The sequence below is a fragment of the Pogona vitticeps genome, chromosome 2 (assembly GCF_051106095.1).
Source record: "Pogona vitticeps strain Pit_001003342236 chromosome 2, PviZW2.1, whole genome shotgun sequence".
NCBI classification, from domain to species: domain Eukaryota; kingdom Metazoa; phylum Chordata; class Lepidosauria; order Squamata; family Agamidae; genus Pogona; species Pogona vitticeps.
Window position 1 is genome coordinate 45,011,745 of NC_135784.1, and position 288,358 is coordinate 45,300,102.

At 41.2% G+C, this 288,358-nt stretch overlaps 3 protein-coding genes and 3 long non-coding RNA genes across 12 annotated transcripts in view; 4 read left to right on the plus strand and 2 right to left on the minus strand.

The window, feature by feature from the left end:
• Positions 1-319: 319 nt before the first annotated feature.
• Positions 320-178,897, plus strand: MITF (melanocyte inducing transcription factor). Of its 7 annotated transcripts, none has more exons than XM_020791050.3 (11): positions 320-637; positions 55,018-55,062; positions 99,132-99,378; positions 154,149-154,376; positions 159,877-159,963; positions 162,109-162,204; positions 166,219-166,336; positions 169,854-169,910; positions 171,559-171,634; positions 173,057-173,231; positions 174,609-178,897. In XM_020791050.3, exons 1-11 carry the CDS (start codon positions 534-536, stop codon positions 175,011-175,013), a joined length of 1,638 nt encoding a protein of 545 aa, XP_020646709.2. In that variant the 5' UTR covers positions 320-533; the 3' UTR covers positions 175,014-178,897. The 7 variants fall into 7 exon arrangements, with proteins under 7 accessions (XP_020646709.2, XP_020646708.2, XP_020646711.2 ...); XM_020791049.3 differs by having other exon boundaries at positions 323-637; positions 169,836-169,910; XM_020791053.3 differs by having other exon boundaries at positions 329-637; positions 173,084-173,231.
• Positions 90,456-95,411, minus strand: LOC144586625 (uncharacterized). The gene is made up of 2 exons (XR_013541547.1): positions 95,275-95,411; positions 90,456-90,670 (listed from the first exon to the last, which is right to left on the minus strand). It is a non-coding gene; the product is annotated as an uncharacterized LOC144586625 (long non-coding RNA).
• A 7,563-nt stretch (positions 178,898-186,460) lies between the features above and the next one.
• LOC110077699 (2-epi-5-epi-valiolone synthase) lies at positions 186,461-202,714 on the minus strand. Its single transcript, XM_072989418.2, has 5 exons — positions 202,447-202,714; positions 192,777-193,410; positions 192,339-192,572; positions 190,285-190,537; positions 186,461-187,063 (listed from the first exon to the last, which is right to left on the minus strand). The coding sequence occupies exons 1-5, from the start codon at positions 202,647-202,649 to the stop codon at positions 186,939-186,941; spliced, it is 1,449 nt and encodes a 482-aa protein (XP_072845519.2). The 5' UTR covers positions 202,650-202,714; the 3' UTR covers positions 186,461-186,938.
• A 2,580-nt stretch (positions 202,715-205,294) lies between these two features.
• LOC144586626 (uncharacterized) lies at positions 205,295-215,843 on the plus strand. Its single transcript, XR_013541548.1, has 3 exons — positions 205,295-205,591; positions 211,061-211,217; positions 215,757-215,843. It is a non-coding gene; the product is annotated as an uncharacterized LOC144586626 (long non-coding RNA).
• Positions 215,844-224,533: 8,690 nt separating this feature from the next.
• Positions 224,534-282,107, plus strand: LOC110077700 (D-threitol dehydrogenase). The gene is made up of 8 exons (XM_078385114.1): positions 224,534-225,124; positions 241,482-241,718; positions 242,967-243,044; positions 246,164-246,377; positions 252,283-252,491; positions 253,467-253,539; positions 265,124-265,241; positions 272,801-282,107. Exons 1-8 carry the CDS (start codon positions 224,852-224,854, stop codon positions 272,994-272,996), a joined length of 1,398 nt encoding a protein of 465 aa, XP_078241240.1. The 5' UTR covers positions 224,534-224,851; the 3' UTR covers positions 272,997-282,107.
• A 3,248-nt stretch (positions 282,108-285,355) lies between these two features.
• The window catches only part of LOC144586627 (uncharacterized), a 27,164-nt gene continuing 24,161 nt past the window's right edge, over positions 285,356-288,358 (plus strand). The window contains exon 1 of the long non-coding RNA XR_013541549.1: positions 285,356-285,439. This is a non-coding gene — a long non-coding RNA (uncharacterized LOC144586627). The remainder of the gene's footprint in view (positions 285,440-288,358) is intronic.

Sequence of the window (288,358 nt, forward strand, 5' to 3'; positions counted from 1 at the left end):
AGTGCGGAGGGCATAATAAAGGCGGCAGAACCCCTAAGCATGAACAAAGTGCAATCAAGGCTTTCCCGTTTGAGAAGCCAAGCACCGCTCTACAGCCAGGACTGCGGGCCGAGCCGCCGATATACCCTTGGCAAGCCGCTCGTGCTGACATTGACAGGACGCACGCTGGTGCCTCTCTTTACCCCGCCCTCACTCTGACGTCAACGTCACGGGGCTTTGTGGGAGCTGTAGTGAGCCAGCCGGGCGGACGCCCCAGGCCGATGCCCCTGACGAACTACAAGTCCCAGGGAGGACCGCGAGGAAGGTGTGTGCGGAGGGGGGCGGGGGCCGGGGGAGCTGACAGCGGGCAAAGCGTCGCGCAGCAAAGCGCCGCGAGCAAGTCAAGCGCAGGCTTGGGCTGGAGTCCTACGAGAGCCCCCGGCGCAGGGCGGGCACCGGCGGGCAGGCAGGCTGCGCTTCGTCGGGGCGAGGAGGGCGACGTGGCTTTCCCCTTCTCCCTCCCAGTGGCGGCGGGAGCCGGAGAGAAGGGGACCATGCAGGCGGAATCGGGGATCGTGCCGGACTTCGAGGTGGGCGAGGAGTTCCACGAGGAGCCCAAGACCTACTATGAGCTGAAAAGTCAGCCCCTGAAACACAGGTGAGAGGGGAGGGGGTCGTGATTGTGGTGGTGATGATCGGCCCGTGAGACGCGCTCCTCTCTGCCTCGCCTTCCTCTACTTGGTCCCTAGCTACTCTCTCTCGCGCCACTTACCTGCCTGCAGAGTTTTGTCTCTTTCCCCCTTCTGCTCTTTCGCCCCCCCTCGCGCCCCACTCTCTCTGCCTCCCCCCCCTTTGCCTCCTGTAGCAGCCCTGAAGTGGCCCCCGTTAATGGAGAACACAACCACGCCCCCCACACACACACCTTTCCCCGGCCCCTGCGAATGGGCTTAGGCAGATCTCCGTCCCCCCCCCCCCGAAACGATGGAAAGGGGTTTTTTGGGTTTTTGTTTTTGCCTTGCTAAGGAAAGCCCCCCCGTCGTCGTCGTCTTTTCCGGGCAGCCTGAAGTTCAGCCCTCTTACCCCGACCCCGCCGTGCCCTTCTTCGCTCTCCCTCCTGCCCGCCTGGCCCGGCAACTTTCCTCCCCTTTCCCGCTGCCTTTTTCTTTCCCCTTTTGCCTGCCTGCCTTTTGCCCCATTTTCCTGCCAGCTTCTTGCCCTCCTCCCTCCGGGACGATCCTCCTCTTGTCCTGCTTCCCCCTCCTTTGGCTTCTCTCCCCCCCCCTTCTAATAGGTCCTCTCCCCTCCACCCTTCTTGGTCGGCGCCTGACCCCCCCCCAAAAAAAAAAACCCCCTACTTCTTGCCCTCCAGGGTACCCACGGATGTGCCTGTCCGGCTCCTGGAAGGCATAAGAGACTCCTGGCTTTCTCGACACACCGCGACAACAACTCAGTCCACACATACACACACCCTCGTGTCTCATTAGGAAGAAAGGACGGCCTCTGCCCCTCTGCCCCACATGGGCTACTGGGGGCAGTTTGCCGCCAGTAGCCCATGTGGGCAAACTACCCTCCCCCACCCCTCCTTAGACTCCTTTGGCCCCGGGCACGTCAGGGCTCGCCTGTACCTTTTAAATTGCCGTCTGTGCTTTCGTTTGGCGGGGAGGCGGGGTGGGGTAAAGAGGAGAGCTTGGGAAGGTGTGTAAGGGACGTGTCTGGGTTGGCACGGGCAGGCGGCGTGCGAGAAAGCCGAGGAGGCGTCGCCCAGCTGCCGGGAGCCTGGCGTGTGGCAAATACCCCCCCCCCCCGGGGTGTCGTCGTCGTCGTCGTTGCCCTGAACGGGGAGCCTGGTTTTCCCACCCGCGGGGGCTCCTCCTTCGCAATGTGGCGAACCCACCCCCCCCCGAGTCCCCTTCACGTGGGCAGCTGAGTGGGAGCGAGCAGACACGTGTCCCCGGAGGAAAAAAGCCAGCCACGCTTTGCCTGCTGTTTACTTTCGTGCTCCTAAATCCGGCTGCAATTAATGGTGATGACGACGAGGAGGAAGATGATGAAGAAGAAAAGTTTTTTTTTTTTTAAAAAAAAACTCATTGAAAGGAAACATCTCTCTCTCTCTCTCTCTCTCTCTCTCTCTCTCTCTCTCTCTCTCTCTCTCTCTCTCTGTCTCTTTTACAGAAGCTATAAAGGCAGCCATTTAGCCAGAGGTTCCTGTCATAATAGCAGTTTTGTTTAGTGTGTGTTACTGTTTAGGCGAGCGGGGAGGGACCAAGTCCTGTGGCTGGTATTATGTAAAGGGTATTGTTGGACATTCTCACCAGAGGCATTATCTGGCCTTGACTAGGAGTTACAGACTGCCATGAATAGTTAAATGTGTATTAAGCAAAGTAGAGAGAAGGGGAAAAAACGAGAGAACAAATTCATCTTTTCATTTGGTGAAAATGTGCTGGCCTGGCTGATTCCTGCTGATCCTTTTTTTCAGAAACATAAGGATGTTTGATAATACTGAATTCTTAGCTCTCTCTCCAGGATGCAAGAATAATAATATCTAAAAGCATCATGGTTTTTATTTTTAAAAAATGAGGGAATTGGGAAAATTAGGTTCTGAAATGTTTTGGATGGGGCCGTCTTGCATTGCATTACAGTGGACATAAAACTAAATAGTCCTCTTTATGCACACTCCCAGTGTATATTACACAGATTATTTATGTTTCTGTGTTTGCATGGAGGAGAAACGGTGTGCAGCCCTTCTGTTGTAGATAATTTTAACTCTCCAGTAAGGAAAACACTCTTATAATCGTTTCTGGTAGGAATGAAAAGATACTTCTTTTATTGCACGGTTGGTCATTCTGTCTTTTTTTTTTCTTTTCCAAAATGTGGAACCTATGTTCTTGATAAGTGTAAACTGTCATACTGGTGGGCCATGGGCCCTTGCTTTGGAGGTGGGTAGCTCATTTCACTATGTGAGAATACAAGCTGCTCTTGGTTACAGTTAAGATGTTTTCAGTTGTAAATAGGATGGCCCTAGTGGTGGGAGTGATGAGTGTCCTGTCAGGAGGAAGGGATAAGATATAGAATTGTGCATAACTGTGTTCCTTGTGTTGCCTAGCATCCAGAGTGGTTGTAGGTTTATAAGCCAACTATTATAAGCATGCCATCCTTCTTGGTTTCACTTTTGTACTGGTAAGGCACCCCTTATTTTACCAGAATCCTGTGGAATTAGTACACCCCACATGCTGAGGCCACACATTCACTTGTGCACCCAGTTATGTATATGTCTTGGAACGTCACAGCATGCCAGAATACTGCAAAAACTGCTTGCACAGTTTCCTTTTTGAATGTCTTACAGTATTTTGCAATAGGATTCTGGTCAGTGTGAGAATTGAGGGTCGCTTCATTGGGTTTTCTTGTAGATGCCAGTTGGCTTTGATGATTTGTTTATGTGCATTGGCCTGTTCGACACTGCATAAAGAATTTCAGTTTTTTTTAAATATTTTACCTCTGGGTGTTGGTGATTTCTCATAATTACTGCAAGTACCAATGTAGTGGATTAGAGGGTTACATTGGAACCAGAGATGAGGAAAGATACTTTTGGAGAAGATATTTCAAATCCCAGAATACCCTAGATGTGAAAGTCACTGGATGGCCTTGTACTAATTGCTGTTTCTGAGCTCAAGGTACCTCATTGCACTATAGACTGCCTGGAGGAAAAGTGGAATGTACATTTAACAAATTAAAGGCACATACCTGGCTTGTAGACCTTTGCTTTTTCCTGCTGCATCCATTAGGTCTACCTGGTTTGAGGGTGACTGATTTAGACAAGTCTCCTGCGCCAAAACCTAGGGCTGTGGGTCTTGAGGAGCCAGGATTGAAACTGGTAGCTGCTTTATGGCCCCAAGGTCACCTTATATTAGTTTGAGGAGGGAGGTAACCAAGCTACTGCATTTAATTTTCCTATAGTGCAAACCTGCGTACCAGGGTTTTGTTAATCAGTATAGTTCTAAACCCTTCATTTTGTCTCTTGCCTCTTCTTTCACTGCATGTGGCCTTTTCTTAACATACATCTGGGCTGCATGCAGTTCAGGGATTTGAAAAAGAAAGTGTTCCTTTCTGGCGCGTCCTATTGCAGTCTAATATTAAACTGAATGAGATCACTATTTATTTTTCTGGCACTGACTATTTCGAATGGGCACCACAAGAAGCGATGAGGGCAGAATTTTGCTTCAATCTGCTTCCATAAGGAATTGCAGCCAGAAGGAGGGAATTTGAGTTCAATAATGGAAAGCAAGGCCAGATGGCATTCTAGTATTCTCTCCCACCCTCACCCTACCCTTCTACTGAAATAGTAAACAAATTCTATTAAACGGTTGGTCTAACAAATTGGTACCATTTGAACTGTTTGAGGTATGTTGGTTGCCTGCTTGGTGGTCTCTCTCTGTTCCTTTTTCATGTCTCTATTATGGGAAGGTCCTTTGCCACAGAAGAGGAGCACACACATGGGTTACAAGCCATAATTGGGATATATAATCTCCAGTCTTTATATTCTCTGCAGCCAAAGATGGAGAAGCGCTATACAGTCAGCAAAAACAAGACCTGGAGCTGATTGTGGCTCTGATCATCAGCTTCTCATAGCAAAATTCAAGCTTAAACTGAAGAGAGTAGGAAAAACCACTGGGCTACTCAGGTATAATCTAAATCAAATCCCTCATGAATACACAGTGGAAGTGAAGAACAGATTTAAGGAACTCGATTTGGTGGACAGAGTGCCTGAAGAACTTTGGATAGAGGCTCGTAACATTGTACAGGAGGCAGCAACAAAAACCATCCCAAAGAAAAGGAAATGCAAGAAAGCAAAGTGGCTGTCCAAGGAAGCCTTAGAAATAGCAGAGAGGAGAAGGGAAACAAAATGCAGGGGAGATAGGGAAAGTTACAGAAAATTGAATGCAGACTTCCAAAGAATAGCAAGGAGAGACAAGAGAGCCTTCTTAAATGAACAATGCAAAGAAATAGAGGAAAATAACAGAAAAGGAAAAACCAGAGATCTGTTCAGGAAAATTGGAGATATCAGAGGAACCTTTGGTGCAAGGATGGACATGATAAAGGACAAAAATGGAAGGGACCTCACAGAAGCAGAAGACATCAAGAAGAGGTGGCAAGAATACACAGGAATTATATCAGAAAGATTTGGATATCCCGGACAACCCAGGCAATGTAGTTGCTGACCTAGAGCCAGACATCCTGGAGAGTGAAGTCAAGTGGGCCTTAGAAAGCCTGGCTAACAACAAGGCCAGTGGAGGTGATGGCATTCCAGCTGAACTATTTAAAATCTTAAAAGATGATGCTGTTAAGGTGCTACATTCAATATGCCAGCAAGTTTGGAAAACTCAGCAGTGGCCAGAGGACTGGAAAAGATCAGTCTACATCCCAATCCCAAAGAAGGGAAGTGCCAAAGAATGCTCCAACTACCGGACAATTGCGCTCATTTCACACGCTAGCAAGGTTATGCTCAAAATCCTACAAGGTAGGCTTCAGCAATATGTGGACCGAGAACTCCCAGATGTACAAGCAGGATTCCGAAGGGGCAGAGGAACTCGAGACCAAATTGCTAACATGCGCTGGATTATGGAGAAAGCCAGAGAGTTCCAGAAAAATATCTACTTCTGCTTCATTGACTATGCAAAAGCCTTTGACTGTGTGGACCACAGCAAACTATGGCAAGTCCTTAAAGAAATGGGCGTGCCTGACCACCTTATCCAACTCCTGAGAAACCTATATGTGGGACAGGAAGCAACAGTTAGAACTGGATATGGAACAACTGAGTGGTTCAAAATTGGGAAAGGAGTACGACAAGGCTGCATATTGTCTCCCTGCTTATTTAACTTATATGCAGAGTACATCATGCGGAAGGCTGGACTGGAGGAATAACAAGCTGGAATTAAGATTGCCGGAAGAAATATCAACAACCTCCGATATGCAGATGATACCACTCTGATGGCAGAAAGTGAGGAGGAACTAAAGAACCTTGTAATGAGGGTGAAAGAGGAGAGTGCAAAAAACGGTCTTAAACTCAACATCAAAAAAACTAAGATCATGGCCACTGGTCCCATCTCATCCTGGCAAATAGAAGGGGAAGATATGGAGGCAGTGACAGATTTTACCTTCTTGGGCTCCATAATCACTGCAAACGGAGACAGCAGCCACGAAATTAAAAGACGCCTGCTTCTTGGGAGGAAAGCAATGACAAACCTTGACAGCATCTTAAAAAGCAGAGATATCACCTTGCCAACAAAAGTCTGAATAGTCAAAGCTATGGTTTTTCCTGTAGTGATGTATGGAAGTGAGAACTGGACCATAAAGAAAGCAGACCGCCGAAGAATTGATGCCTTTGAATTGTGGTGCTGGAGGAGACTCTTGAGAGTCCCCTGGAGTGCAAGGAGAACAAACCTATCAATTCTAAAGGAAATCAACCCTGAGTGCTCACTGGAAGGACAGATCCTGAAGCTGAGGCTCCAATACTTTGGCCATCTCATGAGAAGAGAAGACTCCCTGGAAAAGACCCTGATGTTGGGAAAGTGTGAAGGCAAGAGGAGAAGGGGACGACAGAGGATGAGATGGTTGGACAGTGTCACCGAAGCAACCAACATGAATCTGACACAACTCCAGGAGGCAGTGGAAGATAGGAGGGCCTGGCGTGCTCTGGTCCATGGGGTCACGAAGAGTCGGACACGACTAAACGACTAAACAAAACGAACGAATCTCCAGTCTTAAAATGAAGGTACCTCCAAATGCCAGATGCAGGGGAGGGGTATCAAGAGACAGGTATCTAGTTGTCTCATGTGCTCCCAGAGGCATCTGGTGGGGCCACTGTGAGATACATGAAGTTGTATTAGATGGGCCCTTGGCCTGATCCAGCAGGGCTGCTCTTATGTTATGTAAAACTCTTCACCATATGCCCTTGCCAATGTCTCAACCTGTGTGTCCTTAGTGTATGTTGTAGCTGGATGCAAGACTTCCTTGCTGCTGTTACACATATCAAGGTTCTAAATCGAGGAGCTTTAATTTTTTTTATGTGCTGCGTTTATATTTCTTCGAGTGAGCTGAAGGTGGTGTGCATGACTCTTCTCCGCTTTAACTCACAAGAACCCGGTGAGAAAGGTTTGGGCAACGAGTGTGTGACTGGCTCAAGGTCACCCAGGGAGCTTCATGGCTGGGTGGGAATTTGAGCTCACCTGTCCTGCATCCTAATCCACTGCCACTCTTACCACTACAACCCCCCCCCCACATACACACTGGCTTTGGATGCCGTATCAGCCTGAGGAACCATTTATGTAATGTCTAGTGTAAGGTGTTTTCCCCTGACCTGACATCTTCCAAGTTTGTTGGGCTATAGCCTCAGCATAGCAGGGCTGGGAATGATGGGACTTCTATTCCAACCTGTCTGGAACATGCCAAGTTAGGGAAGCTGGTAGTGCATACGTAACATTTTAATTGGGCTGTGTCTTTGAATCATTGTAGTCTGCCTTATTATGAGTCACATCATTGTTGTGTTTAACACAGTATTATCTCTGCTGGCTGGTACCCGTTATCTAGGAAGCCAAAGAGGAGACTTCCTTAGTTCTGCCTAGCGATATGAAGAGTGGAACCTGCTGTCTTCTGAATGCAAACTGTGTGCTCCACTAAAGAGCTACAACACTTTATTATGTTGAGCATCATCTTTCTTCTAATTTGACCAGAACTAGGAGAAATGTGCCACTGTTATCTGTAAGAATGCATTTATTTTATGTTTTAGGAAAAATGGTGTGAAGGAAAGGGTCACAGCAAAATCTCTATGTTCTTTTGTAGCATATTCATCTTGGCAAACATGCTACTTGCAGTTGATTGATAAATTAAAAGCTGCAGACAGACCTGTCAGATCATGCTGTGCTGTTTTCCCCCATGGTTTCCTGTTGCATTATATTAGTTTCAGTACTTTTGTATATTAACAGGGACGGGGTGGTGCTGTGGGTTAAACCGCAGAAGCCTCTATGCTGCAAGGTCAGAAGACCAGCAGTCGTAAGATCGAATCCACGCAACAGAGTGAGCTCTCGTCGCTTGTCCCAGCTCCTGCCAGCCTAGCAGTTTGAAAGCATGTAAAATGCAAGTAGATAAATAGGTACCACCTTGGTGGGAAGGTAACGGTGTTCCATGTGGAGTCGTGCTGGCCACGTGACCATGGAAACTGTCTTCGCACAAACACTGGCTCTATGGCTTGGAAATGGGGATGAGCACTGCCACTTAGAGTCGAATAAGACTGGACTAAATGTCAAGGGGAACCTTTACCTTACTTTTGTATATCGCCATGTGTCAGGTTTTTGACCCTTCAGGGCCAGGACAGTTACTAGTGCTACTTGCTGTAAAATTCAGTCTTTAAGGATTATGAAAATTCCAAATAGAAACGTGAAGAGGGTGCTAGTCATTATCAGCCTTTTTTTGGTCATGGCTATAAACATGATCAAAATTAAAAATATAGGCCAAATCAGGATTGTATAAATTGCATAATAGTGCTGTATAGGGTGGTGTGTGAAGAATTCTTTCTAGTCTGTACCTCCCTTCCAATGTACCAGGGCCCCCCAGGGGCCATATGATTAACATTGAGAATGGCTGTTAAATGTTATGATTTTATTGGTGGGACGGATGATACTTTCTAAGGGAGCAATATTCAAATTGAATTCCACTTTGCAGCCTGGGTTAAGAGTGGATGATAAGGTGGGCACTGAGAAAATCTGGGATTGACTGAGGAGCATTGCAGCATCTGCAGTAGACTAAATCTTGGGTGCATTCGAACTCTTGAAAATGCTGGGTTATTTTGACAAGAATGCAGGCTTATAAGTTTGAACACATACATACACACCCATCCATCCTACTGTAATAGAATCCAAAAGCTGAAGATATTCCCTCAAGCTACTAACAGATATATAATTTTGGCTCTAGTCTGCATAAGTTAAGAGGATCAGAAATAAAGTGTTAAAAAGTTACAGAATATTATCATTATCATCACCATATCTTTGGATCTGTTTTGTCAGTAGTTTTTCCAACAGATTTGAAAGCAAGCCATATTATTGTGGTGCCTTCTGTGTATCTTACTCCTTTTGAAGTAGTGCTATTTCTGGGAATGCGTTTTCAATTAAAAATGAAGTGCTTGGATTTCATACAGCTCAAACCCAGATGCCGAGGGCAAATACCCAGCATCCACAAGTTTGCTGTGGAGTGCTGTATACACTCTATACTTAATATGACAATTGTTACTTAGGTTTATTACATGTGCGAACAGTTGTTCCATCTTTTACTTTGATTTTCCTGCACCAGGACAAACTTTTACCGCCCCATATTTTGTTGTAGAGTCCATTTAGAATGGACTCCAAAATGTCTTATGCTCCCTGCAGTATGCAGCGTTACAGAGATCCCTTGTTCCATACACGTTTTTTTCCCCTATCAATGAAAAATCGGTAGGGGAAAATTATGCCAATATATCTATTAATTTTTGCTTTTGAGATACTTTTTTGTCCCAGACAGGACAATGTATCCTGTGCCTTCTTTCTTCCCCCACCCTCTGAGAACTATGATTCAGCGAAATAAGAAAAAATGGTTTGTTTGTCAGTAGTTTGGCCCTATTTAGGGGAAAGCACAATTTTTGCTATTATGGAACGCCTCAGTTTATTATGGTCAGGATACACCTCACACGAGAAGCAGTGTGCATATCATTTTATCTTACTATTATTCCTTCTTGTATTTTCTAGCTCTGGGTGAAGCACATTCACAGAAACGTTGCTTTGGACATGGGGCATCTTTATACCCTGCAATACACTAGGACTCTCACTGTGAGCACAAAATACTCCACAATTCACACATTGTAAGATTTATTTTATCCCATTGCATGATGGTTAAACAAAATAACCAGCCAGCTTCCAACAATATAGAGCATTGTCTTTGTTTGTGTCTGAAGCACCACAGTACAGTTAATAAATATATCAGATAATTTTTGCCTAATAATGGGCAACATCAAGATCCTCCACAGTAGGTATGTATTGAGGGACACAGAAAGTATGGACAGAGGTGTCGAGTTGCCTGTATTTTTCTGTGCTCACCAAGAGCTGTGTTAGTGCAAAAAATCCATTTTCTTCACTTTAGTTCTGTCACTCTGTAGCCGATTAAGTGACTTGTAACCAACCAAATTCTCTGTGTCACTGGGGCCAGGCTTTCCTGAGTTTCCATCCATTTTGAGAGGTATGAGCCTGCTTGGGCATTATAAAAATCAGGGGAGGCCTTTCCCTCAGTGCACTTGGTGGGGACATGGGAGAGGGCCTTCTGTGTCGCTGCTCCCAGATGCTGGAATTCTCTCTCACGGGAAGCCCGGTTGACCCTGTTACATACAGCACTGATGTTACCTGTCTGTCATGGGTTTGGAGGGAAAGTTCCATCCTATGGGGAGTGGAAGGCGGGACATCAGGAGGAGGGGCTGTACTGTATATATATGTGGAGCGTGTGTGGAGACGCTGGGATGTGACGAAGCAGCAGCTGGGAAGAAGAAGCTGGTGTGGGAGTCTGTGTGTCAGACAGGGTACTACTGTGTGTCAGTACCAACCTGATAGGTTCAGGTGTCTGTATGGTTAGCCAGAACTGATAGGTTCAGGGTCTGTGCTTCAAGTTAAGGGTTCTGTGTGAACCAAACTGTATGCATGTATGAATGAGACTAAGCCACGTTACTATATCTTATTCACCTGATCATTTTATTTTCCCTGTGTGTTGTTTTAAATAAACCTTATTCTTTTATTTGTTAAAAATCCATCCCTGGTCTGTGTGACTTCTTACAGGGAATGGTTGGTGGCAGCTTAGTTAACGTGTGGCAGGTCCCAGTAGGTCTGGGTTTGTCACATTGATTGGTGTCCAGCGTGTGGGATATGACTGGTCCAGTTGTCCAGTGGTCCAGCAAAGCCTTGGCAAGTGTGCCCAGAGCAAGGGGGGTCTAGTCAGGGACAATCTGAGAGCACGTAGGTAATCTTCTAGGTGTACCTCACGGGGGGGTGCACTAGTAGAAGAACGTGTAACCTCAGATTGGGGACTAGATTAGGGAGCTCTGAGGCAGCCTGTTTTGGCGGGAAAAAAGCTGAGGCAAAACTGTGAAATAGCAGTGAGCTAGCCTGCCTGCTGAGAGGCCCAGCAGAGGGGGGTAGACTCTAGCTCGCAACTGTTGCAAATTGGTGCTGAAGGACAGCAGCAATCTATAGGGAAAGCTGGTTCTGAGGCAAAAGAAAAAAAAAAGTGGTCGTTTTATTTTGAGGCTTGACTTTTTAAAGCAGCCTGTTCTAGGGGGGGGATTATGCCCTTGACTCGAAGCCAAATGGCAGAAATGGGTGAAGTGAAAGACCCCCAGGTTGACCAAGGTTCTGAGGATGAATTTGGCTCAGTGCAAGGTGACAGCACGGGAGAACAAAACCCAGAGCTCAGAAAAATACTCCTAGCCCAACAGCATGAACTGAGGGTGAGGGAAATGGAGGAAAGGTTAGAGAGAGAAAAAATGGAGGAAAGGGAAAGAGAGAAACAAAGGCAATTTGAGTTAGAGAGAGAGAGAATGGAAAGGGAAGAAAGATTGGAGAGAGAGAGAATGGCGTTTGAATTAAGAAAACTGGAACTGATGAACCAGAACAATAATAACAATAGGGATTCTGAGGGAGGCCAACTGTCTAAAGCTGACCTGAAGAAATTCCCTGTGTACCACAAGGGAGATTGTCCTGAGGTGTTCTTTTCCCTAGTGGAAAGAGCGTTTGTGGACTTCTCAGTGAGGGAAACTGAGAAGATGACCATCATGCGATCTTTAATCAGTGGTAGCCTGGCTGAGGTTTATTCAGAGATGCCACAGGAACTGATGAGGGATTTTGCAGAGTTTAAAAAACTGGTGTTTGCCAGACATGGGATAAATGCGGAACAGCTGAGGCAAAGATTCAGGTCCCTCACAAAGAAACCAGAGCAGACTTTTACCCAAGTGGGGGCCCAATTGGTGAGGCTGCTAGAGAAATGGCTATCTCAGGAGGGGACAGAGACCTTTCAGCAGCTCAAAGACTTGATAGCGCTGGAACAGTTCTATTCAGTCCTGCATGGGGAACTGAAATTCCAGGTGAGGGAAAGGAAACCAAAATCTGTGGCCGAAGCAGCCGAGATCGCAGATTTTATTTCCCAAATAAGAAAGCCCTTGGGTGAGGGGAAATCTGTAGGTAAACCCAAAGAAACCTACAGCAAGTACTCTCAGGGACCAGGGAAAAGCCAGCAAGGGGGAGGGGCCCATGGTGAAGGGAAGCCCTCAGACATGAAACCAAGACCTCAGATTTTGGAGGGAAAACCAAAACAGGATGAGAAAGACTCAAAATATAGCAGAAAATGTTACTTCTGTCAGGGAAAGGGCCATCTAATCTCAGAGTGTGAGAAATTAAAGCAGCTAAAAGGAATTGTGGCTCAGGATTCGAGTGGAACCAAGCCAAAAGCTGTGTTCTGTGTCCAGAAAGAGCAAGGCTCATTGTCACTGAGGGAGCCTGTTGCCATGGCTACTCAATCTGGAACAGCTACCTCTGCTGATCAGGCTGAGGAAAATGGTCCTCTTGTAGAGGTCAGGCGCTGCCTGCTGGTGAGAACAGATTCTCAGTTGTTTGAGACAGCAGGGGTGGACGTAGGAATACTTGACCGTCAGTATCGGGGGCTGCGGGACACTTGTTCTCAGGTGACCCTGTGCCATCCAGATATTATTCCTAGGGAATATGTGATCCCAAATGAGAGCATGAAGGTGGCAGGGATTGAGGGGCAGGTAATCTCACTGCCAGTCGCGGAGGTACCTGTCAACTTTCAAGGCTGGAGGGGAGTTTGGCGGCTAGCAATTTCATCGACTCTGCCAGCAGCCGTGCTCGTGGGAAATGACCTGGCTGAACATGTGAAACGGGTGCTAGTGATTACACGCTCACAAGCCACCACGGGGACAGTTCAGGGGGGTAATGATGAGCCAGAGACGGAAGCAGGGGGGAGTTCAGAAGCTGTGGTGGAAACCTTAGCCACAGACAGCAGATTTGGACAAGAGCAAAAGGCAGACGCCACTCTCCAAAAGTGTTTTGAACAGGTGACTGACGCCCAGCTAACACCTGAAACCCCAGTGAGATTTCTAGAGAAAAAGGGGATTTTGTATAGAGAGACCCTGAGGAATATCTCAAAAGGGGGAGATGGAATCAGAAGTCAGCTGGTGGTACCTGAAAAGTATCGCCCCATGATCTTACAAAGGGGGCACTCTGACATGTTTGCTGCACACTTAGGGGTGAACAAAACACAGCAGAGAATCACACAGAATTTCTACTGGCCTGACATAGGGAAGCAGATCAGGGAGTTCTGTAAACAATGTGATGTGTGTCAAAGGCAGGGGAATAACCGTGACAGGACCAAAGCAAAGTTGTGCCCTTTGCCTGTGATTGACACTCCGTTCAAATGCATAGGGGTGGATATTGTGGGACCTTTGCCCAAGGCCACAAAGAGGGGGAACAGGTTCATTCTCACCATTGTGGACCATGCCACAAGGTACCCTGAAGCCATACCCTTGACTAACATTGAAACTAACACAGTGGCAGATGCCTTGGTGGGGTATATGTCCAGGATGGGATTTGCCTCAGAAATAATCACAGATTTGGGCGCATCGGTCACATCGAAGCTCATGAAACGGTTATGGCAAATCTGTGGAATTAAGCACAAGGAAACCACTGCCTATCACCCTGAAAGTAATGGGTTAACTGAGAAGTTCAATGGGACTCTAATGTGCATGATTAGGGCTTACTTGGCAGAGAATCCAAACAATTGGGACCAGAAGCTGCAATCCCTTTTGTTTGCTTATCGATCAGTGCCACAAGCCAGTACCGGGTTCAGTCCGTTTGAACTTTTATTTGGGAGAAGGGTGAAAGGGCCCCTTGATCTGATCAAACAAAATTGGGAGCAGATCACCCAGGATGACCCACAAGACGTTGTGACATATATAGGCACTTTAAGGAATGACCTAAAGAGAAACCTAGAGCTAGCAGCAGAGACCCTGCAAGCTCAAAAGGTCAGAAAGAAAGCTTGGGATGACCAGGAAGGCAGGGAGAGGCACTTTGACCCAGGGGAGGAAGTGCTTTGGCCTAGGCCCTGCAGAGAAAACAAACTGCAGCTGGGTAGCCCAGAAATAAAATACTTGGGTCACATAGTAGGGGGAGGAGTGATAAAACCCCTAGAGGCTAAGATAGAAGCAGTTCGTGATTGGCCTAGACCCAACACCAAGAAAAAAGTCAAATCATTTCTTGGGTTGGTGGGCTACTACAGAAAGTTCATCCCGAGGTTTAGTGAGATTGCGGCTCCGCTGACCGATCTGACGAGGAAGAAGGCTGATGACCGCATCCCGTGGACCAGCGACTGTGAGGCGGCGTTCCAGAGGTTGAAGGAGGCGCTCGTCCAGTATCCAGTGCTGCGTGCTCCTGACTTCGACCGGGAGTTCATCATCTACACCGAGGCGTCTAACAGCGGGGTAGGAGCAGTTCTTTGCCAGGAGGATGAGAATGGTGACCAGCATCCAGTGTCCTACCTGAGTAGGAAACTTCAAAAAGGTGAGAGACATTTGGCAACCGTGGAGAAGGAGTGTTTGGCCATAGTCTACGCGATCCAGAAGGCCAAGCCTTACATCTGGGGAAGACATTTTGTTCTGTGCACTGACCATTCACCACTGCAATGGTTAAAGACAATGAAAACCCACAATAGCAAACTTATGAGGTGGGCTTTAAACCTACAGGACTATGACTTTGAAGTGAAGGTGGTCAGAGGGTCAGTGAACTGTGTTGCTGACGCCTTGTCAAGAAGACCTGAAGAATGAAGACGGCGAAAGAAACATGGACTATGTATATATATTGATGACAAAAAGTTAAATGTACCTGTTTTTTGAACTTGGTTTGTATGAATAAAGGTAAAATGATGTAATGTATATGGTAAATGTTTAAATGCCTAATTGATATGGTTAACTTAGAATGTAAGTGTAAGTAAGTATGATATTGTATGTATAACTGTTGTTGTGTGTTTTATCCAGGTTGTTTTTTTGGGAAAAAGCACCTTAGCTTTCCCCCTACAAAACAACTTATAAAGAGGGGAGGTGTTACATACAGCACTGATGTTACCTGTCTGTCATGGGTTTGGAGGGAAAGTTCCATCCTATGGGGAGTGGAAGGCGGGACATCAGGAGGAGGGGCTGTACTGTATATATATGTGGAGCGTGTGTGGAGACGCTGGGATGTGACGAAGCAACAGCTGGGAAGAAGAAGCTGGTGTGGGAGTCTGTGTGTCAGACAGGGTACTACTGTGTGTCAGTACCAACCTGATAGGTTCAGGTGTCTGTATGGTTAGCCAGAACTGATAGGTTCAGGGTCTGTGCTTCAAGTTAAGGGTTCTGTGTGAACCAAACTGTATGCATGTATGAATGAGACTAAGCCACGTTACTATATCTTATTCACCTGATCATTTTATTTTCCCTGTGTGTTGTTTTAAATAAACCTTATTCTTTTATTTGTTAAAAATCCATCCCTGGTCTGTGTGACTTCTTACAGGGAATGGTTGGTGGCAGCTTAGTTAACGTGTGGCAGGTCCCAGTAGGTCTGGGTTTGTCACAGACCCTATCTTCGCTGTCCTTCCACAACCAGGCAAAGACCTTTCTCTTCAGACAGGTTTTTCCTTAATGACTGACTGGCAGTCTGAAAGGGGCTTTTCAAATCGGATTGTTCCATGCAGTTACTATTAAATGTGTTTGAAGTATTGATTTTAGGTAAGGTAAAAGTTCCCTTTGACAATTTTTGTCCAGTCATGTTCGACTCTAGGGGGCGGTGCTCATCCCCGTTTCCAAGCCATAGAGCCAGTGTTTTGTCCGAAGACAATCTTCCGTGGTCACATGGCCAGTGCGACTTAGACACGGAACGCTGTTACCTTCCCACCGAGGTGGTCCCTATTTATCTACTTGCATTTGCATGCTTTCGAACCACTAGGTTGGCAGGAGCTGGGACAAGCAACGGGCACTCACTCTGTCGCGTGGATTTGATCTTACGACCGCTTGGTCTTTTGACCCTGCAGCACAGGCTTCTGTGGTTTAGCCACAGCGCCACCACGTCCCTTATTGATTTTAATTACCATTTAAAATATGATACTTGTTTAATTCTCTTTCAATATTTGTATAGTTAATGTTTTTAGCTTTTAAATATTTTTAATTATGCAGGCCTCCGTGTCCTTTTAAGAAGAAAGGTAGGATAAAAATATTTTAAATAAATACATTAGAAATAAATATAGTTCTTTCTTTCTACCTTCTTTGTTGTTCTTTAGCATTCACAGACATTCTTGGGGGTGGGGAGAACTTCCTTGATTTTAATCTGGGAGGAGTGAAAAGAGATCTGAAGAATATTTGTGCATTTGAAGTACTGTAGATGCTTTCAGTCTATATCATTGTCAGAACACTTGATTAGTACAGATCTTTTTACACATTTTTTTCTCAGTGTTCAAAGCAGTTTCACTAAATATATACATGAATAAATAATAATGTATTTTCCTCCATATTATCAAATCCAGCCATCTCATGTTGTAGAAATGAAACCACAACACTGTACTGGGAGGAGCACAAAGAAATACTTCCCTTATAGAAGTTGGGAGTTTCATCAAGAAGTGACCTCAAAAACTACAGAAAGTACAACTGCAATGTAGTAAACATTAAGGAGGGGGAAAGTGTGTGGAAGTAAGACCAAGCCCTCTTTCTCTCCATACTGGTTTCCGCAAATGGATTTGTATCTTTGGTTGCCAATCTAAAACAGCTGTCAATAGATGCTGATTTGCTTTCTGAAATCAAAAAAGCAGTGATTTTGCAACATGTTATATTGTCTGAACTTTTTTAGGCTTGACACTTTGGTCAGTTTCCATGTATCAACAATACTGAGAAATAAGGATGAGGATGATGATCTTTAATCATCATGTAATGATATAAAAGAACTCTTACTATAAGTATGTTGTGTGATACTTTAAGGAAGAAGAAGAAGATACCCAGTGTGGGGTAGTGGGTAGGGCTATGGGCCAAAACTGGGTTCGATTCCTTACTTGGTGATGAAAGCTTTTGGGGGTAGGGTTGGAACTAGGAAGACTGTGCTTAAATCTCTCACTTCCCTTGAAAGTCTCATTATGGTTGATGGTTGCTTAAAGTTGATCCAGTTTTAGGATGTACCCAACTTTGTTACATTGTGTTCAGACTACAGCTGTGCACTTCCTGTTTGTATCCAGAGGTACAAAGACGAAGCGTGGCAACACAGCTGCCACTGTGGTTCAGTCCCCCCACAACCAGAGTTACCACACATCCAGTGGTGGTGACATCAGGCCAATTGTGGACATAGTCCCACCCGTGCTTCCCAGCCTCTCCCTGCAGCTGACCATTCCAGCATTGGGGGGGGGGAGGAGATGAGTCTCCCCACTCAACTGCTAAGCAATTGGCTGCGAGGACAGGCGGGGAAGTGCTGACAAGACTATGTGACAATCTTCCATTGCCAGTGATGACATTCCCCTCATGCAGACAGGGCTGCACAGTAGGATTTTAGCCGTGCTGTGGAGAAAATGAAGAAGAGGAACATTTTTTATCCTGCTCTCATAATAACTAGAACATAAAGTCATCCACTGAAGCTGGGTGGACAGAGAACTGGAACAGGCAAATGGAAGTATTATTTCATGCAGTACATAGTATGCTGTGGAATTCACTACATATTTACTAATTTGGCTGGCTTTAAAAGGGGATCAGACAGTTTTGTGGAGGATAAGGTAATCAATAGCTAAAATCGTATTGCTTAGTGTGGTAAGTTGCAATAGAGTAGGCCCACTGAGTGGATATTTAGTGAGTCACCTCCATAAATTCCATTGATTCAAATAAGTCTACTCTAGTTGCTACTCACTGTGTTAAAGTACGTTGCAAGTAGAATAAGCCCATTTGAATCAATGGCACTTATGGACTCGTCACATTGCCAGTGCCTCAATGAGCATACTTTCATGTGACTTACTAAGCTAAGCAACAAGATTTCAGCCGAATGCTACAAATCGGAGTTGCTATATATTGGCTGAAACCCTTTTGCACAACTTCGCTGGGTGTAAATGATTATGATGTCATCACCCAGGTATGTTAATTTTCGTTTTAGTTTAGTTTAAAATTCCTTCATTCAGATTCCAAGACTCCCTAAGGATCCCTTTTGCCCTGGGAAGCTTCAGGACTTGGGGAGGGGGCATTAATATCGGAAAATCACTGCTGGATCTTCATTGGCCTAAACCTTAATCGAGACACCATCATGCATATGCTATCAGGTCCATTCTGACTTGTAGTGGCCTTTTTAGGGTTTTCTAGGTATAGAGGTGGTGTCGTATTCCTTTCTTCTGGGGCGCTGTGGAACTGCAGCTTGCTCAAGGCTTCAACGCTTGACTCTTCTCCACAAGGCAGTTCCAGGGTGCTGTGTGACCTGGATTAATTACCAGCCCATTTATCAACAGAGACAACTCCTGAAATAGTTTTTTTTCAGCAGAAACTGATGCAAAACCTAACCAGACTATTCTAAATTGTTTCACCATGTTCGTGATTAAGTGCAGTTGGGTGGGATTAGATTTGTCATGTAGGTGAATATTCTCAACAGTGTCTTTACTTTTGCTCAAATGAAGAATTTCCTCTTTTCAGTTTGCTGTGATTTTCTCTCTTTATGTTCTGTCTACTGTTTATATCTGTTCCAGTTGTGCAAGAAGTGGAAAATATTCTTTCTTTAGAACAGGTCACATGTGATTCTATTGAGGAACAGAGCTTCAGTGTAATGACATGTGTCTTCACAGAGGCACAGAAGCAAACTTTCAGTTTAGAAACTCCTTTGTTCAAGGAGCCACACTTAACTTTGGGCATAGCAAAAGAGCTCAGCAGGATGGATCTTGCATTCTGCTTGAACAAAGAACATTCCCTGAGCCAAGTGACACCAGCTGGTTGCAACCTAGTATTGTCTGAATGTAGTAAATGAGTGGGTAGCTTCTTCTCTGCATAAAACAGTATTTCTCTCCCCAACAGTAATACAGCTATGTCAAAACCAAATGCTCTTGACAAATGCCGAAACGTTTCAAAGAATTTTGAAGAATTCGAAAGCTCCTTTTAAATGAGATTTTCATGGAGCAATAAAGGTCTTACTCAACAATCTTTTCTAAATTGCTCATTGAGCAATGTAGTAATGAAGGACAGAAGACTTAATTTCTTTCTAAGTACAGATCTTGCCATTTTCCTTTCCATCCATAGAGGAGGAGATGTGAATTTCTTTGAGTTTCCTGCCTTCAGTGTCAATATACAGACATAAATACTGTGTTTCCCTGAAAATAAGAAAGGGTCTTATATTAATTTTTGCTTCAAAAATGCATTAGGGCTTATTTTCAGGGGATGTTTTATTTTTTTTTTCATGTACAACAATCTACATTTATTCAAATATAGTCATGTCATCTTCTGGTTGCTGCACAATGGTGGAGGGTGGGCTTTCACGTAACTAGGGCTTATTTTTGGGGTAGGGCCTATATTTCAAGCATCCTGAAAAATCATACTAGGGCTTATTTTCAGGGAAACAGGATAGTCCACTCATGTAGTTCTGTAGCGGCATCTACATCAATTCTCAACATGCTTAATGGTACAGATTCCCACAGAGCTAAGAGTTTACAGAATTATAGGTTTCCAAGAAGATATTACTGGAGATGTCTGTCATTTTTGTAATACTTGATTATAGAACCTGTTCTCTCTACATCAGTATGTGCCCTTCTGCTCTTCAAATGGAAAGGCTTTGTGTCCTTTCAATATGATGGTCCAATACTGTGTAATGTAGTAGTTAGAATATTGAATATTGAATGGAGACCTGTCTGTTATGAGAATAAAGTGAAAAGAAGAAGAGCTTATGGAAGAAAACATGGGATATAATTTTTTTTTAATAAACGATAATAAATAAAGAATAGTGCTAATTTGTGTGTGTGTGTGTGTGTGTGTGTGTGTGTGTGTGTGTGTGTGTGTGTGTGTGTGTGTTTGAGGGGGTAAATAAGGTATTTTCCTGCCAAATGGAGTTTCAACTCTTGCTGTAGAGCTTTGACAACATTTAAACATCAAGCATACTTTCAGAAATTAAGTAAAGACATGGTGGCATCTTGAAATATTATATCCTGAGGAAGAAGTATGTTCATTATATTCTGGAAGAATATCTGTCAAAGACAGAAAGATGGTAGCCTGCTACTTGATTCTGCATATACACCACTGTCACCCAGACTCATAAAATCAGTGAACAATGCCATGTGGGTCTATTGTACATGGGCATGGAGACTGCTCAATGTGACATGCAATTTACATGAAGAGCCTCATCATACAGAAGTGAATTGTAGTACGTGTGTCTCTTGCCAAGTGGTTTATGGTGGGGTCATGCAGATTGCCTCTTCTAAGTAATGAGGCATTTCAGCATACTGAGAAACAGCTGTACAGTACCTTATTTTGTTTGTATTAGACTGGTGATTCTTCAAAGTACAAAATTGTGTGAAAGGACAGCTGTGTTATATAATAAAATGAATTTTTGCCCAAATAAGTAGGGTACTGCGCCTCCAACACTTTGCAGCCCATATGCAGAATTATTCAGGGTATCAGGATAGTTGTACTTTCTTTGGAGTATCTGTGAAGTAGGAGGAAAGAAAAAAAAAGTGAAAAATATTGGTTCATATGCCAGCTGTTGTTGGGCGTATGCTTAGCCAAGAACTGCTGTCAGGCGTGAGTGACATCTTGGCAGTCCGTTCCTTCGTCATAGAGTGCATTTGGTTAAATAGGTCTCAGCTTACAAAAGTGTGTGCCATATAAAACATTTTAGTCTCTAACGGCCACAAAACTCTTTTTTTGTTTTCTGCAACAGACTGACACAATTAAACCTGTTTTTTTTTTTTAAAAAAAAATCTTGATTCTCTATAAATAAACAAAATGTCCAGGGTTTATTTTACTGTATTATGCACCCAGTGCCAAAAGAACAATATTACCACCTTTTCTAATGACTTTATCTTATCATAAAGTCCGTGGGATTTTACTGTAGCAGTGATTGGATTATTTTAAGCACCATAAAAAACACTTTATTTCTTGGTATCTCAAATAGTATCTGTGTCTTTGTCTTTGAAGGGGGGATGTATGTCCTGTCCACTTTGTTTAGCCTGCTGCCCTGCCTTGAAATTTTAGTGACCCTAAGGCTGGGGGAGGCATTCTTTATCTTGCGTTAGTTGATTTCATTCTGAATATTAATTGCCGCTTATTTAAATCTTTAGCTGTAAATAGGAATTTGCTGCGATGTTCCCATCTAATCTGTTTTAAAAAGACAACTAATAAGGTCAAACTGAAGCATATTATTTTAAAAAATGAGCTGTTAATGGCCATTGATAAAGGAAAGTAGCTAAAATAGCTATAGAGCAAAACACACCCCATAAAACAAAAGAAAACAAAACTATTGTACTTAAATAATTTAAGCACACCAATGGTAACAAAGACGACAAAGTGTTTAGGAAGAAAGGTATCTTAAACCAGTCATTATTGAGTCTAGCGTTTTTGGTACATTATTTATTTACATTATTTATTTATAGTATTTATTTACAGTATTTATTTACAGTATGTATGTATGTATGTATGTATGTATGTATGTATGTATGTATGTATGTATGTATGTATGTATTTATTTATTTATTTATTTATTTATTTATTTATTTATTTATTTATACATACGCCACATTTCTCCCTACAAGGGACCCAAAGCGACTCACAACATTAAAATTCACACAATTTAAAAACACAAGAAGTTAAATATTAAAAGATAAATTACCCAATATCTGATTTAAAATACAATTAAAAGATGAAAACATGAAAACATAAAAAAGATTAAAATTTCTGCTGAAATGGGGTTCAGGAACTCAGTTGTAATTGTTAAAAGCCAGCCCGAAGAGGTGGGTCTTTAGCTTTTTTCGAAAGGATAACAGGGAAGGGGCCATCCTGGTCTTCACGAGGGGGAGCGTTCCATAGCCTGGGAGCTGCCATAGAGAAGGCCTTGTCCCGTGTCCCCATCAGCTGTGCTTTTGCTGGCAATGGGACCATGAGGGGGCCTCCTCTGCTGATCTTAATTGCTGAGAAGGCATATATAGGAAGATATGGCCCTTCAGGTAGCCTAGACCCAAGCTGCATAGGGTAATGACCAGCACTTTGAATTGGACTTGGAAACGGACTGGTAGCCCATGCAGTTCTTGTAACAGGTGCGTTATATGCTCCCTGTAGCTGGCTCCAGTCAGTAGTCTGGTTACAGAGTTTTGTGTCAGTTGAAGTTTCTGAACCATCTGAAAAGGCAGCCCCACACAGAGCATGTTACGGTAATCTAAACGGGATGTAACTAAGGCATGTGTCACTGTAGCTAGATCAGACATCTCAAGGAACATCTCATTTAGAAGGGATCATTGATCCTGGCTTCTGATCTTCCTTCTCCACACAAATAGCAATGAGTGCAAAGGGGGGAGGTTCTTACTTGTGTGTAGGCTTCGTGTGTTCTGAAGGTTGTTCTTCCTAATGTTTCGCCAGTCTCTGTGGCCGGCATCTTCAGAGGACAGCATTGACAGAATGCATACCTGACATGTGAACGGGATGGTGAAATAATAGGAACAATAGTATAGAAGTTACTAATAGATTCGTTTATGTTACTGAACGCCTCAGGAGCTCAATCACCAGCCACCATTTCATGTTTAATTATCCCTCATCAGCCTAATAACTTTAAATAGCTCAGTTATTGCTTCATAAGAAGCCTGTCAGTTCCCATCAAGAGTAACATCTTCTGTCTAGTATCCTGTTTGCGCTTGTGGTCTCTGAAAATTCCATGTTACGCCATCGGTTTTCCTTTCCTCATCTAGCTTGTCGTTTACAAATTGTCTGTTGGCTTTTTAAAAAAAAAATTCTCGCTTCCCAGAGCTCTGCTCCTGATTTGTGGCTGCCACGTGCTCATTACCACTTCCGGAATGACTCATCAGAAATGTTTGTTGTGGTGATTTCTTCATTTCACGTTATTCCAATCGGAATTGCCTGGAGCGATCATACTTTCTTTAAGTATATGCCTGTGTTGCTGCATATTTGTAATTTTGTCCCCATAGTATATCTAAACATGGAGTAAAGATCAAGCATTAAATTCTGTTCTGTGTTACCTTTATAACCTTTTGGGTTTTATTTGTAATGTCTTTTATATTGACATTCTTACTTCATTTTTTTTTTTTAGTGAACCTCTTAGGATTTTTTTTAAAAAAAGTATTTTGTAGTACTGTACTGCATATAATTATGATGGAAAGCAATCCTCTGTGTAGGGTATGGGGAGGAAGGGATATAGCAGTAGCTAAAGATAGTGTGTAAACAGAATTCACCATGTTCAGCATGTCACAATTGTTCCGGTGTTTATATTATTAACCATTACTGAAACCAGCAAAGCATTGTACAGATCTGTTAGCATAATTACAGACTATCCTCAGAAACATTCAGGAAGCTTAATGAACCTGACTCAAGAAAATCCTGATTCATCATAATAGGTCCCAAGCAATTTCTGTCATCATTCAGGATAGAACAGCTGTAAACTTGGCTTCTTGAGGCAGTTAACGCTGGGTTTATGGCTGTACAGTAGGATCCCTGTATCTGTAGAATACAGTATGTGTCTCTGATTTAATTTATCCGTGGTTTACTGCAGTCCTATATACAAGGGGACAAACCATGTGGCTTTGGTTCTTCCTTTTTGTATGTTATATATAGGGTTTGCCGTTCTCCACGGTTTGAGGCATTTGTGGTACATTGTGGAATGGCTGCCCCACAGATATGGAGTCCCACTGTATTAAATAATCACAAACGCTAGAAAAAGGGTGTTCAGACATTAAGTACCATTTCTTTCACCCCCATTTTTTATTTTTAAGAAAACACAAAACAAAAACATACAGACTTAAAAAAAATCTAATGACACAAAACAATGCAAACATTATACAAATCATGCTCTCCCCACACTGGGACCAATTGGAGATAAAACTAATTTTCCCTCCTTTGACGGAGCCCCATTTCCCTTCCAAAATTGCATTGACTCTTGTGAAGATGCATATCCCTTCCCCTTTATTAATTCAAAATCAATAAATTCTCCCCAAATGTCTATAAAAAGTATTCTTGCTTTTCAACCCCTTCTTTACTTTAATATTATACATTAAATTACCGTTAGTAGCTATATCCAAAACCTCTTTATAAAACTTATTTAATTGAAAATCCTGCTTTGTTTTCCAGTTCCATTACTACCATTACTCTTGCTGCTGTCAGTAAATTGGAAATTAATTCTTTAGATTTCCAAATTACATTACTTCTGATCAAATATTGACAAAAGTGCTATTTTAGGACATATGTCTAAATTTAACTTAGTTATTTCATTTAGTTTCTTGAAAATCATTTGCCATAATGTCAATATATTCTCATATCCCCACCACATATGAAAATAAGTGCCTGTTGATCCTCTCCAACACAACTTAAATTAGGGTCTATTTGATTTAATTTCACTAGAATTAAATAATATCTCCAAACTAATTTACAAAATTCTCCTTTATCTTTATAGACATATGTTTCAGTATTGTTATATTCCATATATATTTTCCAAACCCTGATACTTAATTTTTCACCCAAGTCATTTTCCTGTAACATTTTAAGCGAATCCTATTGATGTTCTGCTTCCAGTAACATTGTATAAAATTTACTTATTATTCCTGTCATTATCTTATTTTCAGCTGTGTTTTCTTTTTGTAATAACATTTCTTCAAATTTAATGAGTTCTTTACATCTACAACCGTATTTCTTTTCACCCAATCTTTCATCCACTGTTCAAACTGGAGAAGATTAAACCAAGTTTTGTTCTCCATTCCTAATACTTCCTTCATTTGCTTTTTATTCTTCACTTTTTCTAACCAAACTTTCATCTTATTAACTTCTTTCTTTCCTGATAGATTTTTTAAAAAGAAGTGTGGGGATGTGGTAGGTCTTGTTTAGGGCAGCTTTACATTTTGTGTAGAGTTCTTAGATTGTGAAGCTGCCCAAAAGCCTTGTTGGGCTTCACACTAAAATGATTTAGAATTGTGAGAACAAGCCTTGAGCTCAGAACTCCATCAACTACTGATGTAGTTGCACAAAGGAACATAGAAGCTTTTGCTTCTGTTTTGGTCAGCTGCCGCATGTTAATCATCACAGTGTTTTCTTGAAATGAACCTGCTTTAAGTAATAATTTATGGAGAAGTATTTGTTCTAGTGCAGCGTAGGAAGATTCATCTCCATTTTGGCTTTGGATGTTGTGCAGGTAATACCTCCACGCACCCTAACCTGTATAGGTACAGATTTCTTCTCATAACTGTAAGCCGTCGGGTTTGCATTATATTTGAATGCTGCCATTTGGGATAACAACAGAACGGATGCATGTCACCAATGTGGCATCACTGTTTTTAGCATCTCCAACACTGCATAGATTATCCTTTGGAAATGTGATGAATGCTAAACTGTGACCACCGCTTGCTCATACTTCCGCAGCTTACAAAGCGAAGATGGCTGTTATGGCTTTTTTTTTTTTTTTTAAAAGTCCAGCAAGCTTACATCTGTGGGACAAATATATTAAACTTCTCTTCTTATATGTAAATAAGCTGAAATACAGAATTTGTTAGTGTTCTGTCCTTTTACGAACACAAGCCATTGAAGAAATGGAAGAAATGTAACTCCCAACCAAAGGTACTGATCTAAGCAGCCATAACAAGGTAAAACCATGCCTTCTTTTCTTTGCAGCCTCCTCTTGGGAAGCTCTCGAAGCTTTCTGTTGGTAACCATTTAGAAATATACCTGTCTGTCAATGTAACCAGCCTTCGTCAGTTTCAGTTCTTTAGTTCATTCCATCTATTTTTTTGCCAGTGTCCTGCATTTTGCCAAAAATGCACAAAAATTGCATTTCTTGTTATAAGTGACATATTCATTTTATATTTATTATTTATTAAATTTACTTCCAGCCCTGCCAAAAAAAAAAAAAGGTATTTGTGGAGGCGTCAAAGAAAATGCTATCCGGCTGTTATTTTGGACTAGATGTTTTACATTCAGCACATGTTTGTGAGTTGAAACAAAACTTCAAAGTCAGTGTCCCGCACCTGTATGTGTTTATCCCTGGTTTGCACATTTATAATGCAATTTTTGAGCTGCATTGTGTATTGCAAAATTTGGGAATGTGTCGAATGCAAAGTGCACCTGGATCCCAATCTACATTTTCATTCAGGAACTGTAAATTTAATTGATTAACTAAACAAACGTATCCCCGTCCTTACTGTTATTTCTAGGTATTTCACACTGGAGTCTATGCAGGAACATTCGGGACAGAGCTTTCTGCCTGCAATTATTGTGTCCAAGAGAACCTGGCGTTCCAGATCTAAAATCTGAGGACCAGCTGGTTTTTCTTTCATTTTGGTTTTGGCAAAAATGATCTTTCTTCAGGGCTGAGCATGGAATTCATAGTTGTAGCTTCTTATCAGTAAATATGGGGATGGCTTGTGTAATAAAGGAGGAAAAAGACATGCAGCCTGGAGAGGATGGGGAAACCTAGGGGTTCCTCGTCCCTCCCCTAGTGCCTTAAAGTCTGTCCACTTTTTCTGGAGGATTTAATCAATTTGTCTTAAGTCTCCACAGGTGCAATATCCTCATATCACCAGTGCAATAGGAAACTGGAAATACTTCCTTATATGAATCGGTGGAATTCTGCAGTTGCCTCTCTCTCTCTTCACTAAATCAGGAGTTGCATTTCTCTGCAGAAATTAATATTTCTAATGTACCCCCTCTCACATTGTATCAGTGACAGGGCTGTACCTTTGGGTGCTTTGCTCTCCTTGGGAGATGAATATTTGTATTAATTTCTACATTAATCTAATAATTGACAGAGGATAGCCTAGCCCTCTCTACAGATGAATAGATAGTATATTGCCAGTAATGGGTAATGGGCTTATATTTTGCTATTATGGACTTCTTAAACAGGTGTATTTGCATAATTTATTATGCAGCACTAGCTTAAATGTGCATTGTAATTTCCCCAGCCTTGTGAACTCTCCTCTGCATCTTTACCCTTAGACATGTAAAATGTTCATGCAGACTAAATTAAGTATCAAATTATTAAAGGAATAGTTTCCAACTTAGGTCCCCTGATGTTCTTGGACTACAACTCCCAAAAATCCTTGCCAGCACAGTGGTAGACGCTTCTAGGGGTTTTAGTTCAAGAACATCTGGGGACTTAAGGTTGGGAACCACTGTATTAAAGCATGAATGAAGTAGATTTCAGTTTGGCGCACATGTAGGTATGAGAGAATACCTGACTTTAGATGAGATAGGGCAGTGCTTCCTAGCTGTGCACCCCCAGGTTTTAGACTTCAGCTCCCAGGAACTGCAGCCAGCATTGCGAATGGTCAAGAATTCTGGGAGTTGTAGTTCAACATCACCTGGATACTAGTGGTTGAAAACTGCTGATCTGCAAGACTATTTAAAATGTTCTTTACTGGAAGCACATTGCTGATTGCAGTGCTTTTGTCTAAATCAACATTTAACACTTTTTGGGTGGTCTACATTTCACCCCATCAGATCTTGATTTTTTTATTTATTTAGAATTTCAGGCATATATGCCATGGGGCTGTAAACTGTAAGGTCAGTGAGAAACTAAATGCAGGAACTACTGACACTGACAGGATCAACATAGCCCAAGCACAGTCACATAACCCTTGCTGCTGCTGACACAAAGCATTCTAGCATCAGTTAAGCAAATCAACACATGCTGCATGATAAGAACCCAAGATCAGTTGGTGTCAAATTTCATCCATATATGAAGAATGTGGTTCCAACCAGCGTATGTGCAGTACAAAATGCAAGAGATGAAAAAAAATTATGTTAGCCGGTGTTGTTGGTGACAGTGTGGAAAGTAAAATGGAACAGTTGACTCCTGCAGAGCCCCAAACTCTGGTCAGGCCAGGGGAGCCATTTCTGCCTGCCACTACCGAGCTTTGAGACTGCACTACTGTTCTTTATAGCCCGTTTCCCAGTGTTTCCAAGATAAAGAAACATGGGAACCTTTCTTCTAGAATACGGGGATGCTTTCCCTGGCACGTCTTGCAAAACTGTTGATGATGTGATAAGGCAGTGTGAGATATCAGAAGTGTCCAGCACATTCTTAAGAACTGCATTCATTCTTCTGGAGTTTTTTGTTTCTTTGATTTTTGGCCTTCTTCTTAATTTCCCTGCCACCAAAGACTCTCACTCTGCTGAAAATTTTTGTTGCCGTTGCTAATGTCTCTTATGCTCTTTATGAAAGCTGTCAAAATCCCAATTCTGAGAATTTCCTCTGACCTCTCTGTCTGTAGGTTTTTGAGTGTCATGTTCTACCTTAATGCATCTTTGTCTAGGGGTCAAACCCCTTTGGCAGGGGTCTCAAACTCAATTTATCTGGTGGCCACTGGAGACAGAGTCAGGGTGAGGCTGGGCCGCATCAGATTTTCCACCAGAAAAGCTTTGTTTAAAAAATTTGTGTCTTCTCAAATCTCTCTGTTTTTTAACACAAAATAAGATGAAAATAAATAAATAAATAAATAAATAAGAAAATAAAACAATCAGTAAATAAATAATAAAACAACCAGTTATTATTATTATTATTATTATTATTATTATTATTATTATTATTATTATTATTATTATTATTATTATTATTATTATTATTATTATTATTATTATTATTATTATTATTATTATTATTATTATTATTATTATATTCTCAAGCAAGCGACTGTATGTGGTTTCTTCAGTATTCTATATCTGATGTATTCAGATTCAAATGTCTGCATTAACAGTTCTTTAACCTTTAATCTTCTAAACATGAAGTGTCCTGAACATGAATGGAACATTGAAGAACATGAACTGAACATGCCTTCTCTTGCCTACTCTTTGCTGCTAGAAATCTGGCAGCGCTTCCTCTTGCATAGCCGAGCCACATTTGGCTTGAGGGAGGAAGCAGTTGAGACCCTCAGTATGGCTTGAAGATGATCATCAGTAAGTCTGGACCTGTACTTGGACTTATTGAAGTTCAAGGTGGGGAAGAGCTTTTTGCACAAGTATGTGCTCCCAAAAAGGCACATGGTCCGCTTGAACATTCAGGAAAGCTCAGGGAAGCTGGGGGTCAATTCTCTCAAAAATTGCCCAAGCTTGTCTGCTTTTCCACCCACCTCCCTGAACTTCGCTTTGAGTTCAGAGTTGCACTGCAGGTCAGTGAGCTCCATTTGAAGGGGCATCTTGCACATCAAAGGAGAAGGGGTCCGAAAAAATTTGAAATGTGGCTCTGTGCGTCCAAAAGGGGGCCCCTCTCCCTGCCTGGCAGTCTTCTCCCTCAGGGGTTTGGCGCTACTGGGGCTTCTGCTTTTAGGTCTCTCTCTCCCCCCCCCCGCTCTTCGCGGGTCACCTGGCAAGGCTGCTGCTGCTGTCACCTTGTCCTCTCTGCGTATCTCCTTTCCCCTTCTTGGCGCTCCTCCATTGCATGCATCCCTTCTGCAAGGCTGGCCCCATCAGCAGAGTAATCTCTCCCCCCCCACCCAAGGGCTAATGGGGCTTCCTGGGGCTTCTTGATTCACACTCTGGCAAGATGCCATGGTCTTGCCCATGTGGCTCAGGGAGACGGGGGGGAGGGGAGCATGAGAGAGAAGGCTGTTTTCTCTGCAGCAGCCCCTCCCGTGGCACGTCTGGGCAGGGAGCAGAGGAGCGCCAGGCGGGGGGAAGGAGAAGCACAGAGGGGATGAGGCGACAGCAGCAGCAGCCTCACCAGGTGACCCGCGAAGAGCAGGGAGGGAGAGAGACCTAAAAGCAGAAGCCCCGGTGGCGCCAAACCCCTGAGGGAGAAGACTTTCGGGCAGGGAGGGGGCTCCCCTTCTGGATGCATGGGCGCTTCGGGGGGCATGTGGGACCCAGCCCCTACGAGGTGGGAAGGAAGCCCCACACTTGCCAAGTAGGTGCCGCTGCCGCTGCTCCTGCTTCTTAAACTTTCATATTAAGGTGTGCCCCACAAACTATCATCCTGCGGGCCGCAATTGGCCCCCGGGCCACATGTTTGAGACCCCTGGTCTAAGGGAAATATACAGGTATCTGCACATTATGCTCAAAAACTACTGTTTCCTCTCTTATCCTCCAAAAATCCGAGTGACCTTGTTCCCTTTGTGTCAGCCTGAATGCATGGAGGGGGTGACAATCTAAAGAAGAGATCTGCTATCTTTTGGGTCCTTCCAGGTTCCGGTTCCAGTTGCCATCTTCCTTGTATTCAGGCTGACAAAACTCCAGACACGGGAGACAGGGCTGGGGACTTTTCGCTGTTCTCTGAGAATATTTCTTCCTGAATAAGGCAGGGGAATGTCCCCCAAGGTTTGGGCACACCATGAGAAGGCAGGATTCTCTGGAAAAGACATTTCTTCATAGGGTCACCATAAGTCAGGAGCTATTCCAGAGTGATTCCAGATATTTCAGAATAGTTCCTGTTGTTTAACAGTCAGAACCTCACACAAGTCTGCTGTACTCAGTATAAATGGCAAATGCCCTTACAAAGTACAGTACTGTAGTGGACAAGTTTTGCTTGTAATTACAAATGCAGCAGCGAGGCTGCTGATGAGGGTCTTGGTACCCTGCCTATTTTACATTAGTGCTTTTCTGTAACAGCAATACCTGTTGCATTTCTGGGCCCAGTTCAAGGTGCTGGTTCTTACTTCAAAAGCTGTGAATGGTTTGTCAAATGGATTTGTGGAGGATCACCTCTGGCAGGAAGCTACGAGCATGCCAAGATCATCGAAAGAGGTGTTGAGAGAGCTCATTCTATCTGGAGAAAGCTGGAATGGCTGATGGGGCCTCTTAGGGCACTCGGGTTGGGAAGTTCAGTTCTTTTCCTCCCTGAAGTGCCTTCAAGTTGAAGGCAAAGACTATTTCATTTCTGTGTTTGTGTGACACCATGGCTTAGGCAAATGGCTGCATGTCATCTCTCCTTGCGTGTAGTGGTCCTTGAGAACTTTCAGAAGGCGAATCTCTTGTTCTTTGAATCTCTTGTCCTGTTCCAAATGTGATTTAAAGAGCCATAAGAAAAGGAGAGCAGAAACTGTCACTTTTCATCAACTTACACATTGTGAGATATATTATGTTTCTTAATTTGCACAACTGTTTCTCAATTTGTATCTGTCTGGTGTATATGCACTTCTTGTGCCAATCTATTGCCAAAAATCTATTGCTGCTATAACACAAGTGGCATAACTTTTGGCATGTTGCTCCCACGTTACAAATTCAACATAGTCTTCGTTGGTTCTGTGCTGAATTGTGACTTAGTATGCAACAGATAATGTCTGCACTGACTTCATAGCTTGCAGCAGTTCGCTGCTATGAATTATGTCATTTGCATTGTTCTGGCAAAAAGGTTTTGCCCAACGCCTTCTCTTTGTCCTTCTTTCCTGTTGGTATAGAAGTGGCTACTATAATTTGAGGTTTAAGTTTCCTGAGGTTTCTGGTTTTGCTGGCATGTTCCACTGCTGTTAGAAGTTTGCTTTTGTTCTGTTGTGGTTATTGTATGCAGCTCTGGGGAGCTTGCCATGGAAGAGGCAGAATATGCATAATATCAGTCTTGTTGATGGTGAGGCTTGCTCTTTTATTTGCCATCAACTGGGAGGAGAAAATCACTTAATATCTCATTTGTGAACCCAATGGTAGAAATAAGGAAGCAAACGAAACAGACTTCACTTATGGATAGCTGGAAAGCCAAAGTTGCAAATGTAGTTGAAGCTGCGCTTTCAGGTTGATGAGAGGGCAAGGAAGAGACTTGGCCACAGAGGCATAATGTTATATTTGTATAAGCTGAATTTGCAAGAAGAGTCTTTATGGCTTGCTAATTTCAAAATTGGCATTCGAGAAGATATGGAGAAAACGCAGTAGCTGTCTTTGTGTCTCCCCCCCCCCCTTCAGATATTGCAAAGGGAGATTATTTGAAACACTACTTGTTTTGGTGGGCATACTAATCTTAGTGAGCAAACCTGAGCAGGGCCCTCATTTGTTCCCAGATATCTACATAGTGGATGCTGGTACCTCTGACAGATCATTGTAGGAAGGCATTGAAAGAATAAAGGTCAGCTCCCATTACTTTAATTTCACTTAAGGCCTGCTGTGAAATTTAAGAAGCCACTTCCCATTATTTCCCTCTTCTGAACGAACATCTAATGCATGCACAGTGATATATTTCTGGGTTAGTTCTCCTTGAAGTGCAGCACCATTTAGAGGGGAGCTCACAACTGATACAGTGGCTCATTTCATATCTCACAGTAAGCCAGGCGCTTGCAACCACCCTGTTTTCCTGTGGAGGAGCAACATGCCTCTTACATGCTGCCCAGTAATCCTCTACTTGCCCAGGAACCAGTTAAAGCCACAGAACTTCGTCAGGGTTTTGCTTATTGTATCATGTGTGCCTGGCAGGGAGCCAGCCCTCTGGCTTGTTTTCTACCAGATAAGTTAAGAGACTTAATCCTAGAGCAAACCTTGGAATATTTCTCTGGCTTGTTGGTGGAGAGAAGCATGAAGATCTCTTAAAGAGGGAGCTGACAGTTTTCCACCAATGGATATTCTGTGTAGAGCGCTGTTAGTTAGATGAATGCTTCATTTATTTAAGTTGAAAGGTTAGTCCTAACTAGAATAGATAAATTGAATGAATGAGATGTACGTGTTATTTAATAAGTCCCGGTCACTCAATGGGTTTGCTCCAGCTGAGAGTAACAGCTGGACTTTACCTATTCCCATGAAGGTTTCTGGCCTTTCTGATATTGTAGATGACTCTGAAGAGACTGAGAAATTCAGAACAAAGATGAAGGGTTTAATCTTCCATGCATGGTAATAATTACATATGCAGTAATTACGTATGCAGTATGATTGCTCTGCACATACTGCTCCAGTTAACATCTCACTGTACACCAACTACAATATCAGACTCTACTGCTCTGCTTTTTTTATGAATGAAAACCCAAAGGGAATCATGTTGCCTTCAAGGACTGCCTTATATATTCTTTCTGCGTATCTTCTTAGTGGTGGTGCCCAGTTACAAACGGAAATGAGAAGAGGAAATCTTAACAAAAACGATTAGGTGTCTGAGTTGGCATCCCAGGATTTCTTCTGACTGTGTCTTGTATCAGCAAATGTTAGATTTGAATCCTTGCTGCATAATGTCAGTCCACATTACAAGTTCTTTCATCTCTAAATCAACTCTTGTGTAAGCGGGATCACTTTAACGTACTGGTTCTTAACCTTGGGTTACTCAGGAGTTTTGGACTGCAACTCCCAGAAGCCTTCACCACCAGCTGTCCTGACTGGGGTTTCTGGGAGTTGCAGTTCAAAAGCATCAGAGTAACAAAGGTTAAGAACCACTGCTTTAACGGGACAAATTATGATTGCTTAGAGGCCTCTAATGGCTATCTTGCTGCACCTAATGAAACCAAATCTGCTGTGGCATCACAGACTGTGCTGCCCGTGTCATGAGCCGCACACGACGTGAGGCATGTGAAAGAGCCTGGGATAATTAGTTACAGGTGCGACTAGAATGGTGACAAAAGATTTGTCCATAGGCAAAGAAAAATGTAAATGGCCTGATGGTGGGTGTGGTTAAGACAACCATCCATAATAAAAGGGTCTTCCTAGCAGGCTGATTCACATGTATCTGGGGAGCCAGCAAGAAGGCATACGCTGACAATGATCTGCCATTTGTGAGTAATTAATTAGATGAGGCATGAGATGATGACCTTGGGAGATGGTGAGCATTCCCATACGGGAGGCATTCAAGACACAGTTAGACAGCCATCTGTCAGGTATGCTTTGATTTTGGATTCCTGCCCTGAGCAGGGGGTTGGACTTGATGGCCTTATAGGCCCCTCCCAACTCTGTTATTCTATGGTTCTAAGACTTTGTTATTTCCTAGAATAGTAAGGATATATTTGAGATATTTATACAGGTAGATACTGATTTTTTTCCCTGTTGGGCTTCCAAAATTAAATTCCAGAAGTGATGGGGAGTAGATGTGCATAGGTGTGAGGGTGCAGTGGGACCCAGGTAGTTTTGGAGGCCAAAAATAGCTGTGTAATTAATGTGGGAATCATCATCAGGAGCATGTGTTTTTGTAGAGTGTGAGTCATCTTGAAGGATTACATTGAAACTCAGTAATGACTTCCCTTTTTGCTTCCTCACGGCTGTGGAAGCTATGACCACTGCCGAATTGTCAACTGTAATCTGTTACTCAGGGCTTCACCTGTTGTTGTAATGATGGAATAAAAGTACCTTGAAATCTGGTTTTGTAGCTAGGTGAACCTGAATGAATTTCTGGAGCAAGAGTTGTTGCAAACAGATACTAATGTTAGAAAAGCTGCATTGCTCTTGCTTCTCAGACATTTTCAAAGGAAAGATGTGAATTCCTGTCCAGAGCTTTCTATTTGTTTGCTTTTCCTTTCCAGTGACTGAATTTAAGTGCTCAGAATAAATGTGGAGGTGTATGTGAAAGATTGATTGACTGATTTAAGGGTTCTTCATGACCTGCAATTAATTCAGTACTAAAATTGTGCTGGGTCCATATGTCTTTCTTCGAAAGGTGCACCTTCTTGTCAACTTCATAAGATGAAAAACAAATTTGTGTCATTGGGGAAGGGGTGTAGTTTTCACATGCATATGTTTTTTATCATTATGGCAATCCTGTGGGAGGGGAGACTGAGGAATAATGACTAGCCAAAGTGAAGAACGACATGAAGCAGTATGGATCTGAATTGGGTGTTTGTAGTCATGGTTAGATACACTGCAAAGGGTTGGCAATGCTGGCAGGCTTAGAGGACCCATCTGCCTTCCAGGGTCTGCCGGGGGCCACCGAGGTCATTAAAATGGTACAAAGGTGTGTATGTATGCATGTCTGTATGATGAAAGGTCCAATTCTCACTTGAACAACTGGTAATATGGGTGCAAACGCATGCAGCGGGGACTCTGAAAGCTATTTGAAAAGCAAGGTATTGCTCCCAGAACACTCCAGGCATAGCAGTTCATCTTTTTCCCAGAGAAAGAGATGGTCTAGGAGACTTGGGGGCTGTAAAAATATCTGGGGAGGGGCTGTATACGGCCACTGGGGCCCCATATTGCTCATCTCTGCTGTTCCACCTCATGTGCAGCTATGAAAGGCACAGCATGTCTGTATGTTGGAGAAGTGGTGATGATCTGGAGGTTAGAGGAGTCATTCCTTTCGCCAAGATATTTGGATTTCAACTCCCAGGAGCCTCCACCAGCATGGCCAGCAGCCAGGGATTTTGAGCTGCGTATTGGTAGATGTTGGCCAGACTCGCTCCACACATTTTGCGTCCTTGAATAAGAGCACTATATACAAAGTATATCCCTGACTTTTCTTTTTAACTCTTTTCTATTTTATTTATTATAACTGCTATTGAATGATTATGTACATTTTGTGTTTTATTATTTTTATCTTGTATCGGAAGCCGCCTAGAGTGGGCCAGTGGTCCAGATAGGCGGGATATCAATCAATCAATCAATCAATCAATCAATCAATCAATCAAACAAACAAACAAACAAACAAACAAACAAACAAACAAACAAACAAACAAACAAACAAATAAATAAAATAAAGGCTAGATGGACTAGTGTGTGTGCATTTTACATCAATGGGTTTGCACCACTGGTGACAGGGCAGCATCCTGTATTAATGGTAGCAGGCCAGCTCAGGGTGTGTGATGTTTTGTCACTACTTTGTGTCCCTTGACATCTGCTGCCTTACTGTGACTCATGGTAGAGCTGGCACTGATGGTGGGTTTTTGATGTGGACCTCTTGAAGCTAGGCCCTTATCTTGAATCTGTCAGTCAATTTTCTCTATACTGCAAGCAATCCCAGTACTCTCTATCCGTAAATCAGGAAGTGTAGGGCAGCTCTGAAAATAAGGATCTATTTTTTGCATAGTAGGATATGAAGGGGGGAATTCCTCCTCAGGGGAAACCACAGATGGTATCCCCTGTGTTGTGCATCATGTTGAAAAAAGGCTCAGATGTATGATTTATGTACACTATGTCTCCACCATCCAGTTCCCTCCACTGAATCACTGATAGCAGTAGACTTTTCCTTTTTGTTTCATGAGTGACCATTTAGTTTCAGCCTTTTCCGACTTCTCAGGACCTTCTGCGTTGAGCCTCGTAATAAGGGAGGAAGGACTCCCCTTGGATGCCGTGAGGACAGCATATACAGCAGAGTCTGGCTCTTCCCCACCCCACTTGGGGGCATCCATCCAGTCTTGTACCTTGCTGTCTTCCTCCTGCTCCCAGGTCTTCCTCTGCCTTCTTTATATTCTCCAGCTGGCGTGAGAGTCCCTTGATGGGCTTTTTCCTGCCTTTCTCTTTTCCCTGTCTGTTTGGATCTCTCCGGTTCCCAATGGAGAATTCACTTCTGAGTAATGCCCAGGAGAAAGCAACTGCTCCACACCTGCCAGTGGGCATAGGCAGAAGCCTGTGGAGGGCCAGTGGGACCTTGACTCTTTGTGAGTGCCCAACTCACCTGCTACAATGGGCTTCTGATGTCAGGTAGGAGTCTTGGCTTTCCTGAAGGATGTGAGATCTACTGCTGAGCTCGATAGACGACGGAGCAGCATGCAGGCAGCTGTAGAACTAGAGTATCTAATGATCTAAGAAAGGACTTGGGACAGTTGCAGCTTTCACAGACACCTTTTGTTTCTTTGTGCTTTGAACTGATGTTTCGGTATCCGGTGTTACAACCTCAAGGCAATTTGTCTACTGGCAAGATTGCCACGATTGCTTTGCTCTTTCTGTGAGAACAAAAATATAGTGGATTCAGCACTTGTAATTTGATTTTGCATTTTGAGGAAATTCCATACCTCGCAAAATGCTGACTTGACGTTTTCTGTGAAATATGAAGAATCATTTGGACATTTAGTTGCAATTTCCCCCCTTTTTTTAAGCTAGTAGGCCATTGCTCGCTCTACTGCCACCCATTGAGTGGGTTGCAAATGTCATGTTTGATTTTGAAGCCTATGGAAAGATAGCTTCATGACCTGAAGTGATAGAAGCAACGTGGTTTTTCTTTGGAAACAACGGCATATCCTTTTGCTATGAACAATTGAAAGACAGAAATATATCTGATTTGTGAGCAGGGAGCAGACTTGTAACAAATGTTGAGGAAAGGAGAAGTATAGAATACTGGTGACAAATTTTGGTAGATCAGAGCTGTCTCGTTTTCCTGTCTGAACACAAGATCAGCTGATAGTGAAGAAACCAGAAGCCAGGAAGCTTCGAATAGACCCCTTTATGGCGCATAGAACTGCATTATGAGCAGAATCCACTCCATTCCTAACTCTCTTTAGACTTGTTGTGTTTCCCAGAGCTTGGGGGTTATTCACTAAAACATGTTTTGTCCCTTCAGTGCGTTTAAAGTATTCAGTATCAAAATTTGAAACTTGTAATTTTTATCTGTAAATGTCAACACTGTTGATTTTACAGATGTAGTTTGCTTGTGGACTGAGGGAGGGGGCACCTGTGTGCCTTATTTTAGGACGTGACATATTTCCCAACCCAGCTTTATTCGGGATACATAACTGTTAAAAGAAAACAGTAAGATGTGTGCAGATTTGTGTTATCCAGCTACAGTTCCCAGAATCACGTGGGGAGCTATAGTCCAAAAACAAGCACCTCTTGTAACGGACATTGTTACTTTAATTTGTTGTTAATTATCTAATGATGATTAACTTTAATTTTTTTCCAATTAATTAATTTAATTTTTTAACACTTTAACATTAATGAATACTTTCCCTCTGTTTTAATTTTAGTATATTAGGGCTAGCTCTGGTTTTTGGCTCACCTAGAAAGGGCTTATTTTTATAATTGTAAAAGCTAAGTAGCTTTTGCTTCATAGTCCAGTGCTTCTTGCTTCAGAGTGAAGTGCTTGTCGTATTCAGAGTGAGAAGTAATTTAACCCTAGGCCAAGTTTGTTGTAAGCCTAGTGGTTTGTATTCCGATTTCACTGTGAACAGCTGGGCTAATGGAAGACTTCCTTGCTCCCTTTCCCAGTGACAGCCCTTGAATAGCTGTTAGCATGTTGTGCTTTATAGGCTATGGAGGAACCCAGAGAATTGGGTGCCTTTGCTTGATTCTCATGGATGCCCTACCACCACCACCACCACCACCTTTCGCACAGAGCATGCTGTTGGTTTCCCCCAGTCTGCCATTTCAAGAGCATGCAAAAGAATAGATTCATGATCTTGCTCTCCATCCAAAGAGGCCCAGCTCACTGCAAGACAGTCCCTATACAACATTCAGAGTATGCTCCAAAGAACACAGATGTAGTTCTACCATCTCTGCTCCAGGCCTTTAAAAATAATTTCGCCTAATGTTAATTTATTGGCTTAAGTGTAAAGAACAAGGCAAGGGTGTTAATGAAAGTACCTGAGCTCTTTGATGTGCAAGCACTAACTTGCCTCTGTGCGAACACATTTTTCTGTGGTACGAAATTTATTTGTTTGCCTGTAAGCCATAACATCATTCTTGATGATACACCTGAACCTAACTTACTCAATGACAGTGGAAGCATAGCCCTTTGGCCACTTGCTGTTTGTGTATTACATATCTAGTCCCTTATAAAAGGTAAACTGAATGTTTCTTTATAAATGGGGAACAGTGTTCATATTCAGGAAAATTTACTTGGCCTCGCATGTTAAGGTTTCTTCTTATTCTAAAATTTTCCAATCTCTACTGTTTTAATCTTTCACATGTTAGTTGCTTTAATTATTGTTTTATTTCTTTGCTGCCTTTCCAACTGTATTCTACTGAATTTTTGTTGTATTTTATTTGCTTCATGTTGGCTTCTGCATTTTTATTATATTGGTTTTATTGTTGTGCTGACTTGGACTAAACCCAATATTCGTTGGATCTAGTCTAGACCCCTTGAAATTGATGAGACTTGTAAAACTTCAAGGAGTGGGGAATTATTATTTAAAATAGAGGTGGGCAAGGCCCATTGATTGCATGCAACTCTCCCCAAGACCATTTTATGGCTCTTATGGTATCCTAGCCACCCGTACCTCCCACGTTTCTTTATAAAGTTTTAAAAAAGTCTTTAAGAAGCAATGATGCTGTGATTTGAAGGGCCTTCAGCACCCTTATAGTCTGCTATAGCCTTGACAAATTTTAACTAATGCAAAGCTAGATGGAGCACTAAAAATTGGTTCACTAAAAATTAAAACAAATAGCAAGCTTTCATGGATAAAATCCAGTTCCTCAGGCTCTAATCACACTCTCTTCATAGATGGTGCATAAAAATTGTCTGGAAACTGATGTTACCTATCTGGGAGACATGATCAGTTCTTCTCGTGAGGCTGGTCCTCACTTGTCTCTATAGCAAGGTTTTAAGTTTTTTGAGAGGAGAAATGCCTTATCTTACATAAGATGGAAGATGAAGTGGTAAAAGATTGTATGACCAAATGGGCTCAAAATATAGGGCATAATATTGATATTGATGACTGGGAAAAATATGGAAAATTAATATAAAGATTACAAAATCAGTAAACTTTAAAGAAAACATATTCAAAATGTTCTAGAGATGGTACATGACACCAGATAAGTTGTCAAAAATGTATGAAGATACATCAAACATATGTTGTAAATTTAAATTACAAGAGGGAACCTTGTATCATATGTGGTGGACATGTAGAGAAGCAAAAATTATTGGATACTAATATATGAATGTTTGCAGAAAATTCTGCTATGTAATACACCATTTAAACTAGAATTATTCATATTAAATATGTTGCCAGAGAGTTTGGATAGGAGAGAGAGCCATTTGGTGGTACATATAATAACTGCAGCCAGAATACTATATGCATGGATATGGAAGAAAACTGAAATACCAAATCATGAAAAATTTGTGGAAAAGATTTTGGGAGTGGCGGAGATGGACATATTAACAGAAGCTTTGAAAGACAATTCAATCCAAGAAGCAACTAAAAAATCGGACCCTATATATAACTGAATCTATAATATAACCTGAAAGCCAAAATGTGATAATTTTAATGAAAAATAGTCAAATAACTCTAATTGGAATTATATAGACAAATAACAGACATAATGTAATGTGCATCATTAATGTAATGATATGTTTAAGTGCATATAATATGTGATAATGTATGGCATGATATATCCCCTGTTATCCCGATTTATTTCCCCTTGAAGTAAATTTTTTAAAAAAAGTAAAAAGGGGAAATGTTGCTAAAGGTCAGAAGGTGGCTTTTCAGTTAAAATCTCTTTATTTAAACCTCTTTTTTCAGACAACAAAAATCTGTTGTGACAACCTTACTGTACATAGCCACTGAATTAAAATGGCCATAAGCCTTTTGTTTACCTCATGTTGGAGTATGGGAAACGGTGTCACTACTTTTGACAGATTGTTGCTAATTAAAAAGTCCCCCCCTTCACTTCCAGATATTGCAGTGAGATGAAGCTGAAGCAAGGAGTGATGAAAATGGGGACTCTTTAATTGGCGGCAGTCTGCCACTGGTGGTGGCATCATTTCTCCTATACCAGCAGAAGTTAAACAAGAGGATTTTGCTGATAGTTTTAAAAAATTTTAAATACGTAAGCAAACTTTCCCGCTTTTTCATTTTTGGTTTTTATTTTATGAACCACTATAGCTATTTGCAGTACTAACAATAGTACTGCTAGATAGCCCAGTGGTTAAGGTATCTGGCTGGGCGTTCAGTTCCCCACTGCGCCTCCTTGACAGGAGCTGGATTCCATACGGTCTCTTCCAGTTCTACAATTCTATGATTAAAGCACAATTGACTTAAAACAATATAGAAAAGAGCAAGTCATGAGCTTGAGGATTTTTAAAAAACATTTGATTCATTGTGTCAATTTTCCATAAATAGATTAGCCTGTCATGGCCAGTTTTCAGATTTACCCTCAGCCGAAGAACTTTAAGCTGCCGACAAATCTTAAAACAGGCCCCAGCCCCAGTGAAATCACCCACTGTTGCTTTAAAACAAGGTGCAGCCTGCCAAAAAGCTCCCAGAAGGATTTGTTTGTTTTTGTTTTGTTTTGTTATGAAACCAGCCGTGGTCTTCTGGCTACTTCCAGTTTTATTCCTGGACAACAGTTTAGCCTGTGGCAAGGTGTGTGTGTGTGTGTGTGTGTGTGTGTGTGTGTGTGTGTGTGTGTGTGTGTGTGTGTGTGCATAAAACTAGATGCCCTGTGCCCTTTAAAGCTGTCCACCTCTGTTTCAAAGTAAAATTTGTAAGAAAAGAAACAAAAAGAAAAGAAAAGAAAAAAAGACTGGAAGTTTTGTGGAAATGGCATTCTAAGCAATATGAAATGAATAATAAAAACCTGTGTGGATTAGCCTTGATCACCTCTTTAATAAGCCCACTGTAGTAATTATTCTGCTTTTTAAATACTAGCGTTCATGAAGGGCTAGATTGTAGTATCTAATGTAATACCATGAGAAGTAAAAACATGAAAGTTGCTGGTAGTGAGATGGAGCATATGCAAAACAACAAATGTGTGGTTTCTTCTTAAATTCAGTTTTCCTTGGTCAGCACTGAATGATTAAAAAAAAAAAAACAGAAGCAGGATTCAAGTGGCCACTAATTTTATTTATTTGCTTATTTACAAAAGGTATTCATGAATTGCCTTCATGTTTCATGGCTTCCAGTATGATGATTAATAGCAGTTAGATTAGGCTTGCATCTCCATTTGGTACTGTTTGATGGAATGGGGGTCATGTTAAAGAAATGAGAAGGTACAGATCAATCTATGTCTTGGGGAAAAACATGTGGTCTGCATATTAAAAAGCCTGGAGATAATTTTAGATGCTGGACAGGATTTTCAAAAAACAAAACAAAACAGTAGTAGACAAATTGGACAGTAATGTTCCTGATGCAGGTAGCATAAAATCCTCTTCTTTTGGTTTTGAGCCTGTGACTGAACAGGTAAATTTGCATCCCCTAATTCACAAAAACGTGGAGGTAGCCATACTGGCCATAAGAATATGCCACAATCAGTCTAAGCCTTTTATCAGTACTGAATACATTGGCCCTAACAGTAGAATCCTATCCATGTTTCCTTAGATGTCCCATTGAATTCATTCGGTATTATTATTGAGTTAGGGATTAGAGATTGGCACAAACTGGTAGTTTGTGATTCATGCCAGTTTGTCCTTCAGATGAACAGGTGTTCAGCGCTTCCCAGCCCTGCCTCTTGTGGTGGACACCCACTCAGAGGTAGCTCCTGGTGGAGGCAGATGGGAGAAGTCGGAGTGTTGCGTCTGAGTGGGCACCAACTGGAGGAGGTGGGGTGGTGAATCTTTGAACACCTGTTTGAAGAATGAATTGGCATGAACCAGTTTTTTTTTTTTTTTGGCCATTTCTATTAGGGATATAAATTCAGATCAGTTTCAAGTGAGAAATATTGTGAATGAGAAAGCTGTAATCCCCCCGCCCCCGGTTAGGGTGAAAGAATGAATATGTTAAAAAACTGGTTGCTGTGAGAATTTGTGCATTTGGAAATCTTGTTATTTTTCTGTAGTTGTGTAAAATACTAAACTAGGATAACAGCTGCCTTGTCATATTACATGTTTAAAGAATTAAAAGCATAACATCGGTTGTTTACATCTTGATGAGCAATCAGGCTGTCCTTTTGTGCTTGCTGTATACAGTATATCACAGAGTACACCCCCTCACATTTCATAAATATTTTAGTATATCTTTTCATGTGACAACATGTGACAACGGCCCAAGTAGCCATTTTCCCTCCCTGGTGTCATGAAACCCGTTAGTGGCACAAGTCTCAGGTGTGAATGGGGAGCAGGTGTTATCGCTCTCTCTCTCTCAGAGTGGTCACTGGAAGTTCCACATGGCACCTCATGATAATGAACTATCTGAAGATCTGAAAAAACGAATTGTTGCTCTACATAAAGATGGATGGCCTAGGCTATAAGAAGATTGCCAAAACCCTGAAACTGAGCTGCAGCATGGTGGCCAAGACCATACAGTGGTTTAACAGGACAGGTTCCATTCAGAACAGGCCTCACCATGGTCTACCAAAGAAGTTGAGTGCCTCAGCATCATATCCAGAGGTTGGCTTTGGGAAATAGACGTATGCATGCTGCCAGTATTGTTGCAGAAGTTGAAGGAGTGGGGGTCAGCCTGTCAGTGCTCAGACCACATGCCGCACACTGCATCAAATTGGTCTCCAGGGCTGTCGTCCCAGAAGGAAGCCTCTTCTAAAGAAGATGCACAAGAAAGTCCACATACAGTTTGCTGCAGACAAGCAGACTAAGGATATCCTGGATTTCTGGACCCATGTCCTGTGGTCCAATTAGACCAAGATAAACTTATTTGGTTCAGGTAGTGTCAAGCGTGTATGGCGGCAAACAGGTGAGGAGTACAAAGACAAGTGTGGGATTGTCATGGTCTGGGGCTGCATGAGTGCTGCTGGCACTGGGGAGCTACAGTTCATTGTGGGAACCATGAATGCCAACATGTACTGTGACGTACTGAAGCAGAGCACGATCTCTTCCCTTCGGAGACTGGGCCGCAGGGCAGTATTCCAGCATGATAACACACTTCCAAACACGCGTTCAAAACAACCACTGCCTTGCTAAAGAAGCTGAGGGTAAAGGTGATGGACTGGCCAAGCATGTCTCCAGACCTAAACCCTATTGAGCATCTGTGGGGCATCCCAAAATGGAAAGTGGAGGTGCGCAAGGTCTCTAACATCCACCAGCTCTGTGATGTCATCACGGAGGAGTGGAAGAGGACTCCAGCGGCAACCTGTGAAGCTTTGGGGAACTCTATGCTCAAGAGGGTTAAGGCAGTGCTGGAAAATAATGGTGGCCACACCAAATATTGACACTTTGTGCCCAATTGGGACATTGTCACATAGGGGTGTACTCACTTTTGTTGCCAGCGATTTAGACATTAATGGCTGTGTGTTGCGTTATTTGGAGGGGACAGCACATTTACACTGTTATACAAGCTGTATACTCACTGCTTTACATTGTAGCCAAGTGTCATTTCTTCAGTGTTGTCACATGAAAAGATATAGTAAGATATTTATGAAATGTGAGGGGGTGATATATATATACTTCTGTGATATACTGTATGAGTTCAGAAAGGGAAAACATGGTAGAAACATTTTGTGCAAAGTGCACAAACTTTATGACGAGAACCCTTTTGGTGTGTTGCCCATACTGAAGGAGAAAACTCAGTGATTAGAGAATCACCGACAGGACGGCTAGCCATGGTGAGACACCCAGCCTTGAACCGTAATTAAGAATCTCTCAATTTTTGTTTATTTATTTGACTTGTGTGCTGCCCACACTACCCAAAGGTCTCTGTGCGGCTTAGAATTTTTCAGTCTTGGAAGTTGAATGCTCCCTCTCCCCCACTTCCAACCAGGCTGTTGTAATTGTTCAAATCTGTCTCTTTAGGGCTTTTTGAATTGAATGTAGTTTTCTCTACATTTCTCAAAGTACAGCAAAACCCTTCATAGCAAAGTTTCCTAGAGGTGGAATCTTCTGAGGCCGTAATGATGGCCATATTATGTCTGCCTACTCTAGGGACTGATTAGTCTAGCCTGCTTATTCATTTTTCCTCAAAGGTGGTGCCGGAATGCCCAATGCGTTATGTCACTGTCTGCGACTTCCCCCAGGACAATTCATCTGGATCTAGAAACTATTATGATGCAGTGGGACAGGGGTCATGATGTTGTACCCTTTGGAGCTGTCAGTATTCAAAGAGAAATAAGTGCCTACCTTGTCTTTTGCATGTGATGAGTACCACCTTTCATTGGCTTAAACTCCTGTGGTCAGTGTCTCATATGCATTATTAAAAGGTTTTGGGGTTTTGTGTATGTGTAGCATCTTAATTTCTAAATGGATATTTACCACTTAAAAGAACTTATATTTATATGTAGAGATTTCTTGCATGCCCTGTATTTCTGGATTTAAAAACATGGAAAGGGATGCTGGTTCTGGGGACTGTCATGACAAGCAGCTGTACTTCCAACTTTTTTTTTACCACATTACTACTTGCCCCCATGTGTGGTGGGGTTAATATCCCTAGAAACACAGCATTCTGTGCAGACACTACTGGTTTCCTAGGCTGAGCCACTGGATTTGGTGGAAGGGAGAGGTGGCACAATTGGTAAGCTAGGCATCCGATACACAAGTTTACAACTTAAATGCAATTAGGAAACCCAAATACATTTGCTAGTACATAATATAATGTATAGAGTTGGGTACTTTATATTATGTACCCAACTCCGGGAGGCAGTGGAAGATAGGAGGGCCTGGCGTGCTCTGGTCCATGGGCTCACGAAGAGTCGGACACGACTAAACGAGTAGACAACAGCAATATAATGTGCTGCACAAATGTTCGATGTTTGGGTTTTCTGTTATTCTTCTTCAGTTGGCTCCGAAGCAGTCTATTATTTAGCCCTTTAATGGGGAATGCCTCAAAGCTGATTTGCTAATGAGTCATAGGAAATAACTTCAGTCTGTTGGTAGACCCTTGTCAACCTGTTTCACATGCTGTTCTCCTGCCATAAATGAAAGAAATGATCAAAATGGCACTAGCACAAGTCGTTCCAAGGCTTTGAAAATTGATATGCAAACCTTCCCACAATCCAGTCTCAGTAACTTGATCTGCTGGGAGGTCCCTTGATAGCTGCTCAGAACTGTAGTTATCTGGAGGTGCTGGAAATCTGAGAGCCTTCTGCCAGCTCTGGGGCTTCCGTTGTGTGCAGACAGAAACCTGTTTGGAGGCAAAGATGGCCACTTTGTCTCTCTAGGAATGGCGTTTGTTGTTCAATTCACAGCTTTCATGACTATTTGCTTGGTCTGACGTATGTCTCAGTGACTTTTGCCAGCACAGCCACTTAACAAGGGGTTTTATATTCAGGATGGTAATTCTTGTTATCTGTCAGTGTCTTAAATTGCTGGTATCTTTAGCTGTTGCCCATGAAATCTTGTGTTTTCTCTGCCCAGGAAGAACTGCCATTGAAGAGAAAGACGCTTAGGGACATAGCTTAAAAGATAGTTCCATTAGGAACCTACATTGGCATCCCATTCTACGCGGCAACACCTGCTTCACCTCTGCTTTTTTGCACTTTTCAGTACTTTCATCCTAGCCTTTTAAAATGATACCTTCCCAGCTTGGGTCAAAAGCAAGGAACAGACCAGGATCAAAGAAAGGGCCAAAGCCAGTGTACAAAAAGAGAAAGTGAAATACAAAAAGACACGATAATGTCAGCTTTACAGTTTTCCCTGGAGTAATACTAATTACTCCACACTTATTAATCCAGCAGCATTGGCCAGAATCCTGTTAGTGTTTCTGTAAGATGCGCATATCTTACTGCGGGTATTTGGTGAGATGGAGGGAGATTTCTTGGTTGAGTGCCTCATCACATGTCTGATTATACAACTGCCTTGTCTGCCAGCCCTTCATTAGTAAACTGCAATTAAGCATGGCTAATTACACAAACCTTATACTATCCCGAGGGAAGCCCATAACACACCGACAAGAGTAGGGCCTTCTTCATGGTGGCATTCACTTTATGGAAGCAGCCCCCAGTGGAGCTATGCCTGACCCTCCTCCCTGTTAACATCCAGAAGGCAACTTAAAATGCTGCTTTTCAGGGACGCCTTCTATGCTTACCCCATTTGATTTTTATTCTGATTGTACACCTGTCATCCAGCTGTTTTGTGAGAATTGCATAGGTGCCATCTGCTTTATTTGTACTTCACTGGCATATGTTTTTATTGTCATAAACCACCCAGAACACTGCTTTGCACTAAGTAAGTTAAGGAAGCGAGCGAGCGAGCAAGCAAGCAAGCAAGCAAGCAAGCAGGCAGGCAGGCAGGCAGGCAGGCAGGCAGGCAGGCAAGCAGGCAGGCAGGCAGGCAGGCAGGCAGGCAGGCAAACAAACAAACAAACAAACAAACAAATAAAGCAGGCAAGCAAGGAAGCAAGTCAGTCTTTGAGTCCTGAAGCTTCTGTAAAATGAGAATAAGGGTATCAAGTTCTTTTTTAGAATGATCATGCAAGAAAGTTGTCATGGTTTCTTTAATCTTTTTACAAAATCCAAAACAAAGCCACCTCTTACAACAGGATAGCCCTCCTTTTTCTCCCCCAATGCTCTGTCTTTGTGCAGTTTGATGTTCTGCTTTTGAACTGTTTTTCCATAGGGTAGGAGCATCTGTCTGTTCTGTCTGGCCTAGCAGTGTACTAGCAATAGTATCCCATGATGATGGTGCTATTTTCAAAGGAAATTCATGATTCTGTTCTGTCACCACAAGTTTCTTCCACTTTAAATAATCTTGTACTAGGAGCTATATCAGTTTTGGCAAGGAAAATGTCTGTATGCGGAAGTTGTGTGCTCTAGAGTTAGGGCCCCTTTATACAACTTTATGAGGTCATTAAACTTCCCCCATGAAGTTTATAACTGAGTGGGGATTTGAACTCAGCTCCCAGGCTCACACCTGGGTCTCTTATCTTCTCCACAAGACTAGTAACATGCTGGAAACAGCTGCTAAACAAAATTGTTACAGAAATTTGATGAGGGGTGAACCTTGTGCCATCTTTCATCACAGCCCCATTCCTTTCTGCTTCATTCATGGTCCTGCTGGAAATGCCAAGCATGGTATTTAGTGACATACCTTCACAGGTTGTGGAGGTCACTGGAGGGGACCTTAGGTCATTGAGCTGTTTGTGTCCACTTGCTCTGCTGTTCTATTTCCTACCTTGTTATGCTTTTACCAGGATCAAACCAGCTACCTTGGGGAGAAGCCCATAACTAGAGCTTGTATGTGTGTTGTTTTTTTAAAAAGCAAAACAACAACCTAGTTTTTGCCTTCTAAGAATATGAAATATGAGGTTAAATCTAGCCCGCAGAGAGCTGGGCCCTTGTCATGCTATACTGCAGCGAAGACCTTTTTATAGCTGCATGTTTGAGCCATCTGGGATCCACTTACCAAAGTATTCCTTTCCTCTTCATCCTTTGGATGTAGTGCTTGGTGTTTTCTCATGTTTTCCTCTTGTAGTTTGTTGCGTGGTGTCCTAAGATGCAGCCTTCTTCTTGATGGATGTGTACTGAAAAACCCTTCCAAAAGTCTGTTCCAGGCCACCTCATTCTAACAGGCAGAATAACCTTTTAGTTAAGACTTTAAAAATTAGATCCGTGAGTACTCCTCACAGAAAAAAGGAAAGGAAAAAAAGAGGAGAAAGAAAGAAAAGCCAGAGGAAATGAAACTTTACACGTGGATGAGTGTTTGGTAATTTTAATGCATCAGCTTCTGTGATTCAGGATAGTCAGATAATTCAAACAGTACTAAGAGTTTAAAAAAGTAATGTTGTCAGAGTTATAGGGACTGGGAGGAATAACCATGTCATGCAGGAGAAATAGGTAACTGGACAGTGCCTTCTAACCTTCTCCAGTCTTGCTTGGTCCTACCCATTCTGGTAACTGCTAGTCACTGCCCAAATGTACCGGGGTATATTAGAAACTACAAAGGCAAATAAATGGTTGTGCAATGGTCCTGATTTAGATCTCACACTTGTCCAGTGCCAATTCTGGTTATTTGTGTAGACACATTAAAATCCAATGAGAGTTGGAATTAAATGTGTGGGTTGAAGATGAACTCTGTTTTGGAGGCACTGGGGTACCATTGTCATGTATGCATGGTACGTTTGCATAAGTTTATTTACGCTTAGATCATTCTGTACTTTAATACAAATGAGCGTTTTTTGCCTTTCAGAATGAATGGGTTGTGAAGATGGTTGTATGAAGGAGGGCGTTTTTGCCTTATAGAACGGAGTTCTTTTTACAGAAGTGGCCCCCATTTGAGTTGCCTTGAGCCACCGTAATTAATCAGGTCCTGCAGTAACATCTGGAATTTGGGTGTTGGGATAAATGGAGGAAGGCAAAGCTCTACGAAAAGTCCGATGGAGTCTCTCTAAAATAGGCAACGGAAATCACATTAGCCCTCGAATAAGACGCTAGTAACCTTTTCCATGGTTCTGCTTCTGATGGGCTGCCTATTACCTCATGGTTGCTCTGCTGCCTTCATTTTTATGTGGGCAGTGTCAGAAATGGGAAAAATAATGCTGCAGTCCAAGTCCCACTCTAAATTTAGACATGTTCAAGTGGTAGAAGGGAAAATATCTCATCTACGAGTTCATTTTGAAATCAAGGGAAATGTATCTGAGGTTGCCAGATTTCATAGTCATCTCGTAGGCTTGTGAAACAACTGTTGTGCCAAACATTTCATCCTAGGCATGTAACAAAGCTTGTTGACATGTGCATAGGTTATTGGAGGGTATTTCTGACTGTTGCCATGATGACTGGTGAAGCAGGGAACAAAAATACTGTCTATTTCTGTATATCAAGGACCATTTTTTATGCTCATATCATTTTGGCAGAACACTAGAAGGACTGCAAGTAGGTGCTGTGCTTAAAACCTTTGCCACAACGTAAGTCTCACAATGTCAAAAATTGGGATGGTATAAATCACTTCAATTGCAAGTTATGTGAACCAATAGGTCCCTGGCATTTTTTGTTGTTGGAGGAGGAAGAGCTACCTGTCTGTGTTTCATGCATATAGCCACAGATGCTTACAACTTGCAAGATATTACTTCTGCTTGAAAGATACTGAAACAAACTGAAGGGCAGTGTAGAAAAGGTGACTTAAGATATGATCATCAAGAAGTCAAGCAGGGCACAGAGTCGAAACAAGGCTGTTCTAATTCCCCATGCCCTTCTTCTGTTCATTATGGTTTGAACCTAAGAATGCTTGTACTGGATTTGAGATAAAATATTTATATAAGAATAATTATTTATCCATTCTCTTCTTTCTATGTTTTCGAATGTATCTTACAGATTTTTTTCTGCCTATCTAGTAAAGTGTCTCCTGAAACATTGGATCAAACCAGACACACTTAGTCTGATATTTCATTTCACAGTGATAAACCAGTGGCCTCTGGGGAGCTCACAAGCAGATCTTGAGTGTAATAGCACAGTCTTTGTATCCTATCTATTCTAATCCTATGAACTCTGAGTGGCAGCAATAGCTCTCCAGGGAAATGATTCTTTCCTAGCCTTCCCTGGGATTCCCAGCTGGTGTCCCATCCAAGTGCTCACCATGCCTGATCCTCCTTAGCTTCCAAAATCAGACAAGATGGGATCTGTTTGAGGTTGGTGGTGGTATTATGTCTATGTGCATGTGGAACATTTGCATTGTGGAAACATCCTTTTCTGTTTCTAGGTGTCATTTTACACCCAACTTGATGGAGCTGTACTAAATAAATCTGTGATGAGGGTAACATTGCTGACAACTTATGATAGTTTAGCACTTTTAGAAATGGTTGATTTGTTCTTTTTCTGCTTTGCCATTCTCTCTCTCTCTCTCGTTCTTTCTTTCTTTCTTTCTTTCTTTCTTTCTTTCTTTCTTTCTTTCTTTCTTTCTTTCTTTCTTTCTTTCTTTTTTATTTTCATCTTCACTCTTTTTTCAGAATCGAAGGGTTTAAGCAGGACAGTTTTTAGAATAGGCCTTTGCACTATTTGATAACAATCAATTGTCAACTAAAGACAGAGGTCCTCCTGGCTGATTCTGGAGATCTGATGCTCTCGTTTCAGGATCAGTGTTCCATACATTTTTTCTGGGGAGAGGTGGGGAAAAAAAGAAAGAAAGTGAATTGGAAAAGAAGGGCACACTCAACATTACTATCTAAGGCTCCTAGTAATGTTCTCAGTGCAAACCCAGCAAGCCCTCAATGCTGTGTATGAGATTTTTCAGCCTACAGTTTGCTCCATCCCTACCCAGCATGGCCCACTGTCAGGTGCCATGGGAACTGTAGGCTATAACAGTGGTTCTCAACCATGTTGTTTGTCTGTTTTGTGACATCAGTCACTCCTCCAAAGAACTGTGCACTCCCATGATAGGAGGAGAAGTATATTTGTGTGATTTCAGTCACTGTGTAATATTTATGTTTATACCATGTAGAGTAAGTTTGTAGGCAGTGGAAAGGAAAGCTTATGAGAAACGTTGAATGTCTGAAGCTACTAGTAGCATGCCAAAGTATGACAAACAGGTAATCTATGGCTGTTCAGAGGGTTGGTAGAGTGGGTAGGCTGTAGCACGTCATACTTGCAGGAGAACATGAAAATCAAGGGGCAGTGAATTGTTTAAGTCATTGTTTTGAAAATCCTCTGCCCCACCTTAATAGCTTCTGTATCCCACCAGTGGTATGCACAGCCGTGGTGAAAAACCACTGGGATGGAACTTTGGAGGTCAAAATAATCTGCTACCTTTCCTCAATGGAAATGATGAGCTATTGATAATGATATTCCTTGGGGAAGATGGCTCTGGGTAGATTGTCTTATACGTGATTCTATGAGACCATGCTACGGTTGTGTGCAGTGATAATCAGATCAGTTTTTTCTGGGTTTAGCTTGAACCGGAAGATCGAAGAGCAGCATGCCCTACTTCTTTGGCAAGCAAGCCAAGCTCTTGGTCCTTTCTTGAGCCGAATTTTAATTTTCATGCAAAACTATGTGCGATTTGAGGGACAAATTTACACCAAACACCCAGGACTGAACACTAATAGCATCTTAGACTGAACTACAGTCAGACAATGTAAAATCCCCCAAGGAGTGATTGGGAACACTTTAGTCAACAAACTGTACCTTCCCTGGGCAAGCTCACAATGCACAGATTCCTAAGCAGCGGTGGGATGATCACTCCAATGTTGGGGGTGCTATGAATCCATTTCATGTTTTTGTTCTCACTTTACAAGAGCTATCCAAGATTCTGAACCCTGTCCCCAGAACAGGTACACAACTTTGGATACCATCTGTAAAGTATAAACTGAAACCTAGTATGTATTCACAGCAACCCCAGAATTGGAGTCACTAGCTGCCACTGATCTAAGCTTGTGGAGTAAGGTAATGTTTCTGTTGCTGACTTTGTCTGATAAAGAAGCTGGATATGTTTTCCAAACTGGCTGAGCTAAAACTGCCTTCATAAACATTATAGTCATTTTCTAGCCAAGGTGGGTCATAGTCCAGCCTTCCAGATGTTTTTGGAGTCTTAACGCCCAACATTCCTTATAATTGACAGTGCTGGTTAAGGCTTAAGGGAATTGTGGCCCAACAACATCTGGAGGGCCTCACTTTGCCCTCTCCATCTTCCTAGACTGTTCTCCCAGCTTTCCCAATTACCACCTGTAATTGGTAGTAATCTGTCCCCAGCTCTGTTATATAAACAACATCAGTATGGAGTGTTTTGCACATTTCCATTTTAGATTATGGCCTCTTTATTTGTTGAGAAGAAGGAGAATTAAAATGAATGTAAGTCATTTCATTTGGTGTTTTGTGGAAAGAAAGACCCTCTTCTCACTGGTGAAGTTGTGTTTAGCTTGCCCTGCAGGTGTATGCTGTTGATTCTTTAATACATTCAGAAGTGAAGAAAGTCATGTTTTTTTGCTCTGAATTTTTTGTATTACCTATTTTTCACTTTTCCATTTGGGTTCTCACTGTTGTAGATTTTATCATGGTTAAGTGAGTACAGGATGCCCATGTAGAGCTGCAGTGACTTGTTGTATCTGACTTGTGGTCACCCGATGAACCAGTGGCTTCCAACATGTCCTGTCCTCAACAGCTCTGCTCAGCTCTTGTAAACTCAAGACTCTGGCTTCATTTAGAGAATCAATCCATCTCATATTTGGTCTTCCTCTTTTCCTTCTGCCTTCAACCTTTTCCAGCATTATTCTCTTTTCTGGAGAATCCTGCCTTCTCTTGATGTGCCCAAACTAGGACAACCCTAGTTTTAGCACTTTTGCCTCCAGACGGAGTTCAGGCTTGATTTGATCTAGGACTACAGTGGTGCCTCGACTTACGAAAGTAATCCGTATTGGAACTGTGGCTGTAACTCGAAAATTTTGTTAGTCCAAGCACCATTTCCCATAGGAATGCATTGAAAACCGATTAATCCATTCCGGCCAAAGAAAAACATCACCATAAACAAACAAACAAACAAACAAACAAACAAACAAACAAATAAATACTAAAACACTGCAAGCCCTTGGAGCTGCAAAAAGAAAAATTCCAAAAATTTGCTACGGAGGCTTCTCGGGCTTCCAAAGCACTGGCATTCCGCATGGCGGTCGGGGTGGTGTTGGAAGCCAGGGAGGCTGAGCCTCCCTTTTCCTAACTATTGGGGCGAAGAAGCAGCCTCTTTGCCACCCACGGTTTTCTGCGTTTTCCCTCTGCCTTTTTCTGTTCGTACCTGGAAGCTCCGGCTGCACTTCGAAGCAAAATTTTGCAGCCGGAGCTTTTTGCAACTTGAAATTTTTGGAAGTAGGGAAGTTTGTAAGTTGAGTCCCCACTATACTTGTTCATCTTTCTGGAAGTCCAAGGTATCCACAAAGCTCTCTAGCCACCTTGGGTCCTTTTAAGGAGAAAGGAAGGATAAAAATCAATCAATCAGTCAATCAGTCAGTCAGTCAATCAATTGGATATTTTTTTCCTGTCAGCTTATATGTATAGGCATATGCATATGCGTATGTATATGTGTGTCACACACTTTCACGCATGCACACAGAGAGAAGGGGGGTTAGTTTTTACATTTCTACCTCTTGCACCCAGCCAGGATTTTCAATAGTCGTTATACCGTTCATAATTTTGATCTTCTCTGTCATTTAACTTCATTTTTTTATTGTGTTGAATTGAATGGTACTATGGGCAAGAGAAGTGAAATTATTTCAGCATGCATGTTGCCTTTAAAACATCCCTCCATAATGTTTCAGAATGTTCCTTTAAAATGAACTTGCAGCATTTGATCTCCTTTCCTATTAAACAGCTCCACATACTGGCAAGATAAGGAACAACAACCTGCTCTTTCCACTACATTCGTTCTGACTCCTTACACAGTGGCTTGCTTCGTTTCTGGTCATGAGCTCCTTCAGCAATAAGGAATTCGGCTGAATAGAAAGCATAAGTTGCAGGATCCTTTTCGATGGAGAAACATGTTAAATTCCTAAGTGGACAAGCACAAGTGTACATCTTCTTGATGGTCCCATTAATCAGAACAAATTCTCTTTATATGTGGAATCAAATTAAGCTTTACATATGGATTTTAAATGTTGATGCCTCTTGAACCAAGTAAATTGGAGCTCCTTTTTAAGGAATTATAGGATGAATGCTGAGCTTAAGATTGTTTGCTTCCCTGTGCGATGTGCCAGTTTTCTTCTATAACTGGCATGCTGAAGTTTCTTCTAGCCTAGTTTGAATGCACAAGATCTTGTAACCTGTCCATGTGGAACTTTTCTAGTGGAGGACCTTACTTCTTTGCCTGATTTATATGGACTTAAAAGTAACTCTGTTCAAACGGTTAGGTCTTTCATTCAATATATCTGATGCGTGTTTAATTCTTTTCTTATTGGGGGAGAGTTCGTGAGATATTTCTGAAAAGGTACCTTTTGTGACAGCCGTTTTAAGGAGGAAGTTTTGTAGGGCTGGTGTTTTAAAATGTTGAGTAAATTGTGGTGTTTTTCCTTTTTAATGTTGTTTTTGGCTGACTTTTATTTGAGCAATGTCTTTGTTCCAAATGGATTCAGTGGCCTTTTCAGAACCTGTGGGCTTCTTGTCTACTATCAGTCACCAGTAGTATTAGACATGTTTTCAGAATCCCATTTACAGCCATAAGAAACCCTATAATATTAGTTATGGGGACCTAACAGCTTTCCTCTCTTTGTCTCTTCTGTCTTTCATGTCTGCTTGGGTACCTCTTGGACAAACAGTCCTGTACATTTATGGCACAGCTGGAATTGTAGCAGGCTATTTCCGTGAGTAGGTTTGTGTGTATGTCTGACTGTGGTTTATTAAATCAGATTGTTTTGTTTAGCCTTTTTATCTGCTTGCTGTAAATCCTTAATGCAGAGGCATTAACAGAGACATGCTATAGTTCTTCTAGCCTACATCTTCATGGTATGAGAGACTGGTAGAGTTTGATAGTGAGGTCTCTCTTCTTGGCACCGGGAGGCAGGATCATTTTCAGAGAAGACAGCCTGCAAGGAGCCCCTGTCTTGTGTTTGACCAAGCACCTTCCTCTTACTTTGAAAAGAGTCATGCTTCCATTCCAGGCTATCTTTAGCTTGGTTTCTGTGTCCTTTGGGACTGCTGTGTGCCTTTTTTCATAGCTCCAGATGCTGCCACCCTATTGCTGCAGTTTCCCAATGCTGCCTGACGTTACCTTTAACCCCCCCCCCAAAAAAAAACCCCTCTTCTGGTGCTGCCTCACTAATGTTAGGTAAGAGTCTTGCAGTGGTAATTGGAATAACACCACGAAATGCAAACCTTAGTCAAACTTTACAGGCACTCCATGAAGTCAGAACTCTTTTTGGCTTAACACTTTTAAAAATAATTATTTTAAAAATAATTCCTGCTTGTTTCTGTCACATCTGGAGTCTATGGAAGATTCTGTTCCCAGGCAGCCTGGCCAGCCTCACAGGGTTGTTGTGAGGCCAAAGTGGGCTGGGAGAAAGCCATGCACACTGCTTTAGCTCATTAGAGGAAAGAGAAGGTGCAGTAAATTAAGTTTGTCTCATTTAACATACATTTCTTCACAACAGAACAATATTCTTCAAAAATTAGAAGTGCTGCTGCAGGGATTATGGAGGATGCAGTTCAAACCGGGAACTCTTCTAAATTGCTAAGAGGGTGTTTTAAAAATGTGGGGCCACCACCAAAGAGGTCATATATGTTGCTGATCTTAATGTTCAAACAGGTTCGTAAAGGTGTAAGCAGTGAAATGTTTGCCAAGCTTTAGAGACTTTTAAAGATCTGCTCCCATTTCGTTTTAAAAAAGACATTTTGGTGGTTCAGGATGCAAGCCGGGAATACAAACACATGGAACTGTTAGCTCACTTATTTTTCATCTTCAGCAAATTTCCTAGCCTTTGTCTTTCCTTTATTTTGTGGCTCCCAAATATCTCTAGCAGGAGAGTCCTTCTAAGATGTTTTCTCTCTCTTTGGTCCTGCTCCAGCTCATCACCAGAGGGAGTGCTCTAGCTGCTTCTACTGATCCTGTGGGCCCTTTTTGTTATCTATCTGTCTTAACTTCATTTTTCCCCAAGACATTTGACATTTTTATTCACTGGAAAGTTGTGCCTGCAAACTTTGCGTTGTATTCTATCCCTTGTGAGCAGCGCCTTGCTCGTGGAAGAGAGCTTCTTTCCTCATTCTCCTGTTTCCTTCTGTGTCTGCCGTGACCTGTCAGAAGCTACTCTGGAGGGTCGAGGGATCTCCAGGCATGACATGAAATGTGGCATGGTGGCCTACACTTGCACTGGGTGGAGGATATCCTCCCATGTGCTGTTAGTGGAGACATCTTCAATTTGTGTAAGGACACTGTTGGACCCACACCAAAGTATATTTTCTTAGTCACAGCCGGTGACTCATTAAAAGCACAGTGCAGCAAGAGTCTCAGAATGGAGCATGAAATAAGAATGTGTATAAAAGAAATCAGAGACATTGTATTTCTCAGAGAAAGGAGTTCTGGAATTAGGGACTAGTATCAAAACGACCCTGCTCACTAGCCTAATTCGTCTACAATGCGCAGAGCATCGAAGCAATTACTTACCAGTAATATATTTACAACATAACCAGTTACTTTTGGGCAACAAGTGATGAAATGAGTAACTACAAAGTTACACTAATGTAACAAGTAGTGACATAGTTAGATTTTGGTACGCAATGTTATGTTTTCTAGTTACTTTTAAACAGCATTTTAAACACATTTTGTGAAGCATTTTGTCAGGAAATTTGAGATTTATGTCATCTTTATCAGTCGTAAATGGCAAGAGAAGTATTATTTCATCTTTTGTACGATTGTAAATATTTTCTGATAATGTAAATGTCAATGACAGGAAATCAGAGAGTTTTCCCTTGTTTTTTATACCCTGCTGCTAGTGGCACTAAGGCAAGACATCAGTAGCATGTAACACAGTGGATTACTTACACAATCAATCAAGGCAACAGTACAGTGATCCGGCTACAGAGAAGTAATGGAACTAGCACAGCGAGTTATTTTTAAAAGTAATACTCCATGCTCTGACTATGCCACCTTTACATAATTTTAGAGATGTGGAAGATGCCACAGCTTTTAGGTGGCAAGTACACTTTTTAAAAAGAAGCCCAATAGTAAATTTTTCCACCTTGAATTATGGCTAACATTTCTTGGGTTTTATATGTAATTTTATAGTAGCCTATGGTAGGTAGGGAGAAGCTATTCAACTCTTTCCCCTGTTGTCATTTATTTCAAGCCAAGGATGGTTTTTCTCCATTTAGCATGTATATGTTAGGGTTCTTTTTGGCCGGGTTTCTCCATCTTGCGCTATAAGGCCATTGACTCCAATATTGCTCAATGCAGGAATACAAATGAAAGGATATCTGCCAGGTGGTTGTCTTAAGTTTCTCTTTAATGCCTCCAGTGTTGGTGCACTCACCACCTTTCGAGGTAATTGGTTCCACTGTTGTACTGCTCTAACAGTTAAGAAGTTTTTCCTGATGATCATCCAAAATCTGGCTTCCTGTAAATTGAGCCCATTGTTGCATGTCTTGCACTCTGAGATGACTGATAACAGATCCTGCCCCTCTTTTGTATGATATCTTCTAGCCTCTTTATATAGAGTACCGTATGCTCCATCTTGTCCTTTGCCTTGGGTAGTAACATGTTTAAAATCCCAGATTGGTTCTGAATTTGGTGGGTGTTACTGTCTCGCTGTAATCCACTTGCTTAGCATAGTAGGTCACACTAGAGAAGACTAATTGAATCAGTGAGGGTTTGGCCAACTCTGATTATGACTTATTGTGCTGAAATAAGTTCCATTGAATCAGTGGGGCGTTGACTTGCCAGTTAATGGGAATGTATTGTTTCCTGAAAAGTTTCATCAGGAATCAATATAGTAAAAAAAAAGTTTGCAGAATGTAGGGCTTGGGCAGGGGAAAATCTTTGTACAGATGGTAACTCATGGAAAATATACTTTAAAAATGATTACTCCAAGCATTTGCCAGCTTGCATGGATAGTGGCCATGTTGGTTTAGCGCATTAAAAACATGGCTAAATTGAGACTTTTGTACTTTGAACTGCATCCTGCGAAGACAAGACTGTAGAAAAGACAATAATGTTAGGAAAAGGTGAGTGCAACAGGAATAGAAGAAACATGAGATGAATTGACTCAATAAAGGAACTTTAGCCTTTGGTTTGTAATATTTGAGCAGGGCTGTTAATGATATGACCTTTTGGCAATTGTTCATTCATAGAACTATTTTCAGAAGTAACTTGATGGCATATAAAAATCTCAGATAAAAAACTAACTTCTCAAGCTCTTGTTTGTGCCTCTTTTTCCTGTATGAAAAATTGAGACACGCTCTACTTCATAATATTGCTTTTTGGATGAATGAGGTCAGTAATGAACTAAGTGATTGATCACATCAAAGATGACAGTAACGTCTCTTTGTATGTTTCCAATGTTGCTCTTATCTGTGTATGAAATAAGTATTTCATGAGAGTGTTGCTTAACAAAGATTTGAAGGACTGTACTTGGAATAACTCTGATGTGGAAATTATACACTGTGTGAGATGACTTTGCAAGGACGTGCTGTACTACCCACAATTTTATGCTTTACATGTCAAAATGCTGTGTCACAAATGTGCAATTTGCTTCGCTTGCTTTCATTCAATAACTACACTATTAAAGAATCACTAGGAGAAACTATGGAAACTTCTTTCTTTAAAGACAGTGGATTATTTTGTTTCCCAAAGGAGCAGAGGCCTTTTCAGATTGGGAAGTCCCCTTGTTAGAAACTCTGTATCATCATGGGTGTTGAATCAATTAGATTCAGTTTGTATCCGGACTGCAGAGACAAATATAACTTGCATTCTAATTAAGGAGAAGTGTTTCGGTCTCCCAGACAGGTCTTTGAAACAAACCCAGTAATGGAAATCCTGTCTAATGAAGCCCACAATGTATGGAAGATTTGCATCAAGGATTGGCTTTTTTGACTAATAGAGTTGGATAATATAGATGTGTGGCTTCAGATCATGAAAAATTATGAGATTTTCACCAAGACAGCTTTTGCTTCACCAGTTCCTCTACTGTATGTATCCAGTGGTACTAAAAGAGCCATAAGTTTGAAACTAGGTAAATAGAACACTCAGCTGTGTCAAAGTAAATTGTATGCAATGAAGCTGATTTCCAGAAGACCGGCCGTGAGATCTCTGATCAAATAATGTTTTGAATTCATAAATTTCTGAGATGTATTTTTCCAGTGTTAGTGGGCAAATTGAAGGATTTGGGTGTTTAATCAAAACCAAGTAGATAAAAGACCAAAAGTGTGTCAAAACAGAGTGAGTTGAAGGGCAAAACGGTAAGTACGTATATCACTAGAGCTGAAATCATGTTCCCCCTGCCGCCCCTCCAGAAATGTGATTTTCTTTGCAAGTCTGAAAAATCAGACTTGCAAACAAAAGCTATGTTTAGCTCCGGAAGATCAGTTGCAAAACAAAGCAAAGCAGTTGGCAAACCATGTGCATTCAGAAAATCTCCTGCTGTGAGAGTCACACACTTTCAGTGATTAGGAAATACCCTGCCCTAATGGTGGGTTATAATTCAGTAGTATGTAATTCAGCTTCAGAATAATGCTGGGAGGTGTTCTGTGAGAGTGTTTCAGGCAAGCTGGCTTACAGTGTAATCCTATCTATGCCTAGCAGAGTTTAATGGGATCTTCTCCCAGTGAAATGTATGTAGGATTGCAGCATTAAGACAGCGTTACAGCTTAAGAACCCTAATGGGATCTGTGTGAATGAAACATGCAAAAGGATCTAGGACCTATTCTGTCATCAAGGTGGGAGAGACGTCAGCTTGAGCATAGGAATCAATAGCAGTATCAGATCTCTAGCAATTAGTTTGTAGCTCCTTCTGCCCCTTAATTTAACACAGAGTAGACAAACTGGATATCAGGGATATGTGTGTGTGTGTGTGTGTGTGTGTGTGTGTGTGTGTGTGTGTGTGTGTGTGTGAGAGAGAGAGAGAGAGAGAGAGAGAGAGAGAGAGAGAGAGAGAGAGAGAGAGAGAGGTGAAGCTGGTGTTATTCATATATTCTCACTTATTAATATTTTAAATTGTTTTTAACTGCTCTTCATTGAAAGGATTCCGGGGTAGTGTACAAAAGTGGGAATAAAATGATTCAAATAAATGGGGAAGTTTGAGCAGAGCGGCAGAGTTGATGTCACCATCCCTGACTAAACAACATGTCTTGGTACTCCTCCCCTCTATGCCACTGGTAAAACTTCAGTATTCAGAGCTGTCTGTGAATACAGGAGGCAGAAGCAGAAACTGAAAAAGTTACTTTGTTGCACTGCATTTCCAAGTATCTCCTAATGACCACACTGCCGGAGGAAGCTGGCTAGGAGATGGACAATCAAGACTGCTTTTGCAGGGAGATCTAGTGCAAAAAGTAACTTTTCCGAGTTCAAGAAGGATGTGACAGGGAAGCTCTATTGCATGAGCAGAACTCCTGTCAAACTCCCATTGATTAAGTTGTGAGAGTGTTTGCAAAAGAAATCCATCAACGGTCCTTAGGAGAGAAAACCCTTGGGTACAGTGGGGTCTTGACTTGAGAACTTAATCCGTATTGGAAGGCGGTTCTCAAGTCAAAAAGTCTGTAGGTCAAGTCTCCATTGACCTACAGTGCATTGAAAAGCGATTAATCCCGTAACAGGCCGTTTTTGTTCCATTTTGGTTTTTTCTGGTCTGTAAGTCAATTCTCAGTCTGCAAGTCAAACCTAAATTTTGCGGCCAGAGAAGTCTGTAACTCAAAAAGTCTGTAAGTCAAGCCGTCTGTAAGTCAAGGGTCCACTGTATATAGAATCTAATCAATAAGAATGCAATAGGGAACACAAAATTTACAACACCCCTGAATATCAAAGCCCTCTTAGCTATTAATTTTTTTTTAATTTTTAGCTTTCTATCCCACCCTTTTAGACTTTCTATCTGGTTTTGCCATTCTGACGTCTTTGATAACAAGTGCATCAGTATCGGTTTTATGCGCTGCTCAGCATGAATGTGACTCTTTCTTTTCTTGTAACTCGGTTCTTTTTTTCTCCTCAAAAGGGCGAGACTAATTTTGGAGGACCGTTTCCTAAAGCATTTGCTAGGCTTGTTTCCATAATGTTTTGAAATGTCACTCAGAATTTTATTATTTACACTTCAAAATACTATAGTGCCTCTTATAATAGTCCCTGTGCATGGCAAAGCCATGAACCAAACAAGCAGAGACTTGTGGGCTGTTATGAATTACAGTTGTATGCTCGATTTTTCATGGATTTCTTTTGAAATGGTAGCATTTTCTGAAGTGATCTCAGCCTTTTAGAAATGTATTACCTGCCCCCCCAAAGTGGCTTACATTGGCTGAGCCCCTTTCATGCTGTAACCACACAGAAGTTTGTCCTGGATTGATGGGACCTTCTCTTACATTTGAATTGCTGCTGTGATTCACAAAGAAATGTCTAATTGCCCCAAGGAGGTGTGTTTCAAGTGTCCACACAATTCACAGCTCCTCTTTTCCCTCCGCTCTACTCTGTCATTGCCACCACCCTGTTACCCACCTCTTTTGCTGACGCTCAAAAATCCTTTTTTTCATGTTTAGCAAGTGAAAAAATGTTTTAAAAATACAATGTACAGTTTGTGATGCAGTTGTCATGCAAGCAGAAGGCAGGGAAAGGAGTAGAGTTGACTCCCATACCATGACACACACTATGCATTATCATAGGCACACCCAACAACTACCCTATAGGTCAGTGACGGCCTGAGTGTCCAAACTGGGGGAAAAAAACCAACCATTGGGTGGCAGACAGCGGCGGAACCAGAAGTAGTGGCGGAAGGGTGAATCCTGGGCATGGAGGTGCCTCAAGACCCCACTTTGGATCTGCTGCCAGTACCAGCTGCTCCGGATCCTGGCCCACCACCTGTTGAAGTGCCAGTACTGTGGCTGCAGCCTCCTTCTCAGGTTTGGCTGTGGGGGTGGGGGTGGGGGATAGCGATCCAGTGACTTATGGCTCATGTGCCCACTGTGGCACACGTGCCGTAGGTTTGCCATCGCTGCTGTAGGTGGTCATGCAAACTAAACTTCAGACAAAGTAATGTGAATGAAAAGTCTACCAGAAAACCATCTCCTTCCAGCTGAACAAAATATACTGCATATTCATGTCAAAAGATTGGACCTTCTCCCCAATAATTCCAAAGAGTAGTCAATGGAGTAGATCTCTAAAGGAACAGTGAGAAATGTGGCACAGGACAGCAGGACAAACTGCTATCTAGTCACTCCCTCAGATGCTCTTTTATTCTAGGTATCTTTCCCACACTGTAGGCACTTGAATTGGGAAATACAGTGGACCCTTGACTTACAGACGGCTTGACTTACAGACTTTTTGAGTTACAGACTTCTCTGGCCGCAAAATTTAGGTTTGACTTGCAGACTGAGATTTGACTTACAGACCAGAAAAAAACCAAAATGGAACAAAAACGGCCTGTTACGGGATTAATCGGTTTTCAGTGCACTGTAGCTCAATGGAGACTTGACTTACAGACTTTTTGACTTGAGAACCGCTTTCCAATACGGATTAAGTTCTCAAGTTAAGACCCCACTGTATGGGTAACACTCTCTAAGACTGGCTTTAAAAATCAGCTTTGGGGTTTGGTAAAAGGCCAACCGTAAGCGAACTTTTAAAATCCAGTTCTGATCCTGTTGTGAAAGTAATATCTGAAGAACAATTTCTAAGAGAAGTGGGAAACAGTACTTCAGAAGATGACTGAAGTGGTTTGTAGTATATGTATTGTGAAGGGCTACATCTGTTCTGAAGAGACCATAAATGACATCTCAGTGCCAGCCATCCTCCTGTAGAAGGCTTGGAAACAGCTGTCAACTCAGAGAACCTTTATTGTGATCTATTGATACATCAGCTCCACCATCAGTTTGAGTCACAGTGAATAGGGAAATTAGCTTGTGTCTAGTGAATCACTTAAAGGGAGAGAGAGGCGAGGTTACTTTCACCGTACCATGTACCCCAGGCTATCCAACCATCTCTCAGGGTTTATAGACTCTCAGCTTCCCCTCTCAAATATCTTTAGGTGGTTGGCACAGTCACTTAAAGCAGTGGTCCCCAACCTTGGGCCTCCAGATGTTCTTGGACTTCAACTCCCAGAAATCCTGGCCAGCAGAGGTGGTGGTGAAGGCTTCTGGGAGCTGTAGTCCAAGAACATCTGGAGACCCAAGGTTGGGGATCACTGACTTAAAGTATCTCTCATGACACTGGTGGAGCATTTGGGTTGGGGGTCAGCTCAGTCACCCTAGCTAGGTCCTTTCTCCCCTTCTTTCAGGCATGATCGTTGTATCTTCTTTTTCGTGAGAAACCTCCTTGGCAGGATATTCTCTGCCTTACTCTCTTTCATTCCCTTTATAGTCCATCCAATCTCCTGGTCTAAGGGAAGAGGCTATGCTGGGGTAATATACTGGAGAAGGGATCCATCCCATGTCTTCGGTGTATCTTTGGCAGGGACCATGGAAGGCCAATGGGACATGGAGGCAGACCCTTCCTGTGGGCCCAAGCTCAACTGTTCACACATATGTAGTGAAATTAAAACATACTGTAGGTTACTACATTTCTTCCATAGGTGTTCCTACTAAATAGTGACAAACATCTGCTTGTTATAGCGTATGTCTTTCCTCACTTTGATATCTTGTATTTAGCATGCTTTGTTTTGTGTGGGGTAAAATGTTAAATATGTGCTTAATTTGGATGTATTGTAGCTGAGGCATGTATGTCTGAGAAAATGCTGTTAGGGGTTATATCACAGAGGCAAATACTCATTTCTAGTTTGACCCTTGAAGTTGGGATTATTCAGTTTTCAGCAGCTCTGTGTATGTATAGCAGCAGCTGATGGTCTTGAGTGACACTACCAGATAGACAGCCATTCTGCAGTGTTGATCTTGCTGTGGGTTGCACAATCATATTACTTGAGACCAGGTCACCATGAAGACGAAATGCTTCTATTTATTTATTTATTTATTTATTTGTTTTATTTATTCGATTTTTACCCCGCCCCTCTAGACAACGTCTACTCGACTTTGATTTTCAGACAAGAGGTTTTTAATTGATCCTTATTAATTTATCAGGCAACCAGTAGATCCACTGGAATGTCAACATCTCCAGTTTTCAGTTATGAACTTCAAATTGCCATCCAGTCATACCTGAATCTGATCCAGCCTTGCCCTCAAATGACCTGCCAGCCTGTCCTTTCTAGTCTTCAACTCAAATGTAATTCAATGCACATGTTAAAGAAGGCAGTGATGAGTGAAGGTCTGGCCTTTGTTCTTATGCAAAGAACAAACTAAATGACAAAGAATATGTGATGATAGCTGGAGCAGCTGTCGTGTAAGGTAAAGTTAGAGTAAATAGAATGTGTTGCTATGTCAGAATCAGAAACTGGAGGACAAGATATTGAAACACAGAGGTGAAGATAGGGAGGCAACCCATGTGTGCTAGCGATACTTTTGCAGCCGCCCAGCTCTCTTCTTGTGGCACATTCGTGTGAGGTGGAGGGACTGAAAATGTCGCTTATTTGGACTACATTTTGGGGAATACAGTAGCTGCCATAACCACTGGTCAGCTGTGCAAAGATGTATGCACGACTTGGTTGGACAGATCTGTTCTATGGCAGACAGCTAGATGTGATGATGAATTGGGGATTCATAATTTCCTTACAATTTTATATTTTGTGATAATATTACAAACACCACATCCATGTACAGCTATTGCTAGCCACTTCCTCCTGGGTGTCTTTGAAATATTGCTTCAAGAGTGCTGTGAACTTCCCAAAATGTGGCGGCTGCTATGAAGTTACAGTTGTTAACACGTTGGCCCAAGAGAAGAACCAGGGAACAGAAGGTGGAGCTGCACATATTTTCACAAACCATCCCACCTCCAGTCGCTTGCTGTAACTGTATAGGGTCCAAGTGCAGTTTAGAATCTCGCATGATCAGATCAAGAAGGCGATGCTGATAAGGAAGCAACTTACAGATCATCTAAAATGATATGATGATGATGGACCAGGGGCGCTTGCGAAAGGGAATGTACATGAGCATGGCTCTGAAAGAAACTAAATGACCCAGGCTGCCACAGAAAAAACATCAAGGCAATGAGTGGGCACTATCCAGTTTGAAACGGAGACACTACCAGGGATTCAAGCAACCCATATGAGGATTCCAAATAGTATTTGCTTCATTTCTACCAGGGAATACATGGGAAAGACTATTAACTAGTGCCTCAGACCATGTGCCAGATCTTGGAAAAGTTACATTTTTGGGACTACAGCTACCCAAATCCTCATGTCCACCGATATTACACCTTGTTGATTCTAGGAGGTTTTGGTTCAAAAATGCATTTTGTGGGCTTAGCACCTGTGAATGCCTTGGTCTCACCCTGGGAACTTTCCCTTTGCAAGGTACTGTTCTGGGCTCTTGGAGAAGAAAATAGGTTCTTTCAGGTGCCTTTATGGGTGTTTTGTGTCCATTGTACATTTGTTTACTCGAGGTTCTTTCCTATTGCTTGGCTTCCTAATAGGAGGTTTTGTGTCATCAGGATTTCAGGGGATCTACTTACTGTCCATGTTGACCATTACGATTTCTGTTTTTCAGTGAAGATCTTCTCCTTCTCTGTCTTGTTTTCAGGTCAGCAGTGCCAAAAGGCTAGACAGCTTGACAACTCAAGGATGTAAATTCCATGCAAAGTGAATGTTAGTCTAATTTCTACTGGTGAAAACTATTCATTTTACTTAAGTCTTCTGCAATTTGCCAGGCTTATTCCAGCTCTGCACTGTATTATTTATTTATTTATTTATTTATTTATTGGTAGCCAATTTTTTAATTAAAAGGTCTTGCTGGTGTGAATGTCACTGGGCCTGTGGTCATTATGTTTGAGTCATGTTGCGATGGGGAAGTGGGGTATTTCCTCCCCTTTTGTAAAAGACAGAGATATGTACGCTAATTCATTGTGAAAGAGATATTGAAATTGGCTGTGCACCTTCTGCCCAGCTTCCCTTGACTCTGTTCAGAGCTGATTCATCGTGCTTTGCTGCCTGTGATGAAGGACACGTTTGTGCCTCTCCCCTTCTCAAATTCCATGTACAGAAGCTCGTCAGACTGGCATTTGAGTTGATTGCCCTGCCTTGCATTGTGGGAGAGGGATCTAAGTACTGTAACTGTAAACCCCAGGGTACCACCACTGGCTGAAGCAGCCTGTTTCTTTTGCTTTTAGGGATTTCCACCAGCTTGTTCTAGTCCTCCTCTGTAGATTAACCAAGAACAAGTGTTGCTCACCTTCCAAAGTCTCTTTGAACTTCATGACCTGGGTTTCCTGTATATTACACACTCCTCTTTCACTTTTTATAATGGCTGCTTTTTCTTTCTCACAAATGGGGCTTTCCTCGTTACCCAATCACTACAGATCTGTGTTATCACTGTCTTAGTGATGATAGACACCCATTCTCGAGCACAGTTCAGCCATCTAAATCTTCAGATGTTGTTGGTTTCAGATTCCCATCAACCCTGTTACAATGACCAGTGATGAAGAAAGTGCTTTCTTGTAATTTTTAAAATCATGTTGTGCTCTTGTTTTTGTTTTGTTTTTCAGGCTAAAAGTCTGACCCTTCCTGCTTGACGTTTCATGGTTGTTGCATACACTTTAAATGAGTTAAATGTGGAAAATGTAGGAACATGTTGGTCTTCCAACATTCTGAGAGAGGATCTTAAACCAGTTTAGACCATGTAACTCATTTGAAACAAATGCACTATGCATTTGTTGAAAAGTTGTGTTCCGGAAGGGTTATTGCAGTTAAAGATTGGGCTTTGCCATATTTTAAGAGCAGAAGGAACTCAACTGTGCCCTGCTTCTGACAGTATAAAGGAAGTTTAGCTACATTAGATGCTAAAGAGATTCTGCTTGGTTTGTGTTATGAAACTTGCAGGACTAATAGGTGTTGGCTAGGCTTGGAGCAAGGGCTGCTCCTACCATTAGGCAGAATGAGGCAGCTGCCTCAGATCTGGGGTGTCATGCGAAGGCAGCAAATTGTATTTTTAGTGTACGTTTACTATCACGGAGACCAGAGAAAGGGGTTTGTGGTATTTTCTTGGAAATTTGGACTTTCTTGTGAAATTGGAGTTGCTGACAATTATGCACCACACCTGTTTGATAGAATTGGTAGTTCATCAATGTCTGGAGAGCCACTTTCCTAAAGTATGGTGGAGGTGATTTGAAGATACACACCTCATGCTCTGACAGTTAATGGTTATTTTTCAATTTAAAAAGGGTTTGTATCATTGAAAGTTCTGTTATGTTTTGAAGACAAGGTGATGATTAATTCAGACAACTATGAGTTGTTTTTCTAAATTAAAACATCAGTATTCAGATTTAACTACAATTTTGGCACTTCGAAAGAAATACTTTGATTTTGTGTCACCGTTTGGGCACTCGGGCTCAAAAAGGTTAGTCATCACTGGTATAGAGCTTCTCCATCTTTGGCTGCAGAGAATATAATCAATCTGATTTCGATATTGCCCATCTGGTGATGTCCATGTGTAGAGTCGCCTCTTGTGTTGTTTGAAAAGAGTGTTTGTGATGACCAGCTTGTTCTCTTGACAAAACTCTATTAGCCTTTGCCCTGCTTCATTTTGAACTTCAAGGCCAAACTTTCCTGTTGTTCCTTTGATCTTGACTCCCTACTTTAGCATTCTAGTCCCCTAGAATGAGAAGAACATCTTTCTTTGGTGTCAGTTCTAGAAGGTGTTGCAAGTCTTCACAGAATTGGTCAAGTTCAGCCTCTTCAGCATTGGTGGTTGGTGCATAAACTTGGATTACTGTGATGTTGAAAGGTCTGCCTTGGATTTGTATTGAAATTATTCTATCATTTTAGAGATTGTATCCCAGTATAGCTTTTCCCACTTTTTTGTTGTCTATGAGGGCTATTCCATTTCTTCTATGGGATTCTTGCCCACAATAGTAGATACGATAATCGTCTGAATTGAATTTGCCCATTCCCGTCCATTTTAGTTCACTGACGCCCACGATGTCAATGTTTATTCTTGCCATCTCCTCTTTGACCATATCCAGCTTTCCAAGGTTCATAGATCTTACATTCCAGGTTCCTATGCGATATTCTTCTTTGCAGCATCAGACTTTCCTTTCACTTGGAGGCTCGTCTGCAGCTGAGCATCCTTTCAGCTTTGGCCCAACCACTTCATTAGCTCTGGAGCTACTTGTGTTTCTCCTCCGCTCTTCCTCAGTAGCATGTTGGACGCCTTCTGACCTGAGGGGCTCATCTTCTAGCATCATATCTTTTAGGCTTTTGTTTCTGTTCATTGAGTTTTCTTGGCAAGACACTGGAGTGGCTTGCCACTGCCTGCTCCAGGTGGATCGCGTTTAGTCAGAACTCTCCACTACGACCTGTCCGTCTTGGGTGTCCCTGCACGGCATAGCCCATAGCTTCCCTGAGTTACTCAAGCCCCTTCGCCACAACAAGGCAGCAATCCATGAAGGGCCGTGTGTGGCAAATACATGCTGTTAAAAATGTATGCATGTACATTTTTCATCATGAGAGCTGTTTCTGTTTTTCTCATTTTTCCACATATTGTACTCTTTTACACATTCTTTAGCTGGGTGGTGGCTTCTCTGACTATCATCGGTGGTTGGTTTGTTATCATACTCTGAACAGCTAAGCTCTCTAAATTCAAACTTTAAATAAATTTAGGACAAGGAATCACTCAATACAGCACTTCTTTCCCAATAGGAGTTGGTGCATTTAGACAAGCCTTGAATCTGGGCTAAATGCAAGCAATGAGAGAATATTATTATTATTTGTAGATGAAAAATATCTGTAGAGGGGTACAGTATACAGTGGTGGTGGGAATATGGTAAAAACTTACTTCTCCCTTGCCAGCAAGACCCCAGCAGCATTTAGGAAAGATCCTACATCTTTCCTCAGAGGCTCTCTTATTGTTACTGAAGTGTTTTGTCCTTTTGCATAGGATTGCTCATTGAAATGGTAAAGCTCCCCATCCCCAGAGGATCTTGAATGCTCCAAGCACTATGTGGCAGTATATAAATAAAAAATTATAAATAAATAACTATAGTTTTGTGAATGGAATTAAGGATCTTTAGCACACTTCTTTGCCTCTTCAGGCAATTATGATTCAGAAGGATTTCCAAAGGTATGCCCTACTTCTCAGTGTTCAGAACCAAATGCTAAAGTATAGATTTGATGCTACCTCTACAATACTGTAGCTTAAACCAGTGGTGGTGTCCTTTCTTTTCCCCGATCTGTGCTTTCTTGTAATTTTTAAAATCATGTTGTGCTCTTGTTTTTTGTTTTGTTTTTCAGGCTAAAAGTCTGACCCGTCTTGCTTGACGTTTCATGGTTGCTGCATGCCCTTTAAATGAGTTAAATGTGGAAAATGTAGGAACATGTTGGTCTTCCAACATTCTGAGAGAGGATCTTAAACCAGTTTAGACCATGTAACCCATTTGAAACAAATGCACTATGCATTTGTTGAAAAGTTGTGTTCCGGAAGGGTTATTGCAATTAAAGATTGGGCTTTGCCATATTTTAAGAGCAGAAGGAACTCAACTGTGCCCTGCTTCTGGCAGTATAAAGGAAGTTTAGCTACATTAGATGCTAAAGAGATTCTGCTTGGTTTGTGTTATGAAACTTGCAGGACTAATAGGTGTTGGCTAGGCTTGGAGCAAGGGCTGCTCCTACCATTAGGCAGAATGAGGCAGCTGCCTCAGATCTGGGGTGTCATGCGAAGGCAGCAAATTGTATTTTTAGTGTACGTTTACTATCACGGAGACCAGAGAAAGGGGTTTGTGGTATTTTCTTGGAAATTTGGACTTTCTTGTGAAATTGGAGTTGCTGACAATTATGCACCACACCTGTTTGTCTCAGTTCTGCTCCTCCTCCTGTGGCTAAACTAGCTAGAAATGAATGGGGTGGGTGTGGGTGGGAACGTTTCCAGTTGCTTCTGAATCTGACCCTGTTTTTGCCTGGGAAATCACAAACAGGAGGAAATCAAATTCAGGCTTTAGAGTCAAATTCCAGATTTATCAAACAAAGGGACAAGTCAGAAACTATTTCTTGTACACTATCAGTGAGCAGATTCCACTAAGCTTTAGTCAGTGGTTGTAGGAACTTCCTCCTCCCTTTCTTCTCTGGCACTAAATTCAGAGAACAGTACCTTATTACGGCACACCCCCATTCCGGAGTTTTAGGGAGCATGATGACAGCTATTAAAGAGAACCAAAGTAGAACACCACCCATCACTTATTCTTGCCAAAAAAGAGCTTCCATATCCAAATCTTTGTTTTCCGACCACTTCAGATGCCTTCTTCACCATGACAAAAATCCAGAGACTCAAATATTCATCCTATTTGGATCTCCAATCCTCCACAGGTCTCACAGGGTGAACTTTGGACAGCCTTCCTCTCCAAAACTATCATAATTCACATTTTTTAAAGTAAAAAAAAAGGGGTGGGTTAAATCAATAATCTCACTGGACCATTGGGGGGCAGGGCACTGAAACAAGAAGCTGAGTGGGATGAAGTGGTCTTAGATGAGAAACCCAAGGGATGTTTTAGCCACACAAAATTGCCCTCTCATTTTAAGTAGTGTGAGGCTTCCTCAGCTTTCGTTGGATATAGCCTTAGTAACTGAAGAAGATAGGTATTTTTTTAATGTTATATCAGTGCTGGCTGGATATCTCAATGAGTTAGGTGCCTAGGTGCAGTGCCAGAGGTTGGGAATTCAATTCCTCACCGGGCCTCCCTGTGTAGTCTTGGGCAAGCTGCAGAGTCCCAGAATGCCCCCCGAACGGTAAACCCCTTCTGAATATTCTCTGCCTGAAAAACCTTGAAAAGGGTTGCCATACATCAGAGTCGACTTGATGACACACAATTATCATTAGTATTTAAAGAATGTTGAAGGGTCACTCGAGTGTAGTGATCCTCTTGAAAGCCACTTGGGAGTAGATAGACTGTGGAGCACAATCACTTTGTTTCATGGAGACATTCACTTTCTAGTCTAAAGAACACTTTCATTTCGAGCAGTTCCTGGTATTTTTGGCATTATACCTCCTTTCTAATTTTTGAGAAACACTCCTACCTTTCCTTGGTCCTCATCAGCCTCCTTTTAATAAAGGTGTTAGTAAAATACAAAAAACAAACTCTGAACATACAACATTAGTGCATTTTGTTCTAAATTTAAAATAAGCACAGACAATTTTTGTTCTAAATTTAAAATAAGCACAGACAATTTTGCTTGCTAGTTCACCTTAAAAACAGCACAAACAAACAAAAAAATTCAAATGGGAACCATCTCGTGTCCCCCCTTTCCCCATTTCAGCATTTCTTCATGCTTCTCTGGGGTCTGCCCTCCCATGTGGAAACCAGTGCTTTGGTTGTATAAAGTTCTGAGTTATAGACCTTAGAATGTATTTAATGCAGCAAACCAGAGTTACAGGTTTGCAATGTAGCTGTATGGCTTTCACTGTGTTACTAGTGCTCCTAGCCATGAGAGGCAATAGGTGCAGGATGGAGGTACAGTGACACCTAGGGAAGTATTGATGTTACAGGCTGGTAAGCCATGTTGTTCGACTGCGAATGGTTGTAACAGAATAATCAGAGTGCATTCACTGGAAGGTCTGTTAACAGTGGATGAATCACACTCTGCTTTTGTGTAAGAGAGCTTTGGTCATGATTTTTCAGTGTCTTTCATGCACTTTGTTGTACCCACAATGCCATAATGATTTGAAAGCTGTTCTAGAATAATGTTCACCCCACTTGTTCCTATAAGGAATCCCTTTTATTTATATCACATTCATCATCTTCGTTTAGGTTGTGATCAAAAGCAGGAGTAGTTGAGATTAAAATATCCACACAGGCTTTAAAAATGTACTTCTGACAAATCCAGATAGTGGTGATTGTTTTGGTTTTGCTTTGTTTTGGTTGTTTTCAATGCACAAGGATTTAATTAGTGGGTTTTGAGTAGGAGTTGGGATATGGGGGCAGAGGATATCCCAAAATGCTCTTTTGACTGCATATGAACACCTAAGTGGTAGCTCTAGTAGCTGCAACTCACGCTGCTTCTATTTCCACTATTTCTTCCTTAAGGAAGATTTTTATTGTATTTTAAATATTGTAAGACGCCCAGAGACCTTTAGGTAGTGTGGGCTGCATATAAATAAAATAAAATAAAATAAAATAAAATAAAATAAAATAGAATAAATAAATAAATAAATAAATAAATAAATAAATAAATAAATAAATAAAGGCGTATTTACTTGGGCTTGCTTTTTAAATGTAAAATAAGTGTGTTGGTGGGTGGGTGGGTGGGTGATCTTGAACCTGTATTTAAAAGTAAAAAAACACCAAACACCAGTATGATTTTTGTGCATTCAAGAAAAACATCCTTAATTTGAAAATACATATATCTGTGCAAAAGTTAGACTCTCTTTTGACCAGGAGAGTTGACTGACTAGGTCTTTGCAGATATTCTTAGTTTACATTTTTAAAATACAAATGTGAGGGTGGGAGGCTAATAGAAAGATTAGGACAATTGCCAGTGCTGAGTTTCAGGCGTTCTTTCTTTCTTTCTTTCTTTGGTCAAGCGACATGCATTACTCATCTATTCTCATTGTTGCAGAAGTTCTCTAATATAGTAGCAGAGGTTAAGAGGTGGATAGCAGGAGTAAGAGCAGACAGTTTCTGGAAACTAGTGCTTACTAAGACCCTTCAGTGCATTGCTGGAATCAGGCCATCCTATATTCAGGACAATAGGGCCAGAGTGAATACTTACTTGCTGGATTCAGATCTAAAGAATGGCTTCTCAGGGTAAGGCAATTGGTTATACAGTATATTATATATAATTTTTCAGTGTTGTCTTCCTTGGCATCTCTGCCTGCTGTCTTTTGTTGAGTCCTTTTTCTCAGCTGTGGACCCGGAGAAATGTTGTATTAATTTATGACACTTTGTAATGGTCACCTGAGTTCCCAATTTAGATGGTAAAATTAATGAATGATATTTTTTTGCAGGTTTACGTCTAGGTTTTGCTTACCATCTTCTAGGAAATCCAGCTGAACTGCAAGCAGCTGTATTTTTATTTGTATGTCTCCAAGACTTGTTTTTAGGATTCCTAGTGAGCTGTAGTGGGTAGAGTGACAAAATAGGACTCTGGAGAACAGGATTTGAATTGGCCATGGAAACTCGCTAGGGGAGTTTCTGTTCCTGTTAGGCTTGCTAAAAGTCAGTTCCAGCTTGACGGCACAGAACGCACGCACACAAACACACACAAGACTTGTTTGTAGGTGCCTAGGTTCCCAGGCATTGTTTTAATGGTGCTCTGATGGATTTCTGTGATCCCAACATGTGTACAACTAAGAGATCAAATCAAAGCTTCTAGTTAGTTCCCCCTAAGAATCCAGTGTTCTCTTATTACTGAATACCTTTGTCTTAGTTTTCTTAGGGTTTTTCATGAGATTTTGGTTTTATTGCACATCTCACTACCATGACAAGTGTATTTTTGTTGTTGTGGGGAGCTCAGTAGCACCTCATAGGAGTTACACAGTTGAAGACACTGCAAAACGCAAGATTTGTGGTACAAAGCCCAATAAAACTTTGGCAGAGGTTTTGAGTTAAAAGGACACTGTAGGATGGGGGCGGCGGCAGCAGAGGTTAAATATCATATAAGTGATGTGTCTAAATGTGATCTTATCCAAAAGACCTAGAAGTGATTCTATCATGAGAACATTTCCTGACAGATCCTCAGGATTGCATTTGAAATACTTTCTGGCTGTTACCAACAAACTAACCACAGGAGTAATGGCCTATTTCTTCTTCCCTGTTCAACGAGTACATAAGATGATTCTGTCTCTTGAACTGTAATGTTTGTTTTAAATTGGATTTGTTTGGTGTTGTTGTTTTTTTTTTTTGCAGATATTATCTGTTTCAGCTGATGTACTTGTTTTATTGTGTCCTTGACTGCACAGTAAAAGATGGCTTGACATGCTAGTTGCATTGTTGAGGAGGTGCCAGAAAACCTGAAACAGCAGCACATCATATTAAAATAGGACAAAACATATGGCATATATTTTGAGGAGATAACAACAGTAAGACCCATGTATCCACAGAGATCATTCCATGATCTCTCCTGCATTCCTGAAACTGCAGATAGTAGCAAATCCTATACACAACATATGAGGTGAGACAGAGATCATGAGACTTGTTGTATGTCATATATAGGGCTATGATAAACCACGGATAACTGAAACTGCTGATAACAGTCTCATAGATATGGGGGGGGGGGTTTCCTACTGTACCAGATTGAGGTTTTTATAATTAGCACAATTCTCTGTGTTAAACTGGATGTGTACCTGTATTTAAATTTCCACTGAGCTAAAAATTTACTGTATTGGGAAACCTCTTTGCCTGACTCTCATTCAGTGTATTGTTGCAGTAATGGTATAATGGAATTATATCCACCATTGTATTTCATTGTATTTCACAACAAATCTGCATTTTATACTCTATAGTCGTGCAAGTCTCAAGTAAAAAAATGTAGGGCAGAAAAACAGTTATCCTGTCAAGGCAACTTTATTTGGATATATGCTTATGATCAGTTTTTTAGAAACACGTGGTTGGACACAAAAGTATACAGTTGGGGGAAGTCTGTGCAGTTATAAAACAGCAGTTAGATGTGCAGCTGCTTGAATGTAGAAAAAATGATACACGTGTTTCTGCATTGGATATAGAGCACTGGAATGGAAATTTATATTAGTAAGAGCCAGCATAAAACTCTTGGAAAGCTTTAGTATTATCAGAAATTATTGATTATGGTATTTATATCCCACTCTGTGTCACAAGATCTCAGGGTGGGGTACAATGAAGAAGCAATTTAAAGTTTTAAAGCTGGTTTTAATGCCTACAAAACAACTTAAGCAATTTAAAACTTTTTAGGGCTGCATATTGAGGACTCCACAAACTAGATTCCTAAACTCTTAAGACAGAAGAACCATCTTAAAACTTGGTGCCAAATAAACCCAGTGCCGATGCTAGTCAGGCCTCCAAGAGGAGGATGTTGGAAAACTGAGGTGCCACAGAAGAGAAGGCCCTCTTCGCGACCTCCACATAATGTGTTGGTCCTGCTTGTGGGAGGTGGTGGAAGGCCTAGAATATAACCAGATGCATAAGAATAGACAAATAACTCTCTTGCTGAGCAATTGCAGATTGAACAACAAACATAGTAGATAAGAAACAGCAATCTGTGCAGGAATTGTAATAATTCAGGGGGAAAAAACCTGCATGTGAATTGTAATAATTCTGTGGATGAACTATAACAATTGGACTATTTTGACAGGAATTGTAATAAATCTCTGCCGAGTGTGGTCTCTTCTGGAAAAATTGACCTTGAGACTTCTGACATAATTCCCACAAGATTTTCTTTGAGATTTATTGAAAAGGATGGTCTTGTTGAGATAAATTTTGCAGTAAGGATAAAAGAGAAATTCCCACTCCCCAAATTTCTCAGTGAGAGCAATAGGGTGTGAGGCTTACATCCCTATTGTAGATGTATGAAAAGCAGGCAAAACTATTTGGGCTCCACTCTAGGGAATGGAAGTGGTAGAATTTTAGGTGCCTAGTTGCAAGTATGTCATGAGTTGCCAGTCCTGCTTTACAATAGTAGAGATCGGAAATGTTAGGCTTTCCACTAATGGAAAGTACCCAGCTTGCTGGTGGGGGAGTCAAAGTGGTCCTTGTTTAATTACACTGTCAACCTCCCGGAGAGTGCTCTAAACACTATGGGGCAGTAAAAGGTAAAGGTAAAGGTTCCCCTTGACAATTTTTGTCCAGTCGTGTTCGACTCTAGGGGGTGGTGCTCATCCCCATTTCCAAGCCATAGAGCCAGCGTTTGTCCGACGATAATCTTCCGTGGTCACATGGCCAGTGCGACTTAGACACAGAATACTGTTACCTTCCCACCAAGGTGGTCCCTATTTATCTACTTGCATTTGCATGCTCTCGAACCGCTAGGTTGGCGGGAGCTGGGACAAGCAACGGGAGCTCACTCCGTCGTGTGGATTCGATCTTACGACTGCTTAGTCTTCTGACCCTGCAGCACAGACTTCTGCGGTTTAGCTCGCAGCGCCACCACATCCCTTATGGGGCAGTATATATGTCAAAAGAACAGCAGCAACAACAATATTTACAACCAGGCGAGAATAGTGTATAATTTCATTACATCTCCCTCTCCACACAATTAGGAAATCTGAAGAGTTCGGAATGTTCAGTACCTCAATGAAGACTCCAATCAGAACATCAGTTTGATCCTGACGTGCTCAGGTGGCTGGCTCAAAGTTGACTCAATATTCCATCCTGCCAAGGTTGTTAAATTGAGTACCCAGCTTGAGGGAGAGGGCAAATGTGTAGCCTGCATTATTACATTGCACACCACCCAGAGAGCTTTAAGCATAATGAGGTGGTATAAAAGCAACACACTCTCCCCCACTTCCTGTTACCAAACACTTTTTCTTCAAAAGAGAGAAAAAAGGAAGCAGTTAAACTTGATGAGTTCAATGTCCATTTCACCTCTGTCTCCTTCCAAAAATAAAAATGAGCAATACTTGCCCAATTTCAGAATGCCCCCATATCCATCATGACTACATGTTGAAATCCATCAAAACAACAACCAAATCAGTGCTAGTAAAAAGACTGCATCCTTAATGCCAGAGATTGCATATACTGTAGTTAGATATCATCATGGTTGTGTTCAGTGGGCTATTTCCTCAGAGGAATCTTCGGGAAGGCAGAGGGACACATTTATAGGACACCATATGGCTTTTCAAGAGAGCGGGGCAGGGAATCCCAATTCTGAACCTTCCTGAGAGTCTGCTCTCACACTGCTTCAGGTGGATGTTTGCTGTCCACATTGACTAAAAATACAGTATGTGCTGTTCTGTCTGCCTCTGTAATGCAGATTTAACAATAGAAGTTTATATAATCAGGTTCACCTAAGCCTTCACCAATCCTTGGTCGCCTTCCTGTTTTTGTTTGTCAGTGCATTCTTTTATTATTTTAATTTTTATGTTTTGCTTAATTATGTAAACCACCCTGAGTGATGTTTCACTAAGATGGGTGCTCTACAAGCTCAAATGAATAAATTGTTGTTGTGGGTTTTTCGGGTTCTTTGGCTGTGTTCTGAAGGTTGTTCTTCCTGACGTTTCGCCAGTCAGGAAGAACAATCTTTAGAACACGGCCAAAGAACCCAAAAAACCCACAACAACCATCAGATCCTGGCCATGAAAGCCTTCGAGAATACAAATAAAGAAAGAAAAATTTCCCAGTTACGGAAAAACAGTAGTCTGGACACACAGACAAGCTCCAAATTCGCCAGATAACTTTGTGATCCCTTTATAAAATTTCATGAACAGTTGTTTAAAATTTCATGGGCAGTTGCGCAATAATAGCCGTGTCTGGAAAACAGCACTCATGATTCTTCCCTTAGGTACCCTTTCTATTTTCTCTCCCCGTCATGCCCTATCTTAGGTGGTCTACAATTGCTAATATCTAATGTGCGTCCTTCCAGCTAATAAAAAGCAGTTATCTGAAAATTTTGCTTACAAAAGCCAGTGTTTCAGCCACTGGACAGCCATGTGCACACTACAAATTCCTGTTTTATTTATTGATTCTCTGTTTGCAGAAGATATCATTGTAAGGTTCCCACACAAATTGCCAGCATGGCATTACTAAAAGAGACGCTTTCAAAAAACCGACAGTGTAATTTATTATTTAGTAGCTGAAGGGTTATCTGTCTTGCAGTATAGGTGAAGCTTCATAGATATGTAAGGTAATGATAAGGAACCTTTCAGGTTTTCTGAGGTGAAAAGTAAAACATGTAAGAATAAAAGAAGCAGCCATGCTAGTCTGTTGTACAACAATTAGCGAAGGTGTCTTTTTAGTGATTAAGAGGTTTTATGTGGGGTAATTTTGTGCACTCTAGCTCACAGCATCAGAGGAACTGGGCTTCAGTTTAGAGCTCATGTCAGAGACAACTTGTTCATATTTAGGGTATTAAAAGACTCTTTGGATCAGTCTGTAGATTACAGATAGCATGTCATTAGAAGTTGGAATCATAGTGTTCTAGAGATGTGATTCTGGAATATATTTGTGTCTGAACCATCATATCAAATCCATGTTACTTCCCAGTGACCAATGTGAACATCTCCTTCTGTGACGATTAAATATCTTCCCAAAATCTACTTGAGGAATTCCTAAACAGAATGCTAATTCACAGCCATATGATGTGATAAGATGTGATAAGTTCACATCATAAGATCGCCCAGAGTAGACTTTGGTCTAGCTGTGTGGGTATAAATTTAATAAATAAACAAATAAAATAATAAATAAATAATGACATGCTAATCCCCCTGGCTAAATATTGTGTGTGCGCAATTTCATTTTCTTGCTTTTTTGGGTGGTTCTAAGTTAACTTATAAATACTGTAGTGCAGGATCTCCGTGCAGAAGAGTCTGGCAACAGTGTTATTGATATGACAGAATGACTATCTCTGTTGTACTGTATCAGGATAATATTTGCCGCTTCTGGTGTTGCTGGTGAGGGAATATGCAATATTCAGTGGTTTCACTCTATGAAGAAACACTGTGGTAGCATTCAGTTATTGAGCTAACATATAGCACAGAAATAAAGAACACTGGACTACCACATCTTTGTGGCCTACATCTTCCAGAAGTCCTGCTCAATATGACCAGTGGCGAGGAACTGTGAGAGCTGTAGTCTAAAAATCTGAAGAGATAATGGTAGTTACGGTATAGGGAGATGTACCTTCACCTTGTTTTAGTGCCTGCTACATGTTCAAGAGATGGAAAAGTGTCAAATGAGTTCTTAGACATGGTTCTTAAACATTCCTCACAACTCCCCACACATTCTTTACGTCAGCATTTGTGGCTTGTATAATAACAGTCACATTTTTTTTATTTGCCTTAAAGAGATTCTTCCAAATGTCAGCTAAACAAATGCTGGATATTCATGATTGTCAGATAAAACCTATGATCATACCCCCTCCCCTGATGACTGAGTTTTTTTAGGCCAATGAAATAATTGATAGCTTATATTGATAGTACACACTGCCTTTATTTGGTAGATTCTTATCTTTCACAGTCTCTTTCTAGCATATAGGCTGGAATCCAGTGGTTAGTTGCAACTGGAATAGGCTCATTAAATCAAACCCCCGCTTATTCAATAGGCCTTCTCCATCTGCAACTTCCTACTAGATTTCAGCCAATGATGTACCTTCCTAACACCCTTTGTCCTGCGTAGCAGAGGCGTTGCTCCTTTTCACATGTCTGTTAAGGTCTCTGTGGTATGTGGTACTGCTGTAATACGATTGCTTCATTAAGAGCCTGTGATTCCTGTTTTCATAAGAAATTTCCTAGTTCCTTTATCTCATTACAGTATATGCCTTGACTTTAATTTCCATTCAGACTGCTGTGGAACTTACTCATCAAATTCACACATCAAGCCATTGCTTTGCATAGCCTGATATTATTGACTGTGATTGTCTACACCCTTCTGAAGTCTCAAGGAGATAATTTTCTGAGGTGTTCTGCGTAGCATGTTTTCAGAGAAGTGACTGTTTTTCAAATCTTCTGAGTCTCCTATTATGTAACTTTCCCAGGATAGTCTATTTTGGTCAGGAGGGATAAACAATCTAGTACTGACGCATGCAAAGATAATTTTAAACGTTACTGTCAACCCATAACTCCTTAAATTTTACCATGGCCAGTGCCACCTTCTCTCCTACTTCAGAATGTCCCTCAATACCCTTGGGAATTACTATCCCTCATGCAGATGACAAGGAAAATTTATTTCATATTTTCAAAAGACCAATGATACAATTATTAAACTTTAGCCCAAGAATGTGATTCTCAAGATATTGATGGACTTCTCTTCTTACCAGTTCTCACTGTGGAGCGGGGGCTGATGAGGATTGGAGTCAAGCATCATCTGGATGGCCACATGGCCCCATTCCTGGCTTAATCCATCACTTTCACATTTAATTTAATCTTGGATCCAGGATTCTTCTGAATCTTGCTCTTGGTTACTGATTATCTGAATCCATTTATTCTTGTTTATGCTTCTTTACTGATCATCCTGTCTCCAAACTTTTATATTTTTGTAATGATTTACAGAATGGCAGTATGGATGTACTACTACATATTACCCCCATAGCCTCCTGTTCTTGTGGTCTTTTCCATTCCTTACTGTTATGCCTCAGTACTCCAGCAAATAAAAGATCAGTACAGATAGTGCAGTGTTACTACAATGACTGGCAGAGAGGAGTAGCTAGGAAAAAGAATGGAGATTCCCACTGTCTCAGGAAAGGGCAACAGGCACGGCTTAAATAAAGTACAGTGGACCCTCTACTTAAGGAATTAATCCGTATTGGAACGGTGGCTGCAAGTCGAAAAGTCTGTAGGTTGAATCTCCATTGACCTACAATGCATTGAAAACCTATTAATCCCATAACCAGCGGTTTTTATTCTATTTTTGTTCCATTTTGGGTTTTTTCTGGTCTGTAGGTTGATTCTCTGGCTGCAAGTCGAATCTAAATTTTGCAGCCAGAGAAGTCTGTAACTCGAAAAGTCTGTAAGTCGAGCCGTCTGTAAGTCGAGGGTCGACTGTAATGAGTAAAAGCAATCAAAGCAGAGTGTCTAGCATATACTATCAAATTTAGAAATAGAAATAGAAAGCAGTAACTATGCATTTTGCAACTGCAATAGCATCTAGTCATTCCATATGATTGAGTTTCAGTTAATACCTGCCTAAACATGATGCTCTAAAGATTAACCCTCTATGCACTGTGCTGAGAAGACATGGTCTAGAGGGGTGGGGTATAAATAAATAAATAAATAAATAAATAAATAAATAAATAAATAAATAAATAAATAAATAAATAAATAAATAAAATCTGTTTAGGCCCTTAAGAGATGCACTGGATCTTGCCAATTTCTGCTGTCTCCCTTCGTTGTTCCTTTTTTTCTACAGTAGCCAAATTGTGTAATAGAAGGTGTGATCAGATGCATAATAAAGAGTGTGATCAGATGGGGTGTTGTTTTGCAGTTTTGCCTGGATTGGGGACAGGCTAGTTTGCTCCTTTTCCTGGTGACCACATGATATACAGGCAGTCAGGAAACAGCCCGTCCCTTATCCTTGCCTACCTGTACCTTTTTGGGGTCCTGTAAGGGACTACTGTTTTGTTGTTATTTGTTTGTTTGTTTGTTTTGGGGGAGAGTGTGTGTGGGTATGATTGCTGTGTTTGATTCTCTTCTGGTATATATGATCACTGGGATAGAACCCAACTGGATCGCTTACCTACTTCATGCTACAGGACCAAACCACTTTCCAGTAAATTAAAAGCGTCCTCCTGTTTTCCCGGTGGAGGGGGAAACAGAAGAGGATACAAAGAAAAAAAAAAAGCATTGAATCAGTTACTTGGCAAGCCAATTCAACACTATGCTACTTGGGAAAAATTAAAAGTTGAAAGATTCCTCCTGATATCCCATGGCTTGGGAGACAGGAGAGGACAAGGAGGGGGAGATTTTCTTTTGTTCCTTTTTTTCTTTTTTTCTTTCCCGTTAAAAGGAAGAATGGAATAAATGTTACTTGAGGTGTTGTGTGGTTTTCTGCCTGGAAAACCACCCAATACTTGCATGTGGATGAAAGGATCACATTAAATAGCATATTGCACCTTTGGCATGGAAACTCTGCACCTTATCAGGAATTTCCATGTGAAGACCAGTAGTATGTGTTTCCAATACGAAGAGTCGGCTGGGCCTTTTGTACTAAGGTAATGGCATTTTCATTTTAGAATGTACGTTGTCCATCCATTTGCCCAGATAGTTTTCCAACATTTACAACAATGTAGGATCAAAACCTTCCTTGTCTCCTTGCTCTTAGCTAATAAAATACCTGCTTCCTGCTGCAGCCAATGTGAGCAGCACATCAATTGAAACAGCCATATCTGAATGTCTGTTCTTTCTCCCTCTACACCACAAGTGGGGCTGGATGAGGTCATAAAGGGATTCAAAATCAAATCTGTTTTAATTTCTCTCTCTCTCTCTCTCTCTCTCTCTCTCTCTCTCTCTCTCTCTCTGCCCTCTATCCCTTTCTCCCCTGCCTTTGCAAACACCTTGTCTAATGAAAGGATCTAGTTATCATGAAAGCAGCTGCCTCTTTGTGTTCTGCATCATAAACTGAATGCATCTTCATTCCCCCACCCCCTTTGGTTGTTTAAAGATCTTTCTGCTCATTAAAAATAATTCAGTAGTTCACTTTCTCAAATCATAACTACTTGGAATGGATAAAGGACCTACTAGCAGAATACAGAGATGCTTCCACTTCTACGAAAGGTCAGGTGCACAAATTAAAGTTGCCCTCATAGGGATTTACGTAGTATCCTGTTTCCCTGAAAATAAGACCTAACCTGAAAATAAGCCCTAGTATGATTTTTCAGGATGCTCGTAATATAAGCCTTCTCCCCAAAATAAGCCCCAGTTAAGTGAAACCCTGCCCTCCACCATTGTGCAGCGTTGTGCAGCAACCAGAAGAAGCTCTAATGTGCTTTTTGGAGCAAAAATTAATATAAGACCCTGTCTTATTTCAGGGAAACATGGTAACTAACACAAATTCACCATGCCTTTGGCAACGCTACAGGAGCAATCTTTATATAAGGAGAAACAATTTCTCCAGTGTTTTAGCTACAAAAGAGCTTTTCATCATTGCCATATGTGAATTGCTCCAAGTAGGCCTCTCTTACTAAAAACAATTAGAGGAATCAAACAATCTATGTGGATTGTTCACACTTTGATCCATTGGCAAGATGGGTGAATAAAATAAGAGTAGTTGAAATCCGTTATTTTCTCTTTCAAGTCCTTTTCAGAAAACAGATGACAAATTAATATTGATTAAAAAAACTGGGGTGAAGTCACTTTGGTTTGGCAGTGTACTAAACCACATTCCTGCAGGGTCACGCTCCCATCCGGGAGCGCATTTACTGAATGACTGTTGGTTCTGCAGTCATGGGAGCAAACCAGAAGTGCTAGAAGGCTGGTGTTTGGGGGCATGGTTGGGCTTACTTGGATGCTGCTTTGAAAATGCAGATTGTGCAGATAGAATGGTGTCTTAGACTTTGTAGACTTCGTAAGGTTCTTGGTCTATCTAACACAGGATGCGTCCTCTCTTTAATGAGTTGCTCTAAAGACATGGCCACAGTCTTTCTGCCTGCCCCAACCAGAGTAGGCTTACTGAATGAAGGGCATTTTTAAAAAATCACTTGTCCCATTAATTCAGTGAATCTACTCTATTGGCACTAACAGATTTACCCTACTGAAGCCTCCTTCTTATTGCTCATTAACAATTAAGAACACTTGAACAATATAATGAGATGACGTGTTGGTGAGTTGATCACACTTTTCTCTGCTAAGGACAGGATATTCCATTTCTATTGACATTATACGGTCTGTTTTCTGTCCTCATAAAGTCAACATGTTCCGCTCTAACAATGCTTCTGAATGGATCCAAGCAAGTCTGATTTAGATCTGGACCACAGATACTTAAGATAAAGGGATGTGAATTTGTGCCAGTGTTTTTGAGCATGAGCAACAGCTTAACTGCATTTCCCACATCTGGTTATGGGCTTGTACCTTGTGCTGACTTTTCTGGATCTTCCTCTCCATGTCTGTCTCCCTGTTCTCCCTGCTGTTAATTTTATTGATGGAGAAAACATTAGAGTACCACAATACCTGCCTGCTTTAATTAGGAACAAAGTATGACGGCAAGTGGTTAATCAACATTTAAACCAGGGGTCTCAAACATGCGGCCTGGGGGCCATTTGTGGCCCGCCGGATGATAGTTTGTGGCCCCTGCCTTGCCTGCCCCCCTGAAGCATCCACGCGCCTTCTGCTGTCAAGAGTTAAAAAAAAGCCTCGCCTCACTCGCTGGCTCTCCCCCAAGACAGTGTCTCTTGCACCCTCCATCTGGAACTGCAGCCTGCCAGCTGGCAGACAGATGGGCGGGCTGGCAGGCTGCAGTTCCGGATGGAGGATGCAAGAGGTGCTATCTTGGGGGAGAGCTGGTGAGCGAGGTGCGCTGCCAGCCCTTTTCCCAGAGTGCCCCAGCTGCCAATTCTGTGAGGGTTTTAAAAATTTTTATGTTGTGCCCTCTCCCCCCCCCCCCAGCTAGGTGGTCACCGGCGCTCCCTCCCTTCTCTGCTTCTTCATCCTGCTGCTGCTGGTGGTAGTGAAGAAGGAGCCGGAAGGGGTCATGGCTGGTGCCCCTCTTCCTCCTCCTCCTCCTCCTCCTCCTCGTAGCCCTAGTCGGGCTAAGGAAACTACTGGGCGGCTTCCTCGGGCTCTTGCTCCGCTTGGCAGTAAATCTCATGGGGCCCAGTCTCACCCAGACTCTGCCTCCAGCGGCCCCCAGGTAAAGTGAGTTTGAGACCCCTGATTTAAACCTTCCTTAGTTCCATGGTCCTGAAAAGATGTTACAAATGTTACTGTTTTGGCTTCTGGAATTTGTGCTCATAACTCATTTTCCTGAGTTGTGGAAAAAGTGCCACTGTGATTATGTCCAGATTATTCCTGCCTTCCATCGTATGAAAATTTAATTGTTTTCTTCCAAGTACTATGTAATTGATTTTTGTGAAAAGTGTGTGTGTGTGTGTGTGTGTGTGTGTGTGTGTGTGTGTGTGTGTGTGTGTGTGTGGTGTGTGTGTGTTTGCAAATGTCCCTTTTTGTCAACATTTGCTTGTAACCTTAAAAAAGCTCAATTCTTCAAGTATTTGAAGAAAAATGTAGAGGGTTATATTAGGATGCAATACACAAATAATTGTAGAATATGAGCCTGACTCACACCAGCATGGCTTGTACAGTGGGGTCTCTACTTAAGAACGTCCCTACTTAAGAACAATTCCACTTAAGAACAGCTCCATTTGCTAAATTTTGCTTCTACTTGAGAACAAAAATCCAGATAAGAACAGGAAAAAAAAAACTTTCCTGCTCTATTTTTAACCTTAGGTCATCTTAGGTTAAAAAAAAGTTCTCCCCCTAGTGGTAGAGTACGTATTAACCAGCTTTGCATTAGTTCCTATGGGAACTAATGCTTCAATGTACGAACGCACCTCTACATAAAAAAAACAGCCAGAACGGATTAATTGGTTTTCAGTCCATTGCTTCAAAATTAGCTTTGTCAGAAGTGCTTTTAACACTGTTCCCTGACCTAAGGGAAAAAAAGAAAAAATCCCCCTCTAGTGGTAGAAGGCGGAATAGCAGCTTCCCATTAGTTTCTATGGACGGAAAAGAGCAGATACGGATTAAATGGTTTTCAATGCATTCCTATGGGAAATGCAGATTCTACATAAGAACTTTTCCACTTGAGAACCACCTTCCAATACAGATTTAGTTCTTAAGTAGAGATCCCACTGTAAATGACTGGCTATGAAGGAAGGAACATTATTTTGGTATATGTCATTTCATTTTGTATTCTTATATACAATTAAGTTGCTTCGAGATTATGGTGATCCTATGTGTTAAGGACCTCCAAAGAGTCCTTTCATTAAGGTCTCGGAGACGGAAAGCTGTGAGTTCCTTTATCAAGTCAGTCCATCTCATGTTGAGTCCTTTCCTCATGCCTTCAACCTTTCCTAGCAATTCTTTTTTTTTTTAAATCTTTGAAGTGGTTTCATTTTTGTTTCAATTCAGCAGTTGTTTTGACATAATATGTTTAACTGGATTTTTAAATGTATTTCATACTTGTGCTGTCCACTTCTATGAAAATGTGAAAAAATGACTAACAATGACAGAGATTTCTATTTTTATTTTTAAAGTCTTATCCCAAAGCTATGATCCAGGATATCCGTGGGGAGAACGACTGCGTTTTAGGTGGTATCTCAAGCTGGGGGAAGGGGAAGGAATAGGCCGTCCTGGCTTGCCTCAACAGCGCATGTGCTGTTCTCTCTTTTTAACCACCCACCCACCCACGCACATGTACACAGCAAAAGGAACATTTTTGACACTCTTGTTTTGGAAGTCTTGTTGCTACAGACTTGGGACTGATGGCACAGATTAGTGTTCTGGCATCGTAAGACCTTTTACTGGGGCCTTTTAGTGCCTCTTTCCTTTCTGTCAGGATGGGCTAAGCTGTGCCCCCAGTGCTAGCTGGCATGTAAGCTGACCTGTTGCCCCGCATGGGCAAAGAGAACAGAAAGAACTGCTTGTGTGATAGCACATCAGATAATTCCTTTCACCAGCTTTGAAATGGTACAGCTACTCGTACAACTGGAAGATGTGCCTGTATGCTTCTACTTTTTGATCCAGGCAGTGATTTTGAAAGGAAACTAATAAGCTCCTGGTAAGAACTGAAGCATCTGAAGAACAGCCTGAAAATCCATCTGAGGTAGTTCGGTCTCCCTTCATAAGACTTTTTGCCCAGTAAGTGTAAACGAGGAAGCTACACAGCTGTCACTCTATGGGTCTACTTGGTTCATCTCACTTTAATAACTTCTGAAGGACAGACTTTTAAACCTGCAATGTACTATCATGTGTGGTTTAAATAAGGACTTGTCTTAGAACAGAAGGCATTCTATTGCATTCCTTTTTCACTAAACTAAATCTCTTTTGCCTTGGTGAATATAATCTAAGGGTCGGACATTTTTTTCAGCTTCTCATTCCCTTTTTAAAGGGAAAAACCCATCTTACTGCAGCACTGGAAGGTACAGCATGAGGCAGGTGAAATTCCTCTTCCACCATTTAATTAGGCCACGTTTTATAGCTATTAAAATAACTAAGAAGTTTTATACATCACAAATGGACTGATGTTATCTTTTAAGTTACAATTGCAGCAGAACTTAGTTAATAAGTTATTGGGAAAATGTTACTTTGTTACTGGAAAATAATTAATGAAAAAGCAGTTTGTTTCTAAGCTCAGAATTTCTAAGCCCTGTCAGTGGTTCTAAGAATGCTAAAAAGTAATTCATGTGTAATAGATCACTGGTTCTTAACCTTGGGTTACTCAGGAGTTTTGGACTGCATCTCCCAGAAGCCTTCACCACCAGCTGTCCTGACTGGGGTTTCTGGGAGTTGCAGTTCAAAAGCATCCGAGTAACAAAGATTAAGAACCACTGTAATAGATCAATTTATTGTTGGGAGAACTCCTGTGAAATGTAGTGAAGTCCACAAAATTATAATCAAAGTATGCCTAATATTAAGCTGACCCATATTGTAATGTTGGATTAACATAAATTCAACTGAGGTCTTAAATTGCTAGTCATAGTAATTAAAAGAACAAAACCTTAGTGTCTTGTCACTAAAAGGAAACAGTGTCAGCTATCTGTCTGATCATATGTATAAACCAAGAAACACGTGAATGCAGCAAATTAAACATTTACATTTGATATTAACATGTATTAATGTCTCCTGTATCCATTTTGGTAGCATATATGAAGAAAATGAACCTTAAGAAGGCAGTAAGGCCTACACATGAGTACTAAACACCTGTTATATCAGTGGTATGATAAGAATATTTGACTTGGGTGTTTCCGCCCCCCACTCCACCTTCATCTTTGCTTTCAAAAATAATGCTTCTCACCCGGCTTCATGCTCTAAATATTATGTACTCAGCCCACACTAATGGAAGCCAAGCTTGTATTCTTGGCTTCTCAACCAAAATGCTTTCTCATCTCTGCAGTCCCACCTTCCCCTTTCCCCCTTCCCCCTCCAGTCCCGCTCCAGGGATAAAATAAAGTAATTTCTTTCCGTCTCATGCTCATGTGGGTGCTGGGTTCAGCAGTTCTGCTAATGGAGGAGGACTAGGGCATTAGTTGAGCAGTGAACTCCCTTTAGATTGAAGTGGCCAGGATCTCGATTGAGAGCCACCCCTAGTGACACATCCATTGCCAGGACTTGACGCTGAACCTTCTCCAAGAGTTTTGCAAAGCAGCTTAAACAGGAAGGATGAGGGGGAGAAAGATGGAAACTCTGACAATGCCAAAATGTATGCCTTGCTCACTTGAAAGCCACTGTCTCTAAGTGATGCTTCATTTGAAGGGTACAAAGGAAAAAAAAGATCCCCACTTTTAAAATGGAATGATTAAAACTGTGTTTTTGAAAGAGTAATTACGTAGATGCTGCTGCTTTCACTGCTTGCTATCTGAAAGGTACAGCAGCTGTGTCTGACCATGTAAGAGAAGATGTGGAAACCAGATAAATGGCATATCTGCTTAGTGGTTTTCTTGTTACAATGACAACAGTGTTTGGATGAGACAAAATAATGAATGTCAGTTTCAACACATGCATTTTCGAATGACAAACATTCTTCTGTTTGTGTGTGTGTGTGTGTGTGTGTGTGTGTGTGTGTGATTTTCATTTGTGTCTGAATGAAGATACACTTGTGGTTGAGGGGAAATGCTGAATAATATAAACTTAAATTTCAGATAATGTCAGTGGCTTTTTAATCTTTGTTTTACTTCTGCAATCAGCAGTGCCTCATAGCAGTTAATTTATCGGCTGTTAGAAATCTAACAGGAAAAGCAGTGGCATATTGCATGGTGAAATTTGGAGAAGAGGAACGCTAAACCCTTAGACCATGGTCCAAAGGGCTAATGTGAGCTCTGCATCTGATGTTGCTCCTGGGTCAATGTAGGGTGGGGAAAGGAGCTTTATAGCAGTGCTTCTTAACCTTTGTTACTCAGATGCTTTTGAACTGCAACTCCCAGAAACCCCAGTCAGTACAGCTGGTGGTGAAGGCTTCTGGGAGTTGGAGTCCAAAACTCCTGAGTAACCCAAGGTTAAGAACCAGTGCTTTATAGTACTGTCTTCTAGGGTGTAAAGGGAATACAGTGGGGTCTTGACTTGAGAACTTAATCCGTATTGGAAGGCGGTTCTCAAGTCAAAAAGTTCTCAGGTCAAATCTGCATTTCCCATAGGAATGCATTGAAAACCATTTGATCCGTATCTGCTCTTTTCCGTCCATAGAAACTAATGGGAAGCTGCTATTCCGCCTTCGACCACTAGAGGGGGATATTTTGTTTCTTTTTTTCTTAGGTCAAGAAAGGTTCAGGGAAGGCAGGGAAAATACAGTCCAGGCAGTACAGTACCAGGCAGTCCGAAGACTGTCTCCCAATCCACTCTCTAAACGCTGGGAGGAGTGAGGAAGCAGAGAGGAACCCTTTTCACTGGCCAACAGTTAACTGAAAGTTCAAATTTTGCACTTTTCCTGCCTCCCACGTGTTTTTTTTTAGTTCTTAACTCAAATCTAAGTACTTAAGTCAAGTCAATATTTTCCTATGAGAGCGGTTCTTAAGTCAAAATGTTCTTAACTCGAGCCGTTCTTAAGTCAAGACCCCACTGTAAAGTGTGTGTGTGTGTGTGTGTGTGTGTGTGTGAGTGAGTGAGTGAGTGAGTGAGAGAGAGAGAGAGAGAAAGAGTGAGTGAGTGAGTGAAAGAGAGAGAGAGAGAGAGGGAGGGAGGGAGAGAGTAGTTGAGAATGGAGCTTATGACCTAGGCATTTGGCAACTGATGACTGGAAAAGTAAACCCCTGCTCCACCTCCTAGAACTGGCCTCACTATTCTTTGAGAATATTTTTTTCAAGGCTTGCCTGTTGCATCTGCCCTTCAGTGCTTGGTGGAAGATTTCCAACCAGTCCCAAGACCTCTGTGCGCCTCTGCAAGTGAATGTAGCATTCAAGCAGATCAACAACCAGCATTTTATTGATTTGAAACTCACGGAGGGAGAGAGAGAGAGAGAGAGAGTTTCAAATTAGCTGAAAACATTAGGAAGAATGTCCTGATGGTAAAAACTATGTAACAGTGGAACAGATAGGAGATGATGGATTCTATCTCATTATTTTGTAATTGTTTCGGTAACTTGGGTTAGGGTGTGCGATACAGAAGGTAAAAGGGTTGGGGTTATGGGGGAGGAGAGACAAAAATATACTAACATCCATTCTACTCATATTGCAATATCAAGATTCACACTCCGCTTTTCTACTATTTTCTGCCTTCCAGATTTTATTTCACACTTAGATCTATGTTATTCGAGCACTATCTGGTGACCCTAACCATTTGTGGAATAAGTCCCAATTTCAGTTGCCTTTTCTAAAGGACAGTCCTTCATCACTTCTAATAGAATGTCCATTTCTGGTGTTTCCTTTATCTTCTCCGTATGATCTTCTTGTTTCGGTACCAGCTGACTTTTCCAATTTTTGGCATAGAGAATTCTGGCTGCGGAGACAATATATATATAACTAAACACCTCTTTGCTTTATCTATATTATCTGGTGTCATACCCAATACAAACAGTTCTGGGGTTAATGGCACCTTACAAAGCAATATTTGTTGTAACACAGTCACTCCTATCCAATATTGTTTCGCTAGTCTACAAGTCCACCACATATGATAATAGCTTCCCACGTGTGCTTCACATTTCCAACAGACATTCGATACATCTGTATATATCTTTGACAGTTTTTTCTGGAGTCATATGCTACCTATAAAACATCTTATATATATTCTCTGTTAAAATTAACCGATTTTGTAAGCTTTATATTATTTTGCCATATTTGCAACCATTGATCAATATCAATATTATGCTCTATATTTTGTGCCCACTTAATCATACATTCTTTAAGCATCTCATCTTGTATTTTAATTTCTAACAAATAATTATACATTTTCTTAATTATTCTATCTTTTGACCCTAGTAAAAATGTATCAAATGTCATTTGTTCTAAATAGAAACCCTCTATTTTGTCTTTGCTATATCTAGATTCTAGCTGTACATTGGTAATTGTAATCCTTGTATTTAATAAGGCCAAGAATATACAGTTAATACAGTATATACATTAAAATTGCAGAATGCAGGGGCCCGACTTCGTAGTGGGGTGAGGAAAATCAACATATCACTTCCACTCTGGCCACCTTACATTGGCTGCCCGTTCAGTTCTGCATTGATTTCAAAGTTCTAATGCTTACATATAAAGCCCTAAACGGTTTAGGTCCTCAATATCTGACGGAACGCCACATCCCACCTAAATCTACTCGTATCACTCAATCTAGCCAGGAGGCGAGGTTGAGGAGCCCAACGCCAAGGAAACGCGGAAGGAAAAAATAAGAAACCGGGCCTTCTCAGCAGTGGCTCCTCGCCTTTGGAATAACCTCCCTTCGGAGATCCATATGGCCCCTTTCTGGGCAATTGAAAACCTGGCTGTTTAGGCAAGCCTTCCCTCCAGCCACTACTTGATTTACTTTGTTCTTCCATCTTGAGTTCTATCTATTGATGTGCTACCTTGTTCTTATATTTCAAATTGTTTATATGTTGTTAGCCACCCAGAGTCCTCTTCATGGATTGCTGCCTTGTCGTGGCAAAGGGGCTTGAGTAACTCAGTGAAGCTATGGGCTATGCCATGCAGGGACACCCAAGATGGACAGGTCATAGTGGAGAGTTCCGACTAAACACAATCCACCTGGAGCAGGCAGTGGAAAGCCAGTCCAGTTTGCCAAGAAAACCCCATGACCAGAAACAAAAGGCTAAAAGATATGACACTGGAAGATGGGACCCTCAGGTCAGAAGGCATCCAACATTCTACTGAGGAAGAGCGGAGGACAAGTACAGGTAGCTCCAGAGCTAATGAAGTGGTTGGTCCAAAGCCGAAAGGACGTTCAGCTGTGGATGTGCCTGGAAGTGAAAGGAAAGTCCGATGCTGCAAAGAAAAATACTGCATAGGAACCTGGAATGTAAGATCTATGAACCTTGGTAAGCTGGATGTGGTCAAATAGGAGATGGCAAGAATAAACATTGACATCCTGAGCCGCAGTAAACTAAAATGGACGGAAATGGGCAAATTCAATTCAGATGATTATCATATCTACTATTGTGGGCAAGAAGCCCGTAGAAGGAATGGTGTAGCCCTCCTAGTAAACGAACGAGTGGGAAAAGCTGTAATGGGATATAATCTGAAAAATGATAGAATGATTTCAATACGAATTCAAAGCAGACCTTTCAACATTACAATAATCCAAGTTTATGCACCAACCACCTGTGCTGAGGAGACTGAAATTGCCCAATTCTATGAAGACTTACAACAACTTCTAAAACTGACACCAATGAAAGATGTTCATCTCATTCTAGGGGATTGGAATGCTAAAGTAGGGAATCAAGAGATAAAAGGAACGACAGGAAAGTTTGGCCTTGGAGTTTAGAACGAAGCAGGGAAAAGGCTAATAGAGTTTTGTCAAGAGAATAAGCTGGTCAACACAAACACTCTTTTCCAACAATACAAGAGGTGACTCTACGCATGGACATCATCAGATGGGCAATTAATCAGATTGATTATATTCTCCGCAGCCAAAGATGGAGGAGCTCTATACAGTCAGCAAAAACAAGACCTGGAGCTGATAGTGGCTCTGCTCATCAGCTTCTCATAGCAAAATTCAAGCTTAAACTGAAGAGAGTAGGAAAAACCACTGGGCTAGTCAGGTATAATCTAAACCAAATCCCTTATGAATACACAGTGGAAGTGAAGAACAGATTTAAGGAACTAGATTTGGTGGAAAGAGTGCCTGAAGAACTTTGGATAGAGGCTTGTAAAATTGTCCAGGAGGCAGCAACATAAACCATCCCAAAGAAAAGGCAATGCAAGAAAGAAAGTGGCTGTACAACGAGGCCTTACAAATAGCAGAGAAGTGAAGGGAAACAAAATGCAAGGGAGATAAGGAAAGTTACAGAAAATTGAATGCAGACTTCCAAAGAATAGCAAGGAGAGACAATCTTAAATGTACAATGCAAAGAAATAGAGTAAAACAATAGAAAAGGAAAAAAACAGAGATCTGTTCAGGAAAACTGGAGATATTAAAGGAACTTTTTGTGCAAAGATGAACATGATAAAGGACAAAAATGGTAGGGACCTCAGAGAAGCAGAAGACATCAAGAAGAGGTGGCAAGAATATACAGAGGAACTATACCAGAAAGATTTGTTTATCCCGGACAACCCCGATAGTGTGGTTGCTAACCTAGAGCCAGACATCCTGGAGAGTAAAGTCAAGTGAGCCTTAGAAAGCTTGTCTAACAACAAGGCCAGTGGAGGTGATGACATTCCAGTGGAACTATTTAAAATTTTAAAACATGACTCTGTTAAAGTGCTACATTCAATATGCCATCAAGTGTGGAAAACTCAACAGTGGCCAGAGGACTGGAAAAGATCAGTCTACATCCCAATCCCAAAGAAGGGCAGTGCCAAAGAATGCTCCAACTACCGTACAATTCTACTCATTTCACTCACTAGGAAGGTTATTCTCAAAATCTACAAGGTAGGCTTCAGCAGTATGTGGCCTGAGAACTCCCAGAAGTACAAGCTGGATTTCGAAGGGCCAGAGGAACTAGTGGCCAAATTGCTAATATGCGCTGGATTATGGAGAAAGCCAGAGAGTTCCAGAAAAACATCTCCTTCTGCTTCATTGATATGCAAAAGCCTTTGACTGTGTGGACCACAGCAAACTATGGCAAATCCTTAAAGAAATGGGAGTGCCTGATTACCTTATCTTCCTCCAGAGAAACCTATATGTGGGACAGGAAGCAACAGTTAGAACTGGATATGGAAACACCGATTGGTTCAAAACTGGGAAAGGAGTATTACAAGGCTGTATATTGTCCCCCTGTTTATTTAACTTATATGTAGAATACATCATGCAAAAGGCATGAATCCAAAGCTGGAATTAAGATTGCCACAAGAAATATCAACAACCTCCAATATGCAGATGATACCACTCTGATGACAGAAAGTGAGGAGGAATGAAAGAACCTCTTAATGACAGTGAAAGAGGAGAGTGCAAAAAACAGTCTGAAGCTCAACATAAAAAAACCCCCAAAAACTAAGATCATGGCCACTGGTCCCATCACCTCCTGGGAAATAGAAGGGGAAGATATGGAGGCAGTGACAGATTTCACTTTCTTGGGCTCCATGATCACTGCAGATGGTGACAGCAACCACAAAATTAAAAGATGCCTCCTTCTTGGGAGGAAAGCAATGACAAACCTCAATAGCATCTTAAAAAGCAGAGACATCACCTTGCTAACAAAAGTCCGAATAGTCAAAGCTATGGTTTTACCTGTAGTGATGTACGGAAGTGAGAGCTGGACCATAAAGAAAGCTGACTGCTGAAGAATTGATGCTTTTTGAATTGTGGTGTTGGAGGAAGCTCTTGAGAGTCCCCTGGACTGTAAGGAGAACAAACCTGTCCATTCTAAAGGAAATCAAGCCTGAGTGCTCACTTAAAGGTCAGATCCTGAAGCTGTGACTCAAATATTTTGGCCATCTCATGAGAAGAGAAGACTCCCTGGAAAAGACACTGATGTTGGGAAACTGTGAAGGCAAGAGGAGAAGGAGATGACAGAGGATGAGGTGGTTGGACAGTGTCTGCGAAGCAGCCAACATGAATTTAACCCAACTCCGGGAGGCAGTGGAAGACGGGAGGGCCTGGTGTGCTCTGGTCCATGAGGTCACGAAGAGTCGGACATGACTAAACGACTGAACAACAACAACAACAACAACAAGCCGCCCAGAGTAGTCAGTTCACTAAATGGGCGGAGTATAAATTAAATAAATAAATAAATAAATAAATAAATAAATAAATAAATAATAAAATAAATAAAGCAGTTTTGAAGTAGCCCTGTTAGTCTGTGCAAGCATATCAGGCAAAACACCTACTTACTCTTACACAGACAGAGTACAAGAGACAGAAACCTTATTCCATCTTAAACAGTAAGTGCTCTATTTATAGATCAACTCCACTTCCTCAGACCACTATTTGATACTTCATAGACTGCTTACCTTTAGAAGCTTTCCCTTTCAGCTGAAGGCACCCTTAAAGAGCTTTTTCCAGTTTCTTCTCTAGTTTCCATTTGTGATACAACACAGGAGAGCCATCAGTTACACCCCCCACCCCAATTTCAGGACTGCTAATCTTGATCTTCCCATATGACATTTTCTTGTATGGGTCTCTGCTGATGCTCATTTATTCATTAGTTCAAACTCTAAATGGTTCTTGTTTAGCCACAAATCAGCTGTTACTTTTTTCTTCCTTGTTTGCACTAGTTTTGGGAACTCAGGCAGTAGCCCAAAGGTTAGCTTTAAATTTGCTTTATATTGCAGAAAAGGAGGGCTGCATTTGATTCAACTCCTGGAAGGCTCAAGGACAAATTGCTGGCAGACTTTAAACTTCCTTGTTGTGTCACTCTATTAAAGTGGAGGCTAAAACATCACAAGGCAATGCACACTAAGGACGTGGAACGACGGAAGAATTGTACCAATGTTTGATAGTTGTTTTTTAATTATTATTTAGTGTCTTAAGGGTGAATATTTTGTCTGAGCTGTTGATGCTAGTGTATGGTTTCATTGTGGAGCTACTTATGCAACATCTTGTATGCCAGATATAAGTAGACATAAATACTTATGATTCTTCAAAAAGTTGACACTCTCCCATTTTAAATAAATCCATTTCTTCAGGCGTGGGATGTTTGTGTTGGTACCTTAGTTTCTAGAGGTGCTGATGAAAAGCAGGCAAAAATATTTGGGCTCCATTATAGGGAATGGAAGTGGTAAAATTTTAGGTGCCTAGTTGCAAGTACAGTGGTGCCTCGACTTACGAACTTAATGGGTTCCGGAACTCCAGTCATAACTCGAAATGGTCGTAAGTCGAAGCAATATTTCCCATAAGAATGCATTGAAATGCAATTAATCTGTTCTGGCTGAAGGAAAAAAAATCACCAAAAAAACACACAAAAAACCCCATACCATTGCAAGACCCATCGGTAACGTGATTAATCCATTCCGGCTGGGGGACGGAAAGAAAAGCAAACAAACCATGCAAGACCCTCCAGAAATGCAAAAAAAGCAAGGCAAAAAGCAAACAAACCATGCAAGACACTTGCAAGATGCTCACCTATCTGTTCTCCCCCCCCCCCTCCATCTCTACTGGAATATTTTGGATTGGATTTTGGATGAGAAATCTCTAGACCTTTTAAGTAGCAACTGTTGAAATATTTCTTCTATCAGTGCATTTGCTGTACAAAACTATTGTATTTAATTATGGTTACATAATTAAATGTTTATGTAATTCTACACAATATTTAAAGTTTTGCAAACTGTTTCGAGAAATCCTTGTTCTACCTGTCTCCTTCTGATATATGTATACACACATACAAATGAAGGATAAGCAGTTGTTTGAAGGATTTTCTGTGCTGCTGAACTTGATCGATAAGAAGTCCAGTAGTGGCAAACAGCTAGATATTGCTGCTAGTTCCCTTCCCTTAAGGATTTCTATAAAGCCAAAGTGCTCATTTCTCTTTCTCTTGTCCTGCCTCTCCCACTTGCCAGGCGCAAGATTTATATAACACATGTTGTTCGTCGGGTGGAAATCAAGAGCCGCTCTACTAAGATACACACTTTCTCAAAAAGCAAGGTAACTTGAGAGATGCCTTGTGGGATGTGAGAAGTCTTCACTCTTAAATGAAAATAGTTTTTTTTTCCTTCATGACTATCCCAGTCACTGACTTATCTTGGGCAGCTAATTAGTGCGATTATTCCACAGCTGTGTTAGTTTCGCCACAAAGGTTTTTCTCTTATTTTATCAAAAGGATCAGTCTCCCTGGGAATGTTTCAACTTGACAGGGCTGAAATAGTAAGATGGTCATCATTCTCTCCACCTTCCCCCCATCCTTTTGGAAATAAAAAAAAATGTAGGGGAAAAATAGCTTGCGGTCTGAAAAATCTCAGTGTGATCCTGCTTTGAGCGTGTCTTATGTTTCAGACTGTGGATAACTGATATAAGGAATGAAATGCATTAATTTTATACATAGGTAGGGAGCAACTTTGGAGAGACTGTAATTAGCAAAGGCAAGATTTCATTCTTTCCTGTTTTCTTTTGTTTTGCTTCTTGTGAGATATCTTAACAGTTGATCAGCATTCAAGGGATTTCCAGAACCAGATGCATTTTTAACCACCTAGAAGGACTGACATTTTAAAGGCAATAAATCTTATTCTAAGAAAGTCTAATGGGTTTTTTGTAAGATCTGTCAAGATGATGCAATCTTATTCTAATGTTATCTTTGCTGAGACATTTGTATGGTTCTCTAGTAGTGACCACTGATTAAAAGAAAGAAAAAAACTAAACTAAAAGGGTTTTCCTTAAAACACAGACACACACACACCCTCACCTTTAACCTAATGTTCAGTTCGGAAAATTCCCTTATGTAAAATGCCTTACTTGCCAATATGTGCAACAAGGCACTAAATTATTTCCAAGATGATTGGAGAAACTTTGCACACAAGTTATCAGCTGCACATAACTGACGGTTAGCTTCAGTGATCACACACTGTGCAATTGGTACAGGGAATCTGACTTTTAATTTTATGCAATACTACTGTAGTACTAAATGTGTTAATGTACTTGCTTTATGCTTGACTTTTAGGTTGCAATATTTATTATTACTCTTGTGATCATGTAGTTTTGAATACTGTTCTAAGTTTTAGTGCATTTTTAAAAAAAAGTTATTCCAGGAAATTGTCCAAGATATGTAGAGATAAACCCTGTATGTACACATGGCTTCCCTTGCAACTTTCAAAAAAGTCATCTTTGCCTGTTGTATTGGACTGGCCCAAAAGAATGCTGTTTATTTTTTCTCATTCGAATCTGTTACATCAGCCTATCAGGTTGCTCTTTAAACTTTGGTGGCACTTTTTGTGTCTCTCTCTAATAGATTAGTTCCCTACCTTAGGTTCCCAGATGTTCTTGGACTACACCTACCTGAAATCCTGGCCAGTGCAGCTGGTGATGAAGGCTTCTGGGAGTTATAGTCCGAGAACATCTGCGGACCCAAGGTTGAGAACCACTGTTTTAATATGTGGAACAAGTCTAAGCAAGAAGCTCACAGCAGCAGTGTAGGAAATAATTTGTTGCGAGCGTCTTGAGAGAGCCCAACTGATCATTTTGAGGGGGCTCATGTGATCACAATTGGCCTGACATCTGAGTATACTAAATGAACAGGACTGTGTAGTTCATTTTTCTGTCCGGACATGGTCAGTGGCGTAAATAGATCTTTTTCCAAAGAAGTGAGCAAGCAATATCTTGTCTGAAAGGACGGAAAAAATCAACTAGATTTTATTTTATTTTATTAGTTCCCTTAACATTCTATCTTTCCAGCAGTGGACTCAAGGCCGTGTGCATGGCTTTCCTCTCCCCCCCCCTTCATCCTAACAATAAGACTGCGTGGTAGGTCAGGCTGAGGAGAGAATGCCTCGTTGAAGGTTTCCGCTCTGAGTTGCACTGTTCATTGGGGACCAGAAATTGAATTCCTCAACCCTGCCATGATGTGCCATACTGTCCTTAAAAAAACCAGCAGACTAATGCTTTAAGTTAAAATGGTACAAATATAGTGAATGAACAGGTGCCATTGTAATAGTACCTCTGTGTGAACAGAGAACAAAACTCAAAGCTGACAAATACACTTTTTTTCAAATCTCAGTCTGTAGCGTTGCCATCAGACGTCCGTATTTGCAAAGCTGTTTCCTCCCTTCCGCTGGGGCATGCCATCTCTCCATCCAACTCGCTTGTAGTATAATTCTTCAAACTCCAACCAATGTAACTGATGAGTGACTGAGCGATCTGTCTCTTCTGGTGTTTCCCACAGCAGTTCAGAGCACCCCGGCGCTTCCAAGCCTCCACTAAGCTCCTCCAGTATGACATCACGGATTTTGCTACGCCAGCAGCTCATGCGTGAGCAGTTGCAGGAGCAAGAGCGCCGAGAGCAGCAACAGAAACAGCAAGCAGCTCAGTTCATGCAACAGAGAGTGGCAGTGAGTCAGACACCAGCCATCAACGTCAGCCTCCCAGCAAGCCTTCCTCCTGCAACTCAGGTCCCAATGGAAGTCCTCAAGGTATGTGAAATTTCCACCCTGTATGCTTGCAATCTCTTAGAAAATCGCAGTGGCTTAAATTAGCACAAGTTTCATGTGGCATGTCAAGCCCATTACACTTCAAACACAAATCATACACACATAACTCAATTTCTATTTGCTGTGCCTATTCCAAGAAAGGTTCATCTTACCTGGACCAGGAAAAAAAAATTTACAATTTTTTTTAAAATAACTTTTTTGTTTTGTTTTGATTTTTTTAAAATGAAACAGGTTCACAGGTTTTAAAAATAACCAATACATTTAAAAACTGAAGACTCTCTCTATATATAATATATAATTATATATTATAATATATCAATTTATAATATTATAATATAAAATAATAGATTATATTATATATATCTATAATATATATAATTGAATAGCTTTGTTTAAAAACTAAGTAAAGATCCTGCACAAAGGGTTGTTTCAGAAAGCCTTAATCTGGAGTGCGGTCTTTTGCTGTTAGCCATTAGTAATCCTTTTTTGCTCAAATGACTTCATTTCTTTCTGTAGCTTTTGTGTTTCTTACTAGTCCTGCTTCCTAATTACTGGAGAAAACTGTATTTGTTACAGACAGATATGCAGACTTCTTTGTTTTGCCTCTAGAGTTGAATTAGCCCAGTTCCAACAGAATAAAAATAGAATTTTTTTTAAAAGTGACACTAAAAATTTCAGTGAAAAACTGTAATTTACGGTCCGTTTTTTACTCCCTTGTTGCAGCTACAGTCAGTCTTATATTTTTCTCCTCATTTGATTCCGAAGGTTGCAAACAATCTTTAGCTAGTTTAAGCAGCCAGTTTAAATTTGTGTTCGCGTGTGTGCCAATGCAACGAGGCCAGTGATTCTCCAACACTATGGCATATTGGGGAATCATTCTTAATTAAGCGGTGTAGAGCAAGTATAGCATGGTTCTCAAATTGGAGGCCCAGGTGTTCTGGAACAACAATTTCCAGTAACCTGATCATTGACTGTGTTGGCTAGGGTTCCTGGGAGTTGTAGTCTATGATCACCTGGAGCCCCATATTTGAGAACTGTTGACGTTAATCATGCTGTATTTATTGAGAGAGAGTGAGGAACACTAGCAACAGCTATCATGCTTATACTGGGTATATTCTGGGTGAACATGGGGGCAAACTTTCCAGAACTGAAGCATCAAAAGTGGCTGGCTGGAACCATATATTAGGAATAGAAGATGAGCATGTTCTGATCTGGGCAGAATCCAGAGCAAGATCAAGTTCTGGAAAACCAAAGGGCCTGAGGGTCAGTACAAGAGGGATGGAGAAACTTTGGTTCTCCAATTGGTTTGAACATTAGCTCCCCAAAGTAGTAACCAATATAGCCAATGATATGTCATTATTGGGTTTGTAGTCTGAAAAATCTGAAGAGCCAAATTTCTTTAGCACTCTCGTAGAGTAAACCTTAAAAAGATGCATAGCTGGTACAATGGTCCATAGCATAATTTCAGAACCATTTTTCAGGGGATTGCAACAGTTTTACAAGGGATGGTAGATTGATTGATTGATTAATTGATTGATTGATTGATTGATTGATTGAATGAACGGACTTGTTAGTTACTCAGATAATTTTTAGCTGCTGCAATGCGAGAACAGCATAGTTTAAGACTACTTTGTCTGTGTTCATTTAAACATAGTAACCAAGAATTAATTAGAGAGTCTTGATGGTTTTTTATGCAACATATATGAATGAATGAATTTATTACGGTCGGGTGACCAGTTCATAAAACATATTTATGGCTAAAATATACAAAATGCAGTTTAAAAATATATACAACTAATTCATAAAACATATTATGTGGCTAAAATATACAAAATATAGTTTAAAAATGTACAATCAGTTCATAAAACATGTGGTTAAAATATACAAAATGCAATTTAAAAAGTGTACGGCCAATTCATAAAACATATTATATGGTTAAAATATACAAAATGTAAGTAAAGAAGTGTACAACAAATAATTAATTGTGTACTGGCTGTAAAATATGGGGAGAATCAAATATAGCATTTTTATAGCTATCCTTTGAACCATTGGATTGTCTAGGGCAAGCTGGTTTGGACAGGGTCTAACAGAGATATGTGTTTTCTGAACTGTGGTACAATTTTTAATTTTTAAGAGGCAAATTTCCTTGTGCCTGTAATTCCTCTGAAACATGCTATTAATATTAAGGTATCCTTATGCTAGGCATCATAACACCCACACCCAAATGGTTGATTTTATCTGGTTGGAGCTTCCGTATGGTTCCAGTGGGAGTAACATATACAAAGGGGCCCAAAAAACTATATTTGTTGTTCCTTTGGCCCAGCAGAACAAGAGGATTTGCATCCATGTGGACTGATGGCCATGCACCCTGTTACTCTCCAGAGCATGGGCTAGTTGTTGTTTCTTCTGTATTTCATGTTTAGGCCCGCTACAGTTAGTTTCACTTGGTTTTACTTTCCTTGTTTGTATTTGTGGTATCTGATAGAAGGCTACTTAGTCGTTCTGTTTTTATTCTGAGCAGTGACATTGTACTCAGGTTCATTGTTATCAAGATAACGGAAGCTGGTATGATTCTTAGGCTGTGTTAAATTCCAAGATGAGCAAGGATTTGTCAGTCTGTTTGTCAGTCTATTTTGACTCGCATAAATGAGGAAAGCACAACCAGTATTACTATTTTATAGTAAGTTGTTTGTCACATCAATGTGTCATAGCGTTCTAGTTTAACAGACGGTGTGATGCATGATGTTCCATCTTGCTACTTAGTCATCTCAAGCATTGCTTTCCCAGAATTTTTTTTGTACGTTTATATTCCTCTCTTCTATTGCTTATTCGCCACTTTGACTGTAAAATTAATATAACACAATAGAATGAAAATAGCCCTTGAAGAATAGGTGTGAACACCCCTCCCCCATGGCAGTAGGCCACCAGGATTGTCTCCGCTGCATTCTATAACATGAGAGACATTTCAAATGTCTCATGTAGAAACCGTTGCAATAATTCAGCTTCCATGTTGCTGAGGCACCTATCACTATGGCCAAGTGTGATCTTCTTGGCTAAGCAGGGCAGTGACACTCCGGGTAAAAAAACTGTCACTTCAGTTTCTAGGAGCAACACTGACTCCATAAGCATTCCAAGCTGTGGGCCAGTTCTTCAAAGGGAAGAGGTACCCACCCTTTTCTTTAAAAGGATGAATTCCAGAGTCTGAAACACTCCTTCTTTCCTGTCCTGGATTACATTTTAGCTTGTTTCTATTAAGATACATTGCAATATGACTCCTGTAATATGACTTCTCTACTGCCTCTTGATTCTGATTCAGATCTTCAGTAATTTCCCTGGCAGTGGGTGAAAAACACCTCACAGACAACACCTCACAAATGCCCTGATAGTCACTCCTAGTGGTTCCATGTGGAATAGGAAACCATATTGAATGCATATGAGACGCATATGACCACTGTCCGAAGAGTTGAACAACACCAGCCTCTGAAACTAACCCCTGGAAAAGGGCCATTTCCCTTTAAATACCAGAAGGTGAGCACAAACTGGAAACCCCTAGCAGCTACTCTAGAAGGACATCATTGTGGATAGTATTGAGTGCCTCTAGATTGCCATGCGCTTCTGTTCAGAAACCACCTTAATTCCAGGAATTTTGCCACTAGAATGGCCAGGAGTTTGGAATGAGGACAAACTACAAGGAGAAATACAAGCATTGTGCTCCATCTCCACTTCTTTTGTGAAGACCAGTCTACTTCCTGACCATCTCCTCTTCTCCTCTGAGGTGTGCAATGGCTTTCTTATGCCCCTGTTATATCTTTTCCATTTCATATCTTATTCTCTTCAGCAAGGCCCCAACAGTAAGGCAGAGAGTAAGCATAATGCAAGCTTCGAACAAGAGATCTAATCCCTCCTGCACCTTTGCAGTTCCTCAGTTGAATGGTGTATCTTTCTGTTATCCTGCACTTCCCACCTCCATCCCCTACCCACCTCTTTTTGAAGCCTCATATAACAGACACTAGGGAAAGTTCCAAGTTCAAAGCAGAGCTTGAAAAGGGCAAGTTGTTTACTTCCATAGCAAGGAGATAACTTAGTTATATTTCAAAAGGAACACAACAACTAGGAATGAAGTTACTCAGTGCCACAAATAGCAGTTCCTTGTTATTTTTCAAAGTTACTTTTTAAAAGCATGTAAAGATTCTATTTAGAGGAATATTGATAAAAATATCCCATTTTCCTATCAACTCTTAAGATTTTGTGTGTGTATATAAAGCAGCAGAATGTAAGGAAAATAATCAATGTAAAGAGTTCCTTTTTAAATAGCATAACAACAAATGCCTTTTTTTAACATTAAAATGCAAATAAATTACCTTTGAAAGTTGACTTTCCAAACTGTCATTCAGCCTGTGTACTCTGTTGTCAAGCTGTTTCCCTGTGTAATAAATGAGCATATGAAACCGTTTCATACTGTGGCAGAGCATTGATTCATTTAATCCAATAGTGTCTACACTACTTATACTGGAGATATCTAGGTTTGAATCCGGTGCATGAAAAACAAGAAGTCTACCACCAAGGTTACTTCCCCTGTGCACCCTATATGGGGAGCATTCATCTTTTGCTATACTGTAAAATTACGGCCACTGAATCTGTTTGATCTGAGAACAAATCTGAAATCAAAGATTTTTAATCAATGTGTTGTTTATTTACTTATTTATTTTATTTAAAATATTTTTAACCGGTCTTTCTCTTTGAAAGAAACCTTTCAAAAGTGGCTTCCAACAATTGAAAACAATATTTAAATTTGTTGTTTTTAATATGAATCTCTTAAAGAGGAGAACCAGGTATATAACTGAATAGGCTCCATGTATGAGATTAAAGGTTTACAGTTCATTTGTTTTGGGTGGGAAACTAGTTACCATCAAGTCTTTGTGCAGAAGCTATAATTAGGTGCTTTAGCTTAATGTAATTTTTTAATTCTATACCGTAAAATCCTGCAGTTAATCCTTGAACTCTCTTGAATCAGTGGGGCTTGGCTGTCAGTTCTGATCTGAAATGATTTATCTTTTCTTTCGCCATCACGTTGGTCTTGACAGTGGCAGATCTTTTGCCAAAGAGGGGCTGAGACAAAGCTTTGATATTGTTGCTTAGTTAGAGCAAATGTGAAATGACCAGACCACCAAGCAGGTTTTCATTCCCCCACAACCTGATCTTGTTCCATATTAATTTACCACCGTGTCTTTGACTATCAGTGTCATAAACGTGTATCAATACCTGCAGAAATCTAGATTACACTAAATCCATAGAACTTGCCCTAGGAGCTTGATTTCATTCTTGTCCTAGTAGATGTCCATTTCCCCCTTTTCATTCCCCCCTTCTTGAAAACATGCCACAGGATGCGAGCAACAGGGAGAAGGGGAAGCTCATCCCGGTTCAATTCCATTGACTTGAACAGCAACTCTACCGTCAGTAAAACGATCTGTTAGGATGCCAATCTAGGATTGCATGCTGAGTACCCTATATTAATAATGGTGTGCTGTCAATTCAATTCTTTGGTGACATTTTTCAGGGTTTTCCAGGAAGAGAGTACTCAGAAGTGGTTTACCATTCTCTGCTTCTGAGGTGCCTTGGGACTGTGTAGATTGCTTGAGGCCACACAGGCTCACCCTTCTCCCTGGAGGCCCAGTGGGGAATTTGAACTCCTAACTTCTGGCTCCATGGAAGTTCGGAATTCACCTAATTCACAGAGCTATCTAGCCAGTCTGAGTACCCTGATGTCAAGCACTAATTTTATGTAGTTTAGAGTGTTTATTGAAATGAGGCATGTGAAAGGGCCTCTGCCAGTGCACTTGCTGGAAGAAAACATTTTGGAAGACGATGGTATTCTGGTGAACTATCATTTCTAAGTACTTCTGTCAGTTATTAGAGTGTAGTCAAGGAATACCTCTGAAGCCAATCAAAGGGAGGACAGTGACCACTAACCATGGCAGTGTTTGGGACTGTATTGACTGTCAGTGTTGGGGAATACATTGACTGAGGCCAGATCCTCTGTGACAACTAGATGGTAACAACATATACATTGCTAACCATTGTGTGTGCTTTTCCGCAGGCTAAAGCTTAACAAAGTTTCATGCCATCTTATTCAATTACCTCTGTAATTCTTGCCACGTGCAGGATAGGCGTAAGGTGTGAACTAAGTCTTGGAGTGTGTGTGTGTCTTGCACTACACTGAATTAGTAGGTCAATGGTTGAGCCAAGATTTGAACTGGGGAATTCCTGGCCTTTATTTATGGCTGTTACATAGCCGCTTGTGTTCCCATAAACGGTAAGTGAGGAGAGATCAAATACAAATGCCTCTTTCTTCTAAGTAATGTGATGGTGTTCCTGTGGTAGTTTTTCAAAATTATTTTTAAAAGCTACTCTCCCTCATCTCAAGTGTCCCCAAGGCTTTCACAGATCTAAGGCAACCTTGTAACCTACAACAATGGAATAGGAATGTTGGTTACCACTGCCAGTTGGTGACATCATGAGCTTCTACTGAATAACTTTATGCAAAGAGGATTTTGCAAACTGTTTATGTTTGGACTGGGCAAAAAAAAAAACCCAGTAACCACTGGCTATGAAAATCTTATCCCCTTTCTTCCCTATTTCTAACATTACCTCCAATCCAATGTCATTGGGATGGTAATCTTTGATCCGTTCTTTCTTGAGAATGAAAAGAAAACAGCTGAAAAGTTTTCTTCCTGCTTCCCCTTTTTTTTTCTCTCGTTTGGTGTTTTGGTATTTTCTAATTACAAATTTGCAGATGTGTTTCTGCACAAAAATCTTATAATTTGCACACACAGAAATGTATTCTGTACAAAAATGCAAACACAATATTAGATTGCATCAACAGGAACAGAGTATCCAGGGAAGCTATATTAGCACTTCCTTTTACTTTGGCTGAAACCGAACCTGGAATACTGCGTTCAGTTCTGTGCAGCACAGTTTAAAGAAGACTGTCAATAAGATGATACTCAGCCAGAAGCACGTAACCAGGATGATAAAAGATCTGGAAATTAAATTATGTGAAGAATGGTTGAGTTAAATTAGGTATGTTGAGTTTAGAAAATAGAAGGCTGAGAGAAGAAACTATAGCCTTATTTATGTGTAGGTTCTGTGCTGTCAAGTTATAACTTATAGCAACCCTAATAGGACTTCTAAGGTAAGTGAGATATTTAAGGAGTGGTTTTAGGAGTTACACTCCCCTAGTGAGCTTCTGTGTCCAAGTGGGGATTCAAATCCTGTTGTCCAGAATCCTATTCATCACTCTATCCACTACGACACACTGGGAATCCCACATAGCCTTATTTACATATCTGAAATTCTGTCATGTGGCAGATGAGGCAAACTTGTTTCCTGCAGCTACAGAGGATAGGATTCAAAACAGTGGGTTGAAATTACAGGAAAGGAGATTGCAACTAGACATTATGAAAACTTCCTGACAGTAGACGTTGTTGAACAGAGGAATGGGTTCAATCCTCCAAAAAAAACTTATGATTTACAAAAGTGGGATATTGCTTCTGTGTACATGATTCAAAACTCCAGGAAATGTTCTTGTAATCTTGTGCCTGCATTGGCAGCAAGAACTTGATGCACCTTTTCTTGTCCAGCAAACTACTTTATATGATCAGATATTTTGAGACCAGATGATTTCAAATCTTAACTGTAGCAATGCTATGGGCAACAAGGCCAGAATTTTGAGAGATTGTGGTCTAAAAAAACCCCCCACCCTCCCTCCACCTTCTCTGTATTTGACATGTCTTCACTGCTAAAGCATGCCTAGAATCAGAACTGGAAAGGACTTCACATGTAATCTACTCTGACCAGCACACTTGCTCTTGGTTTGTAAATGTCAACTACCTTACAGAACACGGGGAAGGTAGTTAAAAGAACAGAAACAGCAGATCATGCAAGACATCTGCTCTATAGCTGATGCTGAATCGGAGCTTGGCTAGATCTTGGTGAACCTGCATACAGTACTTCTATTTTCCATGGAGAGTGTTCTCAAAAGTAAGTGAGGAGGGAAGCAGGCCCCCAGCTCTGACTCCTATGCCAGAATGCCCTACGTTTCTGTTGCTGGTGTTTAAAAAAGGAAAAGAAAGAAATTGCTGTTCTGTTTTGAAAGACAGAAGATTAGCAAAAGGGATTTATGGGATATCTTAAATCTCATCAGGAACCAAATTAATATCTCCATCAACTTCAGGACTGTTGGGCAGGAAAACCTGACTTTAGCCCAGTTACAAACGTGGTTACATCATGCCAAGAATTTAAGCTTGAGGATTGTAGAGTTCTCTGCATCTTAAAAAAGAGAGAGAGAGAGAGAGAGAGAGAGATGCAGGGATTATGAAAAGGTATGTTAATGAGGCTGTGCTATGCCAGCTAGAGTATTTATAGAGAATGCTGTTGTACAACTAGTAAAACTGTGCCAAGAACATGAGGTGTACTCTCTCTCTCTCCTTCTTCTTCCCTCCCTCCCTCTCTCAGACACATAGGATTCTGTTTTCTTCCTTTCCATTCTCATTGGAAAGCCCAGTGGTCCAGTTTGTTTGTCTGTAATTATCCAATGGATGCAGATATGTGGGGGCAAACCCTTAACTGCCTTTGTGGTAGTTGGTGGGTGGATTGAGAACTCTCTTTACCTCTTTAGAGCTTGGTATATATTTCATTATCTGTACATAAGAGTGAACTGAAAGTCACCATATAGTTCCTGTATGCTGTAGATTTACTTCTAGTGCTAAAGAAGAGGCCATGGCCAAATTTCTAATATCAATTAGAGTGGACTAACTGGATCAATTAGTGGGATGTGGTGGCGCTGTGGGTTAAACCACAGAAGCCTCTGTGCTGCAAGGTCAGAAGACCTGCAGTCGTAAGATCGAATCCACGCGATGGAGTGATCTTCCATGGCTAGTCCCAGCTCCCGCCAAGCAAGCAGTTTGAAAGCATGCAAATGCAAGTAGATAAATAGGTACCACCATGGTGGGAAGGTAATGGTGTTCCGTGTCTAGTTGCACTGGCCATGTGACTACGGAAGATTGTCTTCGGACAAACACTAACTCTATGGGTTGGAAATGGAGATGAGCACAGCCCCCTAGAGTCAGACACGACTGGACAAATTGACAAGGGGAATTTTTACCTTTACCTAACTGGATCAATGGCCAGCATCTTATTTTGTAGCTCCACTGGCATAGTGGGAATTAAATCACTGGCAGAGGCAGATTGCCACTAATTAAAGAATTTCTGGTTGCCTGTGGCTCATGTGCCATAAGATGAGCTAGCACTGCTGCTCACCCTACTGTGGCTTTGTGTATGGAGCTATGGAACAGGATACTGGGCAATGGGTTTTACATAAGTGTTGCCTTTCCACTCAATTTCAATGGTTCTGCTTCTGGTTGAGACTAGCAGCTGGATTTAGGCTAATAATTCTGGACTTTGAAAAGGAAACCAAACATATTAAGGGGTCAACTGGAACATCCAGGGTAGCCGTGCCTCTTAAATGCCAGCAAGTTAATAGAGGATCAGCATCAGTCCAAAGGGGGCTGTTACATATATGTACATCCATATAGAGCATCCTCCATGGATATGGAACCCCAGGGAAAAAAGTCTGCTAGCCTGCTTCAAAACAATAGTTGGCATGCATGTTGCTCCAGATACTGCATGCCTGCAATTTTAGCAAATATCTCTTCAGTCAAAGTTTAGCCTTTTGTGAATAGCACAGGACTGGGCAGATTCTATCCATGCAAGACCTATGGACCCCCTGGGTTTACCACTGCTTCAAAACAAGTGAAAATTTGATGCTCGCAGATCAGAGCCAGTTACCTATGGTGCCCCAGGAGCCATATCTGAGATAATCTGCATATGCAATGGAGGAACACCGAGGCTGAAAGAAAAACAAAAGGCAAATGCCATAAAACTGGTCATGGCAAATGTATAGCAATGAAATGTGTGACTGTGAAACAACTGGGAGGTAGACGCCTTTGCAGATAATAGGTATTCTGTGTTGTGATTGTGGTTGTTACCTACACCAATATTAATAAGTATGAAAGACACTCCATCTGAAAGGTTATCTCCTGCTGTGATGTTTTTATTTTTATTGTGTCTTCTTGAATAAATGTTTGCAGCAAAGGGCCCAAAGGAAGTGAATATTCAGTTAGCTGAATTGAAGCCATGTTGTGTTCCTACTCAAGTTTTAGAGCTTGGAAAAATTACTTGAACTAGGGAATTCTGGGAATAATATGAAGTAACCTTTCCAAGCTCTAATTTCAAAACATACTTCAGATAGTTCTTCATTCAATCAAAGTAATCAAAATAATCACTGCCATTTTTTAAAAAAACACATTGTATTACCTCAAGCTTTGCATATTTCATGAAAGATTCCTAAGATTTATTAATGGACAAAAGGCTTCTTTGATTATGTTGAATACTTATAGTTCGGTTTTCTGCTAAATTTTATTGGGTTAGAATTTAAAGTGTAACGGATATCTGTGGGCTTATATTTAGATTTCTTTCATGCTTGGATTCTTTATGATAAAAATTGCAATATATTTTACATCACTGTCCAGGCATTAGACATACCAGTATTTTAATATTTTTCTGTCTGGCAAAATAATACTTTTTTCACCAGCTACTAATTTTCACACCAAGTTTTTTGATTCTTTGTTTTATTTTGTTACTTCTACACACTAGCAGAAATCAAGTAAACATATGGAAGTCATGTTCAAAGTGCTGAGTATACTATTTCTATAGTTGCATGGTAAACTTATGCTATCTCATATTTAAATAATTTCTATTTGTAGAATAAGGGCAGTTCCCACCGTCCTCCTGCACTCTCCTGTTGTTGTTTAGTCGTTAAGTTGTGTCTGACTCTTTGTGACCCCATGGACCATAGCACGCCAGGCCCTCCTGTCTTCCACTGCCTTTTGGAGTTGGGTCAAATTCATGTTGGTAGCTTCGATGACACTGTCCAACCATCTTGTCCTCTGTTGTCCCCTTCTCCTCTTGCTTTCACACTTTCCCAACATCACAGTCTTTTCCAGGGAGTCTTCTCATGAGATGGCCAAATATTGGAACCTCAGCTTCAGGATCTGTCCTTCCAGTGAGCACTCGGGATTGATTTCCTTCAGAATGGATAGGTTTGTTCTCCTTGCAGTCCAGGGGACTCTCAAGAGCCTCCTCCAGCACCACAATTCAAAAGCATCAATTCTTCAGCGGTCAGCTTTCTTTATGGTTCAGCTCTCAGTTCCGTACATCACTACAGGCAAAACCATAGCTTTGACTATTCGGACTTTTGTTGGCAAGGTGATGTCTCTGCTTTCCAAGATGCTGTCTAAGTTTGTCATCACTTTCCTCCCAAGAAGCTGATGTCTTTTAATTTTGTGGCTGCTGTCACCATCTGCAGTGATCATGGAGCCCAAGAACCTAAAATCTGTCACTACCTCCATATGTTCCCCTTCTATTTGCCAGGAGGTGATGGGACCAGTGGCCATGATCTTAGTTTTTTTGATGTTGTGTTTCAGACTGTTTTTTGCACTCTCCTCTCTCACCCTCATTAAGAGGTTCATTAATTCACTTTCTACCATCAGAGTGGTATTATCTGCATATCTAAGGTTGATGATATTTCTTCTGGAAATCTTAATTCCAGCTTGGGATTCATCCAGTCCGGCCTTTCGCATGATGTATTCTGTATATAAGTTAAATAAGCTAGGGAGACAATATACAGCCTTGTTTTACTCCATTCCCATGCAATCTCCTATGTGCCCCCAAAATTTAATCTGGAGAGCTAGCTCAGTAGTTTAGGTATGGTTGGGAGTTCTATTTCCCTCTGGGTCTCCTTGATGGGCTGGACTTGATGATCCGTAGGATACCTTCCAGCTCTGTATTTCTAAGATGATGATGATGATCATCATGATTTATGTTGTGCTAGTGGGAATCCACTAATGGAAAATTGAATTTCAGCCATTGGTGACAGTATTATATTCACTTACCTGGTAGCAGACTTGCAACTGAGCACCAGAGTTTATGAAAGTGTTTATTATCTTTGCTCAGACACATGTCAAGGCAAGCTTGCTATTACACTTACTGTTAGAATTCTTAAGGGCAAACTAGGTATTCTATGAAGGTGCTCCTTTCCAACCCTTGCTGTTGGCTGCTTTCACTGAGTCAGCAATGACTCCATCTCCTGCTTACAGTCAGTGCAATGCAAGATACACTTGATTGTTTGGCTCACATATCCAGTCCCTGGTATTTGTTTTGCTCTCTTCAGACACCTTGATGCTGTCTGAAAGTGCAATTAAATGCTGTGTTCTAGTCCACACTTTAATGCCAAGACATAACATTGACTTGCTAATAATGTGCACTGTACAAATCAAGACACAGTTGCATGAATAAACTATGTAATTTCTATGTCCACATTTCCAACTGCAGTCATTCCAGATATGGTTTAGTACATTAAGGCTGGATAGCTCAGTGGTTTAGGTATCTGGCTGTGGAGCAGAGGTTGGGAGTTTGATTCCCCAATGGGTGTCCTGCAGGCAGAACCAGCCTGTGTGGCCTTGTGCAACCCTGGAAAGGGTTGCCAGAAGTCAGAATTGACTTGACAGCGCATGATTATTGTTATAATTAGTAGCACATTAAAGAGAGCCACAGTTAATAATTGGCCAATTCTGAAATCACTTACAAAATACAGGTGATATATTTAAGATGCCACACTTCCTTTTGAGGAGGACCAAAGACAATTGTCAAGATCTGTTAGGTGAGAGTCATCAATGGAATGATATTTGAGCTGCTGAATAACATGGTGCAGTGCAGAATGGAAGGCATAGAGTCTGAGATTGGAAAATGATATTCGCAAAACAGTGATTCCAATGGGGGATTTGCGCTGGACAATGATTTAGTCCATGCTTTGCGGACCGTTTTTTTTTTGCATAACGACGATTTTTACAGCTGATCAGCGGCTTCGCAAAATGGCTTCCCTGTGTTTTCAGGACCCATGCTTCACAGGACAGCCATTTTACCAGCTGATTGGCGCTCGCAAAATGGATTCCCTATGGGCGATTCTCACTGGACAATGATGCATTTTCCCCATTGGAATGCATTAAACGAGTTTCAATGCATTCCAATGGGGAAACAGTTTTCGCATGACGATGATTTCACTAAACAGCAGTTTCCCTAACAGAGTGCCCCGTCATGCGGGGCACCACTTGTAGGTTTTTTTTGGGGGGACCAGAGTTCCCAGAAGCCACAAGGACTACTCCAGGCTGTGTTTCTGATCTACAGTTGTAGTGATTTGATACTCATGGCACCAAACAGATTTTTCATTTAAGCAGACTTCTAGAAATGGACTGATTGCCACGTACACTGTTTGGGCCTAGGTGGCTATTCTTATGCTTTTGGATTTTATTTGTTTATATTTTTGGTAGCCCTACAGCCATGTTTATGCTTTTGGGTTTTATTTATTTATTATTTAAATTCATTTCTACCCTTTCCTCCAAAATGATACGGACTCAGTCTATGGACTCTTAATCATAAACAGATTATGAACAAGAAGTAGATTAGACTTGGCAGTGGCACCAAGGAATCATCTAGAGATGTCAAGTAATGAACTTTAGTGTTTAAGGATTGAGAAATATAATATATAAGGTAGCAGTATGGAGAAAATAAAGTGTGCTGCTTATATACCACCCCATAGCAACACTCTTTGGATGTCTTCTGAAGATGCCGGCCACAGAGACTGGCGAAACGTTAGGAAGAAAAACCTTCAGAACACGGCCAAAGAGCCCGAAAAACTCACAACAACCACTCTTTGGATGGTTTACATTTTTTTTTTATTATGCCGGCTACACACTGCCTTCCTAGTGGGCAAGGTACTTAATTTAGCAACCTTAGAGGGATAGAATGCTGAGATTAGGTACCTCAACCTAACCTAATCTGTTGGGATCAAATGCAGGTCGTCAGCAGAGTTTTTGGCTGCAGTTTAACCACTGTGCCACAGGGGTAGACTGAACACTAGGTGAAACACATGGCAAGGACAAGTAGAGAGATTAGTTTTGCACAAGATCAGAGATTATGCCGTTCTCTTGAATACGGTGTGTGTGTGTGTGTGTGTGTGTGTGTGTGTGTGTGTGTGTGTGTGTGTGTGTGTGCGCGTGCGCGTGTGCGTGTGCGTGTGTGTGTGCGTGTGTGTGTGTGTGTGTGTGTATACATACATACATACATACATACATACATACATACATACATACATACATACATTCATACATGTATGTGTACATTATTCAAATGTTTAATATTATACCTCAAAAATAAGACCTAACATAAAAATAGGCCCTAGAGTTACAGAGAAATTAGGAGCATTCGCAGATTGAGCTTTACCTTTGTTTATACCCCTGCTGTGCATGTTGAATAGGAAGATTCTTCATAATCTAGGGAATTCTTACAATTTTCAGGTTTTCCAAGAGTTTTGACAAGTAAAGGAGTTTTCGCAAAGAAATAAAAGGAGATGAAAAACCATGGATGCACACAATTTATGCTGAAAGCTAAAGCAGTTCACACCTTGTTGGTGTGGGGCCAACTCCAAAGGCTTGATGTGGCGTATTGCCTCTCCTGAAGCTTGGGGTCAGATTTGGATAATGAAGCTTCCAAGGGGCACCCTGTTAGGGAAAACAAATCTTTGAGCCCAGAGTCTCTTGTCTGGTAGCTTCAAATCCTGCCCTTAATAAGCAAAGCAAAGACACGGACGTATGAGAAAATACACTGAGAGATTTCTAATAAGACTTATAACATAATTTATTAGACTTGGTCAGACATATATACATGGCATTATAAACATAGGCTTGTGCATCTCAGAGCAACATAACATTCACAGAAGTAAAGTAATGACCACCAGACTCACAACTGAGTGGAGAAGTGCTGCTCTCCTACACTTGCTTAAATAGTGAGAGCAGCCTATTTATTTATTTATTTATTTATTTATTTATTTATTTATTTATTTATTTATTTATTTATTTATTTATTTATTTATTTATTTATTTATTTATTTATTTCCCACCTATCTAGTCAATGACCACTCTACGCTTTCCATGTCTATCACTGCAGACATGGCAGCTGAACATGTTTAATAAGCATTACCTAAGCTTGTCCCATCTGTATGCTATCAGTCATCCATTGGCTTGATGTTACAGACATGACTTTGCATTTTCACTACAATATTAAATTTAACCTCTTGTTCACTTAAAGGAACAAATCCTGACGGATTAAAAACAGATATTATGGAAACACAGCAAGTTGTAAAATTAATTAAATGGATTATTATACAAACAATATTAAAATATTTGTTAGGACACATTGGGACAATTTCCCCCTTACACGTATGTGTGTGCCCATGCGCGTGTGCACGCACGCACGCGCGCACACACACACACACACACACACACGCACACACACACATACAAATCCTGTCCCTGGCAGTCACTCCCTTTCGAAAGAAGTCTTTACTGGCTGGCAGACGGTTAACAGGAAGAGACCTAGTCCACCACCTGGAAGTGTCCACTAAGTAGGCTCTTTTTGTGTCTTAACCAAATGTGCCTCTGAGAAGATCAAAAGAAGGAATATAAGAATTTGAAATCAACAATACAGTGTAAAAACAGAAAACATCACAAATCAATCAATGGCATGAACAAAATTAACTTAAAATTTACCTTACTTAGCAGCAAAAACAGTGATTTATATTTCAGAGCACTAGTCAGGAAGCAAATAAAAATGATGCAGCACACTGGAAGCCGTGTGAAATGGTAAGGCCAGTATGTAGGATACAGGAAGTTCTTGTGCAGTGAGAACCACTGGACTGCTGTTGTTAGCTGATGGTAAGGAATACTATCACCATGAACACTGGGAGCTATCTTGTGCCCTCACACACACCCAGACTCCCTCATCCATTTTTTAAAAATTGCTACAAACTGTTTATTTCTGTTCCTTGGAGGCATCCAGCAACAGTTTTTCTTTCTTTTTCGTGTTACACAAGCTCTTCCAGCCTCTGGAAACTTTATGATTTCCTCCCAATTTCTTTTTTAAAAATTATATATTTTTTGCTATTTCTAGGATTAATGCAACGTGCTGGGATGGTGGAGGCAGAAATCTGACCTTAGCATGACAAAAGTGCCCACCGTGATTAAGCCTAGTACCATTTACTGGAAGTGGCCATCCAGATTTTCTGATAAGAGTCCTTCGCAGGTAGAGGAGGAGTTTAAACTTAGGAGTTTGAACATAGGACATTTTGCAAACAAAATGCGTGTTTTTTACCTCTGACCTACAAGATGCTCCTACAAATATTCCCACTAGACATGGCCTGTGTATGAGCACTCCACTGTCATCTTCCACATGTGGACAGTGATATGCAGATACACAGAATCAAAGTGCAACACTTTTTGTTTAGAAACACACCAAGAGCCTTGTGGTCTTGACTGCAGTCAAGACTGTTTTCACAACCTGAGTTTGAACTCGATGGGCTTGCTCAAGGTTGACTCAGCCTTTCATCCTTCTGAGATCAGTAAACTGAGTATAGTGGTACCTCGATTTATGAACTTAATTGGTTCCAGAACTTCGGTCTTAACTCAAAATGATCCTATTTCCCATAGGAATGCATTGAAATGCAAATCTGTTCCAGCCCGGGGGGGGGGGGGAATCACCAAAAAAAAAAAATAGCACTGCACGATCCATTGGAAACACGGTTAATCTGTTCCAGCTGAAGGGTGGTGGGGGGAGAAAAGCAAACAAACCACACAAGACCCTTCAGAAATGCGAAAAAAAGGAAAGCAAAAAAGCAAACAAACTGTGCAAGACTCATCGGAAAAGCAATTAATCCATTCTGGCCAAGGGGAGGGGGAAGCAAACAAACCGCGCAACACCCTTCAGAAATGCAAAAAAAGCAAAGCAGAAAGCAAACAAACCATGCAAGACCCATCGGAAATGCAAAAAAAAAAAAAAGCAAAGCAGAAAGCAAACAAACTGTGCAAGACCCTTCGGAAATGGGGGGGAAACCCAAAAAAGCAAACAAGCCCCGCAAGACCCATCGGAAATGGGGGGGGGGAACCAAAAAACAAAAAAATCCTGCAAGACTCATCAAAGCATAGAAACATAATCCCACCACCCAGCCCAAAACCACACTACAAAATCCACCCAGAACAGTTTTTTAAAACGTAGAGACCAGCACCTTACCTTGCCAGGCAGTCCGAAGTCTCCTCTGAACACACACTCTCTAACCCAGTGATGGTGAACCTTTTTGAGCCCGAGTGCCCAAAGGGCAACATAAAACCAAATTATTTATTTTGAAGTGCCAACACTGCAATTAAACCTGAATACTCAGGTTTTAGTTTAGAAAAAACAACTCATATAGTTGTCTGAACTAATCAACATCTTTTATCTTAAAAGAAAAATACAATAACATAACTTTCAATGATACACTTTTTATTAAAAAATAACCATTAACTCTAGTAAATGGGAAAATATTAAAGTAATACATTGTACGCGTAGCCTGAAGCCAGGTAATTTATACAAACTTTAAAAATAATTACATGCATATATTTTTGATAAGGGATACTTAACTTGGCATGCTTTTGCACAATTAATGTGGTTTTTGATATTGTATGCATGCTGATAATTTGTCAAACCTTTGCTCATACGCCATTAGTTTGAGAGCAACACATGCAGCACTCAGGTCATCTGTCAGTCTGTTTCTGGTATCAGATTTGATATATAGTAGTGCCTTGCTTAACGATTACCTCATTAAATGACGAATCCGCTTTACGATGTTTTTTTTGTGACCGCAAAATGATGTTCCTATGGGGAAAATTCACTTCATAACGATCGGTTCCCTGCTTCGGGAACTGATTCTTTGCATTACGACGATCTAAAAACAGCTGATCATCGGGTTTCAGAATGGCCACCCGCTGTGCAAAATGGCTCCCCACTGTGTTAAGGATGGATTCCTCGCTATACAGGCACCAGAAAATGGCCACCCTATGGAGGATCTCTGCTGCACGATGAGGTATTTCGCCCATTGGAACGCATTGAACAGTTTTCAATGCATTTCAATGGGTTTTTAAAATTTCGCTTGATGACTATTTCGTTTAACAGCGATTTTAACGGAACGTATTATCGTCGTCAAGCGAGGCACCACTGTAATTCAAAGCTGAAAATAGCTGCTCACAAGCATAAGATGACCCAAACAAAGTAAAAAGAGCAATCCCAAATGCTTTCATTGACTTAAAATTATTTGACAGAGAATTCCACACTTGGATTTCATTTTCAGAACTACCAACTGTTCTGTCCTTTGTCATCCCTTCACACTCTATTTTCTCCAGTGTTGCACGCAGGTCATAGAATTTATTTTTCCAGATAGAGTTTTCTTGAAATTCCAATAGCTCCATTTCCAGATTTTCAAAATCTAACCACTGTAAGCAGGAACGATCAAGTTCTTCACATTTGGCTTTATCTGGAGAAGTAAGAAAACACAGAGTTGTCTCCATCTTATGGAACTGTAAAAATCTGTCCCTGTTTGCAGCTCCTACAATGCTAGAAAATTCCTTATAGATTTCCTGATGGCTTGTAGGATTGACCGTAAATGTTGTAGAATTTTCCAAATGCATTTTAGATTTGCAAAATATTTCAGCTGTCCACTTTCAAGATCTCTCTCAAAAACCTGCAGTTTTCTCTCAAATGTTCTGATGTCATATAACATCCTTTCTGCTGTTTTCCCTAAACCTTGCAATTTTTTGTTCAGTATATTGAAGTGTGCTGTAAAATCCGTTGGTAAGCCAGGCCATATCAGTGAGCTGTGGATATTCTTGTTCCTTTTCAGTCATAAACAACCTAATTTCATCCAAGCAGGCTATAAATCTCTCCAGGACTCGTCCTCTGCTCAGCCACCGGACATTATTGTACATAAAGTATTATACTGTGCCTGAACCTCATTGAGAAGTGCTTGAAACTGCCAAAAATTAAGAGCACGAGCCATGATGTAATTCACCATTTTTGTGACATCTCTGAGGATGTGTAGGCATCCTTCAGTCTCGAAAGACTATGGTATCGTGCTCTGTATGGAGGACTTGGAACAGCGTCTAGTGTGGCTGAGGAGGCCAATTCGAGAGTGACAATCCCTTCCACACTGGAGACAAATCCAATCTGTCCCCTGTCCAGCTCCCTGGTTTTGCTTCCTTTGTGACTTCCTCTTTGCCTCAGCCTGCTGGACAAGGGTCTCTTTAAATTGGGAGAGGCCGTGATGCACTGCCTGCCTCCAGGCTGAACGATCAGATGTCAGAGTTTCCCATCTGTTGAGGTCTATTCCTAAGGCCTTCAGATCTCGCTTGCAGATATCCTTGTATCGCAGCTGTGGTCTCCCTCTGGGGCGCTTTCCCTGCACTAATTCTCCATATAGGAGATCCTTTGGAATCCGACCATCAGCCATTCTCACAACGTGCCCAAGCCAGCGTAGACGTCGCTGTTTCAGTAATGTATGCATGCTGAAAATTCCAGCTCGTTCTAGGACTACTCTATTTGGAACTCTGTCCTGCCAGGTGATACCAAAAATCCGTCGTAGGCAACGCATATGGAAGGTGTTCAGCTTCCTCTCCTGCCGGGCACAAAGGGTCCAGGACTCGCTGCAGTACAGGAGTGTGCTCAGGACACAGGCTCTATAGACCTGGATCTTGGTATGTGTTGTCAGTTTCTTATTGAGCCATACTCTCTTTGTGAGTCTAGAGAACATGGTGGCTGCTTTCCCAATGCGTTTATCCAGCTCGACATCTAGAGAGAGGGTGTCAGAGATGGTTGAGCCAAGGTACACAAAGTCGTGAACAACCTCCAATTCTTGTGTGGAGATGGTAATAGAGGGAGGTGAGTCCACACCCTGGCCCATGACTTGTGTTTTCAACTCTGAGGATATTGTCTAATTTTTTGCAGCTTTCCCTGGCACAAAGAGCTTCTTGATGTATAATACAACAAAACTGAATGACCAGATGTTTTGCTTCTTTAACAAAGAACTGTATGAAACCAGATGTTATCCCCCATCATGCAAGGTGCCCCGTCACTAGTAAATGAAATTATTTTTTCTGCTCTTACATCTTGTGACAAAAAAAGCTTCCATCACAGCATCGTAGAGAACTCTCCCTTGTGTTTTTCCAGGGAAAGACAACAGTTTCACCAGCTCTTCTCTCATGATGTCACCAGCAGCATAACGCAAAATTACTCCTAGCCTTGCATGATTATTTGTATCTGTGCAAATAAAAACATGGAGTAACAGGCTGCCTTTTGTAGGTCAGTGATGAGCTGCTGACTAACATAACTTGCCATACTCAGGACTTGATCTTTAGCAGTATTTCTGCTAAGTGGCATCTCTGAGATGTGTTGCATCATTTTATCCTTGTTTGGGAAATCATGAAAAAGAAAATTAGTCCCAGTCAACATGGCCATTTTGATAAAATCCCCATCAGAGAGGAGCTTACCATATTTTGTTATGTCGAGTGAAATTTGAAACCTGTCGGCTGTCAGATAATTTGTTTTAGAAAGATAGTTGCAAAAACTGAGATACTGGGAGCAATATTTCCTCAATTCAAGAAACTCTTTCTTTTTAGCTTCAGCAAGTTCAGCAACACTTTTGTGGTTGGTTTCAAAGTGACATCTTACACTTGGTGTGCAAGACACAACACTTTCACCACACAGAATATATAATGCTTTCCCACTGTGTTCAATCATTCCAAACTACTCTGTCCAGGCCTCTTGGAATGATCTCCCACTATCTGTGTTCAGTTTTGCTTTTTTTGCTGTACTCATTTCTTTCGTGTTTAAGATTTGGAGTCTACCAAAAAAACCCACAAAATTTATATTAAAAAAAAAACATGGATGAAGCACCCAATACAAATCTATCCCTACCAAAAATATTATTTTCACATTTACACATATTGTCTGAAAGCTCTTTTAGAAAAAAAGTTGAGTGCAAAATGCTACATTGAATTAAATGCACCCTATTTATAAAGTTTATTAAGTACATTGAAATCCTGGGCTTGTTTCCTCTAAAGTAAGCCACTCTCAGAAAAGCAGCTATATACAAGAGTGCACACTTTTAAAATGTTTACCTACATTTTATATACTACATAAAGTGTATACACACATTTAACTTATTTGAAATTTAGTGTTGGAAACGAGTTTTAAAGATACTGTATCATGACTTGTCAGAAAGATAAGTAAAGCAAATTAAGTGTGGACTTTCACTAGAAGCTAAAATAATCAAACAAAGGGTACTGTACTACAGTGGCACCATAAGAAGCTATACAGGAAAAAGTGCAATGCAGTAGGAAAAGAGGAAGACTGCACATGAGATGGATTGACTCAATAAAGAAAGCCACAGTCTTTTGTTTGCAATTCCTTTTGTTTGGTGTTGCAACCAAAGTAGGACAAGGAGCAGAACGACTAGGATTCATATTTTGGGAATAAACTATAATACCCTTGTCTGCTTTAGGGATGAGAAATAGAGAAATGTGATTCCTACACACTTCAGACTAATGCTGTTCTCAGCAGAAACTGCAGAGCTAAATGCAGTGGAGATTAACTTTGGAAGGTTCCATTTTTCATGGTTTTATGAAAGTGCCAAGTCTCTCTGACTCTCTCTCTTCTCTCTCTCTCTCTCACACACAAACCCTTCCTCCCTCAATTTTCAACAGTTGCTTCAGTTCAGTGTGTCTGTTTCCTCTCATTACATTTAAACAAACTTGATGAATCCACCCGTCCCTCTCTCGCACCTTCCTTCCTGCCTTTTGGAGCCTTCCCTCCTGCTTGCATCAGTTCCTTTTTTCATAGTTTTGAGTCAGTCTCTCTCTCTCTCTCATACACAAATACTCCCTCCCTCCCTCCATTTTCTACATACATTTAAACAAGCTTGATGAATCCACCCGTCCCTCTCTCGCACCTTCCTTCCTGCCTTAATTGGAGCCTTCTGTCCTGCTTGCATCAGTTCCTTTTTTCATAGTTTTGAGTCAGTCTCTCTCTCATATACACATATACCCTCCCTCAATTTTCTACAATCTTACATTTAAACAAGCTCGATGAATCCACCTGTCCCTCTCTCGCACCTTCCTTCCCGCCTTAACTGGACCTTTCCCTCCTGCTTGCAGTCACGTCTGGCGGAAGTAGTAATTTACAAGCCGTATTGACTGCCCTGGGCTGTTATACAGCAGAAAACAATAAAGCAGCATTATCTCCAATCCCTAAAAGAACTGATTTACAAGTGCCACAACCAAGGAAGCTAGCAGGGATAGGTGGCTTACAATCATGTAGTTTTAGGTTCAGCTGCAGGGGTGGTGGTGGGGCTAGGGCTCCAGTGACTTTTGGTTCGCATGCCCATGGAGAAGTCTCCGGGTGCCAGCTGTGGCATGTGTGCCATAGGTTCATCATCACTGCTCTAACCGCTGGGGCAAAAAAGCTACAAAGAAGCAGCCTCTTCGCCACCAATGGTTACCAATTTGAATTCCCCACCTTTTCCCCCTACCTTTTTCTGGCTGTAGCTCAAAACTCCAGCCACAAGTCTGAGCAAAATTTTGCAGCTGGAGCTGGTCATAACTCGAAATGGTCGTATGTCGGGACGTTCGTAAGTCGAGGCACCACTGTATCCAGCTTGCTGGAGGAAGAGGTTTGTGATGTGTAGCATGTATAATTTAATTGCAAACCTCCAAGAGAGTGCTTTAAGCATTATGGGGCTGTATATAAGCAGCACACTTTGCTTTGCTTTGCTTTCCTTTCTGGAAAAGGTAAGGACTGATAACTCAGTACCTGGTCTTGGTTAATGGGTTATATTGGACCTGACCAACAGATCCTTTTCATTCCCATAAGCCTCCACTAAATAGGACTAACATTGGTCCCTCCTCCTCTTGATCCCACTTTATAAGTTTCCTTTTTTGCAAGACTAGATTGAGAGAATGCAATGTCATGTTTGATTAAGATATTTCATTATACTTTTATGCCTGCTGCCCCAGTGAACCTCAGAGTGGTATCCATGGACTCCCTGCTTTTTCCATCACAGCACCCTGTGAATTAAGTTAAGACAAACAGACACACAGATAGAGAGAGAGAGAGAGATTGTCCTGATGTTACCCATTGAGCCTTAAAGCTGAGTCGGATTTGGGGGCGGCAACCCCTTCCCCCAGGCTTACTTCAGCAATTTAACTACTATACCACACTGCCAATAAAAGTATTTGATACTGTTTATTTGTACTTGTGTGTTGTGGTCATCTTCCTTAAATTCTTTTCTGTTAAGATAGCTGGTTTGGGAAGCCTTATTTTTGTAAGAAGCTTAACCTGTAGAGTTACTGAATTGAAAGTGACAAGCCAAAGACATTCTTCCCATTCAAGAGAGGCTTAAGGAATTTCTTTATTGGCTAAAATACAAATATGTAGCATTTTGCCCAGCACTGCATGGCCATTTCAGCCTGCCTGACCGTGACAAGATTAGTGCGCTCTCTCTCTTGCTCTCTCTCTCTCTCTCTTCCCCCCACCTTTCTTTTTCCTCCTACCACCCCTTGTAATGGTTGTGCTTTTAAAAAAAAAGAAGAAAGAAAATAAAAAGATTAAGTTGTACCAGGCAGAGATGCAGAAAATGTGTAAAACCCCAGGTCTTTACCTTGAATGATTCTCTCTTTCATTTGGTTGATGCCTTAATTGGCCCTGTGCCCTTTAACCTCCTGAGAAATAAATAAGGGGGCAAGTTCTGTGAAGGGGGTGAGATCAAGACCGAGAGATCAACCGCATCCCACTAAGTAATTCGTCAAAGAATGTTTGCAATTAGACCTATGCTTTCCGTTTCAACTTCATTGAATAAAAACTGCTGTTTTAAAAGGACAGCAGGGACATGGTTGACTCTGAAACAATAGCAATGTTACAGGATTTCCATCCAGTGGCAATTACTCTTCAGTATGACCTGACTCTGTGTGTCTGTCTGCATGCATACATTTGGAAAACAGCATGCTTTTACCATAGCAGCTGAAGAAGGAAGAAACTGAAATATTTTGCTGAAATACTTCTGTTTGTTAGTTGATCTCGCTAATAAGTAATAAGCATGTTCTAGTCAATTTCAACTTTTCCAGCATTTTCCAGGCAGATGATACTGAAAATCGGATTGCCATTCCCTTCTGCTGGGGAAACCCTACGACTTTGCAGCTTACCTAAGGCCACATAGGCTGGCTTTACTCACAGAAGGTGCAGTGGAGAATTGAACTCGCAACCTCTGGCTTCACAGAGATACCTAACTCACTTAGCTATGCAGGCAGCTTGTTCTTGTAAGTGTATATAAGGCATGCGAGGGAGCTCACCACAATTTAAATAGCACTTCAGTCAAGGATTTTCTCCCAACAAAAGCATCATTATAGAAAGGATAAGAAAAAGTAAAAGATTAAAAAAGGGAGTGGAGCTCAGCACAAGCACTGTTCCTCCCTCAAACCGGAACTGGATCTCTCTCAAGGCTTTTCTGGATCTGCTTGAGAGATGCAGTCCTTGTAAGTGTATATATGTTTTAGTGATTAATTGCATGTCTCAAACAGATACAGAAAAACCTTAACAGGGGTGCTATTTGAATTTTTGAAAGCTGCCTTGGGTTCCCTATGGGGAGAAAGGTGGCAAATCCAGCCTCCGACGGATTTTTGGTATCACCTGGCAGGACAAAGTACCAAACAGAGTAGTCCTAGAATGAGCTGGAATACATTACTGAAACAGCGACGCCTACGTTGGCTTGGGCACATCGTGAGAATGGCTGATGGTCGGATTCCAAAGGATCTCCTGTATGGAGAATTAGTGCAGGGAAAGCGCCCCAGAGGGAGACCACAACTGCTATACAAGGACATCTGCAAGCGAGATCTGAAGGCCTTAGGAATAGACCTCAACACATAGGAAACCCTGACATCTGAGCATTCAGCCTGGAGGCAGGCACTGCATTGCGGCCTCTCCCAATTTGAAGAGACCCTTGCCCAGCAGGATGAGGCAAAGAGGAAGTCACAAAAGCAGCAAAACCAGGGAGCTGGACAGGGGACAGATTGGATTTGTCTTCAGTGTGGAAGGGATTGTCACTCTCGAATTGGCCTCCTCAGCCACACTAGACGCTGTTCCAAGTCCTCCATACCGAGCACGTTACCATAGTCTTTCGATACTGAAGGATGCCTAACCTAATATAGTTTTCATTATTTGTTAAGTGGGGGGGGGGGAAAGAAGAGAGATTCTCTCTCTTTTTTTGTATGTGTTGAATGAACTAGCACTAGTAAAATCCAACAAATGACCTGTTGCATTGCACTAATTAATTGTAGCTTGATAAAATCCAACGAGATACTTAACAGTGTAATGGGATCTAACAAGATACTTAATAGTAACAAGTTGGTTCATGTAATGGTTGTTCGATTTCTTATATTAATCCATTGGATCATGGCTTCCACAGATTATAGCTACTTCAGGCCCTCTTTCGCCACTCTTCTGTGTTTCTTAAGGACAAATAGGTTAACATATGACTAATTCTATACTCACTGTGGCATCATATTTAAGTGGGTAATAGCTAAAGTGAGCCATTTTGAGTCATTCTGGGTGTCCCACTCAATTCAGCTACCCAGCTGTGTGGGGCAACAATGGGTGAGACATGGCTGAAATGTGTACCCTGTTAGGACACACGTTATGGTAAGGTTCACCAAGGACAGTGGGGTTGTGGCTAAGCACATGACTTCAGTTTAGTTTCTGAAAGAACCCAGTAGGATCTGACACCAAACTGTGAAAGGATGATTGGGGCAGATACTAGTTTAAGATGGTGAATTGTGACAAAAGTAAAACAATATGCGGCTTAAAGCAAGTATCAGGGCCTTTTCAGCTGAAAAGCGTCCAGCCAAACCATAAGGTGACATGAAAACACTTTTTCAAGGAAGAAGCCGTTTGGGTATCATGAAGAGGTCACGAATTGCTGATTTATCCACTTGTTCGTTATCACTGTATTTCGGCTGACAATTACTTGCACAATTTTCTACCTCATGAAGACAAATAACGTAGTCTGGCTGTAGTCTGCACTTTAAGAGGAAAGCATAGTTTGCTGCTCTGTGCCAGGCCACCAATTGTCATGTGGGGGACATGAAGGTAGCTTTACATTTATGGAGCATTATGCCATAAGATGTACATTTGCTCCCCTCTTTGCTTTTAAGGAAGCATTAAAGGCCTTTTATTTTTCACTGTGCTTTATAATGTCATGATATGTTGGATATTTAATGTCGTTTGTCTCTTCTGGTGTGTAATCTGATTGAAAATATTTTATGCTGCTGTTTTTGAATTTTTGAATTTTTATTTTAAAGAACAGAAAAGAAAGACATAAAGACTACCGTTTTACAACTCACGATCATATATCCACTTATGATATAACGAAATCCTCTTCTCTACTCTGCAACCCACTCCTCACTCAGGACTAGTTCTGTTCTTCATTCTTATATTTCAAATTGCACCATTTCTCTCCAGTAATACAATAATTCTTCTCCTACTGTATACCCCTTCCTTTTCTGGATTATGCTGCTGCTTTTAGCTAAATCATCTTGTTTTAAAATGTTACTGTGTTAATCGTAAGCCACATGAGAAAACAAACCAGTTGCATGTTTCTACAGTGGTGCTTCGACTTACAAACGTCCATACGAGTTATGACCAGCTCCGGCCACAAAATTTTGCTTCTACTTATGACTGGAGCTTCCACTTATGAACAGAAAAAAGCAGGGAAAAGAGGTGGGAAATTCAAATTTCTAACTGTAGGTGGCGACTAGGCTGCTTCTTTGTAGCTCTTTCGCCCCAGCAGTTAGAGAGTGTGTATCAGAGGAGGCTTGGGACTGTCTCCTTCTGCTTCTATGTGTGTGTGTGTGTGTGTGTGTTTGCAGGGAGGCTTTGGGCTACCTGGTAGGGTAAAGTGCTGTTTTCTGCTTTTTAAAAACTGTTCTGGGAGTTTTTGCAGCGTGGTTTTGAGCTGGGGGTTATGTTTCTGTGCTGTGCTGGGTCTTGGGGGGGCTGTTAGTTTTTTGGGCTCCCCTCCATTTCCGATGGGTCTTCAGGGGTTTGTTCGTTTGTTTTTTTCCCCGTTTCCAATGGGTCATGGGGTGTTCGTTGCTTTTTTGGCGGGGTTGGCCATTTCCGATGGGTCTTGGAGGGTTTGGTTGCTTTTTGGGGGGGTTCACCATTTCCGATGGGTCCTGCATGCTTCCCTTGCCTTTTCCTTTGTTTTCTTTGCATTTCCGACCTGCCCTCTGTGCATTTCCGATCTGGTCCATTTGTTTTCTGTGCATTTCCAATGGGTCTTGCATGCTTGATTGCTTTTCTTTTCTTTTTCTCCATCGGCCAGAAGGGATTAATCGTGTTTCAAATGAGTCTTGCAGAGATTTGTTTTGGTGATTTTTTTCTTCAGCTGGAACATATTAATCACATTCCAATGCATTTCAATGGGAAATGGTGCTTCGACTTACGACCATTTTGAGTTACGTCCATCTTCTGGAATGGATTATGGTCGTAAGTCAAGGCACCACTGTACTTGTAAATATTTGTACTTGTAAATGAAGTCCTCCAATTAAGTTGGTCTGGAACATCACTGAATCCTTTTCTTTATGCCTGGGTCCAAACATCCAGACTGCATCCTTGTTTGCCCTTTGGTTCTGATTTACTCTTTGGCCCTGAGCAAAACTAGGGAAAGTTTCTTTATTACATTACAGTCCCAGGAATGCTGCAGCCTGTAATCCTGTCTTCCTCAAACCTGAAGACCTGCCAAATTCCTGGCTCATCTCTGGCCACTCAGCTCATGAGGAGGCATCAGGATGGAATGGAAGAGAGAAGGTGAGATCTAAGGGATGAAGTAAAAAAAAAAAAGACCTGTAGGGTGTGCAGAAAAGGGATGTACATGCTTGCTTCTCTTATCCTTATGTGCAACATTGAGAAAATACATTTTGCTTCTTGCTGATGAAAATGTCAAAGAACTTTTCTTGTCATCTTGTGAGAATTATATTAGCAAGAATAACAGTTTTCTGCAGAATAACAGCTGTTTGTGCAAAACTGTACATTCTTGTGGAAAAATATTTATTTTTGCCTGAATTTCCCCAAATTAGGATAATTGCTGCTTCACGTAAAAGCTTCAAACTTTTAAACGAAGCAGGAATTAAAGGGAAAGGAGGCTAGAATTTTTACACAAATGAGAAGAACCCTAAAGGGAACTGTGACATTTGCCCTTTGTGGCCCCTGTTTATCTCCCCAAACACAGAGCTCACAAAGGCAAAACAAAATACTTCTTGACACGCTGCCGCCAGTTGATCTCCTTATCAACGTACTTTACTTAGGAAAGGTGAAGGTCCATTCGTACTGACTTATTAATAAAACAGATTTATTGATTACAAATGATTTCTGGGATAATTCATAAGCATATTCTTTCAGTTTTACCAAGCATCAATATTAATCTTCTATATTAAATGTCACAAGTTACTAATCACTCCTTAGAACCCAAATTATCCTTCTCTCTCTGATTCCTAACACAGACTCGGACTGACTTATCTGACCCCTCTTCTCAGGCTCCTCATTTTAAGATCTCTCTCAGCCCCGCCTCTTAACCACATTAACATATACTGTACCATGAATAATTCATAACTTACAATGCATATCTTAGAGTGTTCCCCCCGGGAACAAAAGAGCTGTTTCCCCCTTGTTTTTGGCTGGAAGCGAGGAGCCTCTTGTGACACTAAAATTTCTCCTCATGGTGTCTTGCCATGTTGGGACAACCTAGGTCAATATGAAAGAAGAATTAACAAGTATTCTTTCCTTTCCAAAAGCTGTCACATGAGGAAATATTAAGAAATGAGAATAAAAGGGGATTCAAAAAGATCTCTGGTGCAGAAAGAAGAGAGTAATGAGGGATTAAATTAATTATCATATGGAACTAAAATTCTAACAAAAATATATATATTTCACATAATACAGTCATATTCTGTTCATGAAAACATCCATTTTAGCAATATGGGTGACCCATCCTCTTCTATATAAACATTTGCTTTGAAAGACTAAGCATTCTTTCAATTTGTCATTTCTTAATTCTGTTAGTTCATTTAATTTTTCTCCCTGAAGAGAAATTTCTCTTTGGAATAAAACAACTCTTATGGCCATCAATAAGTCATGTTTTGTGAATAGACAGCAGATGGCAATAGAGTTTCCAAGAATGCTAGTTTGGTTTTCGTTCTGTGTTTTTTCCAGTATTCATTTGAGTAAAATACTTCTGACTTATGAACTCCACCTCTTCCACCTCACAGTGAATTGTGTTTAGAAAATTAAGGCATCATAGCAAGTGCTGTTTCCTGAGTTTTATTGTTTATGTGATGCTACCTTTTGATACCTGTTGTGAGAAGCTGGGAGGCCTAAATATGAAGAAAAGTAGTATGTGTCCTGAACAGAAATAAAACTGCAGAATTGTATGTCCAACATTTTCTTTAACACAGATTTAAATCTTTCCAAAGTTATTCATTGTTCTATACCTGTCTCATTTTTAAAAATAGTGTGTGCATATATGGGTGTTCATGTGCGTCAATAACTCAGTGAACTATGCAAGCAACATAAATTGGCAGTTGTTGTTTAGTCGTTAAGTCGTGTCCAACTCTTCCTGACCCCATGGACCAGAGCACACCAGGCCCTCCTGTCTTCCACTGCCTCTCGGAGTTTGGTCAAATGCATGTTGGTAGCTTTGATGACACTGTCCAACCATCTTGTCCTCTGTCGTCCCCTTCTCCTCTTGCCTTCACATTTTCCCAACATCAGGGTCTTTTCCAGGGAGTCTTCTCTTCTCATGAGATGGCCAAAGTATTGAAGCCTCAGCTTCAGGATCTGTCCTTCCAGTGAGCACTCAGGGTCGATTTCCTTCAGAACGGATAGATTTGCCTAGGAAAGTAAAATCTGTCACTACAGTACCTCCATATCTTCCCCTTCTATTTGCTAGGAGGTGATGGGACCAGTGGCCATGATCTTAGTGTGTGTGTGTTTTTTTTATGTTGAGCTTCAGACCATTTTTGTGCTCTCCTCTTTCACCCTCATTAAGAGATGTCCTGTTAATTGGAGAGCTTTTAAAAATATCACTTGGGGTGGTTCCCCCCCCCCCAGGAGATTTGTAAAATTGACCAGTTTCTTCATACATTTGGTGAAAAGACCATGCTGTGTAACTTTTAAAAGAATGAATGTGGAAGAAAATGACCCTGCCATCCAGACAGAGAAGTTTGGAGGTCTAAGCTCTTAAAATCTGAGCTTGCACCCCTGTATATTCAACCAGGTTGGTGGTGCTCCATGAAGGTCACCACCCCACAAGCTTCTCCTCTTTCACAGCAACATTGCAGGCGTGTGCAACATGATCTGTTCCTTACTGGGAACAGCTCTACCTTTTAGATATTTATTTATTTATAATATTTTTACCCCACCTTTCTCCTTAAAAAAAACACCAAAGTGTCTTTCAACATTGTGAGGCAATATTTAAAGCTGGAAACAATGAGTATAAAGAGACAGCTTACATTATTAAAAGGCAATATTAAAGCTAAGAATATTAAAAGTATACAAAACCCAGTCAAAGCAGTAATGTAGAACAATACATCTAAAAGTCACATAAGTAGTTACTCAGGGAAAGCATGTCTGAAAAGAAAGGTCTTCACCTGCTTGTGGAAGGACAGCGAAGATGGGGCCAGGCTGGCCTCCTGTGGGAGGGAGGAGTTCTGGCAGCATTACCAGAGAGGACCCTTTCCTGTCTTTCCATTTGACACACCTGTGAAGGTGGCCAGCAAAGATAGGTTGGAATTTTGTTTGGGTGGTGGTGGTGAGGGCACGTTTAGTAAGAATTTGCCAAAGTGTACAGTTTCCCCATAAATGGGATAGAAAGAACTTGAATGTTGAACAATGAAATGAAATGAAATTGGAGTTGAATGGACAAAAGAGAAATTCACCCATGGAGACAGTTACAGTATTGTCCGTCAAGCCTACTAAGAGTCCTGTGTGCCTGCGTTCCAGCTGGTCACAGGACTGCTAATATTCCTGAATGAATATACTAGGGGAAGAGGATTCTTTGTGCCAGCCATGACCTCAGCAGTGGCACATTCCATGTTAATAAAAGGCCTGATGCAGATATAGGTTCATGGATCTCTTCCTTTCAGTCAGGAATGAGGGCCAACCCTACTGTATGGCAGATAAGGCAGTTACCCTGGAGGACGGGAGCAGTAGTCAGGGTTCAGAGGACAACCCTATGAATACGATGCATCCTGCCTTTAGCTGTCTAGCTGCCCTCAGGTGTTGTGGGTGTACTGAAGAACGATTTGCCTGTCACCCAGGGCCACTGTCCATGTAGAATGATGGAGAGGCAAAGGTATCTTGGGACAGCCCTCTCAGGAACTCTGATTAGTTTTCTTATGAAAACAAATTATGAGATCATGAGGGATGTGGCTGTGGCGGAATGCCCACGTCACTCCTGTCCATCATATGGGGCTCAAGTGCAGGAGCCTATGACAGCACAGGAGGGGCGGAGTTAAAGTGACAATTAGACAGACAGAGAGAAGGAGAGAGAGGGAATGGAAGTGAGAGAGTTACATTGAATTGAGAGAGTTAATACTGAGAGTGGAAAGTTGGAGTGTTTAGAGAATAGGAAAAAGTTAAAAGGAATAGAGAATAGATAGATAGTCAAAGAATATTGTTAACGTGGTTATGCTGAATAAAAGCACATACAAGCAAATGTGCAATCAAATCCAATTTAATGAATGAGTCTCAACAACTGTGATTTACACCTGTGATTTACATACCAACTAAAAGATGAATAAACCTGTTGTATTGGCAGCACGTGTCTGAGATACAAAGAGAGAGAGAGAGAGAGAGAGAGAGAGAGAGAGAGAGAGAGAGAGAGAGAGATGGGGCTTGTTGATGTACCTGTCTGCCAAAGTGGTGTAATAAGCAGGACAAAATCATAACATGAATTACTGGGGAAAACCCAACTATCTTCATCATCATCACCATTATCATCACCACCCTATTATGCAAACAGCCCGAGTAGTGATTTCACTAAGTCAGATGATAGATAGATAGATAGATAGATAGATAGATAGATAGATAGATAGATAGATAGATAGATAGATAGATAGATAGATAGATAGATAGATAGATAGATAGATAGATAGATAGATAGATAGATAGATAGATAGATAGATAGATAGATAGATAGATAGATAGATAACCAGCTCACCATGTTGAATTTGTCAGCTATGGGATGATCATTGAAAACTGGGGGAAGAGAGAGGAATTGGTGTACTTAAGTCCTTTTAACAGGAGGATGGTATTGCTGGCTGGCTAAAACCCAGCCCTTCTGTTAGGAATGAAGCTGCATTCCAATGTTTAATTGCAGTTTTCCCTTGGGGCAAGCAGTTTGATGGCCCATAACTGCCCAGCAGAGTGGATGGAAATCAATTTAAAAAAATCAAGTTGATTTAAATTGTGATTTAAATCATTATTTAAATAAAAAACATTTTTAATGTAAATCATCAAAAATTCCAATTTTTAAAATTTAAATCATGATTTGAATCATGATTTTAACGAATTTGACTTACATCAAACCCACTGTGCATCACAGTCTTCTCTTTCTAGTGTTGGTTCACTCTCTTTCTCCAGCTTGTTCACAGGTCATACAAAACCATCAACCAATGTTTACTTGCAGCCCACGTGTTTAACGTTACTTGTTTCTATTCTGGAGAGCTCCCATCCCTGCACACCTTGACCAGGGGGCCTGGTTTTGCAAAACTCCAAATTAAATCATATCCATGGGCTGCCAAGCTGTGGGCTGTCCAATACATCCAAACAAGTCCATTGTTCCAGACGTCAGATGTTATTTATATTGAATTCTCAGTTTGATTCTACCCCCTTCTTTTTTTCTTTTTACAAGTTTGTCATGGGGACAGACTTGCGTCTGCTCCAGGGATGTAAAACTCCAGAGTGAGCCTTTGTTTTCCTTAAAAGTTCACTTGAGCTGGAGGACCTCGCAAGACCCTAAAGCTATCATTAGCTTTTACGGAGCCTAGAGCCGGAAGAAGCCTCTGCTTTCTTACAGTAGCTTTTTTGTTACTGACTTCTTCAGAATCCGTGCCATGTCTTGCATTGACATCAGCAGGCCGAGATTTTGTGGGTTTTAAACAAACCTATATAGGAATGAGGAAGGGAGGGTGGGATTCTCCTGCCTTTAGGGAATGTACTTGAAGTTTCTGAGTGTATCTCACTCATCTTGTGGTTTAAGCTTGTGGGCAATTCTGCAATTGACAGCCCAAAGGCAGTTGTGATCCTTTGACATTTTTTAAAAGCAGTCTGATTTTTGTGAAGGCCCTAAAGGCATTACCCAAAAAAGGAAACGAAAAAAGTTTAAGAAATATTAGAATACTCAAAGGAGATGGTGTTCTTTAAATGTGAAATGTTTCAGATGGGCTGCTAGAAATTTAATGATAAGAAGCGGTGCAGCTCAGCTCAGCCTTTTAGTCAAACTTTAACCTCCTAAACTAATCCCAGCCTAGGCAGCCGTAGGAGATGCTTTTCACAGCGCTGGCTTTTAATTCTCTTAGCCTAAGCAAAGAGCAGAGTTTAGTATTTGCACTGAAATGATCTCCTTGCCTTCAGTCTTATACCGTTTGACTTCGTGGCCTTTTCAACTAATGAATTTGCACAGGGACGTTTGGAACCTTGAAGATGACAGGACGTATTTTCCTTATCGACAGCTTTTATTGTTTTGTTAAAGTTTTCACTTGGGAGCGAAACCTGTGACTTTTTTTTAGTCAATTCAGTCTGTTTGAATGGGACTGGTGATCTTTTTCTATGATGCTCCAAGAAAGCCGAAAGGTTTTTAGCTGATAGGGATGTCTATGCTCACTGCATTAATGTCATCTTTTAAACAAGATATGGTATGTGCCCACATTGTATGTGCCTAAGCTTGATGAGGGAGCTGCCATTAAGATCAGGAGAGGAGGCTGTCCTCTCGGTCCCATTGCCAGCACAAGCACTGTGCTCTGATGGAGACACGGGAGAGGACCTTCTCTGTGGCAGCTCCCAGGCTATGGAACACTCTCCCTCGGGAGATCAGGATGGCTCCTTCCCTGTTATCCTTTCGAAAAAAGACCCATCTCTTCAGACAGGCTTTTAACAACTATAACTGAATCCCTGAACCCCATTTTAGTAGATAATTTTAATCTTTTATATGTTTTAATGTTTTAATCTTTTAATTGTATTTTAATTTGTATATTGTTTAATTCATCTTTTAATATTTAACTTATTGTGTTTTTAAATTGTGTGAATTTTAATGTTGTGAGCCCCTTTGGTCCCTTGTCGGGAGAAATGTGGCATCATCATCATTTTATTTGTCTTATTTATGGGCCGCCTTTCTCCCAATAAAGGGACGCAAGGTGGCTAGGGTGCTCTAATAAACATCAGAGTTGGGGGCAGCATCACTGAAAGTTCCTGTTCACTTCCACATTGCAATCATTGATTTTCTGAGCAGGTGGTTAAGATGCAAAACTGAACAATTTTGATCACTCAAACCCAAGTTATTCTGGAATAACAAAACATATTTTTCTTTTCATCATGATTAATCACAACAGTCTTCCTTTACATCTAATCTGTTTTGAACTAAACTACTAGAAAGGGACAAGAAACCCTGAATCTTCAGTTGCTAATGGCGACTTTTTAACTTGTACAGTTGAAGCCGCTTTGTTTCGTAAAAGGAGACCTTGGTTAAATCAAATGCACTATCCCAAGGTGTTCCCAGTGCCACAGTGGAATTGGCTTCATGAGCTGAATGACAGGTTATAAAGAAAAGTTAAAAATTTTCTTATCTGATGGCATAGAGGAAGAGGAATATTCTTTTTTTCTTCTCTTAGATACTCTCCATACTGATAGAAGATTTCTCACTGCCCCAGGTAAAAAGAAAATAACTTCTGCCACAGCCTATCCCGAGGTTGGTGGCAAGCACTGTTTTTCTTCTCCTTGCTGCCTCCGTCCCCACCCCACCCCCACCTGGACCAAAGTAATATTGCCTGTGGAAGCTATGTCAAGATATCTCACTCTTATGCTTAGAGTAGTGGTTCCCAACCTTGGGTCCCCAGATATTCTTGGACAGAAACTTCCGGAAGCCCTCCACCACTAACTATGCTGGTGAAGATTTCTGACAGTTACAGTCCAAGAACATCTGGGGAACCCAAGGCTGGGAACAACTAGCTTAGAGGCAAAAATCTCTTGCTTGTGTTGGAGAGTCCTCAAAACGAGATCTTGTCATGCTTGGGTAGCCAGTCTCCTCTACCAGAGCTTTACTAGTTGTTCATTTCAACTGCTTGTAAGCAGTTCCCTCAGCCAAGAGAAGCCAATGGATTTTGGTCACTTCCTATTAAGATGATATTTTTGACCAAAATAACATGCATCACACTCCTTTTTCATTTTTCTTAATCAACCAGATGTGCAGTATATGAGACATCATGATAAAAGACAACACAGTATGATTGATTAAAACATTGAAAAAATAGCCAGATATTTTCTGATGCCCTTACACAGGGAGTTTATTTCATTTCATTGTATTTAAAATATGTTACCCCACCTTTCTCCTTAAAAGGGCCCAGCTTATAAATTTTGCTAAATCCTTATACCATCCATGCAACATTTATTTCAATACTATGCAGTAGGGATTGAATGTCTTAATGACAATTCAACGCTATCTCCTTGTCCCTCAGCTGAACTTGTTTCTATTAATGTGTCTATTTCTGTTTACCACCGTGACCTTTCTCAGTTGTTCCTTGCTTCATGGAAATTTGGGAGACTTCCAATATATAGCACACATGATATTACAGGAAAAGGTATCTCTACTGTGCACTCTGTTCTTCACTTAGACCAAAATATGGGTCAGTTTTATAAATCATACCATGTAATTTCATTAAGTATTTTCAAATTCAGTTCTTTGAAATAACTTCCACCAAATATGCAGAAGAACTTTATCCAAGGATAAACTGAGGGGCTTTCCAGTATTTCGTTGCAGAAAACCTCTATCTAATCTAGCTATGAGATATGCAAATTTTCATTACCTTCTTCTTTTGGTGGGGGCAACTCCATGTTATAAATAAAAGACAAAAGCTGCCTTATAAGAACGGGCATAGCAGCCCTCTGGAATCAGCTCTTCATTTCATGTCCTTACTTTGAGAAGAAAAACCCACCGGGTACAAAGGAAAAAAGATAATGTGATGTTAAATAGATATGCTGGCCTCCAAAAGAGGTGCTCATCTCATTCTTGCACTGGAGGTGTTTCTAGAAGTTTTGTGAACTGTCTACAAGCTCTCAATATTTAGAATAAGCGCTTTCCCATGCCATGGGACAAATTATGAGATATCAGTATATTCAACACTGAGCTCTATTACATGAGTCCTTGTCAGACTGGCAAGGATTTGTTGGGGTGCGGAGTTGATCAGAACTGGATGCTGTTTAGGAATGAAATCAGAAGAATTGAGGAGCAGTATGTGTTAGGTTTCCATTGAGCTAAGTAAGAGTGTTTTAACTTGCACATGCTTTTCACTAGCACATGGGCTAAAAGGAAAGTCTCGGAGAGTTTAGGGCTTAGATTAGTTCCATTTAGTCATAATGAAATCTTAGCATTGCAGAATTGGAAGATAAGGGGCCAGGCATACTTGCCCCCGTGCTGCTTTTTTAGCCGTCTCCCCTGAGACATTATACTGGAAGGAGAGATATCGCCACATATCTGCTAGCATGAAATCCCCTGCAATAGTGTCTTGTTAGCATATGTTGGTTTATGGGACTTGGATTATATCCTATAGCACTCCAGGTGGTGTCTTAGTGAGCGCAGGGTTGCCCTGTTCATCTTCAGGACTTCTGTAGTTTTCCCACAATTTGCTTACCATATTTCCATAACCACTTCTTTTGTTGCCATTGTATAGATGCACCAAACGAAACAGATCAGCTGATCTTTCCATGAAGGTGACTGGGATAATCCTCTGCTTGATCATTGTGTTCAGCGATGTATCCAAAACTGCTTTATTGTAATTCGGTGGGTTCAATATGCACATAAATAACATCACAGCTCATTTAAGCAGAGAAATAAAACCAAGCAATTCGGTAGAAAACCAATCTACATCATCACCTTAAAAAAAAAGTAGTGATTTTTAAAAAGGCAAATTCTAATGATTACGTTAATAGCATGATAAAATGAAAGTCTTTAAATTGTTTCTTGTGCTACTGCTTATTCATCCTTCTCCTTATTGATGCTGACATAAAAGCTATTATAGGTTGTAGGCAGCAAAATATGAATGCTGGCTTGCTTTATTTTTATTATTAACTGTGATGTCTAATAGCTACAGGCATTTAAGCGGCACAAAACAGTTCCGAATTAGCAGAACATCCCATTCTTTGCCAAATTGTCCTTGTAGTCCTGAACATTCACTGCTAAAGCATGTAGCATGAAAACATGGTCATACTTATAAAACAAATGTTCTTTTTGTTGTACCTAGCAAAAAATAAAAAAAGTGTGATGCCATAATCGTTATTTTTAATATCCATTTTTTTATTTTGACATTTTGTTTATGGACATGTCGTCGTCGTTTACTCGTTTAGTCGTGTCCGACTTTTTGTGACCCCATGGACCATAGCACGCCAGGCCCTCCTGTCTTCCACTGCTTCCCGGAGTTGCGTCAGATTCATGTTGGTTGCTTCGATGACACTGTCCAACCATCTCATCCTCGGTCGTCCCCTTCTCCTCTTCCCTTCACACTTTCCCAACATCAAGGTCTTTTCCAAGGAGTTCTCTTCTTATGAGATTGCCAAAGTACTGGAGCCTCAGCTTCAAGATCTGTCCTTCCAGTGAGCACTCAGGTTTGATTTCCTTCAGAATTGATAGGTTTGTTCTCCTTGCAGTCCAGGGGACTCTCAAGAGCCTCCTCCAACACCACAATTCAAAGGCATCAATTCTTCGGCGGTCTGCTGTCTTTATGGTCCAGCTCTCACTTCCATACATCACTACAGGAAAAACCATAGCTTTGACTATTCGGACTTTTGTTGGCAAGGTGATGTCTCTGCTTTTTAAGATGCTGTCAAGGTTTGTCATCGCCTTCCTCCCAAGAAGAAGGCGTCTTTTAATTTCGTGGCTGCTGTCTCCATCTGCAGTGATCATGGAGCCCAAGAAAGTAAAATCTGACACTGCCTCCATATCTTCCCCTTCTACTTCCCAGGACGTGATGGGACCAGTGGCCATGATCTTAGTTTTTTTGATGTTGAGCTTCAGACTGTTTTTTGCAGTCTCCTCTTTCACTGTCATTAAGAGGTTCTTTCATTTCTCCTCACTTTCTGTCATCAGAGTGGTATCATCTGCATATTGGAGGTTGTTGATATTTCTTCTGGCAATCTTAATTCCGGTTTGGATTCCTCCAGTCCAGCCTTCCGCATGATGTATCCTGCATATAAGTGAAATAAGCCAGGGGACAATATACAGCATTGTTGTACTCCTTTCCCAATTTTGAACCAATCAGTTGTTCCATATCCAGTTCTAACTGTTGCTTCCTGTCCCACATATAGGTTTCTCAGGAGACAGATAAGGTGGTCAGGCGCTCCCATTTCTTTAAGGACTTGCCATAGTTTGCTGTGGTCCACACAGTCAAAGGCTTTTGCATAGTCAATGAAGCAGAAGTAGATGTTTTTCTGGAACTCTCTGGCTTTCTCCATAATCCAGCGCATGTTAGCAATTTGGTCTCTAGTTCCTCTGCCCCTTCGGAATCCAGCTTGTATTTCTGGGAGTTCTCAGGCCACATGCTGCTGAAGCCTACCTTGGAGGATTTTGAGCATAACCTTGCTAGCGTGAGAAATGAGTGCAACTGTACAGTAGTTGGAGCATTCTTTGGCACTGCCCTTCTTTGGGATTGGGATGTAGACTGATCTTTTCCAGTCCTCTGGCCACTGTTGAGTTTTCCAAACTTGCTGGCATATTGAATGTAGCACCTTAACAGCATCATCTTTTAAGATTTTAAATAGTTCAACTGGAATGCCATCACCTCCACTGGCCTTGTTGTTAGCCAGGCTTTCTAAGGCCCACTTGACTTCTCCAGGATGTCTGGCTCAAGGTCAGCAACTACATTGTCTGGGTTGTCCGGGATATCCAAATCTTTCTGATATAATTCCTTTGTGTATTCTTGCCACCTCTTCTTGATGTCTTCTGCTTCTGTTAGGTCCCTCCCATTTTTGTCCTTTATCATATCCATCTTTGCACAAAATGTTCCTTTAATATCTCTAATTTTCCTGAACAGATCTCTGGTTTTTCCTTTTCTGTTATTTTCCAGTATTTCTTTGCATTGTTCATTTAAGAAGGCCCTCTTGCCTCTCCTTGCTATTCTTTGGAAGTCTGCATTCAATTTTCTGTAACTTTCCCTATCTCCCTTGCATTTTGTTTCCCTTCTCTTCTCTGCTATTTCTAAGGCCTCGTTGGACAGCCACTTTGCTTTCTTGCATTTCCTTTTCTTTGGGATGGTTTTTGTTGCTGCCTCCTGTACAATGTTGCGAGCCTCTATCCAAAGTTCTTCTCGGCCTTTTGGTTAAGATCAAGTGTAGTATGGACATGTACCTGTTCCTAAACGGTCAGAATACAATTTGTTCTGCTTTTGCATGGGGTTCCTAGATTACATCTTTTGCATAAAAAAGTAGCAAAAATGTCTGCAACATTTTAATAAATAATAAAGTGTCATCAAGTGAGTGTAACTTATGGTGACCCTTTTCAGGGTTTTCCAGGTGGAGAGTACTCAGAAGTGGTTTATCATTCCCTTCTTCTGGGGGTGCCCTGGGACTGTTCAGCTTGCCCAAGGACACACACGCTCTCTCTGCATGCAGGAGTCACGGTGGGGAATCGAACCCCCAACCTCTAGCTCTGCAGCTACATACCTAAATCACTGAGCTATCCAGCCAGCTGTGCAACACCTTAAAGACAAGTATTTTAATAGCATGGGGTTTTGTATGTGATTACAACCTACTTTATGAGAGGCATTATATAGTCCATGAAAGTTCCTCTTTATTGTCTCCTTGTTGCCCTTGTTCTGTATTACCTTACAACTAATAGAACAACTTGATTGATCTTTCAAGTCCTATCCTATGAAGTGCAGATTAGCTGAGGTTTTGTTTTCATTTTCACACTCCTTGTTTTGATCTAGCAAGCTCAGTTTTGTTCACGTCAGTATGTACTTGGAAGGCATAAAAAACAAAGGCAGTAGGTAGACAAAGACAATACTGGGAGACCCATTTTCATAGTAGGCAATAGAAAAATTTTAATTGTGCTCATTGGCATTTCAAGAGGGTTGTGTGGTCTGCTTTTTGTTGTTTGGCATAGCAAAAAGGTGCTCCGATCTTAACCTGAACAACAGACAGAAAAAGAGAATAAATGTATGAAGTTTAATTAATTAATTAAGCTGTACATTTTGTAGTTTTAAGAAAATGTAAAATATGAACACCAGGCCTGTATCCAGTGGTGTTCATACTTTATACATTGACCAATAACTTCACCAATAAAATAACAGTTTGGTGTTACATTGCTAAAACAAAGTGGTGGTGATGTTGACAGAGAAAGGAAGAATGAAAAGAGCAAATCCTGAAATTCAGGATTAGCAAGTGCAACAACAGCATCAAACCTAAACAGTAAACTACCAAGAGCACTTCTAACTTTATGGCAAAATTCATGCAGAATTTATACAAAATCAGTACTGTTGTTTAGTCATTTAGGGAAAGCGGCTGGGTGGGCGGTGGGAGGAGGAGGAAGAAGAAGAGGGGAAGCGGGTGGGTGGTGGGTAAGTGAGTGTGCAGCTGGCTCAGCAGCGCGGGGCAGCGGGCAGCCTGGCGGCGGGCTCTGGCCGTTCAGGCATGGCCAGCTCTGCTTCCTTCCCTCCATCCCGACCGACTGCCTGCCTGCCCGCCTGCCTTCCTCCCAGGCCAGCACAGCCCCGCGTCACTCACTCAATGGTGGCGGCTCCTTCCTGGCCCAAATGAAGTGCGCCCGGCGTACAAGACGCCCCCCCCACTTGGAGGCATGTTTTTTGGGCCAAAAAAGTCATCTTGTACGCTGGCAAATACGGTAATTTGAAAACTTCTCAGTTTTTTCACTTTGTCCCTCAAATCCAGAAGAATTTAGCTGATTTTTTTTCATTTTGATCTGTGGGTTTGGAAAAATTAGCTCCATCTTTGGACCATGGAAAAGATGAGCTCCCAAGGGGATGGGGCAAAAATGTCAAATCTAGAGAGGGAGTAAATCTAGAGAGGGACCCTGACAATAGCTTGTTTTCCTGTCACTCATAGTTTTCATATCTTTTTTAGTCTTAGATGTTTTCATTTCTTCTGGATTTTTTTCTTCCTCTGCTCCTTGTCTTTCTTATTTCCTTACCTCTTTCACATATGTTTGCAATGTAAAAATTAATTTTAAAATGTAAACTTAAATAAAATCTGCATCTTTGAAATAGAATTGGGAAATCATAAATCATAGTGTGTGCTGGGAAGACTAAACAAGAGAAACCAAGTATTTAAAGTGCCATCTGTTATTGTAATTGTGAGGAAGCATTAACTAGAAGAGTGGTTCCCAACCATGGGAAACCCAGGTGTTCTTGGACTGCAATTCCCAGAAGCCTTCACTGCCAGCTCTACTTCTGGGAGTTGTAGTCAAATAACACGTGGGTTACCCAAGGTTGGGAACCACTGGGCTAGAATCTGGAGGTTGAGTCATGGCAACTGGACTTCTTTCTTATTAGGCTGAAACATTTCGCTACTCATCCAAGTAACTTTTTTCCATTTGAGGAGAATTGATAAGAGATCCTGGGTTTATCTCCCTGGTCTGAATAGGCTCATTAGATGGATAAAGGACAGGGTGGTGGTGTTAGTGAAAATCCCACTTGTGCAGTCTTTCTCCACCCATTGTCATGGGTCGTTAACAGTCATTAACAGTGGTCCTTCTGCTGTGTGTGGTCATGGATGGATGAAAGAAAGGGCAGCATGATAAATAGGCCCACTTCATCTCTTTAGAATGGGTATCCTTACACTTGAATAGACCTCATTCAGTTAATACTATGTGTTAGAAATAGATATGAGATTGGGTCTCTTTTGTTTGCTGTTTTAATTTGATGTTTATTATTGCATTTTATTACTGAATTGTATTTATGTTGATGCTATTTATGTTACTGATATTGTATGCCACCAAGACTAATGGGCTAGCTGCTAGATAGATGGATGGAGTGAGTGAATATGTAGGTAGGTAGGTAGGTAGGTAGGTAGGTAGGTAGGTAGGTAGGTAGGTAGGTAGGTAGGTAGGTAGGTAGGTAGGTAGGTAGGTAGGTAGGTAGGTAGGTAGGTAGGTAGGTGGGTGGGTGGGTGGGTGGGTGGGTGGGTGGGTAGGTAGAACATCCTTATTTTCCTAAATGTGTACTTTCTTTGAACTAACCCAAATTTATTTTCCCCAGGATGTTTTGAGTAACTTTCACCTTGTAGTTTTTACCTTTTTGTAACCATTTTGTCTCTTTTTTTTAATTATTTTTTTTCTTTTAAATAAAATATATAACATTCTATCCTGGGGTTGGTTGGGTTTTGCATGCAGAAGAAATCTGGATACTAACTTTTATTGTTTTGACCTTGGTAGGCTAGGAGAATGGATGTGCAACTAGTCTGCCCAAAAGGCATACCCACAGAAAAGGCGCTGAATGCCAGGGAATGGAGACAAAACTCTCTAGATTGAGCTCAATAGGTTCCTTCAATTTTCATGCTTTCCTTAAGTTTCCCCACCCTGAGGTGGGAAAGGGCAGATGAATAGAGAGGCTATCTGAAGAGTGGACCTGAACAGCTTGACAGAAAAGCTATACCGTGATAATCTTTAATTATCCTAGAAGTAGACCCAAGGTTCAAGAATTAAGGAAAATTTACAATGCCATTTAAAGTCTTGCCTTTTGTATATTTAAAAGTCAAAAGTGTTTAATACGGTTGTAACCTGCTTTTCAACTTTTCTTTCCGGACTACTTCCTAAGTTTAAAAGCCCCACAAAGATGATCAAACACTTCTGAATTGATGTAGGTTGGTGTGGTTTGAATTTTGGTATTGCTAATTGTTACAGTTGTAGTTTTTTAACCTTTTCATTTATGTCCCATGACATTGGGAAACAAAAGTTCCATTGAAATGAGAGCAAAGACTACGGAAGTATTTGATTTGTATAATTATAAACCCCAATTCCTATGGCAACATTATTAGAACAAAAGTTCATTTTTATAAGCTTCCTCTCCTTCCAAGTAATAACTAACTGTCTTATTACTTGGAAAGTCTTATTACTTTCTTTGCTCCTGCTGCCAGCAAAATGATATTTGAAGAGACTTGTGCAAGCTTTAATAGTGACATTTTTTCTTCTCTATCTTTGTATAGGTTAATGTATATAAAGTTTATCTACTTTTTTAAATGAGTCATCTATCTTTTTATACAAAGTGGAAGCAGGTCTGCTATAATTCAGAGTAATGTTTGTTTGTTTGTTTGTTTGTTTAACTGTTTAATTGTTTAATTGTTTATTTATTTATTTAATTTATATGCCGCCCACGCTACCCAAAGGTCTCTTATTTATTAAGTTCTTTGTTCACATCCATGTAAGCTTCTCAACAAAGTATCTCCTTATGAAATGTTCAAGCACAGGTGAGAGCAAGACAAGGGGCACTGTATGTATGTATGTATGTATGTATGTATGTATGTATGTATGTATGTATGTATGTATGTATGTATGTATGTATGTATGTATGTATGTACGTACGTACGTACGTACGTATGTATGTATGTATGTATGTAGTTTGTTCATTACATTTATATCCTGTGTATCTAGTGCCTAGGCACTACTGTGGGTGACTAACAGCAATTGAAAATACAACTACCCGCCCTGGCACACTCAGATATAAATAATGAGATCTAAAATGAAACAGTACATTCAGACCAAAACAGTAAAACCCAAAATATAAAATAATATGGAGGCAATGGCTAAACAAGATCAATATCCAATTCATGGAGCTTCAAGGATGTCAAAAGGGTAAGATGTTTCCGAAGGCCTTTTTATACAGCATAGTTTTTATCTGTTTTCTAAAAGCCAGAAGAAAGAGAGTCTGGCATATAACTATAGGTAAATAGCATTGTAGCCATCAGCTAGAAGGCCCATTCCCTGATTGGTAGTTTACTTGGCCTCTATAGGGATAGCCACCTGCAAATGCAAAACCTAGCTGACCTGTGTGGAAAATCTTGGGGAGAGAGATGCTCGCTTAGGTAACAAAGTCCAGTCCAATAAGGACGTTATAGGTTAATACCAGCCTTTTGAATTTGGCACAGAAGCAAACAGGAAGCCAGTGCTGGTATGCCAGGATCAGGAAGATGTGATCATATCTCTGTACTCCTGATATAAGCCTGGCTACTGCATTTTGCACCTGCTGAAGCTTCCATGTCACCTTCAAAGACAGCCCCACATAGAGAGCATTGTGGTAGTCGAACCTAGAGATTTCCAATGCATGGACCAGTGTCGTTAGGGATTTCCTGTCCAAACAGGGCCAAATTTGTGCAGTCTACCAAAGATGGAAAAACCCATGGCCAATATTTGCTTCTCCATACAGAGAGCCATGTCCAGAAGCAATGCCAAGTCGTGGACCTGGTCTTTCATAGGGAATGTGACCCCATCCAATCCAAGTAAAGCACCTCCCCTCAGGTCAGGTTCTCCTTCCAACAATATGATCTCCATCTTGTCTGGATTCAATTTTAACGTGCTAGTCTTTGTCAAGTCCATAACTAAGGCCATAACGTTGTCAAGTCCATAACTGAGGTCATAAGTGTGACACCATTCTAGGGTCCACACAGCTTCCACTGCTGAGGATGAAAAGGAGAGGTGGACCCATTATTATTACTTGATCAATCATAATCTGCTATCAAGTCACTTCTGATTTATGCCATCCCTTTTTTCAAGGTTTTCCAGGTAGAGAATACAGTGGTGCTTCACAAGACAAAAACATTTCGTTCAGTGAGTCCCTTCGTATCGTGAAAACGATAGTTTGCGTAGCGCAGTTTCCCATAGGAAAGCATTGAAATTGCCTTTAACGTATTCCTATGAAGCGCCTCACAAGAAGAATGCCATTTTTTGTCTTGCGAAGCATCAATGTGAAACCAAAAACGTCTTGCGAAGCACGGCCATAGGAAAAACCGTCTTGTGAAGCACCGACATCGCAAAACACTTTTGTTTTGGGAGTTTTTCGTGGTGTGAGGTGTTTGTCATGCGAGGCACCACTGTACTGAGAAGAGGTTTACTAATACCTTCTCCTGTGGGGCATCCTGGGACTGTGCAGCTTGCCCAAGGCCACCCAGGCTGGCTCTTTCTACAGGAGGCATAATGTAGATTGAACTCCCAACCTCTGATTCCACAGCCAGATATCTAAACCACTATGCTATCCAGCCAGCTTTTCCTTTACCTCTATAAAATACTTCAAAATACTAGTGCCCCTTTCCCTTTGAAAAGCAAAAAACACATACATAGGAAGCCCATACTGACTGGCTTATTTTTAAAAAGAATAAAAATTCTCTCTCTGGTGCTTCTCATCCTTAACATTCTAGGTAACAACAGCTGCGTTTTATTTAATCTGCCTTAAAATATTATTTGACGAATTTTTTTAATTGCACAAAAATGTTCCTCATTCTCTTCTCTTGTTAAGAGAAGCACAAAGAGAAGCACTTTGTGAAGAGTGGATAATTTTGTGACCCCTTATTCTCATATATAAGGACAACATTAAGTAAGCATTTACGTGGATAGCATAGAGGGCGTGCTTTTCAGCCAGTAAATGTTGAGTATGTCGGTCATAGGAAGGATAAGGAAAATGGAGCAGAGAGGAATTGGCTTTTTTAATTCACTGTGTGCCTTCAGAATTCTTAAGAAGAAATTAAGGGCAGGCTTATTTATTTATACAGTATTTTGTTTCAAAGTGATTTATCAGTGCCTTGGTTGAAATGATTGCCTTTTTAGAACCATGCTGGGGCATTCAAGAGAAAATTGATAACGAAATGTCAGATCTACTTTGATTTGGATTCCTGCACATACCATGGGTTTGGACTTCAGATCTTATAGACTCTTTCCAACTGAATTATTCTATGATTCTGTGAAAGAAATGAATAGCTCTTGACACATCTGTGTAGCCTGCTAAGTTGCAATAATTATTAGGAATTTTGACTATTTTGATTAGTTACCTAACCTAAGTGTACATGAATACATAAGCAGCCAAGTTTGCCTAGTACCTGAAAACATCTAGAATGCCAGCCTGAAGCAAGTGCATATTTAACCCATCTACCAAAAAAAGAGAACAGTCCGGAGGAATTGGATTTGTTGGTTATTTGGATTCTGATGCTGTTTTGTTATTAATGTTGTTGCTTGGGAAGTACTGTAAATAAAACTTAAGAAATTAATCTGGAAACATTAAAAGGGAGAATTTCGCTAGCCATGAAACTGGCATATCACTAAAGTGTACCTTCCCTCAAAGAAGGTGAGTGTGTTGAATGGATTCTGTGTGAGAGAGGCCTGTGAGGAGACCTCATGCATACTGCTTCATAGAAATAACACGAATAGTGGACTGCTCAGGCCTAAAGAGTGCTCACACAGACTGGCCCGCAGGATTTTCTCTCTCTTTTGTTTATAGTTATTTGAAGAATCTAAAAACCAGAAAGGAAGCACCATGTAAAGTTTTCAGTAGACGATCTGTTACTCTTGTGTAGTATCACCTAATATGTCAGCTATAGCCTGTTGAAAGGAGGTATGGTGCAATCAGTAGACAAGCTAAAAAGACATGCAGCTCTAGCTAGCACAGATACCCAGCTTTTAGATAAGGAGCTGTTAAGTCTGTAGAATATGTATAGCATAGGCATCCTTCAGTCTCGAGAGACTATGGTAACATGCTCTGAATCGAGGAGTGTCCTCTCCAGAGCATGAAGCCTGGGTAAAGTAATATGGAGGATAGGCTGTTACCCAAGCAGCAGATCCCCCCTCTCCACATTGCTGAAATAGTCCAATGGAAAGGCAAGAGCCAATACAACTGGTTCCAGCAACATCGCAGGAGTTGGCAGAACAACACGAACTGCCTCCGGGACTCCAGCTCCGGATTTTGCCTCTAGGTTAACTCCTGAAGCCTTTTACATCAGTGGATATAGCCACAAGGCAGTGGAGGTTTGAAATTGGAGTTTTCCTTCTCCTAGATGGGCTGCCTTCCATGGCTGACGAGCCCCACTTACCCAGCCTGCTCTTTAATAGAGTGGAAGTATGATCCAACCATACGTATAACTCGAAGTCTAAAACAAATTATTCAGGCATGTGTCTGTTCTGTAGTTTTGTGAGAGGCAGTGCTGCTGTCCCATTGCCATCCACCAAAGTTACAGCCACAATTATTTTGAAGATGGCTATTTCCAACTTATGTAGTACAGTGGTGCCTCGACTTGTCCTGACATACGACCATTTTGAGTTACGACTAGCTCCAACCGCAAAATTTTACTTCAACTTGCAGCCGGAGTTTCCAGTTATGAACAGAAAAAGGCAAGGGGAAAAGGCGGGGAATTCAAATTGCTAAGCGTTGGTAGGTGAAGAAGCTGCTTCTTTGTAGCTCTTTTGCCCAGCCATTAGAGTGAGTGCAATCAGAGAAGGCTTCAGACTGCCTGGTAAGGTACAGTACTGCTTTCTGCTTTTAAAAAACTGTTCTGGGTGGGTTTTGCAGTGTGGTTTTGGGCTGGTGGTAGGATTATGTTTCTATGCTGTGATGGGTCTTGCGGGTTGGTTTGGTGTTTGGTGGGTTTTTTTCCAATTTCCGATGGGTCTTGTGGGTTTTGTTTGCTTTTTGCATTCCCCCCCCATTTCCAATGGGTCTTTGGGGGGTTGTTTCCTTTTGGGGTTTTTTCCCATTTCCGATGGGTCTTGTGGGGTTTGTTTGCTTTCTTTTTTGCTTTTTTTGCATTTCTGAAGGGTCTTGCATGGTTTGTTAGCTTCCCCCCCCCCGCTTCGGCCGGAACAGATTAATCGCATTTCTGAAGGGTCTTGCAATAGTTGGTTGGTTGGTTGGTATTTTTTTTTCTTTGGCAGGACTGAATTAATTGTATTTTAATGTATTCCTATGGGAAATGGTGCTTCGACTTACGACCATTTTGAGTTACGACCAGAGTTGCAGAACCAATTAAGTTTGTAAGTCGAGGCACCACTGTAGCTAGACACACCATCTTACAACAGGTGTCCTGCCTCTTGTCCTGCATACAGAGGAGAATGGTTCTTCTGTGGTTGTTCCTCCAGTGACATTTGCATGCATTGGCTGAAGATTTTTAATTCATTTGTAGTGTTTCTGAAATTGAAATTAACTGCCACATAATGGCACTTACATGGTAGCCATTAAGCGGCATGGGTAAGGAAACACTGGCTCTTCTCCATTGCTGTTACTGATGTACATTGTCAGAAAACTTACCCAAGGCCATGAAACTCTATCAGAAAACAAAAGAAAACGTGATTTTGGTCTGATATCCAAGTTTTACCTTCTCTATTCTGCACGGTATTTAGGCAGAAGCAAAAGGCCCTTTGATCTCAACACCTGCAAGCTAAAGGAAGCACTTTAAAGGGGATTTCTTTCACCCACCCACCCTCCAGCTCTTATGGATGCCACAGAATCTTTGTTGAAGATCATAGGATCGTCCTGGGTAGGAAAGAATAGGAGTCTGCAGTGGAATGGGGAGGATTCCCTCCAATCTGTGTTTCCACGTGTTGTTGCCAATTTTTGCTATCCTGCTATATAGCCAATTGTTGTTGTTGTTTAATTGTTAAGTCATCTCCGACTCTTTGTGACCCCATGGACCAGAGCACGCCAGGCCCACCTGTCTTCCACTGCCTCCCAGAGTTGGGTCAAATTCATATTGGTAGCTTTGATGACACTGTCCAACCATCTCATCCTCTGTCATCCCCTTCTCCTCTTGCCTTCACATTTTCCCAACATCAGGGTCTTTTCCAGGGAGTCTTCTCTTCTCATGAAATGGCCAAAGTATTGGAGCCTCAGCTTCAGGATCTGTCCTTCCAGTGAGTACTCAGGGTTGATTTCCTTCAGTAGCCCCATACTCTTGTCTCAAATCATTCTGTCTTTGGAAGAATGAGAGAAAGATCTTTGCAGGAGATATGGAAATAGAAAAGTCCCCTTCCGCTCATGTGCTTTTGCTGTTTATTCTTAGGATCTGGCCAGTATTATTGAGTAGCTGCCTGACTGTATTCTGGCCACAAGCAAAATTCATACAGTATTCACATGTCAAATCACTCCTCTTTAGAAGCAGGGGAAACACACGGATGTTACTTGCATGTAGGCATTGTAGAAATGTATAAGAAATTTCAACAGTACTCCAGTATTAGACTCAAATGAATGAACTGGACCACTTGCTTCTTAACTGACCATAAGGCATGGATATTTATATTTATATCTGCTCATAACTACATATGCAGTTATGACTTGAAATCAAGAACAGCTATCTAGATGCGAGTTAATGAAGCATAACCAGGAATAGCACAATCTGTTTTTTTGTTTGTGTAATCTGGCTTTCTTACCATGTAAAATGTGTCATGTTTAATAAGGGCTCACATAAAACAGCGTTGCTCACAACATTCTTTCATGATGGAAGTGACAGTGGGGGGAAAAGTAAATTATATAACTAAGATGCACAGCACAGATGCTTTTTAAATGCTTTACAACAGCAGTCCCAAACCTTTTAACCCCACGGACCAGTTGGGGAAGGCGGGGCACCCCCCCGTGCTCGTGCACATGCACGAAGGAGCGGGCACACTATCACTCTTGTGTGCATGCTCATGTACATGCGCAAAGGGGCAGGTGTTCAGTTGCATGCGGCGCTCTTGTGCGCATATGCAAAGGGTGGTACAGCGCTCAGGGGGCATTCATATGCACCCACTAAGGGGTGGGGGAGCGCTCATGTGGGTGCAGGCATGTGCAAAGGGGTGTTCGAGGAGGATGTATACGGGAGTGGGGGGGAGGTCTATCTCCACAGCCTGGTTTGGCTAAGGCCATGGACCGGCACCAGGCTGCGGACCAGGGGTTAGGGACCTCTGCTTTACATTACATGCTTTTTTTGGGAATGCATGGCTGTCTTCAAAAAAGGATTTTCATGAGCTACCTAGTTTAGTGTTTTCTACATGATGAAGAACCTAGAACTCTACATATGTTGTTGGACTCCATTAGCCCAGCTAGCATGATCAGAGACGTAAGACGAGATGGTTCTGGTTTCATATAAAAGCATTTCCTGACTGTCCAGCTGTAAATGTTGCAGAATGAACTTGTTATTTACTGCATATAAGCATATGATCATTTTTTGCCATCCTTTAAAAAAAAAAGAAGAAATTCTACTGGCATTGCCAAGTTGCTGTATGAACTCTTAGCATATTGCTGTGCTTCTCTAAGTGTGGACAAAAATCTCAGGGACAATAGCAATGGAGTGGAATATTTCATTTATGTATGTGAAATGGTTTTTAAGTCTGAGCACCCATCTTTACCCATTTCCATGTGGTATAAATGAAGATTATACAGTATGTACGCACCAGGTCTCTCCTGAGGCCTTTCCCGTCACTCTTGGCTTTTTGGAGGCTGACTCTGGGTCCATTATATCATTCAAAGCAAGGAAGCACCAGCATCATGACTCATGAGCCTTCTTGTTGTACAGGCCTTTGTCGCAGTGCAAAGCCTGGAAGAAATCTTCCTCGCCTCCAGAATCTGCTTATATCACAAGGTTCTGTCCCATGGTCTCAGATTTTGGGCCTGAAATCTCAGGGAACAGAATACTGTGGACTTACCAGCCTTAAAATTCTATAGGAGAACTAAACAGATGAGGCTGTGTCACAGATACAGTAGTATAAGTTTTGTGGTTTAACTCCTTGAAGCACTTATTGCAGAAAATGTTTGTCCTGCCTAAAAGCCAGAGATGGACCAGCAGTCTGGTAGCTTTCCAGAAGCGTGTTAGGTCATTTGGACAGTTCCATTCAGACGCTCATTGTCCCTTGAATGAATGCTTAAAATGGTATAATTCTTTTTCTCTCCATCGTGAAGATGAAGAAATTTGTCAATTTTGGAAATTTCTTTTAAATTTTACCGCCACAACCCATTCCTACCAGGTGATAGAGAGCTGTCTTGGAGATAGAATAGGACATAGTCCTTGTTGTTTTTCCAGGATTAGAGATGCAGTGGAAAAGCAGTATCTTTTTCTTTCTTTTTTTTTTTTTTACCCAGCAGCCTGAGAGAAAGATAAGGCCCTATGGGCCTCTCACTTCTTTAAAGGAAGCCCTTCTGCCACCTGTTGCCCATCCCTGTAATCCATGATTGAGCATATGCTAGATGGCAGAGTACTGCTTGAGGGCACCTTGTGTTTACCTCAGTTCTGCTTAGAAGAGCTAGGCTAATTGTATGAGTCAAGACTCCTGGATCAATGTTTTTGTGAACTTGTATTTACAGTTCCATGGGGAAAGTAACAAAGCAAGAGTTTATTTTTTAAGACAAAATAGGGCTTTAATATCTCTGAATCAATTTGGTACTCCCAGTTAGAACAGACCCATTGAATCAATGAGATTTATGTAAATGTTGGCTCACCATTCAGCAGTTCAGTCAATGGGTCTACTCCAATTGGGACTGTCCGTTGGATTTAGGCTCTGCTGTGGAACTTGTTGGCTGGAGAGCTCTCTGGATTAGGTCTGGCTGGTTTAGGTCTGAGCCCTAAACGGTTTAAGGCCTCGATATTTGGCGGAACGCCTTCTCCCACCAAGATCTACCCGTGTCACTCGTGCGAACCAGGAGGTAAGGCTGAGGAGCCTAACGCCGAGGGAGGCCCGGAAGGAAAAGACAAGAAATCGGGCCCTCTCGGCGGTGGCTCCTCACCTCTGGAACAATCTACCTCCTGAGATTCACGGGGCTCCCTCGCTGGGTATCTTTAAGAAGCAATTAAAGACATGGATGTTTCGGCAGACCTTTCCATCACATACCTCCTGACCCGCCCTTTCCTTTCTTACTGTTTTTGTTTTTGCGTATCGTGTATGTAATGTAGTGCTTTTATCATTTAGAAGTGTTTATTTATACTTTTATGGTATCGTTTTATGGTTGTTAGCCGCCTAGAGTGGTCCTCACCGACCAGATAGGCGGGGTATAAATTAAATAAATAAATAAATAAATGAACCAGAGGTTGGGAATTTGATTCCCCACTGGGCTTCTTGCAAGAAGAGCCAGCCTATGTGGCTTTGCAAAAATGGCACAGTCCCAGGTCACTCCCAGAAGAAGGAAGTAGTAAATGACTTCTGTGCAGTCTTTACCTAGAAACCCCCAAAAATGGTCATCATAAGTCAGAACTGGTTTGACAGCACATTATTATGGTGGGGGTTATGATGGTGATGTAACTTGTACCAATATGCTGCTTCGACAATTCTATGGGTCTAAGCAGCCAGAACACTTCTTGTTCTGGAGGGGCATAGCATTACTTTGGATAAAACATAGAGACTCAACCGGTACTACTGTACGGTATTGGGACAATTCTGCATTCCCTAGTAGTGGCGTGCTTGGCAAACAAACTTGCCTGCTGTTTTTCTTGCAGTGTCGTCTTCAGAGTGGACATAAAACAAGTAATCTTATTCCTGAAGAAAAACACTGTTGTCTGCTAGTATGACTGGAACGAAAGCTGAATAGTGAATTGGCCTTAAGCAAACCATCAATCTGACTTTGATAACCCATCACTTTAAAAGGACCTTTTATGTTTATGAAAAACGCATGACGTCAAAGCCATGGGAAAAAAAAACACAAAAAATTTTAGGCTAAACTTACATAGCATCCCCTCCTTTAAAAAAAAAAGCCTTCTCTGTGAACAGTTTGTTTCTCTGCCCTCTACTTGCATAACTAATTAGTTTAGGTTATTATAAGCCTGAGCTGTTATATCCAAGTTGCTTGTGCCATTTTGAGGATAACATGTTCATGGCGAATAAATGAGGATAGCAGAAGAATAAAAGGAATTCTGCCAAACTTGTCGCCTAGTTTTGCTAGGTATATATAAATGACATGCTGGAAATGCTTGAGTATAATCATTACCAGGTAAGTTATCACATATTCTTTTTTAAAAAAATATGTGTTAGGCGATGATACTGCCCTCCTTAGATGACAATACTGCTACCTACTTTTCGGTGGATCTAAAGGTAGAACTTACATGCATTATTGGATTACTGCAATATTACATATAACAGTAAAGGGCATATACTAGATTTTATTTTTCCCTATCAGCGTCTATAAATACAGCTGGAGGAATTGTTTAAGTATAATGTGGTTGTGAATGCAATGAGTTTTATGTTATTATCCAGTTGAATGCCAACATAAGCTGTTGGATCAGAGGAAGCCCACTCAAAATGATGAAATATGTTGCAGTTAAATATGAGTATATGCTTAAACATCGCCAGTACGATTATATGAGTTGTGAAATTGCTCTTTTCATTTTTATATTACAATGATCAACAGATATAAGGGTGAAAAATTTGAATATTTCTTTCCTTCTCAACATCTCTTCTTGTCTTAAATACGAACTATATGAATATTCATGAATATTTTGCTAAGTGCATGAATAACCAAGAGAATTTTAGGGGTAAAATATATAATACAGAGTTTCATCATTTATCAATAATAACAATAAGATCTCTAGTAGCTCACACCATCAGAGCTACAAAAACATTGGCAATATTTGCAACAGCATACGTACTGAGCCAATATTTAACAGATACTTCAGTTTTTGGTTAAAACCTGTATCTGTTATTCACCTGTCAGTGTTTATATAATTTTGATTGACTGTGCTGGGTGTTTTTTAAATAAGAATAAGAATAAGCTCTCAAGTCAATTCCGCTTTACGGCAACGCTTTTCAGGATTTTTTTTGCCCTTCTACTCCTGGAGTCACCCTGGGGTTATGCTGCTTGCCCAAACCCACACAGGTTGGCTTTTCTCCTGGAAGGCCAGGTGGAGAACCAAATTCCCTTTGACTCTGCAGCTACACACCTGACTCGCTGAACTATTCAGCCAGCTTTACTGTTACTTTATTTTAATATACTACTGACAATTGTTGTGGGTTTTTCGGGCTCATTGGCCTTGTTCTGAAGGTTGTTCTTCCTAATATTTCACCAGTCTCTGCGGCCGGCATCTTCAGAGGACAGCACTATGCTGTCCTCTGAAGATGCCAGACACAGAGACTAGTGAAACGTTAGGAAGAACAACCTGCAGAACACAGCCAAAGAGAGCCCGAAAAACCCACAACAACCATTAGATCCCGGCCGTGAAAGCCTTCGAGAATATACTGCTGACAATTTGGAATTATTAGTGTGGAGGATTTAGGCAATCGTTTGTGACCAAACCCGTGTCTGTATTTTATATTAGAAGTGGTGTATTCACAGGTTTGTTTACGTGGACCAGTTTTTCACATCTGAACCTCCAAATAAACTCTATTTACATGATGTTTTAATTTTGCTTTTGCAAATGAGTAGAAGATGAGTTAATCAGTATCCACAAAACTCAGTGTCTACAGAAGCATTTAATACAAAATCATTAATAAGATGTTCCTGCTCTTCCTTATGTCTTTTCAGGTGCAAACCCACCTGGAAAACCCTACCAAGTACCACATCCAACAAGCTCAACGGCAACAAGTCAAGCAGTACCTCTCCACTACGTTAGGAAACAAGCACACCAGCCAGGCACTAAGCTTGCCATGCCCAAACCAGCCAGGTGATCATGTTATGCCACCTGGCACAGGAAGTAGCGCACCCAACAGCCCAATGGCCATGCTTACTCTCAACTCCAACTGTGAAAAAGAGGTATGGGCAAACTTCTTGTGATGTGTTCTTTTAGAGATGACTGTTTTCCCTGCCCCATTGTGTCAATTCCTCCAGCTTACAAACACTAATCAGCCCAGATCCTTATATATTTTTTCTCCAACAGTTGTTTATACCACTATCATTCAAGGAAAATAAGGAAGCATTTCAAAAACGAAGAGCAGAACAAGCACATTTTAATTTATCTGGTCTAAAAGTTTGCACTTTTTAAAACAAAAAGTCTAAACCATGCCCAATCCTTCATTTAGTGTTATTTAGAATCTTTGTGTGTGCATGTATGTGATTGAAGATGTAATCAACCTTTTCAGATATAATTGCCATTTTTCTTTCTTTTTGAAACTTTCTGAGATAATATTATTGTGACTCAGCATGAACTGAGATGGCACGTGTGCCTTACCAGGACATTTGTACAGAGCACAATATGGCTCCATGTAGTCACACTCTATTCTCCTGCTGCTGTTTTCCAGAGGTGCGGTAGCTTCCTTATGTGGTCGAACACCCAGTAACTAGCAGTCAGCAGCCACAGAAGTTCCATATCACAACGGGCAACTTTTTTTTTAATATTTTATTTTATTTATCTAAGAATAGGGTAGGGAATACAAAAGGTAAAAGGGAGTGGAATGAAAAGGAAAGGGTGAGGGGGATAGGAGAACACAAAAATATCCAATCAAATCATATTACAATAACAAATCCACTTTCAGCTTTTTTTCTTTCTTTCTTTCTTTTCTTTTCTTTTTTTTGGTAATTTGGTTGCCCTCCAGCTATCCACTTACAGTACAGCTTTATTTTAGTTTAAATCTATGTTACTCCAACACTGTCTGAAAACCATAGCCATTTGTATAATAATTCTCGTCCTTTAATTGGGCATTTATTCATCACATCTGAAAAAATATCAATTTCTGTCTCATCCCATACTTTCTCAATAGGCTCCTCTTATTTCAGTGACTCTGCTTTTTTCCAATTTTTGAAAGAGGAGAATGAATCCAGAACAACAATCCAATTTTCAGTATCACATTTTCTGACTGTAGTAATTGAATAAATCACTGGATAGCTCTTTACCCCATCTATGTTGCTTGATATCTTACTCAATAAGGGCTATTCTGGAGTTGATAACAGTTTCACTTAACTGTTGTTTAGCATCTGATGACCTCTCTTTCATCTGATTTTCTATCTGATTAAAATGTTCATTTATTTGCTGAAATCCTCCTGTTATTATCTTCAGCATATTAATCTGCCATTCCTTGTCTATTTTTTGTGCCATTATTCCCAAATTTTGAGCCATTTCGATCCTTCCAATGAGTAGGGTTTATGTAAATAATACTATATCCTTCACAAACCAAACCCACAGTCAAAACTTCTTTATCCATTAATAACTTTTATCCACAAATCTGTTTAACTTCTTTCCAAAGTGATCAAAGCCAGTGACAAATACTGTGTCCTATAGTAGCAAATTCTATATGTTAATAATATGATGCAAAGTATTCTTATTTATTAATTTATTAATAATTCTTAAACCACCTTTCAGTCTTCTAGATAGCAGGGCAAAGTACAAATGTAGTAGAAATAGAACAGAAAACATTTTATATGGTTTTTATACCCTTAACTTTCACAGAACACTGCCCGTCCTCAGAATCTACTGGGATAAAGGGTGATATATAACTAAATCAATTGTTTAATAAGGTGAAGTTCATTTTCTGTCTTGTTTGTCCTGTCTAGTGATCATTTCATTCTGAGTGGCCTTTAATATATTATGAAAACGGTTTTCTGACCATTTTGTCTAGGTGATTCATAATTTTACAAATCTTTTTCACACACACCCTTTTTATTGAATAAACTCTTCTTCTAAATATAAGCATTATTTGTGTCACTGTGGAATTTACCATTTTCTGGTCTCAAAATTTAGGTCTGAAGTATCTTATTGTAGATAGTGCATTCTCCTGACATGTAAAAATTCAGAGTTCGGGAGAATTAGAGAAAGGAGGATTGGTATCAAAATGTCTTTTTATTTGGGTCCATGGTGAAGCTGCATGTGGAATATGGTCTGGTCACCCTATTTCAGACAGGCCGCAGCAGAGTATGAATGTGAAGAATACTCCCAACGTTTCTAGTCCTCCCTGATTTCAACTATCTTTTTTATTTACAATATTTTTTTTTTAGCCGCACTATTACCAGTGGCTTCTTGACACAGCCTTGTCAGAAGCCTAACCTCGCACCTAGAATAAGACAAAGAACTGTGCTAAGGTGTTCAGTCATCCTGTTTTGCTTTGGTTTATGGCTTAATTTTGCATACATGGATGCACACAGGCTCATTCACACACACACACACACATGTACTTGTACTTGCACATGTGAGGAATATTTCAAAAGTGCAATAAAATCTGAGGCAGTCTTCACACAGGAAGTGAATCATTGTGCGGTTCAGCCGAGAACTTAGAACCCTAGAATAGAGTGATAGAAAAAACTAACCGAAGTGATGAACGGGCTGGATAAACTTTTCTTTATATAAAAAAGCTAAAGCACTGGTGTATTCCTTTTAATTTGGATGGAGAAAATGACTACGTGGAGGGGAGGACATGACTGAGATAAATAAAATAGTATCAAAGATTCTTGATACTTTTTAATTTATTCTGCACAAGATTTCATGTACTGCGGTTCATTTCATCAGATGTGTGTGAGGGAACTGGCTTGTGTTGCATGAATAAAGTGTGCCACGTAACACTTGGTGCCCTTCAGTGTATCAAGGGACTCTTTGTTGTAGCATTCCACTAGTGGTAGCACAAACGAACGCCTAATATAAGTAAGTTTTCATGGTTTATGTGAAATAATTGATTGTACCAGTGAATTTAACAACCAGATCTGACACTAGCTTAGGGATGAAAATTGTGACTCAATGAACTCTAGAATCGTCCTGTTAGCCCAGACCCCCCACTGGTAACTACTTTGGGAAATTTTCAGCTGCCAGATAATGTCAGTAGGCTTTGAAAGGGGATTGGGTACACCTATGGCTGAGAAATCTGCTGGTCACAAATAATTGTTACCTGTGAACCTGACTTAATAGGTATGTGACCTGACCTGTGACTGACTGACTGACTGACTGACTGGCTTACTTACTTACTTACTTACTTACTTACTTACTTACTTACTTACTTACTTACTTACTTACTTACTTACTTACTTACTTACTTACTTATTTTTACCCTGCCTTTCTCCTTAAAAGGACCCAAGGCAACTTACATAATTAAAACAACATTATTTAAATACCAAAAACAATAAGTATACAAATATTTTAAAAGACTTAAACAAGTATTATATTAAAAACTGTCAATAAAATCACTACTAAAAAGACATTTAAAAACAATAGAATACAATAAAATGTGAACCAATTGGTTGGCCACTGTTGGAGAAAAATATGCTGATCTAAAAGGACATCGGCAAGTTTCTTTTTATGTTAACAAAGTCATGGCTTTGAAAGCAGTGGAGTTTATGTATAGACATATGTGACAGGTAATTGTGAACTGCCATATACACACCGTTTATATAGCTGCTGGCTGTAATTGTTGAACTATTCAAACCAGTCTATTGCTGCTAAATTTCTGTACTGCTCTGTTGTTCAAATATTGCCCTCCTGCCTTGCCCTGTGCTGACATTACTTTGTGAAACTGAAAATTACTTACTCCATTTACATGACTAAAACAATATCCATCTGTGAAATTCCTGTGTAAGAGTCTCCCAGAGTAGACTTTGGTCTAGATGGGGTGGGTGGGTAATAAATTTAATAAATAAATAAATAATCAAAAGATGTAGGAGAAGGTCAGCAGCAATAGACCCGACCAGATAGGTGGGATATAAATAAAATAAAATTAAATAATAATAATAATAATAATAATAATAATAATAATAATAATAATAATAATAATAATAATAATAATAATAATAATAATAATAATAATAATAATAATAATAATAATAATAATAATAATAGAGCTTCAAAGAAAGCACCTAGTGGACCACTGAGACAGTCTTCAATGGACGTAACGTCACCTGGACCCCATAGGTTTATGCAAGTTTCTCAGTTCATAAGCAGCTGGGACTGTAATGCATTTGACACATAGAGGAAAGAAATGCTTGTCATGTGCTTCTTGTGGGCAAAATCATTGGTGCCTTTAGAAACAAATCTACCCCTTGAGGTATGGATATGCGCTGCTTTGGCCTGAAACTGTACGTGAACTTATTTCTCCTCTGACCCTATTCTTATCAAAGTCCTTTCTTCCAAAGGAGTATAATATAATGTAATGTAATGTAATGGCAGAAAGGTGGCCTATAAATAAGACAAATAAATTTAATATTTAGTATATAATTAATATGATTATTTACCATTTGGTTTTATATATTATATTTATCTTTTACTTTTCTTCAAATGAATTTCAGAAAATAGTTCTCCATTTCTCTCCTCTCAACCAAATCTGTTAAATAGGCTGAAAAGGCTGAAAGAAAAGTATTGGGTCAAGGTCATTCAAAGGACAGTATCCTGTTGCATTACCCACTCATTAGAATCCTATCACATCCTGTAGAGTGTAATTTCTCTGTTAGTGGAGTATTCCAGAACCACTAATGATACCTGTCTCATAGTTGCACAAGCTCGAAATCATCTCATTGGAAGCAACTGGGCTTATGTGTAACGAGGGGAGGAGTGAATAGCTTTTTTCACAAATGGTGCCAAGTCATGCGACTGGGGCGTGACAGTGAATGCAAGCATTGACATCTTAACTAGCACCATGCACTGGAATACATTAGTAAAAGGACTCTGACCACTGCATTAATGCTAGCTTAATATATTCTCAAAGGCTTTCACAGCCAGGATCCGATGGTGGTTGTGGGTTTTCCAGGCTGATTGGCCATGTTCTTGAGGTTTTTCTTCCTAACATTTCACCAATCTCTCTGGCTGACATCTTCAGAGGACAGGAATCAGAACTGTGTTCTGTTATTCAACTATCCAACAAACTGAAACAGAGCACAGACAGAGTTCTGACTCCTGTCCTCTGAAGATGCCGGCCACAGAGACTGGCGAAGCATTAGGAAGAAGAAAAACCTTAAGAACACAGCCAAACAGCCCGGAAAACCCACAACACCCAACTAGCTTAATAGCTTATACGTACTTATGTTTTTATTGTTTGTGTCTATATCTGATCACCTTGGTGTTTGTTTGTGGGGGTAGGGTAATGATTTGCCTTGCACTTTATTTGTGATACTCTCTATTACTGGGAAAAGTTTGCTAGCAGTTCAACTTCCTAAATCCTCGAGCCAGCAAGGCTACTTCCAGTACTGTCTGGGAGATTGTGGAAGTTGTAACCCAAAAAGGAGCTTTTCCCAGCTTCATATTGGTTCATTCCAGGGGACAGCCATAATTGTAAAGGACCAGCCCAGGATTTGCTTTGCTGTGTTTATCTCTCTCTCTCTCTCTCTCTCTCTTTCATACTCACAGGGCTTTTATAAGTTTGAAGAGCAAAACAACAGGGCAGAGAGTGAATGCCAGACTCTGAATACACATTCCCGAGCATCCTGCATGCAGGTACAGAATGACAAAGGAAAAGAAGAAAATTCATTTTTCCAGTGTTTCCCTGTGGCTACAAAGAACAGAGGAATACTCTCAGGCCCATTTCAGACAGTAATTTGTTTAAGGTGTACAACTAAAAATGTAAAATGTGATATTTGAAATCAAGCAAGCCAGTCCAATCATAGAACTGGCTGAAAATTGCTCATGGACATATTTGAAATTTTTTCTATTAGTGGTTAAACATCACTGTCTGAGATGTTCCTCTTTTAAGTTCATTTTTCAGTGTTGCAATTGTTGAGGGATTGTACAATGCAGAACCTTTTTAGAATGGTGTACTTCTTAGTGGTGTACTCCTGCTGGATACTTTGGAGTTGAAAACACAAGGGAATATACATAAAAGATCTGCTGTATGTGTACATTGACGCTGTTTTTCAGAAGTGAAACCTCTCCTGGGTAGGGTAATCAGATATTGACAAAGGTTGCAGTTTTTGTACACTTATTCAGGGGTAAATTGCATTGAACACAATGGGGTTTAATTCTGAGTAATCATATACTGAATTGCACTGGTACGATGATTAAACTGCACTACTGCAGTCAAGTCTCTGCTTGCTACCTGAGTTTGATCCTAATGGATTCAGGTAGCTGGCTCAAGGCTGACTCAGCCTTCCAACCTTCCCAGGTTGGTAAAATGAGTACCCAATTCTCTGGGGACAAAGTGTTGTTTGCATAGTTATGCTGTAAAACACTCATAACATAAGAAGAGCCCTGCTGGATCAGGCCAAGGGCCCATCTAGTCCAGATTTCTGTATCTCACAGTGGCCCCACCAATTGCCTCTGGGAGCACACAAAACAACTAAGCACCTGTCTCCTCTGCATCTGGCATTTTGGAGTACCTTCCTTTTAAGCCTGGAGATAATACATCTCCATCAAGACTACTAACATGCAATAGACTTCTCCTCCAGGAATCTGTCCAATCTCCTTTTAAAGGCATCTAGGCCAGATGTCATCACCGCATCCTGTGGCAAGGAGTTCTACAGACTAACAACACGCTGGGTCAAGAAATATTTTCTTTGGTCTGTTCTCACTCTCCCAATACTCAATTTGAGTGGATGTCCCTCAGTGTAGAGTGGTATATAAGTCAAAACAACAATAACAACACTGTCAATTGGCCAAAAGCTCTGTGAACAGGTTTGTGTTCTTCCCGAAAGGAATGTTTGGATTATAACCCTGATAGTTAAAATATTTTTATTTTGTGCCAAATTCAAATTTATCATCAAAATTGTCTCATCAAAATTTTTCTTTTCCCAATATATACATGGGATAGCCATAGAAGCCACTAGGTTTCTTGGGCTGTTGGGGGCATTGTTACGTTAACCTCGATAATTTCCCCCTAACTAACCTTGCAAATGGTGGTCTTGAGAAATCTATGGAGAATTTATGTGATTCCTCCACCCTGGGATTCCTAATCCCTGTGTTTTTGGGCTGCGAAGCTGTGGCAGTTAAACACTATACACCTGTTGGCATCTATGGTGATAATGTGTACACAAGTCACTGAAAATCAAATAGCATCTGATCATACCCCCGTCATGCAATGTGAGCAGTTACAGAACCTGAGGCATATAACCATTTGGGGGGTGTTCCCTACAGCACACATCTTGTTTCGTTCTAGGAATGGATATGATAGAACTGAGGTACAATAGAGTTTCTGTATATGCCTGGCTTTTTGTTCCCAAAGCCCGAGGAAAGAACATGGTGTTCCTCACTTTGGCATCAAGTAGGGCTGTAATGAACTTCCCATTGCAAGAGGCCCCTACCTCCCCACAGGGGACAGTCTGTTTGCTTTTGAGAATGAATATGTATGTGGTTTTCCTGTCCTCATGTCTTCTTCCAGATTGTTCAGCATTTGCAAAAACTTCTTCTCTGGCTGGCCTGAAACGCCAAGAATCTTGCCACCAGCTATGGCCGTACTGGTTGGTGGATTCTGTATATTTATTCCCCCAAAGTCTTTCAAGTAATTAGGTAATTCCTGAAACCACTAATTAGAAATAGCCAGCTAGCTGGGACATTTTGTTGTTAGGTGTTTCCTTCCGGTGTTTGCGTTGTTCAGAAACATACTTTAATCCAATCATGTTCCTGATGCATTTCATATTTATGTTACAGATGGATGATGTAATTGATGACATAATCAGTTTGGAATCAAGTTATAATGAAGAAATGTTTGGTCTAATGGATCCGGCTCTACAAATGGCAAATACGGTACTTGGATGTATAGCTTTTTGCTGCTTTCTGTATCTGTCTTTCAGAAGTTAATCTCCTTACAAATGACAGTAGAGGATTTTCAAAACATTCTAGCATACCGTATTTTTCTGTGTATAATCCAAAATTAAGAAATCTAAGTGGGGCTTAACAAGTGTAGGGGGAAAGGGATCAAGGTGTTGCAGGATCACTTTGATCCCTGCTTTCTCCTCCACTTGTTTTTATTCTGTCCTCAGCTTACTTCCGTGTATAAGACGACCTTCAATTTTTAGTCTAAAGATTTTAGACAAAAGTATAGTCTTATACATGTAAAAATACGGTATATAGCTTGCTACCCTCTCTATTTGTAATGTCCTTCTACTGTTACTGGTAGTTGCAACAAATGACTCCATGTTTATTGCAAGTTGACTGTTTGCATATTTATTTAACAGGACTTGAGTATTTTCTTTCCCACAAGACCTCCTTTATTGAGAGATCTATTTTGCTTGTCTGGAACCGTTTCCTTTCTGAAATCCACAGCCTTGTTTCCTACTGTTACTAGGCCAGGTCTATTAGTACTGTCTCTGGGAGAAAAGATGGTTAGGTTACCTAACAGATTGCATTTCCTAACAATTTCAGGTCTAATATAATGATAACGCTTGAGGCAGCTGCAAGCTATACTTTCCCCTATGCTTTGTTGCAAAAGGGTTATTAAACCACAGGGTAGGCACTCAAATTTCAGGGATTTTGGGATCTCTCTGCAAGCTTCCTGTTTACTGTGGAAAAAAGCCCAAAATGTAGTAAGTTTGTGTAGCATGACTCCCGTACAGTGCCAGATCTTAGTTTAAGTTTATCCAATTGAAACACACAAATGATCCTAAATGTTAAATCCATTGGCATCAGAAAGCATTTAGTGGTTGGTTGGTTGGTTTAATTTGTTTTACTCCACCTTTCTCCTTAAAAAGGACCCAAGGTGGCTTATATGATTAAAAAGATAATATTTAAAAGCAAAAACAATAAGTTTACTAATAATATTAAAAAGAATTAAAGAACTGTTATATTAAAAGGAGTAAATAAAATAAATACTAAAACCTAAGGTAAATTTGGAAGAACAATGTCATCTCCTGGACTCAAACTTCTTTACATTCTTCCTCTTATCGTTTGCAGTAGCAAGATATGAGGGCTTGTAAACTGACTGTAAGCAAAACTGCAACAGAAGAATTAACTTGCTTGCAGGCTATAAATAGATCTACAGAGAGAACAAAGCTTCTGTTGTTCAAAGGATTAGTCTCTGTTTGCAACATTGGCAGTTGTGTTCAGTTGTGATTCACGAATCTGTCAAGAATGTTAAAGTGTCATTTATGTGAGGGGCATTAAGTTTGATGCTGTAAATTTCCAAACTAGCATTTCTAATTCAGGATCACAAGTGGGATGTGTTTCATCTGCATTACACAGAGCTTCAAAATTGATTTCTTTATTGCTCTCAGTGTTTAAAGCTAAAATACTGATTGCATTCTCGGATTTTGTTTTATTAGCGAAGCATTCAGATCTTCTTACCAAAGATTATCATGCTAATATTATGTAATCTCTAATTCTCTGAAAATCAGTACTCTCTGAAATAGTGTTTTTGTTTTCACTTCAGTATTTTCAGAAATAGTGTTTTGAAAATACTAATATTGCAACATATTCTTCTCTTTTCCATCTCTGTCTTCAGAACAACATTTAGAAGTTCAACCACATTTCAATTACTGTACTCATATAATTAATCATAAACAAGATTTTAAAGTATGACATCCCCCATTTTCAGTCCTTGTGAATATGCCTACGTGTGGGTTTTCGTGGACTTGCATGTGTAGAAATAGATTTTTTCATGAAAGTTCACACTGAAATAAAATCTGTTGGTCTTTGAAAGTACCACATAATATTGCCTTTCCCTCCAACTCCCTCCCCCATACTTTGCTCTTGCCAACACACTGAGACAGAGAAATATGGAAATAATATTTTCTAACTTAAATAAAATACATAGTAAAAACAATTGTTGTTGTTGTTGTTTAGTCGTTTAGTTGTGTCCGACTCTTTGTGACCCCATGGACCAGAGCATGCCAGGCCCTCCTGTCTTCCACTGCCTCCCGGAGTTGGGTCATGTACTAAAATTCATGTTGGTAGCAGTAAAAGCAATGTTGCATGTTTAAAAAACAGAAATTATTAACACATACTATTAAAGTTTTATAAAAGTAAGCAACACTCAACCTAAGAATAAAAAATTTAGCACAAATAATCTACAAAAAATGTTTGGGGCTAAAATCCAGTCTCAGTCCTATCTATAATAGACCTACTGAAATGAATTCACTGGATCAGCTCTAGGTAGTAGTGACATTATTTGTGCCTCAACACCAAAAAATATGAAGGAAAATAAATATTCTGAATATTAGAATTCTGTAGTCTTGATGAAAATGTCTCACTTCAGCCATCACATCTCAGAAGGCACGACTACTTGAAACAAGACCTCAAAAGATGATGCTAGTGTATAAGTAGGTGTGAGCGTTTGGCTTTAGGCTCCTCTTTCAGTTCAAAGAAATAAGTAAACTTTTGTTGCTTCAGAACAGGTGAAAGATTTATTGGTGCATTTAACAATAAACAATTGTCTGTGACATGATTATGAGTCTTTTCTCATTTTGCCAATGGGTCCAGAAGGGGTCTCCAATCTTCTAAGAGGAACGGGTTGCCATAACTATTGTTCCATGGTCCCAGTAAATCAGCAGAGACCCAGTCTTTCACGGCCTGCCCCGTCAAACCTTCCAGAAAGGGCATGGTCTCATCTTCCTGATTGCCATTCCACAGGGTTCATCGCTCAGGCTCTCGATCCTCCCAGGGTCCTCCCTGTAGTTCTTTTTCCTCATATCTCTTATTCTCCAGTCTAGCCTTTCTCTCCTTTCTCTCTCTACTCTTTCCTTCTCTTCTCTCAACCTCCTCCTCCACTCTCTCCTTGGCTTCTCCCCAATAAGAGGGTCTAGGGGGAATCTCTCTTCTTCTTCTGTAATCCTCCTCTTCTTTAGGCACTCTCAGCCTCCCTCATAATCCTGTCCAGGGATCCTCCATCCACATCCATTCCCAGCCTGGCGGGAACTGACTCTCCTTCCTTTCTACCTCCCCTGTTCCTGCCTCAGACTCCACCCTCTCCTTCCTCTCTTTTCCCGCCTTTTCCTCCTGGTCCTCTCTCATTGTCACACCCTGCAAGTTCTCAGTCAACTCTTCTTTTTCTGTCCCTTGCTGAGCTTCTGCCACAGGTTCTGGTCCTGGCTGGGGACTCTCCTCCTTATTCTTGTTGTGGGGGAGGGACGGCTCCCCACTGAGTGGGGCATCCCTCTCGCCTTCTGTCGCACAGTAGGCTCATACAAGAGAACACATTCATTAAAATATTCTGGTCTCAAGAGTGTATATAGCAAGACTGGGCAACATGCGCACCACCCACCTCACAACCCACTAGGGCTATTTTAATGCTCCACAAGGCCACTCAAGAGGCACCTATTTAAAAATCAAATTTGATGCTGTTAAAAAAGAGCTCTGTGTTTGCTATTAGAGGCTTTCGGGAGCAGGGGATTTGTTTTGGGAGTCTGTGAGGGGTCCCCAAAAGTTCCTATGTGCAACAAAATAAGTTTGCACTTCCTATTTTCTCTTCTTTTCTTTCAAAAAATGACTGAAACAGCCGTTTTCAGTCCTGAGGTGGTCCACAGCTTAATGATGTGGCTTGTTGCCTAAAAAAAACAAAAACTTTAATTAGGACCCAAAAACCAACTGGAAGTTTTAAAATTGCTTTCTGAACAACCCACGCCTCTTATAATCCTCTTGGCTGCCTTCTGGACCAGTTGCAGCTTCTGCGCCCTCTCCATGTAATCAGACTTCATAGAACTGAATTTCTATGACCCCGGTGCGCAAGGGTACCAAATGTTCGTGGTTTATTGATTTGGCCTTTTGCATCAAGGGGTTTTGCTTGGAATATAGGAAATAATTTATATCCTCTGTTATTTTTTCCAGTTACCTGTCTCTGGCAATCTGGTAGATCTTTATGGCAACCAAGGCATGCCTCCCCCAGGACTCAACATCAGCAACTCCTGCCCTGCAAACCTTCCTAACATTAAAAGGGAACTCACAGGTAAATGACAGTAGTATTTAAAGAGCACTGTTTTCCAGTAGATTTCCTAATAATTTGGTGGTTTTAAACCTCAGTTTTGGATTCTAGGACCCTTACATTTTGTCTTGCTGGCTAGTGCTTCAGAAATCAGATCATTTAGAGCAAGGGTCCCCAACCCCCGATCTGCGGCCCCCGCATGCACTCCCCACGCACGCACAGATGCACGCACAGCCCACCCACCCGCATACATGGGTGCTCCGCCACCCACACGTGCACACCCATCCTCACATGCATGCGAGCGCACCCACCCACCTGCAAGCATGTCCCGCCCACCCATACATGTGCGAGTGTCCGACCCGCAAGTGTGCCCCGCCCATCCACGCATGCGTACAAGTGCACCCTGCCCACCCACGAGAATGCCCCTCCCACCCACACATGTGCAAGCATGCACCCCGCCCACCTGCAAGTACACCCAGCCACTGCCAGATCTGTCTCCACGGCTCAGTCCTGCCAAGGCCATGGCCCAGTACTGGACAGACACCCCCCTGTGCATAGACCCCGACCCCCAACTGGTCTGCAGTTTGGAAAACGTTGGTGACCACTTATTTAGAGGATCCAAAACTGTGAACTACTAAAATGAAATTTAGGAACAAAAAAGGCCGTTCTATATTGGGCCAAAATTCCATCGAACTCAGCGTCCTATAGTTCTGATAGGTACAATATAGTTCCCATGGCATTAGCCATGACCTTTATTATTGTTGTGTTCATTAAAGTCACTTTCAACTATTGGTGAACTTGTGAATTAATGAACTTCAAAAATTCCTATCATTAAAAATTCAACTTGGGTTTTTCAAACTAAAGGCCATGCTTCCTTTTTATTGAGTTAATCTACTTTATGTTAATCTTCTGTTTTCTCACTATCCTCCACTTTCCCTAGCATTACTAGTGCATTTCATTTGTTCATGATGTGTCAAAAACGGAATACCTTCATTTTAGAAGTTTTTCCTTCTAGTGAGAGTTCAGGATAGATTTGATCTAAAACACACTTACTGTACTTGTCTTTCTGGTGGTTCATGATATCTATAAAGCTCTCCTCCAGCACCACATTTTGAATGAATCAATTTTCCCCCTGTCAGCTTTTTTCATTGTCCAGCTTTCACATCACTGTATAGTGATTGGGAATACAATATTGTGGATAATCCTGATCCTTACACTTAAAGAGCATTTCTGGTTTTTACCTAGCAACCCTTCCCATTTTCAGTGTTCTGATTTCTTAGCAGCAGTTTCTATTTTGATTGATGATTCAACCAAGCTATAAAAAGTCCTGGACATTTTTGATCATTTCAATGTAGAGATTAAAGTTACATAATCCTTTTTTAGATAAAGGCTTTCTTGGGGCATTCTGAGGTTTCAAAGTTTTAAAAACCATTTTTCTTACCTTTAGATGAATTATTTGAAGGAAAGAACATAATGAAAAGTTAACGGAAAAATAATACCGTGTTTCCTCGAAAACAAGACAGGATCTTACATTAATTTTTGCTCCAAAAATGCAGTAGGGCTTATTTTCAGGGGATGTTTTATTTTATTTTTTCATGTACAACAATCTACGTTTATTCTAATACAGTCATGTCATCTTCTGGTTGCTGCACAATGGTGGAGGGTGCGGTTTCACAACTGGCACTTATTTTTGGGGTAGGGCTTATATTACGAGCATCCTGAAAAATCATACTGGGGCTTATTTTCAGGTTAGGTCTTATTTTCTGGGAAACAGGGTATGCAACTTAAACACGTTAACTAGCCACATTTGTGATGTTTCTTCCACCAGTATAAAACACGAAGAGGTTACACTTTTGGCAAACTTTGTAATTATTTATAACAAATTCCGTTTTGAAAACAACTTTTCAAGCCCTGGACACATGTTTCCAAAGATTCACTGATTTATAAATGGTAGGGGCTGTGGCTCAAGGATGAGGTACACACTTTTCCTGCTCAGAATGAGACCATATCCCTAAGCAGTTCACATAGAGTTCTTGGGGCGGTGGTGGGGAATTAATTTGCTGAAAAGTGAAATGTCAAGATCCCTGAGGACGTCCATTGTGCTAGTCACATTGGGGAGAGCTCCAGTTGGACAGACAACTCATGAGTGCAGAGCAATGTATAGCAGTTGCCTTTTTTTAATGAACAAAAAATAGAGTAGGCAAAGATAATGCACCATTGTGTCTTACGAAGCATCAAGAGATGCTGCATTTGTTCATGATTTTGTCTTCTTAATAAAGGCCCCAGTATAAACCCAAACTTGGAATATAACATAAGAATGGCTGACACAAAAGATGTACTATACATCTGATGTGCTTGGCCTTTGTAAACTAGGCAAATACCCCACACGTAGCACAGTGCACATTTGGTTTATTTTAGATAATCAGAAGAATTTGGTGCTCGTTTGATTCCCGAGTAACGTCTCTGAGGGAAAGTTGCATGATCCTCTTGGGCCTTTGGGGATGTGGATCCTCAAGGCGTGTGGGAGGGTAGGTGAACCCGGGGAACCTCATGCAAATTCAACATTTTCTTTCTTTCCTCACTTCCCCAATCCTCAGGTTCACCTCCACACCCACACACACCATGTGGACCCACATCCCCCAAACCCTTGAGAATAAATTTTGAGAGCATGATAGGGGCTGAAGGGAGGTGAAGAAATGACCACTTTATCATTCTATGGAAGGAAACCTGCTATTGGCTCAAGGCTACAACCAGGAATCTCTAATCTAGCTGCTGCCTAAAGTAAACATATTACTTCAGATGCATTATTCACTTGGACAGTTATTTATGAATTATGAATGTATTGAGTGGTAACATGATGACACTGAAATCCCCTGGCTCATTATTTTGCAATATAAATTGCAAGAAAGGCAAAGTTGATTTAGAATGGGACCCCCAGTGAGAGGAAGGTTCAAACCGGCCTTCATGCTGGGGTCACAGGCTGAATCTGGGAGCCCCATGCGGTCTCAAGAGTAGAGATGGACAGTTAACAATGCTTCAGTGTCCTGCAAGCATCCTATCAGAAGCAGTGTGTGAGTGGGTGCCTGCAGGAAGAGGCAGGGTGAGGAATCCAGGGGGGGAGGGTGATGCAACTCTTGTGAGGCCAATCCGTTGAACTGTGCTGAAGCAGCAAACCATGTTAAGTGCCCATCTCTGCTTAGGAGTCAAAAAGAGAGAAAAGACATAGCTGCTAGCAACACCATTGCCTCGACCTGATTTTCTGCCCTGAAAGTATAGTCAAAATTTATTGATCAGATTTGTTAATCATGCAACTTCCACTGGTATTTGTGATGCATCAGGCCAACAAGGTACTATGTGATGTTGTGCAATACTATTACACAAGAAAGCATTTGGGAATAGTGTTCTTATGGTACACAGGTGTATCTGTGCATGTTGAATAGCAGGTAGATGTGTGAATCTTTGTTTTGCTACTGTTGCCTAGCCTATATTTATCTAATTCTAATTACTTCATTAACATGCTCAGCATGTGTATTTCCCACAGAGTCAGAGGCAAGAGCATTGGCCAAAGAGAGGCAAAAGAAAGACAATCACAATTTAAGTAAGTGTCCTATGATTTGATTGTGTTTTTCTTTATTTAATCCTGAATTTTCAGTGGCCGGAGGTTCAATAATTAATGCAGGATTATTGAATTGTACAAGTCCATATAGAAGTAAATTGAGCACGCACCAATAATAATAGCTACATCTGTGTATAATAGATCTGAGACAGTGGAATGATTTCTGCATATGGGGTTGGGTCTAAGACCGCCTTTCCACAAGCCAAAGGACCCACATCACAGAAAATAATGTTGCCTGATTTTCAGAGATTCCTCCTCTTTCGTACAACAGAGCTTACCCTTTTCAGAGGAGTCCTCTGGCTGTCTGTAGCATTTTCTGGTGGGGGCAGTACTGGAAGGATGAACATGGAGAGTGGTGGGCATAAAATATTCTTCTACTAGCCTAGTCATCCACACTTAAATAAGAATTCTTCCCATTTTACGTGGCTTCTATTTTTCAAAGAGCTTCAAATGCAGAGACCTTTGGGTAGTGTGGGCGGCATATAAGATAAAGTAAATAAAATAAATAAATATAGTATCGGCATGTCCCGAACATTTGTGCTTATCAGCCCTTAGTCCTCCCCTGACTTTCACGCATCCTAAATGCTCCGGCACATCATTTTTTGAAGGAGGTAGCCACACGAATGTCTTGCAGCCAAAGACTCTTGCAACCCCTTTAGGACTAACAGCTTTTATTTGCCATAAATGTGAAAGGGTGTGCCCAAAATAAAGACTGTTAGTCCCTTTGCTGCTTTTTATATTTAGTAGTGTGCTTGTGGAGAATAAGTACGTTTTGAGATGTATATTGTGGAGGAAAAGCACATTTTAAAGTTTGTTTTTAGGTAGATCGATTTGCAAATGGGATAGATTAAAATGGCGGATTGATTGGGATACGGGATAACATAGACTTAAGTCATAAATCAACCTTGTCAACTGAGTTTTCCTATCCAAATGCTACACCATGTGCTTAAGTGCCACATGTGTCTGTTTATCTTAAAGAAAAATCTGATGTCTCATCTCATTGTCACATATTCCAAAGGAGAATTTGATTGAATTAATCTTAGAATTTAATAATTCTTTCAATAATTCTGAACTTTACCATAAAAGAAGTGTGTGGCTTAGTGATAAAATCAAATAAATGGGTACCACACCAAAGGAAACCAAAGAAAGTCTTTTCCATTTTGATCATAGATTATAAACTAGTCAGGGATAATAACTATTCTATAAATTCCAAAGGATCTCTTTTCATACCCTTCCTATTGATTCAACAGTACAGAACAATTAATAGCTGAAACAGCCTATTAACATCCAAAGGCTGGATAGCATTGGGGGGGGGGAACCAAACAGATGTGGCTTCCAACTTCTTATAATACTCCCTCTCCTCCAAAGACATGTTTAATAGGGCAAGGCAGGAGACCTCTTCCACACTTGCCCTGTCCTTTTGCAGTTCCACCAGATGTTGTGGTTTGGAGGCAGAAAACTGACCTGCTCCTTACCTTTCAAAACTGAGGCTCAAAGTCTAAATTCATCCTTGAAAGTGACCTTCAGGTCTGCAGAAGCAACTTTTGCCCTTTGCCAAGGCATTTGCAACCTTGATGCATCCTTCCCCATGTTACCACTGATTACTAACTTGTATTGGTTTCCTAACAAGTTGAACGAAGAAGACGATTCAATATCAACGATCGCATAAAAGAACTTGGCACTTTGATACCCAAGTCAAATGACCCGTAAGTACCATCCCCATTTGGGAATGACTTATTCTTATAGAAGTAGGACTTCTGTTTGTCAAGTGAGTTGATAATCCTGTTTAGTTGGAACATTGTAAGCCATCATCATTCACACACATCCCCAGTGTTGTTCAGTTATTTTGGACTACAGTTCCCCTTAGCCCTCACCATTGCCACACTGAGACAGTCTGCAGGGAAGTTGAGTCTGGGGGTTCACGTTGGGACAGGCTGCCTTAAACAGATTATTGGATTATTGTTGTAACACAGGAATATGTAGCACAGTCTATTACAACTTTTAGTTTTGTTTTTTCTCTTGAAAGCCATTTGGTCTTATTGAGCATAACCTGGATTTGTATTTTAAGCAAAAAGAAGCATCCAGAATAGAGTTTCTCCTTTAACACCAAAACAAATAATGTATCTATACTAGTTATTCAACAACAGATAAATACCACTATCACTGTCATGACTCTTGCATTTTTGTGAAGTACTTAGAATTCACTGCTATCGGTCAGGGAGCATGCAAGAACTTTCAAACAGAAATCAAAGTTCCTCAACAAGCTGCAAATTTCAGGAAAAATTAGATCAATCCATGGCATTTAATAATAGCATCCCATTGCTGTAATTGTGCAGTATAGATTACAACTGCATAAAAGCCATCTAACAATCTAGGAAATGGAGTGATCATATTTACTTGTAAAGGGGGAAATAAGCATGGCAGAGGGCGATGGAATGCCAACTAAAGGGCATCCCTATGTTTTACCCCCAGTGCCCCATAAAACACAATGTCACTTTGTATTATGACAGCACTGTGTGTTTCCCGGTCCCCAAAATGTGACTTCCTAGACAAATATTTCCTGTTGTCTTGTTCTTCTACGTTTTGTTGTTGTTGTAAACTGCTTTAAAACTTTCTCGAGTGAAAAATAGTATAATATGTTCTTTAAAATAGAGTAGTAGTTAGTGATGATTCCACAGAAGTTCTTGATGAACTTTAACGAGGATTGAAATTTTTCTCATTTTCTTTCTGGGTGCTGCAACCAGATTTGAGAATCTAAGGCGGCTGTGTAGCTCCCCCTACACAGTCAAAGTGACATTAAATGTGTAGCCTGCATAATTAACTTGTAATTATGCTTGAAACACTATGGGGCAGTATATAAGCAGCACGCTTTGCTTTGCTATAAATAATTCCTTTTTTCCATCATGAGGCACATGTGAGGTCATTCCCCGTGTGCAGGTGGAACTGAACAACGGGATGCTGACCAAGTTCTCTGATTCAAGCTACCAAGCTGCAAGTTAGAACCATTAGTGTGGTAAATTTATTGTGTATGTTTATTTAAGTCAATAAAGTTATATTGTAATATGGTTGACATATTTCAAGGGCTCTGTGCTCTCCCCTCCCCACCAATTTTTGCTATTTCTTTACAGACTTAATGAGTTGCGTTCATCTTGCAGGGATATGCGATGGAATAAGGGAACTATTTTAAAGGCTTCTGTGGATTACATCCGCAAGTTGCAAAGAGAACAGCAGCGTACAAAAGAACTGGAGAACAGACAAAAGAAACTGGAACATGCCAACAGGCACCTTTTGCTCAGAATACAGGTTTGCCTTATTAATATATGAATGCAGTGGAGCTACGTATTCTTGTTATTGTTGTTTCCAGGGTTAAGAAAAATATTCGCCAACTTTGGGAGTGTAGGTTGTCTCAACAGGACACAACGCTCAGGATTTTGAAACCTTTGGGGGGGTGGATTTCTCACCTTCATCCAAGAGCAAGACAAAGGTGGGGGGGAGGGTAGTTCTTGTGCGAAACATGTGCAAAACTCAAGTCCTTTCTTCCTGAAAAGCAAACCACAGTTAAACAGTGGAACGAGTGGTTGGTTACTTTAAAACAAAAAGTTATAAATGTGCCTACTTTGTTTTGTTTTTCACTTCCACTAATCTAAAATGTACTCATCCTGTTTGGGGAAAATTTTGTGCAGAAAAAGAGAAGAATGTTGCAGTACCTCCTCCTAGCCTGTCAGGATGAACAAGTGTTCTTCAGGGGTGGGTGACTCTTGCAATATTATTGTGTTCCAGAGTGACTTGTTAGTAATAGTCTATATCCCTGAGGGACTCACAGGTTATCTTAGAAATTGCGTTTTTCCATTTAGATCACCCTGATCATTTTGTCCTCCAAGGAGAACACTCTGCTTACCATATAATAATTTATAGCCAGATCTGTTTGGTCACTGTGCTGAAGAGGTCTAATGCACTGGCCCAAATCACATTATTTTCTTATGCTGGTGAAGCACCAACAGTACAGCTTTCCAAGGTGAATTCCCTGAAATTAAGAAATCATGGTAAAAATGTGCTGCTTATATACCATAGCACTTAAAGAACTCTCTGGGTGGTTTACAATTTAATTCTGCGAACTACACATTGCCGCCACCAGCCTGTCCCACTTCTGCAAATTGGCTACTCAATTTACCAAGCTCAGAAGGCTGGAAGGTTGAGTGAACCTTGACCTGGTTATCTGGGATTGAACCCAGGTTTTGAGCAAAGTTTTGGCTACAGTACTACAGTTTAATCACTGCACCACGGGGCCCAGTAGACATTATCAGTTGCACAATGAGTTGTATCATTCAGCATGCAACCTAAAATGTATACCGGGATTTCTGAACTTGGGGCAATTCACCTCTAGAACCTACACCATTTGCATAGCTATGCAAGAAGATTTTGGTCACAGGGTCATAGTGCAAAGCCCCACATGGTTGACATGGAAGGTCTCTGTCACAGAGGAGGTCCTTCTCTGTTGTAGCACCTACCATGTCAAATGATTTCACCAGCTGAAATTAGGCAAGCTCCTGGTGTGTAGTTTTTTCCATTGTATATTTTGTAGGAAAGTGTAAATTTCTGGAATTGCCGCTTATAATTTGGGAGCTATATTTTTGTTTTTTAAAAAATGCACTTACTCAGTTTCATATGTCCTTGCAACAGGAACTTGAAATGCAAGCTCGAGCGCATGGACTTTCCATCATCCCGTCTACAGGCCTTTGCTCACCGGAGATGGTAAACCGGCTTATCAAACAAGAGCCCGTCCTGGACCACTGCAGCCAAGAGGTCTTACCGCATCACCCTGACCTTTCTTGCACAACCACTCTCGACCTGACAGATGGCACCATCACTTTCAATGACAGCCTGGCAAACGTGACTGAGTCAGCTGCTGGCACTTACACAGGCCCTACAAAAATGGGATCCAAACTGGAAGACATCTTGATGGACGATACTCTCTCTCCTGTTGGAGTTACTGACCCACTCCTTTCCTCGGTGTCTCCTGGGGCTTCAAAAACAAGCAGCCGAAGGAGCAGCGTGAGCATGGAAGATACTGACCATGCTTGTTAGTAGAGATACTTAGAATGGCCTTTCATGAACTTCTTCATTTCTTGATCAGTAGATTCTGTCATTTGCTCTGTTTTTTTCTTATTAACTATCTTTTAATATAAATCTTCAGATAGCCCAGTGTATGTGATTTTTTTAAAAAAAAACCTTTGAAGAGACTTGTACAAAGTTTTAAAATTACCAATGCTTCCAAAGTATTGTCCTGCATCTGTGAACCAGATTCACCGAGAACTCCAGATGAGTTCATGTCTACTTGAAAGCAATAGAGATCCACAGATCTACAAGTCCATGATCCACTAAAGGTGAAGCTTCAGTATAACTGTAATGAAACCCATTGACCTGGAAATGAAAAGTAGAAGAATGTAAAGAAACCAAAACCAAATTAGCTTTGTAAACTATTTTTGTCTTGATTTATTAGTGCCTCTTATAGTACCTGCTAATCCAATTTAATCTTTCTCATGACATTAGATATATAATATATACATATACAGGCCACCTGTACAGAATCTAACTCATGGTGATCTTGATTGAAGTATGACTTAGAAATGGCAGAGGGAGAGACATAGAGCGATTCCTTGATATTTAAATTTGTATTATTTTTATTTTGCTCACCAGTAAATGGGCACTCTTCAAACTATTTCACTGTTTTTTAAAGAAAATAAATCACTTTTAATCATTGCAAAAAATTTGTACTAACATGTCACCAGTGCAAGACTGGTGGTGAATATTTCAAGCTGTTAACAAAAACATTGTATGTTCTGCCAATTGGACACAACCAATTGGTTTCTTTTTTTTAATTGAATTGTACAGTTATCTGATTTGCATGGATTTTTCAGTTACTTTATTTTATTCTGCATTTGAAGTACATTTGTGTGTTTTATTTGTAAGAAAATATCTGGTTATCAGAACCTTTTTTTCTTTTTTAACATTTTCAACCCCACTGGAAGATGGTGTTTCTGTCTTGGCAGGAGTGGTTTTGTGACTCTTTAATATATTGCCATCTCACTTGGAAGAAATGTTTTGATACAGACAGATCTTGAAACTGTAATACTGATTTAGCCTAGTCAACAAAGTGAAGCTCTGTATAAAACAAAATCCCGGGGAGCTGGGGGAATCCTAGCTTTAACATATTTATTTTTAGTGATACAGGAAAAATAGTAATGTGCTTGAAAACATATCCTTCTATATCCTTTAGAGTGCTGTTACATTTTTCAACGACAAAGTTGAAAGGAAATTGACTGTATCTGCAAGTCACTTTTACTTGATCCCCACATTGTCGCCGTCATTAACCGTGCAACAGTGTTGTCACAAGTGCATGTTCCATGCATTAACTACTCCAGCGCAGTCCTATGCAATAACAGTGGTGACACTTGCGTTGTTGTTCTCATGCCTAAATATTTTATACTGTGGTTGTGTAGATTTATCAGGTGACTAAGTGATTGGCTTCCACCATGGCATTCTGCCCGACTGACTTGCAGAAGGCAGGGAAGCATATCTCATTCGGAATGAAGTGCCTTAAATTTATCGAATGTTTTTGCAAATTAGCACTGACTGAAATGTGACGAAAGAGAAGATTTGGGAAATTGGGAGGCGATGTGGGGGAATGTTGGTAATGGCAGCAGGAGCAGATCCTTATCACAAAGCAAGAACGTCCACTCCAATTCTTGTGCTCACCTGGACAATATTTCTTGCTGGCTCTTGGTCTGTGCCATACCTGCTCAGGAAACAGGGGCTACAGGCAGCTGATAAGTCTTCAGAATATTGGCATGTGGAAGGATGATTGAAATATGGGTAGTAGATAGGTCTCAAGAGGACAGAGGTGATGTACCATTTCATGGTATTAAAATTTCCTCAGAACCAGGAAGAGTGAATTATGCTCCCTTCTAAGTAAAGTTGCATGGCTCACTAGGGGAGCAAATCCTGGACCTATTTGCCTATTTTGCAACTTTCTCTGAGGATCCATTTGGACAGAAAAGAAGTAGTCAAAGGCAGGAACTCTGACTTCCCATAACAGGATGACCTTTTTTCTTAACCTTAATACCTTGCAACTCTGTCGCAACTCAAACATTAGTGATTTTTTATGATTGACCATAGATGAGTACTACCAGCCATGTTGGTGGCAGATTTCGGGGGCTGCAATGCAAAAAAGTAACTTTTCCAAGAGAAAACCATGTCCTAATTCTAATTCAGTTAGCCATAGGCATCTTCAGCAAAGGCTATATCCTGAGCATCACAAGTGGCCTCCATCTCAAAAGAGTAAAAAAGTGATTAGAGAATTAAAGCTGGGTGTACTGTGTGCAAATCTGCTTTGTTTATGCAAGTTTTTCTTATATCACCAGGAAGTGTAAATTCTGCCCATGAAGCAAGAACACATATTGGTTTGTTAGGTGCGATTTCTGCTCCTTTTAGACATTTCTTTTTTTACACCAGGACACTGGACATGTAATCCTTCTCCCCATTCCACTAGGATTACTAGGAATCCATTAGGTACTGTATTGTCTTTACCTACTTTTAACTCTTCATTTACATAAATAGGGCAAGAAACATGCTTGTTTTTTAATGCCGAGTTTTGCTCCAGGAGCCCATTCTTTGATTTCAGAATTGTAGCATCTATACAGTCCTCATGATAAAGCAGAAATGAGAATCATGAATCTATCTCAGTGGAGAGAACCTTCTGGGGTTCACGTTCTGGAGTATTTCACCTCAAGAAATAAAAGCTAGCATATCACTTGCATCACAGTAAAATTGATCCCTATTCTGTAGCTATATTAAGGACGTTACCTTGTTGGGACACATTTGGAAGCACAGTCCACTGAGTGTAGGTCTCTCTTGAATGGGACATATGGATCATATGTTTCCTGTTGTATATTATTAGAATACTCGCAAAACACAATGCTACCATCTATTCTTTTCTGGGTTTGGCTCCCCCCCCCCCCAGTTTCATTTGGGTTTCATGCTGGAGCACATGGGTTTCAAAGCTGGGATGTTCATATCGTCCACACAGAATTCCTGTGAATCTAGTGAAGGGAGGGCAGATGTCATACTTTGCAAACAGAACTGAAAACTTCAGCCAAGGTTTTATTTTCCTAAACTAAATCTTATTATTTAGAAATAAGGCTCACAACTGGTAGGCCTTAGAAGTGTCAGCTGAAGAGAAGTAACAGCTTCGTCTGAGAAACAGTGGAGAGTAATCCTAGAATAATGGAGTTGAAGGGGGCCTATAAGGCCATCGAGTCCAACATGTGGTAGCTCTTGACACCTATTCAAATGACAACGACTGATGGTGTGTGCCCAGATCAAGCCCAAATACCAGAAAAAGAGAGGAGAAGAGTCGTGATACAGCTGCCCCAGCACTTGATACAAGTTTTCACTTTTGCCAAATCATGCAAGATAGCATTAGTGCCACAAACATATTCCTTTCTACAGATAGATAGATAGATAGATAGATAGATAGATAGATAGATAGATAGATAGATAGATAGATAGATAGATAGATAGATAGATAGATAGATAGATAGATAGATAGATAGATAGATAGATAGATAGATAGAAAAGCAATAGTAACTCCAATGCCTATAAAGCCTTTAGAAAGCATTCAAGGAAGAAAACAAATGAATTAAAGCAAAGCACAAAATAATGCACTTAACTGTATTTTTTGGATGTAAAATGCACTGGTGAAAAATGGAATTCGATGGTATAAAAGGCCTCTGTATCTTGAAAAAGTGACATGAATTACTGCCTCTTGTTCTAGATGCTTAGTACCATGCTGTTATTGATCTTTTCACCTGCTGTCGGCCACAGCAATAAGTTGTGTATGATCCATCGCACTGTAAATTTTGGATCAATATTAATGTAAGCCAATTAAATAATTTGACCTGTTCCTAAAAGATGGATTAAATTGTTTGGTTTTTCACCTTGTTGGACATAAAATAGGGATACATTGCAAATGAACGCTGTGTTGTGAGTCAAGGAATGATGTTCTAGCTTTGGTTTGTGGACAAATCAAGCCTTGGAGCAAACAGGAAGGAACTAGCTTTGCTTTATGGTTTATGGTCATCAAGACACTTGCTTCTTTCTCAGAACTCTTCACTCCGCTGCCTTTACTAAGATGTTCATTATATCCAGTGTTTAGTCCTCCTCACTGATATCTTTTCATTTACCATTTGCATCCAATATAAAACTGTGCAAGAGTTTGAACTGTAGGATGCCTGTTTTTTCTCTGAACAGTTGCTTATTTGTTCCTTCTTATTCTTCCATTGCAAATCTCCAGTATAATTAGGCTGCAATGCTATGCATGCTTGTCCTGGGAAAATGTCTATCAAATTTAGAAGGACTTTTTTTCTTGAGTAGACAGGTACAGGAGGAGGAACATTTTGCTGAAGCATAGAGAAAAGTGCCAAGCTCTCTTAACATGGTAGAAACAACAGTTAATAAATTTGTATCATGTAATTCTCTGTCTTCTCTGAAACATTTTTTTAAGTTGCAGGTCATTCACTCTTCTGTGTATCCAACATCTTCATGAAGACAGATGTGTCCTGGAAGTATAAAGATGGAATTAAAAATAAATAAGAATTGTCCAAGGGCCTGGGTTACTCTACTCTTTGAGGGCTCCTTGTCTAGTTTCACACTGACATAAGGATCCCAAAGACACTTGTATTGATATAATGCACTAAAATTATCTCAGACATCTGCTGGTTGTTATGATAACAATAATCCTAGAATTTCATAGGGTCCAGCCCCTGTCAAGGAGGCACAGTGGAGAACTCAACTCCCAGCCTCTGATTCCACAGCCAAAGACTTAAGCCACTGAGCTATCCAGCACTTTATACAAAAGAAAGAAAGAATATGATCCATGCATAGAAACCAAGTCCTGAGTTAGTACACAGGTAAAGGTGTGCTGTCTTACTTTGGGCACATAATGAGAAGGAAGGATTCTCTGGAAAAGACAATAATGCTGGCAAAGATGGAAGGCAGTGGAAAAAGTGGAAGACCAAATTTGAGATGGGCTGACTCGCTAAAGGAAGCCGAAGGAGCTGAGCAGAGCTGTTGAGAAAAGGGCGTTTTGGAGAACACTCATTCCTAGGGTCACCATAAGTCGATAGGTTGATAGTACCTAACATCAACAACAGTTTGCTTATTTCCTCCTGGGAGGCGAGAAGGAGAGGTGTAAAAAAAGTTTTCTGCCTCCAACTAATGAGAGTTTTTGTGAATGTTTTGAACTCCAGGACTCTTTTGTGCAAAAGAAAACACCAAAAAACCACTCCACAAAAACAAAACCCTTCTGCTTTTTGATGAAAACCTGTCTTGGCACAGACTTTTTCTTTTTTTCTTTTTTTTTTGCAATTTACAAATTTACATGCACAGCTTTTACAGAAAATATGAGGGTTTTTTTTGTTTTTGCTTTTTGCTTTTTGTTGGGGGCAGAGCACAAAAGTGCCTTTGTTTGCTACTGCTTTTGCTAATTCAAAACAGGTCTGATCTTTTTCTTGTTTTGCAGGAGCGCAAAAATGTTGCACTATTTCAGCTAGATCTCTCGCACTCTTTCAATGATGTAAAAATGAGAGAGTCTATTATATTCGTAGTTGACGAACAGCTGTATTGTCTCACTAAAAAGTTATGAAAGATTTGAATTTTTGGTTTTGAATGTGCACCAGGCATAGATGGGGGGAAAAGAAGAGGTGGAGCATTCAAAGAATCAAACCAGATGTGCCAGTTGATTTTGAAAACGAATTGCCAGCAAGACAAGGTGGAGTTGGCAAATTTAGTGTAAAAACAGGAGAAAAGTCATATGGCCTTTGAACTCAATCATACCAGTGGGCAGTACAGTGGTGCCTCGCTTTACAATTGCCCCACATTACGACGAATCTGTTTTATGACAATATTTTTGCAATCACAATTGCTATCGCTAAACAATGGTCTAAATGGGGAATTTCGCTTTGCGATGATCGGTTCGGGAACCGATTCTTCGCAAAATGATGATTTTTCAACAGCTGATTGGCAGTTTCAAAATGGCTGCCAGGTAAATAAAATGGCTCCCCGCTGTGTTTAGGGACGGATTCTTCACTATACAGGCAGCGAAAATGGCCGCCGTATGGAGGATCTTCACTGGACGGTGAGTTTTAAGCCCATTGGAACGCATTTAAAGGTTTCCAATGCGTTTCAATGGGCTTTTTATTTTCACTTTACAATGCTTTCGTTTAATGACGATTTTCCTGGAATGGATTATCGCCGTTAAACAAGGCACCACTGTATCTTTGTTGTTATGTGCTGTCAAGTATGAACTGACTTATAGCAACCCTAATAGGGCTTTCAAGATAAGTGAGACACTCAAGAAGTTTTATCAGTTTTAAACCCCCAGTAAGCCTCCATGGCTGAGTGGCAATAGGAACCCACGTCTCCTGACTCCTAGTCCATTACTCTCCACTACATCACGCTGTGTATTTGTATCTTGATTAGATCATTAAAAATATTACAAACATAAGCTATGTTTTGACTCCACTCAAGTCTTCATCAGGCTGGGCATTACAGAATAAACATCAAAGTTCCAAAATCTGTGGACAGATGTCCTTGTTTAAATCAGGTTTCAAAGTGAAGACTACAAATACAGCATAGAGGGGGTTAAGTTTCAGACTGCACCTCAGGCTGTGTGGATTGGAATGTCACACCCTGGACAGAAGGTGGTGGTTCTTAAATGGCCTCCAAATTATGGCGACCCTATGAATGAGCAATCTCCAAAATGCCCTGACCTCAACTGCTTTGAGTCTTGTAGACTCAAGTCTTCGGCTTTTAACCCCTCTTGTATTGGGTTTTCCTCTTTTCCTGCTGCTTTCAGTTTTTCCCAGCATTATCTTGTCCAGAGAATCCTGTCTTCCCATGATGTGCCCAAAATAAGACAGCCTCAGTTTCATTATTTTTGCCTCCAGAGGTAATTCAGGCTTGACTTTATATAAGACCCACTTGTTCGTCTTTCTGGCAGTCCAGAGTACCCACAAAGCTCTCCTCTAGCACAATATTTCAAACAAATCCAATTGTTTCCTGTCAGTTTTCTCTACTGTCCAGCTTTCACACGGTGATTGGAAATACAAGAATGTGCTTGAAAAGGAACAGACAAAGAATAGTAATCGATATGTAGAAAATTCTAGGTTAAATAATACCATTAAAAGTTATGAATGAAGTGAGCTTTTTGAAGTATCCAGAACTGATTGGAAATGTGTTCCATGCAGGCATGAGAAACTTGTAGAAATATAACTCTAGCATGTTTATTCTGAGAGTTAAAGTCCAGAACAGTAACTTTTCTAAGTTCTGGTTACACCACTACAATGTACTTTGCCATGGCTAAGAAAGTACCGAAAAAGAATGTGCCTTAAAAATACCGAAGACACAGTTCTTTTACACAGATTCATTTATGCCATCTTGTGGTCTTGCACTCATACTGCAGAGTAATATTGTATAATGTTCAATCAGATGCACTGTATATTGCTAGACCTGTGTTACAATTTTGACAGCATTGGTCAGCGACAACAAAGATACAGGAGACCCACATCCTGTTTCTGGCAGTAGCCATTTCTTTTCTCACAGAAAAGCCAGAAAACTAGGGGGATGGTGTCTTACAAGGATAACTTACCTAATTCTGTTCCAGTTCTTTTGTAGCATTAGATATTAAATCTAGACAAAACGCTCCTATTTTGAAGCAAAAAACAAAAAGACACAGGGGGACATGGAGATATGAATTAGCTCTTGATCTCCTTAGATTCATTATAGAGACTGCAATCTTCCCTGATTTTTTGAATGTCTTCCATTTGTACTTGATCACATCCCCAGTTTCAAACTTTTCAATATGTTGCATTATTTACTTTATTCTGAACTAACTGAATGCCATATGAATACAAGCTTAGAATGATACATCACTAGATGGTTAGAAAAAAAGAAAATGCCCTGACAATCCACACCGAAACTTTTGAGCAATTTAGGGCCAGCTGTTGCTGATTTTTGAAGAAAAGGCTTTAGAATTCAGGCTTGTCCAACCTGCGGCCCGAGGGCTGCATGCGGCCCAGGTCGGCTCATAATGCGGCCCAGTGCAATTTTTTTATTTTTAAAGAAATTCCAAAGTTTCAAGTTACACTGCCAGCACTTGCGGCTGGGGCACGTCACAACAGTAGGGGGGAGAGAGGGAAGGAAGGAAGGAGCGGGAGGGGAGGGGAGAGGGGGGCTGCATGACTGCATTGCGCCATCCCCGTCAATAGGTAGACCCCCTCCCGGCCCCATAAAGCCGCCGGAGTCAAAGCTGGCAGCCTCTGCTGTCTGAGATCGCAGCTGCCAGTAAGTGCGCTTGGAGTGGGGCTGCGGAGGATGGCTAGGGGTGCCCCCCCATGTGGCCCAAACCAAATTTATGTGCAGCCCAAACCAAATTTTCATCTTCTAATGTGGCCCAGGGAAGGGGAAAGGTTGGACAACCCTGTTTTAGATGAAGGAAGCAGACACATAGTGACAGCAATGAAGCCAGTGCTGCAAGTTGAGGAGAAGTGGAGGCAGGAAGCATGGTGAGGCACAAGACAGGAATGTCAGTAGAGGCTGAAGAGCCAGCCTTCATCCCTGGTCACCATCAGCCCCACAAGATGGCAGGAGAACCAGACCTGTCCCTGACAAGAGGAGCCTTTACAGTTTGGGGGTTTCTCAAAGAAAGATATTCTCCCCTCACCGTGTTTTTGGGTGGACATTTGTTGTGTTCTGTGGACATTTGGTGACAACCTCTCTTTAAAAATCTCTGATACATGCAGTGTTTTGCTTTTGTTTTGGCTTTTATGGGCCAAGGAGAGAAATAGATCAGTGCAAGGGTCAACTAATAAAGAGGATTCCCCAAGGAGCATAGGGTGTGACTACACAGAAGTGTACCCCGCAGTTTGTCTCAAAGTTGACACTGTTGAATTTTATATTTTTTCTGTGGATTGCATGATACGAAGCCCAGAAGCCCAGTTTTTTTCCCCCATGAGTATTTGGTACATTTTGACCTGCTGGCAGGGAATCCAGCTGCTCTATGCTGATTTTGCACTCTTTGATTGGGTTCGATTTTTATACCGTGATGTCCCATCTTGGCCCAGAGGAGTTGAGGATGGGGCCTTCTTGGAAAAAGTTTGGTGAAAGCTGGGATACTCATACAGAGAAGACTGACAAAGAAGCTGCTGCTACTCCTGCTTCCAGTCCCCTCCCCTCTCCAGAACTCTTATTGTCACTGTGGAAAGAGGCTTTTCACAACCATACACCTCTTTAAACACACAGACATGCACAAACATGACTAAAGACTAAAGATTTAGCACAGAACTGCTCACTTCTCACTTACAAACCTGACGCTAATGTTCTTGTTGGTTTGAAACAGGAATCTGTGGCCCCTTAATGTTCTTGAATTGCAGCTTCCTCGAATGGTGATGCTGGTTAGTGTTATTGGGATGTGGAGGCTGAAAATACCTGCAAGGCCGTATTTCATAGAATCATAGAATAATGGAGTTGGAAGAGGTTTATAAGACAATCAAGTCCAACCCCCTGCTCAACATAGGAATCTAAATCAAAGCATATCTGAAGATGGTTGCCTAATTTTCTCTTGAATGCTTCCAGTGATAGAGCGCTCACCACCTCCTAAGGTAATTGGTTCTATTGTCGTCCTGCTCTAACAGGAAGTTTGTCCTGATACTCAACTGATATCTTGGATTCCTATAACTCTGTACGGCATTTTTTCAAGTATTTGAAAAGTGCCATCATACCTCCCTCTCAGTCTTCTTTTCACAAGGCTAAACATGCCCAGTTGCTTCCATTTTCCCTCATAGGGCTTGGTTTACATTCCTCTGATGATCTTTATTGCCTTCCTCTGAACTTCTTCCTATTTATCACCATCATTCTTAAAGTGTGGTGCCCATAACTGGATAAAGAGCTCTAGATGTGGCCTAACCAGTGTCAAATAGACAGTGAATAGTATTTATTTATATATTTATATATCAGTTAGTTTTTAATTATCAGTCACCCAGACTTGTGAGCTCCATTTTCAGACCCATAAAAGTCAGAAAGTGGCTTTTGGATAAGCATTCTCTGTTAGTTTGACTTTCATCACAGGGTTTTTGTGATAACACAGCCTGGGAGAGGCTATCACATAGCTGGAGGAAAGTTGGGCCAGAAATGTAACAAACGAGCAAACATATGTCAATGGGACTGAGAAAGAAACTTGTCATTTCTGTAAGAGCCTTCAGTGACTCCTGAGGGTTTTTTTATTCAAACGACACAACACAACTATAATTTTCAAAAGAAGATGCATTTGTACACATAATAAACTGCATAGCCTCAATATACTTCTCTCAGTATATTTATTTTCAAATGCTAACACCAACAAAAATAGAAGCCCATTAAGTCAGCTCAGCCCGCTCCCTAGATGTAACTTTTTTTTTTTGACAAGCATCAACAGGCAGAAATTCTTTTGCTTAGTGTAAGAACATCTGTAACAACATATGAAAGCACTTTTCAAATACTTGGGAGGCAGTCATGCAGAGGAGGGGCAGGATATGATCTCAATCATCCCAGAGTGCAGGACACATAAAAATGGGCTCAAATTTTAGCTGAATATCAGGAAAAACATCTTAACTGTTAGAGCAGTACAATGGAACTAATTATCCTGAGAGGTGGTGAGTACTGCAACACTGGAGCCATTCAGATCTGTTTTGAATTGTATTCTTGCATTGGGCACGGGGTTGGACTCTATGGCCTTATCGGCTCCTTCCAACTCAATCAATCTGATTCTATGATTCAGTATATTCCTTGTCAAAAAACAGAGTCCCTGCCATGATTCTCAGGAGCTGCCTTGGTTCATACTTGCACACCCCTGATAATCGCATCAGGGACTCTTTATCTGCTGCCTGGAATTGACTAAATGTTGTGAATTTTCTTAAGCTAAGCAACAGGATTTTAGCCATAGACTAAAGGACCAGCATTACAGCTGGGAGCTTTTGCGCAAATCAGAATAACGCATGTCAAAATGCCTCATACTAGAAACGTTTACTTACTAAAATCATGGATTAATTTGTACTCCGTAGTGCATGTCTGGAAGCTCAAATTGCTAAGCCATCTGTTGAACGTCTTAGGCAACTCCATCAGGGCCAGGGTGAACGATGCCTCTTTCCCCACCACCAAATTTTGGTGGCAAATAAGAAGCACAATTTAAAATATGCAGAAAGTGTGCACTCTCTCACTCTTTCTCTTTCGGGTGGTGGGTTATTGAATTTTGGTGGTATGTTCTGCAGCTGAATTTCAGCAGCACGATTTTAGGAAGCATAGAGACCACAAAACCAGACATGGGATACTTGGAGCCTTGAGTAGCATGTTGCTCATGTCTGCATTAGGGCTACACCTGAAGGCATGGAAGTGAGCCTGACGTAGAGCGATCCAAGTACAGTAGGACCCCCCCCCCATCCACAGTATAAACTAAAAGAGTAAATTGGTACTAGTTAAAATGTTGGTGCTTGTATTCCTTTTCACACGCCTCTCACATGACAATGTGGACAATAAGCAGAAAGTCACTGCAGCAACTTACAGTTTGGTTTATGCAGGCATATGTGAGCAAAAGGATTTGGGCCATTATATCTGAATCAAGAAGGCTACCTGGAGCAGGAAGATGTCATGGTTGCCAAGGCCTTCCCTTCCCTGCCACACACAATCCATCCCACCTGATCACAAAGGCGGTACAGTTCTTGCAAAGACAATGTAAAGATTAGCCTCAAGGATCATCTTGGAGAAGGGGAAGAGATGGAGGTGGTGATGATGGTGGCTAACAGTCTTCCCTTCTGGAATCATATGGGAAAGTAGTAAACATACATTGCCACCTTTCATGTAAACATGCACTTGAACATTCCCTAGAGGTTGCTGATCCAAAATTGTCCATGAATATGTACATCATTCCTTATGGCTTTGCAGGAGAATATTGCTTCCCTCAGCTTCTGCTGAAGTCGTCTTGCATTCACTGGTCCACAGAATGTAAGCCCTTTCCAAGGTCTCCTCGCTGATGTCATTGAATATATCTGGAAAGCAAGATTTGTGGATAATATTACTGCCTGTCATTCCTACAGCATCTAGGAAATAGATTCACACCATGTCAGAACCCTGAGTCAGCTGGTTCTATATTGTCTACACCAGTGGTTCCCAATCTTGGGTAACCCAGGTGTTCTTGGACTTCAGCTCAAAGAACCCTTCTCCACTAGCCACGCTGGCCTGGATTTCTGGAAGTTTATTCCAAGAACATCCGGGTTGGGAACCTCTAGTTTACGCTGTAGTGAATGGAAGTGACTCTCCAGGGATTCTGTCTGGAATCTTTCCCCACCCTTCGCTTCTCCAGGCAAAGAAGGTGCTTTGTTCCTGAATTACTTACCACCTTTCCCCAAAAGGTACAGCACCCTTTCAGTGTTGGCTTGCACCTTACAGTATTGATTCATCGAAGATCTTTGTTGAGAACACACTAAGATTTCCCTGACTTTCAGGTGGAGTGAGAACATGAAGGGAGACACTTACCTCCCTCCTGCAAGCCACCACCGCACTTTCTACCCAGTTTCTAATGTAATGTATGTAATACATGCACACACGAACATGCCTGTATTCATACATATTGCAGAGCACCAGACAGGGAGGAGATGGGAAAAGATTTCATTGCATGGACACACCTATAACTTTGCACAAGGTGGAAAGAATACGAAAGAAAACTAGATAGTGTTGCTACTTAACTGGGAAGAAACCAACCTGAAACATGTACCGTTTGAAAACATGAAATCAATCGCTGCAATTAAATTGCTTCCAGATATGAGGAAAATAAAGAAATACACTGAATAAGAGCATAACAAGTTTCAGTTTTATCAAACACTTTCAGTGGGTTCAGCAGGACACACTTTCTTACCGCACTGCAGCTCTTTGATGCGGACATGCTAAGGTTTTCCTGGGTTGTGTGGGAGGCACCCTCATCCCTACCATACTTAAAGCCCTACCTTTGTTCTGCCTATATCTCCTAAATAAAAACTCCAGTGAAGCATTGCATGACTTGATCTCTATGCTAAAGCTTGCCCCTTTCTTGAGTGCTCATCTCTGTGCATTTTGTGTGCTGTTCATTGATTCCTTGATTGTCTTTGGGATTAGTCTCAGGGTTGTCCGTGGGTGAAATGACTACATAGTGCCTTTTACCTGCCTAACTACTTAAATCAATGGTTCCTAACCTTGGGTCACCAGAGGTTCTCAGACTAAAGTCTTTCTGAAGTCTCCCAAGGAAGCATGCATCCTTGGTCTCGTTTTGTAATGGGAATTGCATATGCTAGTTAAATGCATTTGACACTAAGCAAAAGGGAATTACCCAGCCTTAATGCAATTACTTGACGTTGCCTGTTTAATTACATCTCAGAGGTTGCATAATAATTTTGATGGTTGTATAATATCTCAAGGAAATGCTTTGTCAGAGTTTATTAAGGGGCTGTAATTAAAAGGAAACCCAATTAAAAGGAAACCCAATTAAAGCTGTAAGCATGTAATTATAAATTGTGAGAGACAGGCTCACATATTATCTAGCCTCCCTTTTGTGCTTCTGCAGCTGCTTTCAAGTGCTTCTTCCCCCTCAACCCTTTTCTTGTTCTCACAAACATCATCATCATAATTGAATTTTTTTAAAGGGCTGGCCCCTCCTAAAACAGTTCTTAAATTAATAATTTCAATATTGTGAAAGGAGTTCTATCCAGGAGAGGGGGAATATACTGAACAAGAAAAGAAAAGAAAGAACCTATTTCATGGGAAATGTGTACAGCAATTTATGTTAAGTGCTAATAAAAAGTACAGGACATGAAGAGGTTCCGGTTGGCCAAAGATGGCATTGTGTTTGAGAGGGACTCAGAAGTGCTCCCAGATGGACTTCATCTACCACAGTAAACTTTGACACTTGTTATGGTCACCAGCTTCCAGCAGCATTTGGAAGTTGCCATTGTGTATCCCTCCATTCTGCCCGGTGTAGCATTACTCCAGTGCATTATGGGATATTAACTTTATGCTTCCAGGAATTTTAGGGAATAATAATGTATCCACTAAACTTCCAGTTGCATACCGCTAGCCCCATATTCTGGTAACTGTACCCAGTGAATCTATTTCCTTTTTTTATCCATCCATCCATCCATCCATCCAGCCATCCATCCATCCATCCATCCATCCATCCATCCATCCATCCATCCATCCATCCATCCATCCATCCAGCCATCCAGCCAGCCAGCCAGCCAGCCAGCCAGCCAGCCAGCCAGCCAGCCAGCCAGCCAGCCAGCCAGCTATCCATCCATCCATCTGGCATGTGCACATACATACAAGTATATTTCAGGTTTTAGACTATAATGATGGAAGTGAAGTACCCCTTAGCAGCAAGAGGTAGACCAGTTCTGCTGACTGATCTGTCCCTGCAATATGTATACAGTAAAATATTTGGATACCTGGTGCCATGTAATGAAACACAGCGACAGACTGGGACTCAGAAAACCTTGGTTCAAATCCCTGTTGGCCATGGAAACTCACTGAGGGAATGGAACTGGTAAAACTATTCTTTCAATGTTTTTCATTTACCTTGAAAGCCCTATCAGGGTCACAATAAGACATTTCCAACTTGATGGTGTAGAACACACACATGCAACAAGACGATAAATCAAACAACATTTTTAGTATCGTGAGGGCCAGTGCAGAGCAGTGATTAGAATGTAACTGGAACTTGGGAAGTTAGAAGATTTTGTGTCTAGTTCTCACTGAAATGGGGAACTTATGGGGTGACCTTGGGCTCCTCATGTTCTCTCCATTTGATCTGCCTTGTAGGGTCATCAAAGCTAACATGGGGAGATGGAAAGGCATGCATGTTACTTTGAGCTTAGTGGAAGGAAGTTGGGAAAAGTGTAAAGGGCCACAAATAAATGTCAACTCTTACTCTGTGAGGTAGAGCAGCAAATGTCCTTCCCCTCAAGGCACTTAGCAGTCAAAGCCAGACAAGTTATGCTGGTGCATGGGGAGAAAATCCTATAACTATCATTCCCCTTTTCTCGTATGTCAGGGAAAAAAAAAGAATTCAGTTAAATAACAAATCACTTGTTGCCCTTTCATGCCACCTAAAATCAGGTGCCTGTAGCAACTGCCCTACAGTTGTCCCAGTTTTCACTCTTTTGGACAGTTTGGGAACTGGAATGTTATAACATTTTCCATCTTGCCTTAAAACAAATAAGCATAATAAGCGTAATAAGCATACCTGCTGTTCCTAGTCCTGTTGGAAGAGGCATTCTCATCTGGCCCGCACTATGCTTCAACCTTTCCATCAGGGCCTTTTTAATAAGATGCCACGTGCATTCTTTATGCCATATGGGGAGCTCCAGAGAAGTCATGCACTGAATAATGTGTGTCTTCTCTTTCTCACTTAAGAAGCCCTTCACATAGGAGACGTAGGTCATGAAAGCCATGTCGACATTCACAGCTTCTCCGTGCATCAGTGATGGCAAAGCCCTCTGAAAGGAAGATTGCAACTAGATGTAGTTATTGTGGAGTTAGACAGGACAGGAGTAGGGGGACTTGACTTTGGGAAAGACACATTTTTTTGTTAGGGAAACATAAAGTAACAGTCGAAGGAGCCTAGAAAGGCTACGTCTCAGGGTCACAGTAGGTGTCAGGGAAATTCATGTTTACAGCCAGGATCAGAGCTGCCAACACTCCGTTCTCCTGATCTGTGTTTCTGTGTTTATATCTCTGTGCAAGCGGTATTTTTGTAGGCTTTGTGAACATAGTGCCAAAATGTCTCTACATGTAGAAACTGAATGGCCTCTTAGATGTTAATTAAACCTCAGCTCCTGATCAGCTGAGACTTTGCAGTCTAGTGCAGTGGTGGTCCACCTGATGTTCTGGACTTCAGCTCCCAGTATCCTTGATTATGGGCCACATTGGTTGTGTGTTTCATAGTTGAAATCCAAAACATTTAGAAAAGTAAGGGCTGATAATCATTGGTCTTGTGGATATGCAGTTGTGATATAAGCACCCTTCACTGGTTTGTATTCATTGTACAGTGGTGCCCCGCTTAACGATTACCCTGCTTGACGACGAATCCGCTTCACAACTATGTTTTTGCGATCACTATTGTGATTGCAAAACAATGTTTTAATGGGCAAAATCCGCTTGTGACGATCGGTTCCCTACTTTGGGAACCGATTCTTCGCATTACGACAATCCAAACAGCTGATCTTCGGGTTTTCAAAATGGCCGCCGGCTGTTCAAAATGGCTCCCCGCTGTGTTCAAGATGGATTTTTCACTGCACAGGCATCAGAAAATGGCTGCCCTATGGAGGATCTTCGCTGGACGCTGAGGTATTTCACTCAATGGAACGCATTGAACTGGTTTTCAATGCATTTCAATGGGCTCTTTTATTTCGCTTGATGAAGATTTCACTCTACAGCAATTTCACTGGAACGGATTATCCTCGTCAAGCAAGGCACCACTGTATGTGTGATATCATGTGAAGAGTAACTGAAAAAAGACTATTATGCTAAAGAAGAGTATTCAGCTAATGGTTTTAACCTGTGAAGTCCTAGATGGCTCAGGTCCAAGCTATCTCAAGGACTTGATGATTCTGCCTGGGTATTGAAATCATCAGGGAAGGCCTTTCTCCCTTTCCTCCTCCGTTGCTGCTCCCAGTCTCTAGAATTCCCACCCATGGGAAGCCAGGCTGGCCCCATCTTTGCTGTCTTTCCGCCAGCAGGCAAAGACCTTTATGTTCAGGCAGGCTTTCCCTTAGTGACTAGCTGTCTGACAGAGGTTTTTAATGGACTGTTGTGTCTTGCTGCTCTAAAATGTATTTTCAATATTGAATTTATTTACAGTTTTCAATACAATATTTGTTTTAATCTTTTACAATATTTGTATATTTGCCATTTTTAGGTTTTAAATATTGTCATTTTAATGATATAAGCTGCCCTGGATGCTTTTTATGAAGAAAATTGGGGTTAAAATATTTTAAATAAAATAAAATAAAATAAAGAGCACTGCTGCCAGTTTTTACTTCATACTTATTTAAAATTTAAAAATAAGGATAGTACGTATTTGTGGCTGCAGCAGATCTGTTAAGGATTACAGGCAGGCAGGGCAAAATGTTCACAAGACTCCCACAAACCAAACAGACGGCTCTACAAGTCACATCTGTCCAGAGAGATGTCCTATTACAAATTTATCATCATTGTAGGCCACCCTCATTCAACCAGTAGATGGAATGGTAGGGGCACGGGAAGTCTCTCACAACAAATATACAATCCTCCACTCACCATTTCCAGTTCTGGGCTTATAAGGTGACCAAAGTCAACCAGTCTGTTCAGATCATCTTCCCAGAGATTAGGAGCAAGCTCTTCCAACATCATTTCAATGGCAATTCTGGTTGTCTTCAGTGCAGCATCCCCATGATCCACTAAGCCATTGTGTGATTGGAACTTGGTGTCCAGTAGGAATTTCCCATGGGTCTTCAGCAAGTCAAGCAGGCCTTTGTGCTTCATCAGCGCCATCTTGAATGAGAGAAAGGAAAGATGACATTACAGCAACCAACACGATGGTCATCAAATAATACGGGCAAGAGAGAGAAACAGGAGAAGTGATGAGGAGTATCCAGAGGGATACAAAGGACAGGGACAGTATGAAGGAATTAAGTAAAAGGGCAGGGCATCTTTGTGCAAAAAGAGGGAAGCTTAAATATAAAGACTATTTCATACTTTTAGAATTTCCCCAAGTCCATTGGAAATATGCTGGCGTGGGATTGTTTGGATGAAGGCTCTGTCCAGGAAAGTGGCAACAGGTGGAACATAACTCCCGAGCTTGTTTTTGCATTGAAGGAAATTGACACCATTCTTGGCTCCCACACTGGCATCGACGTATGACAAGAGGGTGGTTGGAACCCGGATATAAGGTGTGCGTCTCCGATAAAGGGATGCTGCCAGTCCTACAATGTCCAGGCACACCCCTCCTCCAATTGCTATGATGGGTTCAGCGCGCCTGTCAAGGCCAAAGCTTTGCACTTCTTGCAGGATGTCAAGCAGCAAATCCATGGATTTGGTTTCTTCGTTGGTGGGCACGGAAAGGATTTTATACTCAATATAGTTGGCTTCAAAATACTTCCTCACTAGTGGGCCATAAAGCTCGTCAACAGTCTTATCTATTACAATGAAACGTCTTTGTGTTTCTCTCCTGCTCAGAGCAGTCTCCAGTTCCTCCTGATTTCTGAGGTGCCCATAGAGCAGGGTCCTGTTGGAGGGGTCCAGGAGATGGCACGTTTCCACCACTTTGTAGCAGAAGTAGATGGGTGCTTCAACGGTCCAGGACACCTCACCATCGGAGATCATTTCAGTTCTGTTAAGAATTAGAAGCAGGCAGGGTGAATGATATAAAACAGCTATTATTTGTTTTTCATTGTAATTAGCAATAATCAGTTCTGACTTATGGCAAACCTTTTCAGGGTTTTTGCCCGGTAGAGAATACTCGGATGTGATGTACCCTTCTTCCAAAGGCATGCTGGAAATGTGCAGCTTGCCCAAAAGGCCACACAGGCTTTCTGTGTGGTTTCTCCATCAAAGTTTTTCTATCAAAAGTGCAAACTTTCGATGACAATGACTTCATCAGCCATCCTGATCAACATCTTCCCTCAAACATGGCTAAAACCAGACTTTAACATGGGAGTGGGTGGCGGCATTTCTCAGCAAGAATATATTCTTCCGGATTATGCCAGCTGTAATGCAAAATATTCTGTAGAATGGCTTGCTCGTGAATAAACAATTAAGACCCACTGGCTTTACGAAAGACCTACTCCTGGTTGAGATGATACAGTGAGATCATGCAGATCACACAGCTGCCTGTGTTTTTGACTCTGCTTGAAGACACTGTTATAGGTAAAGATAAAGTTCCCCTTGACGTATAGTCCAGTCGTGTCCGACTCTAGGGTGCCGTGCTCACCCCTGTTTCCAAGCCATAGAGCCAGCGTTTGTTCATAGACAGTTTCTGTGGTCATGTGGCCAGCGCGACTAGACATGGAACGCCGTCACCTTCCCACCGTGGTGGTACCTATTTATCTACTTGCATTTTTACTTCCCTTCAAACTGCTAGTTTGGCAGGAACTGGGACAAACGATGGGAGCCCACTCCATCATGTGGATTCGATCTTACAACTGCCGGTCTTCCAACCTTACAACACAGAGGCATCTGTGGTTTAACCCACAGTGCCACCACGTCCCTTCTGTTATAGGAATTGTCAAAGAGTTCCAAATTTATCACCACACCACTGTTGGCTGCTGTGCTTTATATTTAAGAGCTACACAAAAGTATCTTTCCCTGCAACCCTATCTGAGTTTTCTAATCCCTCACAGGACTATCTTCCTCAAAAGGAGTTTTTGTGTAGGCATCCTTCAGTCTCAAGAGACTAAAATAGGGGTTTAGGCAGTTAAATTTCCATGCTGCAGTAGAATGTGCGGTAGAGTACAGATGTATTGGCTAGCTCTGCCTTCCCTATCCATCACATGCTGGAGGGTGGATGCAGTGGAGAGCCAGGCTTCTAAATTGGATGGGAACCTAAATAGATGAAGAAAGTCCCTCATCCACCTTCTTTTCCATGGACTATAATGGAACCAGTATGAAAAGGGCAAGGGGCTGATATCCCATTTTCTCCATACAATTTTAACCATTTTAGATCATCTTGTGCAATCCAGGGCCTCGCTCCTCCCTGTATTACGAGCTTTTTCCTTGGCATCTCCATTGCACAATAAACCTGTTTTGTTGTTGTTTGTTGTCAAGGTGTCAAAAGACTTCTGGCTGCTTCTGATCTTGAGTCATTCAGACAATTTCTACGTTTGCTTAAAGCCTTTCAGTTCTCTTGGTTGGGTAGAGATAGTATTACCCGTGGGCTACATACAGGCTCACATCCATTTGTATGCCACCTGCTCACCCAGGCATCCCACCCACCCATCCCACCACTACTGAAAATAGGAATCATTGGACAAAGAAACACTGTTTTGAAAGCTGTCAGGCAAGATGCTAGCCCACCTATGCATTAACTTCCCAGCCCCTTCCAGATTTGTGTGTGTGTGTGTGTGTGTGTGTGTGTTTTTCTGGATCCCTTGAGCTTGTCCTTCCATCCCACTGCTAGATTTAGTTGTTCAGCATCACTAGAAATAATGTGGCTGAAAGCAAGTAGAGGCAGGACAAACAGGTAATAAACAAGACGAAATCCACTGTTGTTTCTGCAAATGTTATGTAACAATTCAATGAGTCAACCTAAGTTACTTTGCCAAATTATCTACACCTAGGAATTTTTGTAAGGGATGCCTTTGGCTACCTTTTCCTCTTCTTTGGTGACAGATAGAGTCCATCTTATGGCTAATATTTTCCAAATTTGTAGCATCTCCCAACTGCTAACAGAGTGTCCTTTTGTGAAGCGCAACCTAAAAATCAAATGCTGTGACAAACCTCCCGCAAATACAAAAGAGACTGTTTTCTTGATCTTGGTTTACCGAAAATATAAGGAAATATCTAAAAGAATGTCCTGTGCTTAATATCTAATGGGTAAAAATGGGTTTTATTGTGAAGAGAAGGAGATCATCCTACCTTCAAAGGTTAATTAACTGGAGAGATGACTTTCCTACAGAGAAAGCAATGTTTGTCCTTAGGGGAAAATTTCTCAGACATCCAGTCATCTATCACTTTTTTTCTCTTTTTTTAATGTTGCTGTGGGAACAATGTGAATTTCTTTTGAAGTTTATGACAAATGTATTATGTTCTTGTCTCCTCCTGATGGTTTTTAGTAGCACTGTATTTGTTTTTCCTCCATTGGTGTAGTTCATTACCCATATCTGTGAATCCAGAAATATCTGCATAGTGGGAAAAGCCTTTCTCTATCAATTTCTTCCCCACCTTTCTACTTCAATCCCACTTTATCTGAAAGACATCCCAGTCATTAGCCTGGGATGGCAAATGGCACACATGAAAATCTCCCCCTTTCCAGGAAGCTTTTATTTGTTGTTGTGTCCTTAGGGTTTTCAAGGCATTTGAGATGTCCAAGGAGTGACTTAAAGAAGGCTCCCCTCCCCTCTATGAGTTTCCATGGCTGAGTGGAGATTTGAATCCAGATCTTTTAATCCAACACTCTATTCACTAGGGTATCTGGATTCTCTTATGGGCCAGATTCAGGTCTGCAAGAATCGTATTAGATTTGTGAGCCAGAGCTCCCCTCTGCATTCAACGATACCTCCAGTTCAGCTGGTCCAAAACACAGAGAGAAGCACATTCTTTCTGCTGTGTTTTGTTATTGAACTCTGTGTTTTGCCTGTTTTGTGCACAGCAGACACTTTAAATAAAATTCTGCCACTTAGTAGTGTGTTTAATCAGTGGTCAACTCTACAGAGTTGAATAGGTCTTTGTCCCAATAAGCCTTAAGGGCAAACTGAGATAATGACCCAAATCTTCTTCTGTAGCTATGCAATGGCGTTTCTTGTGGAGACACACTTCCATGGACATTATCAGTTACATGCTGAGCCACACAACTCAGCACACAATAGAAAAAAAAATCTGCAGTGATTTCTTAACTTTAGGCAATTCATCTCAACAAGTTATGCTTTTGTGCTAGGCAAGAGGATTTGGGCCAATATGTTTAGCACATATTTAGAAGTGATGCCATCTTGAGTAGTGAAATACATCTGCTTGTGATTTTCTTTAAGTATTTATAATGCATTTAGTATGCTCTCTCTCTGTGTGTATGTGTGTGTGTGTGTGTGTGTGTGTGTGTGTGTGTAAAAGATCTTAGACTTAAACACAGGCTTAATTTGCAAGACTGATTGCTAAGGTATGTAACTCTGATTAAATGCAGTTATGAAAATGAAAGTATATCGGATAAAGGAATATGCATTCTGATGGTTGTTGTGGGTTTTTCGGGCTTCTTGGCCGTGTTCTGAAAGTGGTTCTTCCTAACGTTTCGCCAGTCTCTGTGGCCGGCATCTTCAGAGGACAGCAAACTGTGCTGAGCACATATTTGCTGTCCTCTGAAGCACAGTTTGCTGTCCTCTGAGCACAGTTTGCTGTCCTCTGAAGATGCCGGCCACAGAGACTGGCGAAACGTTAGGAAGAACCACTTTCAGAAAACGGCCAAGAAGCCTGAAAAACCCACAACAACCATTAGATCCTGGCCGTGAAAGCCTTCGCGAATACAATATGCATTCTCCTTGACATCACATACTCTCTTGAAGTGTTAGGCTGCAGATCTGAGGAGAGGCTGCTAAATCCTCTTAAAATCAATACAAATTAATTGACCTGTGTGCTTCAGCTGCCATTCAGACACACATTATTTGCTACGTGTACATCCCCCACTTTCAGCTGTACATTATTCTCAGATTGGCTTGCAAGGAAAGAAATAAACCTGACCAACATTCTCTCTAAGATTTGCTCCTTCTGTGTTGGAGCCTCTGTCCATGTGCATGTGGGGGGGGTGACTTGAAACCCAGAACTCAAGAGGCCTCAGCATTGGCTGCAACTGCACAGCCTTGATGGAGCTCTGCATGTGCGCACATGTGTGCACAGTTTAGAGAGAATGTTGAAGTGGACAATACTTACATGGAAGGATGCACTGCTGAACACAGTTGGTTGCTTGTCTATTAAAAGCTTTAAAATAAACCTATGTGTCTGCCTGCATGTAGGGCTAAGCTAGTAATGTGCAAGTCCTGCCCTCCAAATGTTTCCAAGTATGGACTTTGACTTCCATATGTTGCCTGCAAATACTGCAGCCGATGACGAGTCCATGGATTTCGGGCAGCAAGGCTGGCTCTTTGCCTCCCACCCCAGATAACATGAGACTGTTCAGTCTCATGAGACTCGCAAGTAGGAGTGGGGAACGCCTAAGCTACTTAAGGGGTGTTTCACCCTCACACTGCCCTCTTCTTTTTCAGGCACCGAGGAAGATAGAGAGAGCTTTGCTGTGGGCTGCAATTTTCTGCTGCATTACTGGCAATTCCTTGTGGAATTAAGGGAGGGTGGCATCGGCTCCCTCCCACGGTTTTGTTGATTTACATTTAGTTCTGTATATAGTTTGATTCTAGTTCTGTTTATTGTTCACTGAGTTAACTGAAAGAGGGAAAGTGGCAGCGGCTCCCGCCAGCCACACTTCGGCGTGAGGAGTTTCACCTAACAATCAACTAACCCTGGCTACAAAGGAAAAAATCTGAAAAGACAAATACATAGATGTTTTCGACCTACTTAACAAAAATGTTGAGAAGAAAGATCTAAACAAAGAAGATGAAAAAGAAAAGCATAGAAGGAAAAAGGCAGATAGGATATGGGCCAACTGGCTTCCTGGGTTTCTGATACATGCAGGAATTATAGTTAAAGCCCAGCTTTGGAGGGCTCAAGCTCTCTTTCAATACTTAGACATTATATATAGAGCCTACACAGATTTTTTGGCCAGGTGTGGCTTCAGTATGATCAAGTGTTCCACATGCAGAGTGCTATACATCCAAACGTGCTGGGATGAGCCCCAACCAGGTTTGTGTCTTCAGCACATGACCCCAGCCATGCCAAACACTGGCAACAGATTCAATAGTGGTCATTTGAATAGAAAAATTGCCACTACTCAAATTTCCCACCCTGGTGCGGGGCAGGCGGTTCAACCCCGCATGCCTTGCTTTTAATACAATTCCAGGAGATTTTGCGCAAGGAACCAATGTAGATTTAGGCACGAGTGCATTACCTGTGGAGGGCAGCACTCAAATTCAACCTGCTTCAAAGCAGGTGCACAGCATCAAAACAAGGTTTCAGGGGGTGGTAAAAAGCCTGACAGCGGTGGGGGTACACCTGGAAAAGGGACCCAGCCCAATTAAGATTAGGGTTTAAAAGAATGGTTGAGTATTTACCCTCATAAAGAAGATTCCAGATATGGAAAATGCAAAGCGTTTATTGCACAGAATCGCCTATCAATATCTTACAGTATAGAGGGATATGCCCAGTTTAAGCCACACAAGCATATTTAGAATTCAGAGGACAAGACGCAGGATATTTCTTGCAGCATGCTGATAACTCACCTTTGATTAAATATCAGTTTTGGAAGTTGACAGACTTCGCTTTAAATAGCGTAGGTGTTATGGGTACCCATTCGTTTAGGATTGGTGCAGCTTCCTGGGTTATAGCTCAGATGACATTAAGCGATTAGGTCAGTGGTTATCTTCAGGTTATTTAAGATATATAACAACCCTACCTAACCTGTAGGCAGGGACCTGGTCTTGTGTTTTTACAGGTCCTCTAGGGTCTGGAAGATGAATTGTAATTGTCGGTCACAGCTACATGCATTGGGCAGTGTTATGCTTCCGCATCCTCATGTGGGAGCAATTTGGGGCTTGGAGCTCATGTGCACATCATCTGGAAAGGGCTGCATGGCATGCAGTGGATCCAGTTGTGCAGGTTGGTGGCATTTGGCCAGTTTCTACCAGATGTGCTGGTAGTGCACCTTGGAAGCAATGATTTGCCCAAGATTCCTGGTAAGGCATTGATCCTGGACATTATTCGCAACCTTAGATGGTTGAATGCCAGGTATCCTACTATGCTGATCATGTGGTCCACGATCATTCCTCGGTTAGCCTGGTGAGGTGCCAGGAATATTTCCGATGTTAACACGGCCCAGAGGGGCATTAACAGAGAAGTATGCAGAGTTGTCTGCAGCAGCCTTGCATCGGTGACAGGTCACCAAAGGATCCAAATGGATAAGCCCGGATTTTTTAGAAAAGACAGAGTCCAGCTTTCTGATTTGGGCTTAGATGACTTCTTGGAAAACATCAAAGGGGGCCTGCTTGTCAAGCTCAAGTAACTTGGTGGCAGGAATGGGACATAGCATGGCTAGTCCCTATGCTGTGGTGGGTAGTGTGGAAAAAACAGGTATTTTCAGTATGTCCCACTGTAATTTCAGGTAAGCCAACAGTGCATCCAACCTCCCGGCACTGCGGATCATGCGATTACAGTGCCTCTGGCGGGAAGGTGTGCTGGGCCACTTCTGGATCAACAGTCATCAACTAAAGATGGCTTGAGGTCTTGGGGTGTTTATTAGTGGCCATCTGGATTCCTGCTGTCTTTAAGATTGTTGGAACCTGGGGCCGGGGACTCCCACATTTGTTGATCAAGGAGTATTTGGATACCCCTGCCATTTACCTGTTTCCACACTAGAGCAGGCCCCTCCTTTTGCCAAAGGATGGCAAATTCGAATCTGAATTTAAATCAATAAAGTATGGCCCATATTTAACCTATATCATTGTCTCGCGTCTTTATTCCAGGGTTGGGAGGGCAAAGCCTGCAGAGAGCTTTGTAATGATGTTCATTTGGAGCCTGTCCTTATTAGTGTTCTCAGTCACACCAATTGTATTCACCCATAGTTACAAAAACCTCTGCTCATAACATGGATGAATTTCTAAGACAGTGTTAGATGAATATGGACATTCGGGGTGGGCTTTAAATATGTGCCCATGCACCAACCTCCCATTTAACCCTACATGCAAGGAAGTGAATGCCTGAGTAGAACTAACATGCATATACAGAAATGATGTCACTATTTATTTATTTATTTTATTTATTTATATGACATCATGGTGAAAAACCAGGATTGTTGCTAATTCTGAGTGACATCCAAACATAGTCCTACAGACAGGGGATACACCCCCCCCCCCAATGCAGTGAATTACCTACAACCCTCTGACTTCATTGGGTTTTTTTCCCTTATCTCTTTACTTATTTCGGCATCTGTCAGTAAATGAAAGTTTCCTACATTTGTTGCAGTCCACTGTTATTTTGAAACTGTTTCAGAGACCTCTGGTTAGGTGCTCTACGAAAATTTGTTAGTGTGATAACTTAAGGATGTCTTTATGTAGGGTTCTATGGCCATCTGGTTCAAAACGCCAAAGAAGCATAGGGCTTAGAGTTTCTTAGGATTTAATGTAAAGAAATTCCTGGCAGCAGCCAGCAATGTGCAAGTACTCACTCATTTCCCCTGAAGGCAAAAGATGAATTAATTAGTTCACCCTCTTCTGAATAATACTGACTGATGGCGAGGGCTCAAACTTCACTTTATATTAAATGTGACGTGTGTGGGCAATCTTTTCTATCTTCCTTCCTCTAAGGTATGTGGGCCCTTATCCAGACTGCAGCCACAGCAGACCTTTTCCTTCCCCCCTGCTCAGTTTCTCAGACCCCCACAGAACAAAAGACAAAGACAAAAGACAGTACAAAAACAAAGGGTTAAAACAAAGGAAGAAAAGCTTCCATAGAACCAGTGAGACTTTTGAAAAAACAAAACCAAAAAACTCCAGACCAACCCAGAGCGCAATTTTAGGAAGCAGGACAGGAGATGCCCACCCTGTATAATGATGGTCCCAATCTGGGTCATGCCTTTAGAATAAATGAGAAAGGATGGGCTTGATGCTACACCAATAATAGCATGGCTGACATCCTGTTGCACAGGTACACAGGTGGTCAGAGACAGGGTGCCATTAAGTGAAGAACTCTCCAAAGAGATTATCTTTTGCACTCCAAATCACCGATGGAGATTTCCTAACTGAAGCAGTTCACTTCCAAAATTTGTATAATGCACGCAACAGGGTTTCATCCGACATGCACCATCTTTTCTAAAAGAGGAATTACCAAAATCCTCAAATAACTCAGTATTTGAAATAGAAAGACCTTGGGGCATGGTGGGGGAATTCAAATGGAGGAGAAACCAAAGCTAACAAATGCCTCTACCCAGGGCTTTGAGAGTTTATCTGTTACCAGGCCATGTTTGAATCCCTGTGCATTCATCCACACATTAGTGGTGAATTAGGTCTCTCTCTCTCTCTCTCTCTTGCCCCTTAAAGGCTCCTCATCTTTAGCAGTTACGTGGCTGGTAAGTACTAGATGCTTTTCTGTATGCTGAGTAGCTGTAACCATTGGATTTGGTGCAAATAGCTCAGTGGTTTAGGCATCTGGCTGCATAGCCAAAGGTTCAGAGTTTGATCCCCTGTGTGCCTCCTGTGAGTAGGGGCAGCCTGCGTGGTCTTGGGCAAATTGTAATTTAATTGCAATATGGTGTAATTACTAAGGATTATATAACTACTGAGGGCCTTTTTCTAATAGTTTCATTAGTGGTCTTCTTGATTGCTACACTGTTAGATTTTTCCTTCTTTTTGGCCTGTATTTTCATTCTACGATAAACTTTCAGGTTTAAAAAGAGCTACCTGAGTAGCAATGACACCCATCTACACAACAGATGAGAACTCGTAACCTAAACTTAATACACGGCCCCATCCCAGATATTATTAACTAATCCTGGTGGGCAGTTGGAGGGAGGGGGAGAGATAGTGCCTTATTTGCTACTCTTGCAACCTCTTTCTCTACTTACATTTTAGCCTGTGAGACAGTGATATCGTCCTCAGCATCAGGAATGGCTTCACCTTTCTTGATCCGATACCATGTGCTTTTGACCCGCACGAGCTGGAAGTCTGTCTGCCTGGAAGCCTTGGGCATGACTGTAGTGGAATTTGCATCAGGCAAGATCACTTCTTTGGATGCTGGCATTGTTACAACTTCTCTTTCAAGAAGCATCTGGCTGGTGAGGTTTTTCTTTGTGCTTATAAATACTCCACTTCAGCCATCAGTTAGAATGGGAGGTGTTTTAGCAAATGGATAAAAAGGTTGGGTGGGGAGGGAGAGGGAATGAATTATAAAACTAGCATTACCTAAGCTATGCGCATGAAAGATGGGTGATCAAATTATTCAGATATGTAAGCTCACGTGTGCAGATACGCAAATTGTGAAAAAGCATCTTCCAAAGTTGTGTAACCTCTTAGTTTTATAATGATGAAAAACCACAGTTTTGAAGGCGTGAATTAGCTTCCTACCAGATGCCCTGCAATGCAACAGTGGTCATGAAAACTGAATCATTTTCTGCCACATAAAAGGAGATTTATGTGGGATTTACTTGTCTGAACCCTCTGAACTTTTTGATTATAACATGCCTTTATGTAACCCTTGAAGGTATTCGAGATAATGAATATTCAAGATTTATGTAACTCTGATTATATTTATTTATTTATTTATTTATTTATTTATTTATTTATTTATTTTGATTTATTTCCCGCCCTTAAGATGTTGAGTGGAATGGGACACTTTGGCCCTGCAGAACAAGAAACATATGTGATAATCTTCAAGGCAATCTTCTTCCTGCGGATCCATACAGCCATCGTATTTATATTCCATCTGTCTTGAAAGGAGCTGAGGGAATATATACGTCCTCGATAATTTTATACACAGTAAAGTCCTGTGAGGTAGGCTAATTTTAAAAATTCATGGCTCTCAACCTAAGCTCGGACAGAAAGCGTTGTGACCAATCAGGTGTTTGAGAACAGGATTCCAATTGTCCACCTCACCATCAAAGTCCAGCACAATTCATTGCAGGAGAACCTTAAAAAGGGCTGAAGAAAGAATGGGGAGAGGGATGAGCCTGAATCACATCAGATCCAATCCTTCTCCAGCCCAGGGACACAGCAGATTCAGCCACAGTGCCAGCAAAAAGTCAGACCATTCCACCTATATAGGCTAAGTGGACTGGCAACTGATGTCTCTTTCTCCACTGGTGACTATGGTGACCACTTACATCTCACCAGACAAGAGACCATCACCAAAAACGAGGAATCTGATTTGGCATAGGACTGCATGTTCTGATGTACGTCTACAGATGAAAAATGAGGATCCAAAAAGGATTGCAGTTAGATTACAGGTGTCCAGATCAAGGTTTTTGCAGTAAAGTTCCCAGATTTTTTTATTTTTTTTTTTTGGTCCAAATACACAGATCTGTGCATTTATAGCTGTCTTCCTTGAATGGGAAAGGTAGAAATGAAGTAATCTGTATGCTGGCCAAATCGGCTAAATCTGCTGTTCAGGTATTCCCCATGGACAGGCAACTCAAGGTTCCTACTCACTCTTCTTATGGTTCTTCTTCTTCTTCTTCAAATCCAACTTAAGATGGATGACCCCTTTAAAAGGAGGATTGTCCTCCAACAGTCCTTGAAAGGCAGGACTGACATTCTTAAGGATGTGTATATACCTTTGAGGTGACATGCCAGCACACTCCACCTCACTTGAGGTAGCTGTCCCGTTTAGGGGTCTGGGACAAGCCATATGTCCTCCCACACAGGAGAACAGATGGGACTTCAAGAGGAACTGCCAAGGGTTGAGGTGTATGTCTCACTCTGCCCAATGGCAGGGCCAGGCCTGCAAATTTGGCTCCCTGTTGAAGGGACTTAATGATATTTTGCTCTTCTGGATTTCCCTTTTCTGATCACCCCTCTTGTAAGCAGGAGTGTTTGAGGTGTTATGTCCCTTTAGTGCCACATGCTATGAATCATTGTTGTGACACCATGGATGGGGAAACCTGGGTTCAAATCCCCAGTCAAATCAAATTCTTAGGAAATTCAGTTCCTCTTTCTCAGCCTACCCTACTTCACAGGGTTGTTGTGAACATATAGTGTGAAGTGAAGGCCATTCAGTTTCTTGGAGTATGGATCACATACAAATACTGTATATTAAATGATAAACTACCCCAGAATTTCTCCAAAATGACATATCATTCAACAATGCATACATTAATTGTGGAGTCAGAAAATAATACGTTCCACAATAGGTCTTCAAATCCAAAAGAGAGGGACATATCATGCAGTTGCTGCCTTTTCAATTATGTAATGACAACTTCAGCTGTCCCTGAGTGAATTTCCACAGCCTTGCGCCCATTAGAGGGCACCAGCTTTTGCTTATTTGCAGTGTTATTTCTATATTATTTCAGAAAATTCCCAGCATTTCTCGTGTAGAAGAAAAGGAGAAAAAACAACTGACAAAGCTGAGCTAGGAGAAAGCTTTGTCTTGTCGCTGCTGCAGGGCATCTTAGAGGATGGTTGCACAATGGCCATTCCTGGTTGTCCATCTAAACATGGAAGATTCCACGGCTCAGAGTTATCGCTAACTTCACGGCGCATCTTTTTCCACTCCGGCAGATTCTAACTACCAGTGAGACAGTGTTTCCTCATTATTGCCCTTTTACATTCAGGAGGACATACGCTACTTTCCCCTTCATACTCCAGGCAAAGAAAGTCTGTTATTCAATAGATGCGTAACACCCCACCCCCCTAATGTGTGCTCACTCGGAGACCAACCACCAGCTTACATAAACCCAATACAAGCAGGTGCCACTGCCGCCGCCTCATGCTGTCAGAAGCTCTTACACTCCACAGCTACCATACAAAGGAGGTTCTCCAGACACTGCGCAGCTGGTGTTGGAATCCAGCCAAGGTGTTCTATAACAGAGCCCCGGGGTGATTACTTGTAGTCCACGTGCCAAGAGGAGTGTCCCGGCCCCACACGTGGAGAACGATGCACATTCTCCAGCTGTGTGTGTGTGTGTCTGGCCTCGTACAGGTAACACGCCGCCGCCGCAGCAGCAGCAGCTTCTCCTGAAACCTGGGCAAACTGAACCAAAATGGCACACTTTCCAGGTAAACCTTTGTCCTGACTGACCCTCTTGTTTCCTTTTAAATAAGAATTAAGGTGTTGTTGATCCCTGTGTTTCTTTGGTGGAATTTCTAATGCTCCTGTGAGCGGTTTTTTTAGGGTCTCTTTCTGTGTCAGAACTGCTTCCCCCCCCTCTCTCTTTAATTCTACCAACTAATTTATAACCCAGAAGTCCTTTCCATATTTTAGTAGTCATGTCTGAAGCTTGAAGAAGTTACATCTTTCAGACCACATCTCTCAGAATTCCCAGCCAGCATGGCCATTGCTGATTGACGTAAACTAACCTCAGGCAGGGCTAGTGGATTTTTGGTGCAGTAGTCCCAAGAAGGTCATTTCCCAAGAAAATTGTTCACATCTGAACCAAATAGTAGTCAAGTGTAATATTCAGGATTATTAGGTGATCCAACTAGACAAATAGATGTGAAAAGCACAAGGGGTTTGGAGGTCTTTGCTGGATCACAGGAGAAATCTGGAAAGAAACTGACTTCTTTCTGACAGAGAGATAAATACAGTTTGTTTTAACTGGTGGTTTAAGCACCTGACTGCAGAACCAGAGGTTGGGAGATTGATTCCCCACTGTGGCTCCTGTAAAGTAAAGCCAGCCTGTGTGGCCTTGGGCAAGCTGCACAGCCTCAAAACGCCCCCTGGAAGAAGGGGAATGGTAAATCACTTCTGTGCACCCTCTACCTGGAAAACCCTGAAAACAGATGCCATAAGTCAGAATCTATTTGATTCTGACTTATGGCATTATTATTATTTACCTTGTGTCACTTAAACATGTATATAGAAATACTATATTAAGCAACAACCTCTCCGCTTTGTGCATAATTATGGCAAAGCTTGTTGTTGTTCTGTGCTGTCATGTCACTTCCAACTTGTGGAGAATTGATGCCCGAGGTCACCTTTTTAAAGCATCCTATTCCTGACACTTGATGCATCTGCTAATTGGTTTCCTGCAATGCTGGAGTGCTAATGCCTATTTTCTAGACAGTACCACTAAAGAAAATTGGATGGACCATGAAACACCTATTTTAAACCATTTTATGACCATTTTCTAAAATAGCTATTTAGTGTTTGGAATGAGTCCCCCTAAATTTATCCATATACATCCTGATATTGGATGCATTAACTCAATCAACTAGCTGCAGTTTGTTGTTTATTCATTAAGTCGTGTCCGATTCTTCGTGACCCCATAGACCAGAGCATGCCAGGCCCTCCTGTCTTCCACTGTCTCTCAGAGTTTGCTCAAATTCATGTTGGTAGCTTCAATGATTCTGTCCAACCATCTCATCCTCTGTCGTCCCCTTCTCCTCTTGCCTTCACACTTTCCCAACATCAGGGGCTTTTCCAGGGAGTCTTCTCTTCTCATCAGATGGACAAAGTATTGGAGCCTCATATTCAGGATCTGTCCTTCCAGTGAGCACTCAGGGTTGATTTCCTTCAGAACGGATAGGTTTGTTCTCTTTGCAGTCCAGGGGACTCTCAAGAGTCTCCTCCAGCACCACAATTCAAAAGCATAAATTCTTTGGTGGTCAGCCTTCTTTATGGTCCAGCTCTCACTTTCATACATTGCTACTGGAAAAACCATAGCTTTGACTATGCGGACCTTTGTTGGCAAGGTGATATCTCTTCTTTTTAAGATGCTGTCTAGGTTTGTCATCACTTTCCTCCCAAGAAGCAGGCGTCTTTTAATTTCGTGGCTGCTGTCAGTATCTGCAGTGATCATGGAGACCAAGAAAGTAAAATCTGTCACTGGCTCAATATCTTCCCCTTCTATTTGCCAGGAGGTGATAGGACCAGTGGCCATGATTATACAAATCTTATGCAATGTGGATAGGATTCCTCTTCTCTCTCTCTCTTAGTATATATGTATGTACTGTATACTGTAAGATATTTGCTTTGAAGAGTGGCAGGGCATGTCAGAGCATAATCTAGTAATAAATTTAAAAGACAAGATAAAGCGTCATAACTATCTTTGATTAGTGTGGTAAAGCCACACTTGGAGTATTGCGTACAGTTCTGGTTGCTGCACCTTAAAAAAAGGCATAGTGGAACTGGAAAAGGTGCAGAAGAGAGTAACTAAAATGATGACTGAGCTGAGCTTGGAAAGGCTGCAGTGTCTGGGTCTCTTTAGTCTAGAGAAAAGGCACCTGAGGGGGGACATGATTGAGACATATAATATTATGCAGGGGATGGATAGAGTGGATAGAGGGAAGCTCTTTTCCCAGTCACACAATACCAGAACCAGGGACACCAACTCAAATTGAGTGTTGGGAGAGTGAGAACAGACAAAAGAAAATATTTCTTTGCCCAGCATATTTTTAGTCTGTGGAACTCCTTGCCACAAGATGTGGTGATGGCATCTGGCCTAGATGCCTTTGAAAGAGGATTGGACAGATTTCTGGAGGAAAAACCCATTGCAGGTTACAAGCCATGGTGGGGGTATAGAATCTCTAGGCTTAGAAGGAAGGGACTTACAAATGCCAGATGAAGGGGAGGGGTATCAGGAGATAAATATCTAGTTGTCTCGTGTGTTCCCAGAGGCATCTGGAGGGGCCAATGTGAGACACAGGGAACTGGATGAGATGGGCCCTTGGCCTGATCCAGCAGGGCTCTTCTTATGTTCTTTTGATTATCTCACAAGCTTGCAATCTAGAACTGTGGGATATTTATTCATTCACACCTATTTACAAACATTATGTGAAATATTCTTCACACATTCCATTGGCTCATTGTAATGTTCCCCCATTAGTGGTCGCAACAACTAGATAGGTGGGATATAAATAGAATGAATAAATAAAATAAATTAGTTCCCGATTGTTTGATACTAGAGATGAGCATGAACGACCAGTTCGGTGGTTCATGCCCGTTTCTTTTTCAGCCAAACAAGTGTTTGGCGCTTCCCAGATCTGCTTCCTCTGGTGGGTGCCATTTTAGAGGCAGTGCCCCAGCTTCCCTGCCCCACTTCCTCTGGGCGCTCCGTCTGCATGGGCACCTGTGGGGGGAGGCGGGTCTGGAAAGTGCCAAACACCCATTTGGTTTAAAAAAAAAAACTGGCCTGAACAGCCCTCTGTTTGATGCCCCTTTGACATGATGATATTTGTTACTGTTTTCTGTTTCGATATTTGACATCTGGCAACTGATATTTAAAGTGTTAGTTAGCCAGCATGTAGTGGTAGCCAGTACTTGGAGAGTGAGGATGGCTGACATTCATCAGTATATCTCAGCCATTTTCTTCCCTCTGGGAAATCTTTCCCTCTCAATCTGTGGTTCCAGGTCCTTTTTCTCTGCAAGGAAAAAAGCAGCTCATAAGGAAAGATTCTGATATGAAAAATAGTGAGTTTTTTTTTTTAAAAGGGGGGAAGTTGCATGGTAGCATACACTTCTTTTAGCACCAGTTGTTCCAATTCAAAAGTATTCTATCTCTAACCCATTTTCAAATCATTTACATTACACCAGAATTAACCATATATTCTCTCTATTTTTCAAAAATTATTACATGAGATTATTTTATACTGAGATATAATTCTCTTCATGATTTGCAAGAAATATTTCAAATTGTGGAAATATTGCTGCACAAGAGCAAATCAGCATTCTGTAAGGCAATTCTAAAAATGGGAGCAGCTCAAACAAAACAAAATGCTTCAGATCAGCATCAAATCTGGCACAGTTGTAGCAGTTGTAGCAGTCTGCTCTTGTGGTTATATGCCATCAAGTCACCTCTGATATATACATGAGAGATCTGCAAAATGTCCTGTCCTCAACAGCCCTCCTCAACTCCTGTAAAGTCAAGCCTGTAGCTCACTTTGGTGAGTGAGTCCATCTTGTATTGGGTGTTCCTATTTTCCTGTTGCCTTCAACCTTTCCCAGCATTATTGTCTTTTCCAGAGTCTTGCCTTCTCATGCTATGTCCAAAGTAAGACAGCCTTAGTTCCCTCACTTTTGCCTCCAGATACAGTTCAGACTTGATATTATCTAAGATCCACTTGTTTGTTTTTCTAGCAGCTCAGGGTATCCATAAAGCTCTCCTGCAGCATTATATTTCAAATGGTTCATTTTTTTCCTGTCAGCTTTCTTTACTTGCAGTTTTTATACCTATGCAGGGTGATTGGGAATACAAGAATGTGCATTGCCTTGGTCTCCAGTGACACATCCTTACACTTGATATTTTCTAATTCCTACATTACTGCTCTTCCTAGTCTCAGTCTTCTTCTGATTCCTTGACCGAAGTCTCCATATGGATTGATGAACCAAGGTATACAAAATCTCTCACTATTTCAGTTTCTTCATCATCAATATTAAAGTTGTGTGGTTCTTCTGTAGTCATGATTTTTGTCTTCTTCATGTTCAGATACAGTCCTGCTTTGGCACTTTCTTCTTTCACTTTTTTAAATAATAATTTCAAGTCATTGCTGCTTTCTGCCAGTAAGAGGGTGTCATCTGCATATCTTAATTTATTGATGTTTCTTCTGCCAGTTTTCATTCCTCCTTCATCTGAATTGATTGGAATGTAGATTGAACATTCCCAATCTGTTGGCCGTTGTTTTGTTTTCCATATTTGTTGACATATTCTTGTTAGGATTTTGACAGATCCTTACTCTGCAGCTTGAAATAGTTCTATTTGTATCCCATCTGCCTCTTGTGATTTCTTTCTTTCTACTTTTCTTTTTCCCATGTTGTTATTTTTCTCTATCTCTTTGTACTGGCTACTACAGTAATTCTCTTTGTCTCTATGTGACAGTTACTGAAAACCTCCATTCCGGTTTTGACCATTTTTTTGACACATCTTTCTTTTGCTTCTCAACTGTCAATAATTTTAAATTTTCTTCAGTTATCCATCATGGTTTTTCTATTTTCTACAGGAAATGTGTTTTTTGCATTCTTCCCTGATAACATATTTGTTCTTCTGGTTCAAGGTCAATTCAGATTAGTAATGCAAATTTTGTTCATTTAAATTCATCTGGAATGTTGTCTATATTATATTTTGGCATTGCAATTCTTTTAGTGTTCTTTTAATGTTCTTTTTCAGCTTTACTGTAGTGGTGGATATTAATAGTTCATGATCAGTACCACAATCCAGTCTGTTTTTTGGAGGGAGAATAGGGTTTCTCCATTTCCTGCTTCCAGTTGCATAGCCCATTTGATTTCCAGTGATGTTCGCATGTACAGCTGTCTATTCAGTTGCTTGAAGCAAGTATCTTCACTTCACAGATTGCTGGCTTCACATATCTCTATGAGTCATTTTCCTGCATTATTTCTGTCTCCTGGACAATATTTTCCAACCATATCTGGTTCTGTTTTGTTCTCTACTTTCTATGGAATTTGATTGATATAATTTGATCAGACTTTGCATTATAGTCCTTAACTGCTTGTGCTGCATCTGTACCTGTGTCACGAGTAATGGAAATATACCCAGAAAATGTGTTTCATAACTCATTGACTTTTTATTTTAGAAACATCTATTAGGACCTTAGTAGAGAACCTTAAGAAGGCACATGAAATAGCTTGTCACAACACTGCTGTTCCTGAAGCACTACAGTATTATTTGCAGAAAGCAGTTGATGAAACAAGAAAGCTGAACTTTTGCTCAGCAACACCAAGTATTAACAGGTAACACGACTTACTCCTCACCTTTATGTAGAAGTTACTAGTTTGGGGCTGTTTCAAAGTGATAGAGGCCACACTTTGAAGAGATACAGGTTACAGACTGGGGCTGGGGTCAAAGAAGCTAATTTGCATAGCTTTTTAAAAAATATATTATTTTGAAAATCCAAAGGTTTAACTGAAAATTTGGTTGAACAATTAAAAAAAAAATTCAGAAAACTTCATTCATTGTCTAATGACCAGATTTAAAAGGAAAAGAAGATGTGTGATGGTAAGAGGAGACCCAGGTGCTGATGGGAACTTTAAACAAGGTAAAATTGCCACTCATATGCCTTAGAACATAGGTCGGAGAACAGGGGTAAATTACCCCAAATGGGGTAAAAGTGAAAATCCTGGGGGTAATAAGCAGGGTGCTACACCCCTCCCACCCACCCCCCACACTCTGCAGCCAAACCTCAAATTGTAAGCCATCTCTCCCTGTTACTTCCTTGGTTGCAGCAGGGCAATTGTAAATCCTCCGTTAGTTCATAGATCGGAGATAAGCCTCCTTGATTGGTTGCAGCTGTGGATTAGCCCCAGGCAATCAATCAATCCATCCATCCAGGGTTTCTAAATGACTGCTTCCTCTGGAAATGACTGCAAAGAAGCAGCAGGAGGGAAAGGATCAAGGAGCAAGCAAGGGAAGGAGGGAAGAAAAGTGTGAGAGACCAGGACTTCATCAAGCTTATTTAAATGTATGTAGAAAATGGAGGGAGAGAGAAAATGGAGGGAGGGTGGATGTGTGTGTGTGTGTGTGTGTGTGTGTGTGTGTGTGTGTGTGTGTGTGACAGAGAGAGAGAGGGAGAGAGGGAGAGAGGGAGTGAGTGAGAGATACTGACTCAAAACTATGAAAAAGAACAGGCAAGAAAAAGAGAAACCTTGAATTAAGGCCGGGGGAAGGGTGGCTTTTTAAGGTGCTATCTAGGTTTATCATTGCTTTCCTTCCAAGAAGCAGGCATCTTTGAATTTCGTGGCTGCTGTCACCCTCTGCAGTGATCATGGAGCCCAAGAAAGTAAAATCTGCCACTGCCTCCATATCTGCCCCTTCTATTTGCCAGGAGATGATGGGACCAGTGGCCATGATCTTAGTTATTTTGATGTTGAGCTTCAGACCGTTTTTTGCACTCTCCTCTTTCACCCTCATTACAAGGTTCCTTAATTCCTCCTCACTTTCTGCCATGCTTTTGTGTAGTCAATGAAGCAGAAGTAAATGTTTTTATGGAACTCTCAGGCTTTCTCCATAATCCAGCACATGTTAACAATTTGGTTTCTAGTTCCTCTGCCCCTTCAAAATCCAGCTTGTACTTGTGGGAGTTCTTGGTCAACATACTGCTGAAACCCAGCTTGTGGGATTTTGAGCATAACCTTGCTAGTGTGTGAAATGAGTGCAATTGTCCGGTAGTTGGAGCATTCTTTGGCACTGTCCTTCTTTGGGATTGGAATGCAGACTGATCTTTTCCAGTCCTCTGGCCACTGCTGAGTTTTCCATTGATGATGATTAAAAAAGCACACTGGTCCTTTGATAATGGGCTGTGGCACCAGGGTGGGTGACATGGCCTTTAGCCTGGTTTGTTCCTTTTTGCACACCACACATAGAATGATTAAAGTGGTAGGGAAAGCCCCCTCCCCAATTTTGCATTGGCTGTCTCTAGCAAGCATGACATTGCTAACACCACTCTGGTAGCCACTGATGATGATTAAATCCTCTGCGAGCTAGCAAACATTTTATGCAACTTGCTAGGTACATTGGACACCTTACCATTTATTTGTTTATTTGTTTATTTGTTTGTTTGTTTGTTTGTTGGATTTTTGCCCCACCCCTCTAGACCATATCTACTCGGAGCGGCTACTCCCTATACCACACCATGGCTGGAGTGCAATGTGTTCCAGCAAAAAATAGTGCACATCTTTATCAAATCTGGTGCATCGTGCTAGTTCGATACACAGGCTGTGTAGATTCAATAATATTTTTAATTCAAATAATGTATGATTTCCTTCCTTTCAAGTCAAGGGGTAATGTCGGCGTATATAAAAAATTTTTTTGGGGGGTAAAAGGTAAAAAAGTTCCCTGACCCCTGCCTTAGAAGGACTTTTTTGAGCTCCCCCCGCAAAAAATTTTTTTTAAGATGGTGGACGTTTATTGGGAAGAACAAAAATGGGCTCAAGGGGCTGCATGTAGCCTATGGGCCATATATTGCCCACCTCAGCCGTAACCCTATCATGCATCTCCCATAAACTTGCCCACCTAGGTGTTGCCCCAGCTGGGTTTTCTCCCAGGTAACAGGGAACTGCTACGGGAAGCCCACTGAATCACACACCTTAGTTCAGATGAATTTTCTCCCAAATTAAGGAAGCATCAGATTGCAGCTGGATGCTCCATAAAACACACTGGGGCTTACCTCTGAAAGGTTAGGATTTCTGGTTTATAGTGGAATTTACAGAGAAAGGGATCCATGTTATTTTTTTTTTTAAGTAACGCTTTTTATAAGAAGCAGATATGGTAGGAAAACAGACAGAAAACTTCATTTAAACCATACATGCCATGCCTACGTATTTGATCCAGTAATGCAAGTTCTTTAAACACATCATACCACAGGCTTTGTCTTCCTTTATGGACATTAATTAATCTGTGGACTAAATTACTCTAGAGTAACTAAACTAATTAATTAAGCTAATTTTAGGTATCATTAATTCAGCCATCTGACTGCTACTTCATTATTCCTTTCCCAGTTAGAGCAAGCAACACCTCACTTGCTAAATAGTTTCCATTTATCAGCCTTGGGTTCTATGATAGGGAAGAAAAGTTGGCTCTTTTCTTTGGAATTAACAATGTGTAAACCGTTCCAGCCCAAGGGTGATGGGAAAACTGAGTGTTAGTCTTGTTGCTGAAATAATGGCAGTTAACTGTTTGACTAGCACTAGCTGGGGTGATCATCACACATTATCTTATTAAAGTTGTTGAAGCACTGATGGGGGCAGCAAAGAGGTTACCCTCAATGTCCTCCTGTTCCCGTCTTGGAGTCGCTGAGCGTAACTGCTATGGGTTATGAATTCTTTCTTATATCATGGGAGGCAAGGTGGGGAACTGAGCAGAAACAGATGATGTGTTATTCAAATACTAGCTGGAAGGCATGCATGCCCAAGCCTTCTGGGGTTCCTCTCTGTTTACTTGCGTAAGACATTTGTTCCTTTCAGAGAAAAAGGAAATATTGTGGTTTTTTGGAAAGTTTCAAGTAAAAATGTGAAGATGCCCTGAAAATGTCACTGATCATCCACCACTTCCAACAGCAGAGGAAATGGGTGTGTGAAATCACACACCCATTCCTTGCTGACACCAGATCACTTTACTCCCCCTACAAAATAGGTATTGCTGTTTGGACAATCCTTTCCCTGGCCTTCTTGATGATCTGTAGCCACCCACCAAAAATAACCGTCCTTACTTTTAGGTCCACTTTTACAATCTTCTCAAGCCAGGCACGGTAACTGGCCAAGCAGACTAAAGGATTGTGGGAATGGTAGTTTTAAAAAACACCTTCCAAGCTGAATGATAGTTTTTTCCAAACATGCAAACAAGTGCACATACAAAGGGACTTAGTAACCTTTTGGAGTTGGGACACTACATTACATTCAGTTCAATGCAAATGGTGGGTAATAGATTTTGAATGTGATTGCCTTCTGATAATGTCCAGAATCCTACTGATGTTTGTGTGACGTTTGTATAGCTTGACACCGCTAACTGAAGCTAATTGACAAGGTGCTAGGGTGAATCCCAGATGTGTAATTGTGCCTGGTCATCTGCCCATCTTGATCAGTTACCCACAGTTAACCATGGCAAGTTGCACAAACAATACACCTCCCTTTGAGAGCTTCCTGTGTCTATAAAACAGCATACGGGTGTTCTACATCACCCTGTATGTCACTCAGCACGGCATCATTCTGCCGTCTGCTTTGTATGAAGAATGTCTGTCTCAGCCATGTATAATCACATCAAACTAAGGAGTGCCTGACTGGATCAGGTCAAAGATTCATCTAGTCTAGCATTTTATCTCTCAACAGTAAGACAGTGGATGATTTTGACAAGCCTCAAAAAAAGAGGACTTGGATGTGATATCTACCCCTCTTATCTGCTCTTGGAAATCAGAGGTTGACCCCGAATACGGAGGTTTGTTTAGCTGTCATCACTACTGACTATTGATAATTCTATCTTATAGGGCTTTATATAACTGTGTAACTAATGGTTGTAAACAGGTTTTCAAATCAGCAAAATGAGCTAATTATGCGGATTTTTTTTAAAAAAGGGAGAAAAAATTCTTGTCTACAAGGGTTTATTTATTTATTTATTTATTTATTTATTTATTTATTTATTTATTTATTTATTTATTTATTTATTTATTTATTTATTTATTTAATTTATATCCTGCCTATCTAGTCGGTTAGGACCACTCCATGATGACGTACTGAAAACAATGCATTTTGAATGACTTGAGTTCTTTTTCTTTGGATTAGGACAGCTTCTTCCATGGATAACCACCTTACTGTCCCGCTTAGTGAAACTGAGACCAAGATTAATGAAGAACAGCTCACATGCTCTAGAGAAGGCAAGTTTGTTAGCTTATAGAATGACTACATACAGTTGGCTATCTGATGATAACGTCTGTGATCAGTTCTCTTCGGTAGACAACAGAGTTTTGTTCACACAGGGTTCCAAACTGGAAGGGTAACCAGGACAGTTAAGGATGGGTGAGTCAGCTTCAATCAACCCAATCCGTACACATCAGAATCTAGATCTAACCTGTAGGCTTTGCTATCATAGAAAACCCAGCTGTGGCAAAATCATCATCATCATCTGCCATCAAGTCAATTCTGACTTATGGTGACTCTTTTCAGGGTTTTCTAGACAAAGAGTAATCAGAAGTAGCTTACCATTCCCTTCCTTGTGAGAGGCATGCTGAGATTGTGCAGCTTGCCCAAGGCCACAGATTCCCAGTCTCTGGCTCCACAGCCAGATACCTAAACCACTGAGCTATCCAGCCAACTTTGGATAGTGATAACAAGAAGGCTGGAAGCAATCACTCACTTACTTTCATGAGTAAATTCATCCAACTGTACCCTGGGATGTGCCACATGTAATCTCTGGTACTTCAAGGGCCCTTCAGAATCGCTATATACACCTCAACCACTATTGGACTTTCCCCCCAGCCAGGCAGAAAGCATATGAAATTAATTAGAGGTGCTCTTTGTTAATTTTAATTAGCTCCGCAAAATCTGGGTAATCTTAGGGAATGCACTGTCTGGGCTGAAGATCCACCCACTTCAATTTATTTCAACACCCAGTTTGCTCCTTCATAAAGTTTTTACACGAAATCGACAGGCCTCCCTGACATTTCCCTCTTTTAAGCAATACATCATCAAAATAAAGTGCTCCAAAATGTATTTCAGGCATACATTGTTCAAAGGAGAGCTAGGATGATAAATCTCTTAAATGATGTTGCTGTCTAGGAATGATATCTTTAAGTACAAATGCCAGGTAATCTCTTGGTTCCCACACATTCCTCTCCAAAGCTAGACCAGGAACAAGCACTGCCAAACATTTGGAAGCAGTCCAGGCATTGTTTTAAGCGTATTGGGACAATACTGGTTGGCAATTACTGGGAAAGCTCTGAAGTATTTGTGAAGCTGCATGGCGATGTAGTCCCTGTCACTGTCATGGCTATATTTAACTGTTCTTGCATCATAATTACAGTTCATAGGTTAATAATTGCAGCTCATGACACATGCCCTAGTTACATCTCACTTAGATTACTGGAACACACTGGGGCTGTCTTTGGAAAGTATTCGTAAAATCCAAAGGGTCCAAAATTCCTAACCCAGATTGTTATCTGGGACTGGTTACAGGGAACATGTAAGACCCCTGTTACAGCAGCCCCACTGCCTGACAATCAGTTTCCAGGCACAATTCAAAGTGCTGGTTTTTAACTTGCAAAGCATTAAATGGCTTGGGTCCAAGCTATCTAAAAGACCAAATCTCCCTCTATGAGCCTGCCTGAATATGAAGATCATCAGTGGAGGCCTTTCTCTAAGTATCACCAGCTTCACAGGTGCCCTTGGTGGGGGCACGGGAGAGGACCTTCTCCATCACTGCTCCCAAACTCTGGAACTCCCTCCCATGGGAGGCCAGCCTGGCCCCATCTTTGCTATCCTTCTTCAGGCAGGCAAAGACCTTTCTCTTCAAGCAGGCCTCTCCTTAATGACTGGTGGTCTGAGTAGGGTTTTTAATGGACTGTTGTGCTCTGTTCTTTTAAATGTGTTTTAATATTGATCTTAGTTATCAAGTTAATATAGGACTTGTTTAATTCTTTTTTAAATATTTGTATACTTACTGTTTTAGCTTTTAAATACTGTTTTATTAACATAAGCCGTGTTGGTTCCTTTTGGGGAGCAAGATGGCTTAGAAATACTTTAAATAAATAAATAAAATAAATTAATTAAATAAGCTAACTTTATCTAGCTAGTATCTCAAAGCACCAAACACCACCATGTCCTCCTTTTCAGATAAAATTTGAATATTGGTGTTTATGTATCCAAAAGGCAACCAATTCCACACAAAAAGACAGCTGGAAGTAGGTTTGGAGGGCACTCCATGTTTTACATTTTTTAAAAATTGTAAAAAGGTTACAATTTTGAAATCTAAAACTACAATCTAAATTTTAAATTAAAAAAAAATCAAACGTTTAAAATTTTTGCTTAGGGGTGGCAGGGAAAGAGATCGCAGTTTTATACTTTTCCATACCAGATCGTGAGGCACGTGAATGAGGTGCTTGTGGGCTTCCCGTAGGCTGAAGACTGTGCGGACAGAATTTTGGGCTAGGCAGGTGGTTTGCCTGACGTAGCACAGCATTTCCTTGTATTCATATGAACCTAATGGAGACTGAAGTTGCTTAGTGGCCACAGGATACCAACTGTCTATTGTGGGATGAAATTGTCAGTGAGAACTGATGTGGTGTGCCCCTTACCCCAGATACAAAATTCCACTCCTTCCAATTAAAAACTTCACAATAAAGTTCTCAGGATGATCTGCTGAAAACAAGGTATTGAGAAACTTTCTATTACTTGTGACATTGCTTATTGTTTCTCCATCTCTGTTGCTTAGATTCCCCGGTAGCTTAGGTTTGATAAGAGAACGGTGTAGAATTAGACAGTTTCTGTCAAAATGTTGTTTTAAATGGCCTCAAATACCCTTAAACTACTGAACTATTGAAAGTAACTGTTATATTATTTGCTTTACCAATATGTGGAGAATTTTTCTCTTAAAAATCTTTCAGGAGGCATTTTTAAGTTGAAAGGTATCAGGAAAGCATTTATTTATGTAGGCAGGACAATCAATCAATATATACACACCCTGAAGGATCTGTACAGATGCCCAAAGTTCCAGAACGTATAGGGTAGCTTTTATAGATGGTTACAGAAAGCACCATAAATAAATAACCAAAACTGGCACTCTTTTGAAGTTTCTTTCTTTGAAGTACTTTCATCTTACAGGATGTTTCTCAAATTGTACCCATTTCTTTCTGCATCTGGTTGTCCAAAATGAAAATTATGAACAGTGTTCCTCTGTAGCCTTTGTTAGTCAAAGGACAGAAGGCTTCTTTTGTTCCTACGTGTCTTCATGCTTTGGAAGGAATGGCTGTTTCCCTTAATACATTTAATTAGCTAAGCTAAGGTACATTGGCTGCTTGTAATGCATTCATATAATCGCTAAATTTTAACATATACAGACATATTTCAAAAGTTACAATGAGGACCAATCTCCTCAAATAAAGTATTTTTATTTTATTTTTATTTTTTTTAAACTATTTTTATCCTGCTTTTCTCCTTCAAGGCAGCTTACTTCATTAAAAAGGCAATAGTCAAAAACTATACATAGTAGGTATGCAAATATTAAAAGGAAATAAAACAAGTATTATATTAGAAGCCATAAGTAAAATCAATATTAAACACATTTAAAACCACAGAGCGCAAGAATCCATTTAAAAATTCCTCTCAGACCATCAGTCATTAAGGATAAGAGAAAGGTTTGCAGACGTAATTTCATTTCTATTTCTCACCCAATTTTTGACAGTTAATTTGGCAACACCTTCCTTACTTTCAAAAATAACTACATAGTTGCAGATAATTACATTAGGTATAACTTGCTACTTAGAAGAGAGTTGACATCAGTATTGCTGGTTATTGCTACTATTTTGTCCCTCTTGCTACCTGTCCCTTTCTCCTGCCTGTGCATGCGGATCTGTACAGGTATGTCAGATGTTTCCTTGATATACAACATATGCAGTATGTATGGTATTTATTTCTTTAAAATATTTTTACCTTCACTTTGTCCTTTAAAAGGGTGCAAGGCAGCTTACATAATTCTAAGACAATATTTAAAAACTAAAAACAGTAAGAATACAAATACTTAAAAAGAATTAAGCAAGTATTATATCAAAATGCCAAATAAAATCAAGACTAAAAGACATTTAAAAAGCAACAGGGCACAATAATCCATTAAAAAACACCCTCTCAGATAGCCAGTCACTATAGGAAGAACAGCTTGCAGAAGAACAGCAAAGATGGGGCCAGCCTGGCCTCCTGTGGAAGGGAATTCTAGAGTCTGAGAGCAGTGACATAGAAGTCCCTGTCCCATATCCCCACCAATTGCAATTGTGAAGAACCAAGACCAAGAGAATGGACTCATCTGATGATTTAAAAACCCAGGCAGGTTTATAAAGGAAGACATAGTTGGGACCCAAACAATATTGAGACCTCTGAGCCTGTTCTTGTGATCTGGGACTCCTGCCTTGTTAATGTAACACCACTGGCTCCAGTACCATCTAAAGGGACAAAATCAATTGGCAGAGAAAAACAGCTTTTGGCTATATGTGGGGGATAACCTTTGGGGGAATTCTGTAGCTATTTAATTACTATACTGCGAATTCTTTTTTTTGGTCGTAAATGTTTGTTTAATTAATATTGCTATTATTTTTAATTAGATTATTTCTGCTTATTTTATAATTGTATAAGTTATTTATTTCGGGTTAATTGATCGTTTGCACTTAGTTGTTTTTTTTTCTTTAATTTTCTTTTTTCCTTTGATATGGTTTGGAAGGCCTGCCTTCCCAGCGAGGGGCCCCAGAATATTTCTGTGATTACGGGTAGGGGGAGATATGGCGTTGGCTCCGTCCCTGCTCGTGTTAGAAGAACTAGGGACAGATGTTTAAAGGCTGTTCCTTGTTCTGAGACGGAGACCAGCCCCCAGCATCGAGGTAGCCAGACCAGCCAGCCTTCCACTCTACGCCTGGTGTTGTTGAACGCCAGGTCTGTATCCAATAAGGTCCAGGTAATTCAAGACCTTATCCTGGAGGAGGATACAGACCTGGCTTGCATAACCGAAACTTGGATTGGCGGAGAGGGGGGTCCCCCTCTAGCTCTCATCTGTCCGCCCGGTTATGCTGTCCAACACCAGGGTAGACTGGAGGGTCGGGGGGGGAGTAGCCATTGTCCATAAGTCCAGCTTGGAGGTCACTAGGCGCTCCTCGATGATAAAGCCGGGTCTTGAGGCCCTCCACGTGTCTATCGGGGCCAGGGATGGTATTGCTCCCCGCGACCCAGCCACCTCCCTACCGCAGCTGGTGGACTTCGTCTCCGCGGCACTGTTGGGTTCCCCGAACCTACTGGTACTGGGGGATTTCAACGTGCACGCGGGGGCGGGGACCTCTGGTCCAGCTCTTGAGTTCTTGGAGACCATGGCCTTCTTGAACATGTCCCAACATGTCAACGGCCCCACTCACGTGGGGGGTCATACACTTGACCTGGTTTTTTCTACAAATGGGAGTGAGAGTGGTCCGATGGTGACTGACCTTGAGTCGGTACCCTTGTCATGGTCGGATCACCACCTAATAAAGTGTACCATTAAAATGGCTCTCCCCCCGCCCCGCAGGGAGCAGGGATCTATTGTTATGGTCCGCCCTCGAAGGCTACTGGATCCGGTTGGATTCCAGGATGCCATGAGAGGTGTTACGGCTGACCTGGCTGGCGCTCCTGTCGAGGCTCTGGTGGATGGCTGGTTTGCTGCCGCGACTAGGGCTGTTGACATGATCGCACCTAAACGCCCTCTCCGCCGCAGAGACCGCCCGGCACCCTGGTTTAACCGGGACCTCCGGGCGAGGAAGCGGGTCAGGAGACGGCTAGAGCGCAGATGGAGAAGGGCCCCGACAGATTTTAATAGGATAGCTGTCAGGGTCGCTACTAACCTTTATCTAGCTAAGGTAAAGGCTGCTAGTAGATCATACCTCGCTAACCGGATAAGCGAGGCGTCCAACCAGCAGGCGGAGTTATTCCGTATAGTACGCGATCTCTCCGGAGTTGGTCCGGGCAACGGGCCTCCCCCTAGTTTTTCGCCGGACCAATTTGCAGCATTTTTTAAATCAAAAGTGGAGGCCATCCGCCGGGACCTCTCTCCTTTTTTGAGTACAGTGAGTCGAGCTGAGATGTCCAGCGCTCCGTCTTGCCCGGTGATTTTGGACACCTTTCAGCCTGTTACACCTGACACTGTCTCCAGGGCGCTTGATCGCTGTCGTGCCACCACCTCCTCTTTGGACCCTTGCCCGGCCTGGCTAATCAAAGCAGCCAGGCCGTTAACAACGGAGTGGGCCACGACTATTATAAATGGGTCTCTCCTTGAGGGCAGATTTCCATCTGCCCTGAAGGACACACTCATTAGGCCCATTAGGAAGAAACCTAGTTTGGCGGCGGACGAAATTGGCAATTACAGGCCCGTCGCCAATGTTTCCTTCCTTAGCAAGGTAGTCGAGAGGGTGGTGGCCGACCAGCTTCAGGCGCTCCTGGAAGAAACAGATGCCCTGGATCCATTCCAGTCGGGCTTCAGGCCGCGCCACGGCACAGAAACGGCTTTGGTCGCCCTGTGTGATGACCTATTGAGGGAGGCCGATAGGGGCAAAGTGTCCCTGTTGGTCCTCTTCGACATCTCAGCGGCCTTTGATACCATTGACCACGGTATCCTCCTGGGGAGGCTCTCCGAGTTGGGAATAGGTGGCCTGGCATTGTCCTGGCTCCGTTCCTTCTTGGAGGACCGTCCCCAGAGAGTTCAGCTTGGGGAGAGAGTTTCGGCCCCGTGGAGCCTCAATTGTGGGGTTCCACAGGGGTCGATTATCTCCCCAATGCTATTTAACATCTATATGAGGCCGCTGGGTGGGGTCATCAGGGGGTGTGGTGCTTCGTGTCACCAGTATGCGGATGACACGCAGCTCTACATCTCCTTTTTGCCAACAGCAGAAGAAGCCGTCCTGTGCCTCCAGCGCTGCCTGGGGACTATACTGGAATGGATGCAGGAGAACGGGCTTAGGCTGAACCCGGACAAGACGGAAGTACTGAGGGTGGGCCCCCCCACAGTCGGGGATTTGGGAAACTCCCTCTCTTTTGGGGGGGTGACTCTCCCTGCAAAAGATGGGGTACGCAGCTTGGGGATCCATCTGGACCCGGTGCTCTCCATGGAGTCACAGGTGGCGTCGGTGGTCCGTACCGCCTTTTTTCACCTTAGGCGGATAGTCCAGCTGCGGCCCTACCTGGAAGTGGGGGCACTCACCATCTTAGTACACGCGCTCGTAATCTCAAGATTAGACTGTAATGCGCTCTACGTGGGGCTTCCTCTGAGGTTGCTGCGGAAATTACAGGTGGTGCAGAATGCGGCGGCCAGATTACTTAGTGGAGTGAAAAAATTCCAACATATTTCACCCACTCTGGCCGCATTGCATTGGCTGCCCATCAGGTTCCGCATCGACTTCAAAGTGTTAACGCTTACGTATAAAGCCCTAAACAGTTTAGGGCCTCGATACCTGGCGGAACACCTTCTCCCACCAAGTTCTACCCGGGTCACACGGGCGAGCCAGGAGGTGAGGCTGAGGAGCCTAACGCTGAGGGAGGCCCGAAAAGAGAAAACAAGAAATAGGGCCTTCTCGGCGGTGGCTCCTCGCCTGTGGAATAATTTACCTCCTGGTATTCGCGGAGCTCCCTCGCTGGGCACTTTTAAGAATCTACTAAAGACCTGGATGTTTCGGCAGGCCTTCTCACCAGATTACTTTTGATTTTTTTATCTTTTATTGTCTTTTTACTTTTAATTGTTTTGTAATTTGATGTCTTATTTTTATAGTATTTTATCTCTGCTGTAAGCCGCCTAGAGTAGTCCTCCGAGACTAGATAGGCGGGATATAAAATAAATAAATAAATAAAGAATATAGGGCTTTATAGGTTAAAAACAGCACTTTGAATTGCTCCCAGAAACAGATCAGCAGCTAGTGGACGTTCTGTGACAAGGAGATTATGTGACCCCTGTAACCAGCCCCAATCTGGCTACAACATTTTGGACCCACTGGAGTTTCTGAACACTTTCCAAAGGCAGCCCCAAGTAGCGTGTGCTACAATAATCCAGCTGGGATGGAATGAAGGCATGTGTCACCGTGGGCAGTCCAAACCTCCCCAGGAGGGAGTACAGCTAGTACATTGCTTTTAATTATGCACAGGCTGTATCCCAGGAGCAACCGTGTCTTGTCTGGAATTAAGTTTCACTTTATTCACTCTCATCCAGTCCATTACAGATACCAGACACTGAAACAGAGCCGAAACAACATCCTCAGATTTAGATGGCAAGGAGCGATAGAGTTGGGTGTCAGCTGCATACTGGTGATGTCGAATTCCAAAATTCTGGACCACCTCTCCCTCCAGTTTCATGTAGATGTTAAATAGCATAAGCGTATACATATATGTGATCTTTCTCTTTAAATGGCATGACTAAACTCTATTAGCAGTCCCCTTTCCCTTTGGGTAGTGTAATTAGCCCCCTTCAGTCATTATGCAAATAAGTAACAAACACAGGTGAGGGAGCGGGAGGGCTTAAGTCCTGTTAGACTCAAATATCATTCCTCTTAGATTGTCTTTATGAAGGGCATAGCCTCCTTTCCTTGTGATTCAGAATGTTGATTCCTTAGGATGCTAGACAGTATGGAAAGCCTCTATGGATAGAAGAATTTCATCTCTTCACAAAACTACTCAGCATTCAGGAGAATGACATTGGGCGTGCCAGTTATTCTCCTTGCCTCAAGAGAAGGCAAAGTATTTTGTGGTGCTTGATGAGAGAACCCTTTTTTTTGGATGCAAACACTTCATCACAAATATCGTAAAACACACCAGTTGGCAATGGCTGCTGCTCTGTTTCATGGACCTTGAAAGACTGAAAGCATCAAAGGATTTAGATCTTTTTAGCAGTCAGCCGGTCCTTCTGTACTTGCTGTGTCCATGTGGTTAGACTCTCACATAGAAAAGACTGTGTTTTTGTGTAGTCATTGTGACCAACTTACAAAGGACTTGTTGGGTGAGAGAGGAGCAAAACACTCTTTGTCTTGGCCTCATCTGAAAATAAGGAATCTTGCAGGGCTTGAAGATTCCCCACTGGACCGCCTTGTCAAGGTAGTCCAATGAGAATGAAGAGTTCAGCAAGTATTTTTTTACATCCTTACTACAAAGGGCTATGAGTACCCTGACCATGCTGTATGAGAATGATGGATTTACACTCTTTTTCTTTCCACGTAGGGCAATTTCATAGGATGTTGGTGCGCATGTTGGGAGCCAAAAGGGTTTTAGCCATAGGCGCACTAAAAGTGCCATGCCTTCTGGCGATGGCTGAAGTGATTCCAGATGACGGAAGCATAATCGTATACGCCTTACAACCATATTTTGGAGAATCCAACCAGGAGGCATTTGATTTCTCACCTCATGGGAACAAAATAAGGACAAAGACAGGACCGATAACTGATTCCTTGAAGGTACCATTGAATGCTCGGTGAATATTTGTAGCAAGTCAGTTTAACCACTTCATTATTTTACAGGTATTTATACTGAGGAGCCCTTCCTCCTTCATTAGCTTGACCTTCTGGATGAAAACAGTAGAAATCTGAATAGGATTATAGATGAGTGTGTATTTATCAACTTAGTATTTATCAACTCACTTGACTTCTTTGAGCTCTAAGCCGATAGCACTCTGAGCTTAGAAGTGGATGGACATAATATTTGAGGAAGGTGGGAAACTCTCCTCCATATTCTATATACAAGCTTCACCTAGGAAAGAAAAGAGCATTTTTCCCCTTTCTAAAATATTAAAAAACTCTCCCATGTTGGCATCCTTGAACACAAGGACTACCATCTTGTTGCCTAAATGTGGAGTGGAAGAAAAAGAGTATATGCTCAACCAGTGTGAGAACAGGGATGTGGTGGTGAGCTCATTGGAGTGCAGGGGAAAAATCTATTCTGTTCCATGTTTAGGAACTACCCAGGCTGGCAGTGGGATTTTGGGAAAAGTAGCCCAGAAAGTAGAGGCTCCAAGCTCTGTTACTACTACTACTACTACTACTACTACTACTACTACTACTACTACTACTACTACTACTACTACTACTACTACTACTACTACTACTAATACTAATACTAATACTAATACTAATAATAATAATAATAATAATAATAATAATAATAATAATAATAATAATAATAATAAAATAAAATAAAATAAAATAAAATAAAATAAACTGTAGAGCAGGAAGGGACCTTGTGGATTATCAAGTCCAGCTCTTGTTAAAGAGGCAGAATGGGAAATCAAAGTACCGACCAGATGCCTAAACCACTGAGCTATCTAGCATGCCTAACTGCTAGTATCATTGTAGCTTCATTTGTTTCAGTCCTGTATTTCATTTTCCCTTACAGTGGTGCCTCACTTGACGAGGATAATCCGTTCCAGTGAAATCGCTGTAGAACGAAATCCTCGTCAAGCGAAATAAAAAAGCCCACTGAAATGCATTGAAACCCGGTTCAATGCGTTCCAATGGGCAAAATACTTCAGCATCCAGTGAAGATCCTCCACAGAGTGGCAATTTTCTGATGCCTGTGCAGCGAAAAATCCGTCCTGAACACAGCGGGGAGCCATTTTGAACAGCCAGTGGCCATTTTGAAAACCCGACGATCAACTGTTTTGATTGTCATAATGCGAAAAATAGGTTCCCGAAGCAGGGAACCGATTGTCGTAAAGTGGATTTTGCCCATTAAAACATCGTTTTGCGATTGCAATAGCAATCGCAAAAACATCATCGTGAAGCAGATTCATCATCAAGTGGGGTAATTGTTAAGCGGGGCACCACTGTACATGGTTAATGGTTTTTAAAAATCTTTTTGTCACTATGAATGTGACAGGAAACACACAGTCGCTTTGGGTCCTTTTATGGGTCCTTTTATGGAGAAAGGGTAAAATATTTTAAAGAAATAAATGTACACACACACACACACACACACACACACACACACGCACGCACGCATGCACGCATGCACGCACCATAGATCAATTTTGTCAGTCACAATGGCTGGGGGTGGGGTGGCTATGTTACACAATGGCCAGGGCTGGGGTGGGCATGTTACACTTCCAGCTTGCATGGTTTGAAATACTTTGGCTCCCTGCTGTATGTGAAATTAATTGCATTGCTTTGCCCTCCCCACCCCAGAATAAAGATGTGAGACATGTATAATGGGTTAAAACATGAGCAACACTTTATTGATCATAATTCAGTGTTGCCATGCTTTGGCAAAGGGAGGGCCCTCTGTAGTGCAGAATCAGGTTAAATCAGTGGTCTCAAAGTACCCCGTACTCAAGAAATGGGTGAGTCCCTGGCCCCAAGTTCTCACAGTCTTAAAGACAACAAGAACCCAGCCGGTTGCAATTTGGCTACCCACGGACCTCAAGCCATCTTTACTTGTTGATTGTTGGTCCAGCTGTGGCCCAGTGCATCTTTTCCCCCAGGCACTGTAATCACACGATCTGCAGTGCTGGGAGGTCTGATGAGCTGTTCGCTTACCTGAGTTTGTAATAGGACTCACCAGATAAAAACCTGTTATACCTGCACTACCCGCCACAGCATAGGGACTAGCCCAGCTAAGTCCCATGCCCACCATCGAGCCTATCAAGCTCAGCAAGCAGGCCCCCCTTGATGTCTTCCAAGAAGACATCCAAACCCAAATCAGACAGATGAACAACATCATTCTGAAAAAACTCAGGCCTATCCAGTTGGATCCTCTGGTGACCAATCACCAATCCAAGGCTGCTGCAGACTGCTCTGCAAACCTCCCGGTTAACACTCCTGCGTGCTGTGTTAACAGAGAAAAATCTCCTGGCATCCCTCCACACCAACCAAGGGATTAACATGGATCACACAATTTACATGGCCGGATACATGGCCTTCAACCATTTCAGGTCAAGTAAAACATCTAGGATCAATGCCTTACCGGAATACCTGGCCAAATCATCACCACTGAGATGTATCACCAACAAATCTGGTGGAGCCTGGCCAAAGGCCAACACCCTGCACAGTTGACTCCACAGCATTCCATGCAGCCCTCCCCATACGATGTGCACTCTGGCTCCAAGGCCCAGGTTGCTCCCCCATGGGGATGCAGCAGCATATCACTCTGCCCAGTATACATATCTGTGGCCCAAAATCAAAATGTGCCTCCACCTCACCGATGCTGCGAGACCTGTGAAGACATTACAAAACCAGGCCCCCTGCCTAGACATTAGGGAGTGTACTGATGTATCTACAATAGGAGGATGAAGACCACCGACCCAAATGCTTCATTTTCTCTGTGCTATATCCCAGGGCTGCTGCAGTGGAAGCTGCACCAATTCTTAAAGAGTGTGTGCTGAACCTCATTCCCTGGACTCCTACCCTATCCAGTGCTACATCCATCAATTTCCAGAACTGATACTTCATCAGTGGCAAATTATCTTCATGTTTAAAGAAATAGCCTTAGTCTTGTCCCCTAACCTCCAAATATACTATCATGGCTCTCACAGGACAGATGCTTTCCATGTGACAATGCGCTAGTGCAAGTTGGGCAAACTTACCTAGTTGATCTACCTTGGATCATCGAATAAGAATTTGCACCATCCTCTTCTCAACTCTAACGTCCTGCCATTGCAAAGCTGCTCCAGCCTTGTCCTTCTTTCCAGAAGCCACTACCACACTAATCCTAAGGGCTCCAAAAAACGTCAACAGTGACGCTGCTTTAAATAGAACCATTTTATACTCATCCCTACACAAAAACTCCCACTGCTTACAAATGCGTTATAACAACACAGGTGATATGGGAGCCCTGGTATCCTGAACTCTACCCCTCTTCTTGGACCATCCTTCAATCATTTTCTTGATGCAGTAATCTGCCAAATGATCCTGATAGCCATTAACCCTAGCGTAAAATGCAAGTGCTGACAACCTACCCTGTATAGTTCCAGGGTACCCTGTATAATCCCTTTCTATTCAAATACACGATAAATTGCTGCAAATGATCCACTGGTGCCAGCCAAACTGACTCCAGGTTAACTAGCTTTCTAAATTCCTGGAATGCTATATTCACAGACAAGTAACCCTTCCATGTCCTTGGTGAAAGAACCAAGCCTATTGCTCTTTCCATGTCTCTGTGCCAATTTGCCAGACCTCTGGGGGCAGAACTTCTGAGAATTCGTTGGCTCTGGGGTCTAGCTCCCTGAACAGTTCAATCTGTTGGTGCGATAATGCATCAGCTAGTCTATTTTCTATACCTGGTATGTGTCGAGCCTGCACTAGAATGTTAAACTGCAGGGCCTGTAACGAAAATGCCCTGACCAATGTCATGACCCTCTCTGAATGCGATGTAAGGTTGTTTATGATATAAACAACTGCCTGATTGTCACACCAAAAGTGCACCATGGAGTTTGACCACTCCTCTGACCATAGCCAAAACGTGCCCACTATTGGAAAGAATTATAGGAATGTTAAATCTCTGATAATGCCATTCTGATGCCAATCTTCAGACCACATGACGGCACACAACCTACCTCTAAAATAAATTCCAAACCCTAGGGAACTTGCCACATCTGACTAGACCTGAAAGTCTGCTTTCAGCCCCATTTCACCTCTCCAGAGCCACTGCTGTTTTTTTTGCCCTTGTTCTGGCATTGAGCCCTGGCCCTGAAACATGATATGTTTGGGTGTTGACCCCCACCCGATGAACACTCATGCTTGAAATGGCATGGTTTCCTGGTACAAACACCCTTGGAGCTATACTCCCAACAGATCAGATGGGGTTGAACCACCTGTCCCACTCCAATGCGGCCCCGGGCAACTTTTCTATTCAGATGCCCACTATCAAACCTGTCCCCTAAATTGGGTCTGGCTGGGGTCATATGTTGGAGTCAAAGACCTGGCAGGGGCTCATCCCAACGAAGAGTTGAATGAATCACACTCCACATATGGAATGATTCATCATAGTGAAACAACGCCTGCCCAGCAAAGTCTACATATGCCCTATAAATCAAGTCCAAGTATTGAAAAAGGGATTGCACTCGCCATGGTTGGGCCTTGACAACCACCCCAGCGTAAATCAGAAACCCAGGCAGCCAATTAGACCATGTCCTATCCAGTTTCTTCCTCCTACACCTCTTCTTCTCTTCGTCTTCCTTGTCAAGATCCTTTTTCTCTACATTTCTATTTAGTAACTCAAATAAACCCACAGAATTATCCTCTCATATCTTTTCTTGTGTCGCCAGGGTGAAATGATTGCCCAAGGGCATCGAGTAATCACCGTATGGCAACGCTTGTAAAATCACAGTGTTATAACCCATGTCAGGAACCGATGAATAAGGCTAGACCCCCCACGCCAGCCATAGTGTTAAACTGGGCTGGTACTCTAAACTGAGGGTATGGTGTACCCCATACACCGAACTGCATGCTGGAACACGGCCACGTGGTGTTTGGAGGCTACCACTCTGTATGTCGTATGGTGTACAAACTGTGGGGTTAAATTGTCTACCGCCTGCCTAAGGCCAGGCAGTGATCGGTGAATAGGTGCCTGGTGCAATGGCCAACTAACCTAACAAAGTCGTCACCATACTTGATTCATCCTTGGCATATAACCTATCAGGGCTGGTGTCATTCACTTCATTTTGCCTGTCTTGGATCATGGTTGCTGGTTCAGGTGTTGCAGGGGTTGACAAACTTCTTCCCTTATCAGCCCGCCACAGCCGTGGTGTTGGAGAAGCCCCTTCTGCATCACATCTGGGCATTCCTTCAGGCTACTGCACCACCTCAAGAATAGCAAATCTAGCCATTAGATCATCAGCTATCGCCTTAAGTTTGGCCCTAAATGGTTCTTGGCATCCCTGGCTGATCTGCTTGGCTTCACTTTGCATGGTTATGGAGATTGCCTCACCAGCTGTTCAGCCTCCAGTGCAGAATTCTTTTCCTGCAACTGCTGCCAGACAGGCCAGGATTCCTTGTAGGAAGAGGACTGGGGAGGAGACACTTGGGGAACTGGCCTTTTCTTGGCAGGCTGTTGCCCTTTCTTATTGCCCTGACCCTTCTGAGATGCCATTGTATATATAGTGCTCAAACTGAAGAAAAACACAGAATTGTCTCAGAAATACCGATGCCAAGTCAGATAGTAATTCTTACCTATGCACCAATAAAGAAGGGGGGGTAACGAACTGATGGCTCTCAGCTATGCTCCTCCGTTAAGATAACTGGAGCCTGATTATGTGGTAATTACCAGCTATTTAAACCAGATAAACGTTATTAATTGTTTCTCTTTACTTGATTTTGAAATTGCAATGAACTCAGTTCCTTGATTAAATCCCTTTAAAGAACTTACCAATTCAATTGGCACCAACTAGGATGTAAGTCCTCAATTAATTTAATTAACAGTCCAGGACTCAACCCGTATATCCTCACTATACTTAATTGATACTGTTACGTTCACCCCATGCTCCTGTTTCTTTTCCTCCCAAACCCAGGGTTCACGCTGGTGATGATCCCTCTTTCCTTTGCTGCCACCGCTGGATTTCTTTATACACGTTGTAAAGGACTTTAGTCTGACACTTGCTGCCAACAACAGAACTTGTTTATTAAAGGTTATTAGGGTAATTCAGAATCATAGATATTCTTTATTCATTTCATAGAATCAAAATCATTGAAATATCATATATTCTGCCACACATTCAATTACCTCCTGTTTTATTTATTCACTTCAACCAGTTTATCTTTATTAGTTACAGTTCTCACTCTTTCTCTGACTATCTGTCTCTCTCTGCAAACCTCTCTCCTTCTCTTCCTCTTCCCCCCACCCTCTCTCTCTAAGTCCTTAACTGGTCCCTTGCCTCCACCTCTCCTGTCCTCTCATAGGCTTATGCAAATTAGCTCCAGCTATGAGTGACAAGCATGATGTGGGGCATCTGTCACAGATACCAATCTAAACTCCTTCACTGTTGCTTTATACCCAAATAATTAATTGATTATCTTGATCAAGGAATCCTCCTAATTAATTACTGTTATCTGTAGTGTCTTATCAAATTGAAAATACTCTAATTTATTCACATTTTATTAATTATTTATTATGAAACAATTAATACTAATATTAAATTATTATAATTTAATTTTTATATATTTATGTTATGAATATATTAATTTTATTTAATTTCTTTTATTCTGTTTTATTTATAATTATTATTACTATTGTTATTATTATTTTTATTTTTAATTTCTTTTTAAAATTATTAACATAGGCTGGTAATAGCTGTGAGGCCACTTAAATTACTGCACCTCGCAGTCAAGACCAACTCTCGCAGTGCTAGTACTCCACTCTATTAAGAAGGGAAGGGGGTGTGAAGAAAACAAAACAGTTAGGGCTCGGGAGCCATGCGGCACCCACACATGCCAAATGGCTGTGACTTAATGGGCCCATGCCTCACTTCCTCTGCTATGGAACTACCCAAACCTCAGCGTAAGTCTTACGACCTGTTAACAGATACTGGCACCTCTACTGGACCTGTCTCTTATACCCAAGCCTTTATTCCTTTTTAAAAGGTGTTTGTAAGCCCTGCTAATGCTGGAGCACTTCAGTGCAAACTGTGCCACTGCGGCCACCCCCACCTTCCTTGTCACCAAAAATGCAGCAAATTAAAAGAATCCAATTATCTTAAGTTATAGAAAATTAAATATGAGCAAGAAAAACATGAACAAAACTGTGGGAGGGAGCCGATGCTATCCCATTCTCCTGGACGCTATTCCTCAAGGTCTCAATCCGTGATGGTGCTGGTAGCAAGCAGCACAGCTCTATCCTTTGCCATTGTCAGAAAAGGAAGAGGGCAGAGAGGGGGGGAATGTCCCTTAAATAACCTAATGTTCTCCCCCTCACCCAACTGCTCTCATGAGACCTAGGGTCTCAAGTTATTCAGGGATGGAGGCTTAGGTGAGCCACGCTGCCGAAGCTTTAGCTAAGCAGTGGCTCAAGCAGTTGCTCTCTAGTGCTCATTCTGTGTAACTGACTGTGAATAAAAATAACTAGAGGCAAGCAAAATACATCTGGTGTGAAGATTAAAGAAGAGTGTAGTGGCATGTACATGGAATCTTTAAAGGAGAACACTACTGTTGATTTTGTTGTTGTTGTTGTTTCTGAAGGGAGGAATACACGTTCTGTACGGCTATTGCAAAAGGCTGAGCAATCCAGACGCTCAAAAGGGATACAAAAGAAGCAATTGTTTCCAGGAGTAGCCAGTATTTTAAAATGGAATTAATCTGGATAGAGTGATGCTTTGTAGGAGGTGTACTGGGGTCAAGGGTTATTCCTTTTTCTCTCTTAGCTCCTTGAATCCAAAATGAGAAGCAGAGTCTCCTGAAAAGCTCAACAAATAAGTAACAGAAGGAAACCAGAAAATGCCAAAGACAAAAATAAATATGTATGTATTTAACTGTGTTTAAATGCACACACACAGAGAGAGAGAGATTTATAAAAGGGACTGTGCTAACAGCACCACTCAAACACATAGTTACTCAGAACATAGTTATGTCCTAATGCCCTATGATTCCTGGATATTTTAATAAAAATGTTCAATTTTTTAAAGCTTTTTACTCCATTCCTCTCTGCGATGCCAATAACCAGAAATCGTATTGCACCAGGCAAAATCTTCCAAAGTAGTCTCTATCTTGGCAAAATATCTTGTAATTCAACCCTTGGAACAAAGACACTGTCATAATGAGGGCACCAACACACATGGACATTAGTACCAAGAGTAGCTAAGCATTCACAAGGGGACAGTCATGTGTTCAGATGATCATGAATATAGCTGGCCATTGAATTGCTTGTGGTCCTAACTTGTTCTTTATTGGATCCAGATTACGCTTTAATGTGGCATTACTTAGTGTTCTCTTGGAATGTTTAAGGTACAGTTTCTGAAAATACCGTATTTTTCCGTATATAAAACTACACTTTTTCCTAAAATAATTAAAGGAAAAATTGAGGGTCGTTTTATACTCTGAAGTGAGGAGGTCTTTCCCCCTCCACGTTTTGCAAAGAAAATGGAGGGGGGAAGCCATTCCTACTTTCTCTCTACATTTTTGTTGCAAAAAGCAGCTTTCACCCTCAAAGATTTGCAAAGAAAATGGAGGGGAAAAGCAATTCCTACTTTCCCCGTACATTTTCATTGCAAAACGTTTGCAACAAAAATGTAGGGGGAAAGCAGAAAGCACTTTGGTTGTTGTGGGTTTTTCGGGCTCTTTGGCTGTATTCTGAAGGTTGTTCTTCCTAATGTTTCACCAGTCTCTGTGCCCGGCATCTTCAAAGGACAGCGCTTCAGAGGATAGAAGAGCCCGAAAAACTCACAACAACCATTAGATCTGGCTGTGAAAGCCTTCGTGAATACAGAAAGCACTTTTTTGCACAGAAAGAAATTTTGATTTAGAAAAGTGGGGGGTGTTTTATACATGAGCGTCTTATACATGGAAAAATACGGTATGTGAGATGTGGCTATGAAGCTAAGAAAGGTGCCACATGGTCTTGTACTGGACCTAATTTTTTAAGTGAGTTGGATGAAGCAGTAGAGGGAATACTTACAGTATCAAATTTGTAGATGACTGAATAGTTTAGCAATAGTTTAGCAATAACTTTGCTAAACTTCCCACTAAATGAGAAGGGGAAACTAATAGTTTAGCAAAATTATTGGGGACTAGTCGTGGAAAGCAGCTGGATTTTTTGCAGTGGTTTATGGGTTCATTTTTCTGCTCATAAACCCTGAAAGGGCCTTGTGAGGAATTTCACACATTGGGAAAAATCAGATTTTAATACTGTACTATTATTTTATTATATGATACTATAACATATTTATGTTATAAAACATTTTATAATATTTAATATTGATAAATGCTAATATGATTATTACTTTTTTATTTTCTTGTTCTCTCTTTTCTTTTTTGGTGTGATTTATTTTACCATATATAATTATTCAGGTATGCTATGATTATTACAAAAGCAATAACATTTATAGTACAGCAAGTAAAGCAGTCTATTTATTTATTTATTTTAAATATTTTTAGCCTGCATTTTTCCTTTTTAAAAAAAGGATCAAAGGCAGTTTACTTGATTAAAAACACAATATTAAAAGCTAACAACAGTAAATTATTCAAATATTTTTTTAAAATTAACAACAGTACATTAAAAATGTTAACTAAAAGCAGATTTAGGATAAATAAAATACAAACTATCCCATTTAAAAAAGTATCTTAGCCAGTCAGTCGCCAAGGAAAGCCTGCCTGATGAAAATGGTCCTTGTCAATAAAAGTAGGACAGTGAAGATGGCACCAGCCTGGGTTTCCTGTGGCAGGGAGTTCCAGAGTCTGGGAGCAAACAACAGAGAAGGCCCTCTCCTCTCCTGTATCCCCACCAAACACAATGGTGAGGGTGGTGTGACTGACAGAAAGGCCTCTGCTTATTATCTTTATAACCAGGCAAGCTCATAAAGGGAGGTGTGGTACTTGAGATAGCTTGGACCAAGCTATTTCAGGAATTATTGCTTTTAACCAGCACTTAGAATTGCACCCAGAAACAGATCCACAGCCACTGCAGCTGCTGTAGTGGAAGTGGATGCATTATACAATTGTACTTTGATTACTTAGGGCTGTATAAGAAATGAAGGAATATAAAATTAATTGTGGCATAACATTGTTATATATTAAGCAAAACTAATAATACTGCTAAATAAATGCAAATTGCCCACAAAATCTCCTGGCACCCTCCAGTCCTTTAATCTTACAAAACAAAATTGTGAACGTATGTTAGGAAAGTCCTTAAAGAACGTGCAAAATACATCGGAGGCAGCCTACAATTATAGATCAGGAATGTGTGAATAGGGAAAGTGTGATTAAGCACACTAAATACTAAATAATTTTATTTGAAGGAATTATGGACAGAATTACAACCAAAGGATGAGCCAATAAAGAAAAATATCTACTAAGCTTCAAGTGTAGAACCACCTCTTATACCAGCTGATCCCAGTACTGAAGAATGAAATGACCAGTGACGGCTACAGGAAAATAATCCCAAGACTAAAGAGAATATACATCGTAAACATGCAAAGCCCAATTTAATTTTAAAAAGCAAGGGAAAACACAAGTCAACTATAGTTGTAGTTTTCGAAGGCATGGCTGTGATAGTCTATGTAAGCATATCGGACAAAAACAAAGCAAAAACAAGAGACAAAACTGTTGTGGAACTTTAAAGACTACATTTTCATGAATCCAGTCCTTTTCCTCAGACATAAGAGTGAGATGACATAAATGGCATTTTTATTTGTTGCTGTTATGTATAGAGATGGGCACGAACTGCCTCTTTGGTGGTTCATGCAGGGGTGGGAAGCTCCAAACACCTGTTCAGCCAATAAATGAATTGGCATGAACAGCTGACCCGGTGGTTCATGCCCATCTCTAGTTACATGTTGTCAAGTAACCTTCAACTTAGGATGACTCTATGCATGCACAATCTCCAAAATGTCCTGTCCTCAACTGCCCTGCTCAGATCCTGTAAACCCAAGCCTGTGGCTTCCTTTAGGGAGTCAATCCATCTTGTCTTTGGACTTCCTCTTTCCCTGCTGCCTCAGAAGCCTCTGTGCTGCAAGGTCAGAAGACCAGCAGTTGTAAGATCGAATCCACGCGGCAGAGTGAGCTCCTGTCACTTGTCCCAGCTCCTGCCAACCTAGCAATTCAAAAACATCCAAATGCAAGTAGATAAATAGGTACCACCTCGGTGGGAAGGTAACGGCGTTCTGTGTCTAGTCATGCTGGCCATGTGACCATGGAAACTGTCTTCAGACAAATGCTGGTTCTATGGCTTGGAGACGGGGATGAGCACCGCGCCCTAGAGTCAGACACAACTGAACTAAATGTTAAGGGGAACCTTTATGTTTACCTACCAACCTTCCCAGCTTTATTGTCTTTTCCAGAGAATCTGGCCTTCTCATGATGTGCCCAAAGTAGGACAATCTTAGCTTCAACATTTTTGCTCCAGAGATAGTTCAGGCTTGATTTGATCTAGGACTCACTCATTAGCTTTTCTGACCGTTCAGAGTATCCACAAAGTCCTCCCCCAGCACCACATGTCAAATAAATCATTCCCCCCCCCTTTCAGCTTTCTTTACTGTCCAGCTTTCACACTCATACATGGTGATCAGAAATACAAGAGTTTGGATGTTGTCCACTCCCAAGCCAACTACACCAGAGCGCAGAGTGCTGTCCTCTGAAGATGCCGGCCACAGAGACTGGTGAAACGTTAGGAAGAACTAACTTGAGAACACGGCCAAAGAGCCCGAAAAACCCACAACAACCATTAGATCCTGGCCGTGAAAGCCTTCACGAATACAGTTTGGACGTTTTTGGTCTTGGTTTCCAGTGATACATCTTTACACTTATGTCTGGGGAAGTGTATATGTCCACAAAAGCTCACATTAAAATAGTGGTTGGTTTTAAGGTGCCACAACCTTTTTCTCTACTTTATTTTTAATTTTTCTTTTGTTCTTTCTTGATATGGTAGCACAGGTTAACATGGCTATTTCTTCTAAATCTAATCCTTACACTTTTGATGATCTTTTCTAATTCTTTCATTGCTGCCCTTCTGAGACTCAGTCTTCTCCTGACTGCTGTCTCCATATGGATTGATGGTTGAACCAAGAAGTTATACAGAATCTCTCACTATTTCAGTTTCTTCACTGTCAATGTTAAAATTGTTTAATTCTTCTGTAGTTATGATTTTTGTCTTCTTGATGTTCAACTGCAGTCCTGCTTTGGCAATTTCTTCTTTCACTTCCACTAAAAGTCATTTCATGTCATTGGTGCTTTCTTCCAGTGTTATCTGCATACTGCATGTTATATTATTCATGTTTCTTCCAACAATTTTCACTCTTTCTCCATCTGAATCTAGCTTGGCTTTATTATATGTTCTGCTTACAGATTGAACAGATTAGGAGATAAAATGCACCTTGTTCAACACTTTTGCCTATAGGAAACTATTCTGTCTCTCCATATTCTGTCCTAACAGTAGCTTCTTGTTCACAATACAAGTCAAGGATCAGGACAATCAAGTGCTGAGGTTCATCCATTTCTTTCTTTCTTCTTTTTTTGTGACTTACACAGTCAATGGTTTTGCTGTAGTCTAGAAAGTATAGACTCATCTTCTGAAACTCTTTGACATGCTCCAGAAGCCAGTGGTTATTTGCCATACGATCTAAAGTGTCTTTTTAAAAACACCTTGTAGCCTGATCAGCAGTCAGAGTAGAAACAGCAAATAAGAAGGAGAAGATGGGGGGGGGGGAAGTTCGAGGACAGAAAGAAGCAAGAGGGGAGAGCAAAGAGGATGCTGTTCAGATGGGGAAGAAAATGAAAAAAGAATTTGGCAGGAGCGAAGACCAGCCAGGAGAAAGCAAAGAGTATAGAAACAGCATTTGAAGCCACCTGTAGAGAAGAAGGATGGATGAATGAGACAGGAAATAAAAAAAGATAGGAGGAATTGGGAAGGAAAGAAGGAAAGAGAAAATGGAAGAGAGAAAGGGGGAGTAGACTAGGAAGGCAGAGTGCAGGGAGTAAAGCCATGGGATGTGCTGGAGAAGGGCAGGGGGGGCAGTCCCTAACCACTGGCACTCAGCCAGTTTCTCACCAAGTTGCAGCACATGATCCACAGCACCTGTCTCCAGCAGGTTGCCTCTGTGAAAGGGGAGCCCCTCCATGACAGCAGTGCTGGCTAGGGTGTCTGGAGCCAGTAGGGGAGCCGAAGGCTGCTTCCCTTCATCATCTGCATGCCAAAAAGAGTTCACACCCTGCTGATGGGCCAGAAATGTGTGGCATAGCTTTTGAATGGGAAAGATGGCTCAGTCTGAGTAGAAACACATCTGGATATGGGGCTTTGGTTAAACTGCTGTACTGCAGCCAAAACCACAGTGGTTAAACCGCTGTACTGCAGCCAAAACTGTGCTCACGACCTGGGGTTCAAATCCCAGGTAACCGGCTCAAGGTTGACTCAGCCTTCTATCCTTCCGAGGTCGGTAAAATGAGTACCCAGCTCGCTGGGGGGGGGGGGGGGCAATGTGTATCCTGCATAATTAACTTGTAAACTGCCCAGAGAGTGCTTGAAGCGCTATGGGGCAGTATATAAGCAGCACACTTTGCTTTTGGCTTTTTTTTTGAGCCAAACATACCCTCAGCAAGCCATATATCATATTTATATGCCAGTGTGGACAGGCCCTTAGTTTGAAACTGCTCCTGTCAAGGGAGCAGATTGAACTTACACAAGAATAATGGGGACTCAGGTTCCTAACTTCTTGTTTCTAAGTAATTGGAGTGAAGAATGATTAAAGAAGCCAGGAGGAGCATGAAAAGGCAAGATACAAACAGGGGCAGGAGTACAACCGTGGGAGGTCCTTGGCAAGGATGCAAGCATCATGTAATTCATCTAAAAATCTATTACATAATGTCAGCAGCAGGAGTGTTTGTTTTTTTGCTTTGTTTTGGAAATTATATTTCTAATAAAAATTATTATTTGGCTTTTAACTTTGTTCTTCTAATACTGCAAGCCGCCTTGATCCTTCAGGAGGAAGGCAGCATATAAATATTTCTAATAAACAAATGTAATGCATCTAAAAAGTCTGATACCATTTATGAGAATGATAGAAGTTACTGGCTTGTTTAACATCTTAGCAGCAAAACAATGGGTGTACTATATATGTCCATACAACCTTTTCCTCAATGTACTTATAGTTTCATTGCTTGCTTTTCATTATAGAAATCTCTGTCCTTGAAATCAAAGCCAGGAGACTGACTTTTAGGGGTATGTCCTTTTCTTGAGCTTTTCATTGCCTCCAGTCAAAGCTCCTTAAAGCCAAGGCCACAGATTTCTTATTAGGATGATTTGAAAGAGGTCAAAGGAGATGGAATCTAATCCTTGCCAAAGACCATACTGAAGAATATTGCAATCCCACAGGTCACAATAGGCTTCACAGTAAGGGATTCAGGTACACAACACAGGGAGTTAGCAGATGGTTCCACACACGTGCTGGATTTACTCCCACGCTTTCCCCAGTCCGTTTACAGATGTTGCTCTGAACAGCTGCCAAACTGAATTATCCTGTGGTAACCTTCTGTTGGACAGGCCTTATCTGCTTGCTTACATGCTGGATTCTGGGCAGAACATATGCCCGGATCCACAGCTAATTCTGTCTGTTCTCTAAAAACACCCAGTCTAAGTAATCTGAGCTGCCATTATAGCTGTGCTTATGACTTACTGCTCACTTCATGCTTACTCTGTCTGTGTTTTAAATTCTTCCGCTATTACCTGAAGCCAACTGCTTCGTTAGTACAAAGCTTATGGGAATACATAAAGGAAAGACAATGATGATCACAGCAGGAATAGTAGGGGGGTTTTCCTCTGTGCCGATGCCTCTCACATTAATTCTCACAGTAATAACCCACAATAGTCTCAATATACTACACACATTAGGATGTTATGAGAGTAGCATTGCATTGGTTCATTTAGCTCAGCCGTCCAGGATCACCTTTAAGATTGAGGCAAAAGTTTTAGATCCCTCTGGCTGAAAGCCTTCACAGGATCACGCCAGGATGTAATTGCAACACATTGGCAAAAGATTCCAATAACCACAGCACACAGCGGAGGCCTGTGAGGGACTTGGCTGCTTTTTTCATCCCCCTCCACTCGTTTATTCGACAGACTAGGTGAAGAGGTTGAAGCGCCGATCTCATTTCCTCCCTGTTTTTCTGCTTGTGAAGTCTGCCAACAGAATCCACCTTGACAAAGTCAAGGACTCCACGTTTAATGTTGAACTGAGTGAATAAATTATGCATGAAATTGTGTCGGAGTCTCTAGTGTGCCGAATTGCTCCTTTTGATATGAAAGGTTAATTCAGAAAGGAGTCCAAAATAGCTGGAAATTGTGGGGATAAGTGGATAGTATTCACTGTTGTGAGCTGTTATTACTAGAAATTGCATCCCCTCTGTAGCTTCCCCTGAGATTTCACTTTGCCAGTGAATATAAACTGTATGCAATAGAACAGCATCCAGAAGCAACCGGACTGGAAGTCCACCTGCAGTAAAATATTCCTTTAAAAGAAGAGGGGCCATATACTTTCTCCATGCTGCTATAGGAGATTATTCCCTCATTCATGTCAAGAGTAAGATATATCAGTGCTTAATGGTTTTGAAGTTTGCCTGTTATTAAAATTCACCCTCCATCTCTATAGCCAGTCTTAAAGTTTGGACACTGAGAATACAGTAGGAACCCCTACACACACACCCTTTCCCTGGAATCTATTTCCAGGTCTATACACAATGCCGGATTGTCCACCACATCACAATGTGCTCTATCTTGAGCTGCTTGCTGACAGCCAGACTTTCGGAAGGTTAATTCTTGGGAGAACATGTCCCAGAATGCCTCAGGGCTTGAAAAATTTCAACATGACTTTTTCAAACTCTGCTGCCAGCGATGGGTCAACTCAGGGAAGCTAGTGTAGTACACACTCTGCTCTCCATTGAGGGCAAGGAGCTTCAAATAGTTGACTTGGCCACATTAATCCACAAAGTACAAGTTGTCCAGGCATGTCTTTTCACCTTGATCAGATCTAACCAGCTGCTGAGTTCTTTTAAAAAAAAGCAAGCAGGCAAGCCAAAAAAAAAAGTGTTTGTTTTTGAAGCAAGGACACCTGACTTGTTTTGGCCTCGGGGCCAAGTAACATGTAGCTGTGATGCTTTCTTTCTTGTGACTTTAATATTTTTTTGATTCCAGGAGTTAGCAGCCGTGGGGGAAGATTTTGACATCATCTTTATTGATGCTGATCAAAAGAACCCTGCCGAGTCCTATCGCTTTGTCATGGAGAACCATTTGCTGAGGATGGATGGGTTGCTCTGCATCGAGAATGTGCTCATGAAAGGATGGGGCTACCTAGAGAATACGGCAGATGAAAATGTATTAGATGTCAAAACACTGAATCAAGTAATTAATTCAGATCCTCACACAGAGCAGGTTAGTGCAGCGCAATTAAGAGTGACATCAATGTTCTAATAGCTCTTGTGTACTTTTTGGTAGAAGGAACATGTTTGTTTAGGCTCTTCTCTCTCCTCCTTCTATTAAACAGAAGCATACTGGATAGATGTGTTGAAGATCTCCTTAGCTGGGAAAAGAAAGAGAAAGATATATATATTAAATATCCATATTAAAGTGAGCAGGGTGATGCCTGGAGATGAAGGATTCTCCATTGTGGCAGCCTGGTACTGAAATGCTTTATATCACCAGGTAGTACCAGGGATGGAGAGAATCCTGCCACTACCATTCACTGTCAACAATACTAGGTAGATGGACCAATGATCTCACTTAGTATAAGGGCAGGGGATGTGGCTTTGTTGGCTTTCTTTATCTTTCCTTTAGACTGGCACAGGCAGAGTTTCATGCTGGCAGAAGCTCTTAGCAGCCATTACAGTTATAGTTGGAGAGGTCTCAGTGCCTTGGCAAAGGTCTCAGAGCATTGCTCTGCTTCCCCAGGTCTCTGCTTTCCCAGGCAGGAATATCTCAAGATAAGTAGGTTTGGAAGAGCAGAAAGCCTGAATTTCCTTCCCCAGCCCGCAGATCAGTTCTGCTTGTTTGTTTGCTTGCTTTTGTCTGAGTATATAAAAAAGGGATAGTGATCAGTAACCTAGTAGATCATACTTTCTAGGACAAGAGGCCTAGTTCAGATTGCACTCTGCTTTCACTGTGGAAGCATGAAGTCAAAAAACCTGCTGGGTGCAACTTTTTAAAGACTAAGTTGAAGCACGGCTGTTTGTCTGTGCATGTTTTAATGATGTACGTATGTAAGTAATGTGTGCTATCAAGTTGACTCATAGTGAGCCTTTCCAGGTAGAGAGTACTCAGAAGCAGTTTACCCTTACCTTCATCTGGGGTGAGGAACATTCTGGGACTGAGCAGCTTGCCTGAGGCCACACAGGCTGGCTCTTCTCTCAGGAGGCCCAGGAGGGATCAAAATCCCAACCTCTGGCTCTGCAGCCATATCCTGAAACCACTGCGCTATCCAATCAACAACTGAGGTGTGTGTGCAATAGAGGTGAACCTGGTTAATGGGAGAGGGTGGAACATTCTGAAGTAAATAGCTTTACAACTCCTCAGAGAATTGGCTTCAGCTGTGTTGAAATGATTGTTGAAATGATTGCTGTTGTTTTAAGCATTAATGAATTTGTATTCTCGAAGGCTTAATGAATTGTGTTTTCTTTTGCAAAGGTGGTCTTGCCTGTGCAGGGTGGTCTGATGCTTGTCCAAAGGAGTCTGATGCGTATTGAGCAGGAAGACCTTCCAAGGGTATGCTTTTGTCTCTTCTAAAATAATGTACAGTGGTGCCTCGCTTAACGATGATAATCCGTTCCAGGAAAATTGCTGTTAAGCGAAAACATCGTAAAGCAAAATTTAAAAGCCCATTGAAACGCGTTGAAAACCCCTCAGTGCATTCCATGCATTGGGCTAAAAACTCACTGTCCAGTGAAGATCCTCCATATGGCGACCATTTTCGGTGCCTGTATAGCAAGGAATCCATCCCTAAGAACAGCGGGGAGTCATTTTAAGCACCCGGTGGCCATTTTGAAAACCCAGCATTTTTGATCATTGTAAAGCGAAAATCACTTCCCAAAGCAGGGAACTGATCATCGCTAAGCGAAATTCCCCCATTTAGACCATCATTTTGTGATCGCAATTGCGATCGCAAAAACATCGTAAAGCGGATTTGTCGTAATGTAATCATTAAGCGGGGCATGACTGTACTAAGAATACCACTCTGTTTTTCCAGGCACATCCTGCCATCTTTTATTGTACTTGACATGCCATTCAGGCTAGTTTCATTCTTCTATGTTCCTCCCACTTAAACATTTGCTTGCCTTTTTGTTCTCTCAGTCAACTTTTTGGGGTAAGAGTCTTATGAAAGTGGGAAGTGTGAAAGATCCTTGTATAACATGCACTCAGTATATGTGAAGCTTGAAGTAAGTATGTGTCCAGCACTCCCACTTCCATCAGGTCATTTGTTTCTAATACATTATCTGTAGAAACATTAGGTGGATGGCCTCTTAGTGGACACAAAATATCATCTGCTCTGAAGAAATAAAAACATGCCTTCTGCCCTGCAACCTTAAGCACACATTCTATCCCCTTGGCTCTGCCTCTTTGAACTGTCGACTCATCCATGCTTTTGGTTCTGCTTCCAAAACTAGTTCTGAGTTGAGAAAGAGAAGTCCCATTGAAATTACTGAGGGTGCATAAAAAGTATAAAGGTTGGCAGATATCAATAAATCAAGGGGGTGAGAATCATGGAGGCAGCAACACTTGGAAAAAAATTGGGGAGTTTTAATCCAAAAATGTAACTTGTCCAAGCTCTCGAGGAAGTAAATAAGATAGCAAGTAAGCTACATACAAATGAAAAATGTCTGAACAGAGTCTCCGTATGGAGAAGCCAGGTTACTCAGTGAGAAACTGTAAGTCGCTTTTGATGCATTAAAAAAATCCATTCATATTTCTGGTTCAATACATAAATTTGAGGGGAGCAACAACCAGTATAACCCGGTTCCCCCTTCACGTGCTGATTATCCATCAGGGTTGATTAGTCATCATGATTTATGAGTTTCTGAAAAGATTTGGCTGAGCTTTTTCTCTCCAGGGATGAGCCTGCCATATCCGCCATGGACTGCTGCCCATTGGCAGCTTGCTTTTGCAGCCTCCCAGTAACTAAACTAAACAACTCTGTGAACTTCAGAATATATTTATATTCACATCAAGGGAGCAATCCTACACTCTCTGGGATGGTGGCTAAAGGGACATATTATCATGTGAAAATGCCAGGCTATAGTAAAATAGGGAGGCTTGCTGGGAGGTTGGCATGGATGCCTTCAGAGGGCTCTTGTTACGTGGATCATCATCATCATCATCTTAGAACTGCAGAGCCAGAAGGGACCCTATGGATCATTGAGTCCAGCTCCTATCAAGGAGGCCCAGCTTGGAATCAAACTCACAACCTCAGGCTCTACTGCCAGAAACCTAAACTACTGAATTATTCAGAAGTTCATCAGTTCTGTTGTTGCTGCTCTGCTCACGGGAAAGTCCAAAACAGACCATCCGGGGGAACCTGGGATCAGGAAGGTCACATATTCACCGGATCCCAAGTAGAGACGGGTATGAACTGAACTATGAACTGGAAAAAACAAAACAAAACAAAGCACTGAACCTTTTTCATTTGACACTTTATTTTCAGAAAAAAAAAAGATACCCCGTCCATTCCCGCTGCCTCCTGTCATCTCCCTACCTGGTCCTGCCTCCTTTCACTCTTCCCTTCTGGAAGCTGGGCCGCTGTCTCTAAAGACGGCAGTGGCAGAGGCAGGCAGGGAGGCCACAGGGGGCAGTGGGAAGGAGGCAGACAGGTGGCTGAGGGGGGGGTGGCGGTGGGATTAGCTTCCCCTCCCCCAGACAAGAACCAGGAAAAAAACAAGCCACAAACCGGTTCATTTTTCCAAGGTTTGTGGGTGGTTCATGTTTTGTGGTTTGTGGGTAGCCACGAACCACCTTGAGTTGTCATTTTTCTGGTTTGTGCCCATCTCTAATCCTAAACGTGATCATTCTCTTTAACACCCCAGCTCCCAAACAGAGAAAGGAACTCTTTCACCAGAGGTTCGCAATTGCCTCTCGTTAGGAAGAACAGGAGGCTAAATGGGGGCCAAGAGTGAGGTAACCAAGGGAGGAACAAAGACCTCTCTCCCAGCTGCCAGGACCCTGGATGGGGCAGTAGACCTGCCACAAAACCCTCCTTCCCCCTCAGGGTGAGATCTATACACCAGCCCTCTGTGTGACATCGTTTAGGCTAGTTTTCGGTTTAAGGGCTCAGGTTTTCCTCTCTAGCTCAGCTGCCTCTTGAGCATGGCCGCACAAGGAATGGATGTGGAGAGGAGACATCTTTCATGAACCATCTGTGTTCCTATGGAGTTATATCACCCCATATGTGGCTAAGTCATAGGCAGTGGTAACTTGAGATATTCGCACATCCACTTGAGTAGCAAATTATTTCAAAGAGGGAGTGCAGACTCTTGTAAAATGGGTCAAGGAAGTGGTTCAGGGAAACATCCAATTGGCACCTGCCCCTTCCTGGAAACCTAGAGCAGTAGCCCTTTCAGACTGAGTTTCTCAAGAGTTGCACAGTGCTGAGCATAGCTGATTCGCACAAGGTATTCTTGTTCGACAAATTTGCAGAGTTTGCAGCAACAACCGAAATGTCTGTGCTTGAAATGCATGGCTTGTCCACACGGGGGCACTATGTATACAGCCATTCACTACAAAAGGCTTCTCAGTCTTTCTAACCAGGAAGTCTTTAAAACATAAGGGTGGATTAATCCCAGGTTCTGTTTAAATAGTTTCTTCTCTTGTGTCTTCTGTTTCTGTTCCAAAAGGGAGTTATGAAAGATGAAGTGTTTGAGGGCCACCGTGGACGCCGCATCCTTGACCGCCTACAATTGGAGGGCAAAGTTGCTTATGTCACTGGCGGAGGCCAGGGGATTGGACGAGCCTTTTGCCACGCGCTGGGCGAAGCTGGTGCCAAAGTGGCCGTCGTGGATCTGGTACCTGCCAAGGCGGAGGCAGTAGCCTGTGAATTGAGCCTCAAAGGTATAGAAAAAGGTCCAAAGCACTTGGCAGGGGAAATCCTTTTTTCTTTCCTGATTCTTGTATCCTTTTTTTTTCCTCAGAAGGAAAGAAAGGAAAAAGAGTAATGTCTATATAATCAACCCTTCTGCCATGCCGTAATTCTTCCAAACTCTCCGCTTCTAATCCATATCTTTAGTAATCCTGCACTTGAACCTGCATACACAGGGTTGTTTTTTTTTTAAAGTCTTATGCAGAATGGTTGAAAATCCTGTTTTCTTCTTGTTCCTCTCCTATTGGAGAACAGATATCATCATGATGGTTTTGATTTTGGATGCAGTGCCTTTTCACACTTTTTTTGGGCTGGATCCAAAGCAATCTCCCAGCTTTTTCAACCAATACATTCTTCACTTTCTGTCTGCATCTTTCCGCATTTCACTTGAATAAACTGCTATAGCAGTTTGTGCCTAGGGTGTATGCATTATATCTTTTTGCATTGTAGGTGCTTTATGATTTTCTGAGCTTGAACCCCATTAGGGATTTTTGCTCATGTAGATGGGGTGGCAAAAGTGATTGCATTTTTCTGGGAATCACAGAAGAGATGGGCAGACAATATTGTGCGTGCAGAATGTTGCATGGCCAGTTGCACTTTCCTGGAGACCCTGCCCCACTGCAAAAGCTGTGTGGCAGGCTAGAGGTGGCTGCTGCACAACTGGTTGTGTGCCCAGTAGCTCCAGTGGTGCAATCTAGCATTATTTTCAAGTAACTGTGCTCGTGGGTATTTGTGCTACCCAACTGCCCAAGGGGATAATAATCCTGATCTTTATTCATTCCTAAGGAACAACAACAACAGCAGCAGCAGCAGCAGCAGCAAAAACAGGGACAGCTTTCTCTGACTATATGCTCAGTCCAGAAACTTATTTTCAGTGTAAGAAAAGGAGCTTGCTTGAATTTAGAAAAGTTACCTTTTGACTACATATCCTAAAATCCCCCAGTGACCATGACTGGGAGATCCTGGAAGGTATTGTTGCTTTTCTTCCCCCCAAACGTTTCTAAGATTCAGGACGCACACACAAACAGCACACAAACACAGACAAAAAAACACACATGGACACATTTTCTGACTTCGACAGTCTAATTAAGGAGAAAATAATGCCAGCCACATTTTCCCCTTGACTTCCATGTTCTGCTTTTGCTCGCGTTGTTTGCTGTGGTGAGCTCTCTGCTCTCCTGTTTAGTATTCTAGCTTCCAAAAACCTGTCTTTTGAGCCATGTTTCAGAAGTTCCTCTTCAGGACAGTAATGGAGAGATCAATGATAGACGAATCATGTTGGGGGAAGGAAGGGTTCGTAGGCTGACCTGCAAGCTAAAAGAGGTTTTGTACAAAAGCATGGCTTTAAAGCGAGTGCTCTGAAGGCATTGCATCAACTCTTTGTTGGTAAACAAGGACTAACAGAGCTCAGCCATCCGCCTGTTGCCTAGCAGAGATGATTCAGGCAGGAAAGAAAATTACCCTATATAGAATTCTTCACTGGGGTACTTGAAGGAAAAATAACATACAATGAGGCATGACTGACGGGAACAGAGGAGAGCAATCTTTTGTTAACAGGTTCTATATAATACACATCAATCAGCCAGCAAAAGAAGGTGTTCCATACAATAAATCATGTGTCAGCTATGGCATTTAAAGACTTTCCTAACAAAGTGCAGCCAAATAGCAATTCTGCTCTCTTTCGTGTTTGACAACACCAAAGGACACCTCATCAGCTTCATAGCCACAACAAATGAGGGCCAGTTCTGACCAAATGCCATTCAGTGCACTTTATTACTTTCACACTGCATGTGGTTATATGTATGACATACATGGAATTCTTGCTAAGATTGAGGCTCAGTCTCGCCAGCTGGCATCCTATCCCTCCAGCTCTCACAGGCAGATGATATGAAGGGAGCTTTTGCCTTGAAATTTTTATCTGAAGTTCCCTTTCCTCAGCATCTTCACTGAGAAGTTTTATAAACAACGTCCTCTGATTATGTTTTCTAAGAACTAGCTTGTGCACGCTATGGAATGGTATACAAATTCAAAAAACAACAAGCAAACAAATAAATAGGGGTGGTTAGATTCAGTCTGATTCTGAGGCTGTCTGAATTGACACAAATCCTAGAAGCTGCTACAGAGTTTTGAACTTCTAGTAAAATTATCATTTTGCTACACAGTAGAAATACAGAGATCCACAGAGAAGAATAGCTTCACGTTCCCAGAGTCCACCTCTTTTTCATTAACAGGCACTTTAGAGTCTCAATAACTCACTCAGAGACACTTGTAGGAGAAAAAATTAAAAGTTTCTGTACTTACAGTTGAAATTACAGATTTGTGTATACTGCTTTCCTTACTGCACACATGCTTGCTAGCTATCAACCAAACAGATCAACAGTAAAAAAAAAAAAAGAACAACAAAACTACCACCAACCAAGGAAGAATAGGTGCAGTGGTTTCGATGAAAGCAGAGCTCTCATATTATGTGAGGGATTTCTTCCCCTTCATCTTCTTCATGGCCATCACATGAGTTCTGTGAAAGTGGTGGCTATCCAAGAAGTGTCCATCTTTATGAAATGTAAGGTTTTTAAAATAGTAAAACATGGTAGCCTTGAAATAACGGCTCTCTCACAGTCCTATCCTTGCCTAATCTTTTTTTTCATGCTTTGCTTTACGGTGTTACAGAAATATCAGTCTTGTAAGGGGAAAATTAATAACAAGCTTTGTTATTCTATTGGTTTTTCAGTCAGAAGCCACAAAAAGTGGTGTAGTTTTACAATTTGCTGCTACTTAATTTGAGTCAAATTCTAGGTAAAGTTGGAAAACAGGGGCAGCAAACAGTAGAACAACAGAGGAATATGCAGAACTACTGCTGGACAGAATCAGGCAGGCACACACTTGTTCCGGAAGTGTAGAGAAACACAGAGACAGTACCAGGTACACAAAACTCTTACTTGCCTTGTTCTCATGCACAAGAATGAGAAAATACAAAAAAAGAGAGGCTTGTTAGCAAGAGGGTGCTATATTTTCTGGTAGTCTTGAGAGGAATTTTAACATCTGTGAAAATGATTTTGGTACAAATCACGTTCGTTCATTCGTTTAGTCGTGTTCGACTCTTCGTGACCCCATGGACCAGAGCACTCCAGGCTCTCCTGTCTTCCATTGCCTCCCCGGGTTTGGTCAAATTCATGTTGGCCGCTTCAATGACCCTGTCCAGCCATCTCTTCCTCTGTTGTCCCCTTCTCCTCTTGCCGTCACACTTTCCCAACATCAGGGTCTTTTCCAGGGAGTCTTCTCTTCTCATGAGATGGCCAAAGTATTGGAGCCTCAGCTTCAGGATCTGTCCTTCCAGTGAGCACTCAGGGTTGATCACACAATAACACAAATAATGCAGAAGGCACAATGCTATGGCAGCTGTTGGTTTGGGTCACAGTTTGCTTTTTCCTGTGTCTTTCTGAGCACAGTCCCTCCAAGGAAAAAGACACTAGTTTTGTACAGAGACATTTTGCACAAATTACAAAGACTTACAGAAAAAGAGAGAGAGCTTTGTTTGTGCTGAAGCCAAGAAATCTCATCCAATTTAAAAATATCTCATTGAATGTTTCATGTAATAACAGCTGAGACCAATGAGAATATTTGCATTTGTTCATCTTCCTTGATGAGAAAGGATGTCTCAACACAATGAGACTTCTTGCTTAAAAAAAAATTAAACAAGTGTGACTTTTTTTTGCTTCTACACATGAGTGAAAAGCCTAGCGCTTTTTCAATCAGCAGCAACATAGCAAGAAAGCCACTTTGTGTTTTGTGTAATTTCTTTTAAAAAATGTATTTTGTGCCAAAAAAATTAATTGCATGTTTTGCAAAAAAAAAGTATTTTGTGCAAAACACAAGGTTCTTCAGCCAACTCAGCAGTTTTTCAGGAAAAAAAAATTACTTTAATGAAATTTATCTCCTTCTCAAAAAAAAGTCCTACAATGTGATAAATTCACAAGAACTCTCATTATCTCAAACCTTGGGATTAAAATGTCTGAAATAAGAGAAGAGTGGCATACTTACCGTCTATACCTAAGGGCAGATGGATGTGCAGGCTGGCACAGTGAAGAAAATAAAAGAGTATTGGACACCATTAAAGTCTTGGGACTATGAGTTGACAGATGTGAGTACCTCTCCAGATGTGTCAACTCCTGGTCCCTGTGACTTTGTACTAGCATTGGATGGGCAGGCAGAGACTGGGAGGGGGACAAAGAAAGAGAAAGAGGCTCAGTGGCTTTCAGACTTCTTATCATGACTGATTTGAAATCACATCTTGCCAGATGGACTGAAGTGCATGAATTGCAAAGTGGCCTTGAGGTTCAATGTTGAGTTGTTTCAGTGGAAAAGAATGAGGGGGGGCAGAATTCACTCCAAATTCAGTTTCTGTGCTGCAGAAGCACAGATTCTCACACATACCTCCTTATGAATTAAGATTAGAAGGACAGCAGTGTGAGACAACTTGCTCACTCAGAGTTAGTAGCAAAGCAGAAGAGCCGAGGAGGGGAATGTTTGCTTCGAGGAACTTCAAGCACTCAGTGTCCAAATAGCTAGGGTCGGTGCTGAGAAGTACCCCTTATTCAGAACACACACACACTTGAGGTGCTCCCTCATGTGCCAGAGAGTAGCTTTCAGGCAAACATGGCCAGGTTCTGCTAACATGCCTGCAGGAATCTGTACCCAGTACTTGGTGTCAGAGTATGAGCTTTGCTAGCAGAAAGTCCCAGCTCCAACCCCTAGGAAAAGCCCTAGGGAACTGCTGCCAGTCAATATTGACCATGCTGCGCTCGATGAAGACCAAGGATGGGATACAGTCCAAGGCAGGTCCCTGCGATCCTAAACACAACATGAAGAAGCAGAATGAAATGTAGGCTAAATGTCATTCCCACCAACTATTATGCAGAAGTATCCTGCATTGCTGTAGGAGTACAGAACGTTGCAATCTGAAGAAAGTGTGACACATGTTGACGCCTGAAGCTAATGTGTGAAGACAGAACATAGATGCAAACATGTGTCTGGAACCTTTGTTTTCAAGTCTGCAAAATCTGGAATTCCTTCAAGTAATCTCAGATTACACATAATTCTTGTACTCTGAGGTTACTTATAAGCAATTTTCATTCTCAGATATATTTGTGTCTATTTATATTTCTGGAGCTACTCCTCTAACATGTAATCTTTTCAAACTGACCAGGGGACCCACACCTGTACACCACAGACTATACAACACAACTGAAAGAGTGGCAGTTACTTGAGACCATATGCCAGTAGATGGCGCAGTATTCAAAGCTTCCACCCTGATCTAAATGCTGGATAAGTTTGGTTCTATATGTAAGACTTTAAAAATTAGTATAGACATTTTATTGTCATACTGTTATGGGCCTCAACAGAGGAATAATAAACATTTTAAAAGACAAACTCCAGAATTAAAATAGGTTCCTTTTATTCCATCCCCCACCCCCAGCAACGAGAGCAATACCTGCCACACACATTGTCACATGAAGGTCTTCATCTCTCAAGAACAGTCAAAGTTTAACACATCAGGAAAATAATCCCATTGATTTAAGAAATATCTCAAGGCTGTCTCCACATGCTAATCGAGAGCACAGCAGATAATATTCTCCCTCTTTCTTGTATAGTAAAAAGAAAACGTAAGGATTTGATTCTAGCTTGTGTGGAGGGAATCATCTGAAAAGTCCATGTTGTGAAATTTGTAATTCTTTACATGTGGTCAATGTATCTTTGACAATCTGCAGATGGTCGACCTCACTGTATTATTTCTACTATCCCACAATATTTTAAAAGGGTTTATAACAGAACCAAGTGTATTTTCTGTACTGCTTTGTTTCATTTTTGATTCTGATTTAGGGATAAAAAGCATTGCAATTGCAGCAGATATAACCCTACCAGGCGATGTTCAAAAGATGCTTGACACCATCCTGACAAAGTGGGGCACAGTTCATATAGCATGCAACAACGCAGGAATCAACATGAATTCCCCAAGTGAAGACACTTCATTAGAAGAATGGGACCAGACGTTTAATGTGAATTTACGTGGCTTGTTTTTGTGCTGTCAAGTAAGTATTACATCCTTTTTACATAAGTATGTCCCTTTCCTAAGCTTGGAGAAGCAGTATTGGCATTGCCAGGCATTTGCTAAGAGTTAATACAAAAAAAAATTGTCATGAAATAATACAGAAATTGCCTTTGTGCATTGGAACACCTGCTTTTTCCTGTCTAGGAATCCCACCTAATTTAATACAAAACAAAAACAAAAATAGATCAGAACAAGGTGGATGTTTGGCACGTCAAAGCCCTGCCTTCTTTGGCGGGCACCCACTCGGAGGCAGTGCTCCGGCTTCCCTGCCCTGCCTCCTCTGGGTGCTGCCTCTGAATGGGCACCCATCAGAGGAGGCAGGGCTTTAAAGTGCCAAACACTTGTTCAGCTGATTAAATGAACTGGTACGAACCACTGAACCAATGGTTCATGCCCATGTCTATTCCCTTCCCCTGGACTGGAGTCAAAGTTTGGAAAAGTTACTTTTTGGATTAGAATTTCCAGAATTCTCCCTCCTCTGGTATCTCCTAGTTCCAATCTTTGCTCAGCCGTGATATGACCTTGAACTGCTTAACATACACCAGCCATAGCTCCTTAAAAGAACTGGAGGATAAAAATGCAATATATAAAAATAAATTTACTGCTAACTGATTCTGGTAGTAGGGTCTGTAAAATTTTTGTAGTCCTCTTTCGGTCTATTACTCATAGGTTCTGGCTAATATTTTCATCAGCAACTTTCTTAATTGAAAGCAGAGATCCCAAATTTTCCAATTGCGTTTGGAAGCTGCTCTGGAAATGCTCTTAAATGGGCTAAGAAACTTTCCTGCATTAACCATTTTTTTTCATATCAAGTTTTTACATCAAGCACTTTAGAGAGGGGGAAAATTACTTAGCACATAAACTCTTCTGAAAAGTGAGGACTAATTTATTATCATGTCATTATTAGCAGAATCACAAAAAGGGTCACTGGTCTCTCCTTTAATTTCTATCACAGGCTGCAGGCCGCATTATGCTGAATCAAGGATATGGGAAGATAATTAACACAGCATCTATGGCAAGTTTAATAGGTGAGTGATGAGAGCTAACAGTTGTGCTTCAGAATCCATATTTTAATTACTACCGATGCTATTTGAATCAATTAAAGCTGTATTGCACAGAAGTAAATCACTGACATTTTGTATTAGAGAAAATGTACTACAAAATTTTTATTGATATCATTTTTCAACATTTATCTGTCCTCTCCATTTTAGAGCACTTATTACTCTTTATAGAAGAGGTGGGGTTAGAACTCCCTACAGCTGACACATTTCATTATGTAAGAAAGGTGTTGGGTGTAAGCCACCTCCACAGTTAGACTGAAAAGCATATAATTTCTTTTGTTATATGTAGGGTATCCTAAAAGATTTATTTTGTCAGGGAATGCTAAATATGGAGCTAGAAAAGAAAAGAAAAAAGGGAAGACTTCCAGTAGCTCTCCCACCGTTCTGGAGCCCTCAGTTCACTGGGTACCCCCCTTCAAACAATGAACTGAGTGGTTCAGCTGGCTGCCCCTTTTTCACAAAGTTGGGAACTACATTGATTTCACTTCAAGCAGAGGGGCCACTTTGATGCGATGGCTTGTCTTACCACCATCTTGGAGGTTCATTTGGGACCCCTAAGCCACAAGCCCCTCAGTCTGCTACTATTGCTACTACCATGTTATTGTCCCTGCAATTATGCAAAGCTTCCTATGTAAACATGGACCAGACATGTCACAGGGAAGGGTTAAGCCTTTATCTCTGAGGTGCTAACTATGTTGCAGGCAAGACCCTTACTGCAACGCATAGGAAGAGGACCTCCACCTGGAATTTGAAGTGGCACAGTTCTGAATGCTACTACTGTGTTTTATATAATATTTATTTATTTAAAGCATTTTTACCCTTTCTCCTTAAAAAGGAGAATGTGTAGAATGACTACAACAAGATGTAAAACCATCCCAGCTATGGAAACAGAGCTCTGATTGACCTCGGGCATAATCCTCCTATCAGTCTGATATATACTGTACTAAGGTCAATTCTGGTTCTGGAGATTCTCAGTATGGTGTGTCTACTTCCGTAGTCAGCAAAACCAGGTTGTACTTGTGTATCTTAGATATATTGTACACCCATGTTTGTAACTCTGTGCTCTTATATTCAGATTTTCCTTAGCTTTAGGAATGTCTGCCTTTGTCATATCGAGAGGCAGGATATGTCTCTTTTTTGCACTGCAGTTCAAAACATCCAGCTAGCTTGGCCAGCAGTGATACTGGTTAGAGGATTTTGGAAGTTGCAATCCAAAGAAAAAGTAACCATCCAGGCTGTGGTTATATCCACATATGTTTGGCTTTGCTATTTGTTTCTTATTGGCAATGACCTTTCGGAACCCAACCTTGGTGATGTACACTTGCATGCCAGCTGGGCTTTCTTGCTCTTAATACCAATTGTTACATTTAATGCTTCCTGCCAACAGGTGCCCCCACTAGTGCTGTTGTTTCAGCAGCATCGTCAAAGAGCCAATAAACTATTGTAACATATGGAACGAAATCCCAACTGCTGAGCTAATCTGGAAGGCAGTTACATGCTGGTGAGCTGAGGCCCGTGTAACCAAAATTGATCAATTACACAAATTAAGCGTAGCCCTTCAGGAATTTGTTTTATTGGTCTGGACATCTGTTGCAGGATTGTCCAGATCCAAAAATCAAATGGTGCCTGTGAGCTGCCAAGTTAGGCCAAGGGGGGCTGGGGAGAAGAAGAGAGAAAAAAAATCCGGTAGCTATAAAAGTACAACTGAAAAACTCGATATTAATATCATGTCCATCTGCTGAATGTTACATAAATATGCAGTCTTTTTATTTTCCTTGGGAATAACATTTATTTTTACAATGCCCAGTTTGACATTCTATGACATTCTGTTCAGTTTATTACTTAGTAACTTTAACTATTTAGTCAAGAAAAGAATGCATTTATAATGTTGCTGTTCAGTTTTTTTTCAAGTGTTCTTACCGGCTGTTTCACTTATGGTTATAATGCCAGAGAAACTGTTCTTACCCAAGTGTAAAGACTTTTTGCTAACAAGATTCCCCACCCACCTCCCACCAAAATTCTAGTTTTCATTTAGGAAGTGAATATGTGCTGTAGGTATGGATGTAGAAGGTTGCATCGGCCACAACAAACATGCTTCCTATTTTTATGTGCTGTCAAATGGCTTCCAACTTAAGGCAATCCTGTAAATGAATGACCTCCAAAATGTCCTCAACAGCCCTGCTTAGTTCCTGCATACTCAAGGCTGTGGATTCCTGTATGGATTCACTCCATCTCATATTTGGTCTTCTTTTCCTGCTGTTTTCAAATTTTCCTAGCATTATTGTCTTTTCCAGTGAACCCTGCCTGCTTATGATGTGCCCAAAGTAAATTTTGTCTTTAGAGATCATTCAGGCTTGATTTGATCTAGGACCATTTGTTTGTCTTTCTGGCAGTCCAGGGTATCTGTGAAACTCTTCTTCAGCACCATATTTCAAATGAATTATTTTTTTCCTCCTAGCTCTCTTTACTGTCCAGCTTTCACGCCCATACATTGGACATACTATAGGGTGAATAATCTGGGACTTGGTCTCCAGTGACACATCCTTATACTTGATGATCTTTTCTAATTCATTCCTGTCCTTCTGAGTCCCAGTCTTCTGATTTCTTGGCAGCAGTCTCCGTTTGGATTGAAAACTGAATCAAGGAACAATTTCAGTTTCTCCATTGTCAACCTTAAAGTTCTGTAGTTCTATAGTTATGAATTACTCTTGCCTTCTTAATGTTCAACTGCAGTCTTGCTTTGGCATTTTTTCTTTCGCTGTCACTAAAAGTTCTTTTCCAGCGATTGCTGCTTTCTGTGAGTAAGATGGTGTCATCAGCATGTCTTAAATTATTGATGTTTCTTCCACCATTTTTCACTTTTCCTTCATTTGAATCTATTCTGGCTTTTTGTATGAGAAGTGTTGTGTATGGATTGAACACATAAGGAGAGCTGGCCTCACTCTGCCAAGATGTATAGTTTGAGGCAAGTTCAATCTCTCCCTGACTAGTGCACTGTTTTATTTCAGTTGTATATTATTTACCTCTTATATCTATTGGTGTGCTGTATTGTCTCCTTCTCTCCTCTTCAACATTATAGCTGATAGCAAACTGTTTCTTAGCTCTTACGTTGAGCATGACTCTGATTGGATTGGAGCATTCTAATAAAGGTGGATGAAGTACATAACTGGTGAATCACTCTAGTAAGCCACCGTATAGATCTGGTCAGATGTAAACAACAGGACACATGTTGGCTAAATAAATATGCTTTTAGTTTTCTGAAAGCAAATAGAAATCTCAGATGGGGAAAATGCAAAAGGATTTGCCCCCTCTAAGCAGCCACAGAGTAATTTATCATAAACAGGCATATTTGGAAACTTTAGCAGGTGCTACTTTTGCAAGGTGATGAGGGTTAACTACCAAAGTTGTTTATAACTTGGATCCTGAACAGAGTAATTAATCAAGAAATTAGATTCCTCTCCACTTCTCCAGCCCACATGGAGTGGTGAATGTGGATGCCAGACAGAACAACAGCAACTGAGTAAAAAAAATATTTGCAATGAAAGATTACTGGATAAATATGCTAGCTCTATAAAAATGATTTCTCTTTTACAAAGCAAAAGAGCTTTACTGATTTTTTTCCCCCTCATTATTAAAATCATGTCTTATTATACCATGGAAAAAGAAGGCAATATAAAGTGATTTTTAAATTGTGGATTGTTTAGGGGTTGTTTTTTTTTTACATTTTCACATGTTTTTATACAAACAAATGCTTCTATTTACACCTGCATTTTAGTTGTGTTGCTTAAAAAAAAGAATGCATGCAGTCAAGAAAAAGACAAGGATAAACTCATTACATCCACTGATGTTTTACAAATATAGTTTTGCTTGGCTGACTTCTCTTGACTTTTTTTTTAAAAGGATTGCTTTATAGGTGTGACAAACCCAGACCTACTGGGATATGTCACACAGTTACACTAAGCTGCCACCAACCATTCCCTTTAATAAGTCACACAGACCAGGGATGGATTTTTAAACAATAAAAAGAATAAGGTTTATTTAAATACACACAGGGAAAAATAAACAATCAGGTGAATAACATAAAGTAACGTGGCTTATTCTCACTCATACATACACACAGTTTGGTTCACCCAGAACCCTTAACTTGAAGCACAGACCCTGAACCTATCAGTTCTGGCTAACCAACAGACACCTGAACCTATCAGGTTGGTACTCTGACACACAGTAGTACCCTGTCTGACACACAGACTTCCACAACAGCTTCTTCTTCCCAGCTGCTGCTTCGTCACACCCCAGTGTCTCTCAGCATCTCTCCTCCACCACACAGGCATCACATATTTATACAGTACAGCCCCTCCTCCTGATGTCCCGCCTTCCACTCCCCATAGGATGGAACTTTCCCTCCAAACCCATGACAGACAGGTAACATCAGTGCTGTATGTAACACCTCCCCTCTTTATAAGTTGTTTTGTAGGGGGAAAGCTAACGTGCTTTTCACCAAAAAACAACCTGTATAAAATACACAACAACAGTTATACATACCATATTATACTCACTTATACTTACATTCTAAGTTAAACCATAGCAAATAGGCATATAAACATTTACCATATACATTACATCAATTTACCTTTATTCATACAAACCAAATTCAAAACAACAGGTACATTTTACTTTTTGTCATCATTATATACACATAGTCCATGTTTCTTTCGCCGTCTTCATTCTTCAGGTCTTCTTGATAAGGCGTCAGCAACACAGTTCACTGACCCTCTGACCACCTTCACTTCAAAGTCATAGTCCTGTAGGTTTAAAGCCCACCTCATAAGTTTACTATTGTGGGATTTCATTGTCTTTAACCATTGCAATGGTGAATGGTCAGTACACAGAATAAAATGTCTTCCCCAGATGTAAGGCTTGGCCTTCTGGATCGCGTAGACTATGGCCAAACACTCCTTCTCCACGGTTGCCAAATGTCTCTCACCTTTTTGAAGTTTCCTACTCAGGTAGGACACCGGATGCTGGTCACCATTCTCATCCTCCTGGCACAGAACTGCTCCTACCCCGCTGTTAGACGCATCGGTGTAGATGATGAACTCCCGGTCGAAGTCTGGAGCACGCAGGACAGGATAGTTGATTAACGCCTCCTTCAACCTCTGGAACGCCGCCTCACAGTCGCTGGTCCACGGGATGCGGTCATCAGCCTTCTTCCTCGTCAGATCGGTCAGCGGAGCCGCAATCTCGCTAAACCTCGGGATGAACTTTCTGTAGTAGCCCACCAACCCAAGAAATGATTTGACTTTTTTCTTGGTGTTGGGTCTAGGCCAATCACGAACAGCTTCTATTTTGGCCTCCAGGGGTTTTATCATTCCTCCCCCTACCATGTGACCCAAGTATTTTATTTCTGGGCTACCCAGCTGACACTTGCTGGCCTTTACTGTTAGCCCTGCTGCACTTAACCTCTGCAGCACTAACTCCAGGTGTATCAGGTGATCTTTCCAGGTATTACTGAAGATCCCTATGTCGTCAATGTAGGCCACTGTAAAGTCACTGAGCCCTGCCAAGGTCTGGTCCATCAGCCTTTGGAATGTGGCTGGTGCATTTCTGAGACCAAAGCTCAGGACTCGAAACTCATAGAGACCAAAAGGGCTGCAAAAGGCAGTCTTTTCTTGATCCCTGGGATCAATTCTTAATTGCCAATATCCCTTTACCAGGTCCAATGATGAGATGAACCGACAACCCCCTATGGTTTCAATCAAGTTGTCTAGCCTGGGCATTGGGTAGGCATCAGGAGTGGTTACACGGTTTAATTTCCTGTAATCGACACAAAACCTAATGCTCCCATCAGGCTTGTCCACCAGGACTATTGGAGAGGACCAAGGACTAGAAGAGGGGACGATTATGTTCTCCCTAAGCATCTCGTCCAGCTCCTTCCGCACCTTGTCCCTATAGGGTCCCGTTACTCGGTATGGGGATACTGCCTGCGGGGGTGCATCCCCTGTGTGGATCCGATGCATCACTCCCTTCACTATCCCCGGCTTGTTGGAAAACACCTGCTGATATTTACTAAGCAGCATTTTTAGTTCTTGCTGCTGGTCTTGGGTGAGTGCAGGACTGATCTTTACCTCCTCTGGGTTGTATTTTACTTCCCCTCTACCCTCCCAGAAGGGTAATTCAGCTTCCTCACTCTCAGCTGCTTTTATCGCGAATAAAACCCTCTGTTCCCCTCTGTAGTAGGGTTTTAGGGCATTCACATGAACCACCCTCCTTGCCTGGTTCTCCTCCTGCTCTATTAGGTAGTTCAGGTCTGACATCTTAGAAATGACCCTATATGGTCCTGCCCATTTGAGCTGCAGTTTATTCTCTCTGCAGGGCCTAAGCCAAAGCACTTCCTCCCCTGGGTCAAAGTGCCTCTCTCTAGCTTTGTGGTCATACCATGTTTTCTGTCTGACCTTCTGAGCTTGCAGGTTTTCTGCTGCCAGCTCTAGATTTCTCCTTAGGTCATTCATCAAGGTGTCTATGTAAGTCACAACGTCTTGTGGGTCATCCTGGGTGATCTGCTCCCAATTTTGTTTGATCAAATCAAGGGGCCCTTTCACCCCTAAGTGTGCAGCAAACATGTCAGAGTGCCCCCTTTGTAAGATCATGGGGCGATACTTTTCAGGTACCACCAGCTGACTTCTGATCCCATCTCCCCCTTTTGAGATATTCCTCAGGGTCTCTCTATATAAAATCCCCTTTTTCTCCAGAAATCTCACTGGGGTTTCAGGTGTTAGCTGGGCGTCAGTCACCTGTTCAAAACACTTTTGGAGAGTGGCGTCTGCCTTTTGCTCCTGTCCAAATCTGCTGTCTGTGGTTAAGGTTTCCACCACAGCTTCTGAACTCCCCTCTGCTTCCGTCTCTGGCTCATCATTACCCCCCTGAACTGTCCCCGTGGTGGCTTGTGAGCGTGTAATCACTAGCACCCGTTTCACATGTTCAGCCAGGTCATTTCCCACGAGCACGGCTGCTGGCAGAGTCGATGAAATCGCTAGCCGCCAATCTCCCCTCCAGCCTTGAAAGTTGACAGGTACCTCTGCTACTGGCAGAGAGATTACCTGCCCCTCAATCCCTGCCACCTTCATGCTCTCATTTGGGATTATAAACTCCCTAGGAATAATATCTGGATGGCATAGGGTTACCTGGGAACAAGTGTCCCGCAGCCCCCTATACTGACGGTCAAGTATTCCTACGTCCACCCCGGCTGTCTCAAACAACTGAGAATCTGTTTTCACCAGCAAGCAGCGCTTTACCTCTATAAGAGGACCATTTTCCTCAGCCTGATCAGCCGAGGTAGCTGTTCCAGACTGAGTAGCCATGGCAACAGGCTCCCTCAGTGACACTGAGCCTTGCTCTTTCTGGACACAGAACACAGCTTTTGGCTTGGTTCCACTAGACTCCTGAGGCACCATTCCTTTTAGCTGCTTTAATTTCTCACACTCTGAGATTAGATGACCCTTTCCCTGACAGAAATAACATTTTCTGGTGTATTTTGATTCTCTCTCATCTTGTTTTGGTTTTCCCTCCAAAATCTGAGGTCTTAGTTTCATGTCTGAGGGCTTCCCTTCACCATGGGCCCCTCCCCCTTGCTGGCTTTTCCCTGGTCCCTGAGAGTACTTGCTGTAGGTTTCTTTGGGTTTACCTACAGATTTCCCCTCACCCAAGGGCTTTCTTATTTGGGAAATAAAATCTGCGATCTCTGCGGCTTCTGCCACAGACCTCAGTTTCCTTTCCCTCACCTGGAATTTCAATTCCCCCTGCAGGACTGAATAGAACTGTTCCAGTGCTATCAAATCTTTAAGCTGCTCATAGGTCTCTGTCCCTTCCTGCGATAGCCATTTCTCAAGCAGCCTCACCAATTGGGCCCCCACTTGGGTAAAAGTTTGTTCTGGTTTCTTGGTGAGGGACCTGAATCTTTGTCTCCGCTGCTCTGCATTTATCCCATGTCTGGCAAAGACCAGTTTTTTAAACTCTGCAAAATCTTTCATCAGTTCCTCAGGCATCTCGGCATAAACCTCAGCCAGGCTACCACTGATTAAAGACCGCATGATGGTCATCTTCTCAGTTTCCCTCACTGAGAAGTCCACAAACGCTCTTTCCACTAAGGAAAAGAACACCTCAGGACAATCTCCCTTGTGGTACACAGGGAATTTCTTCAGGTCAGCTTTAGACAGTTGGCCTCCCTCAGAATCCCTATTATTATTATTGTTCTGGTTCATCAGTTCCAATTTTTTTAATTCAAACGCCATTTTCTCTCTCTGCAATTCCCTCTCCATTTCCATTCTCTCCCTCTCTAATCTTTCTTCTTTTTCCAATTGCCTCATCCTCAGTTCATGCTGTTGGACTATGAGCAATTTTCTGAGTTCTGGGTTCTGCTCTCCTGTGCTGTCACCCTGCACTGAGCCAAATTCATCCTCAGAACCTTGGTCAATCTGGGGGTCTTTCACTTCACTCATTTCGGCCATCTGGCTTCGAGTCAAGGGCATAATCCCCCCTCAGAACAGGCTGCTTTAAAAATCAAGCCTCAAAATAAAACGACCACTTTTTTTCCTTCTTGCCTCAGAACCAGCTTTCCCTAGAGATTGCTGCTGTTCTTCAGCACTAAAGTTGCAACAGTATCGAGTCAGAGCCTACCCCCCTCTGCTGGGCCTCTCAGCTGGCAAGCTAGCTCACTGTTGCTACGCAATTTTGCCTCAGCTTTTCCCGCCAAAACTAGGCTGCCTCAGAGCACCTTAATCTAAGTCTCCCCAGTTGGCACGTTCTTCTACTAGCGCACCTCCCCGTGAGGTACACCTAGAAGATTACCTACGCGCCTCAGACTGTCCCTGACTAGACCCCCCTTGCTCTGGGCACACCTGCCAAGGCTTTGCTGGACCGCTGGACAACTGGACCAGTCGTATCCCACACGCTGGACACCAATCAATGTGACAAACCCAGACCTACTGGGATATGTCACACAGTTACACTAAGCTGCCACCAACCATTCCCTTTAATAAGTCACACAGACCAGGGATGGATTTTTAAACAATAAAAAGAATAAGGTTTATTTAAATACACACAGGGAAAAATAAACAATCAGGTGAATAATATAAAGTAACGTGGCTTATTCTCACTCATACATACACACAGTTTGGTTCACCCAGAACCCTTAACTTGAAGCACAGACCCTGAACCTATCAGTTCTGGCTAACCAACAGACACCTGAACCTATCAGGTTGGTACTCTGACACACAGTAGTACCCTGTCTGACACACAGACTTCCACAACAGCTTCTTCTTCCCAGCTGCTGCTTCGTCACACCCCAGTGTCTCTCAGCATCTCTCCTCCACCACACAGGCATCACATATTTATACAGTACAGCCCCTCCTCCTGATGTCCCGCCTTCCACTCCCCATAGGATGGAACTTTCCCTCCAAACCCATGACAGACAGGTAACATCAGTGCTGTATGTAACAATAGGTACCATTCTGCAAGACAGACTTTTGTTTTAAATTTCTTCTCCTCAGACTTTTCACATATCCAACAATGCAAGTGTGATTTCTATTTAAACCATTAGAAGAGAGAGAGAGAGAGAGAGAGAGAGAGAGTTCCCTTATGTCATGCCTGATTCTGAGGTTCCTGGAAGTGGGTATATGATGAGTAAGGGATCTGGTCACCCACTGCTGAAGATAAGGGCTCGGTTACTGGGACCTGAGATATAAAGCTATTTTGCAGGGTGGGGAGTGTTGATTAGTCACAATAATTCACACAAAAAGTCTGAATAGGATAAGAAACCATGGAAGAAAAGTGTGGGACAATGAAAGTTGCCTTGTGTCAAGACAGTCTAAGCTGAGGAGAATGAGGAATTGAGTGAAAGACACTTCACATCTCTATTTCCAACTTTTGCCCATGGGTACTGTTTTTGAAGAAGTAGTGAGTGAGGAATCTGGCGGCAGAGCTACAGGCTGAGAGTTCCCATATTATGGGATGCCAAAAGAGCCTGTCTATCATTGGACAAGTTGCACAGTCCCTAAATGCCCCAGAAGAAAGGAACTGTTTCTGAGTACTCCCTATTTAGAAAACCCCGAAAAGAGTCCCCATCAGTCAGAACTGACTTGATGGCATCAAAAAGAAAAAGGAAAAAGAAAGGAAAAAAAAAACCATACAAAGTTTTGAACTACCGAACTCTGCCTGGAAGCACACCCACATATATTCTTTGACAATTTGTGACAAGTAACACAAATTAATTACTTTTTAAACAGCAAGTAACAGGAATGAACTACTTTAAAAATAATACTTTTGCAGTGTTTGCGTGTGGGTCCAAATAAGTTCTTGCCAGAAAAAAACAAAAACAAAAGAACTAACTGGTATCTGTTCTGGCATTGACCACTTTATCTTTACTTTATTTCCATTTAAAAAAAAAACAAACTAAAACATTTTAATTTCATGCTGCAATGCATGACCTAATCTCTGTTTGAAAAGGTTATCATAATGGCTGGGTTTCTAAAAATAAGATGTTATTTTTGAAGGTAGAGATGCTTGAGGAAAGGGGCAGGACGAACAGAACATACCAAAGTCACTTGTATGCATGAACGTTATAATTAACCAAGCCGATCATTTTAGCTTTGTGACTGACATGTGACATCTGTGCTTTTATTTTCCCCACCCATAGCATCCAACAGTCAAGATGCTGGAAAGATTGGCATTTTGGGGACACAAGCATACCAATATCTGTATAAATGCTGGATCTTATATAATTCTGTATTCACTTTTATAGAGGTATAGAGGTATTGTTTGTACTATATAAGGATTTTAATTTGTATAAGCATCTGTATCTTAAATCTAGGGTTGCAGTCCTGTACACATTTGGATGCAAGAGATAGCCATAAAACTTATCAGAATTTAGAAGTAAACATGCATAGGATTAGACTCTTAGATTGCAATACTTTGGGCAAACTCTTGTGTAATTTGCACCTGTGACAGGCTGATAATGTCAGTGTCAGGAAAAGATTTTCAATAATTACAGACTTCCTCCTTTTGTCCCATGGCTCCCAAGGCTTCCGGTGATAAAATGGATTACTCACCAGTTGTGCAAGCCTGCAGGACAGGAGGAGGATGTTTTTAATTACCATCATCGTCATTTAGTCATTTAGTCGTGTCCGACTCTTTGTGACCCCATGGACCAGAGCACGCCTTAATTACCATAAGTCTCTATAAATCTCCTCTTGCTCCTAATGTCATCATCACCTTTCCACATGTGTAGCTTATGCCTCAAAATTTTGGCCTGTGGCTATTTATCTGGTAGCAAGTTCCACTGAATTGTTAAACATGTGTGTTAGATATCTGGGAGTTGGACTTCAAGTTGCACTGGTCTCTGCTTTCAGTTTGTAGATCCAAAAGTCTATCATGTGATATAAATGCAGATGGAAAGACACAAAATGCATACAGATACACCTGACAGTTGCAGTCATATTTACTATTTCTGCATGAGTATATACTAAATAACACCTTTGTTTTCTCTTACTTTCCCCAGTTCCCCACCCACAGAAGCAACTGGCTTACAATGCCTCAAAAGCAGGGGTTGTAAAGCTAACTCAGACATTAGGAACAGAGTGGATTGACAGAGGAGTGAGAGTGAACTGCATTTCTCCGTAAGTAAAATACAGAAGTGAGAGGAAATTTTCTTTAATCTTTTTATTTTAAGGAAATAAAATAAGAACTTAAGAAAATTTGCCAGTTTCTTCACAAATTAAAAAAAACCCTTAGGATTTAGAAACTGTAATGTTGGACAAAGCAAAACTGATTTATCCATCCATGCAGAGACCTTTTGAGTGCTTAGTTTGGCTTTGAATTCCTCTTTTATTCAGTGGAGTTTGTTGTACTTAGTTTTCCAGGCAGGCCCCTATTTTTAATAACTTCATTACGGGGGTGGGGGTGGGTGGGGAGGTGGAACATGGTCCTCTTTATACTGAGAATAATTACATCAATTAGGGTTTGCCTGTGTGAATCTGTGAGAATTTTGTTCTGTTTATTTATAAAAAGACCTTACTGTAATTTACATTTTTTTTCATAAAAGGGACACACAAAAGATAAATTAAAAATTCAATTGTGGAAGAAAAGAAAGCAGGGGGAAAAATCATCCTTAAATATCAAATGGATTTTTGGAGCAGGTGAAAATAGATTATATACATCAAGTAAAGTCTTTGTATAAAGAAAATGTAGGGAAATAAAGTTGTGAATTAGTAACGCTTGACTAAAAAAAAATCTGTCAGCATAACAGAAATATAATCACTTATCAGGAAATAATCCCTATCAGTATATGAAGTTTGGGATTTTGCAAGAGTTTTACCATTTGATAACAGGTTTTCCAGATCCATGAAGGGTGCTTTTTAGCATTTATTTTCCAGATGAAATATTTCCTTACTATAGTCCAAGACTTATGTGGTTAAAGAAAAGGCTTTTGATATTTAATATGCAATGCTTTCCCCTTCCCAGTCATCTATTTTTTACTTCTATATAGACAATTCAAAAGGCAAATTATACTATATAGTTGGAGATGTTCAGGAGTAGCAGTTACAGGATTCCTTGGTGTTATTTTATTTCTTAAAAAATATTCATTACAAGTTATTTTTGCCTAATTTCTGATAACTTAAAACATGAAAAAGAACAATGTAGCCACTGTTTTTCCTCTCATAGCTCCTCTACATTTCTACAAAACACAAAGTGGACCAGTTCCAAATTATTTACATCCTTTTTGGGTGTGTGCACCTGTGTGCTGATAAGTGTATATGGATGTGTGCTGTGTAGTCTTCCCTTCTGTAATGCAACCAGTGTTGTTCTAGAGTTCCAACACGTAGATGGAGAAACAGAAGCCGGCAGGCTAGTCATTCTTTTCTGCACGTCTTTAATTAAGGAGGGTAGCTTCAAAAGCTTATTCTGGGGTTTACCTGTCTTCTACATGTCCTTGTTTCCTATGTTTGGTGCACCGTACCACACAGCACACGGATGCACAGTTCAAAAGCATACAAGCTGTTAAGAAATTCCTCAAGAAGAAAGACACATAAGGTGTGTATTTTTGCTTTGGATGAGAGCAGACATGAGGCTTAAGATGCCTTTGTGCCATGTGTTTGATTTAGAAAGAAAATAAATATTTTTTGTTTCATTAGTATATCAACAGTTTTGCTAATGAAAATTGGAAAGTAAAGCAAGGTGGAGCACAATATTTGGGAGTGCATGCTGGATCTTTACCTCACTGACCTTCACAATAGTATGAAACTAGTAGACATTATATCACTGGTTTCCAGATGAAAGTGCAATTTTTCCACCTGATACTTTGCCAGGAACTGCCATTCATGTAGAAAAGAAGGGGGGGCACACTCAATCAATCGAAACCAAAGAGTTGTTGGATTAAAGCAATGTCAATTGATCTCATCTGAAGAACTCACAACGTGGGATGTCATGTAACCTGTGGTTCCATTTGATAGATTCTTTTAGCCCTAGCTCACAGAACTGAGCCTTGAAGGGATGAAATGCTGTCAAATATAAATGTGTTTTAATATTAAGAGTTTTCGGCACCTTGTGATGTTTATGGCTGCCATTTTTTATCAGAAGGGAGCCCATGAATTGTTTAGCTCTTTTACCTTGGCTATAATCACTCTGTTGACAAGTCGGGGCAAGCTTCACAGCTTTCGATTGTCTAAATGAAGATCTGATCCTTGAGTGTGCTGTTCTTAAAGCAACACATTTTATAGGCAGGAACTACAGGGTTTTAGGAAGAAACACACATGCACTTATTCCACAGGGAGAAGAATTTTACTGAATTATATTTTCAGCTGATAAGTACTTTGGACTGCTTTAGTAATATATAATTGTAATTTTCTATTTCAGTACGAATCTATAAACACCTATCTTTATGTGCTATGATATTGCAGTTATTTAAAAAAAAGACAGAGGTCCTAATATGCCTCATACTTTAATGATAGCAGTAGAGGAGTGAAAAATTAAAATGGCCACACTAATTAAGAGGAGATTACCTCTGTAGCCTTGGGCAAGCTACACAGTCCCAGGATGTCCCCAGAAGAAGGGAATGGTGAACCACTTCTGAGTACAGTGGTGCCTCGCTTAGCGAGGTTAATCCGTTCCGGATTAACCCTCGCTCAGCGAATCCATCGTTAAGTGAAACAAAAAAGCCCATAGGAACGTATTAAAACTGATTTAATACGTTCCTATGGACTTAAAACTCACTGTTCTGGAGTTTTCTCCATTGCGGTCGCCATTTTGTTTTAGCGGCGGCCATTTTGGAACCGCTGATCAGCTGTTCGCTATGCTTTGATCGCGTCCGTGCGATCATCGCATAGCGAAAAAAGCCCATAGGGGCCATCGCTCCCATGGCCCGGGACCCATCGTTGTGCGGTTTCATCGCATAGCGAAGCGTTCGCTATGCGAGGCACCACTGTACTCTCTAACTAGAGACCCCTGAAAAGGGTCACTGTAAGTCAGAATTGACTTTACAGCACAACAATTGTTCTTCTTATTATGGACGAATTATACAGCATGGCATGATATCAGATTAGGTCTTTGGAGAGTTCAGGAGAGTGAATGAAAACTGGAGTGGATTCAGTAGGAGATCTCATCAGGGAGCATATGATGGAATAGGTGATTAGATCAGAGAGTAGATCAACTGAGAAAAGCCTTGATCTGATTGTTGGAAGGAGGCATTGTGTGTGTATGTATGTCATTGAGATATTCCCTAGTTATCACTCCTACCGCAATGGACATCACTAAAGCTGCCGACCTGATCAGGCATCTAGGGCAAGGATTGAATTTGCTCAGTAGTACATTCTGGAATTCATATGTACGAATTATCCCTGCTGCTCACCAGCTGAAGGCACTTTCAGGTCTTACGGTGTGACACAGAAAGGGAAAGGCTAATTGAGAATGGCTGCGTATTTCCAACAAGATATTCAAGCAGAAATGGGTTATGGTATTCAAGGACTGTTCCCTAATCTGGACTAACATAAACTGCAGGAGATCAAGAAAGCTAAAGGTCTCGGTCCTGGATCATCTTCAGCACGGAGGAAGATATTTTTGTGTGCAAAAAGACTTGGCATCAAAGTACACCAGAGGGAAGAACTAAGCACCACTCTATCACTTAAAGGCATCCCAATTAACCAGCATTACCATCCCCATTAAGCAACAGCAGTTGCTCTTAAATATCTCTGGGCTTATATCTAGTTTCTTGGGAGATGTCCCAATTAAGTGGGTTTTACTGATTAAACACTTCCCAAGCAAATGAAGTGTACTTAAATCATTCAAATTAATAACTCATCTGAAAGAAATCAACTTATACACAGATGGGATCTGCCCCCACCTCCCATCCCCACTTTGGGAGACGAACACACATAACATTTCCACGGGAGCAGCTGACAAGCGGTACACTTAAAAACAACAACAACATTGCATACACACATTGGCAGAAACTGGGGATTGTTTGGGACTCCTTGAATCTTAAAGCAGCCTGTGTGTCAGAAGCAAAATGTCAGTTCCACATATCATGTTAAGGAACCTACAGTGTGATAAACCATTGTCATGCAACAGCGTTGCATTCCCGATGAGGCAGGGAATTAATGCCTTGGCACATGTCACTGTTCAGAATGGTTAAGAGCCAACTAAAATTTGCCTAAAAGGGTTTTTCCATCTCCAACATTAAATTGCCCATCTTTGGCACTAAGCCTCTCCCAGAAGAGGTGCGTGCCTCATATTTATAGAACAACCTGAAAAATATGGTTGTGAGTGTAGACTTTGTTCTGTTACTGCCCTCAGATTTGTTGGTTGTTTTCCTTAAAGAAAAGGAGGAGGAGGGAAAGGAGGAGAGGGAGCTGAAATTCTGTTGTCTTCAAAATAAAAATGATACCCCACCCCCACCCCACTGTTATGTATAATGAAATGAAAGAACTAAATTTCAATGCTTAGCTTTCTAATGGAGAATGGCTAACGAGAGCCAGTGTGGTATAGCAGAACAGTGTCAGATAAGGACACAGGGTTTTAATCTAGGCTTGGACATGGAAATTTATGGAAAGGTGGCAATGATAAATCACTCCTTGAATGTCTCAGATACCTGGAAAACTCCAGTAGGGTTGCTATAGATTGAAAACAAAGTGATGGCAAAAAACCCACAACACAATATTTTTTGAATGTGTGAAAAAATATTTAGAAATAGTGTTTTGTTTTACATTTTTACATGCCTGAAGGCATTCACAACACTTGTTTTGTAGTAATTCTTCTGTGAGGGTTTCTGAGGCTCCCCATTCTGAAACAAATTGTTTGCTGTATTGGTCTGTGGGGTTGGAGCTAAATCATGTCTTCTTTTCTCCATCATCATGTTGTACTGTAAGCAGCATCTTGCCAAAAAGGCCCTCCTCCTGCCATTAGCCTCTGTGGGAGACCCCTCATTTCTTTGCCCCACATTTGATTGGCTATTCATGCAATTTGCCAGAGAAAATGTGGCACCTACAAACACATTCACGCACAGGCACATATTTGCACAATGCACATGTACCACAATAGTGACTTCTCTCATCAGAAATAAATCCATTAATATATGATGTTGTTTTGGGTGAAAATGCAAAGTCAGGTTGTTTTCTGCCCATCTCTAGTCACATAATCAGTTACTGAATATACATCTTTTTAAATATATACAAGGTTTAAATTATTTTCAAAGCTGGATATTTAAGATTACAAATATCTAGTTGCAGAAAAATTGAAACCTGCCCAGAGAAATAGTCATGCCTTGCTACCACTTCCCAAATGGTAAGGAGACACCCCGTTTCCCCAAAATAAGACCTAACCTGAAAATAAGCCCTAGTGTGATTTTTCGGGATGCTCATAATATAAGCCCTACCCCAAAATAAGCCCTAGTTAAGTAAAACCCTGCCCTCCACCATTGTGCAGTATTGTGCAGCAATCAGAAGAAGATGACATAACTGTATTTGAATAGATATAGATTGTTGTACATGAAAAAAAAACATTCCCTGAAAATAACCCCTAATGTGTTTTTTGGAGCAAAAATTAATATAAGACCCTGTCTTATTTTTGGGCAAACACTGTATTCACAAGAAATCCTTGGAAAATCATGAGCAGCAAAACTTCAACATTGAGTAACACTTCTTATGAGTAAAATATGGTAGTAAGCAGTCTTACTTAGATCTTAACTATGGGTTATACACAACACCTTGTATATTGGAAAACTAGTAGTTTCAACAGTACTAATAACTCCAGTGTTGATTTTATAATTGTCACCCTACATATCATCAGTTTATCAAGTGTGTGTGATACATATGAAATTGTTGCAGGGTAACAGTAAATGAATGCTGTTGATATTACTTTTGCAAATGAAAGTCAATATGTTTTCCCAACAAACATATGTTAGGGCCAAGAGGTTGATGTGATGGGGGGGAGAGAACCGCTTTGGAGAAACAACATTGTGATTATAATATTATTTTGGAATGTAGGAGAGTGCCAGAGGTCAATCAAGTCACCCTTGTGTGGTATTATTTAAGAAGAGCAATGCTGTTTATTGTCAGCTTCGATCTGAAACAAAAAAAAAAAGCAAGGGCGGTTGCAAACGAAAAAGAGTTCCACTTAGTTACCGAAAAATAAAAATCAAATGCAAATGAAAAGGGCAGTAAAGCCAAATCACATCTGTTAAGTAATATCATAAACAGACCTTCTTTTAAAACAAAAGTACGGTGGGGCGGAGGTCTCCTTCCCAGAATGCAGTGTGTTTTGAAAGCCTATTTCTTTGGAAGTCTAAATTGGGATGAGGGCGAAGTTTGAGAACAAAACGGCATTTTGAGACTTTGTTCATTTCATATTTATCACTGGCTTGTTTGCTAATTTTCATTTGCAAGAGGCAATTCTTCCAGCTAACTGGGTGCCTCAATGGGCCACTGATTTCTTTGAAGTGACAGTCTGTAAATATGCATAAAAAAGAGATGCAATTAGCGCGTGTGTGGTTCAGTGCAGCCTGATTTCATTGGCAAGTTTACCCACAGTGTTGATAAGCTACATTATCTAGAAAATTGGCCGCTGAAAAACAGCACCTCTGATTGCCAGCAAAGGTTCCAGATAACAGGGTGCTGAAGAGAAATATAATTGAGGTTGAATATGTTAACCAAGGTGTCACATGCTCCTTAGAAGCGCTAATTTATCAGCATGTTGGAATTTTTATTAACATTTGGAATGCATTTCTACCACACTAATGAAGTGGAATTGGCAGTTCAGGTTTTAGTTATTGTCATTTCTGAGAAGTTAAATGTAATTTCTTGTTAGGCACAGTTATGTAAATATATTTATACAGGGGCTGGGGGAAAATTATAATATTATACAAAATACAAATACATTGTTAAGGAGGAGGGCGACAAATCAGTTATTATTAAAGCCTTAAAAACCGACCAAATGTAGCTGCTGTGTTGTGAATCCTCAGGTTTCTATTTATTTTTTCAGAAATAAAAAAGAAACTTATAGAAATATTCCCCAATGAATTGTCTACCTTGTTGCAGGGGAAAATATCTAAGCTCAAAAACATTTGATGTAATTCATTGCATATTTTACCAAATTACATTTTGTTTTATGCCAAGAAAAGTCAGGGTTAACAGGAAATTTCATTTTAAATACAGTAAAGAAAAAAGCCCGGATCTGGGGTTTTAGTTTCTCCAGTTTCAACTGCACGTATTTGCTCAGCTGTATACAAATATATTGTATCATTTCTTTCGCTGTGCGAACTAATGAATAGAATAATCGGAATGTCCATTTGTTAAAAAGAAGAAGAAAAAAAAATCTATTTGTAGGTAACGGGTTGCCAGTCACTTTTGATTTAGATGATATGATTGTCTTTGAGGCAGACATTCCAGTTGGGGCATTATGCTAAGTAACGTGTCACTAATATGAAAATAAATGAAGAGTACAATGATGAAATGGAAGAATAAAAAATAAGAGGGATCTTCAAAAAATGGTATTAAAAGGCATTTAAGCAGAATCATATTTGCCATTTCTAAGGTTTATTGAACCACGGAGTTAAAGCCTTGCATTCTTGTTTTAATTTTTAAAATAACATTTAGTATATATTTTTAAAATGCATGTGCCATATTTAAAAGAAAGGAGGGGAAAAAAACCCCTAACAAACTGGTTTGTGTCTCTTATGTTTATACAGCGGGATTGTAGACACGCCCCTCATCCATTCTGAGGAGCTGAAACCTCTTGTGCAGCGCTGGCTTGACGATATCCCGGCTGGAAGGCTCGCTCGAGTGACAGACTTGCAAGCTGCTGTCATATACTTGGCATCGGAAGCTTCAGATTATATGACTGGCCACAATTTAGTCATTGAAGGAGGGCAAAGCTTGTGGTAAAAAGGGAACGGCAGTGTCTTTTCAATACGCTCAGAGAACGACAGACAGGAGAAAGTCTCTGTGATCACCTCTGAATCCTATACGAGATGTTAAGAGTTCAGCTTTCCCACTGAAAAATCTCCATTAAGGAATAAAATAAAATCAAAATAATGGTGCCAAACAGCTATTTTAAAATCAATTCGCCCGTAGCTATAGATGAATCTTAAAATCAGCACATGCAAAAGGATCCTTTCTTCTTCTTTTAAGCAGGCCTAGATGGGTTGTTGTAGTACAAGGCAAAATGCTTCTCTCTACCGACTTTAGTCATTTTGGTGACTCCGGCAATAGAAATCATTGTGACTTCAGCGAAAGAAAGTATGAACCTACATTTTAAGCTGCAGATGAAATATCTTTGGATCTTTGCTAAATGACTGGTTCAAGTAATCAGAAAAGCATATTAATACTTCTACAACTGCAATACCAAAAAAAGAGGCACAGAAAAGGGGGGGGGGAAGCAAAACAATGCTGTACTAAAAGAGGTTTTCCTAGAAAGTTTTGGTTCCAGCACATATGTGGAACAGGACAGACAGTCAACATTAGCTGGTCTGCGTGCCTGGTGTCTCCCTCATAATCCACTCCTTAGCTTTACAATTAAATTATTTCAGTAATTGTAAATAGTATCAGGAAAAAAAATTCCAACATCACAAAAACAAAATCCTTTATTTGTTTTTTGTATTAATAGTCAGCTCTGGTTCATAATGTTTAAGCTGTATTCTTCTTTTAATTGTAATGACACAATGACACACTTTGTATTGGAATACAATGCATTGAGAGGTGGTATAAAATCTGTGGGCTACATTCTGGTTGCCTAAGGTTTCCTTACCACCCACCCAGCTTTTGGACAGGTATGGGTAACTGTTTACTATCCATTCAGTTCTTCCCAGTTCTAGATTTATCAAAAACCTCTATAAAAATCTGTACAAAAATGCACAGGCTGGTATCCTGTTTTCTGCAGCTGGACTGAATCCTACACCCACAGGGTTCCCGTGATATATGTGTTGTTGTCCAAGTTAGAGTTTACCGTGACTGATTTCAACAGGGCTTACACTCATCCAAGGAGGCACTGGATGTTGTCCTTGTTACACGCTGTCAGTCTGGTTCTGACTTGTGGCAACATTATGAACAAGCAATCTCCAAAATGTCGTGTCCTCAGCAACTTAGCTCAGCTCTTGCAAACTTCATTGAAAAGGCTCTGGAAAATCTCTGCCAGCCATATGACATTGTATGGGAGGAATGAGACAAAAGGGCACTGCCCTTAATCTTTAAAATATTTTCTTGAAAACTAATGATAATAATTATGTGCTGTCGACTCAGCTTCAATTTATAGTGGACTTTTTCAGGGTTTTCTAGGTAGAGGGTACTCAGAAGTGGCTTACCATTCCCTTCTTTTATAGGTACTCTGGACTGTGCAGCTTGCCCAAGGTTAAACAGGTTGGCTCTTCTCCTGGGACAGCACAAGAAGTCGAATTTCCAACTAAGTTAACAGCTTACATAGTTCTAAATAAATGTGAATGACTGAGTGGTGGACTGGTCAAACTGTAGAATGAAATGGAAACAAAGGGGTGGGTGTGATCCCACTTCTCCACTGAAGCTCTCTGTGTGCCCCAAACCCAGCTCTGGGGGAAGATCTTCCAGAGAGCAGTTTATTCAGCAGCACAGGGATTTTCAGCATAAGAGGCAGAGAAATTTTCCACTGCAATCACGAGACCAATGGAAACTCGAACAGTAAACATTTAAGAAGCACAAATATAATGAAATGCTGAAGCTATTATATGGGGTGGGATGATATTCTATAACCCAGCTATTATATAGTATGGGATGATATTCTACAACCCAGTTGATAATGCTACCATTGCTTCTTTATTGACATAATCATTTCCTCTCTATTTAAAAATAAGGTTATCTGCTTTGGTGCAGCGTTGGATTGTGATTGTTTTCTCTCAATATACCTTTCCAAATATATTTTCTCTCAACATGAAAAATTCCAGAGTTTATGTAAGGAAATCTGAGATGGAGGACAATTCATTTCCAATCTCCACATTAATCTGTGGTGTGCAGATGATGTTTGATCACAGGGGCTCAGGGGGAAGAATTCCTCAAGAGATTGTTCTTGTGATTTACCTAGTAATCTCTCTCAAAATGGTGGAAAATCTACTGAAAATAAAGAGCTGTGCATTTAGCAAATCTGACTAAAACTATAGTCCTGCGTAGGACCAACATTCAGATGAGCATTACCTTGCTCTCGGTGAATCCCAATATTGGGATTGGTGAAATGTTAGGAAGAACAACCTTCAGAACATGGCCAAAGAGCCTGAAAAACCCACAACAACCAATCCCAATATTCTTTGTGTATTTGGTGAGGGAAGCGCAACAGTTTAGGTATCTGGCTGTGGAGCCAAGAGGTTTGGAGTTTGATTCCCCATTGCGCCTCCTGTGTGGCTCTGAGCAAGCTGGACAGTCCCAAGATGCACCCAAATGAGGGGAATGGTAAACCATTTCTGAGTAGTGAAGATCAAAAAAACAAAACAAAACAAAACAAAACCCTGAAAAAGGTCACCATAACTTAGAATTGACTTTTCTGCACATATTATTTGTTGAGAGAACAGATCAAGGCTATTCTTAGGCCTCAGCCTAACTTCCCAGTGCCTGTCACAACTTTAGTTGATTCTACTTCTTTCACTGGCCTGACTTGTTCCTTTTTCCAAGGATTTCAGTGAGGCCCCTGGAAATCAACAACTCTTAGTAAACCTTGAAATGGAACTGTTGAGTGCTTGAAGCTTTTTATTATTTTTCTGGGCTCACAAAACCACTTTCTATGAGCCTCATACACTTCCATCATATTGTGTCATGCCTTGGAAAACTCGGTTTGATTCTCACATGACTGTGGCCAGCCTTTTATCCCAAGGTTAACATGCAAGCCGGAGTGAACTCATCAGGAATCTTTCCAACTAATTCTTGCGGGACTTGTATACTGTGGCTGGACTTCTTGTGAATAGTTTGTTTTAGCCCCTATGTAAGAGGGAAAAATAACAAACTTCAGCTAATTTGAAACATAAGCTACCATATGCAATTGGCATTATAATAACCGAAAACATTACCACCCCACCTTCCAACTTAGTGGAAAGACTATGGAGCAAGCAGCCTGTGAGGACTGAACTATTCTTTTGTGTCCAATAATGACTTCTCCGTCTTAAAATTAGAAACATCTGGGGCAAAATTCTGATATGAATCACATTGTAGTTATAAGACGATATGATTTAATTTTTCTGTGTAAATCAGTGGTTGGCCTCTTTTTTTAAAAAAAAAAAAATTGGACAGCAGCTTAGGATACTAATGTTGTGTGTTGGCTCTTTATGCTATAAATGAGCCAATTTGGGACTGAGTACAAATTAACATAGTGGGGTATAAAATGACTATCCAGAGCCAAATTCAGAAACCAGGAACCCCAACCCCAATCCTGAGAATATCCATGACCATGTGGGCATTTGAACCCAAATCACCCCAGTCTTAATGCATCATCCTGTCCACTAGACAATTGCAGCTTTTAAACTTGGGATTATAGAACATAAACCCTAATGTGTCATGCAAGGACCAACACAGACCATTTCCCATACTTTCACTAAAACCTGAGAGTAGCCTGGGAAATGGACCAATGCTAGCCCAATCACTGCTAGTTCTCACAATCAAGGTGGGTATCTAATATATATTTTATGTCACAGGTATAGCTGGGTATCAAGATTTTGGATGCATGCATTTGGTCCCATCATGCCATTGGAAGCCAGACAAAGAATTGAGCATCTTATGCCTTTTCCATGATCAACTGGCCCAGAAGTAGTCACAACGGTTCACTTGGTTGACATCACAAGCCCATTCTTGTGTCATCACAAGGCCCTGCCCCATAGCCTCAAGCACTGGCCCTGAATTCTTAGGGAATGGGATACTGCCCATCTGGTAACCTTAATAGCAGGCCATACATCTTTCCCTCATTGTTGTTTGGTGCACTCAAGTCACTTTTCACCTATGGTGATCATACAGATCAGTGAACTCCAAGAAGTCCTATCATTAACTGCTCAGGTCTTGCAAATCAAAGTTTGTGTCCTCCTTTATTAAACTAAACCATCTCAACTTCATTGCCCTCTTTTTCTGCTGCTTCCCACCATTCCAAGCATTATCATCTTTTCCATTAAGTCCTGTCTTCTCATGATATGTCTGAGGTATGAGAGCCTCAGTTTAATCATTTTTGGTGTCCTTGCACACCTTTTCCTGCCCTTGCCTAAGGGACCAAGCATCAATATTTTAGGCATGTCACAAACATTCAGATAGGTGTACTTGCAACACCACATTCCACCTCTTAGACTCTGTGGTCAAGACTCAGGAAAACAGGACTTTGCCCTAAGCCTATTATGAGGAGTAAGAACCAGGCCCTCCTCATTTCCATCCTATGAGGTTTTGTTCCAGCCAGGTTATATGCATCTGTTGACACTATCTTTTTCTAGAAGAAAGGTTTAGAAGGATGAGGGGAGGGAGAGAGTGGCTAAAACTGCAGAATTTGAGCAGTCCTTTCTGCTGTTAAAAAGTCCAGGAAATTTTTTTAAAAAAGTTTTCTTCAGGCACCAAGAAGACATCCACTCGGGTACCTGGCAGGCCTTCATAGAGAGAGAATTCCATATACTGGTTATCATAACTTCAGGAAGATATTTTCCAGGGACCACTCATATGTGTAAGGCTCAATGAGTGATGTGGATGCGGGAAGAGAGGAAAGCACCTCCTCAAACTTCCCAAAGACATATGTCTTTGTCCAGCACAAAGGTCTGCAAAGGTCTTCGGGATTTCTAGTTTGGATAGGGACAGGGGGGCAGGACTTGCATGTGCGTCCACTTCCTCGTCATTTTTTTGAGTTGCAGTCGAAAGTCTGGTCTGAGAAATTTGTTCCAAAGAGTGGCATTAACCTGGGTGCCAGAAAGAAATGGTTCTTTTGTCCCTCAGGCCTTCTTCAGCTTATTTTTTTCTAATCACTCACTGCCTTCTAAGATTCCCAATTAATCTCTTTTTGAGTCAAGGCAAGTCTCAGGAGGGAGCTGTGTTGGTCTGTTGTAGCAAAACAGCAGCAGCAGCAGCAACAAACAACAACAACAACAACAACAAAAGACTCCTGTGGCACTTTTAAGACTTGCAAGTTTTTTTGGGGGGTGCAAGCTTTCATGGATTGTAGTCTAGTTCTTCAAATGTTTCAGATACCTCTGAGTCTGAAGAAGTAGGCTATGCCTAATGAAATGTGCTAGTCTTACAGATACCACAAGATGCTTTGTTATTTCTTCTGGACCATGCCATTGCCAGTCTTGCTTTCCTAGGTCTTCATTTTTCCTGCTCTTTCTAGCAACTGTCCTACTTATATTGAAAGTGAATGCCGCTGTTGGCAGTAACGCCGAAAGGTGCTTCAGACCAACAAGTCTCAAGTCTTTGCTTATCTGAATACTGAAGCACATGTAACTTTTGTTGGATGGAAGTTTTACATTATATTGTATCCATTTGATAAAAGAAATATACTCCTTTTGTGGTTGCAAAAACCTATTATTTACTTCTTTGGCAGCTGAACAAAAACTCTGTACAGTGGAGAAATAACATCTTCACATGGACTTCCAACAACAATAACGTTTTTTGTTGTGGAAAGAATATACGGCTTAGCTATTGACACAAAATTATCTTTAATGCAGGCAACCAAAATAGTAAGAACACTTTAAAGTTCTTCAGGATTGTTCATCAGACGGATTGTATGCATGAGGAAGAGAGGGAAACACGTTGCTGTGCTGTGTAGCAGAGTGAAATAAGATGTACTTACTACAACAATAAGAAGATTTATGTGACAGACTAAGCTGCATGTCAGAATTTTATGGCCAGAAATTACAATGTGCTGTTGACATGAGTTTATGCTTTTGCAAAGTTTTAAAATCTGAATTTATGAACTCTGAAAACTAGATGATGTTCCAAATAGTACCCCTAGGGGGAAACCTAAACCTGCCCTTCCATGCCTGTTAAACAGCTTTCTGGTTTCATCTATTAAACTTTTATTTTTTTACATATTGTATCTAAGTTCGTACTTTTGATATTTCTAATTTTTTATAGCATTTATGTAGAACATCACGTAATTGCAGAAAAGATAATAGTCACATACCCTTGGGTCTAGTGTACACTTATGTTAAAAGTACAGCTTTTATTGGCAACTAAAGTAATAACCTTTCCATGTCAAATTGCTTTAAATTAAACTTTTAAAAAAATACTAGCTGATACCCACATTTAGTAATTGTCAAACATTAGCATAACATCAAATCCTAATGCTGCCTAAATCTTAGGTTTAAAAATAATTATTTACTTAGGTAAATTCTGTATTCAGACGCATAATATTAGATTTAACTGTAAGGGGGGGGCAGGGAAAAATCAGCTTCCTTGCATATGTGAAAAGATGTATCCATAAACTTGACATGAAAACAGGATTTGAACTTATGCTTGCCTTGGAAGTGAGGGTGGGGGAGGAGAGGATCTTTTCTTCATACCCAATTCATCCATCCATCCATCAATGGCCACATTTAAAAAATAGTGTCAACCTGACACCTTCAATGACAATCAGCGTCAGGGGTGATGTTTGGTGACCTAGTCCCTTGTGCCAATCAGCCCCATATACGTAATTTTCAGAAGTTCTACATGCACTCTGAACTGTGGTGTATGGTGTGACAATAATGTGTGTAGCTGGAGGGATACAAACAAAGCCAAGATTTAGTTACATAGATGCGTTGTATGTTTCCTTTTTAGCTTCTTCATAAACTAGTAGGTCGTTCTTACCGTCTCCAGTGGGGAAGAGATTAAGAACACAGGAGCGAAAAGGAACTGCGCAAAGAGACCTTTGAAAACTGGGAGACAGAATGAGAGAGCAATATATAGTGTAAATATTGCCAAGATCCTTTTGGTTATGTGCTTTCAAGTCGATTCAGGCTTATGATGACCCTAACAGAGCTTTCAACATATGTAGGATGATTCAAGGATGATTAACCAGAACTATTGCCTGTAAGTTTCCATGACCAAGTGGGATAAGAACCCAAGTGTCCTGAGTCGTAGTCCAACACTGAATCACACTTTTTGACATTTATAGAAAATACAAAATGATTCCACTCCAGTTGCACCCTCGAAATGGCAATATTAGGCTAAATGGCTCATTTTCACCTACTGTGCCACATAGCTGAATGTCAACTCCTAAGTCCAACTCATTCTAATCTCTCTGGTTCACCAGTCTGTGTGGTGGTGGTGTTACAGGGATTCCTTGAAGGTCCACATACATCAACATTTTTACTCATTTTAGAAGCCTTCCTTCTAGACTAATTCTCTACAAAAGGTTTTCTGCAGAGCTAAAAATGAATCAGTATTATTCATAGTAAACACAGTGGTGCTTCAACTTATGAACGTCCTGACATACGACCATTTTGAGTTGCGACCAGCTCCAGCCACAAAATTTTGCTTCTACTTGTGACCGGAGCTTCCACTTATGAACAGAAAAAGGCAGGGGGAAAAGGCGGGAAATTCAAATTGCTGTTTGTAGGCAAAGAGGCTGCTTCTTTGTAGCTCTTGCACCCCAACAGCTAGAGTGAGTGTGATCGGAGGAGGCTTCGGACTGCCTGGTAAGGTAAGGTGCTGCTTTCTGCTTTTTAAAAACTGTTCTGGGTGGGTTTTGCAGCGTGATTTTGGACTGGGTGGTGGGAATATGTTTCTATGCTGTGATGAGTTTTGGGGGTTTGTTTGTTGGGTTTTTCCCTATTTCCGATGGGTCTTGGGGTGTTTGTTTGCTTTTGGGGGTTTTCCCCTCATTTCCGATGGGTCTTGAGTTGTTTGCTTTTTGGGGGGTTTCCCCATTTCTGATGGGTCTTGTGGGGTTTGCTTGCTTTTTGCTTTGCTTTTTTGCATTTCCCATGGGTCTTGCACAATTTGCTTGCTTTCTGCTTTGCTTTTTGCATTTCCGATGGGTCTTGCATGGTTTGTTTGCTTTTCTTCCCCCCCTTCAGCCAGAATGGATTAATCGTGTTTCCAATGGGTCTTGCAGTGTTGGGTTTTTTGTTTTGTCTGTGTGTGTGATTTTTTTTCTTTCGCTGGAACGGATTAATTGCATTTCAGTGCATTCCTATGGGAAATGGTGCTTCAACTTATGACCATTTTGAGTTATGACCATCTTCCGGAACACATTATGTTCGTAAATCGAGGCACCATTGTATTATTAGTACATTTTTAGAAAGCCCCATTAATTCTAATGGGTGGTGGTGGTTACTCAAGGAGCCATTACACTGGCAAATCTGTGACTTTACCACACTCTCATAAACTGTTTCCCAATTGTACTCTTTTTTAACCCTGCAGAGTCTTTTAACTTTGAAGAAATACAGATGTATGCTCTGTGGTGCAGAAAGGGTATTAATGTGGAAGTGGGATTATTTGCTTGGCACTGTTCGGAATGATCAAGACTTCAGTTACACCTATAATTAAAACAATGTTGCATGAGGACAGAATGGAACATTTAACCTGCTTCTTTATCCGAATCTTCATACAAAACAAATCATCTGAAAACTTACAATTTGAGAGTCTTTAGCTCCTGCTCTACTACATTATTCAATAAAAGCTCAAGAAGAGCCAAACTGCATCAGTAGAAAGGCTGATCTAGTCCAGTATTCCAGTCACATAGTGCTGAAACAAATGCACATGGGATACCTGACAGCAGGAGTGCAACAGACCTCTCCTCTTTTTTGGACCGCAGCAACTGGAATATAGGGACACACCACCTCCTGATACTTCAGCTAACATATAGTCATAATCATGACTAGTCACCATTTTGATAGCCTCACCCTCCATGAGATTGACTAGTCAGTCTTCTTTTAAAGCCATGCACATGATGGCTAACACTATCTTTTGGACACAGCTGAACTTTGTCTTGTGTGAAATACTTCCTTGTATATGGCCTGCATCTCCTGCCATTTAGCTCCCAGGGATGATTTTTAATTCTTGTTTTATGAGAGAGAGAGAGAGAGAGAGAGAGAGAGAGAGAGAGAGAGAGAACAAAAAAAAAAAAACAGCAACCCCTTCTTCCTTATGTGCACTATACATAATTTGTTATAGGCACGTCACATTTTCTCTTTCCTCCATCTTTTTCCCCCTAAGATTAACCATCATAAATATTATAAACTTTTTAGGAATGGGAAGACTTTTTAGGGTATAGGAAGCCCATTTTCTCCCATTGAATTTTGAATGTTTCCTTTATTCTAAATGGATATGATTTTCTTTCATTTTTCCCTCTCCCGAAAACCTCCTCATAATGGGAAGAATTATGGAATTAGGAAATCTATTCTGGGAGTAGCTGTACTAGTCAGTGAAAGGAATAATTTCATGTTGATTCGTTTTTCAAGAATTTATTGAAGCCTTAGATTTGTATGTATGATTTGATATGTTTCCCTACTTCTGAGATTTTCAAAATCTCAAGTTCTTTTTGTTGCAAATACAAGGCAAGTACAATATTGATGGTTTGGGTTTTTTTTTTTGTTTTTTTTTTGCTTCCTTTCTAATTAAGCCCAATATGCAACAGGCCTTTTCCCCAGCTGCAACAAACTAGGTTGATGTTTTCATCAAGCTATCCTCCACTATCCTAAGATCTCTTTCTTGGTTAATTCCTGAAAACACACATCCCATCACCAATATTGATCCTATATTGACCCAATATACACTACTTTAAATTTACATTGAATCGTGTACATCATTTTAAAGCCAGCTTGTTTTCATTTTGAAGAGAGCCTTTCTGAGCTCTTCAAAAGCCATTGGTGTTCTATACGCAGATAATTTGGTTTTGCCAGCCAAGTCGGCCAGCTCACTGCTTATCCTGATTCCAAGTTATTTATGAATGGGTAAAAGGCACCAGTCTCAAAGAAGATCATTTAAAATCTAGTTTTAATTCTATTCTCTCCTTTCTCTTCTTTAGCTAATTATGCATCTTTAATGGAAGTTTTCCTTTCATTTTATAACTGACAAATTTCCTCAAGAGTCTTTGAAGGGGAGGGCGGGCTCAATTCATGTTATGTTGGTCAGTATCTGGATGAACTAAACACATGAAGAAAAAAGGCAATATAGCACTTTCTTCTCTCCTATTGCTTCTTTCAAGCAAAGTGATGGGTCTGAAGAGGGGAGATTTGTCACTCTGTAAGGTTCTCCACACCATCCAGAAACTAGATTTTTTTTAATGATCTGGGTCATGAGGAGCCTTCACAGATTGACAAGTCTCTTGACTTCAAACCTGCCACTTCAGTTGAGCAAAGCATTAGTGAAGAACTCCATTACATCATTTTAGGGAGTAAAAACTGGTGGCCAAAATCCTGTTGCTTAACTTAGTAAATCACACTACAGTCGGGCCATCAATTCAGTGGGGATTTGGTGAATCAACCCCTCTGTAAGTTCTATTGATTTAAATAGGCCTACTGTAGCTGGGATTTATTATACCAAATAATAGGATTTTGCTCAATGTATACTAGATCACCTTTGTCTATAAGCTGACTGACATTGTTAAAGAACTCTGAAAAGTTGGTCCTGTGAGACAGGACCTACCATGCTTCTGTAGAAGTTGGGGTGATTTTTCTTCAGATTCAGTGCTGCAGACAACACAATGACAAGGTGAGACAATGTTGTAGGAAATCTGATTCACTTAAAGAAGCAAAAGCTGCACTTGGCCATTAATACAGCTTTTGGTCAAATCTAGGAGGGTGACTGATATATTGCTAACTTCTAAGTGGAGTTTGCTACCTGAGTGATTGTATTAACTGATTATTTATCTTACTTCTCATGTGCAGGAGAAGTGGGGAAAATGTACTGTGGAAAAAAACGCAAAACATGAAGTTCAGTATGAAATACACTTAGATAGATCTATTGTGAAGTGGTAGTATAATTACTCCACTTGTTAGTTTCACACACACATATATGCAATTGCTAGTTCAACATAGCAATATATTAAAATAAACCATGTTGACTTCTTTGCCATTCAGTTTCTCTGCTTCATTTTTACAGGTGGAATATTTGTTTAGGTAAAGAATTACGCTATTCATCGTCAAGTGATTTCGTCATTTAGCAGGATAAGTGTCTAGCGGGGCACCACTGTATATCAACCTTGAGCCAGCTACCTGAACCCATAAGGATCAAACTTATGTTTTGAGCAGAGACTTGATTGTAGTACCACAATTTAACCACTGCATCATGGGGTTCTCTAAACCTATGGTCCCCAACCTTTTTAACCCTGTGGACCAGCTGGGGAAGCCAGGGCACACCCTCTGTGCTTGTATGCATGTGTGAAGGAGCAGGCATGCTTGTGCGCATGTGCAAAGGAGTGGGAGGGCACTTGTGCGGGCGTATGGGCGCACGGGCACTCATATGCATGTGCGAAGGAGTGGGAGGGCACTCGTGCAGATGCGCAGGCACATGCACAAAGGGGTGCGGAGAACTTGTGCGGGCACAGGCGCATGTGCAGATTCGCAAAGGGGCTGTGTGTGTGGGAATGCATGGAGAGGGAAAGTCTGTCTCTGTGCCCAGTCCGGCTCAGGCCACAGGCCAGCACCAGGCTGCAGACTGGGGGTTGGGGACCTCTGCTCTACTTGGCACAAATCTTCATAGGAATGGATATGGAGTTTTCTTTTTGCATACAGATCTTTGTAGTTCCTTCTATTAAAAACAATGGTCCAATGGTCCCTCTTGACACAGAGTGCACCACAGCCATTATTACTAAGGAGAACTGAAAATTTCCTGTTTTACTTTCCTATTGCTGATATTTTTGCTCTAAGATTGAAGTTCATTTTCAAAATTTATTCAGAATCAGATTTTACAGTCCCAGCTTGGAGGCATCAGTAGAAACATCATCTGATTTTTAGTTCTGAATGCTTGGGCAATTTTCATGCCAAGTGTCACTATAGAAATCACCAGGAGAAAAGGCTTCTAGCAGAGCCCTGCCCTACTCTTTGGATATCCTGTCACTGGACAAAGGTGTGAATTATACAGCATAGTTTTGAATTCACCACCAGAGGAAGAGATCTTGGCAATACATTTCCCAGAATCCCTCCAACCGGTTTGGTCAGTGATCATGTTAACCATGCTAGGTAAAGAATTTAGGGAATTATATTCCAAAATATGACTATTTGAAGCTCTGCAGAAAAACTAGAGGCGGCTGCCAACTTGGATGGCTTTAAAACGAAATCATGACAGCTGGGTATTAACTCCAGTTTCCAAGGCAGTTTTCCTTAGTATCCCAGTTGCTGGGGAACATCGGTGGGAGGGTGCTATTACTCGAATGTCCTACCTGTGGTCTTCCATGTTGATCATTATGATCTCTGCTTCTGTTGTAATAGGTGAGTGGTAAACCTCCATTTTCTATTTTTTGAAAAAGGATGTATATGTAAATCTGTCTCCTGTGCATCAATCTTTGTTTGAAAAGGAATGTACTGTAATGTTTTTCTTTTCAGCTTGTTACATTTGACTCTGGAGCTGAATAAGCTTACCCTGAAATAGGCTGTATTCATTTCTCCATTTTAACATCTGCTGTAATGTGATCTATTTATTTACATGAAGGGGAAAAATGATACCTCTTGCAACCCACAGCACTCTTTTCAAACATCCTTTGAAAGCTGGCTGCCTTTTCTTATTTTTCTCCAGCTTTCATTTGCAGTAATGGAGAGAGCCTCTATTACTTACTTCTGGTAGTGAGTGAATGAATACCTATTGCCTCTGAATAAGCCTCTTTGAATGACCACTTGTATTTTGTGATGAAAGTGTATTAAACCAATAGAAAAGAAACACTGAGCAGGAGCACTATAAGCAAATATAAAGCCTCTTGCAATAGAAGAAAGGGCACCTTATGCAAAAGGACCTTAGTACAACAACAGCAAGCAGAAAATCCAGATTTTAGAACCTGTGTTTTCCACATCACATGGTGTGAGGGTTCGATTTTTGGCTCCTTTCTTTGTTCAACTAAATCAGGAAATTTCTGCACTTTAGGAACAGGAGTAAGGTTTATTGGAGTGGTTAACAAATAACCAGTGTCAGCAAAGTTATCCCAACCTCTTTCTCCTTCAGACAACAGGTCAGTCAGGGGGTTCCATTCTTCATCTGGGAACGGGTTCTTTTTGCCTGTGTTCCATGGACTCAACCAGTCTATAGACAAGTTCAGGTCTACCGCTGGTACTCCTTCACCTTCCAGAAGGGGCATTGTGTCCTCGCCCCAGTCGTTGACCCACACGGAGCATCCAACAGGTGTGGGGGGCTTCCAGAGTCCTGCCGGTAGTCCTTCTTCCACATTTATCTCACTCTCCATTCCAACCTGTCTCTCCTCTCTCTCTCTCTCTCTCTCTCTCTCTCTCTCTCTCTCTCTCTCTCTCTCCTTTCTCCTTTTCCTCTCTCAGCCTTCGTCTCTACTCCCTGGCTTCTGCTTCTTCCCAATATGATGGCCTAGGGGGAATCTCTCTCCTTCTCCTATGATCAGCCTCTTCTTTGGGTACCCCAGCTTTTCCCAAGGGATCCTCCATCCAGTGATCTTCCATCTGGATCCATTCCCAGCCTCGAGGCTACTGTTCCTCCTCCTTTTTATATCCTCTGCTCCTGCTTCTATCTCTACCCTCTCCTTCTGTTCCCGCCATATACCCTTGAGTTCCTTCAACCATTAACCTTCATATTTCTGTCTCTAAATCTTGTGTATCTGTCCCTTGCTGTTCTGTTCTCTTGGGGGATGAAGCGGGTAGGGTTTGTATTTCTTTCTCGACAGTGTGGGGGAGGGATGGCACTCTGGCAAGAAGGTTACTGCTCTCGCCCCCTGTCTCACATACCCCGCCATCCGAGAGAGCCATCCATTCCTCCTCAGTCCTTGCCCATGGACCCTGCCAGGAGAAATAATCCACATTAGAATGTTCCTTCCCTTTCCTATACTGAACCTTAAAGGCAAAGGGCTAAATACCACTGTGTGAGCCGGGGGTTGGTATCTTTCATCTGTACTAGCTATTGCAAGGGTGCATGATCAGTCACCAGAGTGAAAGGGGCTCCTAGCAAGTAATACCTCAAGGCATGGGTGGTTCATCAAATTGCCAGAGCCTCTTTTTCAATGACTGCATACTTCTGTTCTCTAATGGTCAATTTGAGACTGAGGTAAAGTACGGAGTATTCTACCCCATTTTGTACCTGAGCTAGGATTGCCCTCAACCCTTCATCTGAAGTGTCTGTAAATAACACAAACAGGAAATTGAAATCGGGTGCAAATCTGGTAGGTAATTCACACAATATTGCTTTGAGCATCTGGAAAGCTTTCTCCTGGATCTCACTCCATTATACCCACCTCCCAGCCCTCTTTTTGATAATATCTGTCGGGGGGGGCAGCTATGGTAGATAATTGGGGTACAAATTGTTGGTAATACCCCACAAGACCTATGAATTATTGTACATCCTTCTTGGTATGAGGTTGATACCATTGGGTGATCTTAGTGATCTTTCCTTCTTGGGGTTGTATTTCACCCCCTCCTATGGAGAAGTCCATACTCTACCTTGGGAAGAGCTATTCTACATTTATGGGCGTTAGCAGTCAAACCAACTTTCCTTAATTATTTCAAGACTCTGTGTAAATGTCCTAGATGCTCTTACCAAGTGGAACTGTATATAATGATGTCATCAATGAACACAGCCGCAGTCCTGTACTGGGGCCAATAACCGGTCCATGAGGCACTGGAAGGTGGCAACTGCGCCATGTAGTCCAAAAGGCATTCTTGTAAATTGGAAAAGGCCCTTAGGGGTGGAGAAGGCTGTCTTCTCTTTACCTTGGTCCCTTAAAGGAATCTGCCAGTACCCCCTCATTAGGTCTAAAAATGATAGGTACCTAGTGCTCCCTAGCTTGTCTAACAGGTCCCTGACCTTGGGCATTGGGTAAACATCGAATTTGGAGACTGCATTGACTTTGCAGTAATCTATGCAAAATTGTATGGACCCATCTGGCTTGGGGACAACTACCGAGTAACTATGCCAAGGCCCCTTGGCTGGCTCAATGACTTCCAGGCTTAACATTTCAGATACTTCTTTTTCGATCACTGGGGTTAGCTGCCGAGGCCAGGATCGCCCTGTTGTTCTTATCACTCCCCCTGGTTTGGTCTCGATACTATGTTCACCCCGTTTTTTAGATAACACTTCTGGAAATTCCTTTTCCAATTGGTGTACAGTGGAACCTCGACTTACGAGCGTCCCTACCTACAAACATTTTGACTTACAAACCACTCTGTTCACAATATTTTGCT

Bases quoted from the DNA above. Each gene is read 5' to 3' on its own strand.
- MITF (XM_020791049.3), top strand. From the start codon at position 534: ATGCAGGCGGAATCGGGGATCGTGCCGGACTTCGAGGTGGGCGAGGAG. The intron at 638-55,017 runs GTGAGAGGGGAG...TTGGACAAACAG, and splicing joins AGTCAGCCCCTGAAACACAG to TCCTGTACATTTATGGCACA. The intron at 171,635-173,056 runs GTAAGTACCATC...ATTTCTTTACAG, and splicing joins ATACCCAAGTCAAATGACCC to ACTTAATGAGTTGCGTTCAT.
- LOC110077699 (XM_072989418.2), bottom strand. From the start codon at position 202,649: ATGCTTCTTGAAAGAGAAGTTGTAACAATGCCAGCATCCAAAGAAGTG. The intron at 193,411-202,446 runs GTAAGTAGAGAA...AATTCTTAACAG, and splicing joins ACTGTCTCACAGGCTAAAAT to AACTGAAATGATCTCCGATG. The intron at 190,538-192,338 runs GTGAGTGGAGGA...TCTTCCTTTCAG, and splicing joins TAAGCCCAGAACTGGAAATG to AGGGCTTTGCCATCACTGAT.
- LOC110077700 (XM_078385114.1), top strand. From the start codon at position 224,852: ATGAGAATGATGGATTTACACTCTTTTTCTTTCCACGTAGGGCAATTT. The intron at 241,719-242,966 runs GTTAGTGCAGCG...TCTTTTGCAAAG, and splicing joins CAGATCCTCACACAGAGCAG to GTGGTCTTGCCTGTGCAGGG. The intron at 252,492-253,466 runs GTAAGTATTACA...TTTCTATCACAG, and splicing joins GCTTGTTTTTGTGCTGTCAA to GCTGCAGGCCGCATTATGCT.